Raw genomic sequence first — 286,577 nt, forward strand, 5'->3', positions numbered from 1 at the left:
GCAATGGAGCCAGTTATTGTTCACTTATTGTCAGGTTCTCTGAGCTCCAGTGGGAGTGGGGATGAATTAAATGTATATGCGGAGGACAGGCATCCTCTGTGACTGGGCTGTGGACCAATGCCCCCACATGAGCAGCAGGAAAATGTTCTCTGTGCTCGTTTGGAGTTGTCTGCCGGTAAGTTGTTGATCATTTTACTGGTGGTACTCTCAAAACAGGGCACTGTGTTTGGCCTGGAAAACAAAGTGCTCGTTGAACGAAAAGCCACTCAGTGTGGAGTGCAGAATGTGGCCAAAAGGCCTCCGGTTTAGCAGTAAATGTCAAACAATTGTGTGCTACAGATTGTGAAATTGTTGCACAACAGGGACAAATTGAGCAATGTATTGGAGAAGAGGAATTCATGGAGTTCCTCAGATGGGTTAAAAGGTTTTCCTGCTTGAAGTTTTCTGGCTATCCTACTGTTATTATGGAGATTAGAAACCATACAGAATGGTTTAAACCCTCTCATCATCAGAAGAATGGCACATTATTCTGGGACGTCAATTTTACTTGAGCCATTTTATTTTCTGGATGAAAAAAACCCATACAATTTCAATGATTTCCAGATTTTTTAATTTTTTTCTAATCTACAGGTAAAAAAGTCTTTATCCAAAAGACCAGAGGTGAGTACAGCTAACTAAAAAGATGAACAATGAACCTAAAAAAATAATCATAAACATTAGTTCTGCTAATGCCACGGCACTAAACCAAGGTATTTAGAGGAAGCTAATGCTAAAGAGCTAACTTTAATACAAATGATATTTGCCCTTGAAAGACTACAGGCATTAAATTACATGTTCCATAATGCTCTTGGATATTGCAGTAATTTATATATCTCTGACCTATACACTATTCAGAATGTGATATTTTTAAAAGCCTATTCTTGTGGACTGTCTTAAGATTTTAGATATGAAAAACAACAGATCATAAATGTTCAACCAAATGGAATCTTCCTCTGAAAAATCTGACTGAAAGTATGTCATTTTTTTATATTTAATCAATGATCAAGTACCAACATGTTACTTTCCTCTTAAATTGTGTCAGCTCAACTGAAGCTGACATATTAAAATGAGCCTAACTTTTAATATTTAACTGTACTCACATTACCATAATAAATCTACAACTATTGCTGGAGGAAGAGGAATAATTCATTAGGTGTTTTTAAAAAAAATACTTTTCACCTCAAGTTTTAATTAGAATGAAAATAGACCCCCATAACTAGAATCTATAATTGTGCTAATTGTTTTATTAACAAAGCTTATGGAAATAAGCCCAAAACTGCTTTCCGAGGAGCCATGTTGCTGTTTAAAACTCAGATAATATGGAGAATAAATAGTTTAATTTTCCCATAACCTGTGTTTTTACAGCAGACAGGAAGATAACACTGAGCGATGAGATACAATACACTAATATTACCTCAGCTTTTTTATTCCTCCTCATCTATTCTCAGCCATCTCAGGAGAGTCTTGTCTTTGACTGCTTCCACTGAAAGAAAAGGTTTCAGTGCAGAACTGATAGCCCACTTTTAGAGGGGTTGTAAATACTCCTAATGGCAGATATATTCTGTCAGCCCTTCTGTCTCATATCTGCATCATGGGAATTTTCTTAAGGTATAAAAAAATCTCCCAGTTCCATCAGTGTTCAGGAGTCAAAACACACAACCCTGGCTGTTGCTTCCAAGAATAATGATAAGGTGTGGCGTTCTTGAATGTTGGGCACTGATATGCCATTCGACTCCGTTCACTTACAGGAGGCCTTACAGTAAGCAAAGCAGTCATGTGACACTCGAGATAAGAACAGTGGTTTGATTAAAGACGCAGCTACAGCGCGCTTCATCTCCAAGCACCTTCTGAGATACAATCATGTGGTGCTTTGACAGCATAATCCTACTCAATTTATCAGTAATTCCTCAAACTTCATCAATGTAAGGGTTTTCATTTTTAAAGACAGGCTTAACAAAACGCTTTCAGGACAATGTAAACCTGAGATTAGTAAGACTACATCCCTGTTTTTAGTTTTTATTTGGGTCATTTTTAATCTTTCTTATCATAAATACTTACACATGGCTTAAAAAGCACAAAAAGCATAAAACTTGATTCTTAGTAGAACAGTCAAACTGGAATCTACAAAAAGGATTGCAATTTAGAAAATTAAAGTCAATGCATTGATCATGCACAGGTTTGTTTGCGTCTGTAATGTAATATTTCACCAAAACCCATGGCTTTTTGTTCTTGTAGTTACATGACCTATATGTTTCAAATAACTCAAAAGACAAACCTTTGGACACATGAATACGAAAACGCTACTAATAGGGTATTTCATTCATAAAAGTTGAAGTGAAATAATTCAATGCTGTTGGTACATCAAAAATATCACTCAATGAGGACTGATGGCATTGTTTCTAAGAGCAGAGAACGTTGCGCACCGGTGATAATAGATATTCTGTGTCAGCCTGAGACTTTGAGGCCGGTCCATTAGAGACAAACCTACGCAAACAGCACTGAGGTAGTAACTGAGGAGTGCTGGGAGAAGCACTGTAGCAGCCCAAATCTCTTTTAGAAAGGGTTATTAGTTCCTTTTGATTTGTGTTTGGCCGCCTGTCACCCAAACCCATTCCCTGATATCACATCACTATAATGGTCTAATCAGCACTTAACGAGCCGTGTTACATAAAATCAATGCGGCCTTCCATTTGTGAATGCAGAATATTTGGAGGAGCTGATGAAGCCTCGTGGCGGGCGGTGCAGTCGATAGAGCTCTGCAGTCGTTGGACGGGCGGGCCGGCAGAGAGCAGAGGGTGCACTTACTCTCCGAGTTCTGTTGTCTTCCTGAGATCCAAGCTTTTACAGCAAAATCCTTTGTTTTGCTGACTCATCTTATATTGATTTTTGCAAGTTGTTAAGACCAAATAAGGTTGTCAGGCCACTGCCAAACAACTCTTCCACAGAGGCATCTAAATACAAGCTACTGGTGTTAAAGCCCTCTTCCTGATCTGTTATAAACTGGGGGGAAAGGAATCTACTTTAGGGGTTTTATTCCTCTGACGTGCAACAATCCTGTACACAGCTTTCCACATTCTTTCATGCATGCATCGCCTTGTGCTTTCTGTGGAAAGATATGAGTGTGGTGTGACGTGCCATCAGGCATTTCTTCCATATGCCAAGCCTGCAGAAGAAGTGAAAATTGCAAATCAAGTCAGCGAAACACAAAGGGTCCCCCTGTCTCCTTGTTCCTTGTTCGTTGGTTGAGAACAGCTCTGGGTGAAATCGGAGGTGACTGTTGCGCTGGACAGTCTGCTGCTGACCGGAGCCAGCAGGCCCTTCACATTATTCTTAGTGGAACTGGAGAGAGAACATAACAATGCCAGCTTGTTTTCATTTCAGAAGACCTTGGAGCAGCAAATGAATAATATATTGGAGGCAACTCGAGGGTAAATGAATAAATATGCAGTTGGTGGGGATTTGGTGAGGTATTTGGAAATCTCATGGAGCTTCAGCACCTCCTTGTGGGAGAGTGAGAGATTGCGCATGAAGACACTGGGGACAGCAGTTTTTCTTATTCACCCAGTTTAATAAATTAATGAATGTATAATTTCCACTTTATTTTAGGCTGTGAATATTAGTCGTTTTTAAGCACCTTCAGAGGTCAGCACCCTCTCTATTAATCAGTAAATGTCCCCATTTATGTTAAGATGAGAAAGCGTGCTTAATGGCTCTATCCATGCTGGAGATAATTAATATCAATGACTTTGCAGACTTTTTAAATGGATCTTGTTGGGTTTAATGGTGATATTTCATAAGCAGCCAGAGGTGAAGGAACCTGGCTTTCTGTATGCTGGCAGAGCCAATGGTAGGGGGGTCTCCAGTGCTGACAGGCGAGACCAGGTGAATAATTGTCTAGGCATCTTATTATATTGCTGGCATGATCTGATTTACTCCAGTGGCAAATGGTGGGAAGAGACCCTGGTGTCGTGGAGGGGACTGAATTAACGAGGTTTACGCACAAATGAACCCCGTACTGACGGCAGATACATCATGCAAGATGGAGAATTTCCATGAGGCTGTAATGACTTCTCTTACTTCATTTCAAAATCAATCCACCAGTGTATCGGCAAAATGATGAAAATACAGTGTGTTTCACAGCTCATTCTACATTATAAACCTCATTTGGGAGATTTTGTTCAGTCCAGGATCAAACTTGAATCTGATCCAGAACTTTTTCTGTAACAGTGAATGTTGGATTGTATATTTGGGTTAAATTTTTTACCCAGAAGATCGATTTAAAGCGACACGTGGTAAGACTCCCAAAGATTGTGTTGAAAAAATTAACAGCCTGCACTGCTTAACACTTAATAAAGAGTGGTGGTTAAATTCTGAATAACATAGAGTCCAATAAAAGATGAAGTTAATAACCTTATAATGCCTAGTAAAAATTTTGACAGTTGAAAATGGACATTGAGAATTATTGACATTTTGTGAAGGTTGAACATTAGTTGCTTTCATTTATGCCAGCTATTTAGCAGGTCAATGGCTAATGTACAAAGATGTGCTCTGCTGTGAAATTAAGGTGTTAACAAAACCCACTAACATTATCATGATTGTTCATAAAAAGACCTAACAAAAACTGGCAACTCAAGAAGTTCAACTACAGCGGCGTCATTTTCTATGTAGCTGTGTTCCAGTCTGTGGATGAACGTCTGTCCACAAAACAGAACAGGGCCAGACTGCAATGAACAATTAGATCTGGAGAGAAGATCATCAGAGCTGACCTGCCCTCCATCCATGACTTGTACAGGTCAAGGGTCAGGGAAAGGGAAACTAACATTTCCGCGCAGCCAACACACCCAGGACTCAGGCTGTTTAAACGTTGACTTTCTGGTCAGCGCTACAGAGTACTATTTGCACAAACCAGCCGTCACAGAGACAGTTTCTTTACCAGGCTGTCTCTCTGATAAATACAGTACAGTGAACACCTTACAGCCAGACAAGTCAGCGACTCTGCTGTGAAATAAAACTTACACTGACATCAAATCTTCTTTTTTCCTTCTTATCATATTAAAGATGACTGCAAATAAATGTATGTACTGGTAATTTGTTCTTGTTTTATTTCCTCTAAAGTTTATACAATTTCTACTTCATGTCTGCACTATGTGAACAATTGCAATCTGTGGTCACATTCATTGTTTGTCCATTTAATCCTGGCCAATAAAGTCAATGGCAGCCATGTAGAAAATAACTGGTCATAAACCCAATGAAGATGAGATATTTCACAGCAATGCACAGAGAATAACTGCAGAATTATAGCTGTAGCCAAAATTCTGCGTCTGTATTATCGGAACATAAGTTGAGTACATAATCCTGAGCAGTTTGGCAGTTTACAGAAAAGCCCAGAAGGAGCCTCATCATTCTCCACTGACGTCCATTTTGAAATAAACCTACAACCAACCTAGTTGTGTTAAATCATCCCAAATCTGGATCTGTCAATTTGAACCAAGGATGATTTGCAAAAGTAACCCACAATAAATGGTTTTCAACCTTATTACCTTTACACTCATGTTGATGACTTCAGCAGGACTAATTGTAATGTTTTTTGTTTTCTCTTGCATTTTATCAGTCATATTGTGAGACATTATTCAAAGAAAAAAAAAGTAAAACTTTCTCTTTGTTCTTCTGATGTAAGAAAAAATACAATAAATTTTAATATTGTTCATACTGAACAATGCATCACCTATCAATTAATAATTATATACCAAAAAGTCAGGATACAACACAATATGAATAATTAGAAATATTTAAATAATGAATTGCAATTAAAACAAAGTATTATTAGAAAACTACAACTCCCTGCAAAATTCACAGTGTGGCGAAATCTGATTGGTCTAACCACACTCACGTGACGCATGCGCAGACGTATTGCGACAGACGTAAACAGGAAGTGCTGAGGCAGCGTGAGAGCTGAAAGTCAAGCTGAGGAAAGATATGAACACGAATGATGTTGCCTTGTCTTTGCTCCTACTCTGCTGACATGTTTGGACTGTAGGGCTTCTTTTGTGCGGGAAAGCGCGGGGCCTGCGGGGATGTTTCAGACTGCAGCTAAAACTTTCTCCGCGTCAGCAGTGGCCGCATCAGCTTACCGAAGGGTTTGCTTGGTGGGACGTCGACGCTTCTGTGAGAAGACCTCAACAAAACTCCGAGTGTCCGAAGCGCTTTCTGGAGTTCAGCTGGGAGCAGACGTGAAAGTCCAGGTATCGGTCTCAGGTTCATAACCTTTGGCTTGCTTGTTTCTTTCATTTGTGGGGAAGAAACATACTACCAGAGCGTATGGTTTATTTAAATGTAGATTGCGTTCAAAAGCAGGAGTTTTGTCACTAGTTGTGCTTATAAAATTGATTAGATATTTTTGCCTTTATAGGATGCCTCATAAATAGATTGAATCGTCTTTGTTGCAGGGCTGGGTAAGGTCTGTCAGACCTCAGAAGAACAACATATTTCTCCATGTGAATGACGGAAGCTCCTTGCAATCTCTGCAAATTGTTGCTGATACAAAACTGAATGATCCGTAAGCAATAATTCCAGTATTTACCTCACAGTTCAGCCTAAATGCTTATGCCAACAACCAGCAATCCTTTGTGAATTCGACTTTAAATAAAGCTGTATTATTAGTGTTCCCTTCTCTAATATGTAATTTTTCCTCAAATGACAGGTTGCTTACATTTGGTAGTGCTGTTGAAGTCACTGGTGTTCTTAAGAAAAGTCCTCATCAAAAGCAGCCAGTCGAACTGGAAGCAGAGCGAATCCGTGTAGTCGGAGAATGCAACCCTGTCGTAAGAAGGATCACACCACAGCATCAAAATATGCTTTACATTCTGAGCGACCTTATATTTTACCTGCATCATTTTTTTTCTCTCTCCACAGAATTTTCCATTTAAAATCAAGGAAAGACACAGCCTTGAATACATCCGGCAGCTTCCTCATCTCAGGTGTCGAACGAACGCCTTCAGTTCCCTGCTGAGGATACGAAGTGAGGCCACTGCAGCAATTCATTCATACTTTAAGGTAAGACCCAGGTGCTGGAGGTGTTATTAACTTATTTCAAATCATAGGTCAATATGTTGTTTTTCTTTTTGTTTGGTACCAGAATAATGGATTTGTACAGATTGACACGCCTATTATCACCTCAAATGATTGTGAAGGAGCAGGAGAGCTTTTTCAAATAGAGGTGAGTCTCTAATACAATGGTTTGTTTTATATCTAAAGTTCAGCTCCAATATAAAACAAATGCTTTGAATGATAAAGAATCTGCTTTTACCACAGCCATCAGGTCCAGCCTTTGTGGATGATGATAACTTTTTCTCTGTACCTGCATTTCTGACTGTATCTGGACAGCTTCACCTGGAGGTGATGTCAGGGTGAGCAAAATTTAATGACATATATCGATATGGATAGATAGATGCATGCAAGCCAGTGTATGTTAAAGATTGTGTGCTGTTGTTTTTATGACTGCAGGGCTTTTTCCAGAGTCTACACCTTCGGGCCAACGTTTCGAGCAGAAAACTCCCAAAGCAGACGCCACCTGGCCGAGTTTTTTATGGTCGAAGCAGAGATCTCCTTCACCGAGTCCTTAGAGGATCTCACCAAGGTATTCTGTTACTCCCATCAAAATCAAATGATTTATTTTTCAAGTAGACTTGTATGTTAAGAGATTTATTCTTCAGAATCTACTGTGGTGACCAAAGTGTCAACAAAGCACTACATAATGTGCAGGAAAGCTGTGACCTAGAAAGGTAGAAAAAGAAACCTTTTGCAGATAAAATACCCCCGTTTTTTGGGGGTTTTTTTTCATTTGAACGTAGATAATAATCAGTATATGCCGCTGTAAAACTTTTTGTCTGAAAGTTTCTGCTGAAGCAATTTTAACGTCACAGACAGATTCAAACAGATCACAGTGTGATAAAGATCTTATTGAGCCTGTGTGTGGAAAATGAAGGTTGAGACGGCAGACAAAAATCTGAAAACAGACGTGATTACAGATGTACTTGACCATGTAACAGTGGAAAATAATTAACTTAATCCCTGCTACAGCAGCCACAGAACATGGCAGGGTCTGTGACTTTAAGTGATAAAAACACCCACATTCTTATTTTTATGTAAGTTTACACCAGAGAAATTGTAGCTTTGAATATTTATGACAGAGCTGGGATCTAAAATGTTTTAGGTGTTTTCCTGGTTCAACACAAGTGAATCAAATGTCTGGATTAAATCATGAGAATGTCAGTCAGCTCATTAAGTTTAAATTTATGGAAGGGATGCACCTAAATGCTGCTGTAGCTTGAAAGAACTGGACTAGCCTTCTTCACTTATTTGAAAACTTTTTGTACGTCTTTTGATTTCGATAGATTTGACAGATTAGATATCCTGTATGAACATTAAAATGTGTCCACGTTTCAAACCGCTGACAGATTTCTTCTTTTTTGATGCAATGAAATAGTTTGGATCATCAATCAATCCCACATAGATAAACCTGACTAGACATAACTTGCACATTTTGAAAAATTGAATTTATAAGATAATTAAAAGCTGTTTAAACAAAGCTGACCCATTGTTGAATGATAAATTAAATGTATTAATGCTTCGCTTTCAGATGAAGCTTGATTACTTAGAACAAGCAGTTACTTAAAGTAAACAACATCAGGCAGGTTAAACCAGGGGATCCAAAGCTTCAAAGCCCCAAACAGCATTAGCTTCTGGACAGCGACTCCCTTTGCAGACAAACAAAAATATTGCTACAGAATATGCAAAGAAGCATTTTTATTCTTTTATTCAGCATCAATGCCTCTCATACCTTCTGATTTTAGTTGGCGATGAGTTGCTAGGATTTTATTGCTGTAGTTTTCTCCACAGTGAGGCTGCTGGGCGGCTCCTTCGGTCTTTTTCTTGTCAGCAACTTGTCCGTTTTGTGCCTTGTAAGCTAGTTTGATGAGCAAAGCAGCTTGATACATGTGACTGACAATCAGAAAGATAAACCTGGCAACTAACATTTCAATAAGTTACTTTAAGTTATGTTTTGTCATAGTGACACAAAATGACATTTTGTAATTAAAAAATTATTGTTAAAACTTTTGGAGGCATCCACATCGCCCCCTGATGGCTTCCTATGAGACCGCAACCCCCACTTTGAAACACACTGGGCTTAAAAAATAATACATCACTCCCTGATCTTCAGAAATTCAAATGACAAACGGTGTTATTAATATTTATTAGTTTTATTAATTATAGCTTTAGCTTCCTCTTAAGAGAAAGTCAATTTTTTACTCTGGCTGTTATTTAGAAGTAAGTCTGAAGAATTTGGAAAAATTCTTCCGAATTGAAATTGAAGCAGCTCAGTTTTTTCTCTTGTGCGATAACTCCAATATTGAAGACATTTTCTCTGTGTTTCCTGTGTGGATGTTAGATATTCTTTTCATCTGGCGAGGATCGATGATTGAAACGAGAAAATGATCTCAAAAAGACATTAAAACTACTTTTGCAAGGCTTTCTGGATGCTCAAAGCCCCGATTTCAGCTGGATGAAAAATCCATGAGCTGTGCTTAAAAGCCAGGTTCATTAAAGAAGAAAATATAAATGAAGACTACCAAAGTGTTCAAATATCCAGCTCTGAATTCCCTGAAAGTTGCTTAATTAATCAAACGTAGGTGAATATGTATGTCTATATTTGGAATTTTATGTATGATGTTGACGCAGGTTAAATTAAAGTTGCATTATATTTGAAATTGCATGTTTCATCAATCAAGCATTTGGTTTGTGTCTTCAAACCAACACCCACTGCCTCCTAAGACGAATCAACTAAGTTGGGGTTTAAAAAAAAAAAATTCCCAGTGTGACTTCCAAAGTTATCATTGTTAGCAGCCGCACATGAAAACTTTAATTATTAAACCTGTGCTGCTGTGTAGGTCATGGAGGACGTGTTCAGGTCTGCCACCCAGCGCGTGTTGGCTAGCTGTGCGGCGGACGTGGATTTGTTTCACCGCCATGTGACTCCCGGACACAGGGTGAGTCCTGAAGGACGCTCACAACCTGGATCTTCGCTCCAAACTGTTTGGGCTTTCATTATAGCTTCTGATAACGTTCTGTTTCTGCTGCATTCATGTAACCCAAGGACACAGTAGAGGCCATGCTGAACAAGAGCTTCCCTGTGTGAGTGTTTTTTTTGTTGTTTATGTTAAAGCTGAATCACTGGAAAAAAAATAATGTCAAATCTTCAAGGTTGACTGTGTGATGCTATCTTCTTAAAGGATTAGTTATACCGAGGCAATAGATATCCTACACCGCAGCTCTGAGAAATTTACCTTCCCCACAGATGTAAGTGGGATCATTTATTTATTTTTCCCGCATTTACACAATGTTTGCTGCTCAAGCCACAGATGTCCTCTCTGAACTTTGCTGTTTTTTCTGCAGTGGGGCTGTGACCTTATGACAGAACATGAGAAGTATTTGGTGAAACATTGCGGAAACGTTCCGGTCTTCATCACTGATTATCCATACGACCTGAAGCCGTTTTACGCAAGAGACAATCAGGATCGTCCCAAGCACACAGTAAGAACTGGTTGTATTGTATAGGAATGCAGAGACTTGTCACAGTTTCCTTCTTATCCCAGTTGGGCCATAGCAGTGATTTGCATATCTTAGCTGATTTTTTTGTGCGCAGGCAGCTGCAGTGGACCTCCTTGTGCCAGGAGTTGGAGAGCTCTGCGGGGGCTCGCTAAGAGAGGAGAGGCTGAATCTGCTGATGGCTCGGCTGAAACGGTGAGAATGCACACAGAAGGGAAGGCAGTGATACAGTAAATATTTGGTTTGCATCAATCTACAAAACATTTCATGGATGATTAGAATAACAGATGGCTTATAGGAAGAAATGCTCTGAATTTTGTGCTGTTTGTTGATTGAAAGTTCTTGGAAATATTTAGAGCTGCAGTAGGTAACCTTGATAAACAATATGTTTTTTACATTTGTTAAAAATCAGTCTGTTCTGACAGTTTAGCATGAGACAAATAAACAGTGAAAATATTTAGCTTTTCTGCCTCCTTCCTGTGGTGCTTCTGCCATCTGCAGAAATCCACTACTGCCAGGTAGAAACACCCAATCAATGCCAGGGGGAGGGTCTTGGCGCTGTCAGTCATGCTTACGTATACAATGCAGCTGTGGCTATGCTAACTAGCCTGTGCATTCTCTGCAGTCTCCACTTCAAAAAGTGTGTTGCACATTGGACATTTAAAGAAACACTATATAAGAATGCATAGTGTATAGACTGTTTTTTGCAAAATGAAGAAAAACATTAGTGTCTAACTGTTTTATGTAGCTGTGACTATATAACTATTTGCATGTATAAATGCATTTTTTAGTGCTGATGTTGATTCCTTTGACTTGTTTATTTATGTTATCACTTTCTCTTTTCCAGGGTTGGACTAGAGGATACATACAACTGGTAAAATTAATAAAACAATCAACACATTTGTATTACCAATATATATATATATTTTTTTTAAAAAAAGTGGATGTTATGTGTTTTTTAGTATTTTTTTGTATTTTTGTTGCAGGTATCTGGACTTGAGGCGTTTTGGCTCCGTCCCCCACGGTGGCTTTGGACTGGGATTTGAACGCTATTTGCAGTGCATTCTTGGAGTTGACAACATTAAAGATGTGATTCCTTTCCCAAGATTTTCACATTCTTGCCTCCTATAAACACAACTTTTTTTTTGTCTAAGCTGTTGTATCCATGTAAATGTTTCTGCCATTTATAAAATTTACAATATCAAAGGCATGTGTGTTCATCACTATTTTGTATATTGTATATTTAGATATCTGAGGCTTTCCCAAACTCTCTGAGGTTTACACACCAGCTATGACATTTAAACTCAGGATTTATTTATAAAACATTATTGGGAAGCTTGATTGATACTAGATACTAAGCTTTTTTTTTTCTTTCAACATTGGACAGTATCTTTAAAAAATATATATATGTATGCAACACCTCTACATTTTTTCATATTCTAATATATATTTTTTGAATCACTTCATTTTAGCGTTAGATACGATATGTTTTGGATGTGTCTTATTAAACTTTTATAGCTGTAATAAAATAAAGTAGTGTTGCTGTGAAGTAGAAGGGAAGTGATAAAGTGTTTTCTAAATATTTGACATTTTTAATTGTTTTAAAACAGAACCATCTTTTAAATGTTTGCACAACCTTGACTTTTCCAAGGCTGTTTGTCCACTAACAAGCCTTTTATTTCAATCTTCCACAGAACACCTCCATTCATAATGAAACTGAAAGACTTCTTAAATTTGGCTGCATTGAAGTTTATTTCACGGTATCAGAACGAAGGGGGCTGAATAACTTCTCTATTTTCCCAACTTTTTGTCCATCGGGGGTTTTGTTAGGATTTAATGAAGTGGAAAAGTTGAAAGGGTAACTCTGGGGGAGGGTGAGTGTATTTACAAGCTGCTGTCAACTTTCCACTAGGGGGTGCTTTATCATATTTCATCCAATGACAGGATGCGACATTGTATTCAGTCGGGAGGCTTTGATTATTATTATTATTATTATTATTATATAAAACTATTGTTGTGGGAAGTACTAAGCAACCTTTTAAAAGTAGAATTTTTTTCCACAAAAAGCGTAAAACAGCTTCTTTTTGGGTATAAACGTTTTTGAAAATATGTTTTTTTTTTTTTTTTTTATAAGGTCTGGCTTAAAAATTATTGTTATATTCTCCCACACCATTTAATTATTATTATTATTATTATTATTATTATTATTATTATTATTATTATTATTATTATTATTATTATTTTAATCAAGCAAGCTGTTCCTCCATCCTGTTCATCCCAGCGGCCCATCCCTCTCTCTGTGCGGTGGGCGTGGCTTGAGTCGGGAAAACAAACTGCAGACGCACACATACTTCCTCGCCCCGTAGGAGTTGACTAGTTTCCTCCCCGCGCGGAGCACCGTCACCCGGCCGTGCCTGCTCCCAGACTCCGCTTGGCAGTGGCTTTGAGCGCCTGGGCAGATATTTTTGCGCTGCTCTCCATCTCCCACTTTGTCCCCCCCCCTGCTGTGATTTCAAATGGGGGGAGCGGACTGCAGCACAGAGAGCCGAGAGCCGACAGCAGCGCTTTGAGCAGGCGAGTCCTCATGCATTAGTGGCAGACTGCACTTTGAAAGCAAAAAGAAGCGGAAGAATTAGAAGAAGGAGCAGCAGCAGCCGCGACGCACTTTGGGCAAACATGAGCGGAGGAGAAATCATCTTTCAGGGCTGGCTGAGGAAATCACCCCCGGAGAAAAAGCTCAGGAGATATGTGAGTGAAACTCGCTTCCGCTGGAGTTTCTGTGTTTAGAAGTTTGGCACAGAAGTAACCCAGTTTTTAAATGTTTTGGTTTGTTGCCTCTTTTTGTCAAATTGTGTTTGTATCTCATCTGCATCTCAGATAAGTGGTGTCACACTGGAGCAGGTGCACCTCACTCTGCCTCCTGCTGCACAAAACATCTGTTTATCTTTCAATCACGCTTTAAGCTACAACTGAGGCGATTAATCGTGATGAATCGATTGACGATTGAAATAATCAGCAGCTAATTCAGTAAAAGTTAATCGTTAACTGGAGCAAACAGACTCACATAGGGGACGCTTACAGAAAGGATGGCATATTAAGTCAAAGCTACAAAGAAATACTTTTTTTTACATTTAAAATAAATAAATAAAAAGCAAACAAAACTATTTTGTTGTTGCTAAGTTGTGGCATCAACTGGTTCAAACTGTGCTTAGAAAATCCATTAAACACCTTTTGCTAATCAGTTAATCAAGCAGGAGAAAACAGACCTTTTTACATGTTGATGTTAGAAAAAAAGTGTTAGTTTTAGAAACATCCTTTGCTACAAACAATTATTTGTAGAAAATGATTAAGTTCACAACATTCAGTAACATGCTGTGTAACTGAATTTAAGGTAATGTCATGTGTATTATTATATATAATTAATTGTATTTTTTATGTAATATTGTATATGAAATGTTTAAATGAAACATCTACAGAATATACCCATTTGGGATACAATGATCTTCACAACATTAGCTTTGCGTTTACAAAGTGGCGGTCCTATCATAATTTGGGGGTTAGGCCTGAATAAATCCATACAGCTGTTTGTGATTTGGATGAACGGGCTTTCGGATATGATTTTGCATTATCTGGCTGTGATGAGGTAACGTCTAATCGAGCTGAGATGCGACCGGTTTCTTTCACAGCAACGGTGAAAATTGCACGCGGTTTGATTGTTTTGGGAAGACAAAGCTGCGCCTCCTGTCGGGTGCTGGGCAGGAGAACGGCTGCAAATCAGATAATAGGATTTATGGAGGCAGATAGAACCATAAGACAATCTCCTATAAATACAGCTGTCTGTTGTTTATGTATGGTGTTGCATTACTGCTCTCCCTCTGCTCCCCACCCACCTCCTCCATATTCCCTGCAAGCTGACTTTACCATGATGTCATCTCGATGTGTTTCGTTTGGAAATCCATCCTTGAATGTCTTCAATGCGGCCCACTATCCTGTCATTTCCTCATTGTTTTCCACTTAGAGCTGGAACCATGTTTACACAGAGACCCATGTGGACGGTATGGATTGGCAGCTGCAATAGTAAGAGGAGGGGAAAAACCTGCTTGGTTTCAGAACTTCATATAAACAACAAGAGGGAGGGAAAACTGGCCTGTAGGCAAGAGAGCAGCACTCTGAGGCGTTCTCACCCTGCGTCTCACCCTTGTGAACCAACCCCAAAAACAAAACAAAAAAAACAAGCACACAAACACTGCTTCAGCCAGAAAACAGAGTCATGAGATGGTGTCCAGAGCAGGCAGACTTGTAAATGTGATAATCTGTCTGAAATTCCTTCCACTTAAAGCCATACTATGGACAATCAGGGGTATTTACTCACCAGTATTGCTGTCATCTGACGTAGTTAGTTTAATGCTTGGGATATTTTCGGATGTCTCAAACATTCCAGCCTGGAGGTGTGTTGGGTAGCAAGCTTGATTGGGTTATTATACCGCCAGGAGGAAATGTCAGGAATGTGTTTTTTTTCCCCTTCTACAAAGCTGCTACAGTTTGGAGATTATTTCCTACAGTGGCAACGCTTTTTAATCTATAACAACACCTTCCTTGTCAATATGCAACTCCTTCCTCCTGAGAAAGACTGGACCAGTGTTTGGTATTACGTGTTTAGAGAAACACTCGGTCATTGTATTAAGAACAAGTTGTGTGTGACCTCCGATGATCAAAACATGTAAGTTCAGAGCTGCTGATAGTTCAAAAAAACAAAAAACTGGTTATCACTGCTGCAGGTTGGCTATGCAAATTGCATGCAAAGCAGCAACCCCACTGGTTGCTTCTGGAGAACATGGGCCACAATGTTTCCATACACTCGCACGCTTGCCCTATTCTTGTTAAATGCTGTCTAATTGTTTACAAACCCGATTAGGTCCCCGCGGTGACTCACAACTCTCCAGCATCCCACATGATTGGTATAAACTTGCTGTGTCCCCCCTCGAGCATGTGACAGCAGCACAGGGGACATGTGTAGTCAATTTTCACACACGCCACATTTCCACAGTGCAAGAACAAGAAAAAAAGGAAAACAGTTGTGGTTCGAATGAATCACTTGGTTGAGGTTTATCTCTTTTGATTAATGTTCCAGAGGTGGGTGTTTGTAGTGCTCAGTGGGAGTGGCCTACTTACTTTTTTTTAAATTTATTTTTATTATTATTTTTGAACAATGGCCAGTAAAAACACAGGGAACATGAAAACAACTGAGGGATCGAGGTCTTCTGGCCAGGAGCTCATGCATAGTTCATGTGTGGTCATTTTGCTCCCCCATTAGACACTATTCTTCATTAAAACCCTAATAAATTTGTTTTTATGTAGCTTTGCATAACAGACAACAACAACAGGAGGTTCATGCACTTCACACTTTTTACTGTATTCAGCTTTGTGTTGTGAAACGACAAAATCCTTAGGAGTTTAAGGAACATGCATACTTTCACAAGGCCCTGTAAGTCATCTGAATGAATCATGCAAGTTGTACAGGAATCGTATGCTTTGTGTAATTCTGAAAACGGCTCATGCACTCAGGTCAGTACCGCACTGCTCTGCTTAACTCGCCTGTTGTTGTGTGTGACATTAGAAGCATGTCTGTTCAAATTCACTGCGGCACTGCCACATTCCAGACAGATCATATCGGCAAGGTAATATCTGCTTCTTAGTCTTCATTCTCACTGCTCGTGGTTTCACACGGTTTCAATTTCTTGCCTGGGTTGATGGTGCTCAGGAGAAAGATGAAATGATTGGGGGGGGGATTGTGACTTTTGAAGGCAGGCAGTGCAGAGCGGCAACAGTGGTCTGTGTCCCTCTGTCAGCTGCCGGGTCGACAGTTGTTTTGCAGAGGGGTTTTGGGAAGTCCTTGCCCTCAGAGGTCAGCCCTGAACGCCTCCCAGTTCCTGCTTTGACAGACAACCAGCGTTCACACAGGCATTTTCCTTGTTCCATTTCATCTGGAGGCCTTTTTCCCCATAAGCTGCAAAAATGGCTTGCTTGATGTGACAGCAGTGACTTGCAGCGCTGTGAAAAAGTATGTATCCCCATACAGATTTATTCTGTCTTGCTTTTCTTTTTTCTTTTTACCACCCTCAAATGTTTCAGGCCATGAAGCAAATGTTAACAGCAGACAAAGACAACCAGATTAAATGTAGAAGCAGAAAATAACTCAAATAGCACCTGTCTGACAGCAGGAAGTAGGCAAATCTACTCCAACAAACCATAGCTACGCAAATGAAGTGTTAAACCTCCCCATGAGTGGCCAGTCTACAACAGTCTACATATCAATATGGCCTTGATATGTTAATAACGTCTAAAGCCACACAGACCTCACTTTCCACAGATGAGGTCAGTTTTTATGATTCAACAATAAGGAAGTCAGTTGTTGGAAAATTCTCAGGCCAAAACCACCGTTGACCAACAATATCACAAAGGCATGTCTCGTGTCTCGTGTATATGCTAAGAGAGATGTAGATGGTCCCTAAATTTTTTAAGGAGGTATTTGGTTGACTATCAAATCAGAGCAGGCCAACATGGTGGTGTGATGGTCTGGGGCTTCTTTATGGCTTCAGGGCATGGACAACTTGGTGTAATTTGTGGATCTGAATTCTGCTCTAATAGAAAGTCCTGAAGGACATTGTCCATCCGTCAGTTTTTGACCTTGAGCTCAAGGAGGTTTGGGTTTTGTGACATGGTTTGTAAGAGCAAACGGTTACACACATCCTAATGACTGCCATGGAAGATTCAAATCAATCCTTGAATTCAAATCAAAGCAACAATCCAGGAATGTTTCTGATGAGGGTAAAATATAACTTGACATCAAGCTCAAAAAAGTTGAATTTGCATAATAATCCATCTTAAAATCCATTTAATGTCAGTTCTAAACACCGGAGAATCTGAAATGAAGCATTTCAAAGTGACATTTTGTGATTATTAATCTAGTTATTTTCATCCAGAGGACTTTATAAACCTTTATCTTACTACGTAGCCACCTGCAGCTTTAGCTTGCATCTGCTTCACCAGCCTCGGTTACATATTTCTCTCACATTTGTTTCTCCTTACTAAAGCATCCGATGGTGGCCCTATTTCCACTTTGTCATAATATCCCGCCCTTTGCCATGAACTCTTTTGGTTCAAAATGTAATTATTTCACCAACAGCAGATGCCAGACTTCCTTTCATCTGTACCTTCAGGAAGTGTTTTGACAGAGGTCTCATGACAGGGAAAGAAATCAAATTGGCCTGCAAGTGTGTAAATGCACTTCTTTCTATCGAGACTTTATCGACTGAGCCTAAAATAGAGCTGCTCTGAAGGAAATTGGATCCCATTGATTTAAAATGTTCCCCTTGCTATCTCTCGTGATTTGGACCAGGACTGAGAATGTCCTGCTTATTTGCCAAACTCTCCAAAAGTAAACCAACACCACGGTAACAGCTTTGTATGATGGAGCTAATAATATAAATTAGCCACACAGAAACAACCTGAGATAAACTTTATTATACCAGACAGACCGTTCTTTGTATATCCAGCGGTGAATGAGTAAACAGACACATACGGATCATGACATTCACAACTCACATGCCCTATGTAAACAATATGCTGAGCAAACAAAGTAAACTGCCTCAGATGGTTCAGTTGAAGCTATGGAAGTTGGGAGAAACATTTTTTTTTTTTTTTTTAACTTTGTTTGTATTGCATCTTGGCAGAATATGTCTGTGACCAGCTGGAAGAAGTCAGCACTCAGTGCAGAGGAGGAGTGTGTGGGTGTGATGTCCCAGGATCTGAACCTGCCTAACTGGACTGGAAAAGTGCAAAACGTTTCTTTTAATTGATGGCTTCGACCTCACTAAATGCTTTTGACAACACCGCGGAGCCTTCTGTTCATTTTTAATTTTCTTCCTCATGCTTGCACTGACTTTTAGCTTCACAGATGACATGTAATCGTGTCAGGGAATTGGCTGACTAGAGCTTTTTCATTAACATGCTTATGTGTAAGATGATTGGCGAAAAGATGTAGTAATTACCACAATAAAAATAATTGTGAGTAAAAATAACATACTCTAAATTTAGTAGTTTTAAAGTACTTGTCGCACAAATCATTACCTTTATTGCTCTTTTCTTGCAGAGTAACGCAACTATAACTGACATTCTCTTGTAAATTAGATTGCATTCACACAGCTGGTAAAGCTGACTCAAATCCGACTTGTTTATTGTTGTCTCAGGAGCCAAATCCCAATCTTTTCACCCACACAAACATCCGTATTGTCCCACTCCCATATGTAGTAGTAAATCGGATTTATATCTGATGGTCGACGGTGGCATCCGTTATTATTTCCTTCACTTTAAGGTCCTGAAGCACTCACACAGACGTCTGATTGTGGTTGCATCAATCAGGAAGCATGAAAGATCACACACACACACACACACACACACACACACACCCCCACACACACACACACACACACACACACACACACACACACACACACACACACACACACACACACACAAAATACAATTTCAGCAAAAAAAAAAAAGAATTTGGCACAAAGACCTTTGTGAATGTAGCTGTGCTATCTGCTCCAGCCTGCAGGTAAAAGCTGGTGTTCATAGGATGCCGACTTTGTTTTTATTTATATGGCATCAAAATAGTAAGTGTGACTTTTAGGGCTGTTTTGGTTTCCACATTAGTCTGTTTTGTTGCAAACAGACAAATTAGTGTTTCCTGTAAACAAGTAAAACAGGTAGCAGCCTTCTTCTGACAGCTTACTGGCTGTTTGCTCTGCCTATAGAAATCTCCGGTGGTTGCTGCACTCGGTTTGGCATTTTCTTTGCCTCATAAATATCTTGGGAGTATTGTGACAGAAAACTTCAGTGATTTTTAGAACCTTAGTATACATTGATTACTGGGCTCAATGGAAAGTTCCTGGTTGAATTTAAAAAGCCTAGTTAGTTCTTCTTTTTGACTGTGTCTGATTTTGGAAACGTAATGCACATGTCAATGTTCTCAATCTGTAGATGTTACTCATCTGTATACTGCAGTGACCCTTCATGAACTCTGTCAGCTAACACGATGTGGACAGGGAACTTGGGGAAGTAACCGAAAGGGGAGAACTAGTGAGTTACATGGAAAATTCAAAGAAAATGCACATTGCATCACTAACAAATTAGGTTCGAGTGGGGAATATTTTCTGTGGTCTAAGTGTGAATAAGAAGTTGTTCCAGCTCGTGGAACAGAGTTGTATTTCTTCTTACTGGCAACTTATTAATATTTGTTGGTGATGTTTATATGGGAGGTCTGCAGAGCTAATAAAAGACATGTAGATGAATACACATATATGTAAGCTGGATGTCCGTGCTGCCAATAGGAGTTATTAGAGTAAAGTAGGATTTAGTAATTAATTGAAAAATAGACTTAAATATGTAAATAATAAAACATTTTGTTGAATTGTACGTATAATATTTACACTGTCAGAAAAGGGAGTTTGATTTCCAGCTATATCTATGTCAAACACTGATACAAGCTTCTATTTCATGTCAAGCCTTTATTCGTAGGAGTTGAAAATGTGTAAGTAGAACCTTGCGGTTGTGGTTTCTCTAGTTAAAGTGAAAACAGCAAAAAAAAGAGAAAAAAAAGCAGCGTTTTCCCTGCATGACAGGGAAAAAATGATTAATGCAGTGGAAAAATGTTTTGTTCTGCACGCCCTTTAATTAGCATGTAAAACCCAGAGTAATGAGTTAACTTTGCATGGCATGGCTGAAACTAGAATTTAGGATTTTCTTTCTAGCTTTTTTTTTTTTTTTAATCCTGTTTTTAAATGTGTGAAGCTGAAGCTGCGCCTCTTAATTTTTAAAAAGACCCACCGATTTATTATCTCTTGGCAATTAAACCTGCAGTCATCTTCAGCACTTGTTAGATTTACAAATGCTTTTCAGAATTGTAAGTGAAATCTGTAAATCTATATATTAGCTCTGCCCTTAGAAGAGGTTTAAACGACCAACAGCAAAATGAAGTGGACTTTTTGACAACTGGAAATCCTGAGTGAATCTTCCCTTCAGACACTGATGAGTCATTATGCTTCAGTGAAAAGGAACTAGCATTACGTTGTTAAAATAGAAATAGTTGTAATTACAATTTCCACATTTGGATTTCAAGTTAAAATATAAATGCAACTTTTACCGTCAGATATTCATGAACTAAAACAAACTCATTGTCACACATCTCTTTCTGTTGACATGCTTGAGGAATTTTGCAGGATGCCTTATTTCCCTTCTTGCTCTTAAATTATTTCAGTAAAATGAAAATTTTATGCCTTAATTCAATTTAAATTTTAACACACTTCCATAGGTTCTCCCTGCCAGGATTAAAAAAAAAAATCCAAATATGTCTTCTCATCTGTTTCACCTTGAGAATTAGATGCAACGTCATTATTCATTATTCAGTCGAGTTCTATGACTGAAAAAAAAAAAATAATAATCAGGAGTAAAGTTTCTGAATACAGCATTAACTGAAATCCTTTTATTAGCAAACTAAAAAGTGGGACATAGTAATAATTTTAATGTTAATTTAAATTACTACTCCCAAAGTACACAGCACTGTTAAATTAAGTGCAAAATGTGGGACAAAATGAGCAAACACATTTTTTTCTTTTTGTAAGATTTTGGCTGGCAGGAGATTCTCTGTTACTGTTGCTAAATTAATCCGGCATTGTGCTTACGACAGTTCCAGTAATGACATTATTGTTGCCATTTTGATTCTGATCCAAATATTTGAACAAAGATACAGGATTACCAACGTCCAAATAAAATGTTTTCAAGTCCTCAGTGGGCAGAACGTTTTGCTACTTATCAGTGTAACACACTGATAAGGTGATATTAGCTGGTAAGTTAGGGAGGCTATCTGATCTGGTAGCAACCCTTCTACTGGGCCAATCTAAACATGCTTTCCAGTATGATGGTCCATGTTTTCCACAACCTGAAAATGTTCCGAACTTCTTATATTGTTTCTGTTTTGTGAACCGGATAAAACTCCCATCTCCTGAACTGCCGCTGCACAGCATCAGGTGGGGGAGGGGCAGTGCTGTTTTGTCTTATTCTCCCTCCAGCTCAAGAAAACATCTTATTAAATGGATGTTACTCCTGAAAAGTTAAATCATAGTGATTTTGAAATCATAACTCTGTGTTTAGTGATGAGATACCTAATCTGTTTGTGTCATTCGCTGGCGATTGCTTTCCTTAATTTCCTATGTTATCGTTTCTCATTTATTCAGGGCTGCTCTAACGGTTAGTATTCTCTGCTGAGGATAATAACACCCACAGTTGGTCTCAGGTAACATGCAAAAATATAGGGTGTTTTTGAATTGGAGTGATGGTCCGACAGGTGCCAAGGTCAGGTGCATGTGTGGAAATCCTTCAGCTGGATGAAACCTGGATGTCTTAATTGAGTTTCACTCTGTTCTGTGTATCTAAAAGCACCCTGTACTTGTCGAGAATTACCTGGAGATTCACACAGCACGACCTCCGCACTCGGGCGCCCAGTAGCTGACGCTGATGGCGGAGGCAGGGGGAAGCGGCACAAAGAGTTCTGATTGAAGATAATGCCTCCCGTTAGTTAAGCTGTCAGAGTGAGCTCATGCTAAATAAGCCCAGCCTTCTGCTGAAATGGAGACATGGCGAGCGATTGCTCATTTTTGTAATAATGGAAGCGTTCAGCTGCAAATTGAGGCTGATTATATCTGCTGAGAGCTTTTTAGAGGCTGTTTTCATGTGATGTGCAGCAGGCTATGACACCCCGCAACACCACCCGCCCTCCGCCCCAGCCGAGCTTGAACTGCAGGAGACCAATAGCTGTCAGATGCAAGAAGCTTCTTAATCACTGTGACATCTTTTGGATTGAACTCTACAGAGTCTGGAGTCGTGATGACATGACGTGAATACCTGGCCTCATTTCTTAGAACCTGAGTAAAGGCCCTACTTTGCAATAAACATGAACTTACAAGTTGTACAAATGACGAAAAAAAAAAACTAGATTAAAGCTTCATATTCAAGAAAATAAAACATTGTCTGTTTGAAATTCATAGCTAACCCTTCACCATCTTAATACATAAAATCATGCACTTGTTTTGAGTTTCTTGTTGCATGATACATTTTGTATCAGTCAACATTGTTTTGAGTCGCAGTTGCAATCCGAGCTGTTTAGGGTATGAATCATCATTTTTGAAATGCCTCAATATTAACTGTGTTCTGGCTCGTAGCAAATAGTAGTTGTATTCATTCCAAGTCAGAAATAAAAAAGCATCATATTATAAGTCTCGAGACAAGGCAGCCAAAAATTTGCTACACCTAATCAATACATCTGTGTGGCAAACCAAGACCAATCCCAGTTCTTGAAGTTGAGTTTGTGAATAAGAATATTTATTTGGCTATTTATTCATTGAGGACGAGGAAGACGGGTTGGGATTTAAAACGTGCTCAATGGTGAAGCCATTCTGTCTCCATCAAAGTGGAGAATGATTATAACGCCAAAAGAAGTTTACTCTTTTTAACCAGCGTCATGTCTCTGATTTGTATGTCATCACCTCCAGACGTTTCTATTAAGTGAACCATCGAACCCCATATAATCAGTTTGTGTTTCACTCCAGAGGGTTTAACTGCGCAACAATTATGAAGTTGTCTAAGTGTTACTCCAAGAACACTATCAATCACATGCCACTCAAACTTTATCAGCATGGTTACAGTTAGTTTTTATTTGGCCATTGAAAGTCCCAATAAGCTAGTGTTACAAATACAGCAGCTAAAAAGTAAATAAACATTCACAGAGGACATTTTTTGAAAAGAAAAATACAGTCTGATTTTACGTGATAAAAGTTATTGTCATAAACGGTTTGTCGCCTTGCATAAGTTCAACTTGGACGTGTCCTCGTCCCTGATGTTTGGGTTGATTCTCATCTTAAATTAGGGATTCTATTTGTTTCCTACATCGTTTAAACCTCATACTCTACAACTCTGTTTTACGTCTTTTCATGTTTACCTTTCTGGGTGAATGAATGGGACAAAGCATCCAGCGACAGTGGAGCTTCTGGATCTCCTCAGCTGTCAGGACAAATAATAGGTTGGAGCTTTAGAAGATGCACACTGCTGGCACAATTGTGTTTGTGACTGTATTTTTTTTTTTAAGCGCCAGAAAAGGTTTATTATAAACTTTGAGTGGGACAGCTGCCTGGTTAATGTCTCACACTGAGCAGAGATGTAAAACCTTGTGTGAACTATACCACTTAGAAGGAAGCATTTGTGGTTTATTTAGGCTCACGTAAACTGTGGCCTGATGTCTATATACAGATGCATGACACCTGTAAAGCACATAAAAGAAAGCATTGATACATTTAGTGGCTCATGCAGTTTTTCCTGTGGCATCCTTTTTTTTAGTTGGAATGCAGAATTTCTAATTTTTGATAAGCTCAGAAAGCAATGCGATGCTGATTTCAAATGTGTATTTTCTGCATTGTAAAATGTAGCTCCATTGTTCTATTTGAATTATTTATTTGTGTTCCTGAAACTCACATCTGTTGCTGGCATGTGGTGACCCGCTATTGATTAGGGCCGGATAATCAAGCCTCTGTTGCTGTTGTCTATCCAGCTTTGTCTCCTGTCGCCACATTAACCGGAATCACCATTGTTTAGGCATCTAGTCATTCTGTGGTGGCCATTTTAACAGTCCCAGGGTTTAATTAATGCATTGTAAAACTGTTGCTCTGTCATTGAGAGAAGAACATTTTTGGCCTATTTGAGGCACCAGATGGGATGAGAAGTCAACCCAAGTTGTTTATTGAAATTTGCAAACTTTTTCAAATTATGAAACTAATTTAAGAACATAAATATGGGATACATTAAAAAGTATTTTGTTTAATGTGCCTAATATGAATGACTAACTATTTGAGACAAATTAAAGGGAAATTGCATAATTTAAAGTTTGACAAATTTTGCAATATTATAGTTGGTTATAAGACATTAAAATCTTGGGTAAAAAGTTGTGATGATTTGGTAATATTACAATACAACTACACACTTACAGCTTGCTGTAAAATAGTAATTTAATATTTGTTGATGCATATAAAAAGTTCAAACAAGTTTTATGACAGTGTAATAAAGTAGAAATTGCTCATGTTAAAGCCCTAGTTAATGGTTGTTATAAAGAAGCTATAACAAATGTTTCCTTGCATGCTTCTTTTGGTACTAGATAAATGTAATATTTCCATAAAATAAAACATTAATTCACTTTACAGCTCCTGGTTATCACTTGGAAACTACCACAGAAGTTTCTCAGTGGCTGCTGTGTGTCTTGATGTTTGGTAAATTTATCATGTAATCCAGTAGTGACAGTTATTTCACCACTTTACAGCCTGTTTTCATTGTTACACAGAAACAACCCCAAAGGTCTGCTGGTAGCTCATTGCTTTGTTAAGCAGTTTAAAAAGTTCAAGCATAAGTGATGTATTGCAGCAAAGTAATACGGTAACTATCACGACTGGCTGCTCTGATGCTGTTTTCAGTGGGGGCTGATAATTCAAATAATAAGGTAATACGTTGCGGTTAAAGAGCTGCCAGTGTAGCTGTGCACTGCAAGTCAGCTTCCTGAAAGACCCCCATTTCAATTTTCCTATACTTACAAGACAGACAAATAAAAAAAGGGGAGACAGTTTGGTTTTTAAACAAAATAAATATCACCCATTGATATTTTAAAGATATTTTAAATCTTATTATAAATGCTGGCTGAGCTAAATAATCACATAGAAAACTTCAAGAAATCCTGGAACTATTTCCTCTCCTGCAATACTGGGGACAAGTAAGCCCCTTTGACGAACTGCTGTTTTGGAAAATACTGTTTACTGTAAACCTCTGCGTATTATGGTTTCTGCTTACATCGAGGATATTTGTATATGCCAATTTTCTGTGAAACTGTTATTGATTTGATTTGCGCTGACCTGCTTGTTTTGTTTTGCTTTGGGTTTTCTTTGATTTGTAAGGGAGTGGGGACACCTGGGAGGGGTTATATACATATGTTCTGAAAAATAATAAAAACTTTAATAATAAAGTTATTAAAAAAATCTTATTCTATCCTAATTTTACCCAAACTTAAAATGAAATGTGTGTTATTTTATTTTAAGTTTAAATTTCCACTTAATCTTCCAATGCTTGGAGAACACCATTTGGTCTATATCTTGCCAACCATGATTTTAAAATACTACCTTAACAAGAGTGATGGGTCACTCTCCTTTAGTTTCCACACCATGACGGTGGGTTTCAGTCTTCAAAGGACCCGGCCTTCCCAGTCGACGTAGGCTGGGTCCTACGAAATCTGCGAAGACCCAAGGCAGGCTACTGTGCACCTGGACGGCTTACCCTTCAGATTTAATACCGCCCTTACCTCAGTATAAGGATGCAGCCCAAGAATTTGTACACACCCGCAGTTTCATGATTGAAAAAATTTTCCAAATAATTGAGTTCGTCTTTCTTGAGTGTAAGCAAAAGGTGCAGTTGCCTTCAACCAGGCGATCAGCTGTGCACCGCAACTGGTGGCGTGGAGGCTTCTGGCACCTCGGTGAAAGGATTTTAAACTGACTGCCATTTCCCGTGGTTTGAAAGTGTAACTTACCAAAACTTTTATCTCCCTTGACCAGGGTTAGATCAATAAACAGTAAAAAGCAACAGAAGTGATGTCATCGCCAAGGATGAAGCAGGTGTCAGGTTCAAAAGATGTCCGTCAGTCAGTGCTAATGTGCCTGAAATAAAAGATGGCCTCTTAGGGAAGCAGATGTTTACAGGTGAGGTGGTTGCACGGCTATGGCACAGATCTACAGTGCCAGTGTTTGTGCAGCTGTGTAATGAGTGTGTGTGCGCGCGTGGGCGTGTGTGCACGTGTGTGTGTGTGCTGCAGCGACAGGTATGATCTGTGGGAAGCGGAGTCAAAGACAACAACCTGCTGACTCCTCCCCTGCTGGTTTAATAGGACCAGATGTAAACAAGACCGTTCGACCCTGTAGCTTGAATAACACTCTTGTTTAACTTGGATGTTTGCTCATAGGCATTTAAAAAACATGTCGGCTGATTCCCATTATCCCGCCTGTTGACATTGCCTACTATTAAACACAGACATTTCTCCGTTCTAGTAAAAGGGCACATCTTGGTTAATTGTTTGGGCCGTGACTAACTTGATTAGTGAGGTTTTTGCGGTGGAAGAGTAATAAACTTGATGCAAATAAACACGACTCTGACTCTCCCTGTGGTGGGTTGGGTTCAATGTATTGTTAGAAAATGTAAGAAAAACTGTCACTTTTCTGAGTTGTTGACTTTTCTCCTACAGATTTGTCGTTTTTCCTTCTCCCAAAAATAGAAAAACGATCAACATCCGAAGAAACAAAAGAAACTGACCAGATGAACCAGTTTTGATCTTATTTTTAGTAAGCAGCCCGCTCAGAGGAATGTTTTCTATGGTTTTGTTATTAGATGCTTTCCTTCCCAGGCATCTAAAATAGATGCAGATATGTCATCCTTTGTGCTGTGCTGCAGTCTCTGTGTATCTGGCTTGTCTCGGCGCCGGACAAGCGGGTTGGAAAAAGGTGAGATCAAGCCTTCATGGGATGATTGAATAAGACTGAGGGGACTAAATGCTCCTTGCCCATAGATGCGGATGGCTGCTCTTCTCTCTGTCGACAGGCAGTCTTTTCTTTTTTTATGTCTTAAGTTAAGACCCGTTATAACTTACATGGCATTTGATTCTTCACTTAAACCTTATCTGGTACTTTCAAAGATTTTCCCTGACTCACATTCGTAGAAATCGAGGTTTGCGTTGAGCAGAGTGTTGTCTTTTATTTGACTTTTTTATTTGACTCTGCGGAGAGAAAATGGTGTAATATGATGAGCAAACACCGGTATATGAGGGTTACAATACGTTCTTTGTGGTTTGCAATGTGTTGCTCTTACGATATTGCAGTGACTACTTAGATTTCTGCCTAGTTTTTGTTGTAATCCGTGGCTCAGTTCAACGTTTGTTTGTGTTCCTGAGGACTGTCCAGTCCAGTTGTTATCAAGGGCAATGTTTCTAGCCACCCCCCTAATTTTTTCTTTTTTTTTTTTTTTTACTGAACAGAGCTGTCGCTTAGACCAAAGCCGTGGCAGGGGGAGGGGAGAGAGTGGAGAGTTCATCCTAGTTTTACAGCTTCAGCTTTTACTTCCCAGTGCTTAGACAGTGATCGATAGGCTCAGACATGCTCTGTAGGACAGGCTGTGGGTGGGTTCACTCATTTTCTTGTGTCTTCCTCCCTCATGATCCACTTTACAAGGGAAGTTCTGCCAGTTTTAAGATGCACATCAAGGCAGATTTTGCTGCTGATTTTTGGAATGAGTTCGTTAGAAACAGTGACTAATTTTGTCATATTTCATATGCTGCTAAGAAATTTTTGTTTGAAAGCCTAATACCCCGGCCACAGCTGATGGATGCCAGGAATAACCCAGCTGGGTTGCGATGACCTCTTTAAACTGGGCATCGCTCCAGCTTTCAATTAAGTGAAGCACTCCTTTTTTCCAGAAAAGGCGAAACATCTACATGACGCTTACATTTGTCTCAGTTCTCAATTACAAAATCCAAAAGACCAGAACCATATTATTAAAGACTGTTTGGTCTTGTGTGTTGTCATGTTTGTGTTTTGATGGAAACTCAATGAGTATTATTACTTCTTTGAAATGAGCTGTACTACATCCTACACCATTATAATTTACCCCAGTGCATTCACTTAATACCCTCCTACACTTATTCACAGTACATTCATTTATTCACAATTAATCGAATCTTATTAAACACTTTTTGTTTTTTTTTTGATGATGATGATCTTACTTCCTGATGCAGACGTTAGTAGCTGTTATCAGTGAATCATTTTGACTGAAATAAAACAAGAAGTGGCGCACCCCAACACCTCAGGTCACATCAGCTACACCTGCAGATAAGATCATGACCTGCACTTACTGGAAACAATGAAGATATAAACAGGAACGACATCACTGTCGCCGAGTTAAACATCATGTAGATTCAAGCTAAGACTTGAATAAAGAAACGTTTATTTGCGAAGGAGGTAATGCATTCCAAAATATTATTTGTAAAATATTTTTAGATTTTATTTGATTAGGCGACAAAAGTAGAAAAAACTTTTTTTTTTTTTTTTAATAACTGATGGTAGCTGTTTTTGTCCTGAATGAGGTACTTTCTTTCATGAAACAGACCCAAGTTCTTTAACGGTAAGGGTATTGTGCAAAATCATCTCTTTTAAACTTTATATCGTGTTATAATATTATTTCCTACTCAAAAACATAGCAGCCGGCAGCAGCAATTAGCAAACACTTGGTGGAACTGCGAGTCTGCAGAGCTTACCAGGCAAACTACTTCTCACTGCAACGTCCCTAGAAACAGTTGAAAACGGAAAAATGGAGGAGCATTGTTGTTATGACGAGCTGAAAAAGTGAATTCATAATTTTAACAACTGATGGTGACATAGTTACTCGACACACACGGCCTCAGTCACCTCTGCTGTGTGTGCCAGTGATTACTGTCTTTTGGTTAAATTTGATATGACACAAAACTGATTCGTGTAGTGTAGGTTCAGGCAAACTATTTATGTTATTGAATTATGTTCATTTGTAGTTCTAAGCATATTTGGAACCTTCATTTCTGTCTTGGCGGTGTTGATGCTCCTTTCTTCTACTGCCTGGATCACACATAACCAAATATGCACATTAGGTGATGATGTCAGCTCCTTTTAGAGGAGCCAATAGCTGCTATTCTTGCTGACGAGGCAACAGTGCACATGATCTATGTCAGTATAAAAAGTAAAACACCAGCAATGTCAGTCAAATTATTGCAGAAGAGATGGGAGGTTGCTCTTTTGGGTTGCTGTTCTTAGGAGAGTTTTTTTTTTTTCTTCTGAGTACTACTTCAAGCTTCCTGCTCTGGCTTTAACTGTGTTTTCTGTTGGCAACAGATTTATTTTTAATCCATTTTCATCTTAATTAATTTGCTGCCCTTCTTTCTTAGAACCAGAAAGAAGGGTTCCAGGAAACCCTTCTTTGATTGTGAGCATCACTTCACTACATGCAGTCCCTTTTTATCTGGAGCAGTCATTGTAAATGGTGAAGAACACTTGCCTTGTCAGGAAAAAACGAGAGCACAATGCAAGGCATGTTTGACAACGTGTTCAAATGAAACCATGCATCATAAAAATAAAAATAAAAAACTCTGGCTGTGCAAATTGCGGCTACATGAATTGCTTGTAATTGGGAGTTGGGTCAGGAACCCTGGTGCCAATTGTTCTTGGGTATAGCTTAAGTAGTTTTTACACAGTATGAACACATGACTTAGCAATGTAAAACACTATTTGGGTTTAGTTGAAGCTTAAAAGTACAATAGAAGTATGTTGCTTTGTTGTGTTGTACTTGCATAAACCATCTAGCAGGTACTACCAGGACTATAATGGGCTGTGTTTTAAAAGAAGTACATACATGGATATGCCAAAAATACTTGTGGGCACAAAAGTTTGAATTTTAGTTTAATATGTAGTTAAATGTTATTTGTGTGTGTTGAATGAGTGTAAAAGTAGTAAATGACTCTCTGTTAATGTTTAGCCTGTGGGAGGAGTCTCCAGGAGAGAGGAAGCTCCTATTTGGAAAATTTAGGCCTCAAGATGAAGACAGTTTAATAGCCAGGGGGACAATACTAAACATTTTATTTTAAAATGTGCTGATTTAATTTCAAGAATTCTGGGATTGTTGCCTGGACAAAGCAATGAAAAAATGCCAAAATCAAGCCTCTTATTTTTCTTGGCTGTACATAAAGTTCTCCCAATGATGAGCTGGTATAGTTCAAATACTTTGGGATATTTCCCTAAGAACTTTTTTAAAAGAAATATTATAGTTTTGATGTTTGTCATACATGTCTATGGAGAGTTGGTGTATCACTTTTTTGTTTACTTGAGTGGTGGTAAAATGTCACAAAGTGAAAATAGTCAAAACACAACCAAATCAGGCAGTCAGTTTTATATCAGTATGGCCTTATTTGAAAGTCAAAACAGTTCTCAAAAGATTGTTCATAATGCTTTGCTAAAAGACTTATTTAGCCTGGGATTTCTACATTAACAATATGAATATATATATAGTCATGAGCTAAATCGGACTTTCCTGTGTGACACTGTCATCTCTCACTAGTCTGTGGTATTCTAGATGCATGTTTTTGTTTTAGTATCTGGGTAAAAGTTCCTTGATGGCAGCTACTTTCATCCTATTTCTGTAAAAGCCAGGTGAAAGTAAATCCACATAACAAAGAGAGAATCCAGGGAGACATCCAGGCTCCTTTTGCCTTGGTCTGTAAGTCAATCCTTAGTATCGAACAAACATATTCTGTTTCCTTCATTTTTTCTTCTCTCATGTGTTTTCAGACTTGAGAATACACTCTACTAGCTTAGTCCCCTGTAGCTTTTAAATATTTTCTATCAGAACATAGATAGGAAAATACAGGATTCCGCTCTTGTCTTTCCTGGTGTCCCTGTGAGCAGCTACAGACGGTGACAGGTTGCCAATAGACACATTACCAGAGCAGTGAAGCCAGGGAAGCTTCTTCAGCCATCACTCATTTCATCTCTGCGTCTTGAGGTTAATGGCCCCCAAAATAGAACAAATTTGCGCTCATACTTCCAGAAGAGATTAGGAATATCATATTTGCAGGGTGTTTTTTTTTTTTTTTTTTGGGGGGGGGGGGGGGGGGGGAGGTTTTCGCCTTATGGCAGTGTCTGTGTTTATGGAGGGAGAGACGGGGGTCCAGCAGGATTCTGTGTGTCAGCAGCCTCTATGTGAGATGTTGCCTGCTGGAAGTGCATCCCTGGCATGTGTCCAACAGCCCACACACCCCCAACCCCCCTTAACACTCCTTTACGACCCTTTCCCTTCCTGGTCTATCTTCCTCTTTTGTGTCGCAGTACAGAGAACAGACTCTCTAAAGAGAAAACCATGTGGAGCTTAAGTATGGAAGACTGCTCTTCTTCATTTGCGCCTGTCTAATTATCAAATACAGGGGTGCTCTTGGTTTGAAGCAGGAGTGACTCAATATATTAAATATATTGAGTGATATGTTAATCCACACACAGATGGATATGTTTTATATTTATTACTGTTTGTTTGGATGATTATGGCTTGCAGCTCATTAAAACCCAAAAGTGTAGCATCTCAGATAATCTGGAAAAGAACCACAACCTATGCACAAATTTAATTTAGTCTTTACATTCACATGTTCTTCTATGCCCTTGGATATTATCTTTATATTTTGTTCTCTACTGTCCGTGTTTTATTTTGTTTGAAATTATATTATTTGAGATAAAACAAGAGGGAGTGTGAAGAAACAGAACTGGTGTGGGTGAAGCAATTAGACACTGAAAATGTCTTATTACTTGAAGAATTAGTAATTATTGATAACTGAAACTTCAATCCAGATGTCAAACTTTACACATGTGAAAGTTTACAAAACAGACAATTAATTTGCACTTTAGAATTTATCTGGAAGCTGACTCTTTTATGTTTTGCTAATCAAAAGTTAGCAAACATTAGCACCACTATTAGCATATTAGTGGAAGTGTGTCCACCATTGATAGAAACAATAAAAAAGGATTTAATGCATGAATGCTGGCCTGGTGAAAAGCATGTCTATGTCGTGGACACTTTATGCTTTTAATAGTTTGTTGTAAATCAGCCTTTGGTTTGTCTGCTTTGTTGTGCCTCTCAATTTCCTCTTGACAATTCTCAGATTCTCAATGTGCTTTAAGTCAGGTACATTTTAAGAAAAATTGATAATGTGGTCATTAATGCTGGTTTTAGTATCCTTGACATTGAGAGCAAGTGTGAACTCCTACTGGAAAATGAAATCAGTCCCCTTATACAGCCTGTTGGCAGAGGAGAGATTGAAAATGCTCTACAAATTTCTATGCTGACTTTGATCTGTGCACTGGAACGAGCTTTACTTCACAATACTCTCGAGGCCATTTGTTCCTTTTACCCCTTTTTTTTTTCTTGCCACAAATTTATCCATTAATTTGCTTAGGTAGAGGAATCTGTTAACAGATAGCTTCTCTGGAAATGACCTTTTGCAACTTATTCTCCTTGTGGAAGGCGTCATTGATAATCTGGTAGAGTCATTGTGGATGTTGATGCTATAGCAGTCAGTCTTGCAGTTAATCTGAAGAGACCCCTGACTGAAGAAGCTTGCTGTTTGGCAAGACCTGAATGTCATGACATGCTAGCAGCTCGATTTCCAGGCTGCAGAGATGATATTCCACAGTAACATTTGCTGGATGAGAGCATTAGTTGTAATAACCCTTCTAATCCACCTCATTTGCTTTTGCCATGCCTCATAAGATCTCTGTCTTCACATATAGTCAGAAAACCAGGCAGAGAGAGATCCTAATCCTTGCCCTTTATGAGCCAGAGAGGAGATGGATTTAACTACTTCTTCTATTTCATCCTTCGGCCCAGCCCTGCATGCATACTTGTTTTTAGTGGTGATCTTTATTATTGTAATTTTCTTTGACAAAAAAACAACAGCAAAACAAAACAGGATTTGGGGTTTTATAAACTATATCATAACCAGGCTCGTTTTTTTTTTCCAAGAAATTATTTTTTCAATGATATTTTAATTTATGTGGATGTTCCTCTATAAAATGCAGTTTCTTTATCTGAGATAAACATTTTGCGGCCATATGCTGACACCACTGGATTCGAATGAAGCACAGAATCGTCTTTTATCCTGTTCTGGTAACGGAAGGGGTCTGCAGTCTTTCAGAGAAGCTGTCATGGAGGAGCGCTGCTTCTCTTCGCTCAGAGAGGGATATCTGCACAGGAAATACGTTGGGAGGGAGTAAACACCTGCTAGTCCCCCCTTCCTCTCACAGCCGCTTAGACAGACACCAACCACACACAACCACATGTGCTTAAAAAGGCAGACTTTCCTCCTTGGTCTTTTTGATCAACAGTAAACACCAGATTACACGTCCAGCTGTTGAGACTGTTGTTATTGCAACACTTTCACCTTTTGCACAGTAAGAATTTAACTTAACCACCGGTGTTTATTTCTTGAAATGCTCGCAATAAAAAGATGCTGCTTTAATAAATGACTGTGCTGAAGTTCTTTTGTGATGATTAACTTGCACTCTTATTGTTTTTAAACTCCAGGCATGGAAGAAACGTTGGTTTATACTTCGGAGTGGCCGAATGAGCGGTGACCCTGATGTTCTCGAGTACTACAAGAACGACCACTCAAAAAAGCCCATCCGGGTCATCGACCTGCACTGCTGCGAGCAGGTGGACGCTGGCCTGACCTTCAAGAGGAAGGAGTTCCAGGACAGCTTTGTTTTCGACATCAAGACGTCAGATCGCACTTTTTATCTCGTCGCCGAGACGGAGGACGAGATGAACAAGTGGGTCCGCTCCATCTGCCAGCTGTGCGGTTTTAACCAGTCGGACGACACTCATGGTAAGTCGAATTATAAAATCACATTTCGGGTGAGATAAATGAAGCTACTGTATCATTGTTCATCTTTATTATAGGGTAAGCAGTCTTTATGCTGGCTTGGGGTGAACCTGCTACTAATATCAGAATACTTTTAAAAAGTTAGCATTTCAAAATTAAAAAAAAAAAAAGAAAAATCCATCATCCCATATGAAAGGGGTTAAGTTTTTTTTTTATTGATGCAAGAGCTGACTCTTTTCCTGCCTTGAGAAAAAAAGGCTTTTCTCTCACTTTTGGCTTGTTGGAAATATCTATATTCAAGGAAAACGCAGATGGCAATGGTGGGACAAACTAAAGGAGCTCCATCCATCACTCTAGTTAACCCTTCTATTGGAACAGAGAAAGGTACCATGAAGTATTGTGTTGTTTTTTTAATTTACCACTCAAATTAGCCATGACAATAACATAAAAAATCTAAATTGTAAAAATGTTACAACTGCAAAGCGTTAGTGTACACAAAAATAAAAGGTTTGTCCTCTAAGTGACAGAAATTAAATTATATTCATAGTGAGCATAAGAAGACTGACTGTTTCAGTGGACATGTCAAAGTTTGCTCGATGATGCATATCTTTTATGTGAAGGTTGTTACACATATAGAGTGCCTTGTTTCCCCCAACTCTGTTAGTGAGTGTATTCCTGGCATCATAAATGATAATGGAAGGGCCTATCAGAAAAGCCTTGCTAATGCTATTTCCATGTAGGAATGTTTTTACCTTTAGCTTTTAGCATGCTAACTGCTATTTTCCCTCATAAAACCTGGGATTAGTGTCAGTTAATTATTCTGCCATCAGTGTTAGAGCATCGTAATCATTTGCAAACCTTGAACTATATTTTGTGAAATCAGCCGCGGTTGCATTGTTTTCCCTTGCCTTCCATGTTGTTGTTTTCCCACCATTTGACAGCTGGTGAACGTTAATCTCTGTGCACATGGTTGATCATCTGTAACATGCGATATGTCCAGGTGTAGACTGAAAAAAAAAACCCCAACAAACTGTTATGAAGTTTTAATGATTCTTGCATCACAGAAGCTTCCCTTGGGACCATATTTGCCAATTAGCAAGGTCCTTCTACTCTTCTTGAACTGTATTGCTTGTAGCTGGCAGGCTATGACTTGACGATTGGAGGGGAATGTTTTAGTTATGATGACAACTGCATAAGTCATCATAGTGTGTACTTGTCATCATGTCATCATGTTCGGTACTTGTTGTTATAAAGCTCTGCTTTCACAGAAATATCTCGTTCCTTTTTCTGTGAAGTTCTGACTGACCACCTTCATTATCTGAATGCATCTTCATTCACACGTCTGAAATCTAAATAGAGAAGGTTTAAAATGGGCAACTATTTAAGCATGTCCTTCTCTGAAAATCTAGAGCATTGCTTTCTAGGCAAAAATAACATCTACCAGCATGTTTGTGCCTCCAGGATCAAGCTAAGAAAAACATGAGACATACTTTCATCACAGCAAAACTAACAGTATTTATGAGACACACTTTGAAGTTACTTGAAAGAAGAAAGATTTAACTTGTATTATTTCCAGTTAATATGTGTCATTTATATGTGTTCAGTTTCTGTTAAATTTGATACTCTTAAAAAAAACTAAATACAATCAATTGCCTTCAGAAGTCACCCGGTTAGTAAACAAAACCAATTTTTATTTCATTTAATCTGAGTTTATATTTCCAGCAATTCTGAGAAGGCCTCAAAGGTTTTTTAGAGGACAACAGAGGTCAAACTATAAAGAAGTTTAAATGGTAAAATTATTTACCATTGAAAGAAGTTTAAGTGGTAAGGTAGAAAAGTAATTTTGAAAATTACCTTCCAACTTCTTATGGAGCGCTGTTGAAGCCACCATCTGAAAATACAAGGAATGTGGAAAAACTGAGAGGCTTACAAAAATGTGACTGTCCAAATAAACTCCAATTTCTTGAATTCTGGTAGAGCAACGATTGGCCAGTACCTGCATGTAAAATCAATCTTATCATCTGATCTTATCTACTGGTGCAAAAAAACATGAAAATCCACCCCTGGCCTCTTTTGCTCTGCTGTGAGAGAGATGCAGCAAACCGCCCACCGGGTCACATCCACAGGTAACTATAGTCAAACCTCTGTTGCCAGCTCAGCAACTTTGTTGCTATGTTCGCAAGTGTAGAGTGACCTTATAACACCTGATATTGTAAGTTACAAAAAAATTGGTATCTGCCAAAATACCAATTTCTGAAGCATTATTTAAAAAGCAGATCAGGCTTTTTAAATATCGGGGATTGACGAGAAAACTGCAATCGGTGCACTTCGACAAAAACAGCATTATTGAGAGAGGCTGACAAAAGGTCCATGGTTGGGACCTGATCAGAGTAACCAGAGTTATGGCTTTGATTAAACTATTTTTAAGTGGCAGAATGGCCCAGTCAAAGACCAAATGACTTGAACTGTTTTGTGGAGTCTAATGGAGACTTGTATCTTGTGTAAAACAACATAAAAGCAGCAGTTTTATGAGATCGTTCAGTGCAATTGGTCTGGTTTGCATGATCTTTAATGTGTTCTGAAAGCTGTGTGTTGTCTTCCTGTTTTTCTGTTCCATTTTCTGCCTGCCAGTTGCCGCACGAACAGCACAAACATCTTAAAAGGGGTCCAAACAACACGCATCTTCCTTCACAAACCTACGTTGCACAACAGGCCTTTTAGGCCTGTGTTGTTTTTTGTTTCTTTTTTTTTTCCCTTTTGCTTTTTTTTTTTTCGACTTTTAGATTTGTTGACAATCATGTCAATGAAAAAGATTTCTATGAGAGTTAACAGGTTGTTTGCAATATCGCATTAGAAGCAAATGCACATAGATATAGTTAAATGGTTTCATCAACAATAATTGCTTTTTTTGGGGGGGGCTGTTGGTACAAAGCTAATTTTTCAGAAAAGCAGTGCAAATTTGTGAGCTGATCAACTGATGAAGCAGTTCTTGGGGCACATTTGGAAAATGTCTCTTCCCACTCAGACTAGTAAGACACCTTCTGTTACGAATGCAGCGTTCCGGAGCTGAACGTGTGAAGGATTCTCTATCTGATGAACTCAAGCTGTTTGTGTTGTTCACACAGCAGCGCCTAAACCGGTTTTGGTTACATTTTCTCAGCTGATGCAGGATCCTCTGCTTGTTTTTCTCTGACGCTATTCATCAGATATGTTGGTGTTATTTAAACAAATAATGAAGCATCTTTTTTTAAAAAAAGCTAAGAGATGCAAGAGTCGGTTGTAGATGGGAGTGATTGTGTCATCAGACTCTGGGAATTCCCTCTCTGAAAGAAAAACAAACATGACTTTAAAAACATGAGAATTTAGTTCCTCTTATGGAAATTATACATGTTGATAGTGATTGTCACTTTCCCTCAAAATGTTGAAGTGGGGCCTCATAAACAGGAATATGTTGAAAAGAAGGATAGCTAGGCAAGTGAAGGAGTATCTTGGTTCAAATAGATGAGATTAGTTAAAAGTATTCAAACGCAAGACTGTAAAGATAGCATGTAAACTTTACCTGGTGGTAAAATGACCCATGTTTTTGAATTGTCTTTAAAAGTAAAATATATCTGGTTTAAGATTCAGCCCCTTTCACTCATTTACCCAGAAACAAGCAGCATCACAAGAACACAGGAACACACCAGATCAGTCCGTCTAGAGCACAGTTAGGCTACAATATAAATCACTTCAAACCATCATGCATAAACGGAATAATAATGGAAGCGCCAATCCTCCCAAGACATTACCGTTAGACCAGCGTTTGCAGTTTGCCACAAGTCGTTCAGAGGAGTAGATGGGAGTACTCCGCTCAAATGAAGCTGAAATTGGAACACGTGAAACGATGTGGTGAAAAACTAAAAAGACATTAAAAAGCTAAAACATTTAAAAATGCCATCCTCAAAGAGAAGCGGGATGGTGGCAGCACCACGCTATGATGGCGGCAGCACCACGCTGTGAGGGCGCTGTTCTTCAGCAACCTGGAAGAAAACCCGTTAGAGACCGCAGAACATAGCATCAAACTATTATTTTAGTTACTGATTATTCTTTTGATTATTCTGACAATCAATCAAATTAAACAATTGGCATATTCTGCAGACCTTTACATTTCAAATATTTAAATATTTCTCTTTATAGGCAGTTTTAAAACCTTGTATACATCTCCTTTTCTTTACATTTGCAGTTGTGAACAACATACAGTGAGATTTGCTGTTGTAATCTGACAAAACCTGGAAAATTTGATGAATTGTTCTTGTGCACAGCTGCAGTGCATGTAGATGTTTTGCAAATGGGCTCAATGAGACGACAGCATGTTTTAAAAGGCTGAAGCGTCTGCGCTACTCAGAGGATTCTGCTGGGAGTTTTGCCAGCATCAGTTATATAAGCACCTTGATGTGAACCTCACCTTCTGTCATTCAGTTGGCCCTAATCTGCGTTAGCAAGCTGCGTCTCGCGGCGATGAGGAAGGACAGCCAAGAGCAATATGTGACAGTTAATTGTTGCACAATTGACTCTCTGTCATTCTGGCTTTTTTGCTGTGCTTTGCTTTGTTTCACTTTCTGCCACACACGTACAGGCTTTCCCACAACACACACTTGAGAATTTCGCAGCCGATTAGGTCATCTGTTTTTAAATATTTTTAGACCGCGTAGTTCAAGGGAAGGATATATAAAGCTCTCTTCCCTGGAACTGAATTTCTATTTGCTTTATTGGTCTACTGTTGTTTATTTTTCTGAAGAAGAGACAAGAAACGACAGATCCTGTTTATCGGTTATCGAGTGCTTTACTCTTATTATACATTTTAACTGCTACATCACTGAACTCTGTCAGTTTTACAAGTTCCTTATCATGTTTTCAAGTAGTCCGAGTTTAATGATATGACAAAAACCACTTCAAATCTAAACTGATTTCTCATGCATGTAAAACGTGTCGAGACAAATGAGATGGGAGAAATAATAAATTGTGTCAAAATAACCTTAATAGAGACAATTTCTTTACTTCATCTGAAATGTTTTGTTGGCTCTTCTAGTCTTGTCCATCTTCATTTTTCAAAAAAAGAAAAAAAGAAGAACCACTCTTTTGTGGCATCAAGATGTCGACACTTATTTGATCACTTTTTCTCTTCTTTAAGGAACTTAAAGAAGAGAAAAAACAAGCCTTAAAATCAGGCTTGTTGAAAAAAAAACAGTATTTATAACATTTGAATTTATTTTTTTACCTACATATTTATATACTGTCAATGTACTTACCTGTTTGCTTACTTCATTTACTCATTTTTGCTGCTATTTTAATCACTTTTCTTTCCTCACTTAGTAACCAATCAATAAATTGGTCAGTTACCAACTTATTGATTGGCTCACTTACTCGTTTCTATTTACTGTATTTGCTTTTTACTTGCTATTCATATACTAATTTTACTAACTCACTACTTGGATATTTTGTGACTTTCTGCATTTACTTATTATTTGCTATTTATTTACTTTTTTGTGACTGACTTACCCATTGACTCACTGACATACTTTCCTACTGACATATATGTTTAACCCTCACTACTTATTGAGTTACTTCCGATTTAGAGTTGAATAAGTAGCAAGATCAAAGTACTACACACATGTGTAAATGTTGTACCATAAATAGTGTGAATATAATATAGAAGCAGATTATTGGTAGGAGTGCAAATATAAACATGTGCTAGTTAATTTTAGTCAATGGCTTTAATGGAGTTGATTAAAATCACAATTAAAGCAAGACAAGTTCTTATGGCTCTTGTAAACTGATTGATTGATAGTGTTATCTATCCCAGTCAGTCAGAAATATTCTTGCACAGTGCAAAACGTCTGAGCTTTTGTTCACCTCAGTGCATCAAAAATATTGACTTGACCAATCCAGAGTCTTGACCTGAAGCTAATGAAAATCACTGGGTTATCACCGGCATCACATTTAAGGTCAAAGCTCTTTTTGATCTGCTCAAAAAAAACCTCTGACATCTGACTTTTGAGCTAAACAAGAAAAGAGAACGTTGTTGGAAATCAAATACATGGTTGAATATGCCAAGTTAAACAGAATCCTCTCCACTTATAAGACTTTTTTTTTTCTTTTTACACAAATTACACAAATACCAGTCGGACCATTTCAAATGTAGGCTCCAAACCAAGCCAATAGAGAGAAAGAGACAAAACTAAATCATTTGTACAAGAAATGACACCGACATAAACTTTCCATCTTTTTGGTGTCGATTCCTGTTTAGCCAGTTCTGATTTGGTTAAGACTGATTATTATTCGATCCTTTCTCCAGTCAGTTATCTTTAATTATTATTTAGTATCTCAGGAAAAGGCTTTTGCTGTTATTTTAAAACAAAGACAAAATATTGTTGCTAGTTAAGCTACATTTAGCATCTTACATCAGCACAGTCAGCACAGGAGCTGTTAACATTTTCTATGTATTTCATAGTGAATAAAGCACCTTACGTGAATTCATAAACCCCAGAAAACAGTGCCAATGTTTTCAAGTGGAGTATGTTGAGCAACAGAGTTTAAAAGCACAAAGGAATAAAAAAGCATCTGAAGAAGCAGCCTCTGCAGAAAGCATTGTAACTCTGACTTTTAAACATCTCACTTATCATAAAAAACAAATAGAATTTTTTTTTCTTTCAGAGACAACTTCCACATTGACTGAGAGCCTTAGTGATTGAGTATCCTGAGTTCACACACCAAAAACAAACCAAAAACAAACAAAAAAAGATTGCATTTTTGAGTTTCTGACTAGCAAGTCTCCAATCATGGCTGATCAAGTTAAAAACAATTGATTTTTTTTCTGTGCATCTCTAACATTCGTCCTTTTTATCACTGCAGTTGATAGATCTCTTTGTCTATTTTGTAAATAAAATATTGTGATGCCACAGTTTGCAATTTTGTGGCTTGGAAACCTTTCTGCTGCTCTTAGTTACTGTGTATAGGTCCTGTTCTTTGCTTAAAGTAACCTCCAGCATTAAAAGACACAAGAATCTATCTTGTTTTTTGAAAACAATGCTTTAAATTTAGATGTAGATGTGATTGTGAACAAAATAGATCGGGGAAAACGAGGAAATATAAATGACGGCCAACCAATCCTTGAATCTAGTGTTCTTCAAATCCACATGAAGTAAATAAATGTATGCTTGTACAATATTAATATGGATAAGTGCATTATACATTTGCTCACAACAGGCTTCTTAGACTCTGTTCAACAGAGAGCATGCCTTCTCTCCTACCAAAGTGCCCTTTATCTGCATTGATTTTTGTTGAAATAATGCCTCCATGGCACTGGAAGGTCAGGTTTCTACTGCTGTGAAGCTGTCTGAGGACAGTTGTTTTATTGTTGCAGCTTCCAGCCATCCCACCAAAAACAATAAGCTTAACAGCTTTAGATACAGATCAATTTATGTTTGGGTTTAACCATGCGTTTTGGTTTCTTTTGACATTATTTATTTTTGTTGCTACAGAGTTTATGCAGATGCTGTGTGTGCATACATTAATTTTGAACAAATTCAGACCCTGGAAAATCCGTTTTTAAGAGAAACTGGACAGCTGAAGTCTTTTCATACCTTCTCAATGGTTTCTGAAAACACATTCACGACTACATATGTTTTTGGTTCTCCCAATCTGCTGTTGGGTGTTAGCACTGTTGTTATCAGACACTGATGGCTGGCTGTGTGGCGTGTGTCTGCGTCCAGAGAGACCCACCCCCGAGCACAATCTAATGAATGGAGCTTCGTTTAGTCAATCATGGGCTTTGTTCTGCTTTCTGCTTGCTGTTTGAACTCGGAGACAAGGATCATCCCCACTAAGGGACCAGGATTTTAGTTGTCAGCAGTCCTTTTGCAATGCAGCTCCCGCTGTTTTCTTTCTGTCTTCAGTTTGTCTGTTTTCCTGCCTGCTCCTTAAAAAAGGAAATGCCAAAAAAAAACAACATATTTTTTCATTTGAAGTTGCATCTTTAAGATTATAATATAATAAAGAAATACATAAAAATAGAGAAAATTCAAGCCATTGGATTTGTAAAAAAAAAAAAATTTTCAACAAAATCAACAGTATCCTAACAGTATATTAGAGTTCAGCGCTTCTCGTTGCGTGCTGATAACCTCTCCTTTTGCATATTGGTAAGAAATACAGTACTTTGTTGCAATTTCGATGAAAGAGGAACCTGTCTGGGTGGTATAGATGTTGTGGCCAGAATTGACTCATTTGTGGTACTTTGAACACACTGTTCTTTAACAAAACTGAGAAAAAAAAGGGTAAAAAATGCATCGTTGCACGTTTCAGATCCAACCATTTTTTATCAGTAAAGATCATGTGCTTTGCTTTAGTGTCTCCACTGCTTAAACGTTTTCACATTTGGTTGCATTGGTCACAAACTTATTGCGCTTGGTTCAGGCTTTCTGTGACTGAACAACACAAAAATGCAAACCCATTTGGTATACAGTAAGAAAATAATTTACATAATGTTTTTTTTATTTTTTTTTTATTTTATGCATTGCTGAAATTTTAAAGCGACTCATTCCTAATTATAAAATGTTCAAATTAAAATATATTTGAAGTTTGATCAGCTGCTAGCATTAGAGCAGCCATCACCGAAAGAGTTTGCACTTCATTTCAGTTATTTTTAGGTCAAATGAACAGTTTTCCTTCAGCACAGCTCTCTAACATGTTTATGTTTTTATACCCCACTGTTGCACAGCTTCAAGTTTTTTATTCCTCTGCTTGTCTGTACATTACAGTAATGAGGTCAGGCCACTGAAAATGAGCTGCTGTTTTACATTTTGCCCCTGAGTGTAATTCATCGCCATGAATTACACTCAGCCTGTTTTTGGATGATTGATTAATCTGCCGTATCGAGGTAAACTGATGTCGTGGTGGTCTAACGTTGGAGCTCACATGATGCTGAGAGGCGGGCATGCAATCAGGCGAGGCTCCTGTAAGTGATCGCTGCCGTTTTCACTGAGCATGATGAAGCTTTGTGACTTGTGTGCTTCCTGTAAACCCAATGTTGGCCTGAACCATCTTGGCAGAAGTCTAGCATTTCTTTTTTTTTTTTTTTGAACCTCAAACCCCTGCAAATGGAGTTGCTCTTTTGGGACACACTGGTATATTATGGAAATAGGCCTGGCATATCCATTTAGGATAACTAATAATGTATGCGTACACTTGGGCTCCCCAGTGAAAACAGTTTAGTACTCTACTCATTAGGGTAGCACACAGTTCTAGATTGCAGCCATTTTTTTCTAAGGGTATTTTCACATAAATTGTATGACCTGTGTCTTGGCCTCTCCAACACCCAGTAGAGCCATGAAAGAACTGGTGGTAATTTGCAGCGCTCATTGTAGTTGTTTGAACTCTAAGACTATATGTTTAAATGCAATCTTGTAAAGGAACGTTAAGGGAATTGCATTTTAGTAGAACCCAGACTGAAAGCAATCGGACTGAATAAATCTTCCCGATTTAAGATTTTATGGAATATGGTATAAGGTATGCCTGTCTGAGAATATTCAAACATCCTCCTTTTCCTTTCAAAAGGTCTGTGGATTTTTTTTTCTTCTATTTTTACATACTCTTTGAGATCAAATCAGGACATGTTCTCATCCAATTCTGGCTGGACTTGGAGGAAATGAGCCCCCTACAAAGATGTTCTTGTCATGAGTGATGCAGCATACTTCTAATTTTGGCCCCCTGAGACCAGCAGCTAGCTTTTATTAGATTACAGCCACAGAGCCAATGAGACAGAAGGTGATATATTATGGAGCATGATTGGAAAATTGCTCATGAACTTTGGAGCTCTTTGACCTGGAATAGCTGTGTTCTTTTTGCCAAGCAAAAGGGTCCATTTAGACATTTCTGCAGAAGCCTGATGTTGGCTGAAACATCTGGATAACAGTGAGACTAACTTATTTCTTGAAAATGTCTTGGTGATGTTTTAGAATAAATGCTGCCACTAATACAAGTACAAATTTCTCTTTAACTATTCCAGGTCTTATTGTGCTAGAAGCACAATGTTCAGAGTGTTTTTAATTGGTTTTATTTAAAAGATACAATTGTGAAGTAATAGGAGAAATTATACATAATTTATATGTATAATTTGTATATATATTTTTTTGTTTTTAAACAGAAACCTGTGTTGAAATTAGTTTTTTGCTCAACCCTTTTGAGTCAATACTTTGCAGAACTTCAGTTCACTGGAACTCAGACCCAACACTGAACCAAAGTTGCAACGTTTGTTGCATTTCCGTCTGGTGTGGTTTGCTTTCACTGCACCAAGAGCTACTGAAGAAAACAACATGAAAACCTCTGAAGAAGAGATCTGGCGCTACTTCCTCCTTCATGAAATGCAAACACACATGGAATTACAACAGAGTGTATTGTGAGTAGTTGTCCTGTCTACGGATTTTGCCATATGAGCTGTAGAGCTCTGGTGTTCCTCCAGATTTAATTTAACTGCTCTCCTTACTTGACATTTTAGTTTAGGTGGACGACAAATCAGTATCCATATGACAAGTTTGTCATATGTTGCATTAAATTCCTACGCAACTTTCTCTCTGACCTGTCCTTCATTTTCACGATGCTGTTTTCTTTAGCAAACATCTAGCAAACATCTGAGGTCTTTTTGGCAAAATCTCCGTGATTAATTGACACCCAGGTGAACTGTATTTACCAATTAAGGGACTTTTGACAACTAACAGTTGGGTGTCCTTGATGTTTTTAAGGGGTCTCAGAGTAAAGGGGGATGACTACAAACACATAATACAATTCAGGATTATGCACCAAGTTGTATTGGTTGTGTGTAAATCCTAATTTATTGGGATTTTATTAAATAAAAAATAAATAATAATTTAATATATTCAGATTTTATTAAATAAAATCCCAATAAATTAGATTTTTTTTAAAAACTGCCTCTAATGTGAATCAATTAAACGTTAACCTAATATGAATAGATTTGAAAAGCCTGGGATAAAAAAAAGTGATAATAATATTTGTTTGTGCCATTTTCCTTATCAGCTAAAATATGACGTTTTACATTTCCAGGGAAGTTGAATGCTACTATTTATATAAAAAATACATCTGGGAGTATCTTTGAGAATCTTTTGTTTTTGTTTTTATTTTTGAGCTTCTTTCTCAGTTGTGGTGTTATGACTGCAAGGAGTTTGTGGAGTTGCTTCCCAGAGGTGACATACATCATCAGGCCCATTAGTGTCAGTGATGAGCCATCTATTCCATCAGCAGACTGGGCCAGTAATCTTTCATCTTGCTCTATTTCTGACAGCCATTTCTGGCGCTAATCAGAGCCAGAAAAAATATTATTTATTGTGCACAAATCAACAAGGAGTGATTACATTCAAGGAATTTCCTAGAATAATTTTATTCTGCTCAGTAATACAAACAGCTTTTGTTTTGCAAAGCAGCTCTCCATGTCAGCAGGGGCAGGGGAGTCTGTCTTTTGACAACAAATCAATATATCTACCCATATTAGAGGGGCTAACGCTCACCACGCTGGATGAAAGCTTTTACAAAGCTTTTTGTGGAGAAAGGAGATGATGCCTAACCAGCCCAGGGAGAATGGAATCACTCAGGACAATGGTTCAATTGAGGATCATTGAGGTGGGGGCAATGGGGGGAGTCCCTGCCTGTGTGACTGTTGGCCTGGGCATCTCACGGGTGTCCACTGGCCTGGAGACCTCATAACAGAGGCTTTTTTCCCTCCAGGCCTGAATGTGGCCTCATTCAGCGAACAGGACTCCAGAATACTGCACCCAGTGCCAGTCCCACACAAAAACATAGATGCTCACACAACACATTTGTGTTCTGCAGCTCTAATCATGACCCACTGATTCGTCTTAAAGGGTAGACTGACATTTTTGTGTAACTAATTTAAAAGGTCTTCTTTGAAGGGCATGTGACATGCGATTCTTTTACATAATCTCCTTTTCAGTTGTGGTCAGGCTGGCAACTTACAATAGTTATATTCATTTCTGTCTCACTTTGAGAAGAACTGAGACATATTTTGCCAAAGAGAGGACATTACTTTGGGAACACTAAGGCCACAATGGAAAATGTTTGGTTGATGTTGTTTAAATAAAATTAGGATTTTAGCTAAGCAGCAGCACTTTAACCTCTTTAAAGACAAAAACTTTGTACTTTTAATTAATCTTATACTTCTGAAAATTATTTAGGCGCGGGGTTCCCAACTCAGAAATATGTCCTCTTCCCCTGTTTGCTTTCACTCAGGAAACAAAAAGAGAAAACAATTGGATTTAAATTCTGCGGCAGAAATTTCAGAAAAAAAACTATTTCTAGTTGGTTTGACAGGATTTCTGTTCAATGGAGTGAGCAAAAGTGCCCACTCCATTCTTATATTTGTTGTATAACAATGGTTCATCAAACACTATTGAGCCAGATGATGTGATCCTTTTATTGAAATGTGGCTTCAAGGTGCCAAAGGTGCTTTTAAAATGATTTGCTAAACAATAAAAAGGAAAATTGTGCTTTATTTATGTTTCATATGTTGAGTTTTGATGACTTGCATGGTTTTAACACAATATTTTCTATTCTAAAGAGAAAAATGGTTTTATCAGAGGATGTAACTAGACCTGTCAAGATGACAAACTTTACTGGACAATAAATTGACCCCAGAAGTTATTGCGATGAACGATAATATTGTTGCTTTGAGACAATATAACGGTCAAGGTATAATAACGCAAGAACACATTCTCAAATGTTAAAGAACATTTAACACTGGAACAGAAAGACATTTTAAATATGTAAAATAAACAACAGAAAAACATCAATCAAGTGAATTATGATCTCTGTAGACAGGATTGTTAAGACCAAAACACCAGTTTGAAGACTTTTATCATCCATTTTTTGTTAGAAAGAGAGAAACGATAAATCATGCAAGTGAAAATTATTGAACTTGTTTTAATTTGTCATGCGATTAATTGATTTATTGTTTATTGTGACTGGCCTAATTGTAACTAAATATAAATTCAATGAGGCAGTATACCATTTTCAATTCATATTTTGTCTTTTTGTTATTTTAACTTTTTATAGGTTGAATGGTTAAAGTGAATAAATAATCAGCATTGCATTGATATTCTCGTGTTGTCTGTGCATTTACTGGAGAGTGAAGGAGAGAACTTAGCTTCAGCAGCTATGTTTTTGTTTTTTTTATCATGCCTCCCTCAGCTCTTGTTGCACACAGCTCCATCGGTCGATGGATCAGTAGACCGCCCACTCTCTACATGCTGAGCACCGCCTCATTTTGGCTTCCCGCCCAGTTCGTTTCCAACATCCCCATCTCGTATTTGGCTTTTCTTTGTAGTCGGTGGAAAAAAAAACAAAGCAAAATAAACGAACAGGGCTGCCACACTGAAACAATAAGACGGTGGGACTGGCTTGGTCACTCTGTCCGTCTTCACAAAGCAACGCCCGGCTCAATACAATCAAACAAAGTATATTGACCCTGATTTTCAAAGTGTAATTTGGATCGTGTGCGGCTCAGCCGGTGGCTCTGTGCAGCTCTAAAAGCAGAGGGCTGCTGTTTTCTGTTCTCCCTTGAGACGGATCCTTCTCCTGTATTGATTAGAGTGCAGACTAAAGCGTAATGAGAACAAGGCAACGCAAGACCCTAAACTCTCCGGTAGATTTAAAACTGCTCTCTCAAATTCAAAGATTGACACATTTTACAACCATTTGTGCAAGGACTGATAAATTTGCTCTTCATTTCACAGCATGTCGAGTTCTGTTAAAAAAAAAACAAAAAAAACAGCCGTGTAAATAATCAATCACTCCAATTTCTGTCTGTCTGCAGAGACCAGATTACACCATATGCCTAGGTCTGTTGGAGCAGATGTCACTGGCTCGATGGCTCCTGTGAGCGGAGAACGGAAGTCATCGGCGCCTGTCCACTCCAGCCAGCCGGTGCTCTTCACCTTCGATGTGCCCATGCGCCACTCGCACCACGGCTCCCTGTCCAACAGCGCTCCTCAGGACTACCTCCTCCTCCACCAGTGCATGAGCAGGAAGACAGAGAGTGCACGGTAAATGTCCTGATCCTCAGACGTCCTGTGTCAGTTTCCTGTTTTCCGTTGATGCAGGTCAACATGCAGGTTTGTGGCTCTTCCTTTGCTCAGAAGCCCCCGAGGGTTAAAACTACTGCTGCAGAGGAAGAGTTAGCCAGCTGCGCGTGAGAACTCAACATGAAGAGATAGCAGATCTCTTCATGTTTCTAAAAATAGTCAGTGTTGTAAGACGGAGGGGAAGCAAACTTGTGGTTATATTCTAATATGTGCACAGATTACAGTTCTTAATAAAAGAACAAAAAAGATTTAATAGAAATTTGTATTTCTCAGGGCAGTTATATTTCTAGATTGAATTTTCCTTCTTTTAAAATGTTATAATCAGAAAAAAATATATAGGAGGCGTGAGAAATGGGAAACTTAAATGTTTGATGTATATTTCCATTCAGCCCCATTTACTCTGATATCCCAAAATAAAACTCACTGCAACCAGTTGTTTTCAGCCGCAAACTTTCACACCTCATGTGGGAGAATATGTTCAGTGAATATCTGGTCTTCAAATCTGACACATAGTAAAGGATGGTGTTGACAGCATTACAACTCCACTCAACAGAGGAGTATATTATGTTGGCTAGTCAAAGACATCAGCCACCTTTACAATCCAAAGAGACATTTTTGGCTTTTTTTCCCCCCTACAAAATAACATTTATCTTCTTATTTAAAGAACAATTAATATTTACAATTTATTATTTTAAGAAATATCAAATCTTGTCATAAAATTAATGCCATAACATTAATTATTATTTCATCATATCTTATTTTGAAGTTTATTATAAGAGTTCAACCAACCCCTAATAAAACAGACTGAGTTTTGTGTGTGTGGCATAAAAATGTGGAATAGTTTTTGGCATGTGTTCACAAGAGACTGCAGGTACGGATTGCCAGCTACGCTTAGAGCCTGAGAACAAAGGAAACAAATGTTTATATGAAATCGCTTCTGAGTTTTGCATTAAGAGTTTCCTCATCTCCTGCCATTCTGCCTGTTTTTGAGGCAGCCTAATCACGAATGCCATTCAGCAGAAAATCTGTGCGGCACATGATCAATGAGTTCGAGGCGGCAATTCATCTTTTCTGTACATTTTAGGCTCACGCAGGGTAGAACCGTGCTCTCAGCTGCACGATTTGCATGCAAATTTGCTGCGCTGGGACTTTATGAAACTCAGAAAATCTAACTTCACATTCCATCTCTTCAGCTGGAGGAACATATTTTTTGTCAGAAGGTTTTGCATCAAGAGGCTGCTAATTAAGAGAAGCATCTGGTGGCAGGGTGTGATTCATGTCAGAATGAAAATCCCAAGGTCTCATGAACATCCATCCGTTATCTATACCTGCTTAATCAGGTTCGCATGGGGCCTGATGTCTCTATCTGCTGCAGTCAACACATATAAGATTACGGGACTCTCATGCCAGGAGCAATCAATTAAAGATTTTAGTATGAAAAAGAACTGTAACTATAAAGGCCAGCTAAAATAGAACTACAGCTCAAAGGTTTGTATATTGCATTTAGCTCAACTTAAGGTCAAGCCGTGCTAACGAGACGCAGTAAGTGAGGCGTATCCCCAGAGTGTCGATCTGAGACTAAAAATCTCTGGGAAACATGTAGCATTTGCGCTTCTCTTTCCTAGTGATGTAAAAAATGTGGTTGAAAAAGAAAACAAATAAAAATAATAATTCTTGTATGAAGTTTGTTGAGCTAAATGCATTCCAGTCCAAAATTATTCATATCTTTGCACCGTAGAAAATTTTTCAAAAAATCAGTAAAATGTATGGTAAAAGTTACAGACCGTAAAATGTAAATGGTTTCTACAGTAGAAAATGTTTCCATGACTCAAGAAACAATTTTTAAGTAATTTTTACTTTTATGTTTATAGAAAACATTGTAATTTATTGTAAAAATTTTAAGAAATTGTAAAATGCATAGGGAAAAAAAAACTATAATGTTGCCGGCAGATGAATAATCCTAAAATTAATGGTACTAATCAGCCAAAATTACAGATTTTGCTAATGTTTATAAATGGGGTAAAACTGCAAAAATCATTTCTAAGGCAAATTTTGATTTTATTTCATCCAATCAAGAAGTTTTTCTGAGAGTAAATGAGACGGGATATTAAAACAATGCATCATATGCTTTTGTTTCGAGTTTATTTTGAAAAATGTGACGTTGAAAGCAAATTCTACATTTGTCTTTTCACAGTGGAAAACAGTTTTCTGCCACTACATCAATCAAATCATTTTAATGGTTGTGAACAGCTCAGTCTTAAACCTCAATCTAGCAGGGGTACAAATAGCTTTGGCTGCATGTGTGTGAAACTCTGTCAGGCTTGTTTTCAGTGAAGCGCTTTGCTGCCATCTGCTGGCCTTTTGTGTTACTACACTTAATCTTGAAAACATATTGTAGAGGTGCACAGTATTTAAAATCATAATATCATTGTCTGCGTTATCAAAGTTACAAAATAAAGCTTTTATGTTCTATATTTCTGGAGCGATTATACTTTTGCCATGCATTCATGTGCCGATATAGATTTTGGTTACCAAGCTGAAATTATAGAAAGGAGTGCAGAATGTGTATTAAATGCAGTTATTGTTGTCATAGCAACTTTCAACAATGACATTGCACCATCATAGTTTTGCTGATATTGTGCAGCCCTGTATAGTATGCTTTCTTTTTTTTATTATTATTAAACTGAGATGTGTTTGAGGATATATTCAAGCACAGTGAAAACTGACTGAGTACATATATATATTTATTTGTATATATTTGTGTTGCAGGAGTGCCAGTTTCTCTCAATCCACACGAAGCAATACATTTCTGGGGAGCGACTCTCCGGTGCAGAAATTTTCTTACGGCTTCTCAAACTGTCTTAACGGCACAGGAGCTCAGCTGCACGGCTTCTATAGCCTTCCCAAACCAGGAAAGCATCAGCTGTCGGTGCACAATGATTCGTCACAGGAGGCCTGCTACGTTCTTCCGCGGGGTTACAGTTCTGAGGCCCCACCTCACAGCAGCCTCGGCGACCCTGACTTTGAGAACGAGGAGGTGTATACCTTCAAAACTCCCTGCAACACCCTCGCCACCATGCACAGCAACGAGCGCTCGCCAGACAATTATGACTTTCCCACCACGCCCGGCTCCTTTTATCAGATCCCACGGACATTTGACAAGAACCACAACTCCCTGACACCATCCAGCTCTGAATCCTCCTGCGCTCCTCCACCTAGGCCCCCTAAACCTAACCAGGGGCCTGAAGGGAACTGGGGGAGTCCCCAGTCGGCTGGGAGTCAAAATGGGGAGATGACATCTGCAGTGTCTGCCCTTCCACGCAGGAACACTCTCCCTGCTGTGGAGAACATCAGGCTCCACAGAGGTAGGCAGACTGACGAATCTTTTACAACTGTCCGGTTTCTCTCTTTCATGTTTTCAAATCCAAGTCTCAACTGATCAGATGTATTGCAGTGACTCTGCTGCTCGTCTCCATTTTTCACCCTCTTTCTCCTTCCCTTCCTCTGTCGCTCACTTAAAGCCGAGCTGTTGGGCAGAAACAAAGGACCCAGTGTAGCAGGCACTGCTCTGCTGACATACTAATGAAATTCAAGTCATACCATCTGATCCAGAATGCCTCGTTCCAGACTGATAACCGATTTAAAAAAAAAAAAAAAGATGCTCTCAGACATAATGTGTATTCTCTTCCTTTCATATAAGCTGCTTTGCCACGTCCAAGCATGTTTTATAAGTCCACCAAAGTCAAATCTTTCTGTTTGTTGTCTTTCTTCAGTTTTCCAAATAGTTTTATATCAAAAATTCACCTACTTGGATATTTTGTTATAAACAGTAACATATGGTCTCTTTCTTGTTTGAGCGTTTGAAGTAGTGGAGGGCACACTTTCGCTAAAGCGCTAACGGAGCTAATTTTCTGTGGACTTCAGCAATGTGACCGTCCATTGCTGAAGTCCAGTAACCTGTTCTGCCTCAATGCACCTGAGTGAGACGAGTGCACTATAAGGACAGGAGCAAATTGAAATGACTAGATTCAGGCATTAACAAAAATGCACTTCTGCTAATGCTCTAACAGTGGAGTTAATTTTCCAGTTAGCACTTTTGTTAACTTTAAAAATGTTTAGCACACTTAGCTTCCCCTAAATAAGTTATATTTGGATAAATTCTAAAGTGGAACATTGCTTGCTTGTTTTGTAAACTTTAAGTTGCATAATGTTCAACATGTGTTGATGTTTTGATTATTGACTGTTAACTATTCCTCAGTTAGGTAAACATTTACATTTATGTTCTTATTTTGAAGTGGCTGAAGACATAGCTGTTCCATGTCCTCTCCTTATGTTCTCCACCCCTGATGTTGTGCAGCAAATAATACTTATTCAGTACCCAGAATGCAACACTGTAAATCCACAGCCTGAAGTTCTATAATAAGCAGTATAGCCTCTACTGATGTCCAGCCTCTATTCTGACTGAAGTCCTACTGAAATATAAAAATATTTGCGGGTAAAAGCTCTGTTCCAAAGAGTCATTTCCTAAATTGCAACCATTCAGATTGGTGTGCCATAACAAATTTGAACCTTTAAAGGTTGACATACTATGTTGTGACATGTTTTGTCACTGATGCAAGTTGGGTATTAATAGGCTTGAGTTTAATGCTTTAGCATTAGCTTCTGCTAAATACCATGTTGGTATAGCGCTTTGGCGCAGTGGAACTAATGCTTGTGATTATTGCTTTAGGGTTAGCTCAACTGTAACTGAAAAAAAAATTATTTCAGTTACAGGCGCCAAACACTGTTTTACGGCAATGGTAAATAATGATATATGTCTATGCATCCCTCCACAGGTTCTTCCTTTGAAATCAACAACCACCATCGTTTGTTCCACTTCAACAACTCGGGCCAGTCTGTGGAGTCTGTTAATGACGGATTCAGCTCATACCTGGTGAGTTTTTCTTTTTTTTTTTCAAAAGACTAATAATTCATCTGAATACCTCCTTTTGCTTCCATTTTCTTGTGCTGGGAGACTCTGGTTTGCTAAAGTGTTTGATCAACTTAAACTTTTTTGTCCTGTTACAAACGTTACATCATGCTGTGCGAATGTTTTTCCTAAGCAAGGACTTGGAACTTTCATTAGAAAACAGAAAAACTTTAGAGTAAAATTCACATTCCAGAGCATATTCATTAGTTGAAATGGTCCTGTCAAATCCAGACTTTCCAGTTGAGAATGTTAAAGGGCTTTGCAGTCACTTCCTAGAAAATCAATTGAGCTTTTGCCTTTTGGTTAAGTGGAATGAGGAAATCTTTCAGCCTTTATGTGTACAAAGCTGGTTGACACACAAAATATCTGCAGCTCCAATTTATTTACTTTGTGTTTGTAACAAAAAGTCCAAATAAAATACATCCAATGTGGTGCTGATGTGAAAAAAGTAACATGGGTGTGTGAATACTTTTGGAAGATACTATGCATCTTTTTCTGTTATCCTCCACCAGAGGAGCCAGACCCCTTTGACGCGCTCGGACAGCGGTAACTCAGATGACAACTACGTTCCCATGAATCCCGGCTCCTCGCCACTCAGTGCTGCCCAGGCTGACAGTCCTAAGAATGTCTACATTCCCATGAGTCCTGGGCCTCATCACTTCGATTTCCCAGGGTTCTCTGCAACGTTACCTGCTCGAAAGGCGAGCAGTGCATCCTTGTGTCACAGGCCCGCTCGTCTGAGTGAAGTTACACCACCTCCCATCAACCGTAACCTTAAACCGAACAGGAAACGTATGCATTTCAGATTTAGATGTATTTTTTTCCTAGAGTCTGTGCAGCTGTTTGATTATATAAAATTTGTCTGCATTTTGTTTTCTGCAGCAAAGCCAACACCTCTTGATTTAAAGAACAATGGGATCATAGATGAGCTGCCGTATAAGAGTCCCGTCACCATGTCCTGGACGCGTCCCATGTGAGTCTAACTCACTGTTAAAACCTGTCTTTTTTCCCCCAGATCACCCAGAGTCCTATCTGTTTTTCTGTTTCAGGCATGAGATGAACTCCTCCCACCATTGTCGACCAATCTCCACGCAGAGCATCACCAGCACCGACTCTGGAGACAGCGAAGAGAATTATGTGGCTATGGTAAGTTCCAGTCGCTGGCAGGCAGAAAATGCTTGGGTTCATCGTTTCATTGCACCATGTGTGATTGAAGCTTCCCTCTGGTCCCATTAGCAGAATCCAGCATCTACCTCCCCAGCCATGAGTGGCACCAGCAGCCCAGCCCCTCGGAAGTCTGGGAACGTGGACTATTTGGCACTGGACTTCCAGCCTGGCTCACCCAGCCCACACAGAAAGGTGAGTATTGGACACGTGGACTTTTCCAATTTTTTCACATCAAAACCGCAATTTATTTTATTAGAATTTTATAAAATTGAGCAAATTAAAAGTACTTTAATATTTCCAAAATAAATGTATTATGATTTTCAAACTGTGTTGACAAGAAGGGTGTTGTTTTTAATGCCTAGATTCCGCAGGTTAGTTTCTTCCAAGATGATTTTTATTGAACTTCATCCATCTTTCCACCATGCTGATGAAAAAATAAACATAACAAATTTTGCTGCCACCACCAGAATTTACTAGTGATGTGCCGTGTTATGCACTGCAGGACAAACTATGACATTGGTTATTGAGGGGGTGTATGAAGGGGCTTCCCGAAGCACGCCCCACAGGATTATACATCCAAAACCTTTTCCAAGAAAGCAAGCTCAATTTTTATTTACAGATTAACACCATCATATTAAAAGACATGTAAAAAACACATTTTTTTTCATAAAAGTTACATACTGCTGCTTTAAGGTTTGTGGTTGTAAAATGAGAATAAGCTCCAGGAGTACTAATAATATTACGGGGCCCTGTATTTGTAGTCTAAATTCATGCCACCGTTTGTTATTTTCATACCTCTGTGTTGTCCGCCCTCCAAACAGACTGCTAATTATCACTTTCCCATTACTTCGCAGCCCTCCACATCTTCTGTGACGTCTGATGAGAAGGTGGACTACGTCCAAGTGGACAAAGAAAAGACACAGGCGCTTCAAAATACGATGCAGGAGTGGACCGATGTACGGCAGTCAGCTGAGCCTGTCAAGGGCGTCAAATCCTGACACTGACTCGTACAAAAATTGAAGAACTGAAATCCCTTGTTAAGTCTCCAGGATTATGCTCGGATCACTACCATAAATAGCAGTTGGACTTGTGTAAGACTTAAATTTCAGGGCAAAAAGCCATAATTATCCTATGCCTGTTCTCTCTGTGATAATTACTTCTGCAGTGCACTGCTGGCATGCAGGATATCAGGACATACAGGTAAAAGCAAGCTGCCAAAGCTTTAAAAACAGACTGTTAGAGTGTATAAAACTATCATATTCAACCATCACTCCGGTTCACTCGGATATATTGTATGATTAAACCTGTCCCACCAGACCTCAGCAGATATTGGTTGCATCCAGATGGCAATTTACTCTGAGCAGCAGCGCTAGCTAACTGGTCGATAACTATATTAATATACTGTGACAGTACGCATACAGGTCTCAGGAATGCCAAGAAACTCTCCTATTTGAACACACTTTCTCGCTTCCCCACCCCCCCACTTCAATCTGTCATTTGTGCTGAGTCTTGCAGTAGCAGTAAGGAGGAGATTATTTTCACTGCAGGCAATCATTTCAGCTTAGCAGTGCATGTCTGGCAAGAGGAAAGGGGAGACAGAAATATAGCCATCCAAATATGCAAAAGGCCTGTGTCAAGATTACCTAATGATAACTGCACATGACGGTTGGCTCAGTTTCAATTAGGTGAGAATCCAAGCCAGATTTAGAAGCTGTCAGGCTCAGGATGGCAGTCCAATTATTTCCATGTTGCTATCAAGTTATTACTGTTCAGATAGACAAAACTAATGACAGGAAAAAAAAAAAAAAAACTTGTAGGGTTTTGAAGGGCATTTATCAGTGTTGTTGCAGCTTTTTCAGTGAGTTAAGACGTTTAGCTTCCTTTAGATTTATGTCCATGACTGAAATCAAGAATTTGTATAAAAGAACGGAACAAAACAAAATTAAACAAAAGCCAAAACTCATCCAAGAAAGTGACATTGTTCAATAAAATAGCAAATTATCTAGTTCATAAAGCCACTATTCATATAGAAACATATTCGAGAAATGTTTCGCTAGAGCAGTATGGAGGAGATCTACAAAAAAAAGGGCTCTCTATAGAAAGATTTCAAAAGTCAAAACTTGTGACGCTGGATTTAGATTGATATTACAATTTCTGCTTCTGATTAACTAGTTACTCTGATGTGCTCAACCATGTGTTGGCACATTTAAAAAATCTGTGTTCATGAAGGCTCCACTGCACCAAAGTGAGTTAGCTCGATGTTAAGATAGTGATAGAGAATCAGACTGTCGCTCTAATCAAATACCGTCGCCTTCATTTTTCTCAGAGGGATAAATGGAGTCACAACTGAAGCTAGTTATTTCAGGTAAACACACAGGTGATTGTAAAATATTTAGCCCAGTCTGTGGAAATCAGAAGATGCCTTGCACTGACAGAAAACACATAAAAAGTAAAAACTACTGTAAAAGAAACCACTATATTGCCTGAAGAACTTTAAGATCACAAACGACAGCTATAGTTGCCTTGGTGGTCTGGCTGTTAACTACCTGCTCAAGCCTGTTTTTTGTGGCCATGGCATGAATTGTGATATGTCTTTTTCCCTAAAGTTTGGGTCGTTCAAGCAAAAGGGCTCCCTTTGACGTTTTTTCTTGCTCACCATTAGGCAGCCACACGTCCGTGCGTTGTTAGTCAAGAAAACAGTCTGCAGCATATATACAATTCTCCCTCAGTCACTCCTGAAATATCATCACCCATATATGGTACTCACTTCATGTTTCCAAGTGGCTACAAAGACAAAAAATGCCATACTTCCCATTTTTAGAGGTTTTATGGCTCTAAAATATATTTTCCCTTTAAAGTATTTTCACATGCAGCTCCATGCAACTGTGCAATGACCAAGAAACCTTACAAAGTGGGAGTAAAAATAACGCCAGAGGTGCTCCATTACATAAGTTATAGATAAATAAGTCAGGCATTCACAGCATTGCCATCAAGCCTAACATTTCCCACACTACATCTCTGAACATTAATTATATGTAAATTATTAACATACTGGCATATGTAAGTGCATCTTGTTGACTGTTTGAAATTTGTTGCACTTGTCTGGTACAAAAAAGTGTGCTACATTAACACAGGAACTCATCAGTAATGATATTTGTATAAAATTAAGAAGTTTATTTGGGATACTTCTGTGATTCTCTAATTTGCCTTATATTTTCATTTTATTTTAGAATGTAGCTTCTGCTGTGGAGGAGTTTGATTATTGATTATTTTGTCCAAACCAGGACCACATTGTATTCAGAACAACTGAGTTATCAGTCTCTAACTGAAGTGAAGTCCAGTATTTCATTGTGGGCTGGAACCACTTATTAAGAAAACCAAGGCCATGCAGTGCTGGATGGTGTTATCAATTAATATTTACTGCTTGTGTTTTTCTACACTTTTTACTTTTTTTTTCAGAATCTTTTTAATCATTTTTATTATTATTGATTCACCTAACCAAGTGTTATATACAAACGGAGGCTAAATTTAGCAAACATGTGTTGTAGATTGTATTTAATTCAGCTTTGAATTCCAAAATAGGCTTTTCAAGAACCACTCATAAATTTGGGATGGCTAGTAAGGCTGATAACATTCCCAGATGAACTGTGATTTACAAAGAGGGGAGAAAAGATTGAAGAAGAAGAGCTTGTCTACCTGTCAGTCTCTGAAGTGAAGTGGAGGTGTAATTTATTATCTGGAGATACTCGCTGCGAGCTGGGGTGCTGTGTACGCATTGTGGTAGATTGAGCTGAGTTATGTTCAGTGACAGCCTGGCAGTTCGAGACTGAAAACAATGCTCAGATCTACTGTCAGACCGATGACGTACTGTACTGATAATGATCTTTTTTTTTTTTTTTTCTTAAAGAAAACCACTGTTATTGCTACTACTGTAAACCATTTGCAGACTGCTTGTGTGTTAACTTATTAATTTATTGTGTGTTTTGCAGTTGATAATTGTGAAAAAAAGAAAAACAAGTGAGGAAGAATTCTCTACTAACATTAATGTATATCTTCACTTTTTTTTCCTAAAGAGTTTGAAAAGTTATGCAAGTGTGATTGCAACGTGGTACAGTTAATTTGGTATACACAAGTATACCTTGTCATTCCAATATTATGGTAGACTTAAACTGTGGAAGTAGAATAAATCAAGGAGTTAAACTCTGGTTGTACCATTTTTTTGGCTGTCATGATACTATCAATAAACTCACATTTTTTTGGACAGAACTGATATAATTTTCTTCCAAGAATACCAACTGCTGAAAGAGGTGTATCCACATGCATGTTCCAATGTGCAGATCGGTTTTACATACGTTTTAAAACAGCCACTATGTTGTGACAATATAGTATGAGAAGAAATTATTGGTAAAGACATTGAGCTTCACAAAAAAAAAAAAAAAAAATCAAACTCGATAAATCTCAATTTACTTGATAAATCAAGGTGCATGAGTGAACTCCCACCTTCCTGGACCCGTTTAGAGCTGATCCAATGTTCCATGACCAGGACAAAACCCACACTGCTCCTGCTGAATCCAAGTTTGACTACTGTAATGTTGTTTAGAAAAGAAAAATAATTAAAAAACTCTATTAAAATTTACGTTTTGAATCAAAGTCTCACTGAAGTTTTCTGAAACGTCTATCTTTTAATTTGAGCACATTATTTCATTGAGTAAAAATTTAAAAATAAAAACATCAAGAACAAAAAATAGTTTCAGTCACCAGATGCACAATTATTACCATCAATAACACAGTATTATTCTGTTTTTTCAGGTGTTTTTAGGATATATATCTGAGGACTAAAAGACATGTAAAAAACAAATCCCCTTTAAATTGCTTCATGCTTCTTTTTGTTGTTTAAATGCTGGATTTCAGACACGCGACCCGGATGACGCGCGAAATTCGAAAGGTAAACAGGAAGTGGATTTCTCCGGTTCAAACAGAGCAAAATGGATTACAACGAGTACCCTAGTGCCCTAAATAGGTTGGAACAAAGGAGTTACCTCGATAAAATACTCGTATATTTAGGATATTATCCATATGATCTCGATTAAAAAAAAGACTTTTCATAAAGGATTTAATCGGGTTGGAGACTAACCGCCATAACCAAATCTGGTGCTACAGACCTCATACTATCCAACGGGCCAGAAGGAAGTTTTCAAAAGTCTGGAGCGTATTATAAATTATTTAGTTTCAGGTTGGGTCAACCATTTAGGATAAAAAGAAGCTGTCGACTGGTTTTTGCCCCGGTGAGTACTGAGTTGTGCTATTTTAAGTATGATAACGATGCTATTGCTAACAACAAGCTAACCCATGTTATCTCTATGCAATTGGATATCCTGGTAAATAATTTATTTAGCTTCTGTAAACCCAAAGTCATGTTGGAGTTGTATGTTAATGTTGAGTCAATGTAGGTCAACCATTCTCTGCCAACTGTATGGGTGAGGAGATTATATTTAATTTATTTATTTATTAGTTTGCTAATATTCTAACAATATCAGCCCTCTGGGGACTACTAAGCTAGGATGTAAAAATAATATATCTTCCCTTGCACATAAATGATTTTCTTTCTAAGTAACTCGCCAATAAAACATCTAAAATTTCAATTTAAATGATGCATTGCTTACCTGTTTTTTTATTTTAATAAACTCCCTTGTGACAAACTACTTAATAATGTTTATCTTTCTCACTATACTATTACAATTGTTGGAACAGCCATGCAGCACAGACCAGGTATTTTGAAGCTGGATCAACAGAAGTAAACGGCCTGCATTTACTTCCTGTCCCCCATCTGCATTGGGTCGGTGCTACTCATCTGAAAGCCAGCATCCATTTTTTTTTTTTTGTCACAAGACTTTTATTTAAGATGCACCAGGTGTTCTCAACCAACCTTTACTGTTCGTTTCACTAAACCACAACTTCAGTCTGATCAAGGGCAATAGCAGTCAAAAACCCAGTAATTAAAGTAAACAACTGGCTTTTTTTGAGACTCTCTCTGAAGATGTCTTTCTTGCTCCAATTTTCTAACATTTACCTTTGGGAATTCTTTTTTTTTTTTTTTTTTTTTTAACTTTCTTTACTGCCCGGCTTCCCTTGATTGGTGACAAGATACCATAGCAAGGTGCCTCGCCTAATAGTTAAAATAAATGGAACTTCCATGTTATGTCATATTCTTAAACCAATAAAAGAAAAAAATCTTGTAAACCTTTTAAGTGTTCATATATTTGCAATCAGATTATTAAGTAGATTCCATCCATTCAGTTCCTTCTGTTACCTTGTATTCAGTTGCAGGTGTGACAGATGAAGGAGGAAAATTCAGGCATTCCTCCAAAATATAAATAATGCATATATTTACCCTCTCCTTTTTCATGCTGATAGTAAACAAATTGTTAATGGGGTGAAGTGTAGAATGGTATTTAATTATCAAAGACCACACCTTTTAGATTTTATTTGTGTCCTTTTATGCGCTGCTTTGTGTGGATCAATCAAAAGAAAGAAAGAGAAAAAAACTGAGTTAACAGCAAAAACCTAAGGCGATTTCGCATGGAGCTGAACTTTTTCATCAGCTACTGAATTAGTTATGTTTGAGGAACATTAATGAGATTAATTCCCCTCTCTGACATGGTGCGTTCCTTAAAGGATAATTCTCCAATCCTCCACTAGAGTGCATTCACACCCGGCTTCATCCAGAAGAGTGCATCATGTCAGAAGAGGAATGTTCATACAATGAGGGTCTGTGTATAGCAGCTCTGGTATTGCCTCGGTCTACCACACGGACAAATGATTGTCAATGGACTATTGAGGCGAATCTCAATCGGTTCCTCTAACGGCTCCACGCGTTTCGACCTCCTGTTTCTCCCCCGAACCCCCTTTTTGCTTTGCGATCAAATTTCTCTCCGGATGGAGATGGACAAACAAAGAGAGAGAGGACTAGTTCCCAAACAACAATGCCGTGAGTCTTGAAGTTTTGTGGATTCGGTGTCTTTCTGTGCTTCTCTCGCTCTGGGAACGAACCGCTTCACTCCCCGTATTCTCGGCTCCTCTGACGGTCGCACTCTTTCGGCTATGCATCGGGTGTAACACACACACACTGGGGCTGAAAATGTAGCACGGACGGTGGGAGTGAAGTTGTGCGTGCCATGGTTTTGAATCATCGGAGGGATTCGCGTTTTAATGCAGCCTGTTTGTGAGCAGAGGTCGCGTCGTTAAGGAAGAGAGGATTCATTCCAGTTGTGACCCCCACGACTCCTCATGTTTGGAGATCATTTCACCCCGAAAGAGTAGGATGCTGTAACTTTGGGACTTTTTTTCTTTGTTCTTTAGGACAATAGTTTGGGAATTGTCTTACTTAAATGTTTGGCGTTACTGTCAATTTAAACTAATAATATCCCAAAAAAAAAAAAAAAAAAAAAAAAAACAAGTAGGCCAGCATTTCAGTTTTTCCATGTGGAATCCTAGTTAAATCCTTTACACGTTGTTTTCTCGCTCTGGCTGAGAGGATCTCAGCTTTTCTAAACTTGTGAGGGACCAGCGGGCATGGGAGAGGCGACTCCCGCTCAGTCTGCTGCTGGTGTTGCTGCAGGGACCTTCGTGCCCATGCTGGGTGTCGGGTTGGGCGCCATGCCCGGCGGGGTGGTCGGCAACGGACCGATGGTGGCCACCTCCAGAGGAGGCTCCGCGGACCCTCAGCTGCACAACGCCATCGTGGAGCGTCTGCGCGCCCGCATCGAGCAGTTCAGGAGGCACCACTCCACCTGCGAGAACCGCTACCAGAGGGGTCAGGCGGAGAGCTCCGACCGGGAGCACGAAAACACGCTGCACCTGCTTAACATCGTCCAACAGGGGCCCGGGAACCGAAAAAGCAAAGGGAGCCGGGTTTCGAACCAGCAACCCCCAGACTACAGCAGGGCCAATGGGGAGCAGAAGGCATCGGAGGGCGAGCAGAAGATTTCCACCCGCATAGCGGTAAGTTGGGCTCATCAGTCGACATGAATCATAAATATTGTTCTGATTAACTCACTGAGTGTTTGAATGGGCCCTGAGCCAGCCCCTTCCTCTGGGCCCCATCGACCTTAAGACTTCTATTAAGTTAAAAATGAGGTTTAAAGACACAAAATAGGGTGATTTTTCTTCTTTTTTTTAAATTCCACAAATGTGAAATTGTTATAAAGAAATTCTGTGCAGTGTAGATTAGTCCAGAAATGTTGAAAAAAGAGGGGGGAAATGGATACATTTCAAAAAAGTGCACAGCTACCCCCAAGACTGTGCTTCCCAGGGTAATGAGTCATATTTCCCATATTATAAATTCCACTAGACTTACCTTCAGTTGGTAGTTTTGTTTGGGGTGACCAGATGGGGGCTGCTCACTCGAGGGCTAAACGATTAATCAGAGTTATCACACTATTGAAATAATACTCAGCTAATTTAGTTATCGGTTAATTGTTAACTAGAGTGTACAGACTCACAAAAGTATTATTTGCTGAAGAATCACACTCAAAGCCATAATTAATCAAAAATTGCACAAAAGTAGAAAAGCTTTGCATTTAAGATATAAAAAAAGTTTTTCTGTGAATATGTTCTATCCAGAACTCCTCAGTTTTAGCATCACCTGGTTGACATTATGTAAAAGAAATATCCTATTAATCACATTTTTCTATCAAATTATTAATCAGTCGATGCAAAAATAGTCAACACATCAATCCTCCTGATAGTGATGGTAAATGGAGGAAGGTTTGACACTGCAAGTGATCAAGCATTCACTAAAGGAATTTAATTTTACACAATAATATGTTTGCTTTTTTATTTAAAACGTAATTGTTTATTTAAATATGTGTATTTGCTTTCTTTTTAAGTATTTCTAATATAGTATAAAAACTGAAGTGCTAAATAAGAACTCTGCAGAATGAGCCATGCTTTTTTTAACTGATGAATTGATTAATCATCAAAATAATCAATCAAATAATTGAGATCTAAAATAATCATTAGTTGTGGCCCTAAACTCCAAGTCATTGGCTAAGCTGTGGCTTAGGGCTCCAATAGGCTATCAGAGCTCACAAGAATGCTTTACTTCTCAAAGATCTCAAAGCTTCACATTTGTAAAGTATTTCTCAAATTTCGTCGCTTGGACAGAATCGGCCTCTAAGTCTGTTTAAATATATATTCTAATAAAAATATATACGTTTAAAAGAACAATATAAACGTTTGGGCATTCTTAGTTGAAGGAATTTTAGCTCCACTTCACCCATAAGAACAAAGTCGTTGCTGAAATGTATCCACAGGCAAGGTTCCCAATATTGCTGGTAAAAATGTTGTTGAAGCTGGTTTGCAACATAACCTACAATGAAATAGTTTTGGGGTCACTAGGGCGTGGAGACGTTTAGAGTTTCCTCCAGAGTGTCAACGTCTTCATGCACTTTTGAGCCAAACTGTGGGATGCAGGTGTGTGTTGCACTTAACCTGGTTATTACAAAACCTATCCAGTTTTGTGGTGCAGGAAGCTCAGTTTCTTTGTCTCAAAAAGGCAGCAGATTTCAAATGATCAGTTTTCAAATAGCCATTGCCTGAATTATATCTACTGCATGATGTATATTTTTCCATAATGACAGACCTAAAGAATATACAATAAATAGACAAAATTTCTATGTTCTCAGACTTTGGTTGGACTACCATGCTGTACAGCAACTCTTGAGAGAGCAGTTGGTGAAATGTGAGATTTATTGTGTTGTTTTCTTTCATCTGGCATTTGGGAGTTCAGCAATGAGACTGAATTATTTCCCAAGCAACATTTCAATATAGAGTTGAAGGAGTGAGAGTTTGCAGATGTTCGCTTTCTGAATGTGCTCGAGATACCGGAGAGAAAATCAAACAATGAAACATTTTTTTGCAGTAAAACCCATAAAAGCGCACTTAGGAAGGTTCTGTAGTTTTCTTTATTATTTTCTATCTGAGGAATGAAGCAAGAGATGTTATCTCCTTTGTATCCCACAGCTGTATTGACTTGAGACCTTATATTTATGATTGGATGTTACATGCGCGCTTTTTGAGTTGCTAAGTTAAATTCAGACATGACGGGAGGTAAGACAGCAGCATCATGGATTATACTGACGGTCTAAAAGAGGTCAGGGAACATCATTATCATGCACCGTTTCATTTTTACTGATGTTGACTTGGGACTAGTGTGTTCTATATAAAACTGATGAGTGCAGCAAGATGTGCAGAGGAAATGAAGTCCTGGCGTACATGTTCATATAAAGCCTGAGGTTAATTTTTTCTTCTTTTTTTTTTCCCCCAGCTTGTGATGATTTGGTGAAGCAGAACAGCAGTCGTAGCAGAAATCTCACATTAAGTGCTCTGCCTTTATCCATCACTGATGGAGCCAGTTAATTCTTAAATTGATCAAAAATAAGTAAATCCTCAGGGTGAGAAACTACAACGCTTTGCAAAAGCATTCATCTCCGTTGTTCTTTTACGCATTATGTCATTTTGCAACTCAGTGTTTTATTGACGCAGTATGGTATAACTGTAAAGTGGAAGGAAAATAATAATATGTTTTATTATTAATTTGAAAACATTATGCGATATATGTTTTGAAACATATTTCCCAGAGACTTGTTGGAAATTATATCTCATGTAAGATTAGATAAGCAGAATTAGGTTCTTAAACAATATCATTGTTCAATTCAAAATGGACTGAATCTGGCACAAGTGCAACATAACCAAAACATGACGGTCCAGCTAAACTGACAGGTCGGGCAACATGAAGAGCTAAACTGAACCGGCCTTGGTAACTCTGGAGGAGCTGCAGATGTCCACTGCTCAGGCAAGAGAGTCTCTGATGGAACTGTTAGTAATTTTCTACAAATCTGTTCTTGTATTTTCAAAGAATCGGAACTTTTTAGAATCTTAGAATTTGTCCAGTTCTGTTATGAGGATTTGATCTTGGTAAGATGAAGGTTGTTCACAAACTCCTCATTATTTATGATGATGTAAACAAGGCGTCATGAAACATGCTGATGCCGTGCCGCAGTTATTGAAATTTTGCATAGTTCAATAATCACGACACTTTTCTGAATCCAGTCTACACTGCATGATTGGTGCATTTCTTTAATTTCCTGCTTTAAGCATTTGTTTTTTTTATGTCTTACTTTCATGTATCAATAAATCACAGTCTCTGGAAAACAGTGTCAAACTTAGCAACATGGCCAACCAGACCTCCTCACTGAGTTTCTATCAAGTCTTCACTCAGAGTTGCTCTTAAGACCTGACTGAATCACTGCTAAATTGGGATTCTTTGGCAGGAATATTTAAGTTCTCTCTGAGAGCATTCTCAGAACTTTGAGAATATGGCTGTTGGTCTTTATGGAGGAGTGGCAAATAGGAAGCCATTGTTGGGAAAAAGAGCAAAAAGGAATCCCATTTGGAGACTGAAAATCCATGTAGAAAACATGGAAAAGATATGGGAGAAGATGTAATCAGGAAGTCTTTGCACATTTGCACATGTGACCAATGTGCAAAAGCAAAAGGTGGTTCAAAAATAACTACATGTTCATGGTAGAAGGATCCTGGGTGGAGCTTTTACTTTTTCATCAGGGAATGGGACTGATGTTTAAATTATGGTGGTAAAGTGCCAAACTGCAAACAAATTTCTATTGTGGGTTTACTTTAGGAAAGGAAAGTGTAGTTTAATGTTTATGTCTCTTTTCTAATTACCTCTGTGTAAATTGAAAATAGCTTTTTTCATATTTACCTGAGTTAATGCGACAAGTAACTTTTATAAAAATGTTACAAAAAACTAATTAAGCTCCTCTCGCTCCAGATGGCCGTGTATTCTGCCATCTGCAGAAATACATTGCTCCCTGTCAAAAACAACCAGAGTCAAGAGGAGGATCTTGGCGATGTCAGTCAAGCTTGTGTATGCGCTGCTCCCTCTCTCCCCCTTGCTCTTTTCTGCGCTACACACACCATCGGTGGCCGCCAATGATGGTGGACAAACAGCTTTCCCCCACCATTATCAGAGCTAATCTTGAGCTTACTGTGTTGGGCTTTAATGATGTAGGTTATGATAGCACACGCTTCTCAGTTGTGAACAAAGACATCAATAAAGGGCACATCTCTTTTATTGACTGTTCACATTGTAATTTGCAACGGAACGGAAAATCAAGTGAGGGGCAAAACGAAACAATAGATTACGACTAGTTTGTTTTGCAGAGTGAGCAGCACTTAACAGCACTGAGGCCAGATTAACAGAAGATATGTCTTGTAGATAATTTTAGATATATTGGAAAGAAGAGATGAGAGCTTACTTATTGGCTTAGGGAAAAAAAAAAAAAGATTTCCCTTAATGCCTGCATGAACTCACCAAACGCTTTGGGATAGGTCATATTTTAGATTGCTGTTTTTTTTTTCTTTTCTTTTTTTTCTAGCACTGGTTTCTCATTCTTTCCACTCATACCTGTATCAGTGGATGCACCGAACACAGAAATAGGTCACTCAGTAGAGCTTACGAAACGTGAGCCCCTGTATTACATCTTACAGACATTTGTTTTCATCAGATGGGGATCCAGCATTATCTTACGCTGTCTGTCAACGAGAGCGATAGTGGGTATGGAAACTAAGAGCTGAATGATATAGCCGCGCTGGCGTGCAATGCATTGTCATAACCTATTATAGTGTGCTTAACAAATGGCTCTCTAAGCACCTTGAAATATTTGCTGACCATGAAACTGTTTGAACCACAAGGCCCTCATATAAATGTTTAGAGCCACTGAATACATTTCCTGCACATGTTTACTTAAAGTCAAACAGGCCTTGAAAAAGCAGTAGACGAGGGATGCCTGGTGATTAACAGTCCTGCGTGCAATGGGAGGATTTTGTTATTACTCGGTGAAAGATATGGGAATGATGGTAACAGGACTGAATGGACTAGAGGTGTTCTTGTCTTTCAGTTTAAAACAACATAAAGTTCTGTTTTTATTCTGCTGCTATTTGTCACTCCTCAAAAAAAAAGGCAAGTCTTTGTTTCTAATCTTTTCACAAATTGTCGAAAATAGTCAACTTGAGTTGTTTGCTTCTTTTGGCAGATCAGATATTTCCAGCAGAAGGTCAACGCTGTGGCAGCAGTAATCTCGAAGCTCGCAGAGAGACCTCAGAGTTTATTACCACTGACGTAAATACAACTTCTAGCTGACCACTGGATTGACAGCTTAGTCAAATAGCGTGGAGAAAAAGAAAATCACTGCACTCTCTTGTGGTTTCTGCGGAGCATGGAGAGTTTGTGGGGCGGGGTTTGTGCGCTGTGAGTATTTCCTGGCATGCCAGGTCTGAATCAGAGGTGCCGGTTGTGATGTGAAACAATTAACCCAGGTTCATGGGAGCTCCACCCAGTTCTGGTCATGGATAAGCTGCAGTATTTTTTTTTTTTTTTCTCTGAGAAGTCACTGCTTGGAAGTTGATGTGGAATGCTGCTGGTGTTTTTATACTGTATGAGCAAACTGTAAATCAGATTTTGTTCCTTTTGTTTAAATATTTGCCTACTTTACACATTTTTTTTTCTTTTCTGTTATTTAGGCTTTATATCCATATAGAATAGGTTTCAAAATAATGTTTTACTCTTATGAGACTTTCAAAAACAAAGTGATACATGATTGTAATAAACTGAACATGGCCAAACTCACTTTTTGTTGTAAAATACAACAAAAACATATCAAAGCAGAAATGAGTCAATACTTTGTATTTTTATTCTGTAGTTTTGTTTTGGTCAGAGCATCTTCTTCCACGCGTTTCCCTTGTTCTCTTCCTGGTTTGTGGCAAACTTTAAACAAGACTTCTTAGTTTAATTTCAACAATGGCTTTCTTTTTTTTGACATTTCTGGCACCCATAATTGAACTGTTGAGATGCAGTGTACAACCTAAGCTGGCTTAAAATAACATCACAGGTGACCTATGAAGGAAATTGGTTGCATTGGGTTTTATTTGGGGTTTCAGAGTAATTGGGGAGGAATACAAATGCATGTCATGTGATTTTTATTTGAAAAAAAAAAGACTTCCTCTGAACTATTTTCCGCTACATTGTTTTGGCCTTTAAACAAAATCTAAAGTAGGTACATCAAACACGGAAAAAGCAGGAGGGGTGTCTATAATTTATTTTTGCATGTTTTAAATTCTTGTACATTCATTGCCTTTGATCCGTAGATCTTCACAGATTTCACTAAACAGAAAGTTTGGACACACCAGGGAATACAGCTCATTACAACATAGTTTTTTGCTCAAGTCATCCCAAATCAAACTCAGACTTCCACGTATTTCCAGAAACACAAAGCATTTATTTGTGAATTTAAGTCTTCTGATTGGAATCAGGGATTATGGAGACATTTTGATCATAGAGACATCACAGATTTATTATTATTATTACAATTTAAAACGAAAGTGTTAGTGATATTTCTCGCAGGACATTCCACAGTCAAACAGAGGTCAGATCATACATTTTCATCACCAAATAGTTTTAAGTGAGCACAGCTTGTCTTCAGGGAACAGGGATGTTAGTGTGCTGTGTTAATGTCTCTCAAAGAAAGCTATCGCAGTCTCTTCCAAGTTTCCACTAAATTACTTCATTTGTTTGGGCCTCTGATAGTTTTTCCTCTTCCTTAATAGCGAGTTGCACATGTCTTTTGGCTAAATCGAATGTGAAATGAATATCTCTCTCATCAGTGATTATAGTTTTATGAAAACATTGGCATAAATGTGCTGTAAACAACTTCACATCACATATTTTTTTAATCAAGATTACAGGGCTCTCTCTCCAGGGAGGCAGCTTTACAAGATTGAACAAGTTTCTCTTTTGGTAGCCAATGCAGAAATAAGAATTTTAAAGAAGCACGAATCAAATTCACCAGTGACTGACATTTCTCACTGAAGCCTTAGTTTTTCCAATCCCTTTAACTTTATGACTTCATTTGCTATATATGTTATGAACTCATTGCCTTTTTTGACCAAACTGTTGTCTGCTGTTATCCAGTGTGATCAGGGGTTTAGTAGAGATATTCAGCAGCTTAGCTCCAGTGTGATGATGTCTGGAAGGTTGGATAAAAATGTTGGTAGTGGTCCAACATATTTTCTTTTTCCTACTTCAGAGAGAACAATGTTTCACGAAAGATGAAAGATGTAAAACAGGGATTTTTTTTTTATAGCTCTTTTTTTCTATTCCGTCAAGGCATCTATCTTTAATTATATCAAACCCCAAAAAATAAAATGTATTGTGCACCTGTGGGTTGTTCTAATGGGGTTCAAGAGAAAATGCAGCGAAAGCTTTTGGAACGATTAATCAAAAACAGTACCGTGCTTCTAGTTGTTCTTTGCAATCAGTTCTTCGTGCAAATAAAAATAGGTTAGAATGTGTACAAGTGGAATACATGTCAGTCAACCTGCCAGACTTCAGTTGGGATTATAAACTGAATCTTGCTGATTGCACAATTTTATTTATTTATTTTTCTCGAAGAAAAAAAAAACACAGTTTTATCACAATCAATTTCCTTAAGTGCTAACAGTGGTATTTCCTCTCACTGTATTTTGTAAATTTTTCTGGTTTTGCCACAGCTAGCAGCTTATTGAATATCCAAGCAATGACAGGGGAGAGCTTGGCCGTGTTCCGTTTATTAATTCTGGCGGTGTCGTGACTATTACAACTGAGGATGAAATGAGCTCTCATGTCACAAGATCTTGAAATGCTACGTCAGAGCTTTTTTCTTTTTGTCAAACTGAAGCCTGCAGGCAAATAGCTATGTACTTGATGTCAACATCTGACTTCTGGGAAACCCAAATCATATTTTAGTCAAAAAATATGTCCTTGTTGGCAAACAATTCTTTAATGCTCAACTATTAGCGATCCTAACAACTGGACAAGTTGCTTACTTGTCCAGGAGTGAATGCTGTAAGTCGATGACTCAAGGAAATCAGCTTGTGAAGAAAACTTTTTTCTTTTACTAATTTGGATTAAAAATATATTGTTTAATAACTAGGGTGAAACTGATTGTAGATGTGTTGTGAATTGGCGCTGTATGAATAAACTAATTAGTTGCTCGTCAGGCTGGTTGTGCTGTAGAAGCTTTCACCGCTGCTGGATTATGCATGTGATAACATTTTAAGCGGTGTGAGAATTTACTGTGAAAGTTAGCCACGTACTAAAGTTAGCATCTAATTTGCAACCAAACTAAGCATGCATGAAGAGCAAAGATTCTTAAAAAACAATTTGAGATAAAAAAATTAAAAAAGTTACTGTTTGTGAAATTAAAAGTCAAATTTATATGTTTAGATGGGTTTTTGGCATCATTACTACCTAATTAGACGATCATAAAAACTGCTCGTCTTTAAGGAGCCTGCACTCATCACAGGCTCCTTGAAACATGTGATTACTGAAAGTTTCACAAAAAAGGGGATTCCAAAAAAGAATCTTGTCTTGTTCTTTTGAATCAGCTTGTCTCATCAACTGCTTGTTATGCCCCAAAATACAACATATCAACTTCAATACAAAACAAAAACTCATAGTTACTTAAAAAAGTTAAATATTTATTTTCAGCTTTTCCTTTTTTTTTTTTTAGGCTTCAAATGGAGCATTATGCAGCAGCTTCTTGTTGGAAATCATCCTCTGTGAATCTGGGACATCTCTGTACCTGGCAAGATTTGCATTCCTTTCTCTTCCTGAAATGAGTCCACTTTTATCTTTTTTTTTCTCCCATTCTCTTTTTTTGTTTAGAGGTTCCAGCCTCTCCCCACCCCAAAATAAAAATCATAAGAGTTAAAAAAAAAAAAAAAAAAAAACAGGTGAAGAAACCACAGGAAAATAAAAAACAAAACATGGTTGTCTGGAAACACAAGTTTCCAGACAGCTGGTGGGGCAGTGAGGATATGTGTTAAATCAAAAGCCTTTCCAGATCATGTGTTATACAGTATTTGCAGCAGCAGTTCCATAAGAACCCCTCACCCACCTTTCCGTTTTTCATTCCTCCAGTCTTACACCCTTCCACATACACAAGTGCACGCAAAACCCACCCTGCTGCACACTCCTCATGTTTTATTCAGCAGCCTATGGGAAGGCTGTATTTGTCTTTGAAGAGTGCTGCAAAAATCATGTATTAAACCCATCTCCTCCACGCTCTTCAAGGAATCATGCACTGTAAGTGGTATATGCTCAGAAAAAAAACATGATCTTCTGACAATCCAGGTGGGCTTGGTCTGCTCTGCTGATTTATGAGCTCAACTTTATAACAGCCAGACCTTTAGGGTAAATTCTGCCTTTGGTTTTACTGGAACCACAGCCTGCCTGGGATCTAAAGCCTTTTTATTCTCCGACATTTCCCAGCTGTCCTTGGCTGTGGTCCCTGGCCACAAACAAAGCTTGCAAGGCAACAGCTTTACCTTGAGGTACAAGTTTAGAGAATTTACACCATCAGCACCCACTTTGCAAAATTACCTCCCTCGTGGAGCAGCCTTATTTGTCTTTGTGTCAGACTGGCCTGTTTTGTGCAGGAAAATAAAAAATATGTAAGTTAAAGTGAACGAGTCTGCATAATCTCACACGATAAGATCAAGTTTTATGTGCTACTGAAACTTGATGCTCACAAAAGGAATCCGCTGCTGTTCCGATTTAATTTTACTTCTACATGACAGTAACAGTGTATTTCTGTTTGTCAATTTGAATTTTTAAGACATATTCAGGGTTAAACAACATTTTATTTCAGACTTTTTGTCCCTTTTTTAGCTTATCTCAAAGTGTAAATTCAAAACTACTACAAAAAATTTAGATATTTTTGTTGTTTATTTAAAATATTAAACATGGAAAATTGATTGATGGATTGATGGTTAAGTAGTGGATGGTCGATTGGATGGATCCAAAGATTTTTCCATTCTCTGACTTCATTTTCCTTACTTTTCCAGACTTTGAAAACATTCAAATGAAATTGTAGACTGCAGAAAAAGGCCTGTTTTAGACAGTTTATTAAAGTTTGAAATAACTGAAAGATAAATTGTTCCATATCAATAACAGATGTGGGATTATACAGAGAAATGTTGGATCAGCAGGCACTGATGGAGAGGATATCTGATTTTTCACTTTTGAATTCTGCACTAGTAATTCTTCTTTTAGATGACAAGTCTGTCAACATTTGTATGATTACTCTATTAATTAAAAATAATTTTAGCTCTTCTCTGCTTTCTGTGAATTCTCTTTCTTTTATCAATGCCAGCAGTTCTTTTGGAACAGCTTCTCCATGTTGCACTTTTGTCAATTTCAACTTGATGAATTCTCACACATTCAGAATGCCCACAGTAAATAAAATGGATCTTTAAATATGAATTTGAAGATACTTTTTCTCCTTGATTGATCAGCTCAAATTCAAACCATAACATGCTTTGCTGAAAAGCATTATTTTTGTCTGAAACAAAGTGAGAGTTTTTAAATGCTATAATTCTGTTAGGGGAAATACTGAAAAGGATGAATTTGATACAAGAAAAAATGTTTTTAAAATTTTCAAGCAGAAGTTGAGTTGGTCGCCAACCTTAGCCTTACTTAACCATTAGCAAAATTAATTAAAATTTAGTTATTCACCAATACGTAAATTCCAAGTAACAGACTTACTCAACTCAGTAAAATGTAATAGTAAAACACAACATCAGACAGACTGTGATGTACATGAAAAATTATATGCAATTTTTAATTTCAACAAACCACATTGAAAGGTGTATCGCCTCTGACTACCGCTTTATGACAGGGCTCCACCAATCCTTCTGGCTTTTGTTCTATTTACGAGCAAGCCCATTCATCTGTTCTGTCTCGGCGCCATCTAGCACCTCCCATCTAATGAGTGTTACCGGCGATTAGCGATATGCTTGAAAAATGAAGCAGGGGAGAGTGGCGATCCTAATGAGTTAGCCTTTGCTTGTGGACAGTTATCACACAACTCGATTCTTGTATTTAAAATGGTCATGTGTTTCAATAATGCTACCATAGAAGAAGACCAATTTCTTTTAACATTTTAGTTTCCAGTCAGTAATGGAAGCAATTTTGTCCTCACGACTTCCTGTTGTGAACTTTACTTGTATGAAAAATGTCTACCTGGTTCTATGTGACAATAATTTTTTCCCCCTCATCTTCAGTCACTCTTTTCCTCCAGGGTTTCTAATACAGATCGGAACAACACATAACTTCTGGGTGTGCAATAATATCTCCTTTAACTACTTTTCCTGTAATCTAAAGTCCAAAACTTGACAGGTATGTTTTAGCAGAAGCTAATGCAAAACACTAATTTAATTTTGACTTTGCTCCTTACCCTTGCACACTGTTTTAATTTGTTTGTGTGCCTCTTGCTTGAAAGGGAAAAAAAGAGAGAATGTGAAGAGAGGAAATGGAAGTGTCTTCATCCACTTCAAAATAAGGGCATAGATATAAACATCCAGCTACTTAAAGAATAAAATAATAAATAAACAAACTTTGTTTCAGTGCAGATTTACAAAACAGGCAAGTAGATTAACATATCAGAGGTTAGCTAAAGAACTAGGGGAAATATAAGCTTTGCTCTTAGCACATTAGCTGATTACTAGAAGAGTGTCCACCACTGGGAACTGTTGGTCTGATTCTAACAACCATTTATTTTTGCTTTGGCTTGTTCCTGTGTGGATAGTTTAGTTTTTTCCTGTTTTTTTTAATATATATATAAATATTGACATTTATTTAAGAATAAGCTGTGGATTTTGTGTAAATCATGCAGAGCCGTTATAACAAGCAGCAGGCTGGAAACCACTGCTGTAAACTGATAAAGCTGCCCCTCCGTAGTTGAAGAGTGAGTTTAAAAATGATGTGCAACCAACTGTAAATTAGATTCTGCAACAGACTCTTGTGAATATGTGTAGACAGTTGTTCCATGGTTTGAATATAAATTACCCTTGTACACCGTATTTCCATACAAGTGAGTATTTCACTGGGTAATTCACTGATGTTCCTCTTTCCCCCAACGGTTTCGGATTATGGAGTCCCTATTGTGTCCCTTTGTTGCTTGTTTGTGGTTTAAGCAAGTTACCAGTTGTTACAAAGTCTTGTTTACATTTCAAACCTCATATGAATACCACTATGTGAAAATAATCTCATCTGTGCCATTGATTTGAACATTTTTGGAGACTAATACTTTAGTGCTCATGGAGTGCTGTTAAACAAGTGGACAAAGGAAACAAATGTTTCGTTGTTTTTCATCATTTGTAGCTCAGGAATGCTAATTAGTGTGAATTGTGGGATTTTAGCGTAGCGGAAGTTTTCTTTTTCTCATTGAGACTTTTAGAGGGCACTTGTGGAGGTATCTGTCCATGCCTGATGTCATTTGTTCTGCTGAGAAAGCTCTTTGAGGATTGTCAGGTTTTTCCTGCTTGACTCAGTTGAAGCGAGAGCAGAACTGTGTTTTTGAGGAAATGGAGAGAGGGAGGCAGGAGGGCGAAGCGTAGCGCCTTAGAAAGTCTCTCTGTGAGCACGGTGCTACCAGTGCTGAAACTGGAGCCCTGTGGGAACAGGCATATTCAGGTGTTAATGCCCAATGTGCATAAAGTGGAAGGAAAGGACAAATGAATATATGTCACAGATGGATTTCTTTTTATTGCATTCGGACAAAATCTTAAGTCCTTGCTATTGGTTTAGCTTGGAAATACAAAAGTCTGTTTGCTTTGGGAAATGATTTCAAGGAACTATGAGTGTTTTGTTCAGGGGTTGACAGTTGTGGTTGGATAAGCAGGAGCTTATCTGGAGCTCTTCTCACATTTATCTGATAAATAGGCCACCTGATATGTTAGAGTTTCCTGGACTTGTTGTAGAAACCGTTGTAAACAGATCAGATGATCACAGCTGCCAGTGGGGAAGAGCAAGAATCTCAGTTTACAATACCCCACAAAAGTAATCATACCTCTTAAGCTTTTCCACGTTTTGTCATGCCGTACCCACAAACTTCAGTGTATATTACTGGGATTTTATTTAAGTGACCAACGCCAAGCAAGTGCAAAGTTGTGAATGGGGAGTGAATCAATATATGGGGTTTAATCCAGTTTTATTAATAAAAATCTGAAAATTGTAGCATACACTTATTTTAACCCGTGATTAGATCAAAATACTTATTTGTTTACTAATGCTTTCCATTCAGTCTGAATGAGTGTAAGGTATTTCACATAGAAAAACTGACTAAATATTTAGTCTTTAGCTGCTTAAAACTGATATCTTAGCTGACTTAAAGCTGTAAATGGTGCAAAATATGAATCAACAAAGTAGTGACTCTGACTGAAGAAAAATTTGTACATCAGATTTATCTTTGTGAAACAAATCTTGAAAACGATCCATACTTGTCCTTCCTCTTCGCAGTTTTGCTGTAGTGTTGATTCATCCTGTAAAATTCCAGTAAGATAGCCTAGGTTTTCTACATGTGATTTGGCAAAAAGTTTAAGATGTATGCATACGACTAAATAAAAATGTCAGTTCTTCACTCACTTTATTTATTTCAATCCTAACTTCACAGTCTTACTCCATGGCCTATTTACCCAGCAAAACTGCTTGAGGCTCAAAAGAAATTTTTTCCTTGTGCTAAGGTTCAGAGAAAGGCAGCTATATTTGCAGCAGAACTTCAAACAGCCTGTCCTCCCCAGGGTCATTACCCTCTTCAGGAAATGAGTAAGTGGGCTCCTGATGTCACCAGCCAACCCACTGAACAGAATACGAGGTTAATCTGGGAGGGGGCAGGGGAGGAGCCCCGCCAGATCAGAGTTCAGACATGTTTACATTACAGCTCGGGATATTTCTCAGAGCCCAGCCAAGCTGCTGAATTTCCCAGGCTCCAGAGTTGTAGAGCGCTGAAAAGAAGGCACAAGCGCTCACTTATTCTTCTCCGCTCTGCCGAGCTCTGGGGTAGAAGCCGTAGTGTGACTCCATTTGCATTGTGGTAATGTTCTGTTCCTTCCAGAAGTTGTCCTTTGGGGGATATTATTGTTTTGAAAAAGGTGAAAGTCAAAACCTGCTGACAGACAATGTTTTGCAAGCTTCAAATAATACTGTCACTATTGTAAGAGTACAAATGAATATCTCAAACTATGGTTATATTAAATATGACAATTGGGAGCGTTTATGTGTGAACTGTTGGAGCCTGGCTCCTGACATTTTTCTATCACTGGGCCAAATTGTTGCTATGAATGACTTGCTTAATATGAATTAACTAAAAATGTCAAGAAAATAAATGGTGTAATATGAAACTCTAACATTCAGTTAGATTTAAAACCAAAACTCAAAGCCAAATTCTTTGAGATTTTCTTTTAGAGGGAAACTGAGTGAACTTTGTCACATTATTTTTTTTCAAATGTAGATTCATAAGTCAAATGAAGAGGAAGGATTCAATTTAATAATGCTTTATTTATTCCTAAGGGAAATTAAATGTCGTAACTCAGCATTCAGAGTGATGCTGTGGACAGGAAGGATGTGCAGTTGAAGTCAGTCTTGCAACAAATCTGAAAAGGCCTCTGGCTGAAGGCTGTCTCCTGACTGTTATGACATACTATCCACTTGAGTTCCAGACAGGAAAGACCATCATTGCACAGCGATGTGTTCTGTGTGACATAATTAGTTTTTGGGAAGCATTGCTAATCCACGTCATTTGCTTTTGTGACTCCTCTTTAAATCTCTGGACAACATAGATGTTGGAGTGGGGGATATGATTGGTTTTGCTCTGCATCCATGAAGCCTCCTTTTCAACTCTTTGTCGCCATGACTGCACATTGTAGCAACAGTCAGAAAATTAAAAAAAAAAAAAAAAGTAAGAGAAAAATCCTTCCAGTTGCACAGCATCCAAAACCAGGAGGGATAATTACCTAAAACTTATGAACAAAAGTCAACTCTTGCCGACTGCAGCCATGAATTGTTCAGATGTATACGCTACATGCTAATTCACAGGCTACTTGTTTTGAGTGACACTTAGCTTCATTATGCTAAGTGTTCAAAATGTCTTCTTTTTGTGAATTATGCATTTTTGTTATCACGGTAATTGGTTAAGCCCATGTGAAAGAGAAAAACAAATAACCTCAAAATCAAAGTATTTGTTTATATCCCTGCTTACGATGCATGTTCAAACCACGTGCAAACAGAAGTAACCAGCTACAGAGTTTGGTACTGTCCCTTTAAAAATAAGTGATAATGAGGACATTGGAATATGACTTGACTGGAAAATTTAACAAACATACTGAAAAAGATGTCATAATTTAATTTTATTGTACTTTTATACTTCTGGTGGAATCGATCTGTTTTGAGAGTGAAAAGACAATTAAAGCAACAAAGAAACCACAAGGTTTTAGTAATTAATTTTGTGTTAATATATGCAGCATACGTTAATCCTGACTTCTCTTCAATTTTAAAGGACAATTATAATCCCAGTGACAGGTGGGGAAATTGTTTAGGCTTCTTTCAGATTTGCTTGATTTTATTTTATAAATAGACAGCTGTAAGAACGTGTAAACATTAGGAAACCCTATGAAAGCTTTTTAACAGTGTATGTAGCATGTAGAATCTGTTGTCTCACCAGAAATGTTTGTTTTTGTAATCAGTGATTTATGAGGGGCACAATAGTTTCTACCCAACCCAGCTGTGCAAATTATTCTCTGTCTTCTGAATATTGATTTGCAGCAACAGTAGAACAATTTTCAGGAAGTATACATTGATTCTGGTCTCAGTAAGTGATATTTTACCCCTAGAGCGACTCTTTTGGTCTGTATGTTCAGATTTTACGGAGCCTGCGCTCAACATACCGGACGCAGGTAGTAGCTCTGTATCCAGTAGGTGTTTCTTTCTCCCCCACATTGACAGTTTAGTTTCTTCTCAGTTCTTTCTGTAAGCCTGAAAAGCGGCAGCTGGAATGTTTGCATTAGTGCCGTGGTGAGAAGTCATGATGCCTGCTTCTTCTCCGTCTTGCCTGGAGGCACGCAGATACTGCTGTAGCATTTCCAGCGTACATGGGACATGAAACCAGGAGAGAATCTGCTCTCTTTCTGCTCTGTTGAACAACTTCCAGCCTGAGTTTTCAGTAAAAATCAGCATTCATTAGCATGAGATTGTGAGTTATTTTCTCCTCTTTGGGATTTCTGCGAAATTATGTTTATAGCGTGTTGCCTGTTGAACCTTTTTCGCATTTTTTTTTTGTCATGCTGCTACGGAGCCCTCCAGGGGACGTGGGGACATTTTTTTTGTTTTGCGTCCCCTCGTAATACTGTACTGATCAGTTAATCGGCATAATTGAATACTGTGAGCCTTTCTTATGGTGGCCGATGTACTTTCTGCTTTGATATAAGGTTATGTGAGGTTTTTCCATGAATGTTAATACCGTTTTGTGAAATATCTATCGCGGGGTAATCAGTCATCTGTCAGTGTTGATTGTGTTGTGTTCGTAGTGTGAATAGTTTAAAGAGCCGTTTTTATGTGAAGCTCCATCTCAACCTTACCAGACATAAACGTGCAGTGAATAAATCGATTTTCAATCAGTTTTTTGCACCAAAGACTAAATAATAATGAACACATTTTATTGTTATAAAACACGGCAAACTATCAGTGTTAAGGGGCCACACTGATAACTTGGGGAATCTCATCTGTCCGTGTATCAAGCAACTCCAAACCATTTATTTGTTCTGTCACAATTATCGATCATCATGCTCCAAACTTCGCAAGGACTGACCACCCCGCTCACTGCTTCCTCACACACACAAAACCAGCAGGATAGTGATCTTCCCATTTATACTTAATTACGTAACGCCCACATCGATACACCCACCATTAGTGTCAAAGCCCTGTGCTCCTGTCATATCAAGAATTACTTATTTCATTCATATGGCTCTTGCAGAGCCTCAGTGAAAATGTGTGTATTATCATTAACTCTATGGTGCAAAACACTGATTGAAAATTGATTTATTTACTGCATGTTTAAGATGGAACGGCACTGACAGCAGCTCTTTAAACTATTCAGACTACGTTTACAACAGAGACACAATCAAAACTGTCAGATGACTTATTACCCTGCAATAATAACTCAGAAATAGTCCAAATTAGGATGTATTTTTATTTAATTCCTACTTACGGAACAATTCTGTTTATATCATAGGTTTTTAGTGCCTTTTTATCCTAAGAAAAATATATAAAACTTCAGATATTTCACAAAGAGATATTAACATTCATGGAAAAATCTCACATAATCTTATATTAAAGCAGAAAGTAACGTGGCCACCGTAAGAAAGGCTCACAGTATTCAATTATGCCGCACAACTGATCACTACAGTATTGCGAGGGGACGCAAAAGGTTTTACAAGGCAACCCAAAAGAAATAAAATTTCCCCATGTCCTCTTTGGGGCTCTGAATGCTACAACCACAAAAGCCACTGTATTTTAAAAGGCTGCTTTGTGATAAATCAACACAAATGTTACATACATGGGTGCTACTTTTTTTTAAAATTATATAAAGCTTCTTACAGTCCACCATTACAATAAAATATTACAAAAATGTTAAAAAAAAAAAAAAAAAAAGACATTTCTACATGTACGTACTTCATTTCTTACTAAACAGAGCTCTGAGACGTTATTGTTTTTTAACAGTAACTTTGTCTTAAAGACCACAACTTGCTGCTTGACCTTTCTGCTATGTTCTCTGGTAACCTGCTATGGTAAATGCTCTCTAAGTAACCTGAGAGTCCTTTGTGTCACAGCTGGATTCATAGTGAGATTAGACACAGGTGGACTATTTACTCAGCATGTAACTTCTGACTGACTACAGTGGATTTTATTTAGAGGTTTTCAGACATTTATTTGTAACAATAATAGAAAATCTGCTCTTCACAATTGTGCACAACTTTGTGTTTTATTGCATAAAATCCTCACAAAATAGATTTTAAATATGGTTGGAAATTTGGTTTAATAGATTAGTTACTTTGTTTGTTGTGCAAAGATGAAGCGTATGCTACGAATTGATCATAATTGTATGAAACCTTAAACATGTATTAGATTTGTTAAATTTGTTTACCTGCTCCAAGGAAAGGCATGGAAAACACAATTTCTCAAATGTACAAATATTGTAAATTTGTATATTTAAGAGATAATCAACTCCTTTGACTTAGGAAAAATATATATTTAGTTGCAAAAGTACCTAAAATAATGGCTTAATTTTTGGTATTTTTTTATAAAGGTGCACAATATATTTACACTAACAATGGTATTGGTGGATATTAGCCATTTTTCAAACTATCTGTCACATCAATAAAACTGGGCCGATATTAACAATCAATATTTATTTCTGTCTTGTTGCCATTTGTTTCTGGAGGGAGAGGAAACTGTCATCTGACAGTGATACAGCACAGGATTGTGGGAAATGATATGAAGCAGAGAATCAGTGGTGAAGTCAGGGGTGTACTTTGTTCTTTTTCAATGCATAGTAGTTTAGGTATTTATATTTTTTCCCCTCATTATGGATGTATTTTAGCAATATCTATAAAAGGGGCTGGGGAGACCTACTTATAAAGGGATTTAATTCCCAATTCCTTCTACAGTTCCATATACCTTTATAATAAGGGGAGTTGTCTCTGGAAAAATTACAAATTGTTTAATCCATCTTTTAAAGCCACTCGGCGCATGTTTCCCCAAGAAGATGAATAAGGAGTCTTGAGCCAATTAGGGAGATTTATATTGTAAAGGCAGAGAGAGGGGCTTTTTAAACTGAATTGCAGAATAAATCCAAATAAGGCATACTCTCTTTAAAAATGTAGGCTTGGGGATGGGGGAGGAGGGTGTGCACACCAATTCCCGTCTGGTCTGCCTGAGAGCCTTTTTAACAAGCCTGAACAGTAGTCACTAGAATTTATTCTAATTCAATTTGTGCTAAAGGGATTCATGATTTGATCATAAATTAATAACGAGCATCAGCTAAAGCTGCTTTGCCAATATTACACAAATTTTGCTTAATGTAGCTCATTGACACGTTCCCTTCTTAAATTTATTTGGTCTTTGCCGGACTTATAAATTAAGATGTGACAGGCGATCATTAAACAAGTATGGACCCATTCTTTGGCTCTGCCTGCAGAGAAAAATTGCGATACTGCATTCTTGTCATAGCTGTTAGTGAGAAAGTGGGGTTATTATGTGTGCATATGCATGATAACAAGAAGGAGAGTGTAGAGAACATTCCTTTCTCACTCCCACTCTCCACCACCACACCCCCATTGCTACTCGCTGCCACCCCACCCCCAGTTTCCTTCCTGTGCTTTTTTTAGAGTCTATTGGATGTTTTTCCCACATCCGGCAACAAAGCCAGCCTTTTCATGCCATAATCTAACAGTGTGGTGTCCTGTGTTTCAGCTGTACACAGCCATGGTCAACTGTGATAAATATGTTGACAGTAAATTAACCAGTATTTTTTATTTCTTGTGCGCTCACCTTATTTGAATCAAGGGCTGTTTAAAAGAAATATTCAACTTATCTGAAAGATACTTGGAAAACTTGTGTTATGTCATTTTTATGCTCACATCTATCAATAAAATTTTGATTTTTAAAAAATAAGTATTTGGAAATGAGTTAATACGCTTTGAAGAATTTTTATTGTTAAAATTGCGAAATTACTTTGGTGTCCTCAATGTTCCTGCTTTAATTAGGCCAAATTGTAATAGAGTTATGAATAATTCAGCTTGCATATGAGACATTCTCATACTATAGTAAAATTATAGCAATCACAGGAAAATTCAGTGTTCTATATTAATTGGTCTTATTTTTCCAACTAGAAACATTTACTGACTGATTGTAATTTCAAGGGTGGTTAATTTAGTTTAGGTTAAGGTCATGTGCAGTAGTTATGAGGAGTCAGTAGCTGGTTGCTACAAACAGCACAGCAACTTCATTTAGGAGAATCAGGGATAAGCAATCATGCTAGCCAAGATCAAGCTACTCCAAGTCCAAAAGATAACATTCTGACACCAGAAATGGTTACACCCATTCCCTACCTCCAGCTTTCCACCCAGCTTACTTGGCACCCAATCTAAACTTCTTTCCCTCTGAAGCGGTGGGCCCACAGTGACCTTCCCACTGACTGGACATGCAGTAAAAAAACATGTTTGATACAGAACTAACAGATGTAAAAAGATTTTTCTTCATATGTATGCTAATGTCACCCCTTTACATAATGCCGCCCTAGGTTAGAAGCCATATAATTGGAAACTACCAATAATTGCACATCAGTTAAGTCAGCCAACATGAACCTGCTTATTCAACAGTTTACATGTTAAGCTTCTGCATTATGAAACATTGAATCGGTGTATTTTAAAATACATAATTGCTTACATTTCACACATTTTAATGTTGTCTGTGAAAGAAAAACATTTCTTTGATAACATGCAGGTCATTAATGTCTGAGATGCTGCAGAGTATTAGAGTGTTTACTTGCAGTGGCGCCCCTTAAGGGGGGCCAGAGGAGTTTTGTAAGAGGGGAGGGGCGTCATGGCCACCCCTGGAAAAATGCTGGCCGCCCCACTGGCCCCCACAGAGTCATGTCCATTTTATGCAAAACCACATGCAGTCATGTTCTCCGTTTACATAAATGTAAATGTTTCATCTTAAAACTTTTACTGGCTCTATGAAAATTTCGGGTGGCGCCACTGTTTACTTTACTGAATAATTCCCATTGTTATTATTTGCTGCTTTTAAATCCAAGCAATGCAATAGATTTTTGTACTTAGTTACTAAAATGTAATTCAATTGTTTCAAAGAACATTTGACCTGCTTTATCCAGAAATTTTTAATTTTAATGGGTTTTTGAATTGGTGGTGCAACATACTTTTCAAAGCACAGATTAAAGTACTGACATTGTTTTGGTGCTTGTACCCGCTGTCATTCCCAGTGAATTAATTCTCTGAGTAAAGAGGGGAATTTTCCTCTCCATTATGCTGCCTTGGCTGGGTTTGAATCACCAGGCTCATCTGTTTTGCCTGAAGTAGTCAAAGCGAGAGGGGGAGAAAAACAGCTGTCTAGTCAGTGAAGGGACGCCTTGCCAGTTGAGCTGTGAAATTCACACAAGTAAGCAGGATAATCTCTTCCACCCAGGCCGAATATTAGATCCTGCAGTGGAAATGTCAGTTTCATGTGTACAGCCTTGATAAAACTTAACTTCAGCAAAAACAGAGATCATGAATCTCAGCCCATTTTCATTCTTGCCTTTTTTGAGCAGATTATTTAGAGCTAAAAGCCAACATTGCTGAAGGTTTTTGATGACCATTACAGCCCATATTTATAAGCTGGTGAAGCTTTTTCAGGGAAACTGGGATTGTGGTGACACCTGCTGCACCAGGCACTATTACTAAATCTCCATTATTAGTAACATAAACAGTGCCATAACCTTTGTGCTTTTTCATATTTTGCTTTTTAAACACATGAACATGATCTTATTTGAACCATATCATTGTGGCTCTGGCTGTATGTTAAGCATTTGTTCTCTCCTAGTCTCAAGTCTTTAGCCCATTATAACAGCCTTTCTTCCAGTATCTCCACAACATGATGGTGTCACCATCAATATTTACAGTGGAGATGATCCGTGTTAGTTTTTCTCTATTCAAAGCATTTTGCATATTTTGCCAAAAGTTAAATTTGGGTCTCATCTCTTCTTTGTTTGTTTGGAAACAAACAAAATTGGTAAAAACTAGTTAAAGTAAAGGGCTTATTTACAGCTACAAGTTACTTAAAACTACAAATTACATACAAGTTATTTACTGTTAGTTACAGATACAAGTTAGTTACTTTTACAAATTACCTACTTGTTACTTACATCTAGAAACTGAGTTAATGTTTTATATAGAACCAATATTTTATTTAATTTAGCTGCTTCCATCTTGTTTGAACAAATTAAACATTCATTTACTTTATTTGCTATGTCAAAACATCCAAACTCTATCTAAATAAGTTTAAATAACTATTAAAGTTGGATTTGTACATTTGTTAAACTCATTGGTAGAGCTGTTTTTTAAAGTGGCCATAGCATTCCTACAGTGTATTACAGTGACTCCAAAGACCATCACATGATTTTCATTGATTGCTCTCGACATTCCTATGAATCGGAGCTTTGTAGTATTGTGCCAATCAGCCTGCTTCTTTTTGATCAGAGTTGACTGTTGGTAAATTTGTAAAAACCCCAAAAATCTAATAATTTTTCTTGCCTTTTTTGATCCAGTCTTTGTCCTTGAGAACATCAACAAACCATTTCTTATTTTGAGTTTAAAATAAGTTTTCCGTTTCTTATTTTGAGTTTAGTAAACATACGCTCTTGTTCTTCCAGGGATTTTCCACTGAGGGGTTTCAAGTAATCTACTGTAAGAGCTGCTGCTGTTAATGGGTTCTGTAAATATATTAATTCTCTTTCCATGGCTATTTCAATTTGGCAACTCTTGATAACAAACCAGAAAAATATGCAGAAAATTTTCGCTTTTCAAGCTGAAAATGAATCCCATTGAAAAACATTTTCATGGCTCGATTAGCTCATTTCAATCAAGTTTTTTTACATCAATAGACGTTTCTATGTTGACACATCTTCACCTTTCACTCTTTCACCACAATTTCCTGTTTAGTTTTTTTGTCTGTGTCAATCCCATGAAAATTTGCTGAGTGGTTAAAATATTTCTCGCAGTAAATGTTTCATACTGTTTCTCTTGCGTTCGAAATTTCTGTAGGGACATTGCACAGGAAACAGTTCAACCACACAAGCAATGCGCTCATCTCAGCTTCTCTGCAAATATACATGTCATGGAATCTTTAACCAATTTGGTTAACGATATTTTAAACATATCAAGCCTATAATTCTTATTATGTAAGTGCTATACATTTCTGTCAGTATTTGCAAATGTTCCTTTGAAACCCAACCAGCTGCTTTTTGGTTGGATTTTACCAGCAAATAAAGCAAAGCCAACTCAGGACCCTGTTCAGTTCACCTTAATCAAACTCTAGTCCGTTTACGTAATAAATTGAGTTTTGTTTGGGGAGGCGTGAACAAACTTTGATCCAGACCCAAACAGTAAACTCTGATCCGCCTAAAACCTAGATCTCTGTTTGTTTGAGGTGAACTCTGAAGGGGGTCGAATGCATATTTGAATGCCTAGAGGATTGGAGACCGCTGCAAAAACAGGAAGCGGACTACAGCACAGGGCATTTTGGGTAAATGCAACCAAAACAAACACGTGAGTTTTGGGCTAGCAGGAGAAACGGCTCATAGGAGATGAATTCTGCAACAGCTAAAATCTGACGACACTCCATTTTTATTGACATTTTGTGCATTTATTGCATTTCCTTCAGTGGTTTTTGGTGCAGCACCAGCACAGGAGAAGGGGTTGGGTTTGTTTAACGCAGTGCAGTGTGAAAGTGAACCACACCAGCTGAAAATGTAACCGTAATGTTGCAGTCCACCAGGCTATCAGGTGTGAAAACATCCTAAAGAAAATGCAAAATCAGTATCGGCCCATAAAGGCCTGTTCAGGCTTTTCTTTGGGATCCTTGGAAGAGATCACTTCAGGGGAGTAATACTGTATTATTAACTAGCTCAAAATTATGTGGCTTCAACAAACTGATTATATTGATTCCCTTTTCACTTGTGAATGAGTGAAGATTAGTGATTTCATGCAGCAAAATTGCTCAAACACTATCAAGCAAAGATGAAACCACTATAATTATTTCCTATCATTAACTCTCCATCTGTGTTTAGTTTTAGTTTAGTTTGCCAAAGTTACCTGAACAAAGAGAGAATTTTCTATCTTATATCTAGTTTCACATTTTATTTCTTAGACATTATTTTGTGTATAAAATGATGGCTTTGTGGGAATGATTTTCTCACGTGACTGACTTTATCAGTGTAAATCTGCTTAATCAGCCTAACTCTCACAGATTCTTCGTCACATCATGGGAAAGTTGTTTTTTTCCACTTGAACAACTTACCTGAGAGCCTACTCTGTCTCTCACTCTCACCAGCTGCAACATGTAAAAAAAGACCTCAAGCATGGTTTTACAAGGCCCCGTAGACACACAAGAGTGGCTTGCTTGCAGAAACTTGCAAAGAGATATTAGCTGCACTGCAGCTTTAAACCCTGAAACTTTGATCGTTCCATCACCAGGACGTGCACAACAGCACCTGAAAGCTTACCTGGGAAGGAAGGTTTTGCAGCCCCACAAAAATTTGGAGATACCCTCAAATAGTAGCTGGTTGTATATTTTTCTCTATGAGGGCAGTGAAATTAATACTTGTAAGTGTTGTTAGAGGCTTTTTCTGAGTTTCCTTGTGTCTGTCTGCCAACTAATTAATTTTGGAATTTGTAATGCACTTCACTATCAGAAATGGTCAGATTTTTGTTGTGTAGAAGGTCGACTTCCCACTTTAAAGCCATGTGACTGACGTTTATAAATTTCAAAGTAAGTGATTGTTAAACAAAAGAAAAAAGAAAAATACCTTACATAATTTAAAAATGAGGCAGAATGTTATGTAATGAGAGGCTTTTGATAATGATTTTGCAGTGTATGTATGAATCATGTGACACCCAGTTTTACCATAGTAAACTCCATATGGGAGCTGGGAGCACAGTGGCTGAGGTGCGTATATATAGTGATGATTCTCATAAGTGTCAATCTTATTTATCACATGCATTTGTTCAAGAATCAGTTTGAATTTATAAAAATACTTGAAGAGGTCAAGTTGCCTTATGCTGATCAGGACGTTCCCTTAATATTTTCAGTAATCCCAAACACGCCAGTAAGAGAGCAGCTTCTTTGTTCCAGGCCAACAGGACTATTGTTATAAAGACCAAGAATTCAGGTCCTATGAAACAGAAAACTGATAGAAAGGAATCAAACTGTTTGTTTCTTGGGAATGCAGACCAGTTGTCCTGGGCTGCAATACACGATTACAAGTGCCAGAAGTTGTTTGAGTCCATGCAGTGCAGATGTGGAACAGAAACAGTTTTACAAGTAAACATTAGTTCACAGATTCACAATATATTAAAATCTTTCAGGGTTTTCCAGTTTCTACAGTAAGTGATTGAGTTTGTGACAAAACATCTCTGCTCCGTTGATGAATAACAACTTAACTTTAGAAGAATGTGTGATTAATAATATGTGGATGAAGCTGTATTTTTTTTTTTTTTTGCTGGTTCTGTAAATCAAATTAACCAGCTTTTTATTATTATGTCTAACTACCATCTGAGTTATGCCAGTTTTCTATGATATTTTGTTGTTGTCTTTCTGGGAAATGTCAGGCTGATGATAAATTTATATTAGAGGTCACATATTTTCTGCACGATGATCCCCCTGCCGTTCCAGCCTCCTACTCCTCCTTGCTTGGAGTCTGTAGCTCTGCAGTGCTTCGTGGGTCCGTTTCGACCAGAACCAAACACTCAGACCTTATTTGGAATGTCAGAACTGATAGGAGTGAGAGTTTAAAGCCTCCCACTCATTTATTTATTTTTTCTCCTTACCGTCTAACCGCAGCAGTCCCTTTTCAAACCCAACCAGGAGGAGAATGGTTTCAAGAGAGCAGATTAGTTCAACTGCTCACTTTTGCATTTTGTGTGAAGTGAAAGCTGAGAGGGGAGGCAAAACTCAACAAGTATACTCTTTTTTTTCTTCCCCCTTTTTTTTTTTTTTTTACAACTGGTAGAGTTTTCAAAGCTGTCTCCACTGAAGCGGTTTAAAACACTAAATGTGTTTTCTCCTCTCTAAAAGCGCAGGGCTCACGAAGACCTGGCTGAGTGAAGCAGCATTAGCACAGCATTAACCACTCAGCCCAGGTTTCCCACGGGATATAAAATGGATCCTTGTTTTGTGGGGAAATTGCCACAGCAATGCCGCTGAAGAGCACTTTGCTGGGGCCACATCAGATATTGACAAATATTGTTTCCTGTTTAGGAGCTGCAGTCGCTGCACTTCAAATCGAGCATCAAGGAATTTATAATCCAAATAGTGGGCTAAAACGGACGTAAACAGCACAGAGTAGGGCCAAATGTGGGACAAATTATCTAATCAGAATTTTTTTTCCCTGGAATCGGAATATTTCCAACATGCCTTGCATTAGCTATTGTAGCACCATGATAGGTTTTCTTTGTTGTGGTCAAAGTAATGACTGGAATGGCGCAGAACTGTGTTGCTCAACTCAGTAGTGGAGCTGTTGGCGTTCGCTGGGCTGCAGCTGCATGCTGAAGAGCAGCCAGATGTTGGAAGATGGTGAAGCAAGGCTAGTGAGCAGGAAACTGTTCTGCATGCCATAGGATTCTTCTTTGAAAACAGGAAGGCAACTTGTTCCCTACTCATGTGCCGTTTCCTGTGGCATGACCGGAGGCAGGCCTTGTGCTTGACAGTTGCTGGGAAAGCGCTACTTGTGGCTGTAACAATGGGCTTTGGAGGGTGCAAACATCCCAAAAGTTTTACTTTTAATCAAAATTACAACATTCTCAAAACTACATAGACATGTAGTTTCAACTAGAAGTAAAAACTCTTGACTTTTTTTTATACCACTTTTTATGTAACTTTCTTTTGTAGATATTGGCTTTCAAAAGTGTTCATTCCCCTTAAACTTGCACAGTTTTTGTTTGATACAACCTCAAACTATACTTGTCTTTAGAAGGATCGACACACTGTAAGAGATTATTGTGATGTAATAATTTTACAAATATTTTACTTTCTTCCAGGTGCAAATATTATTAGAACTGACGTTGGTTCTTCAACATTAGCCTCTTCTAAATACTGGGTTGGTTTAGCTTTAGCCAAACTAATGTTTATGATTTCTGCTTTTGAGTTAGCATAGCTAACTTTTTAATTAGCAGTACTCACCACCAATGAGGTGGTTACTCTAAATTGCGTTTTTTGTTTTTATAGGTGCCTTGTGAAAGCAATTAGTCATACTTGCTTTCATTTTATTAGGAAGTATCAGAGTAAAGCCAGTTGATTACATAAGCATATGTTACATTTTAAGATGCATTTATTAAGAAAAATAGATCATGTTCCTTCTATTTTACAAGACTGCACCGCTGTGGCGGGACATCACATAAAATCCAAATAAAAAAAAAACCAATGAAGTTTTTGGCGGTCGAATAATGAAATGCTCAAAAGTTCAAATGGAGTTTTATGTGCCATACTGTTACTCATAATACTCAAAATACAAATGCAGCATAGGGTTGATGTTGCTCTGGATTTTGGAAGTTCCTTTTGAACCCATGTGGAAAATAAATGAGTTGATGGTGACTTAAACCTGGGCAGTTAGGAATCCTTTAATATTTAGATTTATGTCTGCCATCTAACACCTTCCAGCAGTTTCCCAGAATGAAAACTGTTCCCGAACCCCTAAGTCAGACACACTGCTATATACCAACTAAAAGAAACATGACACTGTGATAGATACTTTATGCTCTTTCATTTTTGGTGCACAGCATGGAGCCTTTAAAATGTGGCTTAAGGGTGTCTCTGGCACTCACAGAGCACTGAACCATATAACAGTTTAAGCTTCTAGCACCATCACATTAAACGCTTTGATCTTAAATAGCTCTTTTGCCAATAAAAAAAAAAAAAAAAGTTGACAGACGGTTGGGTTTCAGGGGACGAAAAAGAGATTATGAGCAATTTTAAACTTGCTTTTCCTTTTATGTAAAGGAAGAAACACAAGTTAAAGCATGCATTAGCTATTGTGATCAAGACACAACAGCTCAAATCTGAATTTCTTCTTCTTTTGTAATGTTAAGGTTTAGCAGAACACCCTCCAAAGAATACTTTGTATAATTTATTGAAGGGAATCCTTTTGCTCTTAACTACAGTGGTTGTTTCTTTTTTCTTTTTCCGTCCCTGAATCCAGGGAAGCCCTCAGACCTCCTCTGCAAATGTCTTTGTGGTTAAGAATGACATGTGGATGAGAGGCGACAGCGGTGTCAGGAGCTCTGTGAGCCGCATGGCCATGGGTGATGTGATGTGACAGGCTGTCACTGCGATGTTGGTGACCTGTGGTATGTCTGCAGTGCTGAGGCCTGGCTGGTGCTGCCTTAATGCCCCGGCAGAGAAACAACCCATAGACTCTAATCATTGTATCTGTCAGGAGAAGATGCGTGATGAATATAATCTGCAGCTGGCCATTAAAACCGTCTTGTTAAAACAAGAATATTCAGAGTATTCTCACTTCATTCAAAGGCAAGGCAAGTTTATAGAAACCTCATCGCTCTTATGCAAGTGAATTCAAGGTGCTTTATAGGAACGGAGTGGAAGAGCAACAAAGAAAACTATAGTAAAAACAAGCAATATATTGCTAATAATGTTTGCTTATAGGAATAAGGGGAAAGAGAAGAAATGTAAAAATGCTAATATGAAAAAATAAGTAGCTAAGACATGATAAAAACAAAACCAATGAAGTCATCTTTGACCTTTATGTTTCCCGATTTAAAGACACAGAAACAGTTTCTGAGCATTTCAAGTTTTCAGGGTTTTTATTACAGAACTGAGGAGCTCAACTAAACACTTGTTCAGGTCCTGGCAACGCCCAATAAACAGGCCGCTAACTTCAGAGTCAAAACCATTCACCAGCAGCAATATTTTGAAATTCATCCTTTTACAAACAGGAAACCGGTTCAATGATTTAAAGCATGCTAAAACTGTGGCAGCAGCAGATCCATCCACTAACTGATATTATGGTCACAGTGACTTAGTAACAGAAATGTACTGTGGTCACTTATTGATACAAGAAGAGAAAGTTGTCCGGCATCAGCGTGCAAATGATAAAAGGGAGACTTTGTAGATATTAAATGAAGGCAGTCGGTAAAGTAAGCCAGGTGGAACCCCTCGTATGATCTTTGTTCAAATAAGAATTGGCAAAACCACCAAATAAATATTCATGCTCTGTTAAATGAGATCTGAATCGTTCTTGCAGACAATCTTATCCACTTTTCCAGTTTATCAACAAATAATCAAAGGCAGCGCTGCGCCCCAACTCATAGTATTTCCTAAGAGGGTTCATGTAGTTTCTTATCTGAAGAAATATCACAAGTAACAAAGGTCAAGCCAAAGAAAGCTGATTGAATTGTTGCTTGGTGTTTATGTTTGGATGCCAGAATGCTGTTATAGGTCTGTTATTAAAAAAATAAAAGCTTGATTCTTTTTTTTTTTTTTTTTTTTTTTTAAGAGTACAACCTCCAACTATTTTGTAAAAATAGTTATGGTTGGAGTAGTGAAATCTTAAACAATGGTGGATTTGTCTTCAAAAGAGCTTTTATGATCTCTTACAAACTCCCAGAGGCAGCCATAAAGCAGCTTTATTTCTTTTTTTTATTATTTTTTTGTTGCTGTTCATCTTTTTCTCCTGCCTGTTCTCTGGAGGGAAACCTCAATCTAATACAACTGTGTCAGGAAGTGTGGGGATGCAAAGTGCTGATGAGCCAAAAGTAGCCCACCTCTGCAGTGTGCTGCGCTGTCCCAGTACACACAAAGCCTTATTAGCGAAGCATGCCATGGACCGGTACTCACATCCCTGTGCAACCTAACGGCACAGGCCCCACAGACACTGATGATGGTGTGTGTGCGTGTGTGTTGGGAGTGTGATGGGGGAATTAAGTTGTGTGTCAGGAAGTAGAAAGTTAATAGATTTAAAGCTCAACCTATGAAATGCAATCATTTTGTTGTTACTTAATGCGGCACAAATCTCAGCCTTTCATGTTGTGTTGGCAACACTCTTCAGTGTGGAGGGTGTTTCTGAGTGAAGCAGACTCGGGCACTGATTAGCTATTAAATACAGTGTTTAAAAATGTGAAGAGTTGGAAGAAGCGAAGAGATGTTTTAAAGCAAACTGTATTTTTCTACAAAGCGAGAAAATAGATGTGTGGTTTATTCAGGCTGTGGGAGAAAACAAAACTGACAGCATATCATAGGAAGGATGTTTTGGTCATTTTAGCTGCACTAAATAAGGATGTGAAACTCCATAAGTATTTTGCCTAGTAGTAATAGTTAAACCCCGCTTCATTTCTCCTCAATTCTCTTTGAAATGATTAACCACTTGCAAAAGAAAGGTAAGAAAAAATAGTTTGACTGCTGTTCTGTTATAGTTTTCAAGAGAAACTGGAATCAGTTGTAACTGCACAAAAACTGGAAATCGAAAGTCAACTTCAAAATTCTGGTTGGCGCAACATTTCTGTTGTAAAAGAATCAAGCAAAATGAAATAAAAACACGCTAAGTGCTGCAAAAAATGCGAGAATGACTAGTCACCTTTTTTATGTGGAACTTAAAAAAGTATTGCATGCTTTTATTGGTCTTTTATGTGTAGCTTGTCTGTAAAGGACCTAGAATTATCATGTGTATGAATGGCACTTTACAAATAAACATTTTTTGCCTAATAACAGTCAAGATTAATGACGTACTTATTTTTAATTAGTAGTAGAAAAAATGGTTTCATGGAATATAGAAAGCTCAGTGGCCATAGAGTAGCACAAATTAGGGCAAGCTGTTTATTTGTTTCTATTCTATTCTATATCAGGTGTAACTTTTTCCTGCTAATCTAAATCTGAACGCAGTCACAAAACTATAGAATTTGATAAATAAAATACTGGTGATCTAAGAGTACATCTGAATCACAGGTGCAACTCGATATGATGGTGAGATTTTAGAAATTTCTTTGGGAGAATATCTAACACCTAAGTGAGAAATATCCTTGTCCAGATGGGACTTGTGAGTGCATTGTTTACGTGCTTATTTCATTCAAAGTTCTTGCACAAAAATAAAATCACAAAAAGGACAGAAATGTGTTTTAAATAAGTTCTGTTCAGTGTGAAACTTTCCAGCTTGATTTTGACCCGACAAAAATGTGATATTGCATCATTGGAAGCTGCGAAGCTAACTTTAGTGTTGTGAGGAGCGTGGAGTTAGCCAGACTTGGTTTTCTGACACTGATTACAAATCATTTTTATCTGGCCGGTCACTCTGACTTTATTTCTTTTCTCCTACGATGACCCTAAGTGCTGCCAAAGAAGCAATTCAAAAGATATAAAATCCAAAATAATGAGCCAGCTCTGTCAGCAGAACAGGGTAACTCATGAATTACTCCAGGTCTTACTTTAAAATAAGAGTCTCCAGCATACATCAGGCTTAAAGCACTCACCTTCATATCTGGGCCTCATGTATTAAACTTCTCCAGATGAAAGCAAATCCTGGAAGCAACAGGATGGTGCTTAGAGACAGACTTTACTCAGATGAGAAATATTGTTGCGTTTCGAGATCTCTTGGCAATCCGAACTGAGAGAAGTTATTCAGATTTGTTGAAATTTGGAGTAACTGGTTGATTTGATAGCAAAAGCTGCTTAACAAAAGATTTAGTTCCAAAATTTCAACCAGGTGACAGTAGAACTGTGACACTCTTAGAGTTCTGGGTAAAACATAGAGATTGTTTCAAATGCAAAATTTATAATTTTTTTTCTACAGATTTAACTTGGTATGCTGTTCTTTCAGCAAATTGACTTTTGTTGAGTCTTTATACTCCAGTTAACAATTAATCGATTAGTACATTAGTTATTATTTCAATAATCAATTAATCACGATCGATCCAATGGATCGTTTCAGTCCGAAAATTTTATGCAGCCGTTAACTGTGTCTGGTTTTGGGGCTTTCTTTTCAGGCAACAAACGAGCCATAAATTTCTCCACATAAAAAAGAACAACCTCCTTCGCCCGCATATATATCATGTTTCCCTAGGAACCCAACAGTTATATTTATTTTTTGTTGTTTTGATACATTTATCCATATTAAAATGCTCAGCAGGAGGTCTCTAACTCTCCCAGAAGAGTGTTGCAGCATCTTTCAGGGCTTCGGTGAAAAGATTAAAGGCGGGTGTGCTCAGTCTTTTGAGCATGCTTGTCTCTGAAGGCTGTGCCACTGGACTGACAGATGGTACCAAGAGGTCTGGTGTTGCGTTGCCGTGACGGCTCACCCGGAGCTCCATCCACAGCGCTCAGCATCACGACACTGCTTAGCTTGACACTCTCGCGCCCAGCCTCCCAGCTCCCATGAATAGTTTGTCTCCTTTGACACGCTGAAGGTCATGTTCCTCGCTGCCACGGCGTAATGCAAAAATAAGCCCCACTGAAAAGATTGTCTAAAATGGAATCCCTTATTGTTCCTGTGTGAAACCAAAACGTGTAAAAAAAAAGATCCTACTCCTTTTGATACCTTTAAAACATCTTTTAATTGCACATTGGTTTTGTGTGTTAGAATAGACTCAGAGAGAGAAATTAAAGATGATCAGTATATCCTATGTTTAAGCCTCTCGTGTTGCAGGAGTCACTTTCAAAGTGATTCAGAGCATCTGAGCTCATTAAATGTTAATCAAAAAATCTATTTTCAGAACACTTTGAGATCAGTCATGAAGATTTCAGGCCAGTTACAGCAGGAGGCCACTGCTTCTGAGAGCTGTGTGAACTGGACTGGACTTTTCTAATGGAAATGCTGAAAACCGGATTTCAGTTTGTTCTTTTCTCTCCAGCGAAGATGGTTTTAATAAACCTCAAACTCCAACCTCTAACCTTGATCTTGAGGTCCATTTTTCTTGAAACAAATTTAAATGCCACAAAGCAGGAGGAGAGCAACCCCTTTATCACAACAGCTTTTGCAACACATGCACCCTCCTTTCCATTATTCATGATGTGTTTCCGCCATGAGCCGTTCTCTTGTCTCTCTTGTTCAAAACAAGAATGAACCTGAACTGCCTGCACCAGAGGGGCTCTTTAAGTCTGCTTTTGGAAACATTAAAATGTCCAGTTATGCCTAAGAGTTGAGATCACAAGGAAAAAGAGTTAATTGAGTGCACATTTACAATTTAAATGAAACCGTACACGTCTCTGTGCCCCCTATAATAATCTAACATCAAACAGGTGTAGTAGCAGAGAAGAACGTTATCATCTGTTGGAAACTTCAATCTCGGAATTTAAATTTTTGAAAACATTTTCACCATTCATCCATTTTCTACACCTGCTTGTCCATGTGGGAATAGACCTGGTGCTCTGTCCAGTACACCCTGTGAGTGGCCAGTTTATCACGTTCCACACACATACACACACCTCAGAGCAATTTAAAGTAACCAATTAAACTTATAGTTGTAATTTTGGACTGTGGAGGAAGCCGGAGTACCCAGACCAGGATTGTTAGATGCTCAGATTTGCTTCTGTCTCCTGATTGTTTGTTTATTTTTATTTTGGCATTTTTGACGTTTCAGTTGGGGTGTATGATGATCCACAGCGCCCCAATTATTAGGCCTAACGACAATTTCGTAATGTGTGAAATCAGCATTTGAAAACTGAAGTGTTTTTACTTAGATTATCTTTGATTTTAAAAATTGGAGTTCCAATTCTCTTAAGTTTGACACAAAAAAGAGCAAAAACAGAAGTCTGTGAGCAGACACATACTTTTTTTTGCACTATAGCAAAAACAAAACGCTGTACTTTTCTGCCTTTAGCATTAAGTTAAAACTATTTTAATTCTGTAATGCATTCAGACCGTGGGTGTTTTCAAGGGTGTAAACAAGCACTAAGGCTTTACAGTTTCTGAAAGTGCTGGTGGAGCATTACTAATATATTTTTTCATGTTGTGGAGAAACAAAAGCATGATTTGATGTTCGAGGCGGCTGAGAACAAACAAGTGGAGGTTTAATACTTTCACTGTGAATCACTTACTTGTAAGTAGCCTAGTAAAACAGATGTTTTCAAATTAAGATAAATGGATGTACGTAGATTATTCTTCAATAATTCCTGAAAAGTCACAGAATCTATGAACTAACAAAAAAAATTGAAAGGAAAACAATCCAAATAATGTATTTATTAGCTTTTTTTTAATGTGACATAAATAAAATATGACTTTTACACATATTCAATATTTTTTTCTTATCTCTCGGACAATCTTTGGTCACAAAGTACAGTGAGTAATCTGTTACCAGATCCCTGTTTAAGGAAATTCTACAATGAGATTTCACAATATTTAAACATTTTTCTGCAGTAACTGTCCCAATGAAGGTAAATGATTAAAATACCACTAAGAATGTGAGGGTTTACAAAACTGATACTAGAAACTAAACATCCAAAGTTATTTATTACTTGCTGTACATTACAATTCATTATTTAATGCTTCAGCTGTTCTTGGGACCCATATTTTAAGGTTTCCTGACTGTTGTACTGTGATGTGCTTCTGCATTCACTGATCTGTGATTTGATTTTACAGAGTTTGGGCAAGCTAAGCAATTTAAAGACCTCCGATCAGAATATCAGCTAATCAAGCTGCTTTCTGCTGCAAACTAAACATTAAACATGCCTACTTGCTTCTTCTTAAAGCTGCTTTTAACCAACTTTACATTTTTTACGCATCATCTGCATTAATCATTGTTGATATTGTCACCGATGCTGTTCTCTTCAAAGGTCATCTGCTCCCTCTGGAATTGTTTGGCTTCACCTGAAAGAGCAAATATATGGACATGTTTAATATTTAGATGTTTTTCCAGAAACATTTTTACCCACTTTTCCAATTTATATTTTCAAACAAAAGTGCAGGGCCACCCTATGTATATTAACAGCTGACTACCACTAAAGCCCTCTGTAAACGTGAGTTATAGCAATTTGCTGCATAGCTAAGCTAACATTAGCATGTTAGCGCTTGAGAATAACTTGTAAAACATTTAAATACAGCTTCAGTTAACTGTGAGCAGTAAAAACGTAAAGCAAAATTCATTCTTCTGGTTTATAAACAGCAGCCATTACAGTTGCTCTTTACCTGTGGATATCATTGTAAAATGAGAACAATTTTTAGATTGACATGGAAAACTCAGTTTTTATTTGTAAGTTTTAAACCTCACTGCACTTCAGTTGCGGGAAGTAGTGGGAAAAGAGTTTTATTAAGAAATCCAAGACCAATTGTCAGTCAATACCAAATAATAACAGATACTGTTCAAGAATGTAAAAAAAAAAAGAAAGAAGAAAAGAAAACTAAGAAAAATCTATTAAATTTAACCAGTTGGGAGCGGTTTGCTGAAGTAGTTGGCCGTCAATAGATTACTTTCGTTTTGAAATAACCTGTTGGTAATTTGGCTCTTCTAAACAGTGCTAGTTAATAGTGTGTGCAATAAACGTGCACCTTGAATGATTAAACATTTAATGAGCAGATGACATCACACAGGCAGTATGTTGTAAATGGTGGAAAGTACTTTAATTACTAAGGAAAACTCTGGTTTGTTAGAGCAACAAAATAACGCGCTTGACTTAAAATACAGCTTTGTTAGCCTTGCACTCAAAAAAGCAAGTTGAATGAAAAACGCTCATTAGAGACAGACGGCTTACAGGCAGTACGCCAACAACATATTTTGAAAATGACGGGTTTTTTTGTTCTCTGATATCCGTCTTTTAAAAATGCTCTGATAGGAACCCAACCTCCAATACTATTGACACTCCCTATTAACCCAATGTTTAGTGATCACATTATGTCAAACACTCTGATGTACTTGTTGCATATTTTAGTGTTTTGTAAAAGAATATGACTGACCCATAACAAACAGCACAGTCAAACTTAGTAACTCTACTCAACAACAAAATATCATTGGTTCTCATAAAAAAGCTTTGTGAGATGCAGACCTTAAACCTGGACAGTAATTCTATTAGATTCAAGGGATAAAACTTTATTGTCCACTGAGGTGGAAATTTCTCTGCAGCTCGCCAAACAAAGTAAAAAAAAATTATATGCAATCACAATTTCATAAAATTTTTAAATGCAAACACAGTTGCTGCAGCAGCAGAGGTAATGCAGGCTTGGCGTGTAATGAAGTGCAGAATTTGCAGAATTCTCTCTGGCGGTGAATCATCTTAATGCAATGTTTGCCAGCAGGTGGAAATGAATCAAATTTGTTCCTACAGTGAAACTGACAACAAACAGTGATACTGCTCTCCTGTATGCAGGTTGGACTATAATCAGAGCCATTTCGTTTCCATGCAGCTGCCACATTAAAACATGGCAGGACAAGTTTGCTTTTGTATGCATAAACAACAATCAGAGATTAACAGTAAGCTGTTTGTTTCTAATGTGTTGTTGTCAATAACGTATCATCTTCAGATGAAGATTAAGATTTATTATTTAGCGAACAAGTTCATAAAAATAATTGGTTCAGAGTGTTGCTTTGCTAATGGATAATAGTTTTGTGGAGTACAGCAGAGTGACTGGAGATGTGAGTCATGCTACATGTTCATGCGTAAATGAAGACATGAGCATGGCACAAAAGGAAATCAGATATCTGCACCAGCATGTTAAGCAGAATCTCAGCCACAAAGGAAACTCTGCCATCTAACCAAGCACAATGGTGGAAAATATAATGTATGCAAATGAGGGAAACAGACAAAGAAGCTATTCTTCCCTTCCACAGTCTGTATCAGATTCCTAACCATCTTCTCATCCCATCCACTGCCTCAAACTACATAATCAAACGCGTCTTTATTGTCTCATATCTGTCCTCCAAATGTTTAAATATGATTCTTATTTGAAATTATCTATTAATTTTATGTGATTGGGAGATTTACAGTTATGTAAATACATAATTTTTATGATCTTGTTGCTTTCATTCACAACGAACAGCAATAAATTCTATGTTATTAGAAAAAATTATAGCATAAAAACCTGCTATATTTGGTAGTAATTATCAGAACCTCAGTAACCAGATATATTGTTTTTTATTGTGCTGGGAATTTATAGTGTTATAGTCATTTTTTGTAGATTGTTATTACTAATACATCTAAAGAATAACATATGTTATTCTTTCAGCTAATAACTTTTTTATCATTTTACCACAGTAAATGATTAAGCTAAAATTATGGATGTCTATTACAATAATTGATTCATCATAATTAATCATTTCAGTGCCACTTAAAATTGTAGGAACTTTTAAAAAGAACTTTCTTGTGGTTTTGAAATTGTAATTTTTTAAAACCTTTCTATATCTTGATCCTTGTAACCACCCAGTGCATAATATGGGTAAAAAAAAAATCAAAACTGTATTTGTAAAAAAATCTGTATTATACCGGTAAATAGGTCTTCTGTCAAAAAAAGCCTCTTCCTGAATTTCACTAGTTGGTCAAATTTCCTACTTCTAAAAGCAGTGACTCAAACTGCAAAATTAAATGGAAAATGGATTGACTGAATGTTTGGATTGCTAATATGTTATTCTTTTGTGTGTTGCAGCTTCAAGGATCTCTGCGAAGGAAAATGGAAGGAAACACGCCAGGACTGAAGCAGAACGGCCTCTCTTGTGGATTTTCAGGATCCGACTTTAAGCGTGTCCGTTTGGACACAGGTGGCCTGGGTCACGGTTCCTGCAACCACAACTTAACCCGCCCTCTGCAAGGGTCCTCAACCATTGGCTTGCAGAGGAAGAACTATATGATGCCCCATGGAATAGGGTCTGACATGTTCAACATGACTCTGAAAGAAATGAAAAAGGAGCCCCAAGAGATTCAGTCTTGTGGCCACTCAAACTCTGAGATGATTTTCGACTTCAAAGAAGAAGGTAATGGGCAAATTGACCCAGAACTCCAGGAGCTGTTTGATGAACTGACAAAGTCGGTGCCTCCTCTGAATGATCTTGAGTTCGAGAAGATTCTAAAGCAGGACGATACCTTCGGTTTGGATCTAGGTCGGCCAAATTCAGCAGGAGCAGCAGCCACTCTGTGTTCCCCGGTGGACAAGGTGATAAAGACGGAGCACTCGCAAGATTTCGGACAGGGCCACAATGGTTCACCGCAGCTTCGACCGGCTTCAGCAGGTCCCTCGTTCACACTGAACAGCACCGCTTCTACCAATACGTTACAGAAAGGCAATGCCCAGGCCGGACACAACAGAACCTTGCCCTGCTGGCCGGAAATATCCCATGCACAGCAGCTCAAGCAGATGGCGGCAAACCAGCAGCAACCAGGTGCTCTTCTACATCACCAGCATCAGACCCAGCATGTAGGAATGACCAGCTGGGCTACAACCATGAGCCCTCAACCTACCACCAGCAGCTTCGCCAAAGCAAAAGTCTCTAACCAGGCCACACTCAACCAGCAGAAGATGGGCTCCCATAATAAAGGCATCAGCAACTGCCTGTTTAAGTCAAATGGGCACAATGGCTCCCATCAGTTAGACATGAAAGGTCTCAGTTCCAAGCCCACGTTGCACTTCAGCCCCAAAGTTTCTCATTCCACCAGTCAGTCCATGTCTATCATGACAAACTCGATGACCAAGACGGAGCAGCATCAACAATCACCATCACCGAGCCAGAACCAGGCACATTCAGCTCTCCATTTCCAGAACCAACAGATCTCAACGTCGAGTGCCGTCTGTTTGCAACCCAAGTCGGTTTCTGCTGGGCTGCCATTCAGAATGTCTCAACAGCAACAGGTAAGCTCTTTAGTCAGGTATTATTTCCTCTTCAAGATTATAAAATGTAGATTTAAGCTTGAAAACTTCAAGACTAGAATGAAAAATGATACAATTCATTTAATTCTACTACACATGAAATACTTTTCACAAATGGAGCAGAGCTGATTGTCCTTATCAAGAACAATTGGATTAAGTCAAGTGTGTTTCCACTTCAGCACATTTCAGCAGCAAGGCAGTTCAAAGTGCTTTACACCATAAAAACATAATACAGTATTTAATTATGAAACAGCAAAAACATTAGATTTTGTCAAATGCCATCATCAAAATCATCAAGCAAATATACATCAAATACATTGATCAAATCCCCAGTTATTAAGAATCAAATGCAGCTCTAAGTAAATGGGGTTTTAGCCTTGATTTAAAGGAACTGTGTTTTGGCTGTTTTACAGTTTTCTAAAAGTTTGTTTCATAAAAATGCAAAACAGTTTTTAATTACATGGCTGTTTATGGAAGCTTTAATTGACAGCACCCTGGACTTCTTTGACACGTAGTACAGCACTAGAGTCACTTTCACCCAGTGGCACTCGCTTTCATCCATCGATATGCAGCCTGGGATTTAGAGCCTTGTTTGGTGCACACCTACATGTGGGCACACCCAGAAACTTCGGACAACAAAATCTCTACTCTTCCCACTGAGCCACAGTGGCCACTGTCATCAAATACTGGTGTCTTACAAATACCAGTGGATCTTACACTGCTAATTCCTAACATGATGCTTAGGCCAATTTAAAATATCAACTCTTTGTATTTTTTTTTAATATTAGAAAAATTTATTGAACACTCACTGGAAAAGAATTTGAAAAAGCAAAGAAAAATTATTATTTGACTGCAAATACAGATATCTTCTTTTATCCTTACTTTATTTGTCATAAAGTTTAAACATTTACACCCATGTCGGTATGCTGAGTGCTTGAAAATTAAGTCAAATTCCTTGTTTTTTCACTCAGTCTTGGCCAACAAAGCTATTCGGATTCTGATGTTACTTTTGCTCCTATTAAAAAAAAAATTAATGGTGGCAGAAAAACTGGAAAAATGTATTCATGTCATTACATGTTCCCATTTCAGTTTTTAAAGAGAATTCCCAATCAGTCAGTACTGACAGGTTAATTTAATACATTTAATACATATTTTTGAAAGCGCCTTTCCCGGCGCTCAAGGGTGCCATACTAAATACACAAAATCCATTAAAAGAAATAATAAATGAAAAAAATCACTTGAATAGATTCATTTTTGTGCTCTAGTGAATGATGATGCCACAGATTACTAATTAGATGTTTTCTGAACATTGATTATTGTAAAATGAAAAGGAAAAATTACAAAAATGCTTCAGTTACATTTATTTGCCCCACCAACATTTTTGATTTCTGATTTCTTAATTTTTAACCTAAACTTAGAAGTTAGATTGTTGTCAGTTTTTAATGTATTGAAAAGTAGATGAATTCTATTTTTTTTTCTCACAGAGAAGCTAGTCAGTGAGCAGTGCACAGAATGTAACGCCAATGGTTAAGATAAGAGGTTACAATTACATCCGTAATCTGTAGTGTTGCTATGAAACTCATATAAAAGCCATTTGAAAGCAAAATCACACACATAGGTACAGTAAAAGTAACACACTTCTTAGTCAGACTTCATATTTGGAGTCGTCTTGCCTCGGTTTCCCCCGTTTTGCAGCTGCCTCAGATAGCTCTAATGTAGGTCTGTTTGTTTTGGGACCTGCTCTTCCTAATGTCTGTGCCTTGGCTGCTGCGACTCCCTTCGAAACGTCTGTCCCCTGCAAGTGTTTTGACGTTGACACAGATTGCCAGAGCATGGCGAATTAACATGCAGGACTTCTAATTTCTTTGCTTGTCGCGGTGGCTCCCTGTCAGGGCGCAGATATGCGCAGCGGGATTTGCTAATTGGAGGTTGTTAGCTACAAGGGACAAGTGGTGGAAAATGACAGTAATCTTCTTAGCCTGGTGCCGGAGGTTGAATCGCTGATTTGTTATGATTGGAGGAGATTTAGACTGTCCCTTCTTTCATTTTATGCGCCAACACTATCTGCGACTGCCTTTGTGTGAAATGATAATGTGAGCCACACAGAAAGCTCTTGCAAAGTGTGCAGATCAAGGGAAGTTGCCTGCGCGACCGGGGGAGGATGGGAGAAGGAGGAGAAAAGGAAGGGAGTTTTAGGCATCGAAGTAAACAAGAGCGAGTGGCAAATCATGCTTTAACGCTCTTCATCTACTATCTAGATGTTCTTCAGTAAATAACTTCCTGCAACGTGTTTTAAAAACTGTCCTCCATCCAAGCTATATACATAAAAAATTAAAAACTGATCAAATTATTAAAATCACACAAGAAAAGACGTGAAAGAGGGAAGACAGACAATAACGAGATTGCTTACAATTTGTAAAAAAATAAAATTATAAAATAAATTAATTCCTTAAAAACATACATTTGTAAACTACAAATTCAAATAAAGAAGGAAAAGAGACACACACAAAAAAATAAATATATATATATATACACACACCTGTATATGTTATTCATCAGGATAGCATTGCATTCATTCAGCATCAGAATAATGGAAGTACAAGAATATGTTGTTACCAACTTCATATTCAGAGATTGACCAACACAATGATTGCTACGCTTTTCAAAGTTTTCTGGAAAAGTCAACATGATGATGTCACGACTTTGGAAGCTTCTGATCCCACATTTTCGGTAATTGAGGTAAATATACAATGCATGCAATGTGTGCCTCCAAATATACTGCATCTGGTTTATCTTTATGTACGATTTCCAGATGCCTGACGGCGCCACAGTTATCTGATTAAACCTTTATATTAAAGCATAAAGCTTATAGAAATCATACAGAAATAGAGGTGAAAATGCCCCAAGAGATATTTCAGTCTGTCAATGTAGACTAAACATGATTAGGATAAGAAACTAGAAATACGGCTAAGTTAACAAAACACATGCAAGTTTTATTAAAGTTTTAAGTACAAATATAAAAATGTGTATTTTTTCCATTAACTTCAGAAAGTGAAACTCATAAAATAGATCCACTACATATTAAATGAAATATTTCAAGTCGATTTTGATGATTATGGCTTACAGATAATGAAGGCTCAAAAGACTGTCTCAAAAATGTACAATGTTACTCAAAAAGTTAGAAAATGATGTTTTAAACAGAAATACGAGGCTTCTGAAAAGTATGCTCAGTTTGATACGCTCAGTTCTTGGGCAGGAATCGTTTAGCATGTTACCACATTAATGTGCTGTGGTATGGAAGAGATCAATTATATCACCTGCGTGGATGCCTTTTCCTACCACACTTTTTCCTTCCACTCAACTTTTACACAACAACCAAAATTTAGGAGACGCTGAATTTTGGATCTTTATTATCTGCAAGCCATAATAATCAAAATTACAATAAATAAAGGGTAGAAATGTTTTACTCTAAGTGCAATAATTCTATATATTTCAGTTTCACAATATTTATATATTTTTAGCTGCACTTGTAAATTGATAAGCACATATTTAAAAAATTATAGAATAAAGTTATTACACTTATGGAAAACAGAAAAAAAAAATGTTGCAGATATCTGCCCAGTCCATTAAATTTAATTTCAGCTCATATGAAATTAAATTTGGTGCTGAGCTTCTGAATTTACAGCAAACTGGAGGCAGAAGATGGAAACTGTTATCCAAACACGCTGTGGGATTCCAGCGATACAGCCATAGCGAGTCGTTTTACCAGCATGTCAGAGCCGCCAGAGGCAGGATATTCAGTTTGACCTGATTTTTAAATGCAGCAGCCTCGTGTGCGACGAGAGCTAAAAGAGAGAGGTACAGAGAAGCTCTTTCTATTTTATGACATTTCCATCTCACCGACAGCAACAGCAGCTGCCGTTGCTCGTTCCTCGCGCTGACACGGCTCGAATGCTTAGCTGGGACAATAGGAGGAGACCTGTCAACACGGACGTCATCCGCAACAATCCTGACAATCGTCAAAGTGATGTCTGGGTTATCCGGGATTTTGGATATGTTGTGTCAGTTTTCATTGAACAATACAGATTTTTACTGATGTCATTACAAAACTTTGAGCAGTCATTTGACCACTTTTCTACTGTCTTAATTTTTTCAGCCGCACAGAAAGGAAGGTTTTAAACAGTATATTTAAACATCTGGCTTGAACTGTAATATTTAGTCTGTTGGAAAGAATAGATTATAGTAGGGCTGACGGGGTTTCCAATATTATTGGTGGAAAAAAAATTCACATTTTCAGACATAGTCCATTTCTCTTTTGTCGCTACAGTCCAACTTTTAATATTTTTGGCATCATTATCTGTGCCATGCAGATCTAGATGACAAATATATAGAACTGTATTATTTTAATTTTTACAAGATGAAATGATTCCAGAATACAAATAAAAACTAACGCATCATTAAAAAAGCCTTAAAAATGTACTTTGAAAAAGTAGACCAAAAAAAGCCAGACTCTTCCAAAGCCCTTTGAATAACCTCAGGACTTAAGATATTGATGTTATGAGACTGCAGTTAAGTTCAAAGGGGGTAAAGTTTCTGGGACATCTTCCCCTAGGACCTTGTATTTTCCATGAGCTTTTTTGTTTTGAACAAATTATGCAAACACAGTGCTCATATTGAAGTTGAAAAAGTAACAGACAAAACAAACAAGAGCCGCATTGTAATTTTCGAGCATCTGTTCAAAAATGCAGATAATAGTGTTTGTCTATCGCAGCCAGCTGGGACAGGGTTAAAAATCTAGCTAATGAGGAAAAGGAAGGGAAAAAAAAGAGCAAAATCTTTTCCGAGCTGAATTAATAATGCCAGAGAAATAAAACTCCTGAAAGAACAGCTTGATCCCTCTGTGTAACAACAGTGACCAGCAGTGGACTTCCTTGCGCTGGACAAATCTGTGAACCTTCATTTGAACCAACACAGATTGGTGTTTATTTAAGACTTTTAATAGTTTTATTTCTAATATTCACTTTCTGAATTATGTTTTGTGATTTTTAGCGTTACTGTGCCTATTCATTCCTTATTGTTTACATGAAAGCAGGGCTGGTCAATAACTGTTTGAGGCCCTATGCAGAATTTAAATTGGGGGCTGTCTTCCAGTTGAAACCGTAAATTAATAATTCACAACTGTATTTTTCCTGTCATACAAAAATATATGTGCTTGTGCACAGTATTCAAAATAAGAAAGATGAGAAGACTTCTCATTTGAGTAAGGCAGATGGTTGTTAGTCTTTATACTCGGTTAGAAAGAGCGTCTTTAATAAACGTGTAAGTCAGGGACTCAAAAATGTTTGTTTTTCCAATCTGTGAATGCACCACAATAAGCACTTTCAGGTCATGCTGACACTTAAAACTCTTCGGTGTGAAATCTATTACTGAGTGAAATAGACTTGATGTCAAGTCAGAGGAAGCTCTGAGATATAAGAATCAATGTAAAGAAAATTGTTTCTGCACTGACATGACCAGAGTTCATTTGGTTTCAGACACAGCGAGTGTTTCCACACCCAGCAGAATAGGTTCAATTGGGGTTCATTTGTTGTGTCTTCAAATGAGTCAGTTCTCTTTCACAACTTCACCGTGTCACACTTTGATTTAAACCCTTTGAAAAATCTGTTTGCCTGTGGTGGCGCTGCACCAGGAAATTATAAAGGAAATGACACAAAAACCTCTGAAGAAGACATGAGCGCAAGTAAAAATGTAAACAAAAATGGAGTAGAAATTTTCCGTTGTCTTTGGCAAAAAACCATGAGCCATTTTTCCCGCTATCGATAGACTCTTGTTTGTTTAACTTGTATTTACCCAGAATACCCGGTTCACTTCCTGCTTTTGGAACAGTCTCCAGTCCAATTGGCATTCAGATTTATACCACACCAAAGTTCACTCCAGTTGATCTGAGATCTACAGTAGGTGGACCAGAGTTCACTTTTTTGTCCACATCAGTGTTCAGTTGCACTTCCACACCTCTGTCAATAAACCAGACTATATAGACAAACAAACTTGAGTTTGATTAAAACAGACAAAACCGGACAGCTGTAAATGCACCTTGATACTTTCAGCAGTGAGACATATTACCGAACAGCGAACTGTGTTGTAGTTCTTAAAGATGAGAAGTAACAGGGTTTGCTCTTACCCATCGTCAAAATGGGAAGGTCAAAAGAACAAGGCATTCAAGTAATGTGTGTTGATCTTTACAAGTCAGGAAATGGCGACAGGGTACCTGCCAAAACTTGTCCATATGTCCTAAACATTTAGCTGATGATCTTGTGGCACCACCTCCTTCAGTAAGACTGAGAGCAGGGCCCAGTGGGTTGAGCCTGCAGGTCACTCTGGCAGCACTGTGAAGGGAGTACTTGTTTCCTGGGAAAGGGAGCCGCGGCCAAGTCCAGATGCCGAGGCCCTCCCCAGGGATAGCATCCTGAGAAGACTGGAGGAAGTGCAGTGTGAGAGCAGGCGAGGCCCGCGCAGCCGCAGGATGAGGGGCTAAATCACTCGGCTCTCGAGCCTGAGCCACATGTGGTATTCATTTAAAACAAGCTTGGGAAGAATAAAAACGGGAAAGGGGGGTTAGGGGGCACGGAAAACAGCTTTATGACACATCAGGATTAAAGGATAACCGAGTAGAGCTAAAAACACCCCTTCTTTGGATATTTATGTACAACAAGGGTTAGGTGGAGTGAGCCCCTTTACAGTTTTTCAGTGATGGTCACCAGTTCTCCCACAATCACTAATCAAAACCTCAGAGCAGAAAGGAGAGATCTGTTTTGATGTTTCACTCAACGTCATTGCCAGCCTTGATTTACTGTGTGGGTAAAAGTAAGTCAGAGAGGCAGAAAATGTTCAATTCTCTGGAAGTCATGATGAGTTTTACCCCCGTCATTCTCTAATCTGAGTTGTTACTTCTCACAATGTCAGGCCATTCATTTAGATTTGCTCAAACGCACTCATGTGGTGAAAATACATAAACACTTTCTTTTTTTCATTCCTTTTGAGGGATCACAAAATCACCGCCCTGTGGTTATTCATTTTCTGCTAAAAATGTCTTCTAATAGCTTTTTCCAAATGCGCTGTTGGATTTCTAATCCATTTCACCCTGGGAAACATTTTAAGTCAACACAATGACTGACACTGTACACACAATGTGTTGACTGGGATTTAGTGCTCTTAACCTCCTTCGTGAGCAATGTGAGGGTGTCCTCACATTGCAAGCACTTGGTTCTCTTGGTGCGTCCTGAGCGGTCCGCTCTGATGCCTAGAAAATATAAGATCTCAAACAGCAGTGAGGCTGAGAGCTTATCTGCAAAAACATACGAGGAGGAGTTTTTTGGATGTCTCAATTAAATCAAGAGTGTGGCAGGCTACAACATTTTAATCAGCGTCACGAGCCAAATGGATTTGCAGAGGATGGGATGTCTCCCTGCCAAAAGCACGCAGTGATCAGTAAAGGAGAGCTTATTAAATGGAGGTGGTCACGGCGCTGGCGCTTAACTTCCCATCGGCACACATTTCCTGCTGTCTCAGGGATTCTTTCCACTCTCTTTAGACACAATTATCAAGGGAAAGGCAGGCCTTGAGGAGGACGCGCTCTCTCTCTCTGTCTCTCTCTTTCTCTCTCTCTCTCTCTCATCCCCTTTCCAAAAAAAGCCTCTTTCTCTCTCTCTGAGTCTCCCTTTCTCATCTGCAGAGGGAGTAGCCTTGACCACATTCTGGAGTCTGAAAAGCATCTTTCACGCAGCTATTTAATAGCTTGTAGGATTTCGCCCTCTAGTGGCAGACATGTGTTTTTGCATGGATTCAGATTTTTCCTCGTTATGGCTCATTTCAAGACTCTTGGCAGGGACTGAATATTTTACACACTCATCTGCACTTATCATAAATACCATGAAAAAAATGTTACGCGTTTATTTATTCAGGCAGTTTGATTCAAAAATCAGAAATTCACTACAGATTCACAACACAGAATAAGTACTAATCGATGTCAAAGTTAATATAGTTAATTAGCCGTAAAACATAGTTTCTCTAAAAAAAACTTCCGTATGTATATTGCTGTATATTATTTCTTAATTCAACTCTATTGAGATTCCTCACTGAATAATCTTGTATTTTTCCTCTATAAAGGCTGTTCCTGCTGGTCCTAGGATGCCCACCAGTGGAAGCTTAGGGGTCCAATCACCACCGCAGCCATCAGCGACTAGCAGCCAGCAGAAAGGCCCGGCCAGAGGCCCACCCATGCAGAGACAGGTTAACCTGCAGCAGCACTCCATCAGCAACACAGTAAGCTGCATTTAGAGCTGAGACAGTAACTGTTCAGCGTTGGTCAAGCAAAGGCTGACAATTATTTGACTAATCAGATTTTCTGCCAGTTATTTAATCTGATTTTTAGAAATGGACACATTCGTCAGATTTCTTAGAAGCTACTTATTCAATGTTTGAAATACGTTAGAAGTAACAAATAAAAAGCGAACAAGTTGTTGCGTAAAATGTGATGACTTGTTGCAAAATCTGCATCTGGAGATAAAAAAAAAAACTTCTAACATCAACATATGAAAAGCTCAGCATTTCTGTTTAACTTATCAATACAATGTAGAGCAAATCTGGTGAATGTTACCTGGATTAACTGATTAATAATTTGATAGCAAAAGGTGATTAGTAGGAGATTTTTTTGTTTTTTACAGAATTGTTACCAGATGAAGCTAAAAGTTTTGAATAGAACAAATTGATTTATTTATTATCGATGACTAAATTAGTTGATGATTATTTCTGTAACTGATACAATTAATCCGATTATTTCAGTTTGTTAAGCATCCATTGTACATTTCTAAATTTTTCTCTGCTTTTCAGGATAAAGATAACACACATGATCAGTTCAGTCGACATCTCACAAGACCACCTCCGGATTACAAGCAGTCGAGAAGCTTGGTGGGGATTCAGCAAGCAAATATCTTTCCAGGTACTCTGCTTCTAAACATTACATGCAAATTAGCGTCAGCGTAAATCCTGGCTGGCAATCTTGAAACTGACCAGGTTTTATGTCTCTTTAGGTCAGAATCCCAGCAATGGTCCTGACAATAACCTGCAGTCCATATCTTGCCAACTCTCAAGCGGGCCTACTTCAAAGATGAACCCTTTACCATCGGATCGCAGATTCGGTATCAGGCCAGACTGCCACCCCAGCTCCTGTATCGGCCAATTCCAGCAGCAAAACAGTCACAGTCGTATAGGACTGAGTCAAAGTAAACCAAGGTTTCTGGCACCAAGCACACAGGGGAAATCCTTTGGGATGAACAATGTAGCAGGTGTGCAACATCAGAGGGCGACAGCTGACTTGCATTCCTCCAGGGTGCCAGTACAGAATCTGGGAGGCTCGATGACAAATGTCAGTCTGAGCTGGGGGTCAGCCAACAAGCAAGTGGCAGCTGGACTTCGGCGTCTGCCCAACCCGCTGCAGTTGCAGGGTGTGCAAGACCTGCCGAACCACCCGTACCAGCAGAGGCACGTCGGACCGCCCAACCAGGTAGCACCAGACGCAGGGATGCCGTCCCTCGGAGACGCAGGCCAAGCCAGACCGAGTCAGGCCATGATGGGCTGTCCATCCCCTCTGGGAAACCTGAGCCAGGCCTCTCCTGAACAAAGGGTGCCAGCAGCCAGCTTTCCAGATGCCAGTCCCAGTTCAAGCAGCTACCAGAACAACAGATCCAACCGTCTGACCTTCGACTTCCTCCCAGAAGGGGACAACACCGTCCCTGGAATCAATGCAGACTCAGACTTCATTGACTCCCTGCTTAAGTCGGGCTCCGGAAATGACGACTGGATGAAAGATATAAACCTGGATGAGATTCTGGGAAGTCACTCCTAAGTTTAGATTACAAACTGCAAAAAATGTACCTGCAGCTCAGATGATAGAGTTTATATCTGTAATGTAGAAGGGTTACAATTTGTAAGTATTGTTCAAAAAAATTTTATAAATCCAAATTAATTGTTATTCATGTAAACACATTTTCTTGGTTTTGTATTTACTGTGAAATAAATGTATGTTTGTGTTGGCAGTACGCATCTGTCTCCGGTATATTCCCCCAAGAAACTGCTTTCCTGGTTTTGTTTTTGTGGACTGTATTTCATGCATTAGTGCTGTTATAACATCAAAAAATACACACTGTGAAAAGAAAGTTACTTCTAAAGTCACTTGGCTCCAAGTTTCTTACCCCACATTTAGCATGTTCTAGTATTTACCACACTGAATTTTCCAAAACAAACGTTTTCTCTTTTTGTTTGGCCATTTTCATCTGTGGTAGTTTAAAATGCTGTTTTAAATAATGTAACCCTTATTTTTCTCATGTGATATTTAATACTCGGAATAGTAATTAGGGAATATAATACATGTAATTAATAAAATTTATTTGAATAAAATAGAAGTTTACTTCTTTTTCTTTAACAAGACTTGACATTAAAGATACTACACCCTTTCACTGTAGAGTGGAACGACTAGTAGAATAAAAAAAAACATCACATAAATAAAACTTGTCTGACAATGTGAAGTAGACGCAGATCTCAGTGTAATTAAATTAAAGCACAAATGAGATAAAACACAATGAGTAACATTTTCTGCAAATGGAGAAACAGTGTCAATCATCCAGGTAGTCACAGAAACAAAGCAACACCTTAGCCTTACTAAGAAAACCTCTTCAGAAACAACCAATCAGAGCCAGAGGGAGGACTGGTTTGCTGTTGATGTGCCAAAACAACTTACCGTTACAGCGTTTATCCGCCTTCATCAGTGGCCATGGTTACTATCCTGCATGCCACAGCAGGCTCCGCTGTGGGGAAGGAGCTGTGGCTTAGCAGAGGAGGTCAGTGCTTGAAAACACAATAGCAATCTCTGAATGGTTCATGAAATCAAAAAAAAAAAGGCTCTTCTTAAACCTTCTGAGATGCTGCGGCATGGCAGTAAAGAGGTCATTAATTCTCAACAACCCTTCCAGAGTGTCCGAATCAAAGCAAAGCAAAATGGACCAAAATTCCTCCACAAAGACGTTAAAAGATTTAGAAGAGGACTGGAGATCAAGTCCAGGTCGAGAGCTACCGCCCTGCAGCTTTTAGATGCGTTCCTTTTCTAACACACCTGCAGCAAATGAATGGTTGGTTCTGAGGCTTCTGGAGAGCTGAGGTACTGTCCAGCTCAAGATTTATTCACTGAACTTTTTGAATCTTGGTGTAAAATCACATGAAAACATTTTCTATTCAATCCTTCCAGTAGAGTTCAATGAGGGAAACAAAGTTTTTGCAAATTAAAATGAAAAAACCCAAGAAGTCACCTTCATCCAGCTATTCACGTCTTTATGGATCCACATTTGGCAGCAATTCCAGCCTCAAGCCTCTGATGCCTCATCTGACTTTTGGTTTTAGCCTTTCTTTGAAGTTCTTTTCCAGCTCCATCGGGTTGGATGCAGAAATCTGTTCAGCCACTTTCAGATCGCCCTTGGTTTTCTGTTTTTAATAAACTTGCAAAATACATTGAAATAACAGAATATTTGTGAATAAAACTAATTTAATACAACTTCAAATAAGGTTGCAACATAGTGAATTCTTTCCAGATGTACTGTATTACAATAGACATTTTATAAAACTTGATTGATATATAAATGAATAAAAACACTTTGAACACAAATGAAATTTAAAACAATGTATATACTTTATTTAAGGCCAATTTCAAAGTATCATATAAAGAAATGTATTATGTAACAGAATTTATTGTTCTAAAACACATGCACATATCAAAAATGAACATTACCGAAAATAAATTCATTTCATGTGCATTTAGAAAACTCTAAATACTCAAAAAAGAAAATTAACTTGTGATTAGTTCTACTGCTAAAATGAGCCAACAGCTAATTTTCTCACAATTTACACTCTAGGTAAGAATAAAAATCAGTTGAGTGACAAAAAAAAAAAAAAAAAAAAAAAAAAAAAGCATCGCTGCATTAAATGAAAACTAGCCGTGTTATGGAAGCATTGTGGGGTACCACTTATTTTAGTTGCATTGTTCTCTCCAAACACTGTTTTAAAATCCATCAAAACATGGTTTCATAATCAGTAAAAATCTGTACTACAATGAAGTTCTCACACAAAATGACAAAAAAAAAGTTAATGTCCTCTAATCTAAGATACATGTTTAAGCATGTGCTCCATCAAGTTAATGCTATCGATTCACTGTTGGGCTGGCAACAGAATCAGCGGGCCATCCAGCAAGGCCTCTATCAAGATTATCCAAAAGGTTACTGCAGTTAATGCGCAGATGTAGCCACCATGTAAACATCGCCACGATCACGAGAGAAACTGTTGGTGTGTCGTCTGCACAGCGGCCGGAGCATTTTTTTGTAAAATTATGTAAACATGCGCTCGCTGTTCGAAAATCACTTTCACCTTTGTTCTGAAACCTCAGAACCTCTCCGCCAGAACGGGTCAGATGCGTCCGATAACACTTAAAAACAAACAGAAAACATCTCATTAGCTTATACGGTTTTGTTCATGCGGAGGCCGATTGACGTTTCTCGATCCCGACGATGGAAGTGAAAAATAAGGGTAGTGTCATTAGAAGAAAAAAAAACTAAAATAACCAAAAAACTAAAAAAAAAAAAATTAAAATAGACAAAAAAAAAACATCTTTGGAATTGTGACTGAAATATCTGATTGATTGTGAATTATCCCATTAAACATCAAACAAACACACACACACTGTGTAACTTACAGCAATAAGCCAAACCCTTTTCCTTCTTGGTTACGTTTAAACATGACTCTAAAACCTGCTTTAACTTGTCCAAGCCCAGCCGATTGTTGCTTCTCCCAGACGCTCAACGCAGCATCACACAGAGCGCTCAGGTTCAAACGTTGTAAATTCATATATCCTGTCACATGCTTGAACTGATTTGAGCTATAACATCTGTCGAGTCTACCGATCTTCCTTTTTTGGTTAATATTTCGCAGAGAAAGAATAAAAATTCAGCTTGCGACGTATAAAAACGCAAAAATACTAATAGGTGAATATATATTGTAAAGCAAAAGTAGAGAGAATCAGAAGATAGATAAACAAGTCAGAACGATTTAGTTCGTTTCTTGGAAGAGAGAATCTGGTGCTCTGATAACAGTTGACCCTGTTAAGTTATTAAAGTTAGAGAAAAGAGCAAAATAACCCCCCGCCCCAAAGAAAACGTGTTTTTTTTTTTCTTTTTTAAATCTAAGCTATTATACATGTGTAACAAGCTACAAATAAAACACACTTTTCAGGTTAGGCTTGGATAAGAATGAGAGAAAAAGAAGCTACGGGTAAGAAAAAGATCCCCAAATATCACCTTGTGTTTATAAAACATAATACAGTTTGATTATTAAAACAATTAACATGCGGCTTATGAATACAGCCTGACGCCCATCATTGCATTATACATACTGGGTAAATTGTTCGAGTTGCTCGCGTCTTTAAAAAATACATCCGAAGGCACTTGATCTATTAAAGGTTTAACTTAGACTTGCTGGCACAGCCAAGCAGCGATGTCGACGGTCCCCAGTTTCAAACCCCACCCCAACAAAAAAAGCAAAGCCACCAACTCCAAATCGCGCCTCAAATTACCTTCACTCCAAATCAGTATTGTTCTTTATGCTTTGAATACATCATTTTTGGTTTTTCAGGCTTGTTAAAAGAAAAGAAAAAAACAAATTGTTTGAGGCAAACATAAAGCTATTTAACTAAATTCAATAGTCCAAACGCAGATGCTTAGTGTCGCACTGCAAAAACAAGAGAGGCTCCAGAGGCTCCGGGTGGGAAGCAACATGGGCAGTCCTCGCAGAAGAACACGTGCACTTGGTCACTTCAGCTACCGTCTGCGTAAATAAGCTGACAGACCTGTGAACATTTTTGGGGCCCTTGCATAATTGTCTGTTCATAGGCCAGCCTTGAAGACACAGACAAATTCAAAAAGATAAAAACACAAGTGAAAAAGATCAGAATACTGCCTGAAAAGAGGTTAGGCCTTACATGCTGAGAGGCACAGAAGTTCAGAGAGGCTCGCTGAAATGTCTGGTAAAAGCATCTATGAATCCTTCACAGATCAGAGCAGGCGATAGTTCAGAGCTCAACGGGGAACGAGTGGTACGGAGCGCCCCGTCCGGCCGCGCCCGGCCTGGGTCCTCTATAACCACGTCAGGAAGTTCTCCTTGTCGATCTTGGTAGCCGCCAGCACAGACTCCATGTCGCTGAGGATGTCGGAGCTCAGCGGCTCCTGCAGACTAGCCATCAGCTCCTCGCCCTCCACCGCCATGCTCTCGCCCTCCAGCGTGCCCAGGTCCACGTCGGTTCCTGGGATGGCGTCCAGGTAGTCGGGGAATCGGCTGGGCTGCGATGCAATGGAGGCTGGGAGAGGGTCCCCTGATGGACAGAAGATGACATTTTTTGTTGGTTCAAGCCTCAACAGGAAGTGATGACAGAACCTAAATAAATCACTTTACAAAAGAAACCTAAATACAGCTGAACTCAATCGGAAGCATTTTGTTTTGATTTTATGTGGTGAACAAACAATTGGGTGTTACATTATTATAATGCAGAACAAAACATGTTCCTCTGACTTTATGCTGTTCTCCACAAACCTTTTTGTATTCACAGAACAGCACAAATTAGTGAACTTCTGACACCCAACAAATGGCTGTAGTTTTCAGGCAAAAAGGGGACAGAATTCAAATTTTCCATATTTTCTATTTAGAAAACACATTCTGAAAACTGCATAATTCACTTCACTTTTCTGCACTCCTTTGTATGGATGTGCAACATAAAACCAGAATGAGATACACTGATGTGTGTGGTGGCAACGTGACACAATGTGAGAAAGTTGCAGAGGTGTTTACCTTGACTTTACCCACAAGTTTGCTGCCAAAACTTTGGCTCGTTATCAGCAGGGTGGCGGCTGCACCATTGGCTCGGATGACTTCCACGTGGCTGAAACTTTGGTTTTTGTTCAAGAATTTGAGGGAAACATAAACTACAATCAAGGAGATATTTTCCATGGGAATTTGCTTGTAATTTTTCGGGAGCAATTACTGCTAGACCTCATTCTGTAGGTATTTGAAAGTTTTGCTTCAGAGAGGCTCTGTGATCGCCCAACTGGCCAGCCTGCAGTCCAGATGTGTCTTCCATTAGAAAAGAATCAGAAATATTCCACAAATGCTGACTGGCTGAGGTGCTGGGTTCAGAAAGCCTCATGGCACCAGAGTGGTCTGCAGGGCTAAGAATAGTTTTTCCCTTTTGTCAGGTAGTCATGCCAAATTGAAAGTTTTGTCCGTTTTGTTGCCATGTTGGTGCCGGAGATGCACCAACGTACCACTCACCTGTATCCATTTCATCTACGCTGTTCAGGAAGTCATCTGGAGTGCGAGGAACGCTGTAGCTGCTCATGCTCAGCCCGCTGTCGGTGCTCTCATCCCTGGAGTGGTAGGTACCGCTGGAAATCCACAAACATCAAAATATCGATTAGAAACTGCCTCAAGGGTCCCCAACCTGCGATTCTAGAGAATCCACAAGGGCTCCTGATAAACTGGCTAAAAAAAGTGCACAACCAACTCTTTTTTTAAATATACACAAATCTTTAGCAGTTTTAGCATATATGAAATAAATCCCACAAAAACAAAGTTTTTTTTTTTTTTTTACTTTCATAATTTTTCCTACACATCAACATCCTGTAGAAGAAAATGAATCCGTCCTCTCTTTTAAATCATTGTTCTTTGTTTCTGTTCTTGTTTTAAAACAAAACAAAAATAAAATAAACAGAAATATTAGGATTCTTGAAAAATTAATAAATATCTGTTACTCTAAATCTGTCAACAGTTTTAAGTGATCTTTTCAGGAGAGTTTTGTTTGCTCTCCTGAGGGCAAAAACAGCTCTTTGGTTTGTGAAGGCTGCAGACCCCTAATCGGCCTAAAACTAATTCAAATCGAGCTGAAACTTCAAGGGTTTTTCTCAAATTTATCAACTTTCCTTTGCCATCAAATGGAGCAAGAAGCTTCTGCGTTTGATCTGTTCAATTCTCACACATCTACTTCACTTTTTCACCCAATATAACAGGAAAAGAAGCAACAATGAAAGGGACAAAAAGACAAAAGGAGCAAAGAGGATATTTGACAAGCCTATACTAATTAGCAGAAAAATATGTAGGCAGAGTATGGCAGAGGCAGGATGAATGAAGCCTTTGTGAGAGCAGGGGGAGCGGAGGGAACTGGGATGGATGGTGGGGGGGATTAGTTTGGCCTGTCTACTGACCTGACCACATGCTCTCATAGCCTGCTTGCTTTTCAGCTCTTTCCACACTTTGTCAGCTTGAAGCGCTCGGCTTTACACGCCGCTGTGACGCTCTGCTCCGTTTACGTGTGGAGAACTCTGCCGTCTGTCCGAACCGGCAGCCGATTCCGATACAATAAAGGTCCAACGAAGTGCTTTTCATAACACGCACCACCATTTTAGCTCTGATGTGACCTGTAATGCTGCCGCTGTACACCAGGGGTCGTTGCCGTGCGGAAAACTTCTGGCTGGTCTGTGTGAGTCATTAACATGTGAGGAGGGTTAAAGCCCGGAGACAGGCCCTCTGTTTTTGCAGCTTGCGTAATGCGGCCTCAAACGGCCCAGCGCACCGATCCCCCTCACACAGGAGCCAGTAAGCATGACGAGCCGAACCAGATCTGGAAGTTTTTTTGGCAGGCGGCCTATTGCAAGTCAGGGATTCTGCTGTGACAGAGGAAGACTTCCTCCATTTTCTTTACAGAGCTCCCTGCGTGAGACTGACCTGTTGAGGAATGGGTCAGAGCTGTTGACAGTCATGGTCCGAGCATCTTGGGCCAAAGGAGAGGAGACGGGGTTTGTGCTGCCGTCTTGATCCATACTGGTGGGCAGCTGGTTTCTCAAAGCAAGCTCCTGTGGGTGATGAAAGAAACTGATTACGAACAGCTTTTTAAAAATATGTCTGAACTATTTAATACTTGTCTGAGGCTAAAAATGGAAGGCCATTGTTGAGAGAACAAACTTGCATTATTTTTATGCCTTGCTCTCAGAATAGCCTGAAGGTGACAATATTGCCGTTTATTGCAATAATTTGTGGGACAATTTATCATCATCACAATTTGCTATCATGACAGGCCTAGTTGTCTCGCAAATAATGGATCCCATAATGTGTTCGACCGACTAAACTGCAAGCTGGAATTTTTGTAGAAAAACAAAAGTGCAAACTAACTTGTTCTCCAAATATTCGCAGCATTTTTCAAAATGCTCGATTTTTAGTGATATTAAAGATTAGCATTTCTTTAAAGAAAAAAATAAAATATTTTGGTGCCGGAGAGATCCAGTAGTAAGTTTAGAGAAATATGCTGCATATTGCGATAAAATATAGACACTGGCACCTATTCTCACATCGGTGCATCCCTAATGCCAAGTTTGAAAATTAGTCTTTTGAGCTAAAAAAAGATTCCTATAGTAAAATTGGCAGTTTCTCCAACTGTGCATCAAAATCCAAAAAGTTGCCTTTTATGTGAGACCTAGATAAAGAGGAAAGAAAATATAAATCATCCAAGGCGTAATTATATTTTTCCTAAGGGGAACATGCAAAATTGTTTATACACAAGTTAAACTTTACCACATTGTTTTAAATTCACACAAAAACTTCATTGTGTTTAGTCTTTTGCTGCCTAATTTCAGCTTTTTGTCATTTTATTTGTTCTTATTGTTATTATTCATGCGTTCAATATTTCTCTTTAGTCTAGCTTAATTACCTGCTAATTTAGATCTTATGAAAGAAATCTAAACTTCAGTCAAAACTTCAAACCAATTTTTGATATTTTAGAAATATAATGTTTTTAGTTTGTTTATATGAATCTCTGGTGGTTCCAGACTAGAGTTAATTTCTTCAGTTCCACATTTTATGTAATTTGAAGAATTAACATGACATTCTTTGCAGCAATAGCAAAGGTTTGCAAGGTCTCTTTTCAATGTCTGCAAAGCACTTGTTTTTTGCTAAACTTGAGTGCATGCAATATGTTCTATGAATGTCTAATTTTCTGATGAGATTCTGATTGGGAAAACTACAATTTTCCCCAAAAGGAATTCAAACTTGTGGAGTAATTTCTGAAAATTACATAACCTCCAGATGTGGAAACTTCACCTTTTGGTTAAAAAAACATTTTTGTCTCTTAAAAATAGTGATACTATCACTGGATTTACACCTCTGTTGCAGTAACACATTGCTCCATGCTCCCCCCTCCCATTCCCCTCAAAGTATTATGTTACACAAGGGGCCAGCCGCCACAGTCCAAGACAATTGTTTTCTACACATGCTGCTTTAGATAAGGTTGAGGAAATGACGTCACGTTGTCTGTTTCAACTCCTTCAACGGGAAGGTGAAATGACTTGACCACTGCCACTATTTTGAGAATCAGCTTTTACGGGAAAAAACCCCCCAAAAAACCCAAAAGGAAGGCCGGCTCTCAGTGGGGAGTGACGCTTCTACATAAAAAGTCACTGCCCAACAAGTGTGGAGACTTTTTTCTTGTCGTTCAGGTTGTGACTTCTCCTGACAGTTTTGCAAAACAGGTCCTGCTTAAACGCAAGTCACAGATTTCCATGTGGCAATTGTGTCGAACTAGAAGTGACTGGTGTGTCAAGGCAGCAGCTTTTAGTTTCTGGCTGACAGTCATTCGGTTCTGTAAAGCACAACCATTACGCCACCCTCCTTTCTTGCTCTGGTGAGACTGGAAAGGCACGCTTTCCATCCAACACTGGAAGTCCCATTTCCTGTTTGATGCCAGCCTCTGGCTAACTTGATGTACAAGTCGGCTCGTTTTGCAGAGTTATCTGCGAAGCCATCCGTTAAGACCAGAAAAAGAAGGGCACTTTCAATAGCAGGCTGCAGAGTAACGAAGATCCATTCACAAACATCAGATTAGCTGATGTGTGGGTGCACAAAAATAGCACATAACTAGGCAGTGTCATTGCAAATTGGCCAAGGTTGCACAGCAAAATGTGCTGTGCAACCTTGTACCATAATTTTTGTCTGGGTCTGTTATATTAGTTTTTTTTTGTTATTCTGTTGATTTTGTTTTTCAAAAGCAATATCTAATTTTCATTGGTTAATTTTTAGTAACTTTTTATCCATCGTTACTTCTGTCAGTTTCAAGTAATTTCAGTGACCACCGTTTGTTAATTAACTCAGTGGTACCAACTATGGACGCACCATTAAATCGGTGCCAATTTCTTTAGTTATGGGAGATTGGTGCTTGACCGATACTAGCACGTGAATCGGATTTCATCCACAATCACATTTAATTGATTGTAAAGATCTGAAAATCAGTCCTTTTGCTCTTCCGTGACAGAGCTGGCTGACAACAGACCTGCCCATTTGATCATGTCTGCACATGTGAGACTAACAACACTCACCCCAATGTTGCAAACTTAGCAATATTTCAAAGAAAAAAATGGTATCAGCCAAAATTTATATTGGCAGGTCAGGCATTTTAAAAACAAGTGATTGGTCAAAAAACTGGAATCAGTGCACACCGAGTACCAACAGATAGCTCTCTGGGTATTCTGGTACTTCCTCATTAATCTTTAACGTACAGGACCAGCAAGACAAAAAAATATATTTTTAAAAATTCTCTTAAGTTTATTGATGCTGCAACAGTAGTATTTTGCTGTAAAATACTAAACTTTTACCATGTTTTATGCACATCAAATTGAAGGAGCTATTAAAGCTACAAGAAAACAACAACAAAAAAAAATCTGGCAAGAATTTTAAGTCAGCCAGGAAACCTTTCTGTGAAAACAAAATGAATTTTGCAGTGCCTGATAAGGACTCAATAACAATATGACTGTTGAAACATACAGCACATGATCTCCGTGGCCCCTCAGTAGGTCAGATGCTTGTATTCTCCTCACAGCCTGCTGCATGTACACACACTGGTCACTTCCTACACCATGAACTTTAAACAACCCAAGTGAACGGCAGGGTAAACAAAGTCTCCAGCACTCTCATTCATAACCATAAAGCTCAGTCTCCAGCTTATGACACAGTTCTGAGTAAATCAGGGGACGCTGCGGCACCACCCTGCGTGGGCGGGACTGTAAGGAAGTGATAAATTTACCACACATGACTCACAGGGCAGGATAGTTGAACAATAAAAACTGATCAAAGAGGCTTAAGATCCACCACTATACTTAATTCATGACTTACCAAGAGGAGGCATTACAACCCCATAACAAAATAAAGCTGTTGCCTGTGAGTCACTGAGGGTCCGATGTAATGTCCATGACTCACAGGACACAGAAAGGAAATGCGCCCCTTCAAGTACCCTCCGAAATGAAGGTACTGAGGCCAAACCGACGGCTGACCTGTGGTCTGTGCACCTGCAGTCGGAGTCTCTCCTTCTCGATCTGCTGAAGTCTCAGCTGGTTGTTTCCTCCCATCACTCCGCCGTGGGTGCTGGAAGGCAGCTGTCCCGACTGTTTCCCCGGAGCGCTCTGTGTGAGCCGCTGTTGGTTCAGCGCTGCAAAAAAACAAGACAAAACAAACTTAAAACATAAGACTGCAGTATCTAAAGAGCAAATACGAAAACATACAGTACAGATGATTCAAGTTCAATAAATACCATAAAAATCACTACTTTTGTTGTATTTTTCCTGCAAACAGCGTTTTGTTGTACTTGGAAATTTGAGTTTCTGAGTCAGAAGTCAATATCTTCAGGTTGTGAATGTTGCAGAAGAATACTGCTCATTTCTAGTTATGTCACATTAAACCAAAAGCACACAGAGAGATGTGCAGTTTCTTTTGTGAATATGTTTCCTACAGTGTGAATGCATAAGAAAAAGGAAAAACAAGTTGTTGTGAGAACAACTAGCCAATCCCAAAGGTTTTTCCCCAACGTGCCACTAGAACGAGATCCACTCGGAGACTTCTGAGACAAAATAAAGGCGGACACAACATCTCCAGGATTCTGATCTTTGATTGGTATTTACCAGCAGCACTGTAAACAGGAGGTACACAAAAGATTATAAGGCAGATTTGTTCACATCCCGTGTGGAAATTGAGAAGTTCAAAAGAGTTTCAAACTCTCAGAAGTCAATGTGCTTAGTTGCCCCACAATAATAACCATCCATTAGGGTGCATTTAGTTGCCATAGTAACGGATACAGGCTAACTTGTATTTCCCTCGTCACTTCAGGTTTGAATATAGAAATTCAGACCGAGTGGTTTGCCATCGCAGTAGCCTGCTAGGACACCCAACTGGTTTCAACCGTGTTGCGAAGGAGATGGCAGGAAGAAAAATGCAGCAGTGTTTTATGGGTGTTTCTAGTTTTCATTTTGTGCTGCAAATAATGCCCTCGAAACAGAGGAACAACAAATGACACCAAACCTTTTCCGCCGCTCGGTGTGGGATACAACAGAAGCAACAATAGTTAAAAGTTTTCAGCTTTCTTCGTCGCGTTGCTAGCCCGCTCGTCTATGTTTGCAAGCTTGAAATCTCACATACGCCAATTCTGCTGGTTGCTTGGCTAATGGACTGCAACATTGCCTCCTGTGTTTTGAGCCCATAATTCATCCGAAGGGATAAATATATTGAGAAAAAGTTATGGACGGGTCTTTCCTACAGGTTAGCTCTGGACTATCCTGCTCTGCATCCTTGTTTTGCAGAAAAAACAACTCGTATTCAACGGGTCGCCAACCAATTCAGCACTTCAGTAGACTTCTGTGATGAGACACCATTTTTGAAGCAGGCAACACCCGTTTCTCTGGTAGCAGAAAGAGGTGCCCGATTTGGTCAGCAATTATGCCTGAACACCCAACTGTGTTCAGTCTCCATGGTAGCCAAATGTGGTAGTGGCCAATGGGTTGTGGTAGTTTCCACAAATCAATGCATTTGGTTTTCAGCAAGATATTAATTGCTTCCGTTTTAAAAATATAAACAAAACTAAATTGAGAACCGATTGTTTGTTGGTCTCTATGATTCCCAACTCACCAGTTCTTCCTCTCACCCAGCAAAGAAAAGAGGCACCTTAGTCAGAAGATTTTCTGCTGGTGACAGAAAGAACTGGATCTAAGCAAGCATGAGAACTAGTTGGTGAAATAAAAATAAGCAAAAGAATACACCATTACATGACAGATGCACTACAATCAGATCTTAAACAGACCGGCAGCCGAGAGACTTCCGTTTTGTTAACGCTTGGCCACATTTAAAACGTGATGGACATGACTGACAAGTTGCGCGTTTGTCAACAAGTTGAGCGTGCAAAAGAGGCAATCCAGTGCAGCTGGTTGCGTGGGACAAGAAGTCCCAGCATAAGGTTTTCAGTCGACAATCTGAAACAACCATTCCTGTAAGACCTGATCCCCTCCCACTCACTGACTAACACAGGCTTTGTACATTGCATCAGGCATGACTTATCATTTCATTGTGCCTTTTGTTTCCACTTGAACAAGTTGCAGATCATCCCTGAACACTGACCGCCTCCTCCGGGCCCGACAGGTCCTCGTCAGCTGATCTAATAAATCAGATAGTCCTCGGCGACGAAGCGCTACATCGGCTTGTGTAAACACAAAACCACCATTAACATAAGTTTCTTTCACACAACAAATGTATTGCATTGTGCTTTGGCAAGTGAACTCCCCGTTTACAATATCAAATGTGTTTGCGATGAAAACACAGCTGTTCCCCTGGCGAAATCTCTTTTTTTCCCCTTAGCTGTGGTGGGGGTGGACCTAATAAACATAAGGCAGCAAAGCAATGCCCCAAACTATGAATGCGAAGTAGGTCATGAGCTTTATCATTGTAGTAGGGAGAGGGGACTTCCAGTAATGGAACCAGTGAGGAGAGCCGTTTGCTCATGGGATCCAAGTGGCAACCAAAACAAAAGCTTGATAGTGGCACAATTTTCATGCGGGGCCGCGTCTCTGTGCTCCCCTGTCCTGCCCTCCTCGGCACCTTTCTCATCACCATTCAATCACTGTCTGTTTACACTCCTGCAGGAGCTGAATGAACTGTAGCTCAGGGCTCTCCCTGGGAAGCTCCGAAGGCCCCCCCGCTGCCTCACATCTCGCCCCCCCCGCCATGCTCTGTGTCCACACAGCCCCCCGCTCTCCATCCCACCCGCATGCACATAAACAAACATACTAGTCACGGAGCTGCCTCCCCGCTCCCACACACACATTATCTGCACCCCTAGGAGAGTGTGTTACTTCTCTCCCGCTTCTTATCTCGTGCAGATACCGAGGCCTTTGGAGGTTGGATCTTTCCGGCACCCTCAACTGTTCTCATGATGGCGTTCCTGTGCATGAGTCATGTCATCAGTACCACATCCGTCAAGACCCAGGCTTTGATGAGGAGATACAGTTAAGTGGTAGGCATAAACTTTGACGATCTGGAAAACTTTTCGATTTGAACTTACAGATGCAGTGAAACAGAATACAGTGCCTCACAAAAGTGTTTGCACCACTTTACAGTCGTTTGATTCCAAGTTTTCCCCAGCTTTGCATGTTTTGAGACTAATTTGTGTCATCTTTACACAATATCTCAAGCTTCTGGGGAGCTTTGGTGAGCAGAAACCTGCATATACTGCCCCAGTTTCTCAATGAGATTAAATTTATTCTAGACATTTTCTATTTAGTACTTTGATATTGATCCAATATGTAAAACTAAGCTGATATTAAAAAAAGATATGCATTTCCATTTTGTTACAGTTTGTGTTTCAGGAAAGGACGTTAAGGGGGTTGACTATGAGACATGTTTGGGATATGCCAATGGATATAATGCATCCAATATTGGTAAATATTGATTATTGCCCATAATAGTGATGAGAATCACATCAAATATTGGCCAAAATTTTCAGATCGGTGTATCCTTAAATCTAATTTTTAAATTTCTCTGCAACCTCCCTGACTTGTTGTTCATGTTCCTGTTTGTCCACCGTTTTTCTCCAACAAACCTCTGAGAATTTTTATCCAACAACTATATTTATTGCAAGATGACTAATTAGGTCATCTTAGTTGGGTGAACTGGATCTCATTAATGATATGAGAGTAGAGATGTCTGAATGTGAAGCCGGAAATCTACGTATTGTTGAACTTCCACTTCAGTCATGCTCTGCTGCACAGTATTATGGTTTGTTTGTGGGAAACGTGAAAGAATTCATATAGTATGAATACTTTAAGGCAGTGTGTAGTCTACCACTGACCTGCAAAGATTCAGTAGCTGTATGTGTGTGTGTGTTTAGTTTTTTCACCATAATACCAGGGTTGCATAATCAATCTAATCAGGGCAAATCTGTTGTTTTTTTAACCAAGCAGTGCGACTAAGCTCAGATTTGAATTTAAATGGAATTTTCCTTCAGGGCTCCTCAGTCAAGGATTCCCCCACAGACAAAACATTAAGTAGAAAGTATTCACAAACGCTGATGACATAAAGTCAGGTGGAAAGGGGCCAGAGTGATGGTTCAGAACAAGCAGCACGGTTGAACTTTCAGGACCCGACCGTATGTGTGGTGTAAATCAGCAGCGCATACAGGTGGCGATTGCAGGTGAGCCGCGCCGATAAGAGACTAGTTAATGCAGTCTATCCTTTTGTCTTCTTCACGCACTCCTGCAGCACAAAGATCCAGCAACGCAAGGTCTTATCAGCCGATCGTCCTGGCAGGCAAACGCAGCACAGGATCACCTGGGGCAGGTAAAGCCGAGGGTGTGCCAGCTGTGGGACGTTCTCAGCTCGATCAGGGCACAGAACCTTTGAAGGTTGGGTAAATATTTGCCTTCTGCCGACTTAACAAGTTTAAGAGAAGGCCACTTGTGTCTCTCGTGTCAAGATAAGCTGGTGGAGAGGGAGTCTGGCTGTGATTGAAACACACCTCTGTTGTGTACTACACAGAGGTAAAAGTATTCACATCCGCAAACTTTTTCAGATTGCGTGTGCTTTATAGTAGTTGTAGTTTTTTTTGGAATACACCAAAACAAACTGCTGTAGAATTGTTTACTAGAAGGCCTGTCAGAGAGATGGGAATCATATGAAAGATCTGGTCAAGTAAGCCCCATTACTACTACTAAAACTAACAGCTTTTTAAACCATCCTTACATTAAGACATGGTGAGGGCAGCATAATGCTACGGGAAAGTTCAAGCAAAGCTCAAGGTGGGCATTTGTCAAACGCTGTATCAGGGAAGTCGGGTAGAATATATAACAATCATATATATATATATATATATATATATAAATAAAAGTCAAATTTCTGCGTTTTTATTATGTCCTATTTACACAATAGTATTTTATAGCAGCAAACATATCAAAGTGACAACTTTTCTGATTATGTAAGCAGAAAACTTCCCTTTTTTATTTATAAAAGCTTTAAAAATCAAGATTCTACTACAGAGAATCTATGCTTTTTTTTGGTTCAGTATAAAAGAAATAAAATGCCCACGTCACCCAGCCCCGTTCAAATCCAGTCACTGTACACTTAATAGTTGTATTTGCTGCCTGTCACCTCTTTGGGACCTTGAAGAGGAGGCATACTTATCCCATCGGCCTTTTGCCTTTGCTCCTTCCCCCTCCTTTGCCTCGCCTCTTCCAGTCTCCCCCACCCCTGTGAAAAGGTCTGGAACAGATTAACAGTTGGACCGCAGAATAAAGAGGCCTGGCAGAGTTTCAAGTCTGTCTGGGGCTTGAGCAAAATGGGGCCGAGCCTGTGCTGGGCCTCACACGGGGGAAAGCCAGCCGGCAACAATCCTCAGTTAAAGGCGCTCGGCCGCTTTTCTTCCCAAAGCTCAAATTAGCCTCCATTATCGCAGGACCTAGCTTATAACTAGAAAACCTACAAAACCAGAGGAATTAATTTTCATGCAAAGATGTAAAATAGACACTCAGAAGTATGGGTGCCAGAAATAATCCGGTTTTCCTTCCTAGGGGAAAACAAAACGCCAAGAAAAACAACTAACAAGGAGGTATAAATTGAAGAAAACAACTTTTTAGTAGCTAAAACTTTGACACAATGCAGAAAAAATGTTTGTGGCACCTCATGAGTTAACAGTCATCCCAACTCTCCCCCAGCTTTCAGGGGCCCAGCCGCCTTGTGTGTTCAAGACTTCAAAATCTTCAAAGAGCTCTGCCGATCGCAGCCGCCATCTCCCTCCCCAGCTGCCCTGCTCCCCTTACAACTCTGTTTTGAACTTTCCAGTCTGCCCTCTGTGCACGGCACGACCGCTTACATAAAACCAGAGCTTCAAGCGCCTGGCCTCAACTGGAAAAAAAATAATAAAAATAATCCAACGCTAAAATTAAAGAGGATAACACACTCACACATGTTGCCTTTGTGAACCTGAGGGCGAGCTTCCCTAGGGAAACACGGCTGCAGTGAAAGGATGGCACCTGAAGCAGAAATGAGTCAGAGGGACACATGCAGGAGCCTTGATCTCTGGAAGCCTTCCCAACTCACTGGGGGATTAGCTCATTCTCATGGCTGCAGAGGCGTTTCACCACATGTACCTGGGACCTGTCACTAATTCACCGACGCTGGCACCCACACCCCGAAAGCCAACTGTCAAACTTCAGCTCGGCCTGTAGGATTAATGGCTAACTCAGCTGTTGGGCCAACATTAAAATGTCCGACAAAAGTTTAGTTGGGGAATTTTGATGGGAGGCAGGGAATGGGGGCGTTTTGGAGAAATCTGGAGGCTGATTATATGAACTGTGACTCAATCACTTCTTATTATGAAGCATGTTTTCAAAATAAGTTATGATGCAATTTCTCTAAAATATGTCCTGAAATAAACTGAAGCTCAACTGAGATTTTGTAGTTTTACTCTACAACTTTTATCCCCGCTTTGGTACCGAGTTACCCAACTATTGCGTTATCAGTTTCTTTCTCTTGATAATTAAGTGTTTTGATTAATACTCAAACTAAATAATCATTGAAATGTTTCAATCATCCATATATTTAAACATAAAATGTCTTTTCCCGCCAATTTTCTGGCTTTAGGAAACTCACCATAGCGTGGCTCGAGTCGAGGGTCCAGCCAGGATGTGGTCTTGTTTGTGTGGTTGATGTAGTAAATTTCTCCCTCTTGCGTTATGGCTTGTTCCCAGCCTTCAGGAAGTGATCCTGGGGGATTACAAACCAAAACACTGTCAAGTGTTTTGCATATGTTGTTTTTAAGTGACTCTGTATTGTAGCGACCTAAACGTTTATGAACTTAAGCTTCAAATTAATTTTTAAGTAGCTCAAGAATATACGCCACACAACTAAAAAGTTCCCAACATTTGAAGGTTTTATCGTTTGCCAATAACTAAACCGGCTGAAATGAATCCACAGGACACAAAGAAGCAACTTGGTTTTCTGGAACTCTAATCTGAGAGTCAGAGCTTCAAAACAACACAGAGGACGTGTAAGGTTCTGCCTGAGTCTTCCCTCACCTGGGGCAAATTCCAGCTGCATGGTCAGAACTGAGAGCAGAGACAAGCAAGAACTAGACCAGACCCGTATTCTACACCGTGCTGTGCAAACGTAGCTGTCCGTATATCCATTACAATCATTTTGCGTTCAAAACAAAAAAAGTGAAAAAAGTAAAGAAATAAAAATATATATATTTTTTAAAAATAGCATGATTTAGTACACACCATTGGCTGGGCTGATAAGGGTCTGCGGCTGGACTGGAACAGAACTGGGGGGAGGCGGCTGGTTCATCTGGAGGAGGGACTTGCGAGGATCCTGCCAGGTGGTAGATTTCTCATTGTGGCTGCAAGAGGAAAAGACAACAAAATAAATTGATTTCATTTAACCACACCAAAAAATGAAAAAAATAAAATAAAATATGTTGGAACTGCAACTAATTTTAGCAAACGGCCTTGTTTTTAGTCTATTCTACTCATAATTATTCAATCCATGACTAAATTAGCTGACAATTATTTCAATAATTGATTCATCACGATTAATCGTTTCAGTCCTAAAATTTATTGTTTTACAAATAAAGTTATGCATCATCAGCAAGCCTATGCTAAGAAATGTTGCAGGAACAAAGAGTCTCAGCTTGGACAATCTTAGAGAGGCCCTAGATTGGAGCCTTGAGGAACCCCACATGCTAACAGGCACAATGAGGTCCTGATCCAATTTATTATGAACTCAAATGATCTTGGTGTGAAAATGTTCACATTCCCTAAGTAAACATGACCTTTAGATAAATATGACAAAAAATAAAATAATAAAAAAAGACAGCATGAGATAAGCAGAAAATGTCTTGAAAGCTTCTAAGAGGCTGTAATTGGTTTCGAAATAGCCATTGTAACATCAGACAATGTTGCTTCATCTATTTTCTGACCATCTCTGCTGGGACGGGACAGGACAGGGGCGGGTGGAGAGGGGTGTGCATTGTGTGCAACTCTGTGAAGGCATTGATAATTAGTGCTTTGTTGGCACTTGTTGCTTGATTAAGATGGAAAGCTAATACAGGAAGCCCTCCTCTCCCAGGCAGGACCCTCTCTATTGAGGGAGGGTCAGTCCCAGGGCTCAACGCAGGGGGTCCCTTTTTCCTGGAAGCGGCTCGGACACCGCGGAGTGTCGGGGGGCTTTAACAATCTGGCGCCACATTTACAAAGCTTTCACCTGCTTGACAAAGGCGCAGACTGAGCTACGACCTAAAACCTAACTATTCACTTGTTTTGTTTTTGAAGCATCCTATTTAGAGGACCCCACCACGACTACCCCATCACAACTACCCCACCACCCCTTCCCCACCCTCCTCCCATCCCCACAATCGAAACAAAAAAAGGCACCAAACTCCAGTAGCTTGTTTGTCCAGTTCAACAATATTGCTTTATTGACGTACTGGTGAACGAATAATCTTAGCAGGCCAGACAAAAACAAGATTATGTCTGTGATGCCAATTAATACGACTATTAAACTTCAGTAACACAGCACAATATGGACGTGTTCAGCTGCCTGGAGTTCATTTGATCCCAAAGTGCCATTAAGAGCAGATTCTGGAACAGCTGGGCGCAGTGAGATTCAGAAAGTTTCTCTTGGTCAGTCCAGTAATCCTAGCTTGCCTGACCACTCTCTATCCCAGACCAGAGCGACAGTGGGCCTGACTCAGCAACTCCTCCCCCTGACACAATGAAACCCATTTTGAAGCCCTCCTCTTGTTTATGCTTTATTGATCAAAGGAGCTGCCAAATCCCTTACCAACCCTTCCCCAACCCTTTCTCTCTCTCTGACACACACACAATCACAAACTACACACAGCAACTCCAATTGAAGGTGGCCCTGAAGAAAGTCAGGTCACATGGAAGAGTTGAAACAACAAGAGAAGGAAAAATAAGTTTTCAATTTTACATAAATGAAACAATGTTACATGTGCAATCCCTAGAAAAATCCCATTTATACAAAAGTCACCTTTCTGTCCTGATGAAGATTCGTTTCAACCTTTTTGACTCTAGAAAGAGTCAAACTAATTGAGCAGCAGATAACATTTCTGAAAAAGACAAAACTACCTATGGATTAATGATGAAGTCATATTTTTTTGGGGGGAAAAAACTAGAAATAGAAAGTTTACTCATTTCAAAAAAATCTGAAAAACAAGCAGAAAATTTACAAGCATTTCCAAAATACTGAAAATACTGAAATACTTAATTTAAATACATCTGCCTTACAGTTATTGTTCTTTAAATTGTTTCCACTTGTTTACTTATTTGTTTTTTGAGAGTTGATAATCTGCGTTTAAAAAATGTTAACCATGTGAATCTCATTTCGTTCTAATCTTCCATGCTGTTGGTTGTCTTGTGAATTGATGAGAATTGCAAACGAGGAGAAAATTACAGAAAAGTGTATAAAAGGGTCATACACAGAATCTATTTGAAATTTCACAGGTCTTGTTTTTGTAGTTTTGCCACAGTTGCAGTGTTTATCCTGCCTTTCCTCCATTTAAAGACAAATTACAGAAAAGCCGAATAACAGAGACCATAGGAGCAGACTAGTGGCCAAGCAGTGGGATATGGGAGGAAGGGCTTATTGTAAATAAGAGGTCTTAACATTTTGGCAAACAAATGCAAAAAAAACAAAAAAGAAAACGTACAACCTTTCCAAAACATGTGATTTTTTTTTTCAAACTTGTGCAAAGCTCTTAGAGCAAATATTTAAAATAAAAATACTTTCCTAGATACTACATTTTGTCTGGATACCAACTTTTTGTATCTCAGTCTGTGGAAACAGTTATAAACAAAGCCCTCAGTTCAAAATGAGGGCAGTGATAATCTAAAGTCTGATGAAATCCAGACGTTATTAGCTCTTCCAACTCAATACTGCACTGTATTCAAAGAGCCTAGATGTGGGAATTGAGTAAACGGGTTAATTAGTTACTGGGAATCAGTAATTCATCACCAGCTTTTAAAACTAAAAGATAACCCATTCAATCATGGCTGCCTGGAACCGTTCCGTATATGGCCAGCTATACAGCATGTCCCGTGGGTGAAACATAAAACAAAACAATGTCATGGCAACTGTTGGGGTGGCTGGAGGCCACCAGTTGCTGTCAGGAATTGCTGATGAACATTGAGGGCAACAGTCACAACTGCTCCCTGCTGCCTTCAGATGTCTCTGACAGCATCAGAAGCTTTCCAAGACTGCCACTGCGCCTTTCCTAAAAATCTAACTGGCAGTGGATATAAAGGACAATACTTTTGAAAGTAAATGGAATTTTTTTTTATTATTATTATTAAAAAGATGTGGAAAACAATTTCGTGGCTGATTTCAAAAATGTTTTTGTAAAGTTATGACCTGCTGATGACTTTCGTCTTTAGGAACTGTAACAAGAGGACACAAACACGGCGTTCTAAATATTGTTTTCCTAACTTTCCTCCCGTAAGATGTCATTTTTTATTATTTATATCAGGAGAGGAGGAGACATCATGCCATGTATATAAGAATCACTGTAAAAATTGGTTTGTTTTTACAATAAACAAGGAGAATATTAAAGTTGACATTTTACCTGTTGATGTTTTGACTGTGCTGATGTTCTGCAGCCTATATGAACAGCAAACTTGTCACAATGTAACTTAGGTTGAAAATAACAGTATGTTTTGCTCAGAAACAACTTCCACATCACATAGCTTTGCTGATGAAACACAAAAGTTGTTTGGAAAACTATTCACTGATCGGTCAAAGGTCAAATTTTTTAAGAATTTTGAGTCATTTACCAATGCTTTGGTGGGTCTCTATTAAGATGCCCAAGTTTTTTTGGGTTTTTTTTATCAGTTTTAAAAGTTGTCCTTGAAGCTGACATTTCAAAACATTAAATAGGAATTAATAAAGTCTGTCTTTTTCATAAAAGACTACAGAAAGAGCCTACTTCCTCTTTCATAAAAAGTTTAGTTTATGACTGAAAAGAAAAGCCCAACTCTGCAGCATGAGGCTGCTTATATACATCATCACAAATCAAGCCAACAGGAGGTCATGAAGATTTGAGCTTCCACAAATGAAGCAAATATGAAAATAACCAAGCGGGAGTGGAGTAATAAATGCAGTGACACAAATGAAAGTTGAAGGAAAGCTTGGCTCTGGCTAGTAAATACTTCAGTTTCTGTTTCTACTGAGATTCTTCCCATACACACGGCAGCTACAACAACTCTATGACGAATCCTGAATTGTACGAGTCATAACATCTGATAAACTTTGGAATTAATTAAGCATTTTTAAATTTTGAACTGAATTAGAGTAAAGGCCATGCAGTCAGACTCCTCTTTCCAGTGCCTCACTTTAACGTTTTAATATGAGCAAACAACTCCCCAAGTCTTTCAAAAAGTTTCATTTTTAAGATTTCTTTTTTTTAAATTGCTACAGCTTACAATATTTGACACAAAAAAAGTTGGATTCTTGATCCAATCTATTTAAATGGTGTTAGTTTGCCATCATTGTAGACGTGTTAAGACATGTCAGCCTAACCTCAACTTTCCTAAAATATTTAGAATATAATTTCTAAATATTTCTCCACTTATAAGGATTTGGTCCCAACTTAAATTGTTGCACATTTTGTGTTAAAAGTTCTGGTGAAAGTCCTGGAGCATGGGAAACACTGTCATTTCAAATTAAGGTTAAAGGTCTTGGTCACACCCAGCTTTAATACTAGTGGTGTGCAGAAAATAAATCGTCTTCAGGGTTTAAAGCAGTTTGAAACCAGATTGAATGTTTGCTCCACTGATGGCTCTAAACCTTAAGAAGGCAGATGTTTATATCGATGTTTCTCTGGTGTAGAACAGGGGAGTGAGGACGCAGGAGTGCAGCAATGATGAAACACTCCCACAGCCGAGTTGTCAAAATGTTAAAAATGGACTCCTCAGGCCACAGGGGCTCCACCCTGGGAGTGCAGGCTTGGAAGGTGGTTGAGGCGGATGAGTGCAGAGTTCAATGAGGGAGGCCAGATGTGATCAGTTCTGGGAGATGAGGATGGCCTCCTCGTCTCTGGTTGACTGGGGATGCCTGGCTGCCTCTCTATCAGCAGGACATCATCAAGGGAGATTATTTAGGTGACCTCTGTGACCCCACTGTGGCTTTAAGTTTCTCTTTGAAGGACGGCTTGTTTCATTAAACGTAGTAATGAGGAAACTAATCAACAAAGTACCAGGACTGAGCGATCTATTGTTCAGGAGTTCAAAAGATGGGAAAACACACACAAAAAAGCTTTGTTTTAAGGTTATACTCAATCAAATGTGTTATCATGAAAGACCTGAAGCAAAGAACATTTTAATTTCTTCTAAACAGATAAATATTTAAATGTTCTAGTCCTGTTGCACATATGTGACGATGAGTACTTCTAGGAATGGTAAGCCCAACCTTGGAGAATCCCCTTCTCAGATACAGCATCTCTGTGGAGATGCCCTCAGCAACAGTGGAGGCATTGAAACAGAGGTGTTACATCAAGACTTTGGTAAACACTAGCCTGACTTTCTCACAGTCCCGTTTGTGTACCAAGCTGACAGGCCTCAGTTGAACAGGAAGGTTCTTGTCTGTGTGTGGTCAATAAACCAAAAGTTTGTCAAACACAAATTTGCCCCAAATGAGGGCTTCACACAGGCTTTCGGGCCAGTCTTCCCACCGCCATTTGTGACCGACCACTTGGCCTTTGCTTCAAAAACCGTTAAATGTGGAATCCAACTTGTGGATTGGGTACAGTTATAGCTTCCACAAGACGCTCTCTAAAATCTGTTTCAGATTATCCACAGTCAAACAGAAAAAAAATAAATAAATAAATATATATATATATATATATATATATATATATATATATATCAAACAAGGGGGAAAAAAATAACATTTTAATGGAACTCAGCTCCATATTTATGAAAAATTTTACCATTTTATAGGCCATATCTAAAATATCTAAAACATTCTGCAGAAAATGCAACTTGAGAAGTTGAAATACTTGGATGCAATGCCACTTGATATGCACTTTGCATGCATTTGCAATGCCTGCAATTTATACGCAGAATTGATTTTCCTGGCATCAGATTGGCTGTACCTCCAAGAGTGGCAGAAAGGATGACTGTAGATGTTAGCTACTGTGTTAGTCCTATGTAGGGCTGCATCCATGAAACAGGCCGGCTGAGAAATCAGCTCTAATATCCTTACCATTGGGAGATCGGCAGATACTTGTCCATGAAACTAAGGTCATGTACATTCGCAAAGGTCTGAAAATCAGCTGCTGTCCCTTTTATGCTTCATCATTTTCACATCGGAAATAACTCCCAATATTCTTTCATTTATAACAACATAAGTGGTTAACTTCACAAGATAAAAATAATACAATTATTACTATTATCTCTGTGTAAGTTTAAAGGTAGAAGTTCACTAAGTAATTAGCCGCTTTTCAGCTTCATTGAAACCTAAATTCTTCTCTTCTTTTCCCCCAAAGATAAACTATTTTCCAACCAAGGTGTGAAAAATTCCATAAAAAAAAACAACCTTGGTGAAAGAATGCATTCATCAAACCACTCTACAGTAATTTATTTGATCAGTATTTGTCACTGTTTAAACAAACTGAAAAGACAGCAAGTTCCCCCCTGATTATGGGAAACCAGGCCCATAAAAACATTTAGAAATCCAAGTGTGAAAAGACAAAAGTGTCCATCAACACAGACCTCTACCTGCCCCTGAGGGCACACAATAGCCTCTCCCTCAAAGCTTTCCTCTGCTTAGGGCTGACTTCCCACGGACTAAAAGACCCTTTCAAAGCTGCATTTAATAAGCTCCGGAAACAGCGATTATCCCGCTAAGTTCACCGGTGTGTCTAAATTAGAAACCTTCATTAGTTTATGACCCGGCGCTGGAGAGTGGGGCTCCCCAGACCCACGACCCCCACCTCGCTGTCCCAGCACTGAGCAAGGTGACCCAACCTCAGTGCCCCTGAAGCCACAAATCAAAGGCCGGCATAAACTGCTGCAAGAAAGGTCAACAGACATTGTTGACAGTATTCCAGTCTTTGTTTTTATTTAACAGACGAGACAAAGAAATTGTTTTAGTAGATTAGCTCATTCTTAAATCCTTTTTTTTTTCATGAAGACTGTGGCTACTCTTCCTGGCAATGATGTTGTGATTTTGACTATTTTTCCAATCAGCTGATGAATTTTGTTTCACTGAGAAACATTTCAATGGTCTGATTATGCCAATACTACTCTATAAAAAAAGAACAAGAAAAAAGAAAAGCCTGGCTGATTGGAAACGTTCAGGTGTAGAGAACGTGGTGAAACGTCTTACAGCTGCTGCTCTTCCTCCGCCATCTTTAAGCTACATGTCAGCCATTTGTCTATTTCGGGAAGACTCACATGAGTCTCAACAGGCCTATGGTCTGAATAAAGATCACTGTTACACTGCTGGGACAAAGAGAGGGCCAGAGTTTCTCCTGGACCGTCTTCTAGTCATCGCCACATGGCTGCCATTTAACTCCACGGACACAAAGGAGGCATCATAGCAGAGCCGCGGCTCCATTCACCCCAAAACTGAGGCGCGCTTTTAAAAGGGAAGAGGGAAGGAGAAATCTCCTGGGCTGTGGAGACTCTCAGAAGGAAATCAGTACCCGCAGTGTACCAATAAACAGCAGAGAAAAAAAGAGACACCGCGTCTTTAAAAAAAAAAAAAACTTTCACCCAGAGTTGATTTATCTCGTTGGACAACAGCAGTCAGAGGAGTGAAATGTGAGCCTGCTGCACGGCTCTCCTAGATGCTCCAACTCCCCACCCCCCACCAGTTCATCCATCCGCTTGGCCCACCCACACAAACACTCCTGATTCACTCCCTGTGCAACGAGTCTTAGTCAGGCACAGGCTGTTTATAAATAGGAGAGTGTCTTTTCCAGCAGCTCCGCCGAGGCCAGGCCACCTTTACTTCAGATCGAGTATCTGCTCTTTGATGTGTGCCGTTCGGAGGACGTCTCCTGGCGTTTTCTGAGCTCAAACACAAATCTTCAGTGGAACAATCGTGGTTGCATAACATGCCAGCTGAAACAAGAGATCTTAACTGAGCTTTCTGAAGTCCAGCAGTTCAGAAAACTTTCCGTGCAGTTAGAATAGTCAGACTTCTTTTCTGATGAGGGTAAATTCTTTTTTATGAAAACGTGAGTCTAAATTTTCAGTTTTCTAAAGTTCTGTCAATGCATGGTTAAAATGAACTAATGTTGTTTCACTGTTTTTCTCGTTTGATACAGTCTTCTGGCATTACGCAGTTTGTATCCACCATGTGAGAGAAGCCCAGAGAAAGAAATCGTCTGTAATAAGATGATTTTTAGCATCTCTGTAATTCAACAATGTTGGCAGCCTTTCCTAATAGTCAATAGCTAAGGTAAAGTGCTTCATTGCAACATATGGAGACTGACATTTTGCGATGAGAGTTGTGTAAACATCACTAATTGTTAATATAAAATACTAAAAACAATTTATAATAATTCCAAAACAAAGACAAAATGACTAGCGCTTATATTTTAATCAATCACTGCTTATGGAAATAAAATATTCAGAATGCTGTCTTTATTGCTCACTAGATACTTAAATCAGAATAAAAAAAGTACTGGAAGGTAAAAGCTTTACAGTAAAACTTAACAGAAAATCAGTCACAAAATTCAGATGAGTACATCTCTGCCAAAGATTCAATTAGTACTCACTTTAAATATTTCATATCTGCTTTGACAGATGATGATTTATCTGTTTCTTTCATAACAGTCTCCTGTCAGAAAATTGGGTTATGTAATGGCAATAATTCATATCTAACATCTGGAGGTACCTCAGTTATTATGGTGTGTTTAAAGGGTTCTAACCCATCATGTATTGGTCTATTCCATGTATGTTGAGTCTCAAATAAAAATAGAAAATGTGGCAAGTTACAAAATTTTCAAAATGACTTCAATATGTTGAGACCGAATGCCACAGCGTGTGTGAAACGGAGCGAATGAATTGGGGAAGGAGTGGACTGGTAATTCATCAGATTTTATTAAACAGATTTAACCATGCGTCATCACTTAGTTGAAAACTGGGAGACCTCTAGTATTATTTTGGTGTCGAAATATGTCGTAGAATCAATACTGTGACCTTTTATTTACTGTACAATGTGCATCACAATACATTGAAATCCTGTCTTAATAAGTGTATTCATTTTCATCCCTACAGTCCAGTCAGAAATACTGACCCACAGATTTGCTCTCTGACCCTCCTTAATACGTCACAGTAAAAAACAAAAACAACAAAATGGTATGAAATCGTATGAAAATATCCACATTTTCTCAAAAAATTTTTCAGTTTATGAAAAAGATGGAAAATTGATCAAGCTAAGTCTTTTTGAATGGAGAATATTTGTAAACATCAATTTTGAAGTCTTTCTACAATTTCACAATCTCCATATTTAGAGTTGTTGTCCAGCACCCTCTGTATTATAGCTCCATTCATCTTCAGCTCTGACCAGTTTTTCTATACCAGTGCAGATTCCTACAGCATGATGCTCCCACCACCATATTTCATAGTTTTGAATTGTGCATTAAGGATAACGTTGTGTAATTTGCCACCACATATGCCATTTTGATGGTAGGCCAAAAAGTTGTGTCGATCTCACCAGACCAGAGCAACCACTTCCAATGACAGTGTTTCTCTTTCACCACATTTGGAAAGAGCAGACCAATACTCAAGGCATATATGAATGATTAGGTCAACTTTGTGAATTATCTACATTTACATAATGGTGCACCAAAACTTTATGCAGCAAAAATATATACATTTCTGTAAAACATGCGCAAAACCTAATTAGTGAACCAAATATTGGTAAACCTCATAAATTATGTGTTCAAGGGTGATGCCTCCTTTCAGCTACTCTTGCTTTGTTCTTTTTCCTCTTTTTGTAATTTTACAGTTTTAGAAGAACGGCATTAAAAAAATACCAGATGTTCGCCAGATGTATGACCTTAGAACATATGGGAATGAACGATTGTTCCTGATCTGACTAAATCTGAAGCCATTGTGTTTTTCTTTTCTTTTTTCATTGTGTTGCTGGATAACATTTCTAAGAACCTGTAATATTTTACCTTTAAAAGGGGCAGGAATGATATCTACTGAGCTCAAATCATCTCTAAGCATAAGCTCCAGCCCTTACACAAAGGTCTGGAACATTTCACAAAGGCTGGTTTATATTAACATAAATTGTTGACGTTACATCATTTCTTTATGAATAATTCAAATGATCCGTACACACAGCAAATCATTCAAACAACTTATAAATATGGAGTGTCCCACTCCGTTTCTGCATTTCAGCTTTCTGGCAGAATAAAATGTTCTTGCGAACTTGCAAGCTACCTACCAGTTTACTTTGCATGTGGAGAAGATCTGGGGGTTAGGAAACGAGCATAGCGGGACTGTCTGTACTTTTGCTGTCTGGGGCAACTACAGTGGTCCATTGTTTCTACTGAAACCTGAGACCAAGAAAAGGAACTCCACATACAGCAGAGGTCCCTAAAGGCTTCTCCCGTATGCAGACGCCACCAAATTTAATAACCTACAATCTAACTTTTGCAATTGTCTCTGCTTGAGCACACTAGCCACTATTGTGCACTGTAGATAATTTGAATGTTATTGTCAGCACAATGCATGGAGGAAAACTGCAGTATGAGAAAGAGACCTTTACTGAGAGGTAAAAACATTTAGACCTGTAACAAATTTGAGGAATTTAAATGGCCGGTTGTCATGTCAAGTTTCTAACCTTAAAAAGCTACTGAGGTATTATGTTGAGCCGCAACTTTGTGCTTGTTTTTTTAAGAAAAACAAAATAATCAAATTTCCTCCCAATCGTTAGGAAAATACCGAAGCTAGCTAACTGTTAGCTTCTACAGATAGCAAAGTTAGCATCAGCTTCAGAGCTTGTCATTGAGCTAATCTTCAGGGCTTTTCTTTATCCCATTGAATGAACCATAACTACATAATCATCTTTAGTTCAAAATCTATAATACTTGAGAATGATAAAATCTTAACCAAAAAAAAAAAACATTTTAAAAATGAGCAGTCCAAGATTTAGGAAACCTTCATCAGTGAAAACAAGTGGTGGGACTTGAGCGGTTTTGTCCTCCATCTCAGTTTGTGGACGTGGCTTGCACCAGAAATTACAGCTGCACCAGAAATGTGAATACAAAGGTTTCGGCTCAGGACTACAAAGCAGAAAACCAATTAATTGCGCTAAAATTTTCACCATTTAAATCTATGTGACAATTGATCAAAATGTGTGCATTTGGGCATCAAAATCCCAGCCTTAATGAAAACAAAACAGAAAATATTCAATGCTTCTTATTCATCTAATTAGAACCACTCACAAATTAGACAAACCATAATATGTAAATGAGTGAAACCTGCTCTGAAATATTCTATAAACAAACAAAAACTACTAAAATCTCATCTTTTCTTGTGAATCAAATATTGTGTACCTCACCTGAGCTGCATATAATACAAAAATTAACTACATGGCATAACATCATCAAATTATTTCCAACAATTATCTTAGGATGACCTGATCTGATCACTGCATTATTTAAATGACTGCTTGAGCCAAACCTCTATCCGGACAACAAGCTATGTTTTGTATACCAAATTTTACACAATTACAACATGATTGTTGCAGAAGTACATTAAATCCATGTATACCATTTTGTTCATTCATTGCTATTCACAATAAAGCCTCCAGTTAAATAAAGAATACATCACTACTCTCTGTGCTTTGCTAATAAGAAACAATTTTTTGGCCCAATGCAGAAGCAGCTGAAACAATAGTTTTTATGACACTCAAAGCGAAGCAAATCTTTTTCTTTATTGGCCAAACCAAAGTCTGCAGGTGATCAGCCAAAAAAATTGCAATCACTGCACGTTAGTCTATACTGAAAGAAAACTGCTTGAAATGAAATAAATTGTTAACAGGACCATATGAAGTTTATGACTACAGGTGAAGGTTGTGTCACATGAAATATATATTTAGAAACAAATGATACATTCTTGTGCATTTTGCATAATATGCTGGTTAAGCATTATGGTATAGAAACCACAGCTAAGATAAAACATTTGTCATTGTCAAACAAAAAGGGGGAAACTGAACCTCCTTTTCTAAAATTGTCTCTGGTCTTATTCCACTTTAAAACTATAGAGTTTTAATACGAATGTCCAAATCGAGCTACAAAATTGTCAAATCCTTCTCTGAAGTTGCCGATGTCCTAATTTTTTCTTTTGTTTTGTCTTTGAAGACTGCATAAAAAATACATAAAAAGAAAACAGAAACAGAAAAGAAATTAGCTGCAAGTACACTTACTTAAGAAAGTATCTCTGTCCTGAGGAAGTCTTGGCCATCTCCCACCCTGATGGCAGGGGCACGTCATCGGGAATCTCATAAGACGACTGACGGAGATGCTGAGGAGAGGCGCCCGCGGAGGCCATTCCAGAGAGGGAGCCGCCAGAAACAGCTCCCAGCTGCAGGGAGGCCGGGGAAGAGTGCGCTCGGACATGGTGGGGCGTGAGCACCCCGCCACTTCCAGCATCGGTGCTGGCCTGCGGAGAGGTGAGGAGAGCCGACAACTATTCAACAAGACTGTCTTTTAGCTTGAAATTTGTTTCAGAATGTTTTGTTTACATGTACTCAACACTATAAAACGAGACTTTAGATGTCATTAAAAATCAGGAAGGTTATTATGTGGGAATGCAATGTTCAATAATGGTTGAGTTCTAAGATTTACAGCCTTGGTTTGATTATCTCACCAAAACGTCTTTGATTGGAATGCAGCTGAAGATGTTGGTTGAATCAGTCGTTGAATTACGTGTCAAATGAGAACAGAAATTGTAAATTATATAAACCTTTTGGCTGAAAAATTATCTATACGAGCTATAACCCCTCACATCAACATGCCACCATCTTCAAACAGATTTTTGAACCATTTAGGTCAAAATTTCTGCTCCAACTAGTTTAGCAACAGCAGCAACTTCCTAGCAAGTGGAGCATCTGAAGCCAGAGGCAGTTGTTGCTAATGAATGGCACACCTTAGCTGTGGTTGTCAGCCTAAAGATCAACAGGCTACCTTATTAGAATAAATCATATTCCTTAATTACAAACCAGTTCTTATGTGTGATTTCTTTTTAACCGAGAAGGACAAACCAGTTGAGCAAAGTCATATTCATAATTAGTTAGTAGTTAATGTAAGAGTCCAGCGATGGTCGAAAAATATCAAATTAAGAGTGTTTGAAAAGTTAAGGATGTGTTAAGTTACTGAAACATTTTCTAGTTAATATTTGCATTCTTATAAGTGAAAGAATGGAAAATTTTGCTTCACTTTATTTATGATATAAACAAAGAAACATCTATTTTTATACATGTGGACAAGCATCCAAGATTCTACAATTGTCAAAATTGTGCAGAGGTGCAGTCCTCAGAGACAACACTGACATCAACATCCATCCATGCTCCATGATTATCTGTGCAAGGTTGTGGGTTGAGACTGAAGACTTATGCGCAAGTTTTTCCCCTTAAAATGAAACATAAAAATGGCAACATCTGGGTAAAAACAGTCTGCTACAGCAGTAGCGGTTTGCTTGCAGACCCAATGAGTAAGCCTGTTTCTACTTTGATTTGCTTTTGTAAAATACCACAACAGTCTGATGGAGTCTGTTCCACTTCTATTGGTCTGTCAGCACAACTTAGACAACTTCGTGTTTACTCGGTTGGAATTTGTTTTGAAGTTTCAAAACTACTGACCGAGAGAATGGAGTCAGGGACTGTTACGCATGCGCACCAATTATAAAACTTCTGCTTCAAGGAGGGAGTTCGGCGGGGGGATGGGGGAAGAGATGGGGTGGAATTAAGAGAAGAAGAAAAAAAAATCTGCTAAAAAGTAGAAATATTATTGATCTTCCACAAACAGACGTCCGAGTTCACTAAAACTCTTCTAATTCATTTATTTCTAAAAGGAAAACAACCTCGTCCTACTTTAACTAGACCTGCGTCTTCCAACATTTTTATACGTTCTGCACCAATATGTTTTCGTTTTGTTACACGTGAACATTTTTTTTTCTAAATTATGCAAGCCTGAAAACGACAGCAAAATGAGAAAGTGAGCAAGTTAAATGGGATGAAGTGTTTGAAGGCCCACGGGAAGGCCCCACTTTTAATCGGGATTTCTAAGCAGAGCCGCAGCAGAAGCAGGGCGGGCTTACTTGTCTGGAGTGGGACTTTGGCTCTGGGGGTTTGAAGAAGGAGTCCGGCAGCTTCCTCATCCTCATAGGCACCGACGGGGGTACGTTAGAGGTTTTCGGGTTCATCACGCTGTTGAAAAGTAGCTCCAGGTCAGTCTGCGAGTCGCCCCGTACGTGGACAATCTGGTGTCCGGCTGGAGGGTTGAGCTGGTTCGGATCCATGTTCCCCCACCAAATAAGAATAAAAAAAAATGCAACTGTCGGAGCAACTTTTCTTTTTCTTTTTTTCCTCCCAAGTGTCCCAAAATAAAAAAGTTAGAGCGCAGAAACTCAGTAAAGAGAAACTTGAGCCAATCCCCAAACTTTTGACACGCAGCAGGAAATCTGGAAAATCTCGACGCGTCTCAGTAAAGCATATCCAGCGTCATTGTAAAAGTTTACTTCTCTCTCTCTCACACACACACACAAAGTTTGTCACTTTGTTACAAAGTGCGTTAGCTGTCAGAATCGGCAGTAAAAAGCGGCGTTTCTCCGTTGTTTCCTGCTGGCATTCTTGCTAATGTAACAAAGCGCATATCTGCTCCACTCTGGAATCTGGTCGTCGCCCCCGCTCGTGGAAGTTAAAAGTAAAAAACCGCAGAGGCGCAGCGCAAAACACTGAGGAGGGGAACAAACAAACCAAAAAACCAAAAACTAAACAATATGAACGTTTGGCTGACACGGTTCTTCACACGATTAAACTCGAACTATCTTCAGTTATCTTTCAGTAAAAATCATGGTAAGGTTGAGCAAATCAGCGCTCCTCACTGGTTCGGGAGGGGGGGGGGGGAGTTTCATCCTGTTGAGCCTAAACTTTGGGCAGGATCAAACTTTATGGCCCATGGGGCGTCAGAGGCGGGGCCGACTTCCTAATGGGATAGGACGCTTTAAAGGTACAGATGGACTATAAGAAACCTGACGAGTCTATTTATTTATTTATTCAAATAATATCCTAATCTCTTAATGATTGTTTTATTCCATAATATTTTACAATGACTTTATAGAACAAACAAAAAAAGTAATGTGTACATTTTGGTGGGAAAGACAATTTGAACATGTACACAAATAAATAGCATATCTACAAAATACTAAGCAAAAAAATTTAAAATAAATTTATACGTTCAGTATGCAGTTTATAGTCTGTATTTTGAAACAGGGTGAAGTGACAGCAGTGACAATATGTATTGCATAGTTCCACAAATGTCCAAAGAAAAATGAAAAGTCCATGCAAAGTGAAGTGTTGTGATGTAATCTTGTTGTTTGTTTGTTTGTGTGTTTTTTCAGGAGATTTTTTTTTTAAAGTTTGTTGACATTTTGGTAAACATATTTTCATGTCAATAAAATCTAAATATCTTTAAATGACTATTGCTCAATTGTGATTTGCACGCCTGACAGAAACCTGTGTGGGTGGGGCACCAAAACTACCTCCATCCCAAGGGCCCAACCCCTCTTTAATCCAGCCCTGGGAGCACTGGTTGCAGTCTGTATGTTGGATATCTTGCTTTTTGTTTGTTATACCCTGACTGTTTTTACATCTATTTAGCTATTTTTAATTATTATACTAGGTTTTAGGTATCATTACGTTTTGAAATGGTCTTGGTGGTGTATTTATGAACCCAAGTCTGCTAATAATCTTCAATGAAGCTGAAGATAAAAGTATAAATATTCAGTCTACCATATGATATAATTTTGTTGCTTGGTAATATCAATCTTACCTTGATTATTTAATTTATACTGCCTAGCATCAGATCGATGATATCAGTCATTAAAGATCTTGATCATGATTAAAGTTAGTCAATAAAACTTTATTTGCAGAACACCTTTTTACACAGCTCAGCACACACACACACACACACTCATGTGTCCGCCTAATGAGGTTGATGACACATTTTCCCAAGAACTTTAACAATAAATGCAAGGCATCGTCACTCATCAGTGGGCAATAGAACTATTTATTCTCCCTCTCTCACTCTCAATCCCTTTTATTATTTTTTTTACAGTGTTCATGGAAAGTAGACCTTTTCAGTTCCCACAATTGTTATGCTAATGAGGCCTCTCTTCCATTGAGAAATCATTCTGTCAAGATCCTCTCTCTTTGAATGTTGAGGCTCCGTTTCATCTTTTCCCATACATCCACTGAATAAATGATTATGAAGCCCTATTAAATATCAACAGACACAGAAAGCTCCTAACAAATGCAAAGAGCCTCAGAGTTGCTTGTATATTTTTAGCTACATTAACATGTCTGTGAACTGATGCAAATCTCAGATTTAAATTCCTAATTCACCCAATCGCTGTCTCTAAGCACTAATACATAAAATGTTTTACTTCAGTATTTTAAATTAAAGTAGATCTTATTTGATTATATAAAGCATATAATTCCAAAATTACTTTGAAGGTTAGTGCAGTTGTGGCCAGTCTTTAAATTTCCCATGGTATGGTTGAAAGTGGTCATTTTCATGCCATCATACGGCTCTCAGACACATTAAGAGATAGTCGTGAAGACTCAGTGTAGCTCTGAAGAGACCACCCACTTAGAAGAGTTTGCCCACTTGTGGTCAAGTGGGCAAACTCTGTGATGATCAGTGCTGCAGGATATCAGTGGAAAGGTTTTTGTGATTGGATCTATTTATTGGAATCCTAATTCATCTGGGATATTTCACTATTTTTGTCCGGAATATACAAATACTTTTGTCTGATGGAGTCAGAAGAAAGTTAGACATCAGTAGAAATGAATTCGGGCGCCCCCTCCTGGCTGTTTTAGATAAAACACCTGAACTAGACCGCAGCATGTTTGGATCGATTTTGCAGCATGTTCTTATTTATGACATATGAAAAGCAAACAATGCCTCCCAAAAGCATTTAAGCATTCAGTTTGTTCACAATATGCCTTTTGATATTGATTTTATGTGAGAGATCAACACATTGAATTTTTGAATAACATTGAAAGGAAAGGCCAGATCTGTCTAAAATTGCTTTATTAGGGAGCAGGCTTCACAACAAACCACTGCACAGGCTTGTACCTGCACCTATAAAAATCTATTATGCGCGCCCTTCCTTGTTAAGTTTTTAATTATTAGACTGGCTAAGGTTTACATGATCGGGACCAGCCCAACCAACTTCAGGTCGGATCTGTCACAGAACAGATGGAACTTTCAAAAAATGCTATTTATTTTAATTGTTTGAACAGATTAGCTATGCATGTATGTCTTCAGTTACACTTAAACTACCCAGTAAAATAGCAGAAATGATGTGGCTGTATTGTATTGCACTTAAAACATTTCAAGATTAACAGCAATTCAAATAAAAAAATAACTTGAATATTTCCACTATTAGAAAAGTGTTAAATTTCAATACTTAGCTATTCAACAAGTTTATTCTTCATAAATAAGTTACATCAGTGGCATTGTCTGATTAAAAAAAAACGTAGATCTGATACTGATCTCTTTGAACACAACTTGTGATTTAAAGTGTTTTCATATCTGTTCTCAGTTCTGGTTTACGATTAAAGAAAGGGAGAATATGAATGGCCTTATATGGCAGTGAGACACTGCTGTCACGTTGTTATTTATAGCTTCTTCTCGGATCACTCAAAGAACCTGCAGTTAAACCAAAGAAGAAAAAAAGTTGCAGCCGTGTTGAAAAGAACTTTTTAACACTTCTTGGAACAAGTCCTAGCAGGCTCAGTAAGGGGCAAAACCAGACATGCTACTGAAGGAGGGGCAGCTACCACACATGCATAATCCCTGCAGCTTCTTCCCCCCTGGTGCTCCCATTGTTGAGCGAGGAGGGCAGAAAAGCTTGTAATTAAAAGCAAAGAAATGCACCACCCCACAAGCGAAATGAAATAAGTACAGTGTGTCATCTTTTGATGTCGCTTTAAATTGAAGGCATTAATAAATAGGACGAGACTTAAAAGTAGAATTCAGTGCACTTTGAAAAAAAATAAGGAGGCTCTTCGTGCTGAGCGAGTAGGCCCATAAAACACAATAATCTATTCTGGAGCCATAAAACAAAGACAAACACACCTTCATCACTGCAACGCTTTATTTAAACATCCTTACCAGGCCACAGTCGATTTATTGACATGCCTATAAGTAGTTAAAGATAGTGCCAAGCAGACTTAACCCAGTCGGCTAACTGCGTGTTAACTACAAATTATACTTTTAAACACAAGAGCTTTGAGAAATACATAGAAATGTAGTAAGTTGTATGTTTGTATGTATTTTTTAGAAAGTAATACCTTACATTTGGAAGGTATGGGTGCATATGGTATTTGGATTTTAGAAATGAATCCATATAGGCATCAACTTTCACTCCCTGATTGTAGAATAACAAAAAACAAGGCTTTTTTGAAAGTGCTGTATTACCCAAAACTAAATTCAGGGTTCAGATTTGGTCACATTTAGTGATGCTTCATCATTTCTGTTTTTGAGAAACTCCACTAAGCACCTTTGATAAAATACATTTTTTGGTAATAAGAGGTTTTGCACAAACAATGGTGAGACTGAAGAATAAAACATGCTATGTTTTCTTCTGGTAATGAAGCAGGTTTGCAGACGATGCCTGATGCTTGTGATTTTTTGACTCTTTGGTCTGAAAACAGAGCAACAAAGTGAGACATAAACACTTCCAACAAACACAATTTTGGTGTTGAGGCAGATACAAACTTTTAAATATACTTACAATGGGTGTACCAACAATTATATGACCATTGTTGTCAGTTTTGATTTGCCGATGTGACTTCAAACCTACACATGTAATAGCAAAGGGTATCATGAGATGCATACGCCAATGTCAAATTGTACTCAAACAGTCAAAGACTCATGCAAATAGCCTCCATTTTGCTCACAGTGCAGCTGGTGGTTGAGTCTGTCCAAAGAGAGCATGATTTTCTTCTCTTCTAAAGAAAGACTGTTGAGTCCCTCCTGGACTCTTTCAGGCATCTGTATTTGGGCCACAGGTTGACTCTGCTTAGGATTCACTTCAGCTACGGGAATCTGGGCCGCACGATCAAAACCTGCAAACCAATGCACAACAGTTTTATTGAATCATAGGCTTCTACCGGCTGCACTTTGCAAAAGTATTCATAGCTCATTCACATTTTCTAACATTAAAACCAGCAAGCCTACATGTATTTTTGATGGGATTTCATTTGATGAACAAAGTTGACTCAACAAATTGTGAAGTTGAGGGAACAGGATGCATGGTTTCTACAATATTTCACAAGTAAACACCTGAAAAATGTGGTGGTGCACATGAATTCAGTTTGTTGTTCCACTGCAACCAATTGCTTTCAGAAGTGTCCTAATTACTCAGTGTGCCTGTGTGTAATTTAATCTCAGTATAAATGCAGCTGTTTGGTGAAGGCCTCTGGGGTTTCTTAGAGAACATTAGTAAACAAACAGCACCGTAAAGACCAGAGAACATAACAAGCAGGTCTGGGAGAAAGTTGAGAAGAAATTTGAACTGTTCAGCTCATCATTCACAGAAGGAAAGAGTATTGTGCCACAGCAAAGACATTATACTCACCTCAGCTAAGAGCCTGGAATATTAAATTAAATTTTAAAATATTCTATTGATCCTGGAGGGAAGTAAATGTTGTTGTAACTCATAAAATGCTCTTCCAGGCAGAAAGATTATATCCTATGAAGCTATATTGGGCCCAAAGCGTTTGTTCAAAAGATAAAAAAAAGACTGAACTGAAAATAATTTTCTGAAACTGAAAAAAATGTTCAAAACTACCAAATCTAGCACCATATATTGCTCAATGACACATTATTTTGTGACAAGCTCTGCTAATCCACATCATTTGCTTTTCCTGCTACTCTTTAATTCTCTGTCTGGCCATATGGTTAGAAAGCTGGTCAGAGAGATGTTGGAGTAGGGGATATGATCCTCGCACACTATGATCGTTGGATGGGATGGCTAAAACTTCCTCCTCGTCTCTCTCCTTTTTTTGTCCTGCTCTGCCTTAATGAAGCCTTCTTTTGGACTCCTCTGGGATGTGGGCTTATAGTACATTATTAGCTGAACTTTCAAGACACTAATCAGCTGCTCCAAGTAGTAAAAATGATACCTTGCTGCTATAGTTACTCATCAAAACAACTGTTCAAAAGTAAAATCGAGCAAAAATCCTCCCAGGTGCACAGTATCCACAACTATGGGGAATATTTGACCAATTGCAAAAATTGAACTAACTTAACAGAAAAAAAAAAGAAAAACAATCAAGACCAATCTTTCCAGGGGCTCAAAGCTCTGTAGTGGTAAGAACTCTCATGTGGTGTTTGTCACAAGACATGCAGGATTTATACAGTAGAAGTATCTGAATATGTAAATATATTAGGAACTAAATTAAGTATAAATATTCTTTAAAAAAAAAAACTTAAAATACAGAAAGTTGTACCTTCATTTTGAGAAATTGTATTCCAGTTCCTTGGACCTGGTCTCATCAGCTCAGTGTTCTGCTTTTTAGGCTACAAAAAACCAAAACAACTTTGTGTTACATCATCATGTTCCAGATAAGCTTTACATTGTGACTTTTAGATTCTAGGGATCAACAGAGGTATAACCAGCAGCTGTGTGTCTGTGCTTTTTTTTTTTTAGTACAACTCAAGATCAACAGGAATGTCTTGATTAACAAGAAGTGTCTGTTAATCGACTTCACTTAGACAATGTGTGGTATTAAAGAGACAGCAAAACAAGTTTAAACCTACCAACTGTCTGATCATTAATAATTATGCTCACTTTCCCTCCCCACAGGGCAACTGCAGACCTGTGCAAAGATTCACCTGAGAGCTCTGAAGAAATTTCCTGCTTCCTGCAACAGGAGGTTGTCTGCTGTGCTCCGCAAAGGGTTTCCTGTAGACTTGCCTGCTCCCCGGGGCTTGCTTTTGAAGGACAGGTTTGGCTAAAAGAAGATATTTAACTTATGTAATCAACACTAAAAGGTCATAGTATTGCATCTATTGTTCAGGAACACATTGATTTACTCAGATTTTCCATTGGTGTAAATGGAAAACCTGAGCAACACTAAAAGGACAAAGTATTGCATCTATTTTTCAGAAACACATTGATTTACTCAGGCGTTCCTGAGTAAATCAATTAATTTAACAGTTTTAGACTTAGCTAAAATAAAGCTTTATTTGACAGACACAAAGGCAGATGAAATAACGTCCAGTCGTTAAATGTAACAAAGTTAATAAATTCAGCATCAACAATCCACTCAATAAAGAAATGAAAGAATTGCTGGCTATAATACATCAGAGTTGTCTAAGTGACAAGTGGCAAGTTTTGTTCTATATATCAAATATTTATTCAATTATGCATGTTGTTAAAAAAAACAGAAGCTATTTGTGCGTATATTTATGTGAAATTTAAATCTACTGTTCAGAAAGAAACAAGTCTGATGAAAATTTGATTGAACAGTAGAAAAATTGCCTCTTAGAAATAGTTTTGGTCCTCCTTGGATATTTTATAGCACTTTTCTGTGAACAAACAACATAATGAAGATGATATGTCAGGGATAAAACTGTAGAGATACGTAACGCAAAAATTGTAAAAAAAAAAAAAAAAATGTTTTTCATGTTTTCTTAGTATGAACCTTGTACTCTGTCGTACTAAGCTGGCAAAGGCATACTCCAAAAGACACATCTGTAATAGCAGTGAAGGATTCTTCTGCAGAGTATAGACTCAGAAAGACTGAATACATTGACCAGTTATCATTTTCCTTTCAATTGTACCACCTTGCAATAGTCTACCAGACTATTTCATTTAAAAGCACATTGATGTTTTTGGGTAACTTGACATGAGCACATAATGAAACATTCATTACCATCCTTTGTGTTTAAGGCACTGCGGACTCCGTCCCAGAGCTGTGCGATCTCTTCATCTGTGGGTGTGATGTGTAAACACTGGCCTTTCTCATTCATCTTCCCTCTTCCATTGATGTTGTGAATCTCTTGAGGTCCCGAACTGGATGCACCATTCACATTGCAGTCTAAAAACATGCAGATAGGGCAGGGGTATGTCTCCTCTGAGATGTTCCTGTACGGAGCCTCCTCTGTGACGGGGGCTTGTTTTACGTCATTTTCTTCCATCGGCTCTGTCCGAGGAGGTGGGCGGGGCACCATGATCTTCCCCTGGGTTTTGCCAATCTGAATCACCTCAGTGGCAGATTGAGGTCGTATGATGGTGCCCTTTCTTACTCGTGAGGAAACAGGACCCCCACGGAGTCTGGCCTTACAATCTCTCCGAGGGACCTTTGACCCACTGGTCTTGGTACTGGCACCCTGCGCCTTGACCCTGTTTGCTCGCTCCTGGGCCAAGTTAACTTGAAACCCAACATCTGCCCATGCTTCTTTTGCAAATCGATAATCAACAGAGGCAGCTGGCAGCGTTCTGACTCCAGGCTTTGAAGACTCATTCTCTCTAGTGACACTTGGATGGTGGTCCTTGGAGATGTTTGCTGGGTGGGACACGGGTTTCTCCTGGTTTGCTGTGTCTTGCTCTTTGGACTCCTTTTCTGGATGGACTTCATCAAACCAGCGAAGCTTTTTTTTCATGCTGCTATTGACCACCACATCTTTGGATTTTGCTCTGGTCAATTCAATACTGTCTCTTATTGCAAACGCTACTTGTTTTGACAAAATTAAATGTTCTGGATCATACAAACACAAATTCTCTGAAGAATACTTGGACTGTTTTTTTAGGATTCCTTTGAGTAGTCTGGTGTTGCATACTGAATAAGTGGAGATCATTGGTGTTTCTTTATCTTCTTCTTTTACGTTGTCACACTTCTCTGTCTCTGATTGATTATCAGAGAAACATGTAGATGATGTTGATGTTGCATTCATGAGTTTCTCTGTTTGGTACATTAGGTTTGAGACTTTGTTGAGGTTATTAATGGAAATAGAGGCTACTTTCTCAGATAACCTCTGGAGGTTTTCTTTTACTGTATGCAAAAGGACTTCATCATTTAAGTAATTATTGGGAACACTTCTTTTCATCTGCGTCTCCAATAAAATGTCATTTTCAGAAGAGAAAGGAATGTGTGATGGATACATCAACTGACTGTCTTCATCAATAATTTGAGATCTATAGGGTAACAAATAGTCTTCTGTGGCATCTAAGTCTTCCACTTTAGTATCATCAGCATCAACTTCATTGGTGTCCAGAATGGTGCGGGTTTGACTGCTTTTCATGGATTTTGCCTCCAAGTGCTTTGAGTCGTCATCAGCAAGTGTAGAAAAAGCTGTTTGTTTTCCAGATGTGACGCTTGGGGAAACATTCATATTATAATATGTCTCTCTTTTTTGTTTGTGTTTGTCAAGTTTTCTAAGAAGGGCTGAATTTTGATCCTGAAGCATCATTGCCGAGACTGAAGTCGGGGCTGATCTTGGGGTTAAATCACGCCGCTTCTTTAGTTTCTCAAAGTCCAGAAAAAGTGATGAATACGGACTCCGTGGACTTAATGTACTTTGGTCTGAGTTTTCAATCTCCAAGCTGTCCTTGCTTAAAAGGCTTTCAGAAATACTGGTATCAGACAGCTGGCTTGCCTGCAATACAGAGGCAAAAAGGAAGTATTGAGTGAAAAAGAAATAACTGTTCAAAATGTTACAAAAATGTTCTAATCATATTAAGTAAATTGGATTTAGAGCTAAATATATTCAATCTAACTATGGTGAAAAGTATTCAGTGATGCTTTGATTCAGTGAAAGAAAGTAAAATAGAAAAATTATTCTAAAAATATATTTTTTCAAGTGTGTGAACAAAAGAAGCAGATAAAAGTACAGAACATAATAATTGAAAATAAAAAAAATCTATTAAATAAACATTTTGATCCAGGCATTATTCAGATTTCTTGATCCAGGTTTCTTAAATGCTAATTCTGCTTCACAAACAGAGCAAAAAAGTTACATAACCGACTTATACTACAAAATACACTTAGCCCAGGTCAGAGTGCTGCTCCCTAGCGGTTATATAAAGTACTACATTACACATTTGAATTATACTTTAAGATCCTTTTACTCCAAGCCCCCAAAATAAACTCCAGTTCAACCAATAGCCTTCAGAAGTCTGTGCCATTTGAGATATTATTTGGAGATATAAAAGGCATTATAAATCAAACTGACTGTTATGATTGTTGACACCTTTCCACTTTTTATTTGTAGAAAATGTGGAAAAAAAATGTTTCCAGAAAATATAAGACAAAGTTAATGAATATATTTGCAGGAAAAATTTAGTCGTAATTAGTAGAAGACTGTTGGCATCCAAGAGTGTGAATGATACAAAGTTGTACTTAAGCTCCCCCTAGCGGTGGTGAATGAGTACACTGGTCATTCTCAATGGAACGTTTGAATTCGGAGCATATTTTTTTTACTCGTTTAAATTGAACAAAATGTATTTAAATTCAAATAGAGATGATTCCATGACCTCAAAGAAAATTGTTTTTATTACATTAAGTCAAGGGGCAGGACTCAATCAAAACATTTTCATCCAATTAGTTGCATTAGTCTATAATTGACTAATTAGGCTACATTTTAATCAAAAACAGTATGTCGACATAATAAACAAGACGTTTTGTTTGGAGATGACATTTGGGTGCCAGGTCAATGGGCATATCAAAATACACACTTCTAATGCATTAATATGTATGGAATTAATTCATTTAAATGAAGAGTTCCCACGCCTAAGCTGTTGAAATAAAATGACACAAAAACCTCAAAACTGTGAATTTCCAGATCCTTCCTGATGCGGTGCTCCTGAAGCAGTTTAGTGTAGGCCTCCTCAGCAGTGAGCGTTTGGCGGGGAGAGGATTTGGAAACTGTGGGAGGCTTTGTAGTTGGAGGGCGACTTTTTCCAAGTAGGAAAAAAAAAACAGAAAAAAAAACTGAATATTAACCCTTTAACTGTTAAAAAAAGGCAAAACTGTATTTACATACAGTATTGTGTCAACCCATCGATTATGGGACAAACTACATTGTTTTATGTGTATAAAGTATGATAAATTTACAGCATTTTTACCTGGGAGTGTGAATGGGTGACACCACTGAGGGGGTCTGGGTATACCAATCCGCTGTGTGTTGGATTTGACTAAGTGCCTCCTCCATATCTCTGTTTTTTTTTTTGATAACTATAATAAAAACAAAACATCGTGTTAAGTTCGTCGATAGATTGTTATCTCAAAATTTACATGTGTGTGAAACGCGACACCAACGTGGCCTGAATCTCTGAGAAGGAGGCAGATGGGCTCTCTGGAAGCGCTGGGTTGCCTCCTCTACCTGCTGCCTGCGCTGTTGCAGGATGTTGTTTCTCAGGAGCTGCTCCTGAATGTCCCATTGCTTCCTCCGCTCCTCCAGAGCCCTGAGCAGCAGCAGAGAATCCAGGTGAGGAACGTTCTCACATGATGAATAGACACATCTTAGAAACAGAAACCTGACTCTGTTTCTTCAGATATGTTTCATGATAGTCATTAATAAATAATGAGGATTAGCCTAGGAAGCAAATAATAATAATAATAATAAAAACAGAATATTAATTAAATGTAAACAAAAGATATCAGCTTATTTACTGGGAAAAAATAGTTGAAATATTTCAAAAATAATTAAACATTCTGAGAGTTTAGACATTGAAAAAGATTATATTCCCTTTGAATCCTTCCACACTCAGCAATTTTACAACCACATAGTTTAATGTATGTTCTTTTGTTTATATGTGACAGACCAGGAAAATTGCACTTCACATAATATATGACCTTCTCAGGAGCTGTAAGTTAGAGCTTTAATATGTACTGAATTCAAAAGCAAAAGGAAACAATATAAATTCAGCACTATTTTTCTTTTGCGATACCTCATAGAGAAAGTAGAAAAAAATATGTATAACTAGATAAGCATTGCTTATTGGTTCAAAAACAGAACCTCACATATTTTGTTTATGCTGATAAGAAAACCTATTAGTGTGTTTACAGGACTTAGACACAGACAGAATGACCTTTCCAGCGAAAGTGAAAAGATCTAACTCTACAGTAAACTGAGTCTCTCCAGAAAGGTTTGGGTTGCAACCTGCAAACATCTTGTCAGAACAAAGGACAAGAAAAAAAAAGAAATGAAAACAGAGAGAGGAACTGACTTTCTCCGTTGATTGGTCTCCCGCAAACATTTCCGAGCTCGGGCTTTGCACAACCTCTGCTGCTGGATCAATAGTAGCCGCTCATTTCTGAGATTTCTGGTATATCCAAACTTGGAGTTTCTAGAGGAGAAGTACCATGCTAAGGAGAAACATGGGTGTCATCCTGTATGGGTTTCTGTTTGCAAAGTTACTAAGGTACCTGCAAACTAAGTAAAAGATTACTTAGCTAGAAAAAAATGGGTGTTAATTTTTCAGTCATATTTTCAACATGTTATTCAGACATTTATAAATGTCATAGTTCCAGGCAAAATATTTTATTTATTAATAATTGAAAAATAAAAAAAAAATCTATTAAATAAACATTTTGATCAAGGCGTTATTCAAATTTCTTGATCCAGGTTTCTTAAATGCTAATTCTGCTTCACAGAGCAAAAAAGTTACATAACCGACTTATACTACAAAATACACTTAGCCCAGGTCAGAGTGCTGCTCCCTAGCGGTTATATAAAGTACTACATTACACATTTGAATTATATTTTAAGATCCTTTTACTCCAAGCCCCCAAAATAAACTCCAGTTCAACCAATAGCCTTAAGAAGTCTGTGCCATTTGAGATATTATTTGGAGATATAAAAGGCATTATAAATCAAACTGACTGTTATGATTGTTGACACCTTTCCACTTTTTATTTGTAGAAAATGTAAAAAAAATATAGATATATATTTGCTTCCAGAAAATATAAGACAAAGTTAATGAATATATTTGCAGGTAAAATTTAGTAGTAATTAGTAGAAGACTGTTGGCATCCAATGGGCAACAAGAATTATAGTTATAAGCTAAAATGAAATATATTTAATTTGGAACAATTTAGTTAACAAGTAATTCTCTACTCACAATTACCTGTGAGTAGAGAACATCATGAATAATGTCATAAATTAAACAGACTGTTCATATAACCTTCATACTATTGACAAGCTTCACCTGAACACCTCATGCGTTGTGCGAGACAGAGTTCCCGGTATTTACAGGATTAATAAAATAAGTCATTTGAGGATACAGTAGATAGGAGAAGTTTGCTTGTAGAGCCTGCATCCTCCCAGAATCTTGCTTTTTGATGTTCGTAGGGACAGCTCCAAGTTCCTGAGCAAAACTGAGCCGCTGCTTCTTCTTTTTTTTTTTTTTCTCACTACGTCACGCCGTTAAATTTTAATTCACTCATCCGTTTTCAGGGCGAGGTTACAGTCTTCAAATCCAACTAGCGATACGTTCTACCATTATCCACAACCGAGTATCACAAGTTCATTTAAAAACGACACGAAAAACGTCATTTGGTAGCGATAGCTGTGAGTTTCCGCTTGTGCTCTGTGTATAGTCCCTCCATGATAGCAACCGGGGGACGCAGTTCCTTAACAACCGCGTGCTGCCTTTACGTACACCAAAAAGTGTCGGAAATGCACTTAAACGAAGACGAAACGTCATTTAACACGACTAACCTGAAAACAAAAAGGTATTGAAAAGATAAAAACACGCATCCGCTCAATTCCTACCAGTGAATTTTAATATAATACGTTTCGGTCATACGTAAATAACGGAGTTTATCAGCAATGCAAGTTAGAAAGTGAAACATGGATTTGTTGCACGCATGGTGAAATGTTTCAAGCAGGTCTTTTTTATTATTATTTCAATTAAGGCCTACAGGTAATAAAAATAGCAAATTCAATTTTTTCAGAAACTATCATGACGAAAAATAAATTTATAAGCATTTTTGAAACCGAAATGCCATCCTACTGCATTATCTTGCAGTATTGTATGTAGATGATCAGTCTATGGGACTGAATTGTTGGGTCTGGTATGGATCAGGACATTTCTTAAATTTTCCTAAATTTTGTGTTTTTTCATCAGCTTTAAGCCATAACTTCTGATTTCAAAATTTAAAAAATACTGGAATTAAATTATCTATAAGCTATTTTTAAAGCCTTTGAATTTCATTTTTTGTATTGAGTTATTACAATAGGTACACTTTGATTATTTTTGAAATATGTTGACGAACCTCTGTATTATGTGTTGTGGCTTTTAGTAAAACACATAATACATAAAACACATTATTTTGATGCAAAACACATTATTTTGTCTATTTTTCAGTATGCTGAAGATTTAGTGTTTCTTCAGCACACTAAATCTCCCGAAGAAAAACAAATTTTTATGGGTTTTTGTTTTGGTGTGTGATTTTAAAGTATCCTCATTTGGTTCCTCCTTAAAAGAATACTTTCTGGAGACACCACTGTGCTTCTGATTTTAAGTATTCAACATAAAAATGACACTTCCTAGTTGGGTGTCTGTACCCTATCACCATCTATGAATAAAATACTGGAAAGAGTAGTATTTGTGCTTACTTGTTGACCCCTATCGAGAAGCTTTGATTTAAATTAATGTTTCAGCCAGTCTATATATACACTCTTTCTACACTGGTGGAGCTGATTGCTTTCATTGCTTAGTTTGAAAGCTTAGGTGTGTCTGTAGCCTTTTACCTTTTATTTTTGAGTGCATCATCAGTTAAGAGGATTTGGGAAAATCCGCTTTTCCATTCGTTGCTGTCCTCAGAACATGGGGTAGTATTTTAGGACATTGCAACAATGTCCTAAAATTGACACACTCAGGCAGACTTCCATCTAAAGCCAGAGGTGGATAAAATCTGGCTAGTTTGATGCATTTGATCTGAGTTTAGTGCATAATTTCACTTCAATTTTGATAGAATCTTCTTTTACTTCAAAAACCTACTGCCCTATTTTGCTTTGCAGAGGCTTAAAGGGGCATTTATTGAAAATAAAGGACAGGGAATAATCCTGATGTAGGACACACCTATAAATCTGCTCAAAACCCGCCCACCAGGCTCACAAACACAAGCACTATGAGAACCATAGGTGGTTGGCATACTGTCACAGTCAAACAGGTGGTAATGAAGCAAACAGTTCCTCCTTGAGCTCCACTTGGCCATGTTTGGATACAATTTTGCCATATGATTTAATATATAAATGATGTGAAGGTTATTTAGTGGACCAGGCTTTTCCAAGGTGAGTGAAACATCCTATTGGATTATTTCAATAGATTAATCCTTCATTTTCTTTTTACTCCACATAGCAATCTTGTTAATCTAGCACAATATTAATGCAGTTATTAATATTAATTGCAGTTATATTAATTCCTTTTACAGTAAGAGTCATCATATCCTGATGGACATCTCTGGATCCCTGTCATCATGATAAAACGCAGCAGGACTCTCACTTTGAGGCAGTCTCAAAAATCCAGGCAAGTAGCTTTATCTGTTTTATAGGAATCAACACATTTTCATCCAATCTTATGAGATATTTTTTTTTCATTATAAAGATTGTAATTAATTTTAAGGTTTAGAACTACTTTACTTGAATAATGGGCAGCATTTTTTTTTAACTTAGCTTTTTCTCCGGGATGCCCCTAAAACCACACAAGAAGAAACATATTTAGCAGTACAATAAAATGATTCATATGCATTTCTTGCATGCACATGATGTTGCTTAATGGGACAGAATAAAGTTAACACTAATTATTACTACATAAAGAGGCACTATTCTCGTTTGTCATCTGCAGCAATTGTGCTAAAGCAATTAGCTCCAGAGATAACCATAGTATTTAAATGCAATTGCCTGAACAGGGTCATTTTAGTCGTTTGACAGAAGCACACGATAGAAATAGTGTTGAACAAAGCCACTGATGTATGATTCCTGTATAAAATAAAAAAAAATCTTGCATGTCAAAAAAAAGACATTTTCTAATAAAATTATTCTAAGTTGGAGAACCTTTACATTTCTTGTGAAAAGAAAAAAGCCTCAAAGAAAGACAAATATGTAAACGTAATTACAATGCTTTTTGTTTGTTGCTGTTTTTGTAATTGAAATAATATACTGTTAGTTTTAAATAGGTTTTAATATTTTATGTTTTAAATATTGACTTATAAATGCCTAGCAAGAGACTGGGTTTGCAAATCAGCCTCCAGCTGGAAGGCCTATAGTCAGGACAATTCTTTTAAAGGTAACAATGTTTTATGATTTGTCCCAGATCAAATAAATCTAAAATTAATAAATGTCTCTTCACTTGGAGAGGATTATAATATTATCCCATCAGATGAAAGAGCAGATGATGAATCTGTGGGTGGCATCACACATGTAAACCTGGTGCGAGTTATAATAACAAGACCAACCTGAGGTACAATCTCAGCCTTCCAACAAACAAAGGCTGGGATGAAACTGATATTTTATCCCTTTATTGTAGAATTATAACTGCGATCTTCAACATAATTATGGAAATGTTCATGTGTTATACTAATGTAAAGAATTGTGTGTAAATAAATAGGCCTTTTCTGTACATCTAATTAGTAAACGACCTTCAGTATAAACAACTATTTTGGTTAGATCTTAGAGGTTTGACAGAAAGCAGAGTTTGGGATGTTTCATGATCTTGCCCTACTTTATTGCTGACCTGTCTGAGGTGTACCTTTGTTCTTGTGATGGTGATTTTTCTCCAATGTTCATCTTACATTCTTTTGTTTGATCCACCATGCAGAGATGAAATGAATATGACACAGACAGAGGCTTTTTAAAAAATCTTAAATGCAAAATTTGTACATAATTTTTATTTTTTTTTTACAGTTTTTACTTAATTACTGCACTGAATATATTTTTCTTTCAGAAAATTACCTTTTTGGAGTCTGTATATTACAGTTAAAAGATTAAGCAATCACTAAATTAGTTGGTGGTTATTTTAAAATTGATTCTGATTAATACAATTAATCATTTCAGGTCTGTCCTAGGTTTTAACAAAATAATTCAAAAGAAAAACCACAAAAATGCCTAAAGGTCAGAAGTTTGATGATACTTCTCAATGACCTAATATACTGATAAGTATACATACTGATACTTATCAGTAAGTATCAATACTTACTCTATTATGAAAAATACACATATACCACCTTTGTGTGAAGTATTGAAACTTTGATACTGCAAGATGCAGTCTCTGTTTGCATCTTTCTTACTACAACATCACATGCCCACAACATGTTCATCCGTCCTCAGATGGTTCAGTGAAAGGAGAGCCTTGATGATGGCGGGGCATGTTGGAGCCAAACATCGAAGACAAACAGCTCGGGGAGCTGGTTACCTGTTCCAAGCTCACCCTTCCTCCTGCCTCTCCATTGCTGAGGAGGTGTTCCTAGAAGCTGCAGAGTACGGCAACATCCCCGAAGTGAGGCGGATGCTGGAGGAGCTTCCACACCTCAATATCAACTGCGTCAACTACATGGGGCAGAATGCACTGCAGCTGGCAGTCGCGAGTGAGCACTTAGAAGTGGTCAAGCTTTTGCTTAAGAGGAAAGAACTTGCAAAACTGGGGGATGCTTTGCTGTTAGCCATCAGTAAAGGGTACATCCGCATAGTGGAAGCCATTTTAAGCCACGAGGCGTTTGCAGATGGTCAGAGGTTGACGAAGAACCCCAGGCATGACAAGACACGGGACGACTTTTTCTCCTACGATGAGGACGGCACGCGTTTCTCTCATGACATAACTCCTATTATCCTGGCTTCTCAGTGTCACGAGTACGAGATAGTACACATGCTACTATTAAGGGGGGCCCATATAGAACGTCCCCATGACTACTTCTGTCAATGCAGGGCCTGTATTGAGCAGCAGAGGCTTGACACCTTCTGCCACTCTCAGTCTCGTATCAGTGCTTACAAAGGCCTCGCAAGCCCAGCGTATCTTTGCCTTTCGAGTCAGGATCCTGTGATGGCAGCTTTGGAGCTGAGCAATGAGCTCGCACTTCTGGCCAACACTGAGAAAGAGTTCAAGGTACAAAAATACAATTCTTGTCTCGTCCAAAGTATAATTTCACATATTATGCCTTAAATGAAAATGTAATTTGTCTGTTTCAGAATGACTACAAGAAATTGTCCATGCAGTGCAAGGACTTTGTGGTGGGACTCTTGGATTTGTGTCGGAACACAGAGGAAGTGGAGGCGGTTCTAAATGGTGACATGGAATCCATTGCTAACACAGCGACCTCTGCCAAACCGAACCTGATCAGGTTAAAGCTGGCAATAAAATATGAAGTTAAAAAGGTAAATATTGTTCAGCCCTCCAATTTATTTTTCACTTCTTTTTTCAACCTCATGCACTAATTGACATAGTTTCTTCAAATTTTATTTTGTCTTGTTGAAACACAAAGACATGCATGATTGTGAAGTGTGAGGAAATGTGATGAGGATTCAAACATCTGAAAAGTGTGGTGTGCAATTTTTAGCCACCCTACATCAAAACTGTACTTTGTGTGTTTTGCACATGTAGAGATTGAAGCTTCCCCATTCTTCCTCACATAACAACTCAGATTCAGTCAGAGTGGTTGGAAAGTGCCAGTAGGGAGGGGGAAAAAACAAAAATCAATCACAATAGTAATGTGCTTTTACCTCATAAACTTCTAGGAAATGCATGGATCAACATAAATATCTTATTTTTTGCAGTTTGTGGCCCATCCAAACTGCCAGCAGCATCTCCAATCAATCTGGTATGAGAACCTGACTGGACTGCATCAGCAAACAGTTGCAGTTAAAGTTCTTTTTGTCTTCGGTGTAGCTATTGGGTTACCTGTCCTAGCTTTTATTTACTGGATAGCACCATCAAGTAAGGTTAGTTTTTACCCCTATTACACATTATTATAACTCAGAGAATGTTTTGTTTTTTAAATGAGAAATATTTACAGTTTATGTGGTAAATTGATGCTTCTCAAAATGACATTTTTATCGCAGTTGGGGAAACTCATGCGTGGACCCTTCCTGAAGTTTGTGGCTCATGCAGCTTCCTTCATCATATTCCTCTGTCTGCTGGTTCTAAACGCAGCGGACCGCTTCGCAGGAACATCACTGCTCCCGAACATGACCACCCACGATTACCCTTCACAGGTTTTCCGGATGAAGACCACCAGTTTTACCTGGATGGAGATTCTTATCATTTTCTGGGTTATAGGTATTCTTTTGACACATTTTACCTGAACAAATGTTTTTAAAGTTACTGGTATACAGTAACTGCCTATCACAATTAAAAACAATAGATTACCGTACAACTGCAAATGTAATGCTAGTTGTATCTCCACCAAAATGTACAGACGGGGTAATGGTATACATTCTACGTTTCAGGATGAATTCCCTATTCTGCTTTATTGTTTTGTTCATTGTCACTGTCAGCTCAACAAATCACGATTCCTCTCCCCCCCTACAGGCAAGATATGGGAAGAATGTAAAGATATTTGGTCACAAGACATCCACGAGTACATCTTAGAACCATGGAACCTTCTCGATTTTAGTATTTTGGCCATTTTTATGACCTCTTTCATCGCAAGATTAATGGCTTTCTGGCATGCACATTCTGCACAGTGCTACATTGACAAGCATCCATTCAACATGACCTTGCCTTCTGAGGTGCAATATTTTCAGCTGGGTAAGTATACATCCAAAATTGTATACATTTAGTTAGATATATTTATGATATAATGAACCGTTGAATTCTGGGGGGCTACTATGGCTTTCATAAGTTTCCTTTTCTTACACAAATAGTAAAAATAGATAGGATGAATGTTTACAAAACCTAAGGTTCTCTAGGTAACACCATTTTTACATATTTTCAGCAAGAATTCACTGGATGCCCTCAGACCCTCAGCTTATCTCCGAAGGTCTCTATGCGATTGCCATCGTTCTGAGTTTTTCCCGCATTGCGTACATCCTGCCTGCCAACGAGAGGTTTGGGCCGTTGCAGATCTCTCTGGGAAGAACGATGAAAGACATTTTTCAGTTCATGGTGATTTTCATGACGGTGTTTGTCGCTTTCATGGTGGGAATGTTCGATCTATACTCATACTACCTTGGAGCCAAACACAACGTTGCCTTTACAACGTAAGTGCAAAACACTTACAGGCTGCGACAATAGTTTGTATGTTATTATTGATTTCTCTCTTCTTCCAGGGTTGAAGAAAGTTTTAAAACATTATTCTGGGCCATCTTCGGACTGTCAGAAGTAAAATCTGTGGTATTAAACATCAACCATAAGTTTATTGAGAACATAGGCTATGTTCTGTATGGCGTGTACAACATCATCATGGTGATTGTTCTGCTGAACATGCTCATAGCCATGTTCAACAGCTCCTTCCAGGAAATCGAGGTATGACTCAAACACAACATGTTTTTTTAAGGTCTTATTGGCTCTAACAGCCATTATTTGAAAGTGGATATTGAGAAAAGTAGGTAATGAGAGAGGGGGAAAGCATTAAACCAGTGAAGGTAGTATCGACCCCAAACATGTTTTAATTACTTCTTGATTTTGTCTTTCATGAGTTATCGTGGAATACAATCCATCGTCTTTTTCAATTTTCAGCCGACCTTCATGGTTTTTTATTTCTAACCTCCGAATGCCTTCTCTTATCTGATACTTCAGGATGATGCTGACGTGGAGTGGAAATTTGCCCGAGCCAAACTCTGGTTTTCCTACTTTGAGCATGGCAGCACTCTGCCTGTACCCTTCAACCTCATTCCCAGCCCCAAGTCTGTGATGTCCTTCCTACTCGGGATAAAGACATTGATCGGATCTTCAAGAAAAAGCAAAGAGAATTCAAACAATGACATGGATCTAAAAAATGTAATACATCTTCTCCAAAATGATTTCATACCTGACCTTTGGCAAATCTAAATTTGGGTTTATAGATGTTATAAAGTTCTGAAAATGCAATTAAAGTGCAATAAAAGTCTTATTTTCTGCTTTTCACTCTTTCTGATACTATAGTTAAGGGAACACGGAGGACTGAAGGAGGACTCATCTGTTCAACCTACGCGTCATCAAGTAAAGCATTTTTCATTTCCTGACAACAGATGGTCATTTCTTAACAACACATTTGATATTTTGCACACATTTTCTGCATATTAGTGTGTCTCCTAACAAACTTAATAAAACAGCATCCATATTTATTGATAGAAAGATGTGTAGAAAGTCTCAAAAGCATAATATTTTATTGTAGTAGTATAAAATAAAACAAAACTCTTTTTAACAAATTCATCCCCTAACAATTCTTCTAAAAATAAATATAACGGAAGCAGTTTTTTTAAGTTACACTTTACATTTTTAGGCTATCAGAGCATCTGGCAACTTTTCAATAGTAAACTTTTAACTATTTTTCCGGGGAATAAATATGCGATACAGAAATGTATTTATTCTGGCCTTCATTCAAAATGTGTCATTTAGATGAAACTAAGGAATATTTTGTGAATTTATTGTGTGAATAAATCAATCATCATATGCTCACCGTTGGGTATGGTGGAGGATGTGAGATGCTGTGGGCCGTTTTCCATCCCATAACCCTGGGAATCCTAATAGATTGGAGGGCAATCTGAAACTCCATGTAAAACCAGGAAACTTAATGAAAATGTTGCAGTACTCGTAACATTAAGTAAAAGTTTATTTCTTAACACGGTTTTCCAACTGAATAAGAGAATCAAGTTAAATGTTAGGTTAAAAAAGAATCAATGTTATATTTGCTACAAGTTGATGGGTCATTGATGTAACACTTGAATATTTTTTTATTTTTTCGCAGAAAGTAATGAACTGCCTCATCAAACGATACATATTTAAAGCACAGAGAGATAAAGATAACGACGAAGTGAATGAAGGTACGTTTCCTGGAAACACTATTGTTTTTTTTTTCATCTCTAGATCATGGAATTGCCAAAAAGTGAATAAATACATAACTTACTTCACTCAAAGGTGAGCTGAGAGAGATCAAACAGGACATCTCGAGCCTTCGTTACGAGCTGCTGGAAAGAGGGAACCATGATTTAAACACACTGGCCGATCTTGTCAGGCAGCTGGGAGAGGTTGTGCAGAAAGAAGAGCAGAGAGGGGTTGTCATTTCTTAAAAACATGTATATAATAGAAACAAATAAGTTGTACATAACACATTCTCATATATTTGTTGCACGGGTACGTTTTTAAAACTACAGTGTTAGTTCTGTTTTCTAAAGAAGCCTATGAATTACTGTTTGGCTTAAATATGACCATTTTATTAGGAAACTTAATCTTCTTCAGCTGTATCTGTTCAGTTCACCACATGGTGGCACTAAGGTAGTGTATTTTTCCCTTTGTTGGTTCTGGGTGTGTGGCTGTTAAATAATTAATTTACAGATGCAATTTTGTGTTCCATTTTTGATAAAGTCTTGTAGGCAAGTGAAGTGTTCATGTAAAACAAGGAGATTAGTTTGATTGTGTCTGTTTGGGCTGCAATTCATGCAATCCAGAAGTAAGAACAAAGCTTTTTGGTCATAATTGCTAACTATAAAGTTAATGAGCTTTGGCTTAATGTTTAGAGGAGTCATTACACTTTAAAATTGTACTGCAATAAAGTGAAGGTTTACCTGAGCATGCTGTTTAATGGATGTCATAATTATCAACGTTAGTTACCTTCGCTTCATTGAATAAAGATGGGTTATGTTTTCTTTTTAACTATTGAAACAGATCCTGTTTTCCAATAACTAAATAGCTAAATTACTAAGAACAGCAGAAAACAGGCTATTTCTTTTACAACCATAGGTTAGCTTCAAAACTATACAGAGATGGATTTATTTTTTATTTTATAAAAGCTAAAGATATATACATAAAAAAAGATTAGTAATAATGTTGTGAATTGTAAAAGTATTAAATACATAACTGACCTCTATTAGTGGCAGAAGTTGATCCAAAATTAGACATTACAGAAGAAAATGATAAGAAAATCCAGGCTATCACAACATCCGAAGAGCGCATTTTGCAGATATGAATGTGTCATTGTTATCCACGAATTATGTAGGCCACTGCATGAGAATTCCCTCTGATGCTGTCTAAAACATGACGCAGGAGATAGGGCCAAGGACTGCGTGTACATCATGAGCACATGCATCAGCAACAGTCAGACTGATTAACTTGAATAGTGAAACCCTGTTCTGCTATCTAACTAGGGTAACAGAAGAGTAAATTAGATGAGAGAAATGAGATACTGGAAACTAGAATACATTTCCACTGACAAAAAGGAAATATGACAAAAAGGAAAACAAAATCTTCAATATGTGAAAAGTCTTTTGCTTTAAGCAACATTGAAGAAATGTATGTTCAAGAAGGAAACATGTAATGATAAACTGAAGAGTGAGTTTTGCAGTTTGAAGTGAATACACACCCGAATACATGTATATCATTTTTAAAAAAAATTCAAATCAGAAGTTTGCATTTGCACATTATAATCATGAATAAAATTTTGGGATTGTGATTATGTATTGGAACCTTTAACTCAGATATAAAGTACCTGTAGTAATATATCTTTTTCAAAATTACCTTATAACTGAAGTGAAAAGGCTGAGTTTTGGACATCACTGATCAAGAGATGGTGTTAACTTGTTAACTTAGGTTCAGGAGCAGGCCAACACCTCAACCACTCAAACTAGGAACTGGTTTTGATCTCCTAGTCAGAAAAATCAACTGGAACACTCTTGCTGTTGAAGTTGGATTTCCCACTGGGAAACTAGGGGTAACTCCAACTACCCCAAGTTACAACTTGAACGAACTTGACGCCGAATTAGCGTCCTCGGATCAGCAGCAGTCAGATGTGGTCATGTTTACAAGACATGTGTATGAGCATGTCTAAAACCAAAGTTAGGTGTAGCACATGCATCTACAAACTCAACAAATTAAAAGTGGTGCTTGGTTACTGAAAGTAACAAGCACCACAAACACAGCAATAACGTTTGCAAGAGAAACTGTAATCAATGTCTATGGGGATTGCTATGTTGAAATTGTGAACTCTTAAAGCTGCAATATGTAACTTTTACAAAAACATGCCTTTTCCAAATTTGTTAACACTGTCACCATGTCATGGCAGTATAGCACATAATTTGTGAAAAGATTCAGCTTCTCCAACTCCTCACTGAGCTACTTCTAGTTTCCTTTATCAAAATTCACAACTAACAGACAAAAACAACCAATCAGAGCCAGGAGGAGAGTCTTAGTGCTATCAATCAATGCTGCTCAATGTGCTAATAGCAGTGAAAAAACTTACTGTTGCAGGAAAACTGTTTATCTGCCATCACCAGTGGCCACGCTAATGACCTTTAGCATATGTGGCAGGCTATGTTGTGGTGAACCAGCTGTTGCAAAGCAGAGGGCAAGTGGGAAGAGATGTACAAGAGAATGACTGACAGCGCTGAGACCGCTAAGATTATACTTTACTTTTATCAAATATGTAAAAAGCATTCTTTCTAATAAAAGTTACATGCTGCAGCTCCCCCAGCACTCGTCCCTTCATCCCTGCCTTGTTCTGACCTCCCATTAACTCCTCATTGTTCCATCTGCGAGGGGTGGCGGGTACTAAGCAGACTTCAGAAAAGTTATTTCATGAAGACTGGACTCCCACACTGAGTGTTCACCCAAGGCTCCATTCATTTAGCTCCCATATGACTCATATCCTCATTCGTCCATCCATCAGACTCCGTCTTTTATTAAGTCTTTACATTCATGTGGTCTGCTCCTTGCTAGTAAAAACTGAGGTCTAAACAGATAAATCAGACTGAAAGTAAACCTTTTGGAATTGCCTTCACCTTAATCCTAAATAAAATATGAACTCTCTCTGCAACTTGTAAAAGGAAATTTAGCCAAATGATACTTTGAGATGCTTATTTATGTTGGAGCCTGTGTGGATCATTTTTGAGCCAGTGAGCATGACTGCAAATACATCATAAATTTGAACTGGTGAATATTTCTTGACATAGAAATTCTTTAAGTTGGAAAATTATCCCTCCTCTAAAAATGGTAGGATGATCTGTTTAAACATTATCCTTGTTTTTTCTTTTTCTTCTTCTCTCACCCAGACACTGTGACTGTTTTTGTTTATAATCATGTAGCACCTCTGTGCTGCATTCTGTTACACTTTTCCCTGATCTGTAGGGCGGAGACTAATGGCCCTTGACATTGAAAGTCTCCTGAAAGAAATGCCACTTTTTAGCTCTGCTGTTAAGGTACGAGGACCGTACTGTGTGCAACAAGCCTTTGGATCTTTTGTCCCAATTTGGTAAGTCCTGTGGACAACTGGATCACTATAGGAAATATTAGAAATGACACCAACATCAAGAAGGATATGTTGTTTTTGTCAATCTATTGTGCTTCATTTTTGTGAACAGAATATAAACGCGATCTAATTTCCAGTACACCAGTGCACGTTTGTATTTTTTTTAATCTTACAAACAAGTGGAAGAAACGTATAAAGCATTAGAGAGCCTTTGGTTCATGTGAAAGGCAGGGAGGAGGATTACAGGAAGGTCTCTGAGTTGCTTCTTATCACGCCGCAACATCCAGCCTGCGGGCGCACTCAATACGCGTCTTCGAGCTTCAGAGGGAAAAAAGGAAAACTCATGGAAAACAAAATGCACGGAAAGATGAGTGCCATCAGCAACACGTCGATCGCCGATTCAACTGATTCGAAAGTAAGCGACTTGATTGATGCTGGACACAGCAGGTCTGTCAAAGTGGTCGCGCGTAATTTGGGAAGCCTAGACCCTTTAATTCATGGCTTAAATTCGAGTGGGGACTGCTCGGTTTATAAGGACTGCAATTCTATTGACGCGTCAGTTTCTGCAAAACAGTCTTATGACAGCAACAGTGACTATTTAAAGTCTGGCAGTGTTTCCTGGGAAGAACTTGTCAAACTTCAGAGGTCCAGCGCATCTCTGTCGGAAAGTGCCGCAAATCTAAGCCTGTCCTCTACACCTGGGGCTTATAAGTTCATTAAAGACGAAAAGGAACCCGCTGTGATTATGGACACCCCCTGTCCGAAGTTTGCCACATCACCTGAGATCCGTACTCTCGACACCTGCTGCGCAACCGACAGCAAGCAACACCTGGGGCTGGAAGCAATCTCCCGGCCACGGATGGAGGGCTCTCCAAACTTCCTCATAGAGCTGACCAAGCCAGAGCAGCTGGGGAACTCCGGAAGGACCGACTCCAGGTGTGCTCTGTCCGCCCATTCCCCCGCGCCTCACACCGCCTCTCGCTGGCAGATCCAAACCCCTACTTCTGAGCCTCCGTACTGGCTCCACACCATGACCGAGACGGACGCCTTTCCAGCCAGCAGCTACGAAGGGATTCAGAACCACATCCAGACCCAGAGGAACCCTTCACCTTTCTCCACCTTTCCAGGGTAAAACATTCTCTAATGTAGTGTTACGGTTTCTTTTGTTTGTTTTTACATGCAGTGATAAATAGTTTTGTGTGACGAATACTGAAAAGGGAAGAATATCCCCAACTTTGACACTTTTTCTTTATTTCACTATATTATTATTCAAAATAAAAATTATTTCATATCTGGAGTCAAAAATACAATCAAGAAATTATTCTTTTCAAATATGTTTTATACATAAGTTAAGAAAAACTTAAAATATGCTTTTGATAGATTCATCTATATGGAATCCAATGTATTTTGTTTTCTGTATTCATTCATTTATTTTCTGTTTCTGTGCTGATTTAGAATTACTTATCAAACATATCCTAACATTTGATTGGTAAGCTTGCTCTCTATCGTCCAATCATCTTAACGTAAAGAATATTAGTCCCGCCCACTGACTTTGATACAAAATACCGACAGACAAGTCGATGGTGATTCAACTTAATTAAATAAAATTAATACCAAATATTTATATGTACTTCTAGAAAAACATGAACATATTGATTTCGTTTCATGTTTAAATATTTGCAAATGTTTTTTTTAATAAAGAATTAGAAAAATGCTACTATCAATTCATGTATCTGTTTCATTTACAGTTAACGATATATTGAATACATTAAATACGTATGATCAATATTTTTAAACGTGTTGATGTATAAAATATCAATAGTAACAATTTAAATATTAAATTAATTTATTTTATTCTATATAATTTCTACTTAACTTGAACAAATAAACTGTCATTAGTTTAAAAAAAAAAGACTAACATCTGATTGGTTAATTTGCCCAGCAACTTGCCGGCAAATCATCTTACTCATATTTGCTCCACCTACTGACTTTGCAGGATAAGACAGGAAGAATGAAGAAATAAATACTTAAATAGTTACATGTACTTTTAACAATGAATAAAAATGCTCAATGATTTTCAGACTTTATTACATTTTCTAGTCATTTAAATAGTTTTTAATAAATTGTATACATTGAAAATCATTTTTTGAAATGGTCACATGCATACATTTTGCTCCTTACTTGGAACAGTTTTAGCCCTTGATATATTTAACTTTCTGTCAAAAATTTTATTTGGTCTATTTTCTAGGATGCATCCTCAGAGAATGTGTGTTATCTGTGGTGATGAAGCATCTGGCTGCCACTATGGAGTCCTAACGTGTGGGAGTTGTAAAGTATTTTTCAAAAGGGCAGTGGAAGGTGAGCAACGAATCCAAATGCCTGGCTGCCAGATCTGTTTAAATGCATGATTTAAGTTTGTGTTACTTTACTTTTATTTTGGTTTCCATTCTCTAAAATTTTGATCCCTCCAGACATCACTTTTACATGTTTGTATTGGGATTCTCCTGAAAGGGAAAATGATGGGCTGTAAAATGATGAACAGTTTAAGTGCTTCAGAATGTTGTCTTAATTCAGAAAGTGTCCTTTGAGTGTTTGAAAACCAAAGGCTTTTGGTAGTCACTAACATTGAATAACTACAAAATGATCTATACATTTTTATGTAATACTGTGATTAAATGGTATTTCTGTGAATTTTCAAGTAACTCATTAAAAAACATTATGTGAATGTTTTTTAAATTAAAATCAACCAGGAAGTAATCTGCTAGTTACTGCTATTCCTAACATATCTAAAACGTAGTTTACTATAATCTCAAATACAAATTGTTGTTTTTCCCACCATTACTTCTTAGATTTCTTTACCTATTTTCAATCATAGCTACAAAATGATAGTGGTGTCATTTGGTAACACTACTATCTTTGAAGACTACTTTATATTCAAATATTTAGCAAGTGAAACTGCTTTGGCTATATAGGACTCTTGGAATGGTACCAAGCACATGACACAATCTAAAATAATCTCATTAAAAGATCATCAATTCATTTTACTTTGTGAGAAATGTCTAAATTATTTCTTTGAGAGTGTTATCTAATTCTCTTTATTGTCATAAGTTGTACACATTGATCAGGCTATGTGAACATATACCACAAACATAAATGCCCAGTTGTTCCAGGCTGAAATTCATAACAAGGACGGATATAAAATAAAGTTACTACATATAGCCTAAAAACTTTAGATAAGTGAACCAATTTAATTTATTCACATCTATATTTAGAAAAAATAGCAATTATTTATTTTTCAATTAGTTTTTAATAAATTTATGTAATGTTAACTTAGTACCAACTTGATTAAGTAGCCACACATAAAAAACAACAAAGTAATTTGGATTGTTCCACTAACCCAACTCTAAATCAGTTAAACAATCTTCCTCTGGGTTGCTTCGACACAAATGTTTTAGTTATGGTTTTGAGCCATGCGTTTGCTTTTCAACCCAAAAATGGGATAAAGTCACAAATGTCATGTTGATAAACAGTTAGAATAAATTACTGACCAGGTAAATATTTGGGTTACAATGAATGATTTTCTGTTTTAGCTTAATTTGTCTTTAAAAATGTTCTGAATCAGAAACATTCAAACAAGAATGTCACATTGTCTAATAAGTCTTGTAATTATCAATAAGGGAATAGTATAATATTTAGTCAGGGTGAATGTTTGAGTGTTAACTGTATAGTTGGCTGTAGCTTATGCTAACTAGATAGATGGGTATGCTAACTAGCTAAAACTAGCTTATGCTTGTATTGTTCTCCAATGTGAACTAAAGTCAAAAACACAAACTGCAGACTGTTAAATATTACACAGCATTTTGTTTCACTTACCACTTCTTGTAGTAAGAATTCAAGGTGTCGATTCACCCCATGATGATGCTACCTTCAGTGTTTTCTAAAAGCAACTGGTTCACTGTCATTGATCCAATGTTTGGTTTAAGCTACCCAACTGCTATTCAGACGGCGTAAACCAAGCATCTTTTGGTAAGTGATAAATGCTTTAAGAGCCTTCATCATGTTCCATATCTGAGAAGATTTAAAATTTGAAATGCTACAACAGTAAAAGTTTTCAAAGAGAATTTTTGTAACAATGTTCCAACATATCTTTACTTGGGGCCTGTTAGATGGTTTTTAACCTCTAATGGTCTTTGAGCCATAATCCTTTTATGCTACCCAGGTTGTTTAATTACACACAGTAATACGTTTATTTATTTGATTAACTTGCAGTCTAAACAACTTGAAACTAAGACTTTGATTCAAACAGAAAAACCCAGTCATTCACAAACACTTTGCAATCTTCTACGGTAGTTGTTAAAGGTTATTAGAAACAGTATCACTTCAAACAGTGTACACCATGTTCTTCATCTTGGACTTTTTTTGTTATCTCACAGTGCAAGATATAGTGAGAGCCACTATGTCTCACCATGGCCATGTCACTCTGTTCTCACAGCCTTGCCTCTATCTAATTTACCTCTTTAGGTCTTTTAGAATGCTGCCTGAGTTTGGAGTGGTTAGTCAAGAGCCTGTTCATCATTTACCACCCATGGATCCCCATATATATTTAGAAACCAAGCACTGTTAAAATTGGTTGTACTGTCTGTCTGTGCCCATTCCCCTCAACAGGCCATCACAGCTATCTCTGCGCTGGGCGAAATGATTGCATTGTGGACAAAATTCGGAGAAAGAATTGCCCTGCATGTCGTCTCAGAAAGTGTTATCAAGCAGGAATGATGCTTGGAGGTAGGATTTAATTGTTTTTGTTACCAAACCGCAACCACACCTCCACATTTGTCATTTCTTTGAGAAGCAAGCACCATGTCTCAATCTTTTGTTGATTCTTCATAAAAGACCAAATCTATTGTAAGCTTTAAGTTCATGTCAATACCTAAATAAGAACTCAGAAGTGTACACACCCCTGATAAAATCCCAAGATTTTGAGTCTTAAAAAATTTGAGAGTAAGATCAATTATTTTGAAACTTTGACAATTTTTTGGTTCATTTTCAAAGTTTAGTCTTTGGGACTCCATCTTCCACATCTTGACCTGGCAAAGTTCTCGAACTCTCTTGTCCAAGGTCATCTTTGGGTTCCCTACCAATACTTCTCCAGATGTAGGTCCAAAACATAATGTCTTAAGATGAAGCCATTATTTTGGTGATTTCGATGCATTTCTGATGACGATGATCTTGAAAACTGAATCACTCTTCATTTTCTAGACGACCTGGTTTCATGTGACAAATATTAGCCCCAGATCATAATGTAACCACCATCGCTCTTCTCCGTAGGCATGGTACATTATGTCAAAAGTATAGTCATCTCAATATTAGTATTCACAGTATTATTATCACGAGTCTCGCAAAAGTACATTTCAAATCCTTGAAATATTGTACTTTTTCTAATACAACATACTCCAAGAGTCATTAGTTTAAACTTTGTATTCTGATCCAATGTTCAGCCTGCTGGACCGAATCTCCCTGCAGCAGTACTTGACAGATTCACGCCAACTAATATCATTATCGCAATAATATCACCACTGCATAATTTTTCTAATATTGTACTGGAGATATATATATATATATATATATATATATATATATATATATATATATATATATATATATATATATATATATATATATATATATATATATATATATATATATATATACAAGTATTTTACAAATTCATTTGTGTGATTTTTACTTGGGGTAATTCCTTATTAGATTTGATAAAGCTTTATATTTGTGTCACAGGCAGGAAACTGAAGCGCTTTGGAGCCTTGAAGGCCTTAGGCTTGGCCCCGTCCCTGATGTTCCAGTCCCATTTGGCCATGTCCGGAGATGGCCAGGCCTTGACCTCCATGTCTTGTGTACCAAGCATCCATGAGCTTCAGCTTTCCCAACAAATAATTAACATCCTGGAAAATATCGAGCCTGAGATTGTGTACTCTGGTTACGACAACTCACAACCTGAAGTTCCCCATCTTCTGCTCAATAGTCTCAACAGGCTGTGTGAGAAACAGCTGCTGTGGATTGTCAAGTGGTCCAAGTCCCTGCCAGGTAACAGCTCTCTGCATGTCAGGGTTGCCACTTTTGTTGTCATAGGGATCACTCTGAGAGGCCTTGCTAAAGGTCTCAACCTTTAGTGATTCACATTAGTCACAAGAAGTGTTCAACTCTTATCTCAGAGAGAACAACAAAACATGAAAACCAATGCCCTGCAGTGATGATTCACTTATGAATCACATTGCATCAAATTACGAGGTAGGAGAAAAATTGTCAAAATTAGGTATTTTAATGTTTTTTGACTCTGTGTTCCACTGTCTTTCTAAGGTTTTCGGAATCTTCACATCAATGATCAGATGACTCTAATTCAGTACTCATGGATGAACCTGATGGTGTTCTCTCTTGGGTGGCGCTCTTTTCAAAATGTCACCAGCGAATACTTATACTTTGCGCCTGATCTGATTCTTAGCCAGTAAGTAAATATCTCAGAGCCATGAAAAAGTCTGACATTTTTGATTTTATGTGAACAAACTGCAGTGAAACTATGTGCCTTCAGAAGTCAGCTAGTAAGTAAATCCACCAATTTATAATTTCTTTGCAGTGTAAATATTGCTTTTCTGTAAAAGTCTCAAAGGTTTGTCAATGTACATTATTAAAAAAAAGGCCCAGGAAGATGAAGAAACATAAAAAAAAAACCCAGATGGCTATTTAGGGTATCAGAGCTGCAGCTAAGAGGGAGATAGTGACTATGGAGGATCTGCAGAAATCCATTAGCCAGGCCATTGTCTTCCTACCCAATTCCAGTTGATTCCCATCTACCTTCAGTTTTACATCTGGATTTTCTCCCATTGAGCTGGATTTCTCAGGAGGAATTTTAACCAGGCCTAACAGTGAACAAAAAGAGGAGTTGTGAACGATGAAGCCATTTTTCTGTTCTGTTTTAGAATACTAGTCTGTCTACGGTTGCAGTTTGGCAATAGAGGAAGTAAATGGAGTCATTTGGTCTGTGTTGGCCACACTCCCAAATATTGAATTAACATTAACAGCCATCTTATTCGTCTCTAAACTTCTCTCCTTGCAGTAGGGCATGGTCGTTTATGACACAGCTCATTTCCAATATAGCGCTAAACTGGCCCATTACATCATGGCCAAATGATAGCAATTGGGTGTCATATAAAATCTCAACTGAGTCTCGAGCAAACAATTGCTTCTCAATAGCCAAAGAGCCAAATCCTTTGTATGAAGCAAAGCACAGAAGAAGCATAGAATGTTTTTCACTAGGCTAGAGATCCTCTACTCAGTGGAGAGAAACTGGATAGGAAATGTATTAGTCAAGCATTCAAAAAATCAGACTTTCATGGTAGAAAATCCAGAAGAAAGCCAGTAATTAAAAGAAAGTCACCAGACATCCTGTTTGACGTTTGTCAGCGTAGAAGACAACAAACCAACTGACAAGATAGAAATTCAACCTTTTGGCCTTTAAAAAGTCAATATGTGGGGCAGAATATCTACAGAGCACATCACCCAAAACTCACTATAGCCATGGTGATACATAGTGGTGGCATCATCATGGTGAACGTATGCTTTTCTTCAGTAAGGACAAAAAATCTGCCCAGAGTAATTGGAAAGATCAACAGAGGTTAAAAACAATGCAGTTCTGGAAGAAAACCTTGCAAAAGCAGGAAAACATTTGAAATTGGTTAAGAGGGACTATGGAAAATTGGTCTAATTGAGATCCAGATCAAAAACAAAGCAGCAATCTCTGAGAAGATTTTGTCTTCATTCTACCCATACCCAGTTTGACTGATTTACAAAGAATTTTAAACAGCATAAAGACGCATAAAAGCTAGTGTATGTAACTTGCCAAAAGCTGAAAAGCTTTACAGATTTTATGAATAGTATTTAGCCAAGATGTTCAAACAGAGAAAAAAGAATCAATGCAATTTTGAAAAAGACACTTTAAACTATATTTATTTTTTTCTTTAATTTTTAGGGAGCAAATGAGGAGATCCCCAATTTATGACCTCTGTCTGGCGATCCAGTTCATTCCTCAGGAGTTTGCCAACCTACAAGTGACCCGTGAGGAATTCCTCTGCATGAAAGCCATAATATTACTCACCACAGGTGGGACCCTTAAAACACTACACAATGTTGCAATTTCAGAAATGTGAAGCTTTGAAGACCAACTACTGGAGAGCTGAACAAAAACAGGAATGTTTAACAAGATTAGACCTTGAATAGATTAATGTAGCAACTATTGTCAAGTTATTTTTTCTTATCCAACAAAAACATGTTATTCAAGCACATATATTTCCTTTTCCTGAAGCATCTTTTACAATAGATGGTTGCAATTTACAATTTGCATTTAATTTGACTTCTTGCTTATCTCATACGCGCTCAGTGCCACTTGAAGGTCTGAAAAGTCAGGCCGCATTTGAGGAAATGAGACAAAACTACATACGAGAGCTGTCCAGAGCCATTCACATGAAGGAGAAGGGCATGGTGGCCAGCTCCCAGCGGTTCTACCACCTTACCAAACTGATGGACGCCATGCATGAGGTAAGGCTCTTTCAGAAAGTACACCTCCAATGTGTGCGTACATCTTGAGCACCAAAAATGAAAAGAAATGTCTCCTCTCTGACAGATAGTGAAGAAGGTCAACCTGTTCTGTCTGAGCACCTTCATCCAGGCCGACTGCATGAAAGTCGAGTTTCCAGAGATGATGTCAGAAGTCATCGCCTCTCAACTTCCCAAGGTGCTGGCTGGGATGGTGAAACCCCTGTTATTCCACACAAAGTAGTAATGCAAACATCATGACTGTATGGTGGTGGCCTTTGACTGGATTACTGCTGCATAATACTTAATTCTTCAGACCCTGCATTCTGCTGTAGTCAAATGTGTAAACTATGATAAATGGCTTGATATAATGCAAAATGACAAAAAGAAAAAAAATGGATTGACAAGAATGTAAATGCCTACGAAAGCATGAATATCCTTGATGGTTTAATTTTCTGTTTTTAATCATGTTACAAAAACAAACGAATGTATTTTATTTGGGTTTTCTGTAACAGACCAACATAAAACAGTGCAGAATTTTTAAGTTTAGATAGTAGTTGAGATAAAATAATATCTGCAGATCAATAACTAAAGTAGGGGTCACTTTAGCCAAATGTTTTCCATTTTTGCTTTTTTTATTATTATTCGAAACAGTGACAGAAAAACCTGAGGGCCATCCGTCATTTTGTCAGATTGCAATTCACACTCCTGACCAATTCGTGTAGTAGTAGTAGATGTGTTTACGAGCAAAGTACAGCTAATTAAGGCCTTGTCTACACAGAGACAATTTTCAGTGTATCTGCAAAAGATTTTTTTATTTTAGGCAGTGCGTTCACATGGATTCAGAGTCTTGTGAGACCACAAACTATGCTTTTTGATGACGTTGAAGCTCTATTTCTCTTTATGACTTGCATGCCCATCAATTTCACAAATAAACAAGGCTGGTTTGATGTTTTTTGTGTCATTCTCTGGTAATATTACAGCGCCACCGATTGGCCCAGCATACCCATTACATATTTTTCTGTGGTGTCCTGTCATGTAGGCCCACATATTTCTTATTTTTTTAAGTGTTTCCAAAAATTTATCATGCTCACTCTCCTATTTCAGAGGGTTTGTCAACCTCTGATCACTTCAGTTGGAGAAATGTTCCCTAATTTCAGAACACTGAAAGAAGTGGCTTGTAATTCCAGTCTCTAGTGTAGCAGCAGAACACGGATTCAGCTTCCAGATCAACATCAAAATTCCCAGGAGAAATCATCTGTTTGAGGTAAATGTGACAATAGAGTCAGCAGAAATGATCCTTGAAACATTTGACTAAGGATAAGTGAGCAAGCAGAATTCAGGCTAGAGCAGATGCATCGTTTGTAATGTAAGAGCCATTATTTAATTTGATTGTTTTTACATATTGGTCCCACAGTCAGTGGTTTTTGTCACAGTGGATGGATTTGTCTGCTTGGTATATGATGGAATGATATGGATTCTCTGTTCAGCTTATTCGGTGAATATTGGTTAAAATGAATTGAATGTCCAATAGTCTCTATGTTTTCTGAATAACAGAATATTTGTATTGATAATGGAATGAACTTAAACACAAACTATCTACTTTCCATTCACTGTTAGATGCCACTTTGTGTTGGTCTATGACATGAAATCACAATAAAATATATTAAAGGTTACATGATGAAATCTGAAAAGGGTGTAAACATTTTTGCAAGGGACTGTATCATAAACATAATACAGTCTCTACAAGTTTTGTTATATTTATTTGGTAAAGTTATTTTTTTTATTTTTAGTTAGTTTTCTGACTAACTAGTCAGAAGTTCAGTCATCTTGCTATTTTCTTTACGCAATATCTTGATCAACAAGCATTTGCCTTACTTTGTCTGTTCTCTTGTCTTTCAAATTTTGGAGACCAACCATAAAAAAAATAGACCTATTTGTCATTTATATTTAAAACCCAGAAAATTAAAATTACATATTTTAAATCTACATCATTTTAAAAATGATGCAAAATACATCATTTAATGCATTCAAATGATATTAAGATTTTTTAAAATTAATTTAAAAAATGTGCTCAAATTAAATAATAGATTTCACCCCTCCAAACAAATCTGTGTGAGATCTTAGTGCTACACTAAATAAGTTTTAAAGATTTTTACACATCTTCACCAAGGTGACAATAATTGTGTTAGGTCCTGTAAAGCATCAATCTTTATTCTTGTATGTCAAATATTTTCCAATGCAGCAACACGCTAGATCAATAAAAGAATCATCTGAAATTTTTGAACTGCAAAAAATTGAACAAAATCTTACATTCATTGTGCAGAACAACTGCGTAGCTTATTGACATGCAAATTCAAATTGGGCAGGCAGAGAAAACTGGAGAGATATCTTCTTACCTATTGTCAAATATTTGCACACAAAAATAAAAATAAAACAACTTGAATATGTGCACAAATAACAACCATTTTTATTTTCAGAACAGAGCACAATTAATCATACTTATCACTTAAAGAATGATGAATATTTATAGTTTATTCAAGCCAGTGAAGTTCATGACAAAGTAACATTAGTCAAAAATGTTTCATCAAATCTTTTCACATTAAAAATGTAACTAACCTTGATACATAATCCCAAGTTAACACAGCATTTAGATTTTGGTGGTTGAACAGGTTTAGGTTATCTATCCAACATGTAGATCTCAGTTTAAATATTACTGTAATGAAAATGGATTTTCTCCTCATAGATTTCCTCTCTTTTTGCTTTATTTGCCAGACGTAAAAGCTTCAGATTATCAAACTAATATTAATGTAATTTCAGATCAACCTGGAAAAACATTAAAAAGCTGTATTTTATAACAATTTCATTAGTTTTAAGGGGAAAAAGATAAAGTCTTATATACTCCTATGTGAAAACAGGCAATGCCCCCACAGGCCAAACATGGTGGTGATAGTGTGATGATCAGGAGCTAAAGGTTTCACTCTACTCTCTGCCTTAGGATTTGGTTGTTTAGCTTGATTAAAAAACCCCACAAATAATCTGCAGAAAACACCGAATGTATTCAGACTAAGACAATTCTGCAAAGAAGAGGGTCATAATGCTCCAAAGCAATAAAAAAGAATTACCTGATGCTTGATGGCGGTCTTTTTACAACTTACATAACCAGTTGGTAAGGGACTGATTTTCACCCAAGGTTGTTTTTATTTACCATTATCTTTATCTGACATCCAACTTTTACGAGTGACAAAAAGGCAAAAAGCAGAAGAAACTTGTGATACTTGCAATACTCTACTTGTTTATCCCTCAGTGAAATATAAACCACATGTATCTAGACAGATGATTTGATCATTCACTCTGTATTTTCTGACCTATTTCTTTAGGATAAATTAAATGTTTGCAATAAATCCTAATAACTGTGTGAAAAAGCGTGCCAATTTTGACATATTCAGGAAATGACTATCATTTCTGTGACATGCCCTGGCAAATTCATTTACTGTAAGGGAGTAGTAGTCCAGCATCAAGTGTTCAAGGCCACCTCGCATTCTTCGAAGTGTAAATGGAAAAGAACAGCCTGATCCTGGCAGGAGCTAAATGTCAAATATTCCCCCAAATACATTTTGGGAAACCAGAGAAAGTTTAACTTTGGCGTTCTTTTCTTTTTGTTTGTTTTTTTTAAGTTTGTAATACGCAAGGAGCAAAAATGATTGTGTTTCTTTTTTTCTGAAACTGTATCACTAAATTTAACTCTGTGGACAATTTTAGATTTTTAGTGTGAGGATGTTGACAAGAGTAAATATTAAATGTCTTCTTTCACATATAACAATGTCATACTTGCGTAGTTGTCATTACTGGTACACCAGTGTACACTGACCACACAATATACATTTAATGAAGTAACTTTTACATACAACGTATATTTGATGTGCCAATATTCTGTAACAAACAGTTACAAGACGTAAATATTTAATATAATTTTAAAGAAAAATGAAAACAGGAGCAGGTGTTGTACAGTAGCATTTAACTGACGAGGCAACAGCCAGGAACAGTTTCAGTGGGTAAACAATAGTCCAGAGATATTAAGGTGCAAAACCGTTATTGCTTTCTCTACTATATTCTAACAGAATAGATTGTTTTATTTGAAATCACAGCTTGATCCATCAAAATGTTTGCGACATGAAGTGTGGTGAAATGGGTTCATATTGGATACATTTTTGAGAACAAAATAACTAAAAGGGAAATTGATTGTTCTGTGGTTCTGTAGGCTAATACTAGAGATCAGTGCTGTCATTTTGTATTATATTTACATCTGACTTGCTCTGTGGAGCAATTCAGCTTAATTGCATCCTGCATTCTCAAAGTTTCATAAAGGGAGGTGTGGAATTGGTCATTGCGAAAGCCTTGACAATAATAATTGCTAAAAATGCAAACAATAGTTAAAAGATTAGCCACATCTGCATGAATGTCTTAATAATTTTTAGTTTTTAATCAAAGTAAACTTAAAGAATAACATCAGGTGTTAAAGTCATGAACAAATACACATCTAAAACATTATCATTAGAACAATAAAATAGTTCAAATTAAATATTAGAGGTGAATTTAAGTACATTTTTACCAGAAAGATACAACAAACTTTTGATGAATATTGAGGAATCTGGGACAATCTAAGTAAAAAGGTATTTTACTGTTGCCTTGAATTTTACAGGTAGCAATTATGGAGATACTAGTGCTTTGGCACTCTAAGCTTTGATTTATAAGTTTGAAGGCAGAGGTAAAATGTATTTTTTCTTAACCTGTCCAAACACGACTTAATTCTCCCTATATTGCATTACCATTTCACTCTGGAAACCCCCCCAAAAAAATGATTCAAATATGTCACTCCAAATCCAAAATTAATAAGAGATTTATGCCAAATGATGAGTGTATATAATTCTCTGTCAGGGAGCTGGATATTGGGAACTTAACAGTGAGCACAGAGTTCTTTTTCCATTGCTATAATAAAAATATGGCAGCGTTAGCTTCTTTTACAGGTAAACAACATAATTCTTTGGGATTAAACCTGTTTTGCCCTCGTATGTTGCTTGGAGCCAGCCTGGTTCGACGGAGGGGTATACTAAAGGAGAGAAAAAGAGAGAGAGAGAGACATAGAGAGAGAAAAACACTTTTAAGTTTCAGAAAAAGAACAGGTTATTGTATTTTGGTTGTAGTAGTTTTACAACAAAATGTAGTGAAAAGCACTGTGAAAATTTGGGGTCAGTCTGCTATTTTCAGTCAGCTGTTGGGCTGTAGTTTACAATTTAAACTCAAAGCATCAAATCATCAGCACCAGGAAGGTAATTACTGTGGAGAGCAATTAAAAGCATTAAGCTTGCTTGTAAGTGATGGGGAGCATTTGTTGACGCTTTTTGCCTTTGGCTGCAGACTCCGCTGGCTGTGTTAACAGGGAACAGGCACCAGAACCAATCACCAGGTTACAGTGACCTGACTGCTCTACTTATGGGTCAAGCCATCTCTTTATTGGGAAAAACATGAAGCAATAATACAAATAACATGGCTGTTAAGTTTTTCAGCATACACAGTGGGTTGTGGGGTTGTTGTTATATGAAACAAACCTCTTTGAACTTCTACCTAATATACAGGCACGTCTCAGTATGCCAGTACACTGGGATATGTACTGGCATACTGGCAACCAAAAGTTTTGATTTATTTAGACGATTGCAGCTTACAGCATGTCTTGCCAAATGATCTTCAACTGTGGAAATCTCAGACTGGATCTCAAGTATGTCATATTATGAAACATAAAACACAGCAAATAAACCCATAAAATCTTACCAAGTTATTTTTTTTGTCTAGTTCCTAATAATTTAATTTAATTCAAGTGTTTGAATATCCTCAAACATTTGAACCTATCTCAGAAGAAACTTTGCAGCAATATATAACTTGCTTTAAGTAAGTTATTTCTTAATATTGTGGCAGATTTTTGCAATTACAACAAGAAATTTCCCATGTTATAAGTGAAAAAAAATGCCTTTTTAACCAATACTCAAGAAGCATTGAATTAAAAAGTTGCAAGTTAGTTATGTCGTATTTAAAATGCACAAAGATATTTGCACTTAGAACTAGACAAAAATGGCTATTTTGTGTTTTTGCAGTGCACTCTTCTCATGGACAGGGAGCTTTATTTTTGGATGAGATGCAAAACTTTTTATGGTGGACTTTATACCATCAAACAATACATTGCAAAATAATACAATGTTACAAAGTATTTTCGTCACGTTTCTAGCAGAAATATTCTAGTACACTTAAAATAATGACTTACATCTCCTATATCTTGCTGAAAAGTTACTAATTAGTTAGTTTTGTCTTGTTTCAACTAAGATATTTGCATCAGAAACTAGACATAATAAATACTTTGTAACATTTTGGAGTTTTACAGTGTAGTCCAATCGTCTTTCTCCTTATCAACTCCTACAGTCATATTTGGTGTAGGAGTGGCTTAACAAAAGGAATGCAAAGGAACGGTCCATGCTTTCTGAATCTGCCTATTGCCTGTGTACTTTTTACAATCGTGTTTTTGTCCCACTTAACTTTAATTGGCTGTGCTTGCAAATGCTAATCTGTGAATTCCCAGCAACTTTAGGAATGTCCTTTTGTAGCTTACTAGTGATCAGCATCGTCAGCAATTTTCTCCAAAATTGCTGATTTTTAAACATTTCTGTATTAAAAATTATATATATATTTTTTGTTTGGTGAAGTTTTCTACTTTTATTTTTATAATATCTTTTATGTGTTGGCTTACATCAACCAAATATGTTGATGGTTTTTATGTGATGTCTGTTCAGCACTTTGGTCAGTTTTGTTGTTTTAAAACTGCTGTTAAATAAAGTTGACATACAGCCATCAATATAAGCAGAAATAAATGCTTGAAATGTATCTGTGTGTGAGTGTCACTTTTTGACATAAAGAAGTTTCTGTTTTCATACCATTTGAGAAGTGCGCCCCCTGAGGAAAGCTGAGCTCATTGCTGTGCTCTGCCTCACAGGAATACATGGCCTTGGCATCTCTATACAGTCGAGAAAAAAAACAGATAATATTGCAGTGAATCTGAACAAGTATCAGAGTTAATAATAAGGTCTACATGTTGTAGATTGTGTTATGTTTTACCTTCCTATAAGGGAAGATTGTGAAGAGGAGGGATTTTCAAAAAGCAGCGCTCTGGCAGCAACCCTAAAAAGGAATAGAAATAAGATACAACTGTAAAAGATAGATTGACAATTTTTGTTTTTGACCAAATCACATCTGTTCAGTTGGTTTTGGCAGCATTTCGCATAGTTTAGAGCAATTCAAAAGGCAAGAACTACATATAAGGGGAGGCTTCCTTCCTCTAGGCAGACTGAGCTTCGTCATGGCGAAGAATCGAGGTGAAACATGCAACACAGACGCACATGAGCCAAGAGCACGCCAATCGTAGGAGTCAAGGTCATCTGCAGAGCTTAAGGGGCAGGCTGGGTGGGTGCTGGACAGGGGAAGACTACTTTCGAGACCGTGTGACTGGCTCCTCAGACACGACAAGTCAAACAATCTGTTTGTCCCAGGAGAACGAGCACAGACTGCTGCTGGGTCACATCAACCCTAGAGCAGGCAGAATGCAATTAAAGGCAGCCCTCCCACCAGAGCACAGAAGACATAAATCTCCAAACATGCACTCATTTGATTTTAGAAACCTCTCAATGCTCGTAAACCGAGGAGGGAGGAGGCAGACAACTCAGAGGGGGAGAGGGAGGAAGGAAAGAGAGCGGAAAGAATTGCTGCTAAGCTATTGTGCTCCAGTCATACGATTTAAAGATTTTATATATATATATATATATATATATATATATATATATATATATATATATATATATATATATATATATATTATATATATATATATATAAAACTCGATGAGGCTGTGGAAAACCACCCTTGAAGACAACTGCAAACCACTTGCACAAGTGTCCATCAAATGTGGCATATACCAAGGAGATGCTCTGTCCCCGCTACTGTTCTGCATAGGCCTGAACCCCCTCAGCCAAATTATCAACAAGACTGGCTACGGATACCGACTCAAAAATGGGGCCAACATCAGTCACCTCCTCTACATGGATGACATCAAGCTGTATGCCAAGAGTGAGCGAGACATCGACTCACTGATCCACACCACCAGGATCTACAGCACTGACATTGGGATGTCATTCGGACTAGAGAAGTGTGGTCGGCTGATCACAAAGAGGGGGAAGGTGATCCGCACAGAAGGAGTCTCACTCCCACAAGGAACAATAGCAGACATAGAGGACAGTTACAAGTACCTAGGTATACCACAAGCAAATGGCAACCTCGATGAGGCCACAAGGAAAGGAGCCACAGCTAAATACCTCCAACGAATAAGGCAAGTCCTGAGAAGCCAGCTCAATGGCAAGAACAAAATCCGTGCGATAAACAGCTATGCCCTGCCAGTAATCAGATACCCTGCTGGAATAATTAGCTGGCCAAAGGAGGAGATAAAAGCCACAGATATTAAGACTAGAAAGCTACTAACCATGCATGGAGGGTTCCATCCCAAATCCAGCACCCTGAGACTGTACACGAGCCGCAAGGACGGAGGCAGAGGACTAGTGAGTGTGAGAACCACTGTCCAGGACGAAACAACTAAGATCCATAAATACATCAGGGACAAAGCCTCAACAGACAATGTGCTCAGTGAATGTCTCAGACAACAGGGAACGGAGGTTGAGGTGCCAGAGATACCATCATGGGAGGACAAGCCCCTACATGGGATGTACCACCAGCAAATAACCCAAGTGGCTGATATCAGTAAATCCTATCAATGGCTGGAAAAAGCTGGACTCAAGGACAGCACAGAGGCCCTCATCCTGGCCGCCCAGGAACAGGCCCTAAACACCAGAGCAATAGAGGCCCAGATCTACCACACCAGACAAGACCCAAGGTGTAGGTTGTGCAAGGAGGCCCCTGAGACAGTCCAGCACATCACAGCAGGGTGCAAGATACTGGCAGGGAAAGCGTACATGGAGCGACATAACCAAGTGGCAGGCATAGTGTACAGAAACATCTGTGCAGAATATGGACTGGAAACCCCGAGATCAAAGTGGGAAACGCCCCCAAAGGTGGTGGAGAACGCCAGAGCTAAGATCCTGTGGGACTTCCAGATCCAGACAGACAAAATGGTAATGGCGAACCAACCAGACATTGTCGTAGTGGATAAACACCAGAGGAAAGCCGTTGTGGTAGATGTAGCAATACCAAGTGATTGCAACATTAGGAAAAAGGAGCACGAGAAACTGGAGAAATACCAGGGCCTCAGGGAAGAACTGGAGAGGGCCTGGAAGGTGAAGACTACAGTGGTGCCTGTGGTCATCGGGGCCCTCGGGGCAGTAACCCCCAAACTGGAGCAGTGGCTACAACAGATCCCAGGAACAACATCAGACATCTCAGTCCAGAAATGTGCAGTCCTTGGCACAGCCAAGATACTGCGCAGAACCCTCAAGCTCCCAGGCCTCTGGTAGAGGACCCGAGCTCAGAGGATAAGAACCACCCGCGGTGGGTGAGAAGGGAATTTTCATATATATATATATATATATATATATATATATATATATATATATATATATATATATATATATATATATATATATATATATAGCCTTCAGTTTTATGTGAATGTACAGTACGTAGATCTATTTTCCTTTCGCCGGCAGTAGAGTGTAAATTTAGCGTAACACATAAAAGCTAGCAGTCAAATCCTTCATTTTGCTGAGACATTTTTAACAGTATAAGCAGCTGACCAGTATATCCTTAGAACTGACATGGTTGTATATTATTTTTACTCTCTCTTTTTTTGTAGTTACATATTTTTCCTCCTTTTTTAGCTGAGCGTACTTTGGTCAGACAATCTGTGACAGTAAACTACTCTTTTTTTATTTTCCAGTGCTCTCTTTCAGTAGTGTGGCTTCTCATAGCGAGCCAAAAAAAGTGCAATTTCTTTGACTGTTTACATACTGTATGTATATTTTTCTCATATGAACTCATATATATATATAATATATATATATATATATATATATATATATTATATATATATATATTATATAATATATATATATATATATATATATATATATTATATATATATATATATATATATCTCACCCACCCGCGGTGGGTGAGAAGGGAATTTTCATATATATATATATATATATAAATCTGAATAGTGTGGGATGCATCGAGTGGGGGGCAAAATTACTAACCTTAATTAAAATCTGAATGAATGTCAATTTTCTTGCCACAGGGTATCAGTTGGATTCAGGTCTGCAGTTTGTTTTAATGTAAGCCATTCCACTGTAATGTATGTTTATGATCGTTGACCTGCCAAAAAGTTCATCCCAGTCTCACGTCCTTTACAGCCTCTTCCTGGCTTCCTTCTTTAGGCTCTTGATTTGTGAGTTTTGTTGTGGGATAAAATAGTTTTAGTGATATTAGCTCTTCCTGGTATGTCTGTTTTCATAGTTTACTCATGTGTCCCCCTTTCTGAATAGTTTCTCTAGATTATTCCTGTTAGTGTGTTAGATTATACCCTTCCTGTTTTATTTAGGCAAGTGTTAGCACATTCTGTTCAGTTCCGTTCACTCCTTTCCAGTCAGATTCAGTCATGTTGAGTTTTGTCTAGTTTCATAGTTCATTCAAACATTTTGATTTTTTTTTTCCTTTTTACATTACTCCTCCCATTTTCCTCTAGTGTTTTGGTTTTATTTTTCCATTCTCATTAGTTTCATTACTGCTATTTAAATTTGCTGTTCATTTTACTGTCTGGTAGGTGTTACACATTTCCTCATGTTTGCTACACTTCTTGTGTGTTTGTGTTAATTTTCCTCTTTTAATTTTAGGGCCGTTTATCCTTTTGGCTTCAGTTCCTATTTCGTCTCAGTTCAGTTTCTACTTCCCTATGATCAAACCCACTGAACTCAGTTGAGTTACCCTCTCTCACTTATGTCTCTCACCTGTTACTGTTTGAAAAGATTCTCCTATCTGAATAATGGATTTGTGCACCTCCTATCAAATTCCTATGAGCCTCTTCATTGCTTCTCTGATCAATCCTGTTTATAGATGTATTATCATGATAAAATGTGTGTTTTAGCATAATAATTATGAATTATTGATGATGTTTCCCAATCCTCAAAGCTGACAGTATGCTTAAAATTGTTACTTTTTCTGTTCAGGTTATCATCTGCACAGGTTCTTGGAAAACTATAAAACTATTATTAGCTATTAACTATTATTATAGCATGCTGTTTAACTGTACAGCTCCACTACTTAATATAACTGTGGGGGAGTAGCCTATTTGATAACAGATGATATTTCAGAGCAGTATTTGTGCTTGTGGGGCTTCTGTGTACAGAAGTGATAATGAAAACCACAAACTATTATGATAAAACATTAAGCTCATATCTTCAAGCCCTAGTTTTCAGAGGTGCCATAATAACAGATTGAGCAGACCTCTAGCAAATGTTCAAAGCTTGGAATATTGTTTTGTAAATAAATCCTTATCTAAACTTCTTCACCACTTATCTCCAACTTATCTGCTGTGTTCCTTGTTCTTCATTTTGTTGTTTCTTCACTAATGCTCTAACAAAACTGAGACCTTCACAGAACAGCTAGAGTAAATCAAAAAGAGGGACTGTTAATTGTATTAGATTGTTATTTAGGGGTAACAGAGTAAAAGCAGCACTTTTAAGATTTTAACACTTACTCATCTGGCGTGAATTTTTTTTTTTTTGCTAAAACGTTTGAAAACCCTTCATCATTTACTCCCTTCTGCATAAAAATAAGATGTGAAAAAGTTCGAGGGTTATGAAGACTTTTACAAAACAATACATGCATCCAGCGTAATAATATTGATTTAAGAAATAAGGGTAGTACTGTTTATGTTCTGTTGGATAATTGAAGAATCATTTTGTCTCTTGAATATCTCTTGAAACTCAGATAAAGGTTTTAAATCACTTGCCGACTCAGAAGATCACCAAGAAACTAGATACACAACCAAAACAATTCAATAAATCAAAGCACTAAACTGTTCCAGCTAGTTTATCATTTAAGCGCACAGGAATAGATAAAAGACAGATAAAATGTCATGGGTAAAGCTATTTTTGACAGAACCTATATATATATAAAATCTCATTACACTGAGCCTGGCCTCTGGTAGCCATTGTTCACCGACGCGTCTATCCTGCGGCGGATCACTTGCTTCGGTGGAAGGTTGGGGTGATCACCAGGCTTTAAGCTCTCTTTGGTCTCCAGTGTGGATAAACTTTGGACAGAACCAGAACAGCTTTGCTGGCCTTGAGAGTCAGAGACACACAATAAGAGATTATAATTGACTCAAAGACACAAAATGTGACGATAAAGCTGCCAAGAGCAATAACTCAGGAAATCAATTCTGCAATTTAATTTGCTAAGTTTATGTCAAGAGGTGTAGTTAAACCAGATGTTTATATATTTGTGAAAAAAGAGATTATTTTTTTATTCAAATCAGAATAGTTAGTTCTTTGGGGGTTTTTTTGCCTTTATATTGCATAACTTTGGCCATTCCTCCAGACAGACCTCATTTACACTACAATGCACAGTTTAAAAACAAAGTTTGTCTAAAAAAACAACCCTTTTACATTTCTGAGTTTATCAGAAGTATTAAAATATCCCGTAAGAATAAACTATTTATTCTAGCTTTTTCAGAAAATGAATGTCAAACGATAAGACAAAAGCTCTGTAAGGTGGATGTAAACATCTTTTTGATCCGCTCTGTCACACTAACCCTGGCATCCGATAATTATCCTACCGTCAGATCCTGGCAGTGATTTCAGTGAGGGAGAAACGGAGCGACTCAGCAGCGCCGGCTTGAGGTCAGAGCGGCAGTGGGGGGCTTTTTTGGGTGCGGGAGACAGTCGAGGTGTTGTGCTGACTGAGGACAGGCTGAAAGTGTCCTCTGACTCCCCATCTGTTCGACCTCCCTCCTCCCTGGAGCTGGACTCGGGGCTGCTGACGCACAGCGCGCTCCCGGGGCCGTTCGAGAGCTGCGACGGGGTCCGGCGGAGGTCCGACCTGCCGAGGCATCTTCCTGCTCCAGAGGAAGCGGTTTTGGAGGAGGTGTTTTGCTCTGAGGAGTGGGATGACAGAGACTCCATGCTGCCCATAGGGGTGCTGCTTGGACTGCTGCTCAAGGTGTCACCTATGCAGGGACCAGAAAGCAGGCAAACAGGGCCCTCATAAAAAACCTGCTGCAATACTGCAATTTAATACTCCACTTTTGATTTAAGATCGGCCAGATCAATTTTAACATAAGGAATACTTTAGATCCACATAATTAATTTCTTAAGTAATTATACATAATTACTGTGCATATGTTTGAGGGAAATTAAAACCCACTGACAGGTTTTGGCCTGACAAGCTGTGTGAGTACCTGTGGTGATAAGTAATCACCTAGTTGATACTCACTTTCTGCGTCTGCCAGGCACAGTGTTGGGGTGTAAAGACTGCGCGGCTTGCGGGGCCCCTTGGACAGACAGATGGCTCTGCTCCTGCGGGAGCCGGTCCGGCTCTGCGGCTGCGGCAGAGGCACGTTGGGATCCGGAGGCTGGTGAAAGATCTGAAGATCCAGAACAGAGCACTGACTCTTAAAAAATATCGACACAATTTGACCCATTTAGATTTTTTTTTTTCCATGGGGTGATCTTTATAATTGAACTTGAGACACACCGACTGTTCAGGGTCAAATTGACCCATTGATTACAATCAAGACAAATGAGTCATGCAGAGAGTATTTATGTTTTCCCCCACTTCCGCTGAGTGTCACTCAGTGTGGGTGGAGTTTGCCATGGGAACAGAAAAGATTCCCATCAAAAGTTGTATGAACACCTGCTTTCTCGTAGTTTCCTAGTGAAGTAAACAGAATAGAGAGAAAGTGGGCTTGTGTGCATGTGGTGGTGTTCGTGTGTGTGCGTGTGTGTGTGTGGGCGGGGAAATATGGTTCATAGCTGCAAGAAATTGGACATTTTTCATCTTTTTCATCCTTCAACTTGACTAAGGAGATATAAAATTGACCCTAACATTAGCTATGTAAAATGTAGATGCAAAAACAATTCAACTATTTAAAAAACAAACAAACAAACTTTAAAACAGGTCAATTTGACCTGTTCCGTGATTCCTGATAGAAGCACTTCTGTAAACTAAACACAACTGAAACAATATCTCAAAATATACTCCGGTTTGTGTGAGAGTATGCTGCAGTTTTATTTCGTAATCCATAATTCCCAATTTCCTTGGGTTTAGCTACATTTGTCCTCTTCAGAAATGGAAATACATCATAACGCCAAAGTTCAGTACAGTAAAGATGAGTTTGGTATGAATATAACATGGCACTGAGGCCTATTTTTCTTAGTCACTGTTCAATACAAGAAAGATAATGGAACATGCTTTCACATGTGTGTTGGTCTTAATTAGCGAAAACTTCCTGTTTCCATGATGTATAAATGTAACAGTAAGGTTCAATACTTTTAGTCAGTTCAAAATGCAAAAGACAAAAGTACATGCCAGTCAAGTAAGCTGATCTTCATACTATAAATCAGGAGATATCTGAGTAAAGACATAATGACTCCAAGATGCCACCAAGCTGTAGCATTGAGTCACCATGTCTCCATCGCAACTGTTATTTACCAGGGAGTCTTAATGATTGGGAAGGGTGCTATATAAGGTTTATAGTAAATAAAAAAGTCTTAGTCAAACATATACTTTTTTTTCTTAACTATTGCTTTCAAATTATTAACTAGGTGGATTCTGTTTCAAGTCAAAAAACAATTTAGAAATCTCTCACCTTGTTGAAGTTCTCGATCAATATTTCCACCACGATGTTCTGAAACTTTATGTTCATCATAGCAGCCACCGTCTCCTCCTGCGACCGCATCAGCGTCGGCCCGAAGATAACACCCAGGTTGGAGACCGTCATCAAGTTGGACTTGTTTTGTGCAGAAACTCTGCATGCCGACGTGAAGAGAGTTTAATTAGTTTTATATCTTCATTTCTTCCCTCAAAAGGTCACATTTTTGTGCAATTGCTTCATTACAGAAACACCTACATGACAAGGTGTTTTATCAGTAACTCCAGCATTTCCCTGTTCCTCTCAGGTAGCTTATGCACCAACGCATGAACAGCACACACTCTGTAGTTTTGATCATCAGACTCTGAGAAAGAGCAAAAATGTGTGGAATCAGCATACAATAACATCAGACAAAGGTCTGACAGTTATCCAGTATGTCCCTTATTTATTTTTGGCTATTATTTACTTTTCTTGTATTTAATCTCATTGGCCAAGTTAAGCATTCTTCTATACTTTAAATTTCTTCTTTTGATAATTCCGATTTGCAGGAAGATCAAAATCACAGCATGGAACTGACTCTGAGCTAAAAACAGGGGGAGGTTTAAATGTTTGAGTGTTTCCTCGTTTGATTCTTGCCAAACCAGAACATTAAATAGTGCCTGGGAGGGGAACTTTTTCTGCTCCGTCTTTTATGACATATGCAGTATTAATATCAGTTTAAATGGAATATTTATAGGCATAAATGCTACAAACTTGAATTCCTCCATAAACAGTTTTATTTCTATAAACAACATGCAAGTGACTGAAGAATGCCTACAGCATGGGATGAAAAAAGCTGTGAAATACAATAAATTCTAAAGAAGGGCCTTTATTTGTAAAGGGGTCAAATTATTATTGAGTTGATAAAATTTTACTTTACTATTAACAAAAAAACTGCCGAAAGTGCTTGTCAATTGTAAACAAATTAGATAAAAAAGGTTTTGTTTCTCATTCATTTTTTCTGCAGCAGACATCAGATCTTTAAACATGAATACTAAGAACCACTAAGCTGGATTTTCCTAAAATCCGTCTGTGGACGAGTATGCTACCGTAATAAAATAAGAAATGATCTTAAGGGTGTAGAAACCTTCAGCGGTGTACATAAGCCAACCTTTTCGGAACTTACTGACAGCCATGATGAAATCTTTGTGCAGCTTGAAAGTCATGAGAGGCTCAGAGAGACACCTGATGGGGGAGGAAAACAAAGTCCAGTTATAATTTACAGTTATTTTGTGAGACCGGACCTCTGAATGCAGCACCTTCCTGTGTGTGTCAACAATAACTCTGAATGCATGGCTAAGAGCAGGGTGCTTTCAGGGTCATAATGGAGGCAGTGATTACTCTTGACAGTTAAGGACATGCAGCTGGTGAGGCGAGCTGACCTGAGGTAATTCTTCAGACCACTGGTGATGGTTTTGTTGTCCCACATTTCAGGATCCAGCTCCATATTCACAGGTGCTTTGGAAGCTGATGAAAATGAGTTTTAGTTTTATTATCATTTTGGTTTTTTTTATATAGCTCCCACACAGTGATTGTTTTCCGATCTGCCAGCATGAAACCAACAGAGTCTGATGTTTGAGTCTGATGTTTAAGAGGGTATTAAAAATAGTAACTGTCTCCTTGGATAAAGAGATGCTAGAGGAAAACCTAAAGCACACATGTGCAAACCTACAGAGATGGAGCTCGAGCTGTAGAGGGATTTTGGTGACATTTTCTGTTCAAGTCCATAAAATGTGTGTAAACAGAATTACCTTGGGTAATTTAATGAGGTAAGGCGCTACAAAATGAGCCCAGATGGCAGTTACACACTCTGACCACAAAGAGGAGCTCTTCCCTCACTCTGAAAGACTACATCATGTTTGGAAAGGCACTAAACTCACAGTGACTAATTTACAATTTTCACTAGAAAATGAAACTACTTACAAAAGACTGTGCTCATCAGCCTCTGTACTTTGGAGTTTACCCCTCCAATTCTATACAGCCCCAATGTATGGATGCCTAGAAAGAAATGGAAAAACAAAACGATTAATTCCTTTAAATAAACACATAAGTTCAGTTACAGTTTGTGAAAGTATTTCTTTGGTTAAACGTCAAATCTGTTTAATTGGGATTTAATGTGATAAACCATCATTAAATGTATGTGACCTGCATGTAAAATAAGAAATTATTTTCCAAAATACAAAAATCTGAAAAGTGTGGTGCATATTTGCAATGACCTCCACTGATTAAATGTTCCGTAAAACCACATCTTGTGAGTGTATTTGTACATTTTTTTCATTCTTATTCACAGACCAGCTGAGGCACACTCAGACTGGATGCAGATGAGAGGGTCTATGAAAATCACCTTTCAAACTTCATGGCTTATTCACAATTTTTCTGGACATGGTTCATTCTCTCACTGAATATTCTTGGATCTAAACCATTCTGTTGTATGTATGACCCTCTGCTTCTATCTCAAGACTTTTGCAGCCTCTAACAGTGCTGCGTTGTATTTTCCCCGCCATTTGCCCTCTCTCTGTTGAAGAAAATAATCCTCACAGCTTGATGTTTCCGCCACTATGTGGAACTGTAGGGAAGATGTGTTCAGGGGTGATGTAAAGTCAGAGTTCTTCTCCAGATTTGGCCAAAAAGTTACATTTGTTCTGTGTCCCCAAAGGAACTTTATTGCATAAGCTATGTAGAGGAAGCCTTCTTTGATGTGACCTCCAAGTCTTTGGGGGCAAACTGGAAATGAGCCATTGTTTCGTTAAGCAATATTTTCCTTCTTGCCAGTCTTCAATTAAAAAAATAAGTGGATTGCACAACTAACAGTTACACTGTTAGGAGAATTCCCTCAACACCAGCTGTGGATCTCTGCAGCTTGTCCAGAGTTACGATAGACATTCTGGCTGTCTTTATGATTAATGCTCTTCTCAGGAAGTGGAATGATCTCGGATTTTCTTGACAATTCTTAAATATTTAGTTGGGAACATTTATAAATCAATGAATAACATGAAGACAATGTACTATTTAGTGTTAAAGGTGCAACAAAACACTCTTTGTGGTTGTAACATTACAAAATGTGAAAAATTGCTAATTGTAATTAGCAATTTCACTATATTAGAATGAATATCAATGAACAAAGTCAATTAATCAGGACCAGGTAGCGTTCCAGTCATTCGACACATGAAAGCTGAAGGGATTTAAATGCCTCACCTCTCGTCTCGACGAGGTCGACGCATTTCCTCACGAAGTTAAAACCTGCCTCGTTAAGATACGCTGGAACATAACACAAAAAGGGGGTTTGACATGTCAATTACCGGCTGGGTTAACTACATATCACATAGGAATAATCAGCCTTCCCTTATGCCTTGGCTCAAACTAACACGATTAATAAGATACAGCTTCTGTGCTGGAAGGCTCTGCTGTGTCAGCCGAGTGGGCGAAAACCGAATAACTGTGTTAATGAGCAGATATAGCTATAAGTAAGAAAGAAACCTACTTGTTTATTTATGTGTGGTGACTCTATTAACTTATTATCAAGCACGAATATATGTAGTTTAATGATGAAAAGGTTTTGGAAAGACAGAAAAAAAACACACTTACTTTCCTCTTTTTTGCTTAGTATGGCTGGCAGGTTATAAATCTGCAGAGAGTTTGGAAAAAAGTCATTACTTCACTGCTTTTACATGTAAAAAAAAAAAAATGACCCAGATATGTTCCAGTGCCCCAAAGCTTATAAGCACTCTGTGAAATATTTTTGCATTTCAAGCCACCAGAAGAGGGCACTGCAGACAAATCAGTCGGAAACACAACTGCCTGGTCAGACAAAACAATTAAACACTAAAGCCAAAAAAATTTTTAAAAAAATGCGTGAACAGAATAAATATTTTACAGACAGAGCTCCTCACCGGCTCCTTGCCATCCATGGCCTCCAGCCACAGTCTTCTGTTGGACTCTGACAGCGCCTGCAGTGTCATTACGCCATGCCTGGAAGGTTTTAGGAGAAAAGCTGGTCTCAGTATGATCTCATTGCTGTGGGGCCCTTGGACGGACCGTGTTTACACTGGCTGATTCATCTATAAAAGGACTACTGTTACTAAAATAGCTCGTGTGCGAACGCTTGACTTCAAACTGTGTCCTCACTTGGCTCTGTGCTTCACAATCCAATCCCAGCTAAAAGCTGCATGTCTTTATGTTAGAGTGATGCACATTTTGCACCTAACATGCGTGTGCAACAAGCTGTTGGCACCCCTGGGAAAGATACATAAAAATATCCAGTAAACCTATACTTGCCTACATCTAGTCAGTAAGAAATACGTTTTTAAAACTATTTCTGGCAATTTAGACAGGTGAACATAATGCCAAAGTAAAAGAGAAAATGACTACAATGAACACGAATCCTTTTTAAACTGAACTTTCCCATCACAACAGGGCTTTAGTTAAATAGTATCAAACAACTGAGCTGTGAAAAAAAAGGGGCATCTTGGGCTCATTATGTCGCCACACATTCAATATCGTATATGTTACAGTGAAATAAAATTAATCTCTTTTTCTCCTAGTGTCACAAAGATAAACATTTCGACATTGATTAATATTTACCAAGAACTTCCTCTGTAGCCTGTCGAAACTACTATTCAGCAGGTAGCAAATAGTGAAAAACAAACACCTGCCTCCTGTGAAGTACATTACATGGTCTGAATGTTTTTTCTTCCAAAAATTAAATGCACTCAAATAAAAGTGAGGCATTATGTTGCGGCAACAAAAGGCGAGTTTGTTTAAAGGCTGTTTACACATCTTAACAGGGGTGCCAATAAATTTGTCTCTGTCTATACAATTAAAATCTGTGCTGCTGCCAATCTAAAACTCATGCAAGCATTATTTGCTCTTAATTTGAACTGTAGCAGTGGCATAATCAAATGACGCTGGAAAAAAACCCACCCGGTAGTGACAGTTAGTACTAGCATGGAGACAAATCTACTTTACTACAGTGAGGAGGTTATTACTAAGCAGACAGATCTGGATTTGCATTAGTGCAAGAAAGAAAATAATCATATTTGTGACTTTATAGAAACATTTTCTCAATAAAAAACAAGCTGTGAGATTTGTATGTTGGAATTAAGCTGGCAGAGCTTCTGAAAAAGTTTATGTTACAAAATAAATGTGGTTGTGATCCTTTGCACAAGATTTCATGAAGATAATATATTTTTGTTCCTATCTGAACATCTGGGAAAGTATTTTCCTGCTGTGAAAATCCCTATCAATCCCCAGTAATTTGGACAAATAAACCCTTCCAGAATGAGACGGCTGGCTTGATTATGGCCGGGCCATAGGTGTGACAGAGTGTTCAGGATATAACGAGAATAAATGGATGAGCTAAAATCTGACTGGAACTTGGCCTGCATTGTCCTTATGCCTGGGGCCGGCACCTTGGTGCATCGAAGTGTAAGATAAATGAGTTGTCCTGCAAATAAACTGCTCAGCAACACTCACCAAGGGTGAGCAGCGCTGGGCAAGCAGCTGCTGCACATTTACACACAGAGAAAAGATGGGCAAATTCTATTATCTGAAGTGTGGATCTCCATGATTAGTTCATTTCAAGCCTTCATAACAGACATCTTAGTCATTTAGGGGTGTGTTATTAAGCAGAGAAGCTTCTCAGTAAGGCTTATTCTCCTCTACAGTAGGTTTTAATGAGAAATTGGATTAGCAATTAGCCTAATAAATACGAATCAATAGCAAATCTTCCCAGAGGGGCAACATAAATATATATATCTTTTTTTTTAAATCAGCGATTAACGTTTCCATTTGTTTCAATTACGTTTAAGTGGTAAAAGAGAAACAGTGATAATTAGAAATATAATAATACGGTACATAAGGTGTATTATTACTGTAGGTAAATATATGTATGGAAACACAAACCTTCCTCCACAAGAAATGATTCTATTTCATATTAGTTAGGATTACGAAATAATTTGTAATTGCTAAATGCCAGGATAATGAGAGAAAAGATTTCATAGAGCATCTTTGATTATACACTTCAAATTCAAAAATATTAAAATGCCTTTGGGGAAGCCAAGATGATATCATGGCTTTGCAAGATTTTCATAGGTTAAACCATAATATACAAATTAAATGGAGACACGCCAGTAGATGAATTTTAAGTATTTTTAAATATCAGGAACCCTAACTGTGGATCTACACAATCTCAACTATTATAGGAATGTACTATCGTTTTATCCAGGAAGGAGACGATTTCCATTTCTCTGATATGAACACCTTTTGGAGTAAAATGGATTGTCTTGATGATGGCACTCGTCAAATTTGTAAATCAAACACTTTGATTTTTGAAGACATTTCCTGTGGTCAGCTGGGATTGCTTTAGATTAAACATTTGGATTAAAAAGGGGGAGGGCAATCTGCAACTTGAGAACATCCCAACTGTGAAGTACGAACATAGCATCATGTTGAGGGAGTGTTTTGCTTCAGGAGGTCGTACTTCACCAAAAAGATGTCATCAGGAAAGTATATTAGGCAGAAATACTGAAGCAGCATCTCAAGTTATCAGTGAAAAGGAAGTTATAACTTGGAAACAAATTTTATGAAAATGAAGGAAGAATTTGAATGATCTCGCTCTCACAATTTTGGCATTTCGCAAACAAAAGTAGTTACAGTAAATGTACTTGACCTAAAACAAGTAAAGTTTAGTCAGACAGTAAGAACAAAAGGTATTTATATTTTTATCCAGCATGTAGTTTATAATTATTTCTAATGTTTTAAATGGCAAGTGATCAACACCGGTAATTAGTTATAAATGAACATGCACACATGCAGCTCATGCATATTCTCCGATCAGTTCACATACCGGACTTTACAGAAAAACTGAAGAGGTCTGAAAAGAGTTCCTCGACAGATGTCATTTCTACAGTGACACGAACACAGACAAAAGATGGAACTGGTTCAAAAACACTACAACTACTGATGTCGCAGACAAACAAGCAAACAGGAGCCGGAGAGGGCGGGGATGGGGATGAGGAGGACATGGGAAACATGCAGGACGATAACAGTGCTGAAGATCTCTGACATGGTTAAAATTAACGCTCTGAAGATGTTAATCGACTCAGAACATTTAAAATGTAACATACATTAGATTCAAGACAACACATAATGAGAACAGAACATTCCACATGCAGCTTCAGGATCTTAGGAATTCAAGTGTAACTGGAAAAAAAAAAAAAGTGCTTTGCCGGTGTGTCTTAAATAAATCCTCTGGTATTTCAGTATGTTAGGCATACTGAAATACCAGACATATTAAAAACAAATACCATACAGACTTGGTGATGCACACAGCATTAAATATCACAGTTTGTTTATGCCCCAAGACTATGCAACAACAAAAATTCATGGATATGTCTCACGGACCTCTCCACCACTTCGATATCAAAGCAGAAGCGCTTGTCGATGGAGTCTGTTTTCCTCCGAATGCAGGACCTGAGCTTGAAAGTCTCTGGCTGATTCAAGACGAAGCCATTCTAACAGGAATGATACAAACAGATCCACACAAAGAGAAAAGAAAACGACACAACAAAACTCATTGACCTTTCGTCACCACAAATGGGAAACAATAGAGATGCAACAGCAAATTGACTGATGACCACAAACCAGATAGATGTTTCCCTGACCGGTTGGAAATTCAATAATGGATTTGTTTCCTCTATTAGTGAATGTGCTGTACCTAAATGCTTTGTCATGTTACGAACTACACTCTTCTGTGTGGAAGTTATAACAGAGAAGGCAACTTAAAGTTAAAATTTTTCAGCATCAGTGAGATGTTTAGTAAGTGAAGTAAGAGCTGAACAGAGATTGTACTGTTCTTAAGAGAAAAATATATATTTCTATCTGCCTATTTCCAGTTCAGTTTTCATGGGTTCACCTATTCATAGACTTTCTGGGTTGTGTCAGTCCAAATTAGTTTGGGAATTTGAACTATGTGTGGCTTTCTTCACAGAAAATATCTAAAATATTCAAAAGAAAATGCAATTTGGGAAGCTGAAGGCACAAAGCTTCTTGACACAATATTGTCTGGCCTTTGCAAACCATCAAGTTAAAACACTGCATATGAATGCACATTTGGTGTGTGAACTATTAAAATATATACTTTTTAGAGGGATTCTCAAGTATTCATAGATTTTTGTTCTAACACTAACTGCAAATTTGGGGCTACACTGTAATTCAGTAAACCTATAACAGAGAACTAGACTTTGGTGTGGAGTGTTCATTATATTTACCATCAATATGTACTTTTGCAATTTTACTTGTTTTAGAGCAGAAAAAGTTGAGTGCCAACTCTGGCAGATGACAGGAAGTCTGAAAGCTTTAGATCCTGTTTTCTTCCTTCTGTGCTTTCAACTTCAGTCCGATACAGAGCATGATGGATTTGAAAATCTTGTTGGCATGGACAACTCCGGATTTTTAAAGCTGGGTCCAGCTGAATTGTTGTAAAAAGTTAATATCTTACCTGTGGAAGGTAACTTTCATCTTGTCTCCATTCTGTGTAAATACTGATTAGCGGATTCCAGAGGCTGCAGGTGACAACTAGTCTGACAGAGGCCAAGACCAAAAGCTTAAAGTAAACCAAAGTTATCTACAACAGGTTAGATACTAACTGCTTATAACGTTTTCACAGAACCTCACCCAAAAAAACTTGAACTTTTTCTTAAATGTAGGGCCTACATTCTCCAAGGAATGCAGAGAGAAAACATAATAAAGGCAGTTTAATATGCAGTTTTATCATTATTTTAAATATGGTAAAGCCCTTTTAACGACATGACATGAAACTACTATGGTGCAAATTGGAGAGTAGTGGAAGAAAATTAGAAAAAGTTGTCAGTTTAGCTGGCAGCCTAAACCTGTGGCAACTTAACTTAGGATACCTTAATCCTTTAAAAGAAGGGAAGAAAGAGGCGACATAAGGGCAATCAGTCAGACAATACCCTTTTTTAAAATAGAAGTTTCAAACAGATTTAGAGAAGGAATTTCCGACAACTATTTATGCTCTACGTGTGACAACAATCTCCTGCATTCTTCTCATGCCTGGACGAAAGAGTAGGACCGGAAAAGAGAAGTTATTTCTTCCAAAGAAAACTATAAGTCTTGGCTAAGACCTCCTAAAAGCTAAGTATGTGTTATTGTCTGATGAAAGTAAGATTAAGATTTGGATCAAGAATTTCCAATGGTAGGTTTTGCACAAAAGCAACACTGAATCATGAAAACACCCCATGCCGTCAGTGATACACGGTAGAGGCAGCTCTATTTTTTGCATATAAAATTCAACTTTTGATCAAAACATAAAACCCTTTTTATAAATTAATCAGTGTCGAATTAATACCATCAGGTGATAGAAAGCTGGAGGCAAAGATGGATTTTACTTTTATGTTTCTCAGTCATAGTAAATTGTCTCCAAACATTGTAAGAAAAGTCTAAAATTAAATCTGAGAAAATCGTTGGGACAACCTGTGGATGAGGGGACTTCTCAAACTCTAATACATTTGCTGAATTTCTGCAAGGGAAAGTGGGACAATACTGACAAAGGATGATGTGGAATGCTGATAGACTACTACTAATGCTGAAAATAAATCACAGAAACTTTAACAAAGGATTTGTTTCGACATAAACAATCAGATTATTTTTTTCACATTTTTGCTTTTTTAGATAGATTTGTTTTTCAGATGAATATCTAGGACAAAAGTCAAATATATGTGAAAAAAGCTGCTTTCAAAATTACTAAAATAATAGAAGTAGTAAAATATTTACTCAGATATTTTGCCTGAAATGTGAAAAGACATTTTTAGTACATACTTAACACACACATACACACACACACACACACACAAAAAGTAAAGGCTATTTTTTTTTATGATTATTTTTGCTTCTCGAGTTTCCTTTTCTTTTTCTTAAAAGGTTTTGGTTTCTGTCTAAATTTTTTCAGGCCCTCCTTCAGTCAGTCTTTTGTTTTCTAAGTTAATTGAGTAACTTTGACAGCTTCCTTTTTGCCTCCCTTGGCGGAGTAACAAGCATGCTCTTTGTTTCACCCACACAGATTCCACTTGCTCTGTTTTTTTTCCCTTTTTCTCAGCTTTTATCGGGTTCATCTACTACCCAAGGAAAGCAAACTGAACCAAGCTGAACTACCTGTTTCCCAGCTGACTTGTTTTCTGTGTTGCTCATGGTGAAGGTCTTGCTTCCTTTGTCATACGTGCAGTAGTGACGGGTCCACGCGCATCCCAGAGGACCTGGGACAGAGAGGAGAAACAAATAAGAAAACTGTCTTGCTCTCAAACACAGGCTTCTTGAAAGGACTTCTGACAAAAAAAATTCAATCAAGTTGTGATGAATCCAAATTTGTTTATTGCTGCTGATAAAAATCTATTATTTGCGGTAACACCCCCAACACACATCCACTTTTGAGAGTGCATCAAAGTGAATCCGTAAACAGGATGAATTATAGAGCTCCGTGTGAAACGATCACTTCTGCGGCAGCCTGGGAAAGCTGGAGACATGTTTATGGTGATGGATTTAAAACGACGCACTTCTATCTGAAGCAGGAATGAGAGAGTCTGAGTGGACTGATGGGAGGACTCACGCTTCTCCTGGACATACAGGAAGCCTTCCATCGTCCACTGGCCGGGGGGTTTGTAGTCCTGATCTGCGGATCGTATCCTGTTCATCAGCTTCTCCACTTCCTGCTTGGTGCTCACAAAGTTGTTTCTTGTCTACGTGAAAAAAATACAAGATTATGCAAAGTTGTGACACACAGCATTTGCAATCACAAACACTCCATTATTGGCATTTTGATGGATAAACAAACACATATTGTTGCATGATTGTAAAATGTAATAAAACTTATGGATTGTTTTCATATTTTTAAATAAAAAGATAAAATTGCCAGTACATTTAACTGAAGAACCAACTTAAGCAGAAAATGCATCTGCAAGTGGTTTGGTGAATGTCTTGGACTTTGACTGTGCCAAGTTCACTGTTTCACAAATTTTGCATAGATTTGCAATTTTCACCAGTCATCACAACTTTTCTGCAAATATGACCAATCACCTTAAAGTTTTCTGTATTTCTCTCTTTTCTGACCAATCCTCTTAGGCCTCTTGTTAACTTTCTGTTTCACAATATCTTTAAAAGCATGTGTGATCCTAAACTCTAATGTTGACCCTTGTTCTTAATAAACCATGTGCTTATTCTGTGCATTCAGTTCATGTTAACTTGCGTGACCAGTATGGAAATATTTCATTCTTCTTTTGCACTTTGACAACTCTTCAGCACATAATTGTATTTGTATTAGGGATGCTATTTCAAGAATGTACTTGAAAATATTATTGGCTCTTTTAACATTATTATGTTAAAATACGTTTTTTGTTGGGAAAGTTCTGTTCAGCAATTTCAACTTTGTAAAACCATATTATGGCAAAGATGATAATTTAAAAAATGTGCAACTTCGACCACAACGTTTTTAAAAATGTGCTGCAAAATCTGGAACTTTAGGCTGCAACAATCACAAAAGGACATTGTAACATTCTGGAGGGACTGTTTTTCTCTTTCCAACAGAATGACGTCATCACGCTTCATTGTAGGGATGGTGTGTTCAGGGAAATGTGTAACATCCGATTTTTGACACTCAGATTGTCCATTCTGTGCTGTGGATCTCTGCAGCTCCTCCAGAGTTACGGCAAGCATCTTCTACGATTGATTCTCTCTTTGCCCGGCCTCTCAGTTAAAGAGGAAAACCTTAGTATGTTATTGTCGTTCCTTCCTTTATTCCACTTTATGATGACAAATCTTTGAGATTTTCAAAGCTTGTGAAATTGCTTTAAAACCGAATCCTGATTTAAACATCTCCACGACTTCATCCCTGACCTCTCTGCTGTATGACAACAAGGGCACAGCGAATATTTTCTGATATTTATTTGTAAATTATTCCAAAAACCATTTCCTATTTTCCATCCACTTTACACTGATGTAATACAGTGTGCATGTCTTTCACAAGAAAAAATAATAATTTAAGGAAGTGGCTGTAATGTGACAAAAGTAAAAAGAAAAAAAGATCAAGGGGTTTGTAGATCGTTGCAAGGCACTTTATTGGCATGAAGAATTCCCTCACTGTGCCTAAATTAAAGCAGCGTGACAAATGGTTCCAAATTGTGCAGCTGCATGAAGACACCCATGGGAAGTATAATTAACACCATGTTGAAATATATTTTATTAATATATTCAAAAATATGCTTGAGTTGGTTTAAACCTAGAAAAAAGACTCTGTTTTCCTTTCTCTTCTTTTTTCTGGAGTTAAGAAGGTGAAGGCCAGGCTGCTTCACATCTCAGAGCAGAATACTGCGACAGCCTCACCTTTGCCAGTTCCTATTAGTGCTCTCCACATCTGAAGACATAGAGAGAGGGTTATAGAGTGAAAATTCTCAGAGCAATGCCTCTGACATTTTGGGTCAGAAATAAAACTTGGACCCTGGGGCTGAAAGCATCGAGGTCGCAGTGATGGAAGACGGAACGGTGGCAGGGGCTGCAGTTTTATTTTCAACTCCTAAGTGTTTTTTGACACAGCAGTATTAAATGGTCCGCTGTAAATGCCTGCAACGCTGCCCTGAAAATATCTGTCCTCCATGCCATCACACAGTGGGAAAAGAAAAAGCGCTCTGCTTGTTATATCTGGGTAAGATAAGCTGCAGAATCTGATTATGTGGCTGGTTGCCTTTGTGTATAACCCTTTGAGGTGCAGAGACTTACGTTCTGTAGGTTGAACTGGAGCTGCTGTTTGTATGGTTCAAATTCATGAGCCAACTCATATCCTTCATGGTAAAATGTAAACAAACCCTGAAGAAAGGCCAAGAGCTGGAAAAAAGGAAACATAGAGCTTCATTATGTGTCAGGGAACAGTTAAATATAAATCTGACAACATTGAATCACTGGACAAAAACTGGACTGCTGCTACTAAATGATTATAATACATAAAGTTATGTATAAATAACATTATAATTTAAAGTAATTAAGAGAAGTTTCCCTTAACTGCAAGTATTGCTCAATGTTTGTTTTTTTAATAACATTGTGACCTTAAAACAGTGGCAGTTATTAAAAGAATATGCTAAGAAATATCTTATCCATTCACTCCATCAGTAAACTCGATCAATTTGAACATCCTAATGTTGCTAACACTCCACGTAAGATGACAGTAGAAAAGAAAAATGTTTCTGAAAGTTTTTGCTTTTTATGGCAGACAGATATTGATCTTGGTTTCTGTATAACACACAACTCTCCTTGACCACTGTAGCAAAAAAGAAATACTCCAGTAGTGTAGCAGGAGTGAAAAAAAACAACTGATCTCATCTTGAGCACAGAGGATCCCACAAACATGGAGCTGCACTCAGTCAAATCCTCAGACACAACCGCTGATTTGATTTCTAGGCTGAGGTTTGGTATATCAAATGAACAAGGATGAAGCGCCTTATCTGTGCCTGGATTCATCACAACTGAGGTTGAGCCCTGACATTTCCCCCCCTCCCTCACCAACTACCTGCAGATTTGCATTTCTGGCATGGGAAGTGGGCTGATGCCAGAGGATGTAAATAAATGGAAAAGAAGCTTTTTGTAAAAAAAGTTTGCTCCTCACTCACTTTTTCAGGGAATTACATGCAGAGAATTTAATCTTTTAAAGTTCACGCCGCACATCTGAAGTGAAGTGAGTTTGATGAGGACTTGTCTTATTTAACAGCTGAAATTTGATTTAATTTTACCTGCTTGTGCCTCGTTGAGTGTACAGGAAAAATACAGGAAAAAAAAACGAGATAAGGAAGACAGTAGAGATGCCTCCATTACACAGAGAACAATAATTTTAAAAAGGCTGTTTTCTACTTCAACTAAAATGACAGCAACAAAACTACAAAAAAAAAAAAAAAAAAAGTAAAATACTTCACTTACCGGCTCAACAAACTCAAATTTTTTCTTTTCTTGCACTTCCTGAATTTTGAAAACATACTCAAGGGATGTGTCATAAAAGAGCTGTCTCTCCTTATCAATCTGCGTGTCAGCCTGAGAATGAGCAAACAAAGCAGGTTTGAGCCATGAGACGGAAATGATTCAGCCAGTACATAGAGAATGCTTCATTACTCCACAAAATCGGCATGCACAGAGAGAATTAAACATCAAAACAATCATGCATATATATACACACAACCCTGTAACTTTGATTTTCAAAGGACATTGAGCTGACCGTAAAAAAGAGGAATTATTTCAAATACATGCACAGAAAGAGAAAATTTGCTTTGGTTTTACCTCCTGTAGATAGGCCTCTTTCTTTTTAGATGATAGGTTGAGATGTCTCTCAAGTGTGGAGTAGTATTTTTCCGTCTCCTTATCAAATTTCTTCTTTACCTCCTAAGACACATGAAAGGCTTACACACAACTTGGAATAAAAAAAACAAAAACAAACAAAAAAATACTTTCATTATCTTTTATCTGAGCTGTGAGTCAAAATCACCACTAGGTGGAGGTCTAACTACAGTGCAGTTTCACAGGCTATTCGTCAATTGCTGTTTAAAATTCCGTCAGTGGATTATTGTAGGTCATTAAAGTGGCATAAAACGCATGTAATGACAAGTCGACAATGTCAGCATGTCTGTGTTTGATCAATACAGTCCCCCGGCTTGGGACAGGGGTTCAAACCAAAACACAGAGCACTGTAAATCACAAATAGCATTATGCATCTGGCATAGTCAGAGGCAGGAGTGGCTGAAAGCTGTTTGCATTTTCCTTCCCATCCACCAGCCTGCAGGGATATGTCAAACTCAACAACTACAAGCCTCCAGATGCAGACAGTGCTGAGGAAAATGTTCAAGAAATAGGCTTTTTATGCCAGTTGCTCATCTCTCCGACAGAAATCCAAACACGAAAAAAAAAAAAATTTCACTTAAATAGAAACAAATGAATAATCTATAAAATACCTGATAAATAATATGCGTCACAAATATATTTATTTTACAGCATTTATCTTGCAGCTAATGTATATCACCAAGAACTTCACTGTCCACAACAAATTAAACAATCTACACATTTTTAAAAAATCTAAACAAAACAGTCAAGAGGAAGAACAGAAACAGACATTTCTCATGATAGGAAAGAGTTCTCTCAAGTTTTTCTAGAACCTTACTGCTACAAACGTCTGAATGTTTCACTGTCAGCAGCAAAAAAAAACATCGAATTACAAACCAGCATTAATTTAGTACTTGCAAAAGTTATGACACATGAGTCAAAATAATAAATAGATGAGATGTTTGTAAGCCAAAGACTGCTCAAGTAGGGATTCCTTTGAAAAGCAGTTGGTTTTGAGTAAATAAAAAAGGGATTTATCCAAGTTCACAACACATTGACTCCACTGGTGAAGGAAAAAAAAAACATTAGTTTGATGAAAAAAAAAAATGTTGTGGCACATTTCGACAAGCCAATAAAACACAAAGAATATAAGAACAAAATGCAACTTTTCACTGCTTATAACATGTTTGGAGGAGGTACTGCATTGAATGTAACAATCAAAACATGTCAGTGATGAGTACAAGCAGGAACACTGAGGTGTTAGGGAGACTTTCGACAGCCTTCAGACTGATTAAAGGAAAGATGGAGGAATTTTCTTAAGAATGTAAGAATGAAACAAGGGGGATTTTTTTTTCAGCAAGGCAATGAACCCTAAAATCCAACAAAGGAAATTCCAAATCTGTTTCTAAGGAAATGAAGCTGATTGAATCACCCAGTCTTTATCTGACTGAAAATTTATGGTCAGAACAGATAACTGGAGTGTATAGAAAAGACTCTTGCAAGATTTTAAGACAGGTTTTATGGAATAATTTGTTAAAATGACACCTGAGCAATGCATTAGACTAGTTTCTACATATAGGCACATTTTAAAGTCGCCATTACCAAAATAATGCTTTTGTACAAATTACTTAATGCGTTTAAATAAAAATTCCTTGTGGTATTTCACTTCATTGAAAATCTCTTAGTTTATGGAATAATTTGTGGTTTTTCTTTTTTTAAGCCATGGATTTAAATTGGTTGTGAATATAATACCAATAGCATCATCAAAAATATATTTCTGATCATTTTTTGGGCTGGATTCACAAAATGTATTGATCTTTTAACTAATTTTTTATTAAATATTTCTGTGGTGGTTTAGTGCAAGTAGTTTTATCTGTGAGTTTTTCTAAACAGTCAGTGGATGAGGCTCACATTGCTTTGGCCAAGATATTTAGAAAATTTCTGAGGTGAGTTGAGCTTTTTTATTTTTATTTGTGGTAAGGGGAAATCAATAGATAATTTCATGTAGCAGCATCTTATTTCCATCTGTCCTGCATGTCGGACCAAGAAATAATCTTTCCAACAATGTGGAGAAAATCAATTCAAAGTGTGCCTTTATTTCTGAGGCAAAGAAAATGATTTAGGTAAAGAGCAAAAATATATAGATGCTTAAAAGTGTGTGAATGGTTTTGGTAAACAGTGAACATACACTAAGAATTGACATTAATGCCACGTGAACTGTAATGATTTAAAAAAATGCACTTGGATAATGCCATTAGCCATCCCAGTGGATTTTTTTATTTAATCGATTTAATTGTTTTTCAAATGGATTAAGATATTTCATAACATAAACCCATAATTGATGCCTATCTGGTTCCAACAGGAACCTAATTCAAAGTTTCAACCATCAGGCTGCTGAACATAAGGTGTGGTTTATAAAATCTGATCTAGTTCTTCAAATTCCAAACGCTTTTTACATGAACCAATATCTCAGACATCCAAACATCAAAAAGATATCAAAAAGATGAATCTTCATCAATGACATCGACGTTCCTGTGTCTTCCAGCATAATGCAAGAGTCTTTGTCATTTCTGGGTGTTTCCTGAAGAGTTTTCTTTCATCCAGTGGTAACAGTTGGCTGAAATATGGACACAGCTGGGTGCTCTGAAAACACTGCTGTGCCTGTGAAGCATGTTTTGATTTTTATCTGTAGTTTTATCTTGTATTAAGTTTTCTGAGTGCCTCAATCAAAGCAAAAATCTGCAAGTTTTGTTTGAATGCTCGGTGCTTGGGTTAAAACCATTACTTTGATTAAGCTGTACCACTCCTACCAACAATGGTTTGGAAATATCACCTGTCTGTTGCTCCCCATGTGTGAGTGGTTTATGACCCCAAAACAACCCGCATGCATAGAAGAACATGGATGTCACACAGCAGTGCAATGTATATGGAAGTCATAATGGATACCAGTGTCTATGGCTCAATTTCAAAGTTGTTGAGCAAAGGGAGCCAACAGTAGTGTCACAAAAATCATAGGACAAAGGAAGTTAGTAAATTGCTGATAGCAATGGCCTTGTGTGGAGCAACCTCTGTAGAGGAGTCTCTTCGGTTGTGCAGTAAGAACCATACAAGCTAAATGTTGTATAGAGATATCAACTAGGATCCAGAATGGTTCAAATGCATCATTGAAAGCCCAAAATAAACGTGACATTTATGTCCTTAGCAAGCGGATGGAAACTTCTGACCAGGACTCTTCTATTTGGGAACAGGGACGTTTACTGTCTTCTTTAGCATTGTGACACTTGGTAAGAAGAGGTAATTTGGATAGTTCAACATAAACACACACAGGCGCACAAACCAGGGACCACAATAAATTAAGACCTTTAACTGAGTCCCACAGTCATAGGAAGAATGTCCTAGAACTGATGAGGAGTGTGAGCATACCCAGAAAACACTATGTTTGGAGCAACTCCTTCACACACGCAGACAGCAGGCAGCGAGCCAGAGCTGCAGCAAACATGCGAGGTAGATTCAGCCTGATTGAATCATCTGAAGTGTTAAAATGTTTTGTTTTGATCCTAGGACATGTAGAAACCGGTATGCCTGTAATGATAGCCTCGGAGAACACGGGGGCTGTTTGGTTGCTTGTCCGTGTGTTGATGGTACCTTCCCATCTCCATTTACTGTATGTTTGAGCAGGCAGCACAGAATATACGCAAACAAGACTGAGAGAACATTGCAAAAGGAGAAGCAGCTCAAAGGAAAGTCTGAAGGTAAATATGGAGAGACAGTGGGCTTCTCTGTGAGAAGATACAGACCTTGAAGCGAACATTAGGAAGTGGTTTTTGACACTAACTAATGCCAGTGTTTGAGAGTGCTCATTTAGCTCAATGGAATGAACAACGTCAAAGCACTTGGCAACACTCTGGCGGTGCACAAAACGCACATGAACCTATCACTCGGGAGATTTTCTCATCTGATTGCTTTGTGCTCACTCATGAATAAATCACATGTAACAGGAAAATGTTCAGATGCAGATAGCTTTGTAGTGGGATTTCTAACTGGTGAGGCCTCATGTTGCTGCCAGGGGTGATCTGACAGCAACGGCATGAGTATGTCAGCTAATTTCTCAAATCAGGACCATTAGAGAGAAAAATATGAAGTGCAGAGAAAATTTCTTCTTGTCATTATTTGTCAGTTTCTTCCAAGTCAAGAAACTAGAAGATGATAGAAAGACTATAGGGAGGGAGTTTGGACACCGGTTGCTCTTTGCAAGTTTTGACAGTGACCTAACAAGCTTTAGGGCTGTCCTTTCACTATGGCAACTGACATTAGATGTAAAGGAGACTGAATGTGTATGCATAGTACCAGATATCCTACAAAAGGTTGTAAACTTGTTCACCTTGTCAGAATTGATCACGTTAAAACAACCTCTTTCGAATTATCTTGGAATTTTAAAAGACACATTAACACAATGCGAAGTAGAAGGATAATGCTGCAAGAAAAATAAAGAAACAGATGAAGAAAAGATTGCCCTGCAACAAACTGGCGACCTGTCCAGGGTGTACCCCGCCTCTCACCCGAAACGTTCGCTGGGGATAGGCAGCCGCACCCCTGCCAACTCCCCCGGGGTCAAGGGTGCACAGAAAATAGATAGACGAATGAAGAATCAAATTTGAAGTGTGATGTGCATTAGCATTTAGCACTGCTAAGTCAGTACTTGGATTTTAGAGGTAACTTTGAGCTTTGAACATCCAGACAACTAACATTTCCCCCATTTCTACAAAATACCTCAATCTGAGGAAAACCAGTTGAAACAGTATGAAATTATTTTCTGATATTCACCATCGGATTTTGGCTTAGTCTTTGACTGGGACATTCTCACACATGACGCACTTAAACCACTCTATGACCAGTTTGACATGTTCTCTTGCTGGAAGTCGGATCTTGCTCCTTTATCCAGTCTTTTGTATTTTCCACCAGGTTTTCCTCCAGGTCTTACGTACAATTAATCTATATTTTAATAATTGTACTGTCAAAACCATGTTTTATTGTAAGGAGTGTTATTTCAGCTTGATTAACTTTTACACACATAATGTTTGCATGAATGTCAAAAAGTTTGACTTTGATCTTATCTGACCAGAGTATCTCCGTCCTCATGTTTGCTCCGACATTTAAACAAACTACAGTTTATGTCTCATTTTCAAAATTAACTGTCTGGTTAGATTGACTGTCATGTCTTGGTAAAATTGCACTCTTTCTATTTTCAGATAAACTAGATAAGCAGTGCCCTGATAGATGTTCAAAGAATGTAATTTTGTTTTGTAAAGTAACTACTTTAAACTTCTCCACAACTTTATATCTAATCTTTCAACAGTTTTTTTCCCCTGCTGTTCTCTAACAAACCTCTAAGGCCTTAACGGAAGAGATGGATTGATACTGTCCATATAGGTGGACCCTATTTAGGGATGAGGAAGCTCATTAGATGGGAAGATGGGTGAGATAAATACAGGGTAATCTTGGAATACAACCTTTTAGAGGCTGCAAAAGACTTGAGACAGATGCAGGATTCTAGGTACCACCAGTAAAGCCGCAGTCTGAGAGTGAAGTGCTGCGTTAGGAACAAATGGAACAATCAGATGTCTGATGTATAATGGAACTTGATTAGTAAGGGCTTCATATGCAAGAAGGAGAATTTCAAATCCTATTGTGGATCTAAGAGAGTGCCAATGAGGGGAAGATAAAATAGGAGACACATGATCTCACTTTTTTAATTTCCATCAGAACTTCTCTGGCAGTGAAGGCTTTTAGCAGTACTTTCTGGACTTCCTGAATTAAAATAGTCCACTCTTGATGTAACAAATGCATGGACCAGTTTTTCAGTATGAGGATATTTCTAATTTTGTCACGATTGCTCAGGTAAAAGAAGGAAATTGTAGAGAGTTGTTTCATAAGTGGAATGGTTTTAATGCACTCGCATCTTGTGTTAGCACAACCCAGTAAAATTCCAGACTAAGTTTCAATCGAGGATCTGCACCACTCTTAGAAAATGTAAGTGTACTGATGCTCATCATCCAATCTGACTTTAGTTATTGCTCTGTGAGTTCACTGATGTGAACTAATGAACCTCTCAGGACTTTAGAGAACAGCAGAATGAGATTTTTAGGGATATTGCAGGAAAGGGAACTGCATCAATATGCATGCTACTATTTTTGCTACTTCACAAATATGGATTATGTTTTGTTGATCTATAATCTACACTGAAGATTCAGAATGTAACATGAAAATGTAAAAGTTCAAGAGGTATGAATACATTTGAAAGGTACTGGAGTTCACATTTTCATACAATAATTTCTAATTTGTTTGTCAACATCGAATGCAAACACCAATGAGCAGTCAGGCGTCATTTGGAGCAAATTTCACCACATTCTCATTCTGAATGAATTCTCTAAGCAGTGACATGAAAGGAAGAACCATAACCTATCTCTATGAGCTCATTAGAGACGGCTAATTGGAGCATGGGTCCAGAAGTGGCGATTAAACTGCAATAGCTGCACAAATGAGCTGGTCTTAGATGAACAAGGGAGACAGACAGAACACAAACCTTCAGTTGAATTCTGCCACCTTGCGCCAAAGCTAAGAAAAAAAACTTTCCTTTTTACAAAAAAAAAAGACTAATTCCTGAAGAGATGTAACAGGCAGCAAGAGGCTGGGCAATTAGCAAGAAATAATTACCAACATCTGCTTTGGAAGACTTCAAAAACAAACATCCAGGCTTCTAAATAGGCCACAGTTAGAAGGAGGCAAGCTGCAAACCTTCTGGGTAAAATTTAACATTTATCAGTTGTCACTAAAAGCTTTTGCAACAAGTCGAACTTTAATAACACTCAAATGCAAAACAGAGCATACAATTTGTTCCTTATTGTATTTGCTTGTTTGTTACCACGTACATCAATCTTCATAAGCCTTTTTAGTCTTATGGCATCTGAAAAAGCCTTTTGACAAGCTCTCCTAGTCTGTAGGTTTACACTTTCTCATGTAGAGAATCTTTAATATACAGGATCAGGCTGAATATTCCTCTTGATACATAACCTTGAGATAACATGTAGGAAAAAATACAAAACCCCAGAATCAGAAAAACTGACATGAACAACCAACTTGCTTTCATATCTAACACTAGGTCAGTCATACAATTTTTCAATAGGATATTAAAAATGGTCTCTCTTCATTTCAGTGTCCTCAAGTTGAATTGTGGTGGCTCAGTCCGACTCTGAAGGTTAAAGACAACACAATAAGGTGAACTTTGCCTGCTGTCAAGCCGTGAGTTTGTTTTTCTGTTATTAGGAGTGTTTTCACATCAATTTGGCTTTATTAAAATCCAGAGGCTTTGAGGAAAACTTCATAACCAAGGGGAACTAACAGGAAACAACAGCATTCTGTTCTTTATCAAGAGTCACTTCCAGGTCAAAGGTGGAATGAAAACACTGGGAGGAAATATTGCAAGTCAAAGTTATGCTGAGAAGTCATTGTGCAGATGATATTTTCAGTTTGGTAAACAGAAATCCAAGAAAACTTTTTTTTATTGTACCTCAGTATCAGGGGGAATGAAGATGAAAATTAGTTAGAAGCTAAATCTGGGACAATTCATATTTTCTCTACTGAGAATATTGCTTTCATGCATCTTCCCTGGTATGTATATAAACTACACTAAACCTATGTTGGACATTCCTGGAAAGTCATAAGAGAACATAATAAAGAGAGGTTTATTTATATCAACACATCTGAAATATGGCAATATTACACAAATGTCCTATTCCAAACAGACTCTATATATATTTTTCCATACTGTATATTAGAAAATAACATTTAATGTATCTTGACTCAACATACATTCAGTTTTATATTGAATTTATTTATGGTTGCTATTATTTTATGTAATTGGAATCACATTGCCTGACAACCACACATCCTACAATAATCATCTTGTAAAGTGTGGTTACAAACAATTTTAATTGTGTTTAACTTTTGCTTGGTATGGAGCTATGAAATATCATTCAATATGTGAATACTCTAATTAGCGGGACTTATGTATAATTTAGTTTTACTATGCATCATATTTTAGGTTCAATAATAAATAGTTATGATTAAATACATTTTTTAAAAATGAACAGAGACAAGGAAGGTTCATCAGAATACAGCAAAATCGTTCTGTTTTATTCTCTTGAGCTTTAAAACTATGTCTTTCATGATTTTGCAAATATTATGACATCTTGGAAATCCTAGAGTGAAGGTAAGTTATTCATGTTCCATGACTACGCATGGAGAATGCAGTCAAAGAGTTGAAAATGTCTTTGTCAAGATGTGTCCTCTTTTTTAAAAAACTACAATGAAACCTGTTATATGAGGTTTTCTCTCAATCATGAAATAGTTTCTCCTCCTGATATGAATGTGTGTAAAAAAAAAAAAAGCTTACTTGGAAGAGAAAGTTGAAAAAAATATTTAGAATATTTAATATTTAGAGTTCTTATCTCTCAATACAATACTTAAAGAAAGAAATTGTACCCATTCAGCATTAGTATTTGCAATTCAGGACTAAAAACAGAGTTCCAGAAATCTGGAAAAATTGTCTCTGTGCATCTAAAATGCAAAATGCATTTGGCCTATTAAGTTCAAGTTTCAAACTCTTCAATTACTGGCTTGACTATGATAATAAGGAGATTAAATAAGTAACTATTGTTTTGCTCCTGGTCATTTCCTACCATAAGATCTCAACACATTGTGTTATTTTAGCATGCTTTCTTGTCTTTTCCATTTTGAAAAGTAGACAACACAAATGGACTTTGCATCGTGTGAAAAAGAAACTAAACATATTTTGTCATTTTGCTATTCATATTTATTGTATAATTTTCCATGCATAGACAAATTGACTCAAATGAAAAGTTGCATATTATTTTCCACATTTGTCAGAGTGAGTTGATGCTTTTATAAGTTGTAGCTTCAGCATGGAGGATCTGTAAACTGAAAACAGGAACAACCTTTCATTCCATGTTGTAATTCTGAAACTTTTGTAGTAAGCTCAGGAAGACGTTTCAGATCTCAGAAAAACATATCTGAAACTGAGAAAAAGAAGTGTTACATTGATTTCAGACCTACATCTCACTTTGGCTACCAGCACATATGCCAACACATTTTTGCCTTCTCAGATATTTTCTCTCCGTGTTTGTTGGCCGCAGACTGCTAAGTTTGAGGGGCTTAAGTCCAAAACATTTGGTGCTGCCTTGTGGAGAGCAGGCTGTCCCTAATATGTCTCACAGAGCTGCAGTCAATCTGCTGGTACATCACAGCTGTGGAAGTGTTGTGCCTAGGAAGTTAATACGCTGGTATACAACCTCAGAGGGATTACACACAGGATGCCCAAATATGGCAAATGTTCCCAGACTGTTCAACTGATGTTCTCAGACTTCATCAAGTGCAATAACTGGAAGGGTCAGATGGCCTGAGGATCTCTCCAGATTCTCGGAACCGTGAAAAGTTACTCAGCAGCCCGTGATGTGTGCGTTTCATCTCACTCTAGTTGGGCTAATGTTTAGCAGAGGAAAGACTGCAGGAGGACAGAGCCATTAGGAGGAAGTGGTCGGAGGAAATAAGAGGTAGTGGGAGTAATGAGGGGGGTTGTGGCTTTTAAGAAACCATTTTATAAACAGAGACAGTGAGAGCAATAACACTGAGCATGTTGATGTAGGAGAGAAAGAGACACAAATGGCAGCAAAATGTGTAGTTTCATTTTGGGAAAGGCATGAAGCAGCATTGGTTATTCAGTCTGACCGGGCAGAGAGAGCGATGATGCTCACACCTCGGTACAGGGAAGAGAAATGGTGTCATTATGCTGCAGGTTGGCCTGTGAAGAGACCAATGAAGTACAGCAGGATGGCTATATCTGCAGACCAGTGGCTGTCAAGGGATGTAAAATAAATCAAAATGAGAGACATTGAGGAAGGGAGAGGGAGACGGTCTGACTTTGAGCCTGAGAAGTCCCTCAAAAAGATAATAGCTATGTTAAGATGTGCAAATGATCCATAGTACAGTATTGAGGTAGTGGTGGAGTAGTTGGAGAGCAGAATGAAAGCTCGAGTTCTTCCATCGTGCTCATGTGTGAACTCACTGAGGGACTGACCACAGTCAAGCCGCTGCGCTTTCATATCATGCCTTTGAGTTGGCCAGAAATGAAAGCGTGGCTTGTAGCAAGAAACCCACACTGTTCTTTAGAGTCAACGGCATCCTTAGAAACAAGTCCACTGTGAGTTCAGGATGCCTTCAAGCAACACGGTGCACAAGTCCAACTGATATCAATCATACAGATCCAATATGTTAGAGAAGACTGCACTACATGTAACAGGATTACAGCAATCCAATTAAAAAGGTGGATAAATGCATTAAATGCGTCCTTCCTGCAGGTGTATTGAAGGAGGAAGAAAATTCTGCAGAGATGACATTTGAAGGTCTTCACATGGCCCAGTTTTATTTTAAGAAAATGAGACATGGGAAGTGTATTTATTTATTTTATCAATTAAAAAAGATTTACTGACGTCACAATCTGTGAAACATCAGTTGTGTTGCTTCGAATTGCATGGCATGAACTGGACTAAATGCATTTTTAAATTAGCCAAGTAAAATATAAAACTTTATAAAACGTGGAATCTTACATACATGATGCTGCAAAATGCTAGATTGAATAAAACCTGATAACCTGGAGTCATGTATATTTTTCTGGCTAATTCTGCGATTACAAACTCCAGAAACAAAAGAACAGATGCCAAGTAAGCTTTCAGACCATCCATCAATATTTTAAGTGTTGAATTTGTGAAGACACATGCAAAACTTATGCAAGATATTAGATTTGTAAAACTAGTTAAAGTTGTGTAGAATCCTGTTACAGTATATATAAATCATAACCTCTGCCATAACGATTCAACTGCTAACCCCAATTAGTAAGAAGGTTATCCATTCAACTACAGAATGGGCTGCAGTGAAACAGAAAATTCCTTTAGGACATTTCATAGCCTCTGCTACAGGATCCCAAGGTGTTCCAAGGCCAGAAGGTACATTAAGTCCCTCCAGAAATATTTGTGGCGCTGCGCCAAGATCTCCTCTCAGTAAATACACCGTAAAATGTACATCTCTATTAAAAATAAATGTGACATTACTGCACGTACTTGGATTATTTTCCCTCAACAAATACGCACAGAATTCCACTTATTACTCTGTCATGCTAAAATGTTGAATCTCTTTACCTAGTGACCTGTCCGAAAATGTTAAAGCTGAAGTACACAGCAGGAAAGACAGCTAAAAGAATGAAAATGTAAAACAGATTACTATATACATACAAATAAAAAAACTTCTGGCAAAGAGAACTGCAGCTCAGCGACTTTGTCACCCAAAAAACAAAAATAATTGCTTGGGTCAATATGCCACGATTAATTTAATAAACATTAAAAAGCTAACTTTGAAAAACTAGCAGGTGTTAATGCCTTCTAGTGTCAAAATAACAAACTGACGTCTTTGTCTGTAACCCGCACTAGTCAGATTAATTAGGAAAAGGCCCCTTTTCTTGGCAGTGTCACGCTTTGGTTTTAATTAATGATTTACAGACGGCGGGAGAGACGAAGGGGGGTGAAGGGAAAGGGCGAGGGTGTCAGGTCGCATGAAATCTCTGGCGCTGCTTCATCGCTAATTGCGCACGTCGGGGGTCTCTTACCTTCGCTGCGCCAATTTGCTCCTTCCGAAATTTTTCCAAGGGAGTAATCAGGACATCATCTGCATTCTGAATCTGAAACAGAAAAATCAAAGAAAACACTGAGAGTGTGTCGTCTTGACTGAAAGATGGGATCCGAGTCATTGCAACCTTGTGACTGATTCAAAAAACAACATTAGGAAAGATATACCACAAAACCCAATTTAGAAGTCATTCAGTTTTGTCACAGAGGAAATTGAGAATGAGAATCCTCCATCTCAAATCAAAAGCGCTGGGAGGATGCATTAGGTTCAAATACATACGAAGGGTAAGCAGTCAGATTCATTAGTATCTCTTTAGTCAGTGACAATACACAATGTATTACTGTGAGGGACCAAAATGAGTACAGCAGAGATAAGAGGGGGAAAAAGCACTCAACAATGGCCTTAGTAAGTATGAAAAAAGTACCATCTTTACATGAGCTCTGAAGCACCAGGATTGTCAAACCTCACTGAAATATGGCACAGTTGTGCAGATGAGGCAGCTTTACAAGCGCAGCCTGTGATGCATTTTAATTTTTGAGGCAGTGCTCGCCTCCGCATGTTGGCGACCTCTGGAGTGTCACGACTAGAGAGAAAGGTCTCTCCTGTGGCCCTCTCCCTTTTTATCCCAGACAGAAAGCGATACGGCGAGATATATTGTGCCAATTACAGTTCATGCTCAATCCTCGCGGGTGAGCGGTTCAAAAAGGTGCCATTAAGGTGCTTCTGAATTTCCTATGAATGGGTTTTCATCCGCCAGGATCGCATGACATCAGACTTGTGGAGCCGCTCAACGGCAGAGTCTGTCACAAATGACGTGGTTCTTAAGGTGATTTAAGGTGTGGTTCTGTGTGGTGAGTATGTGTGATAAACTATGGTCTCAGGTCTAACACATCCATGATACTAGCACTAATTTAGTGCTGTCAGTTCAGATGGGCTATCAGCTCCTGAGCTGTAAACTACCTACACAACCATTGTGTAAATAGAGTTTTTGTTTTGAGCCGTTAATCTAAATGCACAGACCCCAGTCGATGCAGTCGATGGCTTCAAGAATGGGATCAAAATCTCTCAAGCAAACTTAAATTGCTGCTCCTTTTACAGTGCTTTGAACAAAACTCTGAATTTTGTCACATTTGTCAAGTTGCAACCGCAAACAACAATGCAAAGTATAATTCTTCCCTTACATGCGTCTTCTGTTGTAGATTTTTTGTCACACTTCAATGTTTTGGATGATGAACCGTATCTAGTATCAGACAAAAATGTCATATATTAACAGCTTAAATAAATGTAGCAACAATTGGTGGTAACAGCTAAATCAAGCATATGTGATAACTGGCAATGAGTCTTTTACAAATATGTGGAGGAGTTTTTAATTGTTTTAATTTAGCCACATTTATAGGTGGCTGAATTAGACTGTTTACCAAGTATTGGTCTCTTCTGTTGAACCAAACCTCAGAAACCTTGGTATTAATTTTGATTCTCTCATTATTAATATGCTGTTCTCACGGCTTAAACCAAAACTTTTTTAAAAGTATTTCTAAGCTTTAAACTCTGGCATGAAAAGCTGAAACAAACATGATTTTTCATGCTCTTATTTCATCTTGTCTTTATATTTTAACACCCTTTTTACTTGCTTGAATCAGAAAAAAGCTGATCACATCCAGTAAATTCAGGTCTTCATACAATGCACAAAAGAGGCCGCATGTTACTAGTGTTTTAATCTCCATACATTGGCTACTGGAATTCATTTTAAAATCTTCCTCTGTCATTTTAGAGCCCTGCACGGTCAAACCCCCGACTACAGTTTGTCATTAAAAGTCAACCATTAAAGGTTGTTAATGGTTCCTGGCACACATTTTAAGACCAGAGGAGATGAATGAATTGCCTTCATCTTTGCAGTGTCTTGATTATGTTAATTTGCTTTTAAGAGGCAGCAGAACACTAATTTTTTTAGACAAATATTATGAATGCTGTTTTACATCTTTATATTTATTTATATTTACATTATTGTAGCCCATCTACAAATATTAGTTTTGCTTAGGTTGAATTGTAGCTCCATTGTGTTTGTCTATTGCAAAAATGTTAATTAACACATTGAAGTTATAGTTGTAACAGCAAAACTTTCATAAGGTGTGAAAACTTTTGCAACAGCATATATAATTTTATGGACTGTTGTAAGATCCCACTATGCTTGTAAATGTATGTCTAGCTTTGCTGGAGCACCGCAAATTGAATGTTCCATATTTTGCACTTCATTAATTATTTTTTTCTCAGATTATGCAAATTGCTCTGTATCACAATCCAAGTGCAGATCACCTTCTTACCGATTCTGTTCTGACACGTCAAACAAGCGGCGAACGTTCGATTTGTGTGTTTGTCGTAAAGGTGAGCAGGCTGGTCAAACAGTAACTGCCAGACCACTAGGAGCACCTCAGAAATGTCAAGAACAAACTATGAACTGGCGGCAGGCAGATGGGGGATGTGCTGTAACAAGTCTGCATGTGGAGGGCTCACCACAGCTCTCCTGGTGTTGTTTAGCAAGCTGGAACTTGAACATTTTGTTGATGTAGATGGATATGTGCGGCTCTGTCTGAGGTGATCCAGAGGAACTATTTTAAAGTTTAACCCTGTCCAGTATCTTGAGATTGGACATCTTGTATTGGAAGGTAGAAAGTAATTTACACTATAATAGAAAGTAACATGGATTAAAATTTGTTGGTGAAATGTTGCCTAAAACAATTTAAGTTTAAGTTTCAGTAGTTTGCGACTAAGTGAGCTCTGTTGAAAAAAAAAAAAAATTCTCTCAAATTCTTCATAATATCATAAACATGAAAAGTATGTTGTGTTACAATCAAACAGAATCAAAAATTAAGACCCAGTTTGCCAGACTTCACTGAAACTCTTCAACAAGATGGGATATAGATGGTAGGACAGTGAAAATATTCTATAAATAATGTTCGTCAGTTTTTAGAATTAAAGAGTTTATTGAGAGTAGAAAAGGTTTTTCTTCACTCAAGACAATATAACCCAGAACTAGCTATGCTCAGCATTCAGACTTTGACAAGAAATTCATCACAAACTCTTTTGTGATGAAAGACTGGCCTTTTTTATACTGTGTTATTAGACATAAGATTGTTTTCCTGTTTTGTTTGAATGATCAATACAGCAAAAGTAAAGTATTGATTTTTTTTTTATCATTTAGGATTGCCTGATTGTGACAAAGACAAACCATGTGTAAAACATTGATGGCTGGACATAAATAATTGATCTTAACCCAAACATGAACATTATATTTAACAACTTGACACTTAGCCCAATTTCTAGGTCGAAAACTTAACCCTGTTTGCTTGTTCAAACCTCTAATGCAATTCTGTTGTGTCAAAGAAAGAGTATAACATGTTACCCTGGCATATAGTGCCACTTTATATCACCATCAAGAAACTGTTTCCTTCAGTTGTAATGAAAGTGCTGTATGTATGAAAAATATTTTAAAAGAAGTCTGACTGCATCATAGTCATATTTGTTGCTTTGGCAAATGGGCTCGTCTCACCCTTTCTGGCACCCCCTCCCTTCAACACATAATCACAATGATTCTCCATGGCGTCCATTGATTCACTTTACACCCATTCTTAGGAACTCAGCAGACGCACAGTTGCACCAGGTCTTTGCTAATTGCCGCTGCCACTAGTCAGGTGGAGCTGAGTGAAGGAGGAATGTGCAAAGGGTTGCTCTGTGGGGCAGAAACTCAGCTGGGGTCTGAAGCTTCAGTGCGATGCTAAGGCATCCCCAAATGGCTGCCAAGGGAGATATGCATGAAAGAATCAAAGCAACACTCCAACATGATATAAAGCTCAATAAAATTCACTTTGCATGATGCTCCTCCCCTTTAAGTTACCTCAAGCCTGGAATGAGCCGCATCTCGCCCAGGAAGTGGTCATTTTTACCCTAACAGTTTCAAAGAGTAAAATCAAGGGCTTCTTATGTCTACGTTATACATATCAAATGTATGTTTTATATGAGGGAAATCATTAACCATGTGTAGAGGACAGAAATCAGCATAAGACTTAATAAATATTTATATATGTTTCACATAAACAAAAGAGAAATCACTGCAGAAGAATATGCATTGTAAACATCAGATGAAAAGATTTTAGCAACTGCGCTAGTGTATTTTGTTTTTATTTATTATGTATCAAATAATAATCAATGTAAAGTGTTTCTAATGGGGAGAATTACCCAGATAAGATTCCCAACATTTCCCAACGCCACAGAAAGAGTGATAACTGCAAAACAAATCTATAAACCATGAGATTTCACACTTGGATTGACACTCCACTCTCAGCTCCCACTATTCAAGATTACATTCTTAGATAATATCCACAATTTAATCACTACACGATCACACATTTGGTTTAACTTGTGAGGGTTTATAATGTACAAGTAAAATACCCATAATATGATTTTCTCTTTAAATTTGACTCATTTTTCTCCTATATTTATAATCAGCTGCTTTTTAGAAATTTGAGTAGATGTCTCCGTGCAGCCACTCCCATCCCGTGTGAGCCATTAGTAAATGAGGCGATACTTATGGAAGGTAAAATCAAGGCAAAGTAACACTCTGCAACAGTGCAAATGTAGAGGAGATCAGATGGTCATCTAATCTAGATATATTAATCCTCCAATCATGTAGAAATGTTATTTGGTGTGTCAACAGCAATGCTAGCCTGCCATTATATTATTTCCTTCATCTTGTCTCTAATGCTTTTAGTTTAATTGAACAGTGCATTATCCTGCTTCACATGTAGATTTCTAATATTAAAACACTGAAACTGTTATACACAAAGCACTCTAATCTAGGATTCAATAAAGTTTATAAAAATGTCTTCCAATAGGATTTGTTTCCAAATATATTTTGACTTGGGATTTCTTGGACATAAATATCTCATTTCAAAATAATTATTAGAAACCAGCGCATGATATGTGGGTTCAACAGTAATTGGTATGGAAAGATTTGAATTTGAGATAGTAATCGCTACACTTTTGACATACATATTTATACATGAAAGCAGCCGACTTTATGCAAGACTCAATGGATTACTTTCAGGCTGGAACTGTGCCCACTGCCCTCAGCAACAACCCCTCACAACAGGATTAAATCCATATGAGCCAGCTCCGTGTGACGCTTGAAAGGATGCAGTAGCACTAAGCAATTTCATCACTAGATAGAGGGAGGTGGGGAGAGATGTCAATGTGCCACGTTTTCGCTGCTTCTCTTTGTCCAAAGCCTAAATATCAAAAGTGTAACTGAGGTTAATTTAGCAGGGGAAGATTAGAATGCCACCAAGGCCACACCACATCGAAATGCTTAAAGAGAGCTCGAATTTAGAAAACTATTTTAGGAATGCTACTGGTCTGATTTGGAGCCGTCATAAAAGGACAGTGGCTTTGAGGTGATTATATCAAATGCAGTTGGATTATTTTATTAAATAAAATAAAATAAAATCAGTCATGCTGTTTTTCTCACGGGCTTCAATTCTGTGATTAATGTCAGTTGCCTTTTGGGTAATGTGCATTTTGCTGTGCAAATGTGCCAGACGTACATCACCCCGAATAACAGGAAGTGTAATTATCGAATCAAAAATTCCCAGACATAACATTAAATAGAATATTATATATTTTTTGTGAATTTATTTTATAGGATGGAACCTATGTCAGTAGTTATTTTCTTAAAATAACTACCATTAATTCACATATTTACCTATTAAATCAATATATTGATATTAAAGAATTGATATTTCTAAAATTATGTATTGTCAAGATGCTTCAAAAAATGTTGGATTAATTTTAAAAGATTTTTACACATCTTTGCCAAAGTTTCCAATAAGTTTTTCTGTCTCTGTAAACAGTTTTACCAAAGCTTTGCTTTATAGAAAGACAACACTAAAGCAAACTTTAGTGGCTTTAGTGCACAACATCAACAGAAAAAATGTTTATTTGTTCTGCTCTTGCAAGTTCAAATCTGCAAAGAAGGAAGATTTAGTAATTGTATTTGACAACAAAACTGACAGAACTGTAACGCCTTAAGAAAAATATATTAAAAAAGCATTTTAAAAGTGATTTATAGGAGAGACTCAGTTTCAAATATATTGCCTCGTTTGCAGGATGCAGTCATCTCGGTGAAAACATGTGTAAGATACATAGGCTTTTGGCCAAGTATTGATTTGCTGCTCAGTCTGGTGGTCTAGCAGAAGGAGGCCAGATGAGAATAAAGGGATGAAGAGCTTCGAGGTGACAAAACTCCAACACTGTGAACAATAGATGCTTCTAAAACTTCTAAACAGCATGCATCACATGTTTAGCAAACTGGGCAGCAAAAATCAGCCTCCATTCTGTACTTTTTTCTAGTTGTTTTCAATAGTCTTATGAAAGAAGTAGCTTCAGTTTCACTTAATGAGATCCCTCGTTGATAAATATCAATTTAATGTTTCACCCATTGTTAGAAGTAATTATTTTTTTACTACATTAAATCCTCATCCTGGTTTAACTGTCATGTCTGAATGATCAGGCAGAACCTCCACAGCTGAAATGGAACTGAATTAAATTTGCAGTTCTTTCAATTTATTAAGTGTGAAATTCACCAGCTGTTTTTTCTTCAAGTGTTGCTAAAGAAATGTTAATAGGTGCTGCTGGAACGCCTTCTGAGTGAAAATGAGAACATATTGAAATCATTTCTTCACATGAAAAAGGCTGTGGGAGCAAGGTGTCAGAGCTTCTATGTTAGTGCTGTAAAACAGCTGGTAAAAGCCAGGAGCGACAAATGAAAATACCAGCAACAGGCAAAGTTATAACCATAGTAAGAGCCGGAACAAACTAAATGAATTAGCCCAACTCATTAAAGAAGGCAGCAAAACCACAAGACCTAAGGGAGTTAAGCAAAAACAAAATAATTTCTTCTTGAGCTTCATGAAAAATAAATTCTGCCACCTTTGCTTGTGATTTATGGTGAGTGTGAAACCAGGACAATAAGTGTTAAATATCCCTGTGTTGGTATTCAGCACATGCTAAGAATGCAAGACAAATTAATATAATTTACTGTAATTTTTGTAAAACAAAGTAAAATTGACCTGGTAGTAAATATTAAGTACACTTATTAAATTGTATTAAAACTTTACCTTTGTCGGCAATGATATAACCAAAATGTCTCCTTTCTGGGGAAACTATTTCATGCCCTTCTAAAGTGTGATCCAATGAGTGATTCTGAAGCATTTTTTAACTCAAACAGTCTTTGAACCTTGAAAGCCCTGGTTGCCTCCTTTATCTCAACAAGCTCAGAAGTTGTCATCCTCCGAAATGTAAACTAACCTTCTGCAGGTGAAATTGATCCAATCTTCAGTTTATTCCATAGATTTTCGGTTGAAGTAAAGTCGTGCGATTGCACCATCCGAGGAGTTTTTTTTTTTTCTCTCTCTCTCTCTAAAACCAAGAGTTTTCCTAACTGTGCCTTTGGGATTATTGTTCAGCTGAGATATCTTATCAAGAGTGTCCAAGTACATTTCACCATCCAGTCAAATAAAGTCCATCAGTAGTGGATGCTGAAAAACCGTGACACAAACTTCACAGAAAGTTTTTGGGGTGATTCTTTCCTTATTTTCCAGGGCTTTCAAAAACACACCCTTAGTGGGTTTTCAAACAACTGTTCTGATTGTTCTTTATTATTACTCCATCAGGAATGTTGCGAGGAGAGTCATGTCTGATTTATGGGGAATTTATGTGGCCCTAATGGTGCTCAGTGGGACATTCAAACATTTTGAAATATGTCTGCAACCAATGTCTTTTTTTTCTTCTTTTTTGCAGGAATAAAGTTCCAAAGACCTTGAGGGAACATTTTGCTCTTCCTATAGTTGTGAAAAAAACCTTTCATGACAAACACCTTCAGTCAACATTCATTTACACTGATAAAAATCAGGAGTGATTTCCATTAAATTAAGAAATCCCAATAATAAGCTATTTGTTTCGGTCATCATCTCTGTTTAATGTTTATTCCTAATTTTATTCATATTTATTACACGTAGCCTAAGTTATTAACTTTTTATTTTAAGTACTTTCCTGCAAGTTCTGACATGTGTACATTATTTAGGTTTGTCACTTATATGAATATAGTGTTAATAATCAAATTAATAATCTATTTAATAAAAAAAAGATGCTGATGTGTTTAATAATTACTTCTCCCACAGTAAATGTAGGAGAAACTAACAACCCATTCCCCAGACTAAATTGTTTCTGCTGCACAACTGTCACCTGCAACAAGCTGAGAAGTTGTCATCCTATGAAATGTAAACTAACCTTCTGCAGGTGAAATTGTAGAACAAGGTGATGGCAGATGTGACATAATTGCCCTTCATGTTTTATCAAACTGTAAGGTGTTGAGTAAAGTTGTGAAGAAGCTGGTGATACAGAGATGGTAGTTGGTCTATGGATCCCAGGGAGATTTTCTCTGTTTGTTGTAAGTACAGTCACATTGTCTGTGATAAAATGTAATGAGGTGCAAAAAGTCAAAGCATGAATACGTTTTCACACCAAGAGTTAGAGTCACCAAAAATAATCTCGATAAAAGTGCATACTTGGTGAAACAATAAGTGTTATTTATATTTGAGTCTTTAACGGAAGGGCGACACAATACCCAGCCTCCGTAAAAACAACTTGCTAACATATTGACTGCAATCTTTTATAATGCTTTGCAAGCCAGTGCAATGAAGCCATCTGTTTTAACATTTTAGTGTGGAAGTGGTGCCTGCTATTATTCTGAGGCAAAATTAGTAGCCAATTGTATAATTTAAAAAGAGACTTCCCAGGTTGAAGCAGCAAAGCCGTGTTAGTACAATAATCTCATATTAAAAGGAGTTAAGAAAAATCTTAATTTTATTTTAAAAAAAAATTCACAAAACATTTTTCTTTCAATTTTTTGCCAACTTTAAGTTTACCAGTGTCAGGGTAGTCCCATTTGTCTTCTATGAATTTATGTTTTCTTGAGTATGTGACAGAGGGCAACTTCTCTAAGCTGCTCTTCAAAATGAGAAAGACAAGAAAACATGCCATTCATATAACAAAACTGTCTTCAATATGGGATAGATGAGAGAAAACAGCATTTAAATGAGATATCTTTTGAAGAGATTAAATTACTTCCTTATCTGGGGTACAAATAAGGTGTGACAAGAGGAGTGTTTCTTCTAGCCATTCATTAAAATGGAAAAGACAAGGGAACATTTCATTCAGGTCTTTTAATTCTGTGTTATCCTAACAGCAAATGACTAGAACAAATTAGATACTCAAGTTTCTCAAATCTGCATTCAGAGCAACAATTAAGGTTTAAAATATCTGGGACTGCTCTTTGCATCCATAGGTGGAAAAAACTTATTTGATGGATTTTGTGCACAACTTTGCCACTTGTGCAAATAATGAGAGTGCTGTGCGAAAAAAGAAAAAAAAAACTACAAGAAACTGACAACTTTGTGTCTTTGTGACAATTTAATCCCAAAAGCAAAAAGAAACATTTACAAACTTTTCCCACATCCATTACATAGTTTTTACAGTGAATACAAAGCTATGGCTGTAGGTAGTGATATTTAGCTATTTTTTAGCGAGCTAATGGGGTTTTTAAAGTGAGAATAAATGGCATACCGTGGAGCATGTTTATTGGGATTATAAATATAACTACATTTTAATCCTACCTTCGTCGTCAACAAACAGGTTTCAAACCTGTCTTCCATTAAACATGTGACCTCTTCTAACTGAAGTGACACATTACAAGACAAAAGCATTAAGACATCAAGATCAGCTCCAAGGAAAGGAATTACTGTGGATTTTTATATGAGCTCCGTAAAAGTTATTTTTTAGGTTTGCCTCTATGTAATCTGACCAGGCATCTGGAACATTTCGGTTGGCTTCGTTAAAAGCTGATTCTGGCAGTAAATCTGTGAATCGCAAAATGTTTTTGATGTTTGCCCAAACTCTTCATCAATTTCTTGGGAAGTTTGGAACAGAACCCGTTAGGTCCGTAAATCCAATGTATAAACTTTGCTCTTGGAAGGAAAATCAATGCCTGCATTGTGTTTCAAGGTGGATAGTTCCAAACTGGACTTGGTCAATCGATGTCGTGTTTGTACAAATGCTCAGTTCCTTTTTCCGCAGAAGAAGGAAGCAGTGGTGTATCACAGTAAGAACTGGTGGCAAAGTGAACACAATTAAGTGGAAGTGAAAACTGCCTGAACTTGGAGGAAATTTTGTGGATCTTTTCTGTTTCTAAGATGACCCCGGGAGAGCTAATTAAAAAGTAAATGTATGACTAACTCCTCCTATTGGCTTTTTAAAACAAAAATCAAGAACGTAATTAAATATAACAATTTCTTTTCTAGGTACGAAAAGGTTTCTTTTGTACATGCAGTATCGTTATTTTTGTCATATTAGTATTTGTTTCACATCATCAAAAACAAACCAAACAACTTTCCAAACAAACGTAGCCAAAAAAACTGGATTTGCCAAATGTAGAAGTAGTCGCTACTACATTTGGCAGGAAAAAACTTCGATAGCTGTCAATAAGTCTTTCCTACCACTGTGAAAGAAATTTGGCCCATTTCAGTCACATTAGAGGGCCTTTCAGCATAAATAAGCATGCTTAAGATAATTTCATAGCAGCTGGATCAATGACTTTGACTTGTCAACTCCAAAACCGTCATTTATTTTTCAATGTTCAGGTTTCAATGGTCAGGTTATGGTTATTTGGGAAGCAAAGCAGCCTAAACCATCATTCTAACACCACCATTATTGATATGAATGTTCTTTTTCTAAAATGCCATGCTGGGTTTTTGTCAGAATTAAGAGCTTGCGTGCCTTCCAAAACATTTCACTTCATTCTCTTTAGTCCACTGCATATATGTTCTAAAAAGTCCATGGGAATATCAGGGTAACTTTTTTTTGTAAATGTGACAGGTCTGTGTGTGCTTTCTGTTGAGCAGTGGTTTAAGCCTTGGAAGTGTCTCAGAGATGCCATTTTTGGTTGGTACCTTGATTTTTAGAGTTGAATTATACTGAGGGAAATGATGTTGGCAGTTTGAATGTTCCCAAAGAAAACTACGGGAACTTCCAAGATTTGCTAGCAGATCTTGATTTAATTTTGAGTGGCCAGTCGCTCATCCTAAAGGTTTCCAATAGTGCTATGTTTTTTTGTATTGTTCATTTTTTTTCAATTTAATTTGTGGATAAAGGCTGGTACTTTTGAATTACATTTACATTTCTTAAAATGGATGGCATGGTGTTGAATTTTGAGCTCTTTTAAGCTATCTCCTGTGGTTCCTGAAGTATGTTGAGGGCATTTTTAATTCTACAAATCATGCAGTTGGTAGGCTAAGGTGTGGCCAGTGAAATGGTTAAGCGCAGTTAGTGATTGAACATAAGAAGTGATTAATTAGTAACAAAGAATAATTTTGCAGATGTTTTTTTTTCTAGTTAAACTTGTTTGACATTAAAATTTAGTTAATGATCTGAAGCACGCAACTGCGACAACTGAAAAACAAAGCAAAGCTTGAATAGAGCTCTTCAATTATTTAGATTATGAAAAAAGTATTTATGAAAGAGTAGTTTGAGGACTATTTACAGATCTTTAAACACCACATACTTGTATCAATGATTGACCAGTAATGATAGACTCTGGTACATTTTGGCTTGTGAAAACTGAGGTTTTAATTTAGCTTTGGGTAAAGTCCAGTCAGGTTCGTCCAAACACTCCTCAGACTTTCATTAAACGAGCCACCGTGAATGTGGCAGAGAACAATGAGGGCCTTTATTTCACTGAACTGTTTCAGGGTCAACGAGACATTCCACAGTTCACAGGGCAGCACACAAGGTACAGACAGAGCAGGAGTCACTGTACCATTAAATCCTGAGAAAACAGAAGCATCACAGACTCTTTTGGTGTCAGCAATGTGGAAAACACAATCTGTTTAACATGGAATACAACGTAAAGAAAAGGGGTGGGGGGACATTTAACTGGACCTGCTTTGTTGGATTTATCATGGATCAATGTCCAGTGATTTGCTTGTATGTGCAGTTCTGTTAATCTGCTGAACCAAACACCCAAAATTACGCTAAGTCGCACTTAGAGCAGAACAAAACATTAAGGAATAAAAATATAACCAGGATTCTTTAAGTTCACATTTATAACTGAGAGAGAAGCAAAGTGAAACAAACAGCTTAAATATTGGATGAGATGTACTGAATGATGCATCTGTAAAAGTCAATTTGCTTATATCTTCAATTTTATTTCTATAGCCATGTACCACCTCCTTTGGTTGTTGAGTACATCAGTCGCCCTTGAAATATAATCAGTAACAAGCAATGTTATTTACTGCAGTAATTTCCAACCTATATGCTTTCTATTTGAAAGAGAGAATATACAAAGAGCAATCAGGCTTTTTGTTTAGTTTTTGAAACAAAAACAGGAAAACACAAATTGGCTTTCAGTGCAGCCATAAAAAGGCTGTCTCTTTTTTTCTCTCGCTGGGTGATACGATCATCACTCCAAAGCCACAGAATCAGGGCACTGCCCTTCCATTCCTAAATGCCATCCGTGCTCGGTGGTGCTGAACCTTCTCAAACCATGCAGAACTTGAACCACTTTCACTCTCTTTATGATGCTGAAGGGGTGATCAACATTGGGAATTGTGAACATTTTCTAAAAAGACAGAACTTCTGTAAATTTTCAGATTGAAAATACCACACCTGGATAGTTGGCAAGCCAATCCCGGAGAGCAAAAAGAGATTGCAGATAGATTTAAGGTCTGGCTACTCACCAAGCTGGCAGACAACTAAACACTTCATGCATAAGAAGCCTGCAGGAATTTGGCTGAAAGTAAAAATTTTCTCCTCTGGTACCTTGGAGAAGGATTGAAATTTGCAGATTTATCTTGTTATAACCACAACCTTTGACATAAATTATCTGCACTTCTGGAATCTGGCCTGGTTTGATTGGATGAAGCATCTGTGAGCAGAAGTATAAGAGTCCTTCTCAATTCAGTTTCGGTCAAGACTGACTGGGCCGCTGTAACACATAAATATGCTTTGATCTACATTTCAGTTCTGAGTTTTCACTATGTGTTTATAAACATTCTTCTGCTGGAAGGAGCCTATTAATCTTTGAGTTTTTGTTGTATAAGTCCAATCAGAACACATTCCATTTTGTGATTGCAATATGAAAAAATCTGAAAACTTTTGGGGAGCATGAACACCTTCATAAAGCACAGCGTACTATGTTCTCATATTGTACTGTGGAAATGATAATTAACATTCCTGTAAGGCACAGGAGTGTTGTAATTTTCAGCTGTTTTGCATTTCCCTCTGAATGTCTTAATAGTTTCAGGCCAGAAACGGTAAACTGCAAGAATCTGCATTTTTATTTGAGCAACTGCTTCTGAATGTCTACACCCACTGTGACTGAACATTTCCTTTTATCAGAGAGTGGTCGCAGCTAGCACATTTATATACTGTGATACATTAAGATTTAAAATCTTCCTGAATAAGAAAAACACCCTCTGGCAGACAAAAATGACATATATATCAGAAAGTCAAGCCTCAACTAGTTTTTCCTCACAATATTTCATGTTCTGACCATGTAAACTTCCCCTGTTAGGAGAGATTTTCTAGATTAGGTGAAAGTGTGTTGATTGCAGCTGTGCTAATTGAGTTCTGCAACCCTGCTGTCAAATCACAAACCAGACCAAGATGAAATGCAATAAAATTAATTTATTTTCCTAGTTAATGCATACAGCGCACATTGTAATAATTTTGATTTGCAAACCATTCTTTTTTGTCAATTTAGAGTTCCACATTGCAGAGAATGTTTACTGAGAACAAGTGTAGTGACATTTTTGCATTAATCTGTTTTAATCAGATTAATTTGAGAGGGATCATTATGCATGTGCAACATCTTGAGAAAGTGAAATACGTGCTGTGCTCATCAGTGGATTGTAGTTTTTAAGCTGCCATCCATGATTTTGCATATTTAACTCAACACAATCCATGCGTGATAGTTGGAAGTGTCATAATGCAATGCAGTGATACAACTGTCAGAAACCAGCATTCAAAGTCAGTTTGAACTTCACTCTTTGCTTTCAAACAACCTAAAACTCAAATTCCTGTGTTTCTTTGCTGGTTAAACCTTATGAGAGTGTTTTTTTTTTCATAAAATCTTGAAATACTCAAATGTTAAAACAATGTTTCGGAGAACCATTTAACTCTTAGTGAAAAGTAATCCAATTAATGCTATTGTTTTTTATTTCTCACACACTAAAATGATTAAACTGTTACTACCAATGTGTCTTTTTATATCTAAAAAGCAATGAATTATTTATCAGCTGAAAAAATATCATTTGCAGCCTCAAATGGGCCATTGTACATGCCTGTGAGCTTCAGAGAAGAGGTTGAATTTCTGGTTGGTTTAACAACAGTTCAAATGTCTCTTTCTTGAGAGAAAACATTTAGCTCATTTTACTGTGCTGAAATACATTTCCTAAGAATGTCACAGGGCTTTTTTGGTTTGTAAACACCTTTAATCTTTCACTACTTTAGTCTTTAGTCTTTAAAAGACAGCCATGATATTAAATTTTGAAGGAACACTAGTTCTATTTTAAGGTTGGGAATCATGGATATATTATAAAACCTTGTGCAGATTTCTGCAACACTGACTCTGCCTTACCAAACAAGATTTGATTGACATGAAAATAATAAAGTGTGGAAATTGTGTTTAGGTCACCGATGCTGACTCCTGCCACCATGTGATTACCTTGACTATTTCTAATAAGGAGAAAAAAAATTAATATGAACGTGAACATATTAAAATATATAAATCACTGCTTTTTTATTTTAAAGTCAAATAAATACAGATATATCGCTGCTGAACATAATTTAAAACAAGTCAAATTATTTCTAGTCTTCATCGTTTTCTCAAAAATAATAACTTTACATATTCACTCCTGACCAGATGCACACGTTTCTCTACAAAGTTAAATAGCATTTTCACATGCAGCAATGATGACACAGCAAATGCTACTAATTCTATATTTTGAAGATTTGTTTATGTATAATGGAGTAACTTGGTTCCTGTCTAAGAAAGAAATTCAAATAATTGACTTTTGTTTATGTATCTTTCTTCCATCAAGGAGATGGAAGAAAGATACATAAAGAGTCCAGTTTAGTTTTAAGCGTAGAAGAAGAGATGCCTCAATTCAAGGCTATGGCATCCCCCAATGGCAGCCCCAATCCATAAAATGGTTGCTTTGGATACATGAGTAAGTATTTTGAATAATTTATAATAGATCTTCAGATAAAGATAAAGTGACACTGCTGTAAAAACTGTGAAGAAAAGGATTTGCTTTGACAAGAGAAGCCAGTACAGATGTTTGTTGCTACTCATGGTCCCACCAACGTGCCAAACAATAAATGAGATGGTAGCATCAGCTTGTATCTATATAAATGAGCTTCAAAATGAGGGCAGGACCTGCTGCAGCTTATCAAGCAACATCACTGACAGTTTAACACCCTCAAGACATGTGATTCTCTCACAGTGTGTATAGGGCCAGTGATGAGAATAGGGCTGCATTCAGTTCAAAGTAAAGCAGCCTCCTATTATAACCATCTCTGAGAACTATATGAACGTTTTCATATCACAGAGATTTAAAAGATACTAAGTTTACATATGACAAATTGCTGGCACTTACATCCCGAGAGATTTAAAATGCGTGCGAGCGGAGAAAAGAAAAACTCTCCCAGCGTCACCAACACTACGATCACAGAGGAGAGATCAGAGGCGCGCGCATCTTGCATATATTCCAGACATCTGATGAGATGCAGACTGCAAGGTGAAGAGACAGAGAGAGAGAGAGTAAGAGAGAGAGAGAGAGACAGAGAGAGAAAAAAGGGATGATGCAAAGAGGATTCTTTTAAAGAAAGAAACAAAACAGATGAGGGGGAGACAGAGAGCTATGAATAGAATTTTACACTTTTAAATCTATTACAGATAAAGTACTGAATCATATAAGCTTCTGGGAGTAGCTGTAGATGCTTTGATGTATTAAGTTTTTTTTTTTCCCAATTACTTTGCAATCATGCAGTCTTCTTGTTGTCACACAGTCTCCTTCCCTCTCAAGTGTGGCTTCATTTAATTTATCCTCTTCAGTTTAGCCTCTCTTCCCATATCAGACCAGCTTCTTTCTGTTTTCTGGCACTCTTTGAAATGAGAAGATTTAAAACAGAAACCCACAAAAATGCATTAATGTGCATCTCTCCTCTTGCTTTGTTTCCACAACTTGTGCACACACGAGCTGCAGGCGCATGAACCTGTAAACCTCCATCGCCTCTTGCTGCCATCCACACTTCTGCCTTAGCTTTGTGATTCTCCTTTGTGACATGCGCTTGCAATGAAAACAACAACAAGAAAAACTAGGCGTGACAAAAAAAAAAAATCTCCTCTGATTATTTGTGACAGGCATCAAATGAGGCACAGACAACAGCAAACGTTTAAAGAAATGGTTGAAACTTCTTTGTTTCTTTAACAAATCTTATATTAGATACACAAAAAGCAAAACGAAAGCTTGTTATAGGCACCGCAAAACAAAGTCTCTGCAAACTGAGTAGGCAGTGCAACAAAAACAACTTTGTTTGCAATAATGGAGTGCATCCATGAAATGTTTTATCTACCAATGCCTCTTAAGAGCTTTAACAAAAAGCTTTTTTCTATGACTCTATATACATGACTCAAGGTCCCACTAAGTGAAGTCGAAGCACTAATAATAAATTATAAGAGGCACATTTTCACTCTGGCTTTAAATACAATCCTGCCAATTAACAGGCAAACATTTTGTTATCCAAATATTAGAAATATTAAATAAAATTCCAAGTTAATCTAAGCATCTTCAAAAGGAAACATGCTAAAAGCTCAAATGTCTTGGAAAAATGGAACAGACTTAGAAATACAGTGACACCTAATCACAGTTTAGTATTGGCAGATTTAATTATTCATCGATTTTTCTGTGGAACGTAACTTCAAATTACTAGCAAAACATTTGTGAATTTTTCGTTGAGTTCATTTAAGATATTCAAAAGAATATGAAGTTAAAATATTCAAAAATATTTTAAAGTGCTTTTTGACGTGATTTACTGGCATTATCAAATCAGCAAATCATGGAGTACCATTAATTTTCCTTTGTGCTAATTGGTTGTTGCCCCAAGAGTGACAATACGAAGGATTGATGATATTAGCTTCTGCTGTAATGCCAGACAGTTCCCATCATGCGTATCAAAGCAGCCTCAGTTTTGGATGCATTTGTTTGAACTATTAAAATAAGCAGTTTACACTATTTTCAGAGACGATCGCAAGTATTCACAAATTTCAGGGTGTGGATGTCAAACACCAGGGACCTATAATAGATTTGAATAGTTCTGAGGCCAGAAAGTTACATCTCTATGTGTCGACTGGTCACCAACATTTAAAGGAAATTGGAGATGATTTATCCACTAATGGGGAGAGCATGCAAAAAGATATAGGTCAGGATTCAAACCCAGGACATTCTTGGTGCAAGGCAACAAGACTACCATCCGCGCCAACCTAAAGGCGCAGAAGTGTGATCTTTCAACAGTTTGCCAAGCAATATGAACTCTAAGAGCAAATGGTAGTTATAATGCATGTAAAGTCACTGTAAAATGTTCTGTTATTTTTCTGGTTCAATGTAAGGGTTAGATGAATACAAAAATGCAGTCATTAACTAAGTAACATGGTGGTTTGGTAATCTTCCATTTAAATATAATCATGTTCTGAATTATGGTTACAATACAGCGGATTCAGACAAGTGTTAAAGGCCATGCTCTACTGACAGAAGTACTCAGTCTCTGGCAGTGAAGCGTGGCTTGTAAAAATGGCCTCAATGCTTTTAGTGAAACAAAAACTAACAATATTGATTAATGGATTATACAAATTTTTGTATTTTTGCTTGCAACATTTGCTCAACACAGCAAAGAGCTACACTGTATTTACTGAGGTGGCCCTCATTTTCAAAGGGTAAGTCTATCATAAAATATTGAATGTGGATAGATAAAAGCTCACCCTGAGATGTCAACAACTCCAGTCCAGTCAGAACCAGTCTACAGAGTCCATCAAATTAAGGAGTTTTAGTAATGCTAAAATTATGTTATCATTGCTAAAAACTATTTCGGGACTTGGGGAGTGCAGTTGTGCATAACTAAGACACCCACTGAGAAATCTCTTCCACCTCCTTTGTCCTTGGCCTTAAGTCATGCCTGGTTTGTCTTTAGACATCCAGCCATGTTGGAGGCTTGTTTTCCGACCTTTAGACCAGCCATCCAGAACTAGAACCACCCATTTCTCCTCTACCCAATATTGTTTATTATATTTTGATTAGCTATGCCTCAATTTTGTATCAAAGAGAGCACTGTTTTTTTTCCCTGCATGAATTGCAAATAATCAATACCACTTAAGCAAAAATTAATGTGTCTTAGCATAAGGAAATGCACATTTCCTTATGCTTATTCCTTAAATGTTCCTTATGCACATTTACTTTCTCATTTAGGTAGATACATTTATGAGTTAAAATGAATCACACATCAAGTCTTCTCATTTCTTTAGAGCCTATGTCGCTTTTCATGACCTTTTGTTTTGAATAGTTCATGTGTTTTAGAATAAAGAGTGTGGCATTTCCAGTGCTCTGCCATGTCAAAAATAATTTCTTCTTCCTAAAATGTCCTAAAATTGTATAACAGATATCAATCGTAGTCCTCAATTTTTATTAAATAAAATTGGGTTTTGTTTAATAGCTTGGGGATTTTTTTCTTACTCAAAAGTTGCATAGTAATCAACAAAATCTGTATTTCCACCTCCATTCAATAACTAAAATGGTTAAACCTTAGCATCTATCAAACATAATAGTATTCCTGTCCATAGCGCAGACAATAAAACACAATTAAAAGATAGCTTTTTACTGGTAATGTAGTTTTTGTAAGAGGGGTTTTGTGTTTTTTATTTCTTCTGTACACCAAGTTATAAAAAGCACAGTCAATCAACTGACACAGTAAAAGGGGTAGCAGTGTTTTGTTGTAGTCCTGTCATGTTTCTAATGTGTTCTTACCAAGCGCCTTCTTTCCTCTTCAACAGTGTTCAGCAGCTGGGAGAACTCTTTGAATGACTGGGCTGCAAAAAAGCAAACAAAAAAAAAAAACAACAACTTGAGAAACAACAAATAGGAAAAAACTAATAGTTTTAAGTCTTGATATGCAAGATATCCTGAACAGACAGCAGCTTTGCACCAGAAAGATGAGGCAAAAGCATAAAGAAAAACAGTGCTGCAGACGTTAAACGTGAGACGTTTCAGAGACCTCTCACAGGACAGAATTGTGCAAAATGTTTATTTGCTTTCTAGCTTCAAACCCTTCAGAGCAGTGCATTTCAGAATATAATAAAAGCGTGCAGCTGTCCAATTTAAACCCAAGCGTCACCCAGCAGTAAGAAACAATACCTCAATCCAATGGATTCCACTGATCGCTTCTCTTTGCTTTCATCCCCTGCAAGGCTTCACAATATACTGCCCCGATGTAAAAGAGAGTGATGAGGTGAAGATGTGTTCACACCATCTGGGATATACTTCAGCAGCCTAGATTACATCCTGCATGGCCAGATGATTTCAGAATACAATGTATTCCACCTTATCTGCTAGAGAATTGTGCCTTGATAGCTTCACAGCTTCATTAAGTAGAAGGCCTGATACAATTGGCCTCTGCTGGAGAGCCCCTGTGTCACTGCATGTCCAGGCATTTAGCAGTGGTCGAGCTGGGCTGCTTTCCAACACAGTAATATCATTATCAGCCCCGACAGCCTGGCAAGGGGACCCATGCATCATTGTGGACACTCGGGTCTATTTGCACACTAAAGCTTTCAAAAACCAGGGAGCAATGATTTTGTGCCAACAATCTTGCAGGCAGCTGGCCTTCTTTGAATGCTACCAGCTCCTTTATCAACAGAGCAAGGCTACGAGGGGGTGAAGGCCACAGCGGGAGCCACTGATGGGACAAGATTAGGAAGGAAATGGGAATCAAAGTGGGGTTACAGCTTGCATATAATTCACTTGTAAATGGAGGAAAGGCAGTAAATGTGAAGAATCACTTACACTGTGTTCCAAATTATTATGCAAGTGATATTTTCTCAGATTTTCTTAAATGGTCAATGCAAATGTTGGTCAGTGTAATTTTCAAGATATGAACTATTACAGTATAAATCAAATTTCACTGAACAAAACTCCCCATGAGAACAGTATTTTTTTCAAAAATAAAAAACTCAAAATGCACTGTTCCAAATGATTATGCACAGCAGATTTTCTAAACATTTTATGGATTATAAAGAACTGCAAATGGTCATTCTTTGAATGTGCAGCATTAAGTGTTCACATGTACTAAAATCAAAAGCTATTTCAATCAAAAAAAATTTAACAGACCAAGTTTCATTTTATTATAGGACCCCTTCTTTGATATCACCTGCACAATTCTTGCAACAGCTGCTCTGTTCATCCAAAGAATTTGTCTAATAGAAGCCTTCCTCATAAAGCCTTCATCTGTACAAACCCATCTTTGTTATGAATCAGCCACAAATCTCTTCACAGTACGATGATAACGCTTCAGTTTTTGTGAAACATCTAATGTTTTTATACCTTGTCATACAGCACCTGACACACAATACCATATATAAATTTAATATCACAACAAGAAAATGTTATCTTTATGACACTCAAATTCAATTTGCATAATAATTTGGAACACGGTGTAGAGGGTAAAAGAGATCTGTTTATAAAAAATTATAAAAACAGAAATTTTTTTGTGTGAGTTTTTCAATAATATTATTAATGCTGTGCACTAATCTCGGTTTTTCAGTTTCTTATTTCAAACTGGAAATAAATTACAAAAATAAACCAAAAAACATAACAGGGTGCACAAATCTGAACTTATTTAGTTTCTGAAATGCACATCTGCACAGAAATATGCATAAGTTCGAATGTACACAAAACATATATATCCCTCAGCATAAAAATAACATATTTTGCTGTTTATCAGAAAATGCAGAACTAATTTAAATTGGTTGGTTTCTTGACAAAGACATGGCTCTTGAGTGTAGCAGTTAAATTTTAAGTTAGGATAAAAACATTGTCAGTTGAGAAAAAGACAAGTTGTATGTTAGAAAAAAACAAGGTAAAGTTTTTTTTAAGTTAAGAAAGCAACCATCAAGCACAGTGACGGCAGGATCATTCTGAGGGGCTTTTGTAGTTTCACCAGCAAGTAAGATGGGTGAAGTGCCAAGAATACAAACCAGAGACAGGCAGAGAAGGGATTTGAACCTACAACCCATCTATCCCAGTTGCCTCTAGTGTTGGAAGGGGTAGGAGCCTCTTAAAGAGACAAAAGCCAATTTAAAGGCAACGGATATGGTTATGATCCAAAGTCATATTTATTTTAAGTTATTTTTGAAATATCCAGCATTTTCAAAACAACTGAAGGCAACAGTTACTTAACTGTGCTATACAAATAACACTACGTGCCTGGAAAATACATCTTAACCCCCTTTTAATAACTTGTGCCAGGAAACCAACTGTTTTTTGTGGATTAGGTGGACCTTTCATGCTAGATTTAATAGTTCATTTTGGCTTGTTCACATCAAACTTCTCTTCTCCCCAAAAATGATTTTAACAGCTCTTAAGGTCTCAGTGACTGACCTTCTGAGGAAAGGTCCTTCAACTTTAAAAAAAAATTTACATTTCTATGGCCACATCAATCCCTTGGCCCCATTGATTCCTAGATAACTGACTGGCATGTGAATGTCACTGCAGGAAGTCATCGAGGGAAATCAATAAAAGGTCAGGTGAACCCGTCTGACAGCACACACAACATCCCAATGTTTTGCGGGGAAGCTCGGTGCATCAAAGTGGACTGCACCAATACTGCATCAAGATCCTTGGTGGCATTCACTCAAGGGTCTGGCCATGTCAGTCAGAAACTTGGTTTCATTGATGACAAGATTGATTTCAACAGGCTGTTTCATTTTTCCCCTCAAATAGTTATCATGGCCTTTTCTCTCTGAGACACTGAGTGAATACAGCAGTGTGGCTAAGAGTGTAAATGGGAAACTGGCCAGTCACTGAATTCACAATTATAACAGAGGCAAGTTTACATTATATTTGCACATTTAAAATTTGTTCCTGACATATTCTCAGTTCACTTTTGTGTGCTAATTGCTTAATAAAGACCAAAATCAATTTATAGGTGAGAAATTAAGATTGCTATTGTTCCATCTGTGATCAAAAGATCTTTTATTGCAGGGCTGGGAATGTGAGCATTGCCTCAAATTAAAGTGTGCTTTATTCTAATGAGACTTCACTTTGGGTGTGGATTTTTTCATTTAACATAATTAGCGCGTGCGCCCCATACAGTTACTGCAGCTTTGTACGGTACTGGTCATTTAGCATTCTGATGAACATTAACGTCTCAAGATGAGGAGGTCGATATCCTGTTCAGCCCTCACAGATGGTCAGTAATTCAGCAGACCACGGCACGGAGCGGCGGACTTAAGCTGGGGATAATGAGTAGGATACAAAACAAGAGGCGAAGGAAGAGGCCAGACTGACAGTCCTGCCCATTAGAGTCGGTGGATCCCCCTGCACAGCTGCTTTCAAATACCTGTTGGAGGCTGGACGATTTCCACCTCCATTAATCTCTGACACTGATCACAATTAGTCCTTCAGATGTCCTGGAGGCTTGACAAGAGGCTGCACAAGAATCCGTGTGAAAATAAAAGAAGCAATATATGCTATTTATTAGCATTAAATAATATTTAAACCTTAATACCTAGCTTGGGGTCTGCAAACTTCACAATCCAAAGAGCCATTTCTCCCTCAAATTTCTAAAAACAGTTTTGCCTGGAACCGCAAAATCTACACAACCTCTCACAAAGAGAAAAAACTAAACAATCATCAGCTTATATTTTTAAAGTACTAGCTAATTGGGGCTGCTGCATATTTTGAAAACTTGCCAGAGGTTTTTTTTTCAGGTGAAATTCATGATCATATGTGAACAAATACTTAACTAAGAAGCATTAATACTGCATTTTTCTGCTGTGGACTCATGCAAAGATAATACCCAGACACACTATCCAGCTATTGGAAAAAAAAAAAGATAATCAGTAGATTATGTTCATATCATTGATCATATTTTGTTTTTGTTTTCTTTGGATAAGTTGTATCCATCTATATTTGTAATGAAAGACTGGGTCTTGAGTTTATCAATAAATATCTGGGTGGATTCAATTGTTTTTATTATGATTTTTGTTATTAATATTTTTATCTTATTTAATTAAAAAGCAGTATAAATTGGCCTTTTTACTACATAAAATCTAAAAATGTTGGCATTTGAAATAATTTATAACATTTTCTGATTTAAAAAAAACACAACAAAAGATTTGAAATAATAGAATGATCACATACTTAAAGAAAAATAATAATGAAAGAATAGTTACGAATCTCATTGGTTTTTAGACTGACACAAAAATCTTTGTCATTCTGTTCGTATTATTGCATTTTTTTACATGAATGTCTTTCCTGTTCTCTTTAAATATCAGAACAATGCTTAGTTTTATAATATTATTGCTCAAGATTATCAGGAGTCTCTTTAAGGGGCCCACATGGTTACAGCTACAAGTTTCAGAGTCTTGGCCCACACAGAGTTAAGATTTAGCATTTGGACAACTAATAATTCCTAGCTTTTTGCAAAGCTCACATAAGCCATAAGACATTCCTTTTCTGAATACTATTTTTCAATTAGAAAACTGGTTCTCAGACATTTTAAGCTACTATTGTAAAAAAAAATAAACCACATTTTTTTCACAGTTTTGATTAAAGTAAATCCACAAAAAATGCTGGATTTTGTAGTTATAACATGATGCAAATGTGAAAAATACATTTTTGAGATACTGAGTAGATGAATAAAATGTGTACCTGGCCAATGGCTCCATCCATCTACTCCTTTTTTTTTTTTTTTCTTCTTTTTGGACTGTGTGTACATGCATGACAATGTGGCAAAATGTGCTAATCTGTTTAGTAAAATGCAACAGCCAATTAGCATGCATGTTGCATATTTTGGAGAAAGGCCAAGGTTGTGTGTTCTCCCTTTCGCAGACAAGCATAATTGCACTGAAAAAGCACAGCTGGCATTTGTATCCCTGCCCCCACCTTAAGCTATTGTACCCTCAGGCAATATACTGATCTACAGTTGACTTGTGGTGGCAGACAGGCACCTCTGCATGGCAGCTCTGCTGGACTGGTGTGTGAATGTTTGAGCAAATGGGTCAAAGAGGAAAAACAAGGTAAAGAGCTTTCCAAAACAGAAGGGTCAAAAGAAGCTTGCAATTATAGGCAAAAGGTCATTTGCACATCATAGCCATAAATACTAAATAGCTGCAAACACTAAGAACATTTATGGAAAACCTCCAACATAAAACCAGACCAGACAACGCTGCAGCACCTAACTGCTCGAAATCAGCAATAAAAAGAGGTTTCCATGAGTGGAAAGGAGGCTGGTTTTTATAAATTTCTTCAGAATGACAAGATAATTGTTTGATTGAAGATATTTTAAAGTGCATCAAATGGAATACTGTAGTAGTTTCACACCATTAAAAATAATATGAAGTCATTCAAGGCACTGAAAGAGAATTGAGCATGATGCATAAATCACAGGAGAAAATAAACTGTTAACTTTGGTTAAAGCTTTTGGGATGTGGGACTAAGAGTTAGACTGATTTGAGAACCTTTAGAGTGAAGAAAATGAAAAAAACATATCCGGTCATGAGAGTTTGTTCCTTGGCTCTCCTCTCATGCATTTGAATCTCATAAATCAAGCTCTTAGCTTTTGTTTTTTTAAATAATTTACAAAACTGGTATATTCTGCATTACAAATTGCAATAAAGCAACAGTTTTCCCTCCAGTGACTTTACAGAAGTTTCTATAATGAATCTGAGACAAATGACACAGTTGTGCCGTGATAAATGACTCTTACCAATGTTGACCTCGTCATCTGTCTCAGCATCACCTATGCACTCAAACTGGAACTCCTGCAACGACTGGGAGAACTTCTGGACAGCAGCAGAAAGACCTGGAAAATAAAACAGAACAGAAGATAAAGTGGAGCATATCTGAATCTGTCACGAAATAAAAACAACCAATGAATTTGTTTTCATATTAAATCGGCTGCAGTAACTAGTGCCCCAGAAAAGTAATTGAGTATTTAAGACAAAATGTTCTCCATTTTGTGCTGTGTAATATGTACTGTGGTCTAATTGTTTTCTGATTATTTATGAAATGACTGGTGTCGTTTTCTGGCACCGGAGCACAAGCCATAGGGACATGAGAATGCCACTGGCTCAAAGTTTGGAAATAAAAATTATGCCAAATTATATTCACAGACTAAATCAAACTAAAATTCCTGCAGCGGACCGCCAACACCTGCTCTCAGTGCCTGACTCAGACCAAATATGGGAAGCCTCAAAGTCCCTTCTTTATGAACCAAAAGTCATACGGTAAACAGAGTTGCTTCGCAAGGAAGCCGAGTCAACAACTACCAACCTCCGTGATCCTGACAGTGTGCAAAATGTGTGTGCCAAAGACTAGCATACACAAAGACTTCCCTATCATCACAAAACACCTTTAATGACTGCAGCATCCAGCAGTTTGTAAAAGACTTAATGGTAACTTTAAGTGGTGTCATTAGTTAAATAATTATTTTTTTCCCTTTTAGAGGGGCTATGGAGGGCTTTCCCCCCCCTTTTAGTTGTCAGACAATAGCAGCCCAACAATTAACACTTAATGTGCATTAAAATGATGCAGATGAATAAATCCACCAGCACCTTGAGATTTATCATGTTATATTATATTATATTAATAATTTAATGTTTTGGAAATCAATATGAAATGTGGAACAGGGGGTAGAGGATGCATGGTTGAGACAGTGACCCAATTTTATGGCGTCAACATTAAATATCTCAAATAGTGTTTTATATATGCAGTATATTTATAAAAGCTGGAGGTAACAGTAAGTTCATTGTGCCATAAAATGTCACTACGTGCTTGGAAAACACATAGTAGTGCCCCTTCAGTCGTGTGTTAACTCCATGGGAATGTATAATTTCTATACTTAAGTTAAATCCTACCACATACCTGCACAATGAAACCATTTAGCTTCAGTGAAACTTCGATTGATTCACTATTGTCAAATATGTGAAAAGTTAGGAGTCTCAGGACCCAGGATATGTTAATGCAGCGCTGGATGATTCACAGTGTGGGGTGACGGCTCTTTGAGCACTCACTGTTCTTCCCTCAAGTGCCAGGAACTGTATTTTTTTCGTGGATGGGGGAACCACGCAGTGACTGGTGCCAAGAAAACCTTCCTTCCAGACCTTGCCTTTCATGCAGGCAGGGGACAAACTCACATAAGTTTCAAGCAAAAGATGTGCTTGACAGTGTCTGGGAACAGAGTAAAATAATATCCTTTTAAGACCGACTGTCAAACTCCATGCTCACTGACATTCACACATCAGCAACTGTGAAAGTGACTGGAATAATAACTAACTAACGATAGTTTATTGATTAGAATTCTTCCTTTTGTCCGTAAGATTTGGGCCTAAAGGAAAATTCCTACCTTCGTGCTAAAATTGACAAACACCAGCGATTAAATCAATCTTGGAAAGCTCTCCTTGCAAAGAACTTTGGATGTTTATTTCACTCCAGCAGTTTAACTGTGATTTAATGCCCTATTTTGTATCTGTGGAATATTTCAAAACATCTTGAGAGAAGACAGAAAACATTACTCATTCGATGAATGTCTTTAATCTAAGCAAGGAACGTCAAAGGGAATTTGGGCTCAGGCAAAACATTCTAATATTCTTTAAAACCCAGTTATATAACACATTAGTGTTCTACTAACAGAGCAGGTACAAAGTATATATTTATGTGTGTACAGATTTTAGATTGTTTTTCCAGTGGAACCAGTAATATTATCTGTTTGCTACTTGACTCAAGAGGGAAACTACATCGCATTGATAATTACTGTAATTTATGGGGTTCTTGAAATTAGTAATTTCCTTTGAGTTTACTGCCGATTTGTATACATGCTAGCTGTGTATTTACACAAGAAAATTACTAAAGAATATACAACAGCCTTCAAAAAGACTAAATAGCACATAAATCATGTGTAAAGAACTTCAACATATTTTGGTTGATAGTTCACTTTTTAAATAAAAAAGCCACAATAAGCAAGGTTTTGAAATAAAAAGCAGATGTTCAAATCACAGTGCATCTCTGGTATTTGTAAGCCTTTGACATGACGATAAGCATTATATGACGAGAAAATTTGGGAACATTTATTCATCATCTACACACGCTTAACCATGCAAAGTAGTGAGAGTGCTGGTGTGTATCTTCAGCGTTCACTAGGTGAGAATTTTAGAAAGATACATTGACTTAATATGCAGCTTTGGATGGCGAGAGTAAGCCAGAGTACTCAGAGAGAACCCAAGCAAGCCACTCATTATTTTACAAAAAATGCAGTGTGTATTAGTGTTCAGTCACCAGAGTTTATTATTTCCAAAAGCTGGCTAATGAAGTGTTTTGGATTAGGAGCATCCAAATACAGACAGGACATCAGCAGGTAGATGCACTTAGGAAAATTGTATAATGAACAAAATTAAAAACTTACAGTCTTGAAATGAGAAAAATCAGAACACGGAAAAATGACAACAGCAACACAAGAATCCAGTAATGAGCAAAGAAACCAGGCAGCTTACATACAATGGAGGTCGGAAGTATGATGGTGATTTGGAAACCAGGCATGCACAAATAAACACAATTAATGGCAGCAAAGAGGGGAGAGGAGGTGGTAAAACGCAGGGGGAGTTGAAGCAAAATGCAATAGGATCTACCAACAAAGGAAAACGCATAAAACTAAAATAAAAGTCTTAAACCAAAAAGTGAATGTTACAGAAGAATCCCAAATGACATGAAAAACTGAGAATGAAAGTTCAAAGGTTTAACATATCAACTTTGCAGGACTCCATTCAGCCTTCCTGTTATCTAAGCAAAGTCTTACTCTCTCCCCCAGCCTGAATGAAATACAAGCATGTTTCGATATGTTGTAAATAATATTGTTATCTTTTAAATAGATTTTTGTGTGCTTTCTGAGACGTCACATTAAAGCACATTGAACTCCCTAAAACATCTTGTTTTGAGTCTACTTCCCTCAACAACAGCTTATGCACCAAAAAGTATTGAAGAGTGGAACCGTGTGGTGCGTTCACTGACTAAAAAAAGGCAGTTTTATTTTCCTGAGTGCCTATAATAAGCTTGTGATAAAGATTGACCAATTCCATATACCTGCTAATTTCTCTATGCTTTAATTCAGATGCTGCCTTTTAAAACAAACAATTTCAATCACTGGTCACAGGTGTTGGCAGCTTCTCTTCTTCAAGAAGTTAAATAAGTAAGTAGCTGACCATAAGAGATCCATAAAGTACTGCTCATTACAAAAGAAAACATACAGTGAAAAGCAATATTTTGCCTCTGGCCAATTAAAGACTGAACAACATGCATTTCTTTAAAAGAATATTAAAAAGTTTGAACACTTTAATCAAACAAATCACAAAATAAGCCTGTTAAAAATGTTATTTGAATTTATTTAAGAACTTCCAAAAGTAAGATAATCATTTTCCCTCCACCTGCTGTTAAAACCACACAGTATGAGTTATGTTTCTGCTAAGCACAGAAGTCCTCAGGAAAAACTATCAAATTATCTTATAAGCCTATTTTATAAGCACAGTCTTACACCTTTAACTTATCAGCACTGACTCACCAGTGGCCAAGAGCAACTTTTCATTGTTTGCAGAGGCAGGAGCAAACACGACCACTTAAGAATTAGAGGAGCTTTAACAGTCTAATATTCAGTGGAGAGACATGACTAGGTTATCATTTCCTGCACACAGCCTGCCTAAAATACAACCTCCCACTTTGTTTTTATTTTAGTCCTGGTGGGAAAAGAAACAAGACATTAAAAATAACATTCATTCAGACACGGAAAAACACCTCACTGTGCCTTTTAAAAACTCAGTACATATTTGCAGAAAAATTCAAATTATAGAGATATTTAATGTTGCAAAACATTAAATATACGTTTAATACTAAAGATGTCACATGGCTTTTGACACATTTATTCTACAGGCATCTAAACATGAGGAAATGAAGTGTATTTTGTGGAACATTAAGTCAGTTATGTCTATATTGACATGTACACCACACACAGTGCTTTTTAAACCCCCTCTAAAAATCGGTTTCAACATATTTACAGCTTTTCCGAAAAAACTTCAGGTCAAATCTTGTCATGAGTTGAAAATATTGTAGAAAATCTGTATTTGGAAAAATATTCACAATGATGTGGTCGGGGTCAGAAGCAAAACAAAAATTAAAGGGTAATAGAAAGTAGCAACACAAGTTTCTCAGGTTTTGAACAAAACTGGATCATTTTCAGGATACCGGATGGACGAGTAGCAAAACCTTTCCCTCAAGGAAAAAAAAATCTGTTTTCCTTCTGCAAATTTAACAAAAACTCTACAGAAGTGTTGTCTAAACACATGACATATTTGCACTGAAACAAGCATCAGGTTCAGCTACTAAATTTTATAACTAAGACAACAATGTTCTCCAGTCCCCCAAGAAATTGTGTAATGTTTTGTGCTATTTTAGATTATTTGCAACATTACAATGTATTCCACATTGCATAAATACGTATATAAAGCACCTCCACATAGAGACATAATGGGTTGTAAATATAGCAAAGGAGAAAAATAATAATTCAGGCCCCAGAATTAACCATGCTGGCTGAGAGTTTAATCATTTAATTGCAATTTTTTTTCACTAGACATCTCATTTTGAATTGCTATAAGCAACTGTTACATAAAGTGAGAGTACAGTTTAGATTGGTTGAGTAGAAGAAGCCCATGTACCTGAACAACACACAAAGTGCTTTTAACATTTCATAATTCATTTAGAATTATAATTAAATGCAAAACAAGATAGAGGTTCTAAAACCACTCTGACATTTTAGTTGTCATCCACCTCGGTTTAAATGTACATTTTGTCACTAGCACAGTGACTCACTAATTGCTTCTCGTCTGCTTTCTCCTCTCATCAGTGGCCATATCTTCACTTCAAACAGCGCAGAACTTAAAAGACCCCTTTCTTGCAAAGTAGGAGAAGCATGCAGTGATACAGAGTAAACTGTAGTCACTGTTCATGTGACAGAAGACTAATTAGTTACCATCTATGAAAAACGGGGGTAGGGGTTGTTTTAACTTGTGATTTGCAAGTCTGAATCAAACCTGCAAAAGTTGCTTCACAGATGTTGGCGCTGCGTGGATGTGTGTAATTGTATGCTTTTCATCCTACTTGTTTCTGCTTAAGAATTCGTGCTTGAGCTCTCTGTCAAGGCTACATATTATCTGTTTTTATCAAAATAAAAAAAGAATGAAGCACAATGGAATGGCATAGCATTAATGTTAGAATGGGTATGTTATCCGCTGTTGGCAAACAGAAACTGGAGTGAACGATTTAAGCAATTACTTTTGCCAACAAAAAATACGGGTATAATGAGTACATGGCACACAAATACTGCAATATTAAAATAAGATTTCTCATCTCAGTAAATTCTTATGCAGTAATGCTTAATGTCAGAATGACTTTTTCTGGTGAAATAACTAAAATTATTAGCCGTTGATGTTCAAGTAAGGGCTTTAAGTGTTTTTTTCCATCTGTTTCATGCATAGAAATAGGTAACAGAAGCAGTTCCAGAGTTAGCCTGATGTACTGATTGAGTGATTGAAGCCAACAGACATCAGCTGCACAGGTTAATACAGTAGAAAGAGCACATGTACTGGGAGAAGTGATTAATGGAGTGGGAACAGGTGAGACTCATCAACTTAAATGTGAAAGGGCACAACAACAAGGATCTGAGTGGAGAGATGACAAAACACTGCTAATTACAAGGATGATTGAGATACAATAAAGAAACAATAAACAGTTCAAATTTCACAAATTCACCTATTCACAGAGTTTTCTCTGAAACATTATTTCTCCAGAAAAAAGGTTGCCTATTGGCAGATTTTCTCGTAGCGTATATCTAAAATATTTGAGACAAAATTCTGCTTGGAAAGCAGAAATACCCACTTGACATGCTGTTGGATGGTTCTTGCAAAACAGTCAGTACAGGAGTGCCACTTATTTTCCTTGGCGCTGATTGACTGTACTGCCAAGAGTGGAAATACGGAAAACAGTGGACAGGGTCACAATATATTCCACATTGGGTATTAAAGCATAACAAGGTATATTTTCTGTTTCAACTATTAAAATAAATAGATAGGTATATTTAGAGGGGATCTCAAGTATTTGATGATTCTAGCTATGGTGGACTCACTATTATTTGGGTTTTTGTCAATACCAAAATTAACAAATTTATCTTTGATTACCATGTAAAGGCCTTGACTAAAATGAACAGATTTAGATCAGGAATGTGATTTAGAAAGGTATTTTACTGTACCTAATTCTTAGAATACAAATCCAGGGAATTACACTGTACTTGTCAAATATATTCTCTTGATTATGTCTGGCTACTGGAAAACGTAGTACAGTGAGTCTGCTCTGAGTGCCACTGAGAAGAACTGTTCCAGAAGATGTATTGTGCCATTGATGTCCTTCCATCATAAGCTGCAGATTTTAGATCAATAAAGAGATGCAGTTGTCTGGCTGTTCTCCCAGGACCATCAATAATGGATGATCTTTTAGCTCTGGCATACTGACAAGCTGCACACTCACAAAAGAAACTGTCAAATAAAGGCATCACTTTTATTTTGAAAGAAAAGAAAGAACTGGGTGTTACAGCTTAAAAAACGGGGTCATCTTTCCATTTTTGCCAATTGTGTTCAATTTCTCTCCTTGTATCATCCTATCAAGGATCATGAAGGTGCTGCAGCCTTTAGATGGTGTCACTGGACAAAAGGTGAAGTACACACTGATGAGTCTTCAGGTCATCCATCACAAGCAACCAACCACACAATTAGGTCAATCTATTTACCTAACAAGTGCCAGGTTCACACGGCAAATTGATCATTCTGATTTTTGACCCAATTTCCCATCACACACTATGGGACCAAACCTGTAATTTCTATCATTTTTTTTAACCATCCTCAGGTTTTGAAAATCCACTGGCAATTTTAAAATGTTGCAATATGAACACAAATGGCCTCATGGAAAGAGGGTGAGAAGTCCAACCCAAGATTGGGAAGACATGGAAATTCCACCTAAACAGGATTGCAGAGCCTGTCTCGGTTTCTTCCTCTTTGTTTTCCTCTATTTCTGCCACCAACTTGAGTTGGTGCACAGTGACCAATTTGGGCATGCAGTGAAACTGATCAGAGCGCATATAGCGCATAGCTGAACGAACAATAAATCTCACACATGCTTGCTCAATAGTGTTCTGGCACACTTGCCTTCTTGGCTCTGTGCGCTGTCTGGGAGCGCAGAAACAACGCTCCTGCTCTCAGCGTTCAGAACAAGAAGCTTCAGGTTCTGACCAAACGTGAGATTGAAGATCACTAAGATAAGAGGTGGGGGAAACCACCACCACCACGAGACTGGAAATAGGGCTGCACAAGAAATTCATCTTTTTCTTCAACACAAGAAGTTGATGAAGATAATTTTGTATATTTATTGTTTTATATTCTTATTAACATCTCTATGACGCCTAACGAACAGTGCAACAATGTTTAATAATGTTCAATCCTGCAATTTTCCAAATTAAAACAAATAGTAAATAGAACAGATCTAAAATGACTTTAAAAACTAATTATTGTGCTTTCTACTTTCTTTATTATGTCATTACATGTTATATTCATTAGACCAAGTGACTGACAACAATTCATAAAAAGACATGCTGGAGCAATGAAAAATTTGCTTTAAGTCAAGACAAATGAGAAAAAATAAGGTGAAAACTATATCGAGAAAGAAGAGCCCTGAGTAGGGATAAGAGTCTCCATGGTTGCCTGCCTTTTCAGATCTAGCAGGGGAAGGAATTTGGCACTTATCACTTTCAATATGTGAAACGTGTGAGAAAGAGCGGCACTCTTCAGGCTCGAGATGCTTTCACTCTTCAGATGTTGCTTGGCTGAGAGCAAAGTGATCCAAGTACTGGATAAGTAACAAAGGTAAAACCGTTATTTTTACTTTTATAATTATATATAATAATTGTATATTCTTTTGGCAATTACTCAAAAATACATTAATTGCTAAAATAGCAAAAGTCTCCACGTCACCATTCATGTTATTTTACTGTGCTTGCCACATAGTTATTACAGGTATCTAAACCACCTATAGTATGCTCCAGCATTCCTTTGTGCAGGTTTTCATTACAGCGTTGAGCTCTGAACATCCAGGAAACACATGACTGGTTGGAGGGCCCACCCCACTTAGTGCCCAGCGAGAGAGATATGAGAAAGGACTATACCTGTCAGTCACCACACAGCAAACTCCCCTGGGTACAACCTTTATCTTATCTCCAAGGCAACCACATACTACCAAATCCCATCTGCTGACAGCCCCAGACATAACACGAGACAAGGCGGCAGAAGAATCTGCAGGTTTCTTGCAAGATGATAAGTTGCAACCATATTTCAGCACATATCAGGACATTGACAAAAGGCAGGATAGAATTTATAATTGCATGTGTGTGGATTCATTCAAAATTATATGCGCTAATAAATTAAAAAGTAAATAAAAGGCGAACGTGTTCTTCCCAGGACCGACAGAGACATAAGGGGAAACAGAGCAGCTGGCTGTCACTCTGCCAGGTGAATTTCAGGTCATTAAAAATCTTTTTGTTTTCTTTCACCGTCAGCAGCAACTTGCAAGTTTGCAAGTTGGGTGGTAGTTAGCACTCTCATATAGCAATGTTTTACTGGAATAATATCATGTGATGCATGCATTATTCACCATAACACAATCAAATTAATACATTTCCCCAGTTTGTCAGGGCAAAGTTAGCAAAATGTCCATCATTTTGTACAGTACAGCCTTGGTAAAATGCAACATTAGAGCAGATCTGCGGGGCTTCCTGTGTAGAGTGTGAATGTATTCCCTTCAGTTTTACTTCCAGAGTCCAGCGTGTGAATTACAGATTTTAAATTGACAGCATGTGTGACCACACAGAATTGTCAGTCATGTTGTTTTAGCCCTGGATGGATCAGTGACCTTTCTGCTGTGCCCTGTGCTGGAAATTGTCAGCGGGGGAAGGATTAAGCTTCGAACTGAGCATGCACACAGAAACTTAATTCACTCATCTCTGGAGAGCACCAGCTCTCAAGGTGACAATTTTTTCACTACTTCACTGGGGAATTTCTCTACTTCTGTTTGTGATAATATTGCTCTGAAAAATGAGCAACAAGAAAAAAAAAACTTCCATAGAATTTTCACTATGTTTGCAAATTAAGATCCCTGATATGCTTTTCAAAGAAATATTGTGGGTTGATCGGTTCAACATTTTTGCCAGCAATGAGACAAACAGGGTATGAAACTTTTTTGACAGGAACGCCTCTGCAGCTGTTTACCTGCATGGGGGTGGATTGATGATGCTTTGGGGTAGTGTCACAACCAAAAGCAAGCAAAAAAAAACAAGTATTTATTCAAGCATTAGGATATCTTTAGTCAAAAATGCAAATGGTAGAATTATGTTTCTAAACAAAACAAGTTCAACTATTTATGTATTTATGGGATGTAAACTCAAGGAGTCATGATTTCTACCTCACAAGCAGCCTTAACACTGCAAACCAAATATTCAATGCTCATATTCAACATCAGCATCAAGTGCATTTAGCAGTTCCTACTGATGCTCCATATGCTATGATATGGGATTTTTTGCTTTTAACTGAGACTTTTATACCCTGTGTGAAAAATAACAAGTGGGTACTTATGGCTGAGTAGCTCCATGGCCAATTGTTGAGAAGGCGGCCAGCTGACCAAGCTAGAGTACTTGAAAAACAGTGTGCATGGAAATGTGTGAAATGTCTTAGATCTGACCAGCATGAAACACCTACACCACTGGGCTTTCTTACCAATATTCATGTCTTTGACAACAGGACAGATTATTTACAGCTGCAAGTAGATACGCAGCACCTGCAGTAATTAGAGACTATCTTTGAATTTAGCTGGGGTTACAATCAACACCCAACATACAGAAGATATTTGCAGAGGTATAGATCACAACCCTCTGCAAATATCCGTGCATACTTGAGACCCACTCTAAGAACTTTTGTAATTACCTATTTTAGTAGTTCAAACATAAAATGTACATTAAAACACATTGATACACACAATCTTAGCACTAAAGCAGATGCAATAAATGTCGCTCCTCGATTTGCAAACACCAGCCAATAGCATGCCAACTAGAATCTTTCAGCTTCCTTTTCAACTGTCTTTTTATTGATTATTCAGCTTCCCAAACTGCATCTTCTGTCAAATATTTTAGATAAGCAAGTTTTCCACAAATAATCTGGAGTTACATTCCATAGAAAAATCTATAAATAGGTGAATCCACAAATACTGAACCAAAAATTAAGGTCCTCTATACACTCTTTCATCAATATGACAAAGTTGTGGATCTGCAGAAAAATATATCATGATGAAGTTGTCCACATCTGAGTGAGAACCCAAAGCAGTGGTTAAAGTAGAGGATACCTGTAAGTCGGCTTCTTCCCTGAAAACCCACATGATGAAACGTTTCATTCCCTCTGTGAATCCGCTCTGTTTCAACAACCCTATACTTATTTTTACATTTTACATTTTTACATTTTCTCGGATAACAGTTGGTTACCACAGAGACACAATGCAGAATCAGAGTCCATCTTTGCTAAGCAGCCACATTGACTTCTTAAGCAAATGCACCTTCTGTTTGGACAGTAATAGATGACTTGTTGATGATGGGGGTTGGATGGAAAGGGGGAAGAAGAAAAAAGGAAGAAAGGCAGCAGCCACTTGTCACAACAAAAGACGAGTGCAGAATACTATCAAAATACCATCTCTGAACGAACAACTCAATGAACCTTGAAGCAGATAGGCTAAAGCATTAGATGAACACACCAGAGGCCTCTCTTTGTCAGTAAGGATTAGGAAATTGTAGGTACAATTCAGACAGGCTTAGGACAAGTGGATGATAGAAGATTAGAATAACTGTGCCTGGTTCGTTGAGTCTCAGGAATAGCTGTGACATTAAGATGGTACGGTCCGACTTTGGTAGGTTTGAAGATGTAATCAAAACCACAGCATGCTGAAGTATTGTTGTTGACCATTTATGACCACAATGTACCTGCCTTCTGATGGCCAGTATGCCATCCAGATGATGCACCATATTCCAACGTTCAAATTAACATTTGAATAATTTATTTGAATAATTGACATGCAGCTTACAAAGCTGTGTGATGCCGTTATATCAATATGGAGGAGAATGTTACCAATACTGTTTTAAATCCATGTCAAAAAGAATTTAGAAAGTACAAGGAGTACCTAACAAAATAATTACTTTAAAAACTGATTTTTAGAAATTCTTTTAAAAGAAAAGTCAGTAAAAATCTATCAAAAATATATTGAATAAAGCAAGAGTTTGAAATGTATCAGCTACATGAATGCCAATGAATGAGAGCCATATTCTTGTTCCTTTTCTTTTCTTTTTTTTCATGGTAATTAGGAGCTAAAAATAGATTGCCATTTTCTCGGTTCAACATTTCTTAGCAACAGAAATTACCCAAGCTTCCACCTGGCACTGTTCACAAAAATTTGAAACGAACAAAAACATAATCACTGTCCTCTGTGTTACTTTGTTTGTGCAGTATTTTTCATTGACCTAAAGTAACCTTGGTCTTTTTAAAATCCATTTCAACGCTAGAAAAAAAAGAGTTCCCAGGGGCACATCAAATATTATTGTTTCATTATCCTAGAAGTGCTCTACAAATGGAGAGGTGGCTTATGCAAAGTTGAATCATATTTAGTAACATGTAATTGTTCCAAGTTTCAGTGTAACAGGAGAGATGCCTGCAAGGCAAGTAAAATGTTTGGACCCAAATTGCAGGCACATAAGTCATTGAACTATTCAATTCTCTTAACATGAGGGGAATTATTTTAAAGTTCATGTCACAGAAGGAAAGTTTACAAAGAAATAATTGGTTTACAGAGATTTAGATTTTTTGATATTTCTAAATGAACACTAACTAAAAATGAGAACGAAAAGATGGAAAACATTAGAAGACTCCTTTTTCTTGAAAGAATAAAACAAAATGTTTTGGCTTTTGTCCACTCTCCCTCTACAGCTTTATCTCTGGGCGGCTTTTTAGTGTCCAAACAAGAACTGTCTGATCAAAGCCCTCCAAAAACATTTATATTAAATCAAGGTCTCATGACTTTAGGCTGACAAATTAACTTTACTCAATTGATTGAGTAATTGAGTAACACTTTGCCACTTTGATTTAAGCTTCAGAGTCAAATGTCACCTTTTTAAAATAAAAGTTACCAACTCAAGCTTTCAAGAAAGAATTAAAACATGGTTGAAATTATTCTCTCCTTCTAAGTATTCTGACATTTCCCAAACAAAATTAACTTTTGATACCCTAACAAACAACTAACTAACAAGTCCAAAACAATACCGAAAAATTTAATGTCAGACAGTGAGATTTGGGTTTTATGAATTCTCCACACAGTGTATGTAAATATCAGATTTCTAGTTTCAGTCTATTACAGGACTTCAAGCCTAAAATAAATGCCAAAATATGTGGAACTCAATAATACCACTTTATAAAAGCACTCTGACATTTCACGTGACAGAGATATTGTTACATTTAATATCATGTGCCTTAAACTTCCTCTTAAATTAATTCAGAAAATCAACATTAACGTCATTTAGCCTGTTACCACAATTTTTCTTTCAAAAAAATACCTAATTTTATTTCAGATAAGGTTAGTGTTATGTCTCATGAAATTAAAAATAATTGCAAAGCAGCTCATGACTGACATGCTGAATGAAATGGTGTGAACGAAAGAGACCAGCTTAATATTTGTATTAAACAAAGCAAGTACAAAAAATCTCATTTGAAATCAAAATTCATAGACTTTAAAAAAGAAAAAAAATGTAGGAATCTGATGCAACCGCTTTTTCCAACAAGACACTGTTTGTGACCTTAAGAAATTTTCTGACCTATAATAAAACGTTTTTTGCCAATCGACCTACATTTGTTCCATTTACTGACACTGCTCAGTTAAATTGTACGTTTTCTACACAGGCGTATAATTTTATCAAATAAATAAATAATCTTTGATGGGTTTTGCTAAAATATAAAGGCTTGTGTAACACCCACCAGTATTAAGCACAAAAGACATACAACGCTACCTAACAAGGAACCTTTAATAATCAATGTGGTGCCCTTAAAACACTGCATTGTATGCTTTTAACAAAATTCAGCAGCAGACTAATTACCAAGCAACACATTTGTTGTGCTTTTACTCCTCTGAATATTTTTCAGCGGTTTTAATGAACTCTCTTCTCAGATTGGTGCATAAAAGATTTTAACATCTTTGTGTACCTGCATAAATGTGTTCCATTAAAAAGTTACACTCTGACAATTCATCTTCAGCTTGAAAGTGAACCACATTTAGGCCTCTGCTCAGATGACTCACAAAGAGTCTGTCTTCATTAACGTATCCCTGTACTTTGAATTTGTCTTTGTTATTTAGTGAGGAATTAAAAAATAAAGTGCAACTCTTTGGATGAGACCGCTCACCATGTGCCTGTACATCAACACTGTGTTAAGGAACACTAAAGCTACTTTATCTTGTCAGGGAGACTCGGGTGATCTCGGATGAGAAGGTCTTCAAAGGGGAGTGCTTCTATGCCCCCAGCTTAATGAGAGATGGGGAGATCTCTTTGATGCAACAGTAGGGTGCATTGTGCCACTTTGATTCCATTTGGAAGGATTGTAACCGGGGAGCGGCCCTTCAGGTAAGCCTTCTTTCACCTGCATATGAGCACAATTGCCTGTCATCTGCCCAGCAGGGGTGGAAGTGTTGCTGTGTGAGGGGAGCCTGCAGGCTGAACCTTTTACTCATGAAGAATACAAAAAGTTTCCAAATGCTAAAAACAAAGCCTTCTATCTCTATATATGCTGTTTTGTTTCAAGCATTTTATCATTTAGATCCTAATTATCATAAACTGTTTGCTGTGTTACTATTGTCACCAAAATTAAGGATTGATAAAAACTGAAGGAATGATTTAATATGGGGTGGCAAAGATAAAGCCGACAAAGACAACATTTTGCAGCACATTTTATATAGTTTATCAAACACTTAAGGCAAGAAAAACAGCTACTGGCGGAGGAATCCTTAGACTACTTAACTGCAAATTAAAGACATATTTAATTTACTTTGCAAATATATACAAGACCGTGGTTCTCAACCAGAAAAAAGGTTAACTGCTTCCTCTGACTCGAGGTCAGTCTCTGCCTCAAGCAAAGCAGCTGAGCTGTCTTGGTGGTCTGTCTTGGTACAGAAATAGCTGAGCCACAAAGTGAAGCTGCTGTCTTTCTGGTCAATGTTCAGATCTTAATCTCTGGTCATAAAGACAGTGATCATGACCATAAGAACATCATCCCAACACCAACCTGCCTCCAATAAGCTTATTCTGTAATGTGGCTGGACCCAAACCTTCAAGATAGCGTGAGGAACTACATTGTCCGATGGAACAAATGTGCTAATGGTCCAAAAAGCACACACATTTTGACAGTATGCTAAAATAATCATGCCAGGCATATTGTGGCCTGGCATGATGACATTCACCATCAATTTTTCAGGACATGTATATTCTTTTAAAATTAAGTGCCAGGAAAAATGCCACATTTACCATGTCTTGTATGGAATGACAAGACTAAAAGCACATCCCCTCCTCCACCTGTTGCTGTAGCCTGCTATTTACAAGATATATGCTTTCTCATCCTTACAAGGAAAGCTCCATTTCAATAGTTGACATGCTATTATTGACATCTATTATGCAGCCAACTGCACACTAAGTATAATATCAGAAAGTCTGACTAACAATCCAGGGAATATCAGCTGTTTAAGCACCTTCTGTTATTCTTTAATGAGAAGAATTCCTGTTCTTTTTTCAAATTAAAGTAGTTAAATTGTGTTGTGCATTCTTGCGTTCATTTTTTTGTGTAAAGCCCAAAGCTAGTTATCATTTACCAAAAAAGGGCATGCAGTGGTTAATAGTTTAACAAGTGCATTATTTTCAGCTTGTTTACTTGGAAGTTCTTGACACGGGGTCTTTGATAAGAGGCTGATACAGTGCCACAGCCTATTTTAGAGCTCCAAAGAAAAGATCAGAGTTATTACCCCTGCAAGTCTGCCGGAATGAAAAAAGCCAGACGTGCCACCCTCCACCATAAATCATCGGGGGTGCAGCCTTTGGACTGAGTTAGGAGATTTCCTTTTAAAAGGCACAGACAACACATTTAACAAAACTTCTGACAGGGACGTTCATGGCAAGGGGAAAGAAACACTTAAACACTAAGTGGAGCAGTACATTAGCAGTAATAGCCAGCAAAGGACATCGTCCTTAACTTTATTCACATATTTTCTTTTGTTACACAAGGCATCGAAGAAGTCGTCTTCTGTCCAATTTAATGTTTTTCTTCAACTGAAATCAATGTAACGTTTACTTTCTGGTTAGGGTTTTGCTCATAAACACAGACTACCACCTCAGTCTTCAGGCTTTAATCCTGTACAGGGGCGTCAAACTCCAGTCCTCGAGGGCCACCGTCCTGCAGTTTTTCTATATGCCACAGGTACAAAATACAGGAATGAAATGGCTTAATTACCTCCTCCTTGTTCTCCAGAGCCTTGCTAATCACCTAATTATTCTAGTTAGGGGTGGTGCAGCAGAGAAACATCTAAAAGTTGCAGGACACCGGCCCTCGAGGACTGGATGTTGACACCCCTGCTAGAATGTCTGCAGGATGAGCTGTGAGAGTATTAAAAATGACTCAGGACAACATAGAGAAATTGTCCAAAGAGGAATGATCAAGGGATTCACTCTATAATCATGGTTTCAGAAATTTTACGAGAATTGTGTCGTCCTATCGGCAGAAAGGTATTGTACGAAGTGTCACTGGCAAAGAATCAACATTAAAATATTTAGCAAAATATTGGCTGACATTATTCCACTCAAATTAAAATTAAAAGGTGTCTTCACTCTTTTTCCAAGGATGAAAGTAAATCTAAAATTTGAGGCTTGCTGTCTCACACAAATGAGTTGTTGCTGATGAAAATGGTTTGCTACATAAAATGCGATCAGTGATATCTAATGTTAGATTTAAAACCAAACAATTGTGATGACTAAAGCTGTTTTTGTTTAAGCACAACGCTTCCCCTTAGTAAACGGCGACAGAAAGCTACAAATGTAAAACTGAAGTGCAGCAATTTCATTCCGGCATGAAACAAACTTCTATCTCTCGCCTGAAAGTTACGTGTCTCATTTTTCCTCTACGCCTCCAAAATACAAACCGTTGTGCCTTTGTACATCCTCCCTAGTGTGCCACTCACTGTGACAATCACTCTGACTGACAGAGTAAACAAAGAGTTCTCCGAAACAGACCTCAGAGTGAATCCGAACACATTTTCCTGCCCAGTCTGAGGGGAAGCAGCTTTTAATCCCTTTATCAAAATCTATCCGCAAAAAAAAAAAATATCCAAGCTCCTCACCGAGCTTACTGCTTCACTCAGCTTTATTGCTAAACGAGTCACATAATGTGACCCCATATTTCATTTCCACTACATGAGTTAAAATTCATATAAGTAGTCAAAGCTGCAGCAATACATTATAAATGCTATAATCCTGCAACACAAACTCAGTCTTAGTCACAGTCCAACAGGCGCAGACACTGAGAAAAACACATACACACACCCACACAGGGAAGGAGAATGTTGTCAGGCCAAATGCTATCTGAGGGAGGATGGGGGATGGTTATACAAGCATGTTTACAGGACATTTCCTGTGGCTGTGCCTTGGGAGCATCATCTGTCCACAGACAAACAAACACAAGAGTCCCCAAAGCCCAACAATTTGTAAGGTTGAAAAATCCAAATCTATACTTTCATTGGGTATTTAATGAAAAAGCAGCTAATTATGGCTGAATCAAACTATTTAACCACATCAGAACACGTTTCAAATAGGAAAAACGCTGTTTACAGATTAACTAAATGCTGTTGTTTTTCCAGTAACGACCCCATGCGTGTCAGCCATTCGTTACTGCATCTGTCCCAGGAAGGAAACATCAATGTGTAGTGGGTGAACAGGCGTGGGCACCGGGATGGTGGCAGAGACACAGTGTCAGATAGCATGAAAACGATTTCTCGTTAGCTCTCCGCCAAATAAACATCACACAAATATTAAGAGATTTAGATTTAGTAAAATAACCTATGAGAAAAATCCTAAGTCAGCAATCAATGTCCTGACAGTTATAATGGCAAAAGTAAAAATAAAAATAACATTATTGGTGTGCTTATTGTCAGAACTGATGGTTAAATGTAAGCAAATATGTCAAACCTTTTAAGCAACATGTTCACAGACTTTACTCTGGATGTTTCTTTTTCCTCCAAATGCTACAAAGATTATGAATTCCATTTTAATTTCATTGTTGATTCCTTCAAAAACTTAAGATGATCCACAGATCTGCTTTACATAAATAGAAAGATTTCTCATTTCTTCCCCATTTTGGAGTGGGCAGGACAAATTGGCCTTTAAACTTTAAACTTGACATATTTACATCCCAGGGAAAGAAAAACTCAGGTAAAGTTTAAATAAATATGGGCGTCCAAAAGTATTACAAAACTTGTTATAATTATCAGTTCAATTACGACAGATGTTCTCATGATATTTTCAAAATATTTCAAGATTTTTCACCCTGACTTTATGCAGATGCAGTAAATATGAAATTTGAACACATTCCTGATATCCTTGGCGACCAAATGACAACAAGCCAAAAATAACAAGCTTTGTTAAAAAAAAGTCACACATTTCACAGCAACAAAATATTTAGACTGAAAGCAGGCCAGCCAAACTGGGTTTTAAAGGCCAATAATTATTGGCCTACAACAATGATCTCTGTTTGATTGATCTAACATGATGAGATCTGCTGCAACATAACTGCACCCAACAGGTGAATCTGTTGAATGGGATATTATGTCATCGGAGCCATGTTTATTCTCTTTCTTCTAAAGATTTGATGAAAAAGGCTGACACCACTTTTCTTGAGGTTTTTTCTTGATTATATGAAAAAGAATGGGCTAATTTAAAACTGATCTTACACAACAGAGATTAATTTAGCCAAATTTATCTCAGGGGAAGAACATCTCCTCTTTTTGACAGTTTAAAGGGATTTAAATATAATATCTGAAGGGAATTCTTGTCTTTGCCTGAAAACATGTGCATAAAACAAACTGATATCAGATGGTTTTGTTTGTTAAGCAACATATCAACCCTGAATTTGAACACACTACAAATTTCATTTTTCATTTGTTTATGCTAGTATCTTCAGAAGAGATACTCCTATGTTTTTTCTTCCACTGGCCCTAATGCTCTTCTGTAAATATCTGTGTAAAACCAATGAATCATATTTTCAAGTTTCTGAAAACATGTGGATAAAACAATTTCATTGGATAAATATTGTATCAACTGCATGTATTTAAATCTGATTTATACATGATTTTATACAAATGTAAATCCCCCATATTTAGTTGAATCCTGTTCAATGACAATAAATGCTATCTATCTATCTATCTATAGGCAGTGTAAAATCTGAAACTCTGACCTTAAAATCAAGGCTAATCCCAATTTTTTTGCACTGCCTCTTGTTCAGCTCCTTTCCATAAGAGAGCAGGACATCGGCACTCCAACACTCCAGTTTGAGAGAAACCACCAACTTAATTCATTTCTAAAACATAACAGTGTGACATTCTTGTCAAATCTTACAATTACTATGTTACAATAAATCCAAAATGTTCTCGTAAGCCATAGTTTTTACAATGTTCTTATCATTTTCCCTGGGTTGTCTGAACTTAGAGACTATTCTGACTATTATGTGGGCACACTTCCACTAATGTGCTAATAACAGAGCTAATTATTTTGTTTAGCACTTTAGAGTATTTGTCAACCTTGAACACATTTAGCCCACTTAAGCTTCGCTAAAATTGTCCAGATAAGTTATAGAGTACAAATTTAATTGCCCATTTTGTAAACTTTCAGTTGAATGACGTTTGAGGTCTGCATTGAAGTTTTGGTTATTGACTAAAGAATTCTTCATGTAGTTAAACATTTATATTCATTCTCTTATTTTGAAGTGCATGAAAAATGTTTGTGCAGCAGTTTGCTTTCTCTTGCCATGTTCTCCATATTCTGATGTGGTGCAGCCAAAACATTTATTCTGTTCTCAGAATGCATCACTGTAGAGCTACACCTCGTCGTTCCACAGAAAACAGTTTACAATCTACTTATGTCCTTACAGCTTTTTGATAAAAACCCCACTGAGGTTGATTAGGCAAAATCAGCCACAGAGTTGATTTAATTTAGCACTTTAGCACTCCACTTAGCAACATCCAGGTTGATGTAGCATTTTAGCATATACAGGACTATTATTTATGAGTACTGCATTAGCACAACTAACTTTTTAGTTAGCGGTGCCCACCACTAATTTACTTGATTTATTTTAGTTTGACAAATACTGGATCCAAGCAGTTCTCCAGATGAATGTGCATCTCCAACTGTCATTGAAACTAATATCTATTAGTTAATCATACATCAGTATATCAGTGAAGTCCAAAACCTTCCAAGTTTGAAAGTTTCCATGAACTAACAATGTCAAACAATCTATATACACCAAGAGCCACACAGTAGGGACATTTCCTCCACCCCCCATCATCATATATATGGACTATAAATGTTTGCACATTTATTTAATGTTCATCATATGGTTACAATTAGGTTTGTGGCTTTGTGCCCATAGAGCTCAGCTGCAAACTTGCCTACCGACTAATTATTTCCCTTGTCTATGTGGCTGTTCACATTCAGCTCACAAAGGTATAATTAGTGTCTTTATTGTACTGAATTATAGCAGTCAAGCAAGAGGGATTAATAAAAGTCAGCAGTTGTTATCTACTCCAGGTGTGAACAGTAGCTGCCAACCACAGACATGGCTCCACTAATGACAGCAGCTGCTGTAAGATCTTACTTGCACCTGATCAAACTGCAACAAATAATTTTAGTGCACTGTGTTTGTCATGTGTAATAATGTAGAATTTTAAAAAAAAACTAACCCAGCTTCTTAGTGTAGCTTTTAAAGGAACTCACAGAGAGCATGCTCCAAGTTCTGAGTTTTTCTTGCTAGGTGTCCAGTGTCTCTTTATCCAATCTCAAAGTGACTGCACAGTGTTAAGGTCAGGACTCTGTGGGAGCCCGGCCATCTGTTGCACTGCCTCTTGTTCAGCTCCTGGCTAAAGATATTTCATCCTTACTGTTCCTATATGATACTGTTCGTGTATGTTGGGCGTTGGTGTCATGCTGCAAGAATTTTCTCCCCAGTCAGTTCTCTTGCAGAAACTTTTGTAAGGATGGCTCATAAGTTAATAAAGTAAGGGCCCTCTCTTTGTTTTAAGTGATGGTGCAGGGAAACAGTCACAATTTCTCTATTAAGACCTTCATTATTACAACAATAGCAAATTAATTTATCATATTTCTTTAGAATAATTTGGCAATACTGATGGTGAATACATCAGTATTGACTTTCCAAATAAGCAAAGTTTGGCAAGCATTAAAAAAAGCACAAGTTAAAAAAAAGTTACAAAGTTTAGAGCAAAGTTGAATGCGAAGCTGCTCTTTGGTATTAAACTTTTTGCACAGGATATTGATGTACTGATACTAGCCATCCTCACACCCATTAATAAAATATTTAGGAGGATATTGGTGTCCAGCAATGCTCACTGCCTGAACAGCTTCTCTGCTAGACAAATATAAAATAGGATTGGCCCTATACTTCCCTGGGAAATACAAAATCATTCACACAGAAGTAAGACATGATGACCCAAACGGTTAAAAGCTCCAGAAGGTAAACTAGACTGCAGGATCTTTTTATCTTTCTTTTCTTTTGTATGTTGTGTAGAATGGCAATCAAAATAAACTTAGTATTGGGGGTTCACGATATTAGATAATTGTCTCTTTGTTGCTTTACTTGTTTACTTACATGTTTTGCACATTTATGCAATATGAAGATGTAAACTTTTAACTGAATCTTGTGGACCCCCAGCTGCTTGAGCTCAAGATTTTAAAATAGTTTTAGCATGACAACATACACAAACACAGTGGCAGTACTCTTTACCATACTAATGAAACTCAATGTTTTTAAAATGACTGATTAGGGAACGCTTTTAGTCACTCTTAAGTCCTGTTGAAACTTCCTCCCAAAGTTATCTCCCTGCAGCATCTCATTACTGAACCAATCTTTCTCTAGATAAACTGTGGCAAAGAAGCTTTTAAGTTTCTGTAAATGTTCTCAGAATTGCTACTGAGAACATTTGTTAAAAGTTGTCCGAAACTTTGAATAGTCTCAGACAAGAATGATTCAATGACTCCTGTTTTCTAAGTACACTAAGTACACCCACTTCCTGTTGAAATCGGCATTTAGTTTCTCATTCTCTCAGATCATAATATCTTTTACTTCCTGCACTGATAAGAAAAGATCAGAGGCTTTCAGGATGTTCCCCTTAGACGGCGGAATGACATTCCACTATTGAGCTTGGCTGATGTATTACTATTATCCTCTCTATTTAGCAAAACATTATTCTTTGAAGACTTACTTTGAAAAATGAAAAAACAATTCAGATTTTTTTTTTCTTTCTTCAACTTTTTCCAACTTCATTTTAAATCACAATCACTGGTGGCTTTTTTAAATGCTGCCATCCTTTCAGTTGGTTTTCCTTTTTTATTTTCAACAACGTTATAACTTCAGTCATTGTAGACCAGCAAATGTGTAGTTGCTTGGCAACTACACATTTCCTTTGTTTACACTAGGGACAAGCTTATAATACTGCAGTCATGACAGTGAGGAAAATATCAATATACATGTGGGAATAATCATGAAGAGGACATGTAGAAAATGCAAATCATAAGCACACAGTTATATGGAACAGAGATAGAAAAAAAAGGAAAGGTAGAGACAGTAAAACAAATGGATTTGTTGCCCTAAATACAACCAGAGAGATGTTTGACAAAAAAAATAAATAAATAAACAAATAAATACAGCCTGATTTTTCTCATTACAATTAACATCTTTCCATTTGGTTCAGGCAGAAACGCACAGAAAATGGATAAACATGCATCTTCAATTAGCTGGAAATGGCGACTGCATTGGTGCAGCTTCAGTTTTTTTTACATTACTGAAAAGTTATCTGCTAATGTTTCCAGAGATTGAGTAGACATTAATTACTTAAAAAACATTGCTCTTTCTTTTAATTTTAGCATACTGTTATTGCTGACGTTATCCCCTATTGGTACATATATCAGCATTTTTGTTTAATACAATCATAGACATGGTGTCATAAACAAAGAACAGCGTTTTTTGGGGGGGGTTCTTTTTTGTTTTATTTACACACTAATGCGTGTCTCTGTGGACTTTGTATTGTAGTCCCAAATATTTTGTACTCATTGCACATTTTCATTGTGATCTATTTCTGAAGTTTACTACCGACTGTCCTTAAAGTAAATCACCGTAGCAAAACAGAAAACCTTTTTGTGAAAACTTAAAATGTGATATTGTGAAATGTCAGCTGATGTTGTGAGAGTTATGGCAGAAATTTTTCGTCTTTTTTAAAAAAAGTAAATCACAACTAATCACAATGTTCCTATTAAGGATGTATTTATACCAAGGAACATAGATTTTTACCTGTGTAAATTTACTGCAGCTAAATTAAAAGATGAAAGTTATACAACACCAACATACGAAGTGCTCTGTACGATTTATGATCGTACAGAGCAAGATGCTAAAGGATAGGGAGGAAAATAAAGATGATGCATCAGCACAAGAAAATGAAAAGGCAAAAGACTGACTCTCCTATGTAGACAATATCACAATCTCTTTGCTTTGGCAGCTCGACATGTTCTAATCCTTCCCAATCTAATACCATCTTATCACCCACTCTCACTGGTTAGCCATTTTCAAAGAGTTTCTACTTAAGCAATTTTCAGCCAAATTTTCACGTAAGTTGTCGAGAGGCTGCAGGTGAATTCACCTTTTCTGCTGATTAATGCACAAGTGTTAATTTCCTGATCATTAAATGCAAATGATGATGATGAAAAAATGAGAAACTCGAAATGAAAAATGACCAACATTAAAAAAAATAAAGGTGCAATAACTTTGCTGATGGATCCAAAATGATAGCACTGTGTAAGCTCTGTTCATGTGGCGCTGCATTATGAGACAGCTTGGGGCAACATTTTTTTTCTGAGATGCTGTTTTGACACCTGTGCTGAAATCTTCTTTATAAGATTTTGCCAACAATTGGCAAAATCTTGGAAAGATAAAGTCAGAACATTTATCCAATTTGTATTTCACAATAACAGTAGGTAGATAGAATGTATGCTAACTTAAGAGTTTAATAATTAACTGAGAAGAATTAATGAGTAGGTGACCAGGGTGCATACCTTTCCAAATGATCTCTGGAAATAAAAAACAGCTCCACTGTGACTATTCAAGGGTAAGTGGATAATGGACAATGGACGAGAATGAGTTCATACTCCAAAACCCTGAAGCAACCCAGCAAGTAAACATAGATGATAAAAGCAAAGACGACAGTAGCTGAATGAAGAAAGTAGCACATCAATAAAAAAAGGGCTGGAACAAGGAATGGAAGAAAACTAACAATGCATATATGAAGAGCAGGGAATGGAGAAGAGGTAAATTAATAAACGAATGACTAATAGGAGAAATTAATGATATATCAGCCCTAAAACTAAGCCATAAGCTAAACAATGTTCTAATCAAAAAAATTTTAACAAAACTGAACCCATCACAACAATTAAAAAACTCATAACAGATGTTTATATATATATATATATATATATATATATATATATATATATATATATATATATATATATATAATATATATATATATATATATATATATATATATATAAGTAATACCTTAAAGACAAGAAGCAATGAGGCAAACACAATGTGATTAATAAGCTTACAGCTTCATCTGCCATCCTGAACGTGCTGCTAACTAACTACTACAATTTCCATCGCATACTTTTTTTCCCCATGCAGGTTCCACTCTGGAGTATTTACAGCTGTTGAAACAGATTTATTTTTGTTTTTCACATGTTTATGTGCAAATATAAGCAATGTCTGGGCTTGATTATGAAGACACCAAAATAATTGGTATAATCTTCTCCCTTCGACTGTTCTAATAATCTATATTTACTGAAAACACCAAGGACCAAAATTATGCTTAGAGAATAACAAACTCATAACCACATTATATAGATTGAAATTATACATTTGGAAAATGAATGTTGTGAATTCCATCAAAAGATCCATTGTGTTTGAAGATTTACATAAAACTCTAGCACTAGAGTAAAAGCAGTAACATATACTTCAAAAGGTGTAATCGTTTAACTATTTGCATACGATAAAATATACTGAAATATTCAAAAGAAAATAAGGCTCCCAGCAAAGTTGTTTTTGCTCAAATCTAACTTTTCCAACTCCTTTCAGGAGTTACTGAGGCTGAAATTCGATATGTATACACACCAAAATAAAAGTCTAAGACCATCTTTATTTCTGACTGTGATATCAAACAAGACAAGACAATTCTTGTCTTGTCTTAGCAAGACAAGAATTGCTAAGGGAGAGACAGATGAATGTCAGATTTATTTACTGTCTTTAAAATCAGATATTTACTCACAGAATGATTTCTGTATTTAGGGAAATCCTAGACATATTTCAATTGTTTGACACAATGAAAAAGTCAAATGAAATCGATCAAGATATCAGGAGAATTATGGAGCTGCAAAAGTCAAGGAACAATTTCAAGATGCTAGAAGGTGTTGCAAACAGCTGATCAAATAATTATAAGGAAGTATAGAAATGATGGGAATATCCAATCATCATACAGGAAGCATATGGGTTTCAAGTCTCAGGAACTAACTAACATATTCTGTTATGAAATGAACCGATTGAAACCAGAACAAAAAACAAAGGATTTGTGAAGAACTGGCTGAAGATGGTTAAAAGAGAGTCATTATTACCCACAGTGAAATGCAACCTGTACCAACATGGACTGAAAGGGCACTCAGCAAGAAAGAAGGTTTTACTTCAAAAGATACAGACGCAAAGACCTTTGTTTTGGAGACACTGATGAAACTAAAGTGTTTGGCTATTATCACAAATGTTACATCTGGAAGAAAAACAGGGATGCCGGTCACATCCTAACTGTGAAGAATGGGAGTGGCAGCATCATGTTGTGGGGCTATTTTGCTACATGAGGACTTCATAAAACAGTGTAAAAGTATATATAGCATGTTTTTTTTTCTGGGGTAAAATATGATAGTAAAATGACAGTACACTTTGCAAAGAAAAGAAAAAAAGTTTTGGGTTTGGGAATGTAAGTCTGTGCCCCACATACTCAGTCCCAACGAGGATGTTTTTCATATTTAAAGGCCGACTACGTTTCAAATCCTTCTCCTTTTACAGACCCATGTCTGACTTTAGGAGACTAGACAGCGATTCCCACGTGTGTACATCAGAACAGGAAGTCCAATCTCATTAGTAGGATGGAAATCTGGACTGTGCCAGGAGACAGAGAGAGAGAGACAGAAAGACAGAGAGAGAGAGAGAAAGGACAATGACCCGTGATAGAAAGTAACAGCATCCTCACAGATCCGGCTTATGCACAGATTAAAGATTACAATTTCTCCACCTCTGATGGGTGACCACTGCAAAGGTCGTTATTAAACTGATGTAACAAAAAGTCTGTCTCGGTATTAACCATGTCTGACCAAGGCCTTCTGTCTGGAAATACGTGCAAAGTAAATGAATTCATCTCACCAGCACCTCCGATCTGAATCTGCTGTTTGTTTTGGGATCTAAAAACATCCAGCTTACACATGCAAAGGAGACAGAGTCGGAATCAAACAGCTTTGGCAAAATGAATTATTTGCGGGTTTTGTGTTGATTTTAGCTCTTTAGTGGTAATATTACTGTTGTCGATGGGAGACCGCAGCCATTCAGGCTGCGCTGTAATTAATGCATCCCTAATTGCAAGGCGCCTGCGGCTCAGGTGGTTACACCTTTATTTATGGATTCAAGAAAACAAAAGGAAGATAAATCCTGTCGTGTAGAACAACTTACTCTTGAGGGCAGTGATCAGCATATTTCCATCCTTGATGAGCTCCTTGATGAACTTGTTGGTCCGCTCCAGCTCTATTTCATGGTATTTGAGGCGCTCCCTGAAGTCCGGGCTGTCCAGAAAAGAGTCACTGAACTCCAGCGCCGGGAGTCCCATCGTTCCCCCACAGTAACGGCGCCGGCTTTTCCAAACTTTCTAACTCGAGGAATAAACGCTTTATTCCCCCGTTCACATCACGCAGCTCAGATGTGGATGCAAACTTCTCAGAGGTTTTCTAAAAAGCGGTTTTCCTGCCCCACTTCTTCCTTTACTTCCGCTTTGGACTTTCTCTGCTTTTTTTTTTTTTAAACTGCTACCTTTTCTTAGAAATAGTGGTTGCATGACTCCTGCTGGTTAGTTCTAGATATTTAGCAACAGCTGGATCGCCCACCTCCTGCAATAGAGTTTGCAACGTTATTGTTGCTCCTTCCAAGATGAAGATGCGGTAATAATTGTATCTCTTCTAATCAATGTTGCTGCAGGATAAACAAATGCAGAATAGATTAGAACTAATTATATGTGAACTTTACATAAACAGGCAAAACATAAATTATTTGTAACTGTGGCCTGGAAAGGGAAAGGACTTTTAATGTTTAATTAAAACATTTCTTGAATGAAAATACAATGGATCGGTTTGTATGAATAAAACACATCACAAAATCTATAAAAATCATTATGCGCAAATATGCAATTTGATATGTTTGTTCTAATCTTCTAACACAGTCCTTAATGAAATATGAACAAGTCCTGAGCTGATTGAATCTCACTCCCAACATTGTACTCAAGTAAGCTTAGCAATAGCTCAATATACTAGCACATGCACAAAATTTGTCTATATATTTAATTCATTGATTCCATTTCATCTTATTGCCACAATGTAAGACCTGAACAGTAATCCAGGTAGGTTTATGCACAGAAACTGTGCACAGCAATCTGTCAGATTAGAATTAGCAGGGGCTTGAGGAGGGAGATCCGAATTAATACCTTAGTAAATGGACGTAATTAAGCTAAAATATAATTGCAGTCTGGATTTTTCACATCTTCCTGTTGCAGCAGGAGCAGGCTCCAGAAATAATGTGACACTACAATGAGAATTTGTGTAAGCATGAACAAGAGGCTTTGTCACCAATGGCATTAAGTCTTTTGGATGACTCTTTCGACTTATGGTGCTTTACAGCAATGAGGAGACGGGGAAGCGGCTTTATCATCATGAGAGAGAGAAAAAAAACATTTCAATAGAGAGATGAATGTTGTGGCTTTGACTAGAACTAGCACACGCAAATGAAAATGCATTAACAACTTGATGGCTCACAAGAAACAGCATTTCCTCCTTCATTCGGATGGGAGTTCTGCTCACTTATTTTGAAATAACAGATACTTTACACATAGCACGCAGTTATGATAGGAGGCTTAAATTTACTTTTTGAGATGAATCTATAACTATGTAAACTGCACACTTTGATAAACTTATCAGCAATCTTCTAGCATAATTCTCGTTGAATATTGGCCAATCCTCCTTTTCAGGGACTGTCGCAGGAGTTTCTTAGACAGACAGAGGCCCAAAGTCAAATTTCTTTTTAATTATATTTGGTATACACTGCATTGTTATAATGACTGAAGGCAACAGTTACTTGATTGTGGTATATTCATGGAAAATACTTACGATGATAGTTCCCCTTTAAAAGGTAGATCATCGGTAGCAAACCAACCAATTTCTATGAGCTCTGAAGAGGGGCCGGATATCCACTCAGATGTGTGATCTGTTGATGGTGACGAAAATTATATAAAAAACAGTATGTGTACTTTTGACCCCACTGTCATTAGGTAGGTTGAAATTTGATGAAAAGTCAAAGTTATATGTTGCACAATCATCATGCCAAAAAAAAAGAGGCTTCTTTGAAAGTGTAAAATAAATGTGACATTTCTGCTCACAGTGGCTGAACTTTTAAACTAATTTGTCAATTTCAACACTTTTCTTTTTGCTTCTCAAACCTGGTCAACCTGCAGTCGTGGCTTACGTGACACAGCAACCATCACCAGCCCTTAACGCCATCTGAGGAATCAACAACTCTGTGCTCACGCGCTTACAGGAAGGAAATCTCAAGCCTAGTAATGAAACTGAACATAAACCCTGCATGTCTGATTCATTCGGAGGAATAACACTCATCTTGTCCGCCAATAAAACTATATAAAATTTGCATGCGATAGGACAGAACAGGGTGCCCAGTTTGCCTGAGGAATGTCTGATTATTGCACTTGTAATATTGCCGCTGCATACATTATGCACATGACAGGATACAATCGCGGGAAAATAAATTGTTGAGTGATTAGGTGGTTCTTTCTAAACATGAAGCGAAACAGTAGCACATGTCCATCTCTGATTTGCTTCGTAAAAATACGATATGAATTAATTTTAGGTTCATTTAGTGTTTCCAGAGCTCAATTCAGCAACCCAAACTCATTTAGATGTTAATGGTTCACAGTAAATAAAAAAAAAACCTATACTAATTTTCTCGCATAATGATAATATCCATTTGATAGGTTTGTATGTGATGACTCAAAAGAAAGAATCCAGCTGCAATCGATACCTTTTCAATTTCCCTTGCCATTTCCTTCCACTAAACTTTCCACTAGCTAGCTAAGATACAGCCAGCTTCTATATGCAGGCTTGATGCTTGTTTGTGAAGGGTGTCTATGAGTGTCTATAGGACTCCTGAGGCAGTAGTTTTCCCCTTCTAAGCATAAGAAAGTCTGACATGGCCATAACATCACATTTCTGTTAAAAATCCAACGTCCTTACTATTTTACAATCTTCACATTTTCTACAAAAATTAATTTGAGGTTTTTATTAGCTGCGATCATCAAACCTAAATATCTAGATTCTATTCATCTGTCTGAAATGAGTCTGTATTGCGTATGACTTTCACTTTTTAAACTGACCTCATTCAGGTGCAGCTGATTTGAATCTAAAAAAAAAAAAACTGTGCATGGAGTCTAAAATTTTAAGATGATAAAGCAAGACGTCCCCACATTTATATTAGTTATGCAAACATCAGTGATCAGACAGGCAGAGCACAAATCTATGTGAGACTGAATCATTGGAGACCAAACAAGAACGATAAAGAAACCAACTGCCTTGGAGCATACACAAGCACACTGATAAAACACACACTTGTGGTTCTCACACAATCTCATCAACACACACACAGAGACTGAGACTTCTTTAACATACTGTACAAGTGTGGAAAGAAATTAGATGTGAGATGTACATCTTCCCACGTCCTCACTCCTGTTCTCGCTGCATTAAACAGAGCCACTTTGGCCTTGCTTGGTGGAGAGTCAGCTGCTCTCCACCTTTTTTCAAAGGGAAAAAAAAAAATCAGATTTTATAGAAGATATCATTAGTCCATGCAAAAAATGAAAAATAAGCATCGATTGGTCCTGCAATGAGTTATGCACACGTCATGCAGCCTCTGATAAGATTTAGTCACAGTGGGGCAATCAGCCTTTTGCTGAGATGTCTGCTCTGCTTGTGGTGGGAGAACTGAACGGTAGTGGGGGCGTCAGTCCCCAACATGCCCCCTTCAACTCCAGCTAGCATGCTATCATTTTGCAGAAGCAGCCCTCAGGGATGCAGTTTGTTTCACTGACACAGTGAGTACAGAAATGCGATACATTAGCAGAAGCCCTGTTGCTTCGAGTTAATTGCAGCAAGCGCTGTGCAACACTAAACTGGGTTATTGGGTGAAAGATAATGGCTTAGATAGATTATAATAAAGCAGTTTATTCTAAATGCAAAGCTCTCTGAAAGTTGTCTAAATAAGACAACTAATAATTCTCTTATTTAAAATCACTAGCTAAGAATCGACTGGAGCCTCACATATAGAGACAAAGAAGTAATGAGGTTTTAAGCAGAGTTAGGTTATAATTTAATGTCCAAAGTAGTGCTGTCAATCGATTAAAAAGATTAGTCTGATTAATCACACTCAATGCCTTGATTAATAGCAATTAATCACTGAGTTTAATTTGGGAAACTTGAAATGTAAAAATGCAAATTTGCTAAAAAAATGTTTAAGAAATTGTTTTGTCTTACATTTTCTACTCGACATTGTTGAGAGGCTTTTCTCACTTTACCTTTCAAGAAGGTTTAAAAGTTTCAAACATAGTTTAAAAATGTTAAATCGAAACTGGTTGTGCTCCCGTTGAAGGATAATTCATCCCTGCAATAATTAGGCTATACTAGCTTGGTTTTAGCCAAACATCATTGCTGTGTTTTTTTTTTTGGGTCTCCAGCCCAATGTGTGCGGAGGTCCAGTTCTAACTGTGGTGATTTTTAAAGCATTGAGCACATTGCTCTGTCATTCCTCACCGATCTTCTCAGTTGCGTTTGCGACTCTGTTTTGAATGCAGTACAAGACTGTTCAACGCACTGCTGTGAACTGAGTAACCCTCTGTGGGAGAGAGGCTTTTAGGTCAAATAGGTAATACGATTAATCTGCGTTATGTCAAATTAATGCGTTAAACTTTTTCGATTAATCGCATGAGTTAACGGATTAACAATGACAGCCCTAATCCAGAGCTTTAAGAATCTACAAGCTCTGTTTAATCTGTCATCTGAAAATTTATGGCACAAGTGCCAACCTATTAAGACAGGAATGTCCACCTAAACGCACAACCAGAGAAACTGCAGAGATCCACAGCACAGGTGGGAGAATTTGTCCACAAGACAACTAGTCAGTATCATCAGTATCTCCAAAGTCTGATCTTTATGGAAAAAGTTGCTGAATGATTGCGAGAAAGCCTGAAGAAATTACTGAGTGTTGCATGCATTTTATAGAACAGGACAGGAGAGAGACTTTTGGTTCAGTGTTGGATCGTTCATAGAAGTTGTCCCTTGTGATCTCATCAGGGACTTTTCACCCCACCATCAGTACTATGTCGCATCAGTAAGCTGCTAACACTAATTAATTTCACTGCTTCTTCAAATGAATGGTTTGGGCTCCTGAAAAAGATTGTTTCAAAGCAATAGGAAATATAAAACTAGATGGAGTGGCTTGTTTTTGTTTTTTAAATCATAACAGGTTCAGGATCCCACACATTGTTTGGTTTCCACAGCTTTGGCTAAATCATCTGGTAAGTAAAACATCATTTCCATTCAGTCTAATATTGTTATGAAGGAGTTTTGCATTAGTGTTGGTCAGAGTGCGATTTGACCTCAAAAGCTCAGATTTATGAGTGCTCATATCTCTACATATGAACCTGTGCTCTCCTCAGATGAGACCAAACGGTTTTTTGACCTACATTCTGCTGAAACCAGATATTGACATTTCTGGAATGAAGCAACACACACATTTTTCTCTCACTGTCTGAAGTTAAGTGAAACCAAACTTCCAAATCAAAATAAAAGGGAGAATTGTCTATTAAACTATAATATTTGGGTCAAATATATAAATATCTTGGTTTCAACTGTACAAAACAGAGTTGAGCAACAATAACTTCTAGTTTGACTATGAATATCTAGAAATGATTGCTTAGAGCAATCTTAGAAGAAAAGTAATGTATAATTTCAAAATTATCCACTGCTTTGTCTTGGTCTGTCACACTAAGTTCTATGAAAATAAAAAATGTAGTTGTAACCTAAAAAAAAAAAAAGAGGTTGCAATGGAGCAGTTAGTAGCATGGTTATGTAGCAGCTAGAAGGCCCTGCTGTCAAATGAGATGCTCTTCCTGTGTATGTGTGGGTTTTCTCCATGTACTCTGGTTTCCTCCCACAGTCCAAAATTATGACTGTTCTCCAAATTCACTTAAATGGAAGTGTGGCTGTTTATTCTGTGATAGTGGGTCAGTGACCTGTACCTGCCTGTAGCCCAATGACCCCTGGTGATCCTTGCAGGGTCACCAGCCCTCTGTGACCCTGCAAGGATAAGCAGGAATAGACCATGGTTGGGTAGATGAGTGGATCTCATTAAGTTTGGAAATGGTCAAAGTGTTTTTGCAAGGCACTGCATGTTGTTGCTCTCGCAAAGGCATAATAACCCGACTCCTTGTGACGGAAATTATATCTAAATGATATGAGCTGTTTTCCCCTAATTAACAATTGACACTGCCATGCATACCCTTCATTTAAATCAGGTGTTAAAGTAATTGCACAATTTCCGGGTGGCACTCAGCTTAGTTCCAGAGGAGAGCTTTTGCGAACCAGATCTGTCACTGTTTTTCTAGCTGATGATTAATGACCCCAATTTAGTTCGTTTTTTTTAATCCAATCATGCTCTGACATTTCCTATCAGATGAGCCCTTCCTCATTCTTTGCCTTGTTTACGTCGTGACAGTGCAATCTGCAGAAGTGCCAAGTGGTGAGCTCTCATTTATGACTCCCGTGTCCAGCTGATGTTTGAGGAGTTATACGTGATTACCTCCTCTTTGCAAAATGAAGCTTCTCCATTGTCCGCAGGGACTTCATGTATTGCTTCACGGCACACTGTGAAAAATTGGCACTGTAAGCTTTTTTAGCTTGAGCAGCCACATATGTTCAAGTTAGAGTCAGGTAAAGGACACATCCTGTACAAAATAGTACAACTTCAGTGCAAATGCAATCCAACAGAAATGAAAGATTTATGCCTCAGCATTTTTGGCTTTAGAGCCTGGATTTCTCTTGGCTCTCAGAAAAAAGGTTGTCCCCAGGAGGAGGGGGCTTTTATTTTTTGCCTCATTGACCTTCATAAGATGATACCTGTACTGGCGGCACAAATTTAAGTCTGGGTGATAAATTACAAGAGCTGCTCCACCAGCTTTGTAAGCAAACTCTTCTGTGCATTGCAGGGACAGTCTTTAATTTGGAGCAGCAGGATTTTTAAAAAGACGACCCCCATCCAGAGCATGTTTCTCTCGAACTAAACATAAGCACCGACATCCTCAGTTGTTCGACCCATGTTTTGAGGATGCTTTTGTACATCTCTAATCGCAGGGCTGGGCATGAAAAATGCTTTCAAGATGAAAATCTTTTGTTCTCACTCATAACCAGATGTAAGATGCAGGTTAGAGCTTTGAGAGCTGGCAGCTGTTTCTTTTCAAACAGAAAATTCTTTGCTTCCATTCTTACCCAAAGAAATATATTTTTACATTTATCTCATTAAGTTGTTGAAGACTCATTTCTTTGAAAACTCTCACTACATTGCTCTTTGGTCAGACGTTCTATAATTTGTTTTAAAAGAATATTCTTTTAAGTGTAATTGGATGAAAATCCCTTTCAAGAATATTCTGAATACTCCAACATCTTTTTTCCTTTAAGGGGCGTCATGGTATGTACTCGATCAGAAGCTTCTGTTGCAGTCCAGTCCGTTAGATCCAGACACACTACTTTAAAGATGACAGAGAAGACGTGCATATATATTGAAAAGGTTGAACTTTGATGGATGAATAAAGCTCAGACGTAACAAGAAGCATTTTCATACATTTTTCTATCAGAAATCAACAGATCACTTGTATAACTGGATCACTCTGGATTTTTTTCATTTGGATCTGCTTTGAAGCAGACATTTTGCCAAGATGCTGGCATGTTTGGAATTTATGGCATTGCTTTTTGTTTTTCTAGTTTGGGTTGTTTTGCTAATCCAGCCCTGAGTGAAATGTAATATAACACTCTTTTTTTAAGCCTGTTCCAGAGTGCAACATAAGCAAAAGCTCTTGTGGAACTATTGGCTTTAAGTAGTGTCAAATAAATAGTTTTGATAAGGCCTCAGAAATGGTTTGAGGTCACAGTTGAATACTGTAGATGATCAGATGTTCAGTGCTGGAATTATGTTGTTTTACAGCAATAGCTGCACTCATTCCTTTGCTAAATGAGCCTTCATTGAATGGTTTATTAGTATTCTTTGAGCACACCAGAGAAAGCTGTTGAGACGCTCTTGATCAGATAAATCAGTATTAAGGGTTTTCATCAGAGAGAGAATTACACAGGTCCTTCGACGCTTCAGACTACTCCTCAGGGAGGCTGGATTTGTAATTTCAGATCCTTCAAAAACTTTTCCAATCATCCTTTTTTCCCCTCATGGTGAAATTTAAAACCCATTAGTTTTATGTCATCTGAAGTTTCTCCATCCACTACAGTTATCCTTTTGACAGGCAGAAAGAGGGCGAATTTAACATCCCCAGTGTATTTAGAATGAGAAATCAAACAAAACCGTTAGCACAAAACCACAGGCAACGAGTAGGTTTTATTATTCTCAGAAGGCGTGAGCACACAGGGTTGATCATTTTGACTGGTGGCAGTTTTTTTTTTTTTTTTTTTTTGTGATTAAAATCACAAACATTCCCATCAAAGAAAGCACTTTAAAATGTTCAAGATGACCAATATTTGTTTGTGGTATGCCTTTTTTGATAAGAGAAGAGCAACAAAAAGATCAAAGGTGAAGCAGAAAACTGTTTGTAGGGCTATTTCAGGTGTGAAAAAAATATAAGAGTTAAGAAAAGGTCCCTTTGAAGAGATCATTTTTCGCCAGAGAGAGATGTGCTTTGAAGGAAAGGCTTAATAACTATGAAGCCTTCAATTTTAAAAGCCCACAAGTACATGCCTCCACTGCTGGTGATTGACTGATAGAAGCTTTGTTTGCTCTCTCAGAGATCTTTACAGCTTTGTGCCAGGTAATTGAAAAGGAGACGAGGAAGTATTCTTTTTTTGTGACTATACCTAAAAAAGGAACACAAAACTAAAAGCAGTGCATTGGCTGAAGGCATCACTAGTCACTGCTGTTTTCCTGTCTAAACTGAGTTATTAATAAGTTCTCCTCCACCCATACTAAAAAAAACATGCAACACAATTAATTCAAGAAGCTTTACAGTTCATTACCACTGGACATAGAATATCTCCTGACGGGTTAACTGCAGACCACAAAGGTAAAAAAAACAAACACTAAATCGTAAACGCTGACTCAGATTAGAGACGGCATGTCCACAACAGTACCGGCCCCATCAGCTGCTGCATAATTTAAGGGGAGCTCAAAAGACGGATGCCTCTCAGAGCAAGTTAAATGTGCCAAGCTGCATAACAGCAGTGCCTCTCCATTAATGTCTCAACGTCTTGTAAGGAAAGAAAACAAGGACTTCAATGGAAAGTAGTTAGGCTTTCCACAAAAAATTACTTTAAGTAGTCAAGTTTAAATCAGAGCAACAGAAAAGGCTTGAGCTTTCATAAGCAACAACATATCAACATTCGTGTTTTGGGTTCATATTTGTAACGGCATGAAGCAACAACAAAATGAATCTGACCACGGATGGTGTTATATTAATTACCTTCACAGGGTTAACACAGAACAACTCTTAATGAAGAGTGGGACCCATACCATTTGTAGATTTGCTGCTCAGTTTGAACTCTCTCTCTCTCTATGACCATCGTAATCACGGCCGGTTTCCAGTCGGGTCCCATAAAATGAGCCCGTTGGAGCCATTCATCCAGAGTAAAACCCTTAAGAACCCCACTGTACACATGATGGCTGGGTAGCTTACAACAATCAGGAAACCATCCACCGTCATTACTGCAGCAGAGCATGGAGAGGACACGTGGTTACAAAATAAGCAGCATAAGATTTTAAGGTAATCAAATGGGATTCAGTTTAAAATATAACCCTGTCCTTTGATTTAGACCGGCATCGTTTTACAGATAAAGAAAATTAACGACACAATGATGACCCACAAATCTGACTGAAAATGTCTAGATTGAAGCATTTCTTATTTCACCTACTCTTCTTTCATTGTGCTTATTTTTAAAGATTTTGCACGGCATGTTGGCAGGACAAGGGCAAATAAAAGCGTCAGTTTGTGTATACTCCATTTACTAACACAATTCAAACGATAACAAACAATAAAAGAACTAAAGCCAATACTTAGAACTTACACCTCACACTTTTAACAATGTGGCAAAATGGAGACTTTAAAGCTGCAAAACAATATTTATGTAAAATACGATGCAAGAATGAATTAATGAATGTCACAGTTTTCAAAGCTCAGAACAGGTTGCTAATAAATCTCTCTTAAGTTTAAGTTTCACATAAAATAATTAAAAAATGAAGCAAGAGAAAAATCAGAAGCAACAAATTTAAACCACTGTATAATTTACACATTTTTAATTCAAGGAATTCCTGAAATTATCCCCTGAAACAGAACCATCTCTTTTGAAAGAGAGTTAGTATTTTTGGTTTTATGAGATATTTCTCAGTTTTTAGAAATTTTGATTTAATTTGAGCCTCTTCTGTAACGGGCCTCTCAAATTTACAACAACATTGACCATAAGTTATATAAAATGTCTTATGATACCAACCCAATACCACATTTTTCACAACTCCTTTCTGACAGGCACGCCTTAGAAAAACTTACATCATCATTTCCACTCTCACAAATACAACGTCTCCCATTGCAACATAAGCTTCCCAGATTACATGTTTGAGTGTAATGTTTGAGAACCAACCTCAGGTGAGGTTGGTTCTAATGACTATCATAAGTGTCTGTTAAGGCAGCCTTGAAAACGCCATCTATACACTCTCAAGATCATCCTTCTCCAAGCACAGTGCTAGTGAAAAAGCAACAGAGTGATGACTACAGCTGACAGAAGCTCAATATTTCAAGGTCAAGCCACTTAACAGACTCAGACAAAAAGCTTAGCTAGCTACTTTTTTTGTTTTGTTTGCTTCATATCGCCACAAATGCCAGTCTAACTGAATAAGTGACATTATAATTTAACGATTTATGCTAATGCATGAGCTCATGTTTATTTGGATGCCATGTTCTGTGAGCCTGTTGGGACAAAGGATGTGCACAACTGCACAAAAAAAACATAGATTTACCTTTTATTACTTTCAGATTGGCTTTTTTCCCCTTCAACTATTGGACATCTGTTTACATAAACTGTTCACAGTCCAGGTATCAGGATAACTGCACCGTTATTACCTCACTTTTTCTTTGTCAGGATCCTGGATTTATTATTTTCTGAAAAGAAGATTATGCCCTCAGCTTTCATATGTCGAGACATTTGACGTGTCTCTTTGCCAAGCCTCTCCTGCTTTAAAATGCAAGGCATTGTTGAAAGCAGAGGACAAAGAACAGCCGATATTTGGATGCTCAGGTGTGACAAATTCCTCAGTGAAATTGTCAGTATACAGCTACAGATTGTAAACATGCTGCTGAGGATAGAAATGTGGGTGACAGAGCAGAATGACACAGAGCAATCAAATTTGATTCAAAATGGTTGTTTACTCCCTCTGGGAAGTAAACATGTGAAACCAAGTATGAGTGTAAAGAACTTAAGTCTTCCTTTCGTTTTGCTTATTCAAGGTCATATTGTAGAGCTGTGCAGTTCTTCCAGAATGTTCTGGGTCAATTTAGTTATGGATTAGAGACAGCAAAGTTTGGCGTGGCCAGCACAAAACCCTAATCTCAAATCCATTTAAAATTTGTGGACAGAAGTACAAACATGTTTGAGAGCAAGGTGGTGGTTGCTTCTTGTTGCGGTGTGAATGCAGTCGAACTCTGATGAAGACCAAAAAAAGTGAACACTGCACTGGTCTGCCTAAATATATTGGTTTTGGATTAGATGAGGTGGCCAAATGGACCAGAGACCGTTCTAAAACCCAGCTCACAGCGCAGGGAATTCTGGGTGAGTACATTGAATACAAACTTGTTAGTCTTGCACCAGCAGGAGAAATGGCTCGTAGTCTTTGACAAACAACAAAAGAGAAATCCTACAACTGCTAAAATCTAACACAACTTCATTTCTGATTAGATTTCATGAGGAACATGCGCTTCAGGGTCTTGTTCAAAGGTTTTTGTGTTTTTTTTCTGTGGTTGTTGGTGCAGCAACACTCCAGGTGAGGGGTTTTTGGTTTGTTAGTACAGTGCAGTGTGAAAATGAGCGGAACCAATTGAAAATGTAACAATTTTTCCAATTTTGTTCTTCAGTCGAAACAAGACCAGACCAGAAAAGCTGTGCAGCTTTTCCACTGAATTCTGAGTCAAATTAGTTACAGAGAGAGAGAACAAAGTTGATGCTTTGGGGTTTTGTGATTGCCACTCCAATCTCAACCCCATATAAAATTTGTGGAATTAAAAACATGTTTCAGAGTTATTTCCTAGTTAGTTATTGGGAAATTATTTCTTGTATGTTTTTCCACATACTGCTCCTCTGGCTGTTAAAATCAGGCGACCACTTTCTTTTTGAACCCAGTTCTGCCTAGCCTTCACTCCTGACATTGATAGTTGTTATGCTTACACGTCTAAGCCAGGAGTCAACAAAAGTATAAAGACTTCTCAACACTACGGTTCTCTCCTGTCTTCTTTGCTCAGCTTTTGAAAAGTTTTTTTTTTCAAATGAATTCATATTCAGGTTCCAGGCCCTCTATCTGCTTCAGAGGTCATGTTGGATTATAAACTTTACTATGTTTGCATACCTTGTTCAAAACAGAGACCAAAATCAGTTAGACTGTGCCACTATTTTCTATATTCTAAAATCCACAGATCACCACATTCCAGAACCAAAAGAATCAACATTCATCAAAGCATTACAACAAATTAATCACAATTTTTTTAATGAGGCTTCTGGCTTGTGCGTCTCTTTTCAATACATATCACATTTCGGCAGAAATGTTTATAAAGTTGTCATTAGTTGTCTAGGCTAAATCAAGACCAGAGGGAAAGCACTTGAGCTGCAGCTTACATGTGCAATCTCCAGTTTCACAAAGATTCCAACTGAGGAGAGGACATGTCATTGTTTGTGAAGAAACGGTCTTACTCCAGGCTTGTAGTGGTCTGACTTTGTTCAAGTAACCACAAAGACAGCTTTTGTGTTGAAAATGCTAAACTGAGATTAACTCCAGCTGGCAAGCAGGCTGCATGAAGCCAAAGAGGAGAGTGCAGAAATCTCTCTGTTGCTCTGATGGCACGGAAAAAAACAACAACTAATAACTGAACTGCTGAACACAAAATGTCCAGCTGCTCACAATGAAATCCAAAGGAAATATTTGAAGTTTATCCACCAGTTCCACAAGTAAAAACATCCAGCAGGATATTATGAAGCCCATATGACATTGATTATGTGCCAGTGTAAAGAAGTGTGAATCTAATGGCGCCATTGATTTCAGAGGTTATGCTTTGTCAGGATAAATGACTTTCCAACTTTCTAATATGTTGATATAAAAAACAGCCTTGATAACAATCTTCAGAATCTGTAATATATTTTGAAAAATACATTATAGCTGCACTTTATTACAGCCATTCATCAGTGGATGAGGTTGTCTTTAGCTCTTCCATGCAGTGCCTTAACAATAATTTTAGTTTCACCACAAAATCAGATTATTTTGACATTACCATCCATTAATCATTTTCCTTGTAGAAATTCAAAATGGACAAATGGCCTCTCGAAAATATGTTTATTTTTGTATTTGTATTATCAAGCAAGCCAAAACTGAAATGAGGAGAATTTTATGTGTTATGCGGAGTTTGCATGCTGTGATGTGTGAAGACGACAGCTCAGACAGCTTTCGCCATTGTTTGATGATTTGTGTAATTCCCACACTGTGGGCATCTGCTTTGTTTTCTACTCTTTCATTTCCACCTCCCTGCGGCTCTTTACTGTCGAGTATTCCTGCCCAGGCTTTGTCAAAATCATCAAGGATCTGTCTAACGTGCTGAATGGTGTGTGAAAACATGTTAATCAAGCACCCTTTTCAACACTAAAGACCTTGATGTCAAGGCTACCTGAACAGAAAGGGATAGTCAAACTGCTTGCATCCTTCTGATATATTTTCTGCTTTTTAAATGAAATAAAAATCATTCTTGCCAATCTACGCTCCTGAAAAACACAGTTCACATGTGTTACTGGTCAGAATGAAGGCTAAAGTGCGTCTCTCTTGAGAGCAGTTTCCTTATTTGAGCTTCAGGTCAATAGGGTCAAGCGAAGGACATTAATCACCAGAATGAAAAGAGAGAAAATCCCTACTTTTGAACAGGAAAAAGAATTGGCTATCTGCTCGACCTACGTGTGCAAGCTTACATTTCAACTCCACAGCTCATTAAAACCGAATTGAATGTTCCTTATGGTTGCCTGTGTTGCAGATCTGCATTCACCTTGGGTAATAAACCTGTTCTGGCTTCCAATTAAAGGAAAACATTTACATGCACAGCCCAATTTAAATGCACCACCATCAGAGCAGACATGCTCAATCACCTCCAACTCTGTCTCATTCATCACGGTCTTACTTACAGCTGGAGTCTCCAAAGGCATCGATTCGTCGGCTGATGCTTCGGTCTCCTATCACTCAAGAGTCTGGAAGGACAACTTGGTCTCCAGGTTGCTTTCTGGACCTGATGATGAGAAACAAAACAGTTGAGACAACCAACTGTGTAAAACATCACAAGAGGTGAATGATTAAAGCCGTAAGCATTTTGTTTGTCTATGCCGTATTGATAAAGCCATTGATTTGACAAGGATCACTGTATCTGTACTTCAGATAGCCATAGTCTGCAGGGGATTTGAGTTGCATTCTGCAAAGAAGACCTTTTCATTAGTTTGGTTAACAGACAATCCTGGTCACAGCTCTGTGACACATTGAAATCAACTGGATATCTTTGATTTTCTGTCTTCTGGATTAACGATTAGTTAACTCGTACATTAGGAAATAAAAGGCTTTTACCTGTAGCTTGTTTTACACTAAACAAGCTACAGGTAAAAGAAGCATTGTTAACACATATATGCATGAGTTTAGTTCTGATACCGTCTTGCTTTTTCACTTCTGTGCTTTGAACTATGATGCTTACATGCAACAAAAGGAAGATTGTGGTGAAAACAATTCTACTCTAACAGCGACTTACAACCAAATTTTAAACAATGCTTCCTTTCTGAAGTTGCTAAAATTTTCTATCTTTTCTATGCATGCATACTGGAGCACTAAAACGCATGCATTTTCTAAGTCTGAATATGTGAAAATGTTTTGTGTTAACATTGTAAATAGTGCATGTGGATTGGGATCAATGTTGTGATAATTCAGTATTTAGTGTCCTGAATCTATTCTGCACACTTTACTCCACCCACTTTAATTAAATGATTACCGCCAAACTCAAAATGTAAAGATTAGCAGAAACAAGCAAAAAAAATATTGATCCCAAGTATTAACAGAATAATGAAAAAGCGAGTCATGCTGTCAGTTTAACTTCAGTTTGTAGTACTTACCTTGCAGAGATGAAGGAACAGGAAATTGAGAAGTGCAATGAAACTTTTCCAACATGTTCAAAAATATTGTGGTGGTCAACAAATAGCAAGTGATTGATCAACATATTTGGACCCATTGAACTGTTGTCTATTTTAAAATGTAAGTACAAAGTTTAAAACAGGTCAGACTTAAAAAAAAACAAAAACAAAGTAAATTTATATGTATATGTAACTGTATAAATAAAAGGTTGCATTAAAAGAATATAAAAGACAAAAATGGACCAGGCACAGGTTAAAAGGTGATGTGCACTAAGGAAGATGGATAGTCTGGACCTGCTTCATGAAGTATTAATCCAAGCCTCCTTTTACTTTGTACACTGTAAAGTACCTCCGAAGTTGGAAGAAAAATTGGCATTCTGAATAGAAAGCACAGCTTATGTCCTCTGAGAAGATTTTAACTTTAAGTTCTCAACTCTTTTGTTGAGCTTAGATTAGCAAATATATAGGGTCTCCAATGATACAGTCACTTTAAAACTCAAACAGACACAAGAAGGAACAGGGATAATCACATAAATGTCTCTTTTGTACTATTTTATTACATAATTTCATTTTAAGGGAACACTCAAATTGTTCCAATTGATCCAGGTTTCACTGAGCCCTGCTGCCAAGGTAATCTTTAAATCAGGCAATATGTCAGCTCTGCCCGAGGTTTGCTTCACCTGGCTTTACTATAAAGTAGGCAATGATGCTGTAAAAGGGCTATAAATGACCTGGATGCTCTCTTGAGCAGCTAAGCTTAAAACCCAAGGATAAATTCAGCATTTATCTTTCTGTCCTTCGACCACCAAAATATGTAAAATGGTCACTGCAAAGAGGTCTTAGTGACAGGTCACGACAGTTCAGTCTCTAAAGAAAGCAACGCATTAAAGAGACAGGTGACTTTGATTAACCTTAATGTAAAAAAAGCAGTGAATAAAACATTGTGTATTACTGTAAAGCACATCTTCATAAAATAGCTGTATACTAAATGCAGTGTTGTGGAACAGAATTTATTCTCTCTCAGATTTTGAGTTATTTGGCCTCGGGTTATTGTTGTTTGAAACAAATTCAAACAACAATATCCCGAGTAAATACAAATTGCAGTTTTCAATTAATGATTGATGATTGGCATAATAATGCTGATTTTTTTAGTCAGGCCTATAAAATAACTTGCAATTAAGTATTGGCAAAGCTCAACGTAATTTTCACAGGTGGTGGAGTATTGTTGTCAGCAGCTGCTGGAAATAACTAAACAAGTTACTTTTAATGTAACTGTTACTTTCCAAATCAAGCAATTAGTAATCAAACCAAGTTACTTTTTCAAGGAGTAGTCAGTAATCAAATTATGAAAGTGACTATGCCATCACTGCCCATCAGGGTGCGTGTTCCTAAGACAGTTGATGCATTATTTGCTTCGAGACATGTTTAAAACTTTGTCTCTCCCCTCTTTAGGAAAAGAGGGGAAGCTATTTAAACTATTTAATAACTTACGATGACTAGCAGTACAGGAGAGAGAATATTATTGAACATTTTAGTAGTTCAAGTCACTAAATGAAACATATATAGATTTCTTATGCACTGATGTTTTCAAGTCTTTATTTTCTTGATGGTAATGTGGTTACAACTAATGAAAACAATATTAAAGATAAGAATATTACATTAAACCAATAAAATTATTGTCTGACAGAAAATGTTGGCTTCCTGAAAAGAGCTGCTAGTTTTAGACTGTCAAAAGAGCCTCATTGTAAAAATTTACACTTACACTATTGATGGCATTCTTCTCAGTCAAAACATATTTCCTTCTGGTAGTATTGGTGGCATCCTAAAACCATAGTATATGTGCAGAAGA

At 37.7% G+C, this 286,577-nt stretch overlaps 8 protein-coding genes across 11 annotated transcripts; 5 read left to right on the top strand and 3 right to left on the bottom strand.

Moving 5' to 3' along the window:
• The first annotated feature begins 5,961 nt into the window (after positions 1-5,961).
• On the top strand, positions 5,962-12,006 carry nars2 (asparaginyl-tRNA synthetase 2, mitochondrial). The gene is made up of 14 exons (XM_055028537.1): positions 5,962-6,281; positions 6,486-6,595; positions 6,740-6,860; positions 6,952-7,092; positions 7,175-7,255; positions 7,351-7,445; positions 7,543-7,675; positions 9,987-10,085; positions 10,193-10,230; positions 10,329-10,395; positions 10,492-10,629; positions 10,742-10,839; positions 11,492-11,518; positions 11,631-12,006. Exons 1-14 carry the CDS (start codon positions 6,114-6,116, stop codon positions 11,773-11,775), a joined length of 1,461 nt encoding a protein of 486 aa, XP_054884512.1. The 5' UTR covers positions 5,962-6,113; the 3' UTR covers positions 11,776-12,006.
• A 1,014-nt stretch (positions 12,007-13,020) lies between these two features.
• Positions 13,021-59,051, top strand: gab2 (GRB2-associated binding protein 2). Of its 2 annotated transcripts, none has more exons than XM_055028535.1 (10): positions 13,021-13,392; positions 33,928-34,228; positions 48,102-48,330; positions 51,139-51,734; positions 53,205-53,302; positions 53,851-54,130; positions 54,221-54,311; positions 54,388-54,484; positions 54,575-54,697; positions 55,360-59,051. In XM_055028535.1, exons 1-10 carry the CDS (start codon positions 13,321-13,323, stop codon positions 55,501-55,503), a joined length of 2,031 nt encoding a protein of 676 aa, XP_054884510.1. In that variant the 5' UTR covers positions 13,021-13,320; the 3' UTR covers positions 55,504-59,051. The 2 variants fall into 2 exon arrangements, with proteins under 2 accessions (XP_054884510.1, XP_054884511.1); XM_055028536.1 differs by having other exon boundaries at positions 54,578-54,697.
• Positions 59,052-61,938: 2,887 nt separating this feature from the next.
• On the top strand, positions 61,939-111,252 carry zmp:0000001236 (mastermind-like protein 2). Its single transcript, XM_055028771.1, has 5 exons — positions 61,939-62,506; positions 99,808-101,004; positions 109,189-109,344; positions 109,912-110,020; positions 110,112-111,252. The coding sequence occupies exons 1-5, from the start codon at positions 62,078-62,080 to the stop codon at positions 110,924-110,926; spliced, it is 2,706 nt and encodes a 901-aa protein (XP_054884746.1). The 5' UTR covers positions 61,939-62,077; the 3' UTR covers positions 110,927-111,252.
• A 1,485-nt stretch (positions 111,253-112,737) lies between these two features.
• yap1 (Yes1 associated transcriptional regulator) lies at positions 112,738-143,597 on the bottom strand. Of its 2 annotated transcripts, none has more exons than XM_055028589.1 (8): positions 142,818-143,597; positions 140,926-141,161; positions 128,739-128,857; positions 128,110-128,223; positions 121,494-121,633; positions 117,889-118,016; positions 116,440-116,552; positions 112,738-115,486 (listed from the first exon to the last, which is right to left on the bottom strand). In XM_055028589.1, the coding sequence occupies exons 1-8, from the start codon at positions 143,016-143,018 to the stop codon at positions 115,251-115,253; spliced, it is 1,287 nt and encodes a 428-aa protein (XP_054884564.1). In that variant the 5' UTR covers positions 143,019-143,597; the 3' UTR covers positions 112,738-115,250. The 2 variants fall into 2 exon arrangements, with proteins under 2 accessions (XP_054884564.1, XP_054884563.1); XM_055028588.1 differs by having other exon boundaries at positions 121,479-121,633.
• A 3,283-nt stretch (positions 143,598-146,880) lies between these two features.
• On the bottom strand, positions 146,881-156,375 carry cep126 (centrosomal protein 126). The gene is made up of 11 exons (XM_055028914.1): positions 156,022-156,375; positions 154,965-155,084; positions 154,054-154,199; positions 153,861-153,969; positions 153,557-153,689; positions 150,670-152,392; positions 149,627-149,745; positions 149,242-149,311; positions 147,688-147,855; positions 147,522-147,586; positions 146,881-147,431 (listed from the first exon to the last, which is right to left on the bottom strand). Exons 1-11 carry the CDS (start codon positions 156,054-156,056, stop codon positions 147,360-147,362), a joined length of 2,760 nt encoding a protein of 919 aa, XP_054884889.1. The 5' UTR covers positions 156,057-156,375; the 3' UTR covers positions 146,881-147,359.
• Positions 156,376-157,943: 1,568 nt separating this feature from the next.
• trpc6b (transient receptor potential cation channel, subfamily C, member 6b) lies at positions 157,944-165,558 on the top strand. Its single transcript, XM_055028915.1, has 13 exons — positions 157,944-158,035; positions 158,176-158,270; positions 160,070-160,841; positions 160,925-161,110; positions 161,510-161,674; positions 161,795-162,011; positions 162,264-162,482; positions 162,670-162,934; positions 163,004-163,199; positions 163,473-163,673; positions 163,818-163,874; positions 164,623-164,698; positions 164,793-165,558. Exons 2-13 carry the CDS (start codon positions 158,221-158,223, stop codon positions 164,942-164,944), a joined length of 2,556 nt encoding a protein of 851 aa, XP_054884890.1. The 5' UTR covers positions 157,944-158,035; positions 158,176-158,220; the 3' UTR covers positions 164,945-165,558.
• Positions 165,559-167,340: 1,782 nt separating this feature from the next.
• On the top strand, positions 167,341-179,126 carry pgr (progesterone receptor). Its single transcript, XM_055028029.1, has 8 exons — positions 167,341-169,242; positions 170,363-170,472; positions 172,780-172,896; positions 173,908-174,213; positions 174,487-174,631; positions 176,153-176,283; positions 176,561-176,718; positions 176,804-179,126. Exons 1-8 carry the CDS (start codon positions 168,458-168,460, stop codon positions 176,957-176,959), a joined length of 1,908 nt encoding a protein of 635 aa, XP_054884004.1. The 5' UTR covers positions 167,341-168,457; the 3' UTR covers positions 176,960-179,126.
• Positions 179,127-179,912: 786 nt separating this feature from the next.
• LOC129358834 (rho GTPase-activating protein 42) lies at positions 179,913-269,766 on the bottom strand. 2 transcript variants are annotated; one of them, XM_055028026.1, is made up of 25 exons: positions 269,460-269,766; positions 242,930-243,025; positions 236,971-237,032; positions 217,767-217,838; positions 205,997-206,098; positions 205,643-205,753; positions 204,455-204,559; positions 202,293-202,422; positions 201,842-201,942; positions 199,073-199,182; positions 198,516-198,572; positions 195,562-195,640; positions 195,257-195,296; positions 194,867-194,929; positions 193,595-193,669; positions 193,054-193,138; positions 192,798-192,856; positions 191,891-191,996; positions 191,630-191,789; positions 190,255-190,405; positions 189,599-189,988; positions 188,948-189,104; positions 183,877-183,939; positions 183,696-183,775; positions 179,913-181,825 (listed from the first exon to the last, which is right to left on the bottom strand). In XM_055028026.1, the coding sequence occupies exons 1-25, from the start codon at positions 269,611-269,613 to the stop codon at positions 181,737-181,739; spliced, it is 2,697 nt and encodes an 898-aa protein (XP_054884001.1). In that variant the 5' UTR covers positions 269,614-269,766; the 3' UTR covers positions 179,913-181,736. The 2 variants fall into 2 exon arrangements, with proteins under 2 accessions (XP_054884001.1, XP_054884002.1); XM_055028027.1 differs by lacking the exon at positions 198,516-198,572.
• Between the last annotated feature and the right edge of the window lie 16,811 nt (positions 269,767-286,577).

Source organism: Poeciliopsis prolifica, unplaced genomic scaffold (assembly GCF_027474105.1).
Source record: "Poeciliopsis prolifica strain line A6 unplaced genomic scaffold, Auburn_PproV2 SCAFFOLD004, whole genome shotgun sequence".
NCBI lineage: Eukaryota > Metazoa > Chordata > Actinopteri > Cyprinodontiformes > Poeciliidae > Poeciliopsis > Poeciliopsis prolifica.

Excerpts from the sequence above, each read along its gene's own strand:
- pgr (XM_055028029.1), top strand. The coding sequence starts at position 168,458 with ATGGAAAACAAAATGCACGGAAAGATGAGTGCCATCAGCAACACGTCG. Across the intron at positions 172,897-173,907 it reads AGCAGGAATGATGCTTGGAG|GCAGGAAACTGAAGCGCTTT; the intron begins GTAGGATTTAAT and ends TTTGTGTCACAG. Across the intron at positions 176,284-176,560 it reads CATAATATTACTCACCACAG|TGCCACTTGAAGGTCTGAAA; the intron begins GTGGGACCCTTA and ends ATACGCGCTCAG.
- gab2 (XM_055028535.1), top strand. The coding sequence starts at position 13,321 with ATGAGCGGAGGAGAAATCATCTTTCAGGGCTGGCTGAGGAAATCACCC. Across the intron at positions 48,331-51,138 it reads AGGAAGACAGAGAGTGCACG|GAGTGCCAGTTTCTCTCAAT; the intron begins GTAAATGTCCTG and ends TTTGTGTTGCAG. Across the intron at positions 54,131-54,220 it reads CCTTAAACCGAACAGGAAAC|CAAAGCCAACACCTCTTGAT; the intron begins GTATGCATTTCA and ends TGTTTTCTGCAG.
- trpc6b (XM_055028915.1), top strand. The coding sequence starts at position 158,221 with ATGATAAAACGCAGCAGGACTCTCACTTTGAGGCAGTCTCAAAAATCC. Across the intron at positions 160,842-160,924 it reads ACACTGAGAAAGAGTTCAAG|AATGACTACAAGAAATTGTC; the intron begins GTACAAAAATAC and ends TGTCTGTTTCAG. Across the intron at positions 163,875-164,622 it reads TTCAACCTACGCGTCATCAA|AAAGTAATGAACTGCCTCAT; the intron begins GTAAAGCATTTT and ends ATTTTTTCGCAG.
- zmp:0000001236 (XM_055028771.1), top strand. The coding sequence starts at position 62,078 with ATGGGAGAGGCGACTCCCGCTCAGTCTGCTGCTGGTGTTGCTGCAGGG. Across the intron at positions 101,005-109,188 it reads GAATGTCTCAACAGCAACAG|GCTGTTCCTGCTGGTCCTAG; the intron begins GTAAGCTCTTTA and ends TCCTCTATAAAG. Across the intron at positions 109,345-109,911 it reads AGCACTCCATCAGCAACACA|GATAAAGATAACACACATGA; the intron begins GTAAGCTGCATT and ends TCTGCTTTTCAG.
- LOC129358834 (XM_055028026.1), bottom strand. The coding sequence starts at position 269,613 with ATGGGACTCCCGGCGCTGGAGTTCAGTGACTCTTTTCTGGACAGCCCG. Across the intron at positions 206,099-217,766 it reads AGCAAATTGGCGCAGCGAAG|GAGGTAAAGAAGAAATTTGA; the intron begins GTAAGAGACCCC and ends CATGTGTCTTAG. Across the intron at positions 189,989-190,254 it reads GTGCCTGGCAGACGCAGAAA|GTGACACCTTGAGCAGCAGT; the intron begins GTGAGTATCAAC and ends GTCCCTGCATAG.
- yap1 (XM_055028588.1), bottom strand. The coding sequence starts at position 143,018 with ATGGATCCGAACCAGCTCAACCCTCCAGCCGGACACCAGATTGTCCAC. Across the intron at positions 128,858-140,925 it reads GGACAGAGATACTTTCTTAA|CCACAATGAGAAATCTACCA; the intron begins GTAAGTGTACTT and ends TTCCTCTTGCAG. Across the intron at positions 115,487-116,439 it reads CGTAGATGAAATGGATACAG|GGGACCCTCTCCCAGCCTCC; the intron begins GTGAGTGGTACG and ends TCTGTCCATCAG.
- cep126 (XM_055028914.1), bottom strand. The coding sequence starts at position 156,056 with ATGCAGGCTCTACAAGCAAACTTCTCCTATCTACT. Across the intron at positions 149,746-150,669 it reads TGCCTTAAACACAAAGGATG|CCAAACCTGTCCTTCAAAAG; the intron begins GTAATGAATGTT and ends ATCTTCTTTTAG. Across the intron at positions 147,856-149,241 it reads TACAATTTCTCAAAATGAAG|GTTTTGATCGTGCGGCCCAG; the intron begins GTACAACTTTCT and ends ATTGGTTTGCAG.
- nars2 (XM_055028537.1), top strand. The coding sequence starts at position 6,114 with ATGTTTCAGACTGCAGCTAAAACTTTCTCCGCGTCAGCAGTGGCCGCA. Across the intron at positions 6,596-6,739 it reads GATACAAAACTGAATGATCC|GTTGCTTACATTTGGTAGTG; the intron begins GTAAGCAATAAT and ends CTCAAATGACAG. Across the intron at positions 10,630-10,741 it reads AGGATCGTCCCAAGCACACA|GCAGCTGCAGTGGACCTCCT; the intron begins GTAAGAACTGGT and ends TTTTGTGCGCAG.